Source organism: Felis catus, chromosome D4 (assembly GCF_018350175.1).
Source record: "Felis catus isolate Fca126 chromosome D4, F.catus_Fca126_mat1.0, whole genome shotgun sequence".
Classification (NCBI taxonomy): Eukaryota; Metazoa; Chordata; class Mammalia; order Carnivora; family Felidae; genus Felis; species Felis catus.
This window is the reverse complement of record NC_058380.1, coordinates 37558161-37846518: the sequence shown is the minus strand read 5'-3', so window position 1 is coordinate 37846518 and position 288358 is coordinate 37558161.

Genomic DNA, 288358 nt, shown 5'->3' with positions numbered 1-288358 from the left:
AAGTCGGACGCTTAAACGACTGCGCCACCCAGGCGCCCCATATATCTTCTTTATTTTGAAAACTAACCCTTTGTCAGATAAATCATTTGCAAATATCTTCTCCCATTCCATAGGTTGCCTTTTAGTTTTGTTGGTTGTTTCCTTTATGTGCAGAAGCTTTTTATTTTGATGTAGCCCCAAGAGGTGATTTTTGCTTTTGTTTTCCTTGCCAGAAGCTGTAACAGAATAAATCAGTGTTGTTTCCAGTCACAAAGACTAGTAATCTGCTACACAGCAATAGAAAACAAACACCAGAAGCAACTTCTTACTAATGTAAATATGGAGAGACATTTTCAGCTAGATTCAAAATTCACTTCCAAACCTTTTTAGATAATTTATACACGCACAATTATTATTTGAGATTGCTATTTTATCTATCTTAACTTTTTTGCTTACATAATAATATTAATATTTAAGCTGATGTTATAAAAGAGTGATGGTTTGGGGAAAGAAAGCAAAATATGCCATTTGCAATCAACGCTGGGCCTTACAACAATCTGTGCCTGGAGAGATAATACACTTTGGACTTAACCATTATCTAAACAAACTATTCCCATGTGACAAGAACTACCTCAGAATATAGACACAAGATTCCCTAAAACCTTCACAAACATTTTGGAATATTAGTTAGATATGATCAAAATTTCAAACATGATCTTCATATCTATATTTAATGGTGCATATGTGATAATGTATATAATAAACGAGACAGTTTAAAAGTAATTCCCATGTGTTGCAATGCCTTCGTATAACTTTTGAAAATCTTTCTGGGGTGCCTGGGTGGCTCAGTGGGTTAAGTGTCCAGCTTTTGATTTTGGCTCAGGTTATGATCTCATTGGGTTGTGAGATTAAGCTCCATGCACTGGCAACACAGAACCCCTTTGGCATTCTCTCTCTCCCTCTCTCTTCCCCTCCCTTACTCACACACACATGCTCTCTCTCTCTCTCAAAATAAATAAACTTAAAAAAAAAAAGAAAATCTTTCTGAATCCTTCTAATTTTTTGTTATAAAATTTGATTTAGTGATTATGTATTTTATTTTATATGTTTATTTTTAAATGTTTATTTTTTGTTGAGAGAGAGAGAGAGAGAGTGAGAGCTTGGGAGGGGCAGAGAGAGAGAGACAGAGAGAGACAGAGCCTGATGGGGGGCTGGAACTCGTAAACTGTGAGATCATGACCTGAGCTGTAATTGGACGCTTAACCGACTGAGCCACCTGGGTGTACCATGATTTAGTTATTATGTATTTTAATTGTGTGGCTTTCTGAATAATTATGTATATAGAATTTTGAGTACAAATTTTCAGAAATTAGTAATATAATCTACAAATAAAATTTTTATTCATAAAAATCCACTTGATACTGACACACAAGTATGAGCCGTGGCTTGGCATCATGCTTTTGTTTTTTTCTTTCTGTTTTAAATAACTTGTAAGTATATTTAAAGTTGCAGCTTTAATTCTCATCCTTTTCCATGTATCTACCTAGTAGGTCTTGTAAGTAAATGAAGAAATTTATTTATGGAAAAGAATCCAGGCTAACCTGAACCTTTCCATGTGATTACTGAGGAAATTTTAGGGCAGCAGAAGTCCCACACCATTTCCTGAACACGATTGCCTAATTTATTGGTTGGCCTCCTGTATTAATTACCTCTTTTTTCATTTATGCTAGAATTGTATTGATCTAATCTTCGATTCTCTCTCAGGGGCTCCTGAACTCATTCTTGATTCTGTCAAGCCATCCTCAATCTGTATAATTGGTCCCTGTGTGGTTGTAGGTGGATAAACTCACTGCAGGATGTTCCAGTATTTTTTGCCCTTCTTCCGGGACTTGTAGTCATGTAAGCCTTTCTTCCATTCTGTCATTTTCATGCTGCATGAGATAACTAATATTTTTTTCAGGCCAATTGTGAAAAGAAACACTTCCTTTATTATTGAAGCAAATGAAAATACTCACCTGTATTACTGTTGTTATGACTTTACAGAGAAAGCAAGAGATCAAGAGGGAGTGTGTGTATGCTACGGACATTTAAAATATGTAATGAAAACCCAGTAATTAACAAAAACTCTTAGAAATCTATGTAGAATATAACTGATAAATTATGTAGATCACTATATTTATTAGAAGTTTAGTCAATATGATTTTATAATACAGTCATGTTATATTTATTTATATTAATATTTATTTGACAAGCTATGTTAGATTCTGACTCTTGCTCCTGACTCCAAGTGACGAATAGTTTGGAGAGATTAATTTCTCTCACTAAGAATGTCTGAACTCACAGGCCAGCCCATCTACTTATACAAGGGGCAATTAAACCTGATAGAATAAGGACACACTTTCCTTTTTGAAATTCAGTTAATCATTTTATTCACAAAAAGACCAAATTGGCCAAACATTTGTTGGCTGATAAATAATCAACAGTGGTCAATAGAGAAGAGTTTTGTTGCCGCTGCTGTATCTCACTAAAGTAAGTATGCCCGTGAACTCCAGAGCCAAAAATCATGTAATGAGGTGCAATAAATTTGAACATAGAGAGTTAGAACCCTCAGGAAAAAAAAAAACTATTTGTCAATAAGGACATAGTTCAAAGATCAACCTGCTTTGGAGAAGCAGCTTTCTTGGGAAAATTACACCTCGGCTTCAAAGTATTTCACCTTATGGCAGCAGGAAAAAAAGCAAATATTCATTTCATTCGTAAGGACTCACACTCAAAACTCTAATCCTTTGTGCTAAATTCTGTCTTGAGGCGTAAACTTAGTGGATACACAATGGGCCCCTGTAAGCTCAGAATATTTTTAAATCTAATTTCTTGAGAAGAGTAAAACCATATATATATATATATATATATATATATATATATACATGTATGATACTAATTATATCATAATACTAATGATGATACTAATAATATCATATCATATATACCATAATCATATCATAATATCATATATATACATATATGATACTAATTATATATATGTGTGTGTATATATATATATATATATATGACATATACACCCTCAGATGCTTCACAGGTATCATCCAGAGCTTGACATAATGGCTTTCCTTTTTTAGTCCCTGTGCTGATCACTTGTAAATATATTTAGAGACACAGTCTCAATTTTTATCCTCTTGATTCTATCTGGCTAGGAGACCACTTTGTAAATTGAGTAAAGGAATAGTTTATAATGCAAACCTAAAGATTTTCATTCTACTTAGAAGTGACCTATTCTGGTCTCAGTGAAGTCGGAGCCGTAGGTTTGGAAATATCCCACAAATTTTATCCCCAAATCATTTAATACAAAGCCCAGGAAGCTTATTCAGACCTTTTGCTGACTTGAGTACTCGCAATTAGAGACCTTCAGGGACTAGCGAGGTTTGATCTTGGCTGCAATAGTGCTGATCTGTGTGGGAATGTACATTCATGTGTATGTGTGGTGTGGGGAGTGTGTATAAATTATTGTGGTTGGTACAGCTTCATAGGGGTGGTGGAGGTGTGGCAGTGAGCAGACCATAAGCCATTCATTCTGTCTTTTCAGTTTCTTTCTTGTATACAAGAAAAAAAATGCTGTTTTTTTTTTCTCAAAAAAACCCCACATCTTTTAAAGATGTCTTTCTAAAAAAACATCTTTTATCATACAATTATTTTGGGGCTTTGGAAAGCTGTTAAAAATGATGTCATAAATCAATTAATAATTAATAGAAGACTGTGGTATGCTTGTCGACATTCCTATTACTTAAAAACATCTAATTTGGCAACAGCTTATGAAGTTTTTTCTTATGTTTTATACTGTAAAATGATCACGGTCTATAAACAAACAAAAATACATTCACTGTAGCTGTTTGTCTCAGATGGTGGATACACTATGAGGAAAACAACTTAAGATTTGCAGTGAGCCAAGCTTGGATTGCACTGATGTCCCCACAAACGTTAATTACATAGCTTTTGGCAAATTATCTAATTCTGTGATCCTCAGTGTTTTCTTTTGAAAATTTGGCATAAATAAGATCATATTAATCCTTACAGTAGAGTGTTTTAAATATAGCAGATAAATGGAAGCTATTACTTTCAATTTGGATCTGCAAATGCTTTGCCTTTTTCCTCTTTTATTATTTATTTACGTTGACAGTACTTAGGTAAATATGATTGAATAAGCCATGTAACTGTCATATGTTGATACAGCTTACCGGAAAACATGGAAAAGCGTTCTCATAATATCAGCATGCTTTTAGGGAAAAAGAACGTCAAAATATAGAAGGGAAGTGTTCCATCAATGTTATCTGTAGCACAATTTTTATATTTTCAAATTGCTCAGTAAATTAAATCAAAATGTTTCAGGGTGCAAGCGTATATGAAATTCTTGTAGGCCCTAGGTTAATTTAGGTTACTTCAGTTAGCATTCCTATTTGTAAAATGTGCCTGCTGGAGGCATCTTCTCTGATTTTACATACGAGAAGTTATGATACTAATTATATTGTTTCACCTCCAAATTCATACAGATCATAATTTACATCAACTGATTATTGTAAGTCAGAGAATATATCACCCGTTCCTCTCTAGTTTAACCCCCTGCAGTTATTTAATCCGAACTCGAAGAATCCTCAAGACCCAAATTTATTCATAATGAATTTTGAAATTGTCTAACAATTGATAATGAACAAGAAGGCCTTGACCATTTCCTCAGCTTGAGAAACCTCAGACGGGCTTATTCTTGCCTCTAGCTCCTGACTTCCCTCTCACACTGATCCTTAAGGAAACTAGATGGTCTGACCACACAGGTTCTTACTCCCCGCTTTGTGGAGACCGTTTGCTTTTAGAAAACTTGACGCGTTAAATCTTTTGAAAAGCTTCTGCTAGTTTTACCACCTAGGCCTGTCTTTCTCGAGGACCTAAGATCTATTACTTTGAAAAGTAGTCAAGGAAGATAGACACTGAACCCCAGTCCCTGTGGGAGGGTAGGAGCCCAACTGAGATGGGTTTCTTGTTCCAAGTTGTACACAGTGTCCTGTCATGAAGATTTCTTTGGCTTTGGCCGGTTGGCAAACACAGAAGGCCTACCATGGCCCTCATCCTAGCTCTTAAAAACTCTGATTTGGGGGCGCCTGGGTGGCTAGGTCGGTTAAGCGTCCGACTTCAGCTCAGGTCATGATCTCACGGTCTGTGGGTTCAAGCCCCGCGTCGGGCTCTGTGCTGACAGGTCAGAGCCTGGAGCCTGCTTCGGATTCTGTGTCTCCCTCTCTCTCTGACCCTCCCCCGTTCATGCTCTGTCTCTCTCTGTCTCAAAAATAAATAAACGTTAAAAAAAAAATAAAAAAAAGTAAACAAACTCTGATTTGTTTCAATGGAGCTGAGCTCAGACTTCATCCTGGTCTCTCCCATTGTCTTGATAGTGTTTGCCTCTTTAACATTGCCCAAGGCAATTGTTGCATTAGGAATGTCTATTAAATGGAGGTTTAACTTTTATATATTATAAAATGCGTGAATAGTGATAGAACTGTCCCCCGTGAAGACTGTTTAAATAAAATTTACATAAATAATTTTATTCACGTTGGTGTGCCTTTAATGAAAGACAGGACCAAAAGGATGGTGAGTAAAATACAGCAAGAGAGTTCCTCAAATGGTGGCAAGTACATCATACAATAACAAGGAACTAATAGTTAAAATATTCATAAAACACAATTTTTGTACAAGTGTTCGTAAAACTGTTTTTATGCAACTAGTAAAGTGTAGTCACCATCTTGGTATCTAGAATCGAGCTATTATCTATACATATTAGCTCTTATCATTTTTACAGAATGTGACATCAGATTTTAAATGAAGCACAACCTTTTTTTTCTTAATGAAGGGATTTATTACAAAAGGATTCTAATTTTGTTAATACACCAACAAAACACAAAGGCTATAGTGAGGATTTGAAGAGGCTTTGAGGGAGAAATTGGTCCTCTCTCTGTGTCTTAACTCTGCCTGCCCCTGAGGCCCAAATTTTAGACTGCTTAGAATAAATAACTATACTGTGAATCTGTATTATTCTCCACTTATGTGGAGATGTGGTACCTAAAAATGAGTCCCCTTTCCTTGTTGCTCTTGGGTATAGCTGAGCAGACAGCCTGTGCTACATTAGAACATAAAAATTATACAAATAATAGAGATTACACCATCAACATATGATAATTGTCATTTAATACATTTCTATTTGATGCATATGCTATTCATTTCTAGAAATACATTTCTATTTGATGCATATGCTATTCAACAAAATTAAATTTGGGGGTTTTTGAGGCTTTCCTATGATACTGTTTTCTTTTTTAAAACTTCTGTCTAGGGACTCCTGGGTAGCTCAATTGGTTAGGTGTCTGACTTTGGCTCAGGTCATGATCTCATGGTTTGTGAGCTCCAGCCCCGCGTCAGGCTCTGTGCTGACAGCTCAGAGCCTGGAGCCTGCTTTGGATTCTGTGTCTCCTTCTCTCTCTGCCCCTCCCCGCTCATGCTCTCTTTCTCTCTCTCTTTCTCTCTCTCAAAAAATAAATAAAAACTAAAAAATTTACACAATCAACACCAAAACCAAATAATCCAATTTAAAAAATGGGCAGAAGACATGAACAGACATTTCTCCAGAGAAGACATCCAGATGCACTAATAGATTTTCTTTCAAGAGATTCAGTAAAGCAATAAGAAAGAAAACCATTCATTTATTTTTATGCCTTTTTATTGTTTTTATTTTTTAAGTATGTATGTATGTACGTATGTATGTATATACGTGTGTATGTAGACCAAGCTGGGGATGGACAGAGAACATGCAACAGAATCCCAAGCAGGCTCCATGTTGTCAGCACAGAGCCCAGTGGGAGGCTCAAACTCATGAATTGTGAGATTATGACCTGAGCTGAAGTCAAAAGTCACACACTTAACCAGCTGAGCCACCCAGGTGCCCCTATTTATGCCGTTTTAATCCTGTCTCTGTTGCTCAAAACCCCTAAGCCTCAATTTGCTCCTTTTAAACACAGAGATAATAAGTACCTCCCCTCTTAGATTCTTGTGTGGATTAAAACGGAATACATTTTTAATGATCCGTCTCCCACTTAGCAAACATACAATAAATGTTAACTGATGTAACTATTAGAATAAGTGTATATGGGATTTGAATAAAACCTTAATGAATTTGATTCCACTATTGCTGATTCACTTTGGCATGCTTAAACTTGTTTCGTTTTCCACGACAGTGCTAACTAAAAGGACTCTGCTGTGTAACTCTGAAACATTTGTTTCTAAAGTTCTTTTCCTCAGGTGAAAATGACACTTGTTTGACGCGTTCAGAGGATCTCTGAATATATTTGAGGCTCCAACTGCCTTTACGTTTTGCTTTCCTTTATTTCTCTTCGGGAGGATATAAATTGATCATGTTGCCTTGAACAAATTGGACTGGGGACACTTTCATTTGGTTCGGAGATTACATTATATTTTGGAATTGGAGAGGACCCAGAGGTTTTTCTGCTTGTTATTTTTGGCGTGCATTATATGATGCTCGTCAGACCTCGCCGAGCACATGTGCGCATTGATTAAAACAGCAAAATGATTAAAGCGATATATCAAGTGACAATCTCCAAACAACTTGAAAATCCCAAAGAACTTCCTTTCCTAAGCTAGACAAGTACAGTTAGTGTTCATTTTACAGTGTGAGCAAGAAAATTTCAAAAATTTAGGAAACATAGTTTCAAATGGCCAAGCCTCATACTCAGTGAGTTATTTGAGAAACAACTCATTTGTCTTTTTTTTTGCCTTAAGGTTGATGTTCACCTAAATTGAGTACAAATCCCCACCACAATTCTTAAAATTTTCATTACTAGACTTATTCCATGATCCTGTACAGCGATGATTCCCCTGTATAGCTTAGGGCTTGTTAGGATTTAAAAAAGAAAAAGAAAAAAACCCATTTCTTATCAAAATGGTTAATAGTTATAACAATACATGTAAATCTTATGTGCTATAACTATTACCATATTAAGATAAATAAAATATATTAAAGAACATTTTTAAAATATAGTTTTATAGTGATAGTATTATTCTACAATGTACATTCCAAAAAAATGTAAAATACCTCAGAAAAAGAGAAAAATAAATGAAAATAAAGCATCAAGCTACTGATAAATGTTACTAGTAATCAAATTAAGATGAAATTATGTGGAAGAGAGCAAGCCCAATTTGGTCAAAAATGAAAGGCAGATTTTGATGGGAAGCTTCATTCTATAATCATTTCTCAAAGGGAAAAAAATCTTGAAACAAACATCATCTGGAGCTGACTTATCAAATTGCTTTCAGTAGAATATTTAAAGAGTTCAAGAACTCTTTGATGATCTGACTACTTTGATGATCTGTGATCTCGAATGTGTGGCTGGATGGGACTATAGGTGTGGGTTACTGGACATCTAGGGATAGGAAAGAAGGAATTTAGTGACTGGGGAAGAATTTTCGGTAACGCCTCAGCACATGTGGATAAGTAACATATAAAATGATACTTTTTAAAGCTTGCTACATACACTCCCCAAGCAGGCAGAAAATAAAAATGAATGAAGAATTATAAAATACTCTTGGGCAAGAAGCTAAAGGTAAAGTTAATTTTGATAACAGACTGAAGGTAGCAGTCATTACTGTCAAAATCACTTAGCCTTCTCCTTTTCTGAGTTTCCTCCCGACCATGGGTTCCTTCAGTTGCGCTTGCAATGTGCTCCCTAGGTCTTTGCCTGGCTGGCTGTATCTTGTCTATCTCAGCTTCTCGTTTTGTTTCCATCATTCAGCTCTTACTACTAATCTCTTTTTTACACATCTGTTTATTTATTTATTTTATCTCCCTCCCCTGGAATATAATCTCCCTGAGAAAAAGGATCTTAGGCAGATCACTCTCTCACCCGTGCGTAGGACAGTGTTGGGCACAAAGGAAGTGATGAATATACTTTTTTTGATGACTATTTTATGATTATTTTGTGCGGCACAAATTTTATCACTGGAAATACCTAGCCCTCTTGAGGGCAGTGTTGATTAAAAAGCCAATAGAACAGCGTGTTTACACAACTAGATGATAAGATTTCTTCTTATAGCCGGAAAAAGTCAAGTCCGTCTTCCACTAAATACCCCCAATTCATAAAAAGAAAAGAGATATTCCCATAATTCCATTTGATCATTTTCAGAAAACATACAGTTGTTTCGTAGCCTGCTTTATCACGGCTTAGTATATTCTTCAAACTTCTCTACCTTTACCCAAGTGTTCTTTCTCATTTAGACCTCAACTCTAAAGGTAACTCCGTAGGAAGCCTACTGTGCCACCTGAATCATTACTGACATGGTTTTCTCTTCACCCCTCTGGAATATAATAATACATTGCTTGAATTGTAGCTAGCAAGACCTCTACTCTGCTTATTGCTTCAACTATTTGCTTGGAAAACTTCCCTCTTACTTAGCAAGCTAATTAAGAAAAGGAACAACATTATTTATCTTTGCATTATTGACTACACCTAGGAAAGTAGCCTATACATGCTATGTCCTGAAGTAATAAAATTAATGAAAGTCAACGAAGGTGAATTTAAGAGTTTTTTTTTTCAAAGTGCTATAAAAATACTAGACAATGAACAAGTGTTTCTATATAGTGTCTTCTGATAAATAAGGACAATTCTAATACAATTTATATTTACATTAGGTCTTGCCTTAATCCAAATTTTCAGATACAGTGGTGGTCGGGGTGGAATAGAAAGTAATCTATTATGGGCCTCTTGGGTGGATCACCCGGTTAAGCATCTCACTCTTGATTTTGGCTCAGGTAGCGCTCTGATAGGTCATGAGATGGAGCTTCACTTCAGCTGTCAGCACGGAGCCTGTTTGGGATTCTCTCTCTCCTTCTCTCTCTGCCCCTCCTCCACTCATGCACTTGCACGTTCTCTCTTTCTCTCTCTCTCCTTCAAAATAAATAAGTAAACTTAAAAAATTGATTATGAGAGGACAAAAACGAAGGGTCTTTCTTTCTTTTTTTTTTTTTTTACAGTACAAATGGAATAAAACTGCTAAAATCTATGTTGACAATTTGACGGTATGCATCAAAGTTTTTAAAATGGGCATTCTCTTGGTCTAAGCAGTCTCATTCTAGAATTTTAATCTAAAGAGATGAGTAGAAAAATATGCACGACAATGTAGCTATAATAAGTTCACCATTAAATTGTGTATATATTTGAAAATCTTTTGGCAAACCAAATTTCTCAAAATAAAGGTTTGGTTTTAAGCATTATGTTGTATCAGAACGTGGGTGATGAAGTCAAAGAACTTAACCCAAATCGGGCTTGATCACTTCTTATCTGTGATCTTGGACAGGTCACTTAACATTTCTGTATTTATTTCCTTGCTTGTAAAATATGGATAGGAACAGTGCTCATCATGCAGGGCTGTTGTGAGAATTAAATATATTAACATTGACATAGAGTAATGCCTGCTTTGTAGTACAAACTAAACATTAAGCTATACCTAAAATGTTAATTGTGGCTATCAAGAAATTGTGGGTTTACAGACAATTTTAGATTCCAACTTCTTATTTTATACGTTCTAAATTTTCTGCTGCATAATAGACGTTTATTTTGCAGAAAGGATAACGAAGCATTTTAAATAAGCATCGTAATGTCAATTTCTCAAACACTGAGTGCCAGTGTTTGGGATGCAAGAAATAATTATATACATGAATATTTATAGTGAGAAGATTCTTCTTAGTCAGCCTTCTTGCAAAGTGTAGGAACTTTGTAGCATGACTTAAAAGTAGCTACCCTTTCTAGAGGTTATTAATTCTTGGCACCCTCTATATAATCCTTCAATTGACTTGACTTTGCTGAGAATAGGTAGCTGAGTTCGGGGACCATCATGGTGTTAATTTATCACTAGAAAAATGAGAGTTCCTCCAATTCCTCACACATTATTTTCGGTGTGTTTTGACAAAAGGAATGATGATTCCACATGGGTGAGACAGCAAGGCACAATAACACTCAGGAGGGTGGCTATATTTTTTGACATTTGTACAATTTGGAGAGAATACTACTTCCTTTTCATTATTTATTTTTCTAAATATGTCTGGGGGAAAATATGACCATCGGAATGTGGAGCATGTCTGTTCTCAGCCTGAACCTCTTAGCAAAAAATTGTAGTATCCTGAAGTACAATAATTTCTGAGAGTGCTTTCACCTCTCTGTCTCCGTAACTTCAGGGGTAACAGCCAGTGTTTAATGAAAATATTTTTCAACTAGCTTCTACCTGCTTTTAAGGCTCTTACTTGACTCCTCCACGACGTACTTTATTCTTCTGCTTCTCTTCCTTATACATATTAAAACATTTCAGAAAGGATAGATCTTGGTAATAAATTTCACTTGGGGTTGTCAAAGCAAATATTGCAATAGACAAAGTCAAACAGGAAAGAAAAACTTTATTCAAAGCTGTTGCAGTTGAAGAGGCCAGGACTCTGTACTCACCTCTACTGAACAAAGGTGGGACTCTTTTTAAACACTGGGGAGAGAGGGACAGATCAAGGGCTATCTGCATTTGTTAATTAGCTTTACCCAAAGAAAAGTAAAGTTACTGCTATGATCATGACAAGAGACGGTTTTACAACTTCGAGCAAGACACCCATCTCAGTTGTGGGTTCTGACCCTCCCACAGAGACTGGGGGACAGGTGCCATCTTCTTTGATGATTATATTTAACTATCCTTGAGAGCAGAAGGGTTAAGGGAAATTTCTACAACTCATATGCATGACAGAACTAGCAATTAAGTTCAGATGTCATTATCTCAAGTGCTTTCATTACTCATTTTTGCATGAAAAACCAGTTGTCAGTGGTCTGTGATCTTCCAGACACTAGGCTGACTCTGGGAGGTTTACTCTACAGTAATATATAAAAACTGTGCCAAGCCTGGTGCCTAGCACAAGAAAGGCCCTTAATAAACCTCTGTAACAGGAGGGACAAATGACAAAATCCCTTTCTTTAAAAAACTTAAAGAAATTTTGGCATAGACTTTTGACAATGGGAATGGCAATTTATAAAAATGTTATAATGTCTCAGATGTCTCATTGATTATTGCCCTATGAATGCTTAATCCGTTTTTCCTGAATAAAGGCTAGACAGTTGATTTTGTATTTTTCTTAGGTTTCCTGGATAAACCAATCTATGAAGCCATGACAATATATCACAAAAGAATTCTTGTCCTTACTGCTTGGGAAGGCCATTGACATACTTAATTTTCTTGCTACTTTTTTATTTTATTTTATTTTATTTTATTTTATGTTATTTTATTTTATTTTATTTTATTTTATTTTTTTATTTTATTTTTATTTATTTATTTTTTTTAGACAGACAGTGGGAGAGAGGAGCAGAGGGAGAGAGAGAATCTTAAGCAGACTCCATGCTCCACATGGAGCCCCATATTGGGCTCAGTTCCATGACCTTGGTGTCATGACCTGAGACAAAATCAAGAGTCAGACACTCAACTTACTGAGACACCCAGGCGCCCCTTAATTTTCTTGTTACTTTAAGAAAAAGTCAATAGTGACCAACTAAAGAAGCACCTGGGTTGTTCAGTTGGTTAAATTTCTGATTTTTGATTTTGACTCAGGTCTTGAGTCAGGTCATGTGATTGAACCCTCCATCGAGCTCTGCACTGACTACACAGAGCATGCTTGGGATTCTCTGTCTCCCTGTCTCTCTGCCCCTCCCCTGCTCATGTCTTCTCCTTTCTCTCAAAATAAATAAATATACATTTTTAAAAAGTAATGACCAGTTAAAATGATTTTATTTTCCATAATTTTGAAAACACATCTCTATACTCTTTGAAGGGGAAAAAGATGCTCTTACTTATTTTGTCTGATCACTTAGTACTTTGAACAGTGCTAAAAAATAGTAACCATTACTCTTGTAGGTTGGGTTCTCCCAGTGTGTTCATGGGAAGGCAGAGAAAGGGAATCAGAGTGGGCAGAGTGAGAGGTTAGCCTGAGATGCAGAAGCTGTGAAGCTAGGCTGGCTCATGAAAGTTATTCTGTGTCTTATACATTATAGCTGATTAGTTATGGGATACTAGCTTTCCTGGGGCCATAGGGTATAACATAAAGCTAGACAGCTCTCTCAAGTCAAGGGCCATTTTGGGAAAAGTGTAACTGCTAAAAGCTATCATCTAGAAGCACTGTCGGCAGTTTGCAGCATACATATTTCAGTCATGAATAGGAATCGGCTTCAAAAGTTTAAGTAACATTATCAATATTATATAACAAATACTTGGTGGAGCCAGCCTTCACTCGAGGTGGTTTATTTTCATAGCCTGGCTGTTAACTATTGTCTCATGGTATGTGACCTGACAACAACAATAATAATAAAAGTGACAATAACAAATGTTATTCTCATTATTGCAGTAATAATTTTAAAATGTTAATTTTGAATTATCTGAAGAGGGAGGGATGTTTAGACAGGTGAGATCAATCTGCTTTGGACAGATAAAGTATTCTAGAAGTATAAGAAATACAGATACAAAGAAAGGCTCCTGGTACATGAGTCATAGTTATCTGGGAAAACATCAGAAGTCTGCGGAAGTCTTATTCCAACGTATATTAGCCAAGAAGCTCAGAGTGAGCACTGAGAGGACTGGTTATAGTAATGTGAGTTTCTACGGTGCTAAAGAGGTAACAAAGTTGACTGACAATAGTGTTGGCCTTATAGGCAGTTAAACATCATTATCTGTGAACAAGAATGTTCCGTGGGAAGGCACAACCCACCTTCTCAAGTCCAAGAGAGATATTCTTTAAAACTAAACATAATGAAATAAAAAAGATTTTGTTTATCAATCAACAATATTGTTTTGGGGTTTCTGCTGTAATTTATTTCAGAATGTGAGCTGTAAACACCTTCCAAACTTAATCAAAAAGCAAAGCTGAAAAAAATAGAGCTTCTTTAAATTGGAAAAACACATGAACCCCAGTTGGTTTTCTGTCCTCTCCCAAGGGATTTGTTTAGACACATTGTGATTAATACTATAAGACAACTCAGGGCTTGCTGAAGAGGACTGATTAAACTACATGGTTTTTAATGCAAATCTACTTATTTAAATGGGTAGCAAAATATGGTATCGTTAAAGTTGTAAAGATATTTCAAAAATAAAGAATAAAAGTTTAACTCCATGTAGAAATTAAACCACAATAATTATCTGTCTGCTAGATGGCACTCAGATTTTTCAATCAGAAATCTATAGTAGTTAATAATCTATAGTTATTTTTGTTCAGTGGACACAAACTCTGCACTCACAAAGTGTAACCTTAGGAGCCCAAAGTTTTTTGCCCTGAGAAATTCAACAATGCAATCTATCAGACAGTATGCAGAAACACATTTTTATTGGTACTCACAACAAAAGCGCTGAAAGGTCAAGCGGCTTGTTAAAGGTCACATGGATGATCTTTGTTTTAATTTGGATTAGAAGAAAGGCAACTTCACAGAAAAGTCACAAGTAGGAAGCTAAAGGTTGTAATAAAATACTGGACAGTTACTTATGGCCATATTATGAAGGGTTCTAATTGCCCACCTAAATTGGATAGATTTTAATAGTCAACAAGAAATCTATGAAAATTTATTAGCAGTGAGAATGACATGTTTAAAATGGTGCTTTATGAAGAGTATAATATCAGAAATGTATGACAGGCCAAGGTATCAAGAAGACCAATCAAGAAAATAGTATAATGTTCCTGTTGAGGGTTATTGAACCTGGAGTAGAATAATGGGAATGGAATAAAAGCAATATATTCTATATATAATGTATATAATAACTATGTATATTCTATATATAATGTACATATATAACTGTATATATAATGCATATTTCTATATAATTCTATATATAATTTATATTTCATATACTATTATATACAGTCTATATATGGTATGTATCTTGATCAATATATGTATTCATCAAAACTTGGGGATCAATAGCCCTAGGCATCACAATTGCTTTCATAATATGCATGTGAAGGAAAGCAGGCCAATGAGACCCTTATGGAAATTTGGTGGAGTAATAGGGAGAGAGGCCCTTTTGTTCTGGAATTGCTATGTGGATAAAGTATAAGTGTGGAGCGGCTGCTTGGCAATTTACCACCACAAAAAAGATCTCACCTGAATGGAGCCAACATGAAAAATGAGACGGCATTTGCAACAACACGGATAGAGCTAGACAGCAAAATGCCAAGAAAAAGAAGTCAAAGAACGACAAATACCATGATTTTACTCATATGTGGAATTTAAGAAAAAAATACAAGTAAGAGGAAAAGAAAGAAAGATAGAGACAAGCCAAGAAGCAGACTCTTAACTATATAGAGAACACGCTGTTACCAGACAGGTGGGTGTGGGGGTGGGAGGGATGGGTGAAATGGGTGATGGGGATTAAGGTGTGCACTGTCTGATGAGCACAGGGTGATATGTGGAATAGTTGGATCACTATATTATATACCTGAAACTAATATCATATTGTATGTTAACTAACTGGAGTTAAAATAAAAACTTAACAAGTGGGAGGAAGAGTCCTATTAGCACTTGAGCCCTGTGTTCAACAATACCTGAAGTTGTACAGTCTCGATGTGGAAGCTCTATGCACAGATACATGTCACTTTTTGGGCAAACCATCTTCAATAGATTTCAATTACTGACAAGCAAAAAAATCATTTTTAAGAAAGTCATAAAGCCAAGGAAACAGTTTCTGGAGAGAGGTGATAGGGTTCTAAGCAGCAATTTTCTGTGCTACACAGTTGAAAATGTCATCAACACCGTATTCATGATGTTTTAACAGTATAGTTTTACTAGACTACCCTTGATCACAGGAAGGTCTTAAGAGTCTGTGTAAGACTCTGTGAAGTAGGTGAATAATAAAGAACAAGCAGCAGACATTGGCAATTATTTTGAGATAGTAGGTGACAACTGTGGAGGTGAAAGATTATCTTCACCTAGATACTAGAAAGAAAGGAGGTTTATTGAGGAATGAGGGGCCTGGAATATAGAGGTGGAGGCGTTGCTGAAGTCAGAGTGAGCCAAAGTAGAAAAAAAGGCCTTTGAGCCAAACAAGAGAGCTGTGTGAAGAATTCATAAGGGCATTTATTACAGCGTTATTTATAGTAGAAAACTCTCAAAAAAGAGAGGTAATATTAATAATTATCACAAAATAAATTTAAATATTTGATATACAAAATACTCATAATAAAATGCCACTTGAAAAGGCATGATGATCTTCTGTTCAGTTTCTCAGGATTCACATAAGAGTGAAAACATATGGTATCTGTCTTTCTCTGTATGACTTCTATCACTTAGCATAACACTCTCTAGTTCCACCCACATTGCTACAAAAGGCCATATTTCATTCTTTCTCATTGCCACGTAGTATTCCATTGTGTATATAAACCACAATTTCTTCATCCAATCATCAGTTGATGGACATTTAGGCTCTTTCCATAAGGAAAAGAAAAGTTAGAGAGGAAGAGAGGCAAACCATGAGAGACTCTTAAAAACTGAGAATAAACTGAGGTTGATGGGGGGTTGGAGGGAGGGGAGGTGGGTGATGGGCATTGAGGAGGTCACCTGTTGGGGTGAGCACTGGGTGTTGTATGGAAACCAATTGACAATAAATTTCATATTAAAATGTAAATAAATCATGATCAAAAAAAAGAAAAGGAATGATGGATCACACTCTATATGGAATGGATTGGTCTTGTAAAATAAGATTGTGTTTCTCAATTTTCTATACTAATAATTTCTATAGTAAAATAATTTTTAAAACAAAATGATGCATGAAAGGCAACAAGGGAAATGAGGTAGAAATTTATAAAAAAATATAACATTCAAAAGGGAAAACAGGAAAATTAAATAGGATGTCAAGTCATCTACTTGTTGTTTACTAAACTATGCAGTGGTTAACATACCCAGACACGAATATTTTTTATCTCTATTCTGGGTTGTAGTGGGGTTATTTAAAAAGAGTGTCATCCTTTCTGGTCTTGCTTTTAAGTTTCATTAGGTGGTACCAGAGCGCCATTTAATTTAGGACTAACTGCCTAACTCTTGCAGCAAAACCCTTGTTAATATTCTACATAATGCCATAAGAATTATGAGGTTTTTCCACTATAATGGATAAGAACAGAAATTACTACTCTGTGAATGTGAAGATTTTTTGGAGACAGTGGGGATGTTCTCCTTTTAGGCAGTTTTTTTTTTTTCTCCTTTGTCATCCACTTCTCATTTCCTATAAGGACACTAGGTAGTTTCCTCCATGATTTGATCAGTAGTGAGCTAAAAACATGAGGTCTGTCCTATCCAGATCTTTGAAACTTTTTGTGTGGCCTGTGTCCCTCCTTGCTGATTCTCTGTCCTGAAAATTCTAGCCTCTTTCTCTTCCCTTGGAAACCTAGTCCTCTCTTCAACTCAGGGAATTTAATTTCAGTCTTTCCCTCCAAGCCCCAACATATTCTGTTGCCTGGAAATTCTTTGTAGGCAGTAAGCTGGGGCAATGATCGAAGTCACTTTAATTTATTTCCCACATCTTGGAGTCACTGTTCATCATTAGCTGAAGTTCGCATCTTGTAAGAACATTGTTTCCTATATTTTGTCTGGTTATTAATTTTTTCAGGTGGGAATGGTAAATCTGGTTTATGTTACTTTATTTTTTATCCCAAAAAGAAGTCTAAAGTGAGCATTGGGGATAGGAAATCCCCAAAGTCCCTTTTATCTTAACATGCTATTATTTCATTAGCAGTAAGAACACCAACAAAACTTAGAAAACATTTAGCTGCTTAAAGACTTCTGAAATTTTCAGAGAGGGGTTACATTAAAAAAAAGAGTATTTGTTGTTTCGGAAAGATGTCATGTTTTCAGTTAAGTCTAGAAAATAAAACTTGTTTTTCTAAGATGTTGTTTTTAAAATAAAAACAATCATTATAATGAAAGAAGAACAAGAAATGGCAAAGAAGTAGGAATAAGACATTTTCAGATCTAATCTAAAATAATTATTCCTATAATCGTTATTTTGCAATTTAAGCAATGTCTGTTTTTCATGTATTTTACATCAGCTTAAGATTTTAGAACTAGAATAGACATTTAAAGATATACTTTACCACTTCCCCTGCACCAACCAGTATTGTGAGAAGAAAATTGATACTGACAAAAACATCAAAACTTCTAAAACTTCTGTGTTACTGATTCAAATAGAGAATCCTTAGCCCCACTGTTTCAAACTCCTATTCCATGATACACTATTCACCTTACCTTCCTGACCATAAATATTACTTTGGGTTTCTTTTTTCTTTTTCTTGTCTTTTTTTTAACTTAGAATGAAATGTAACTTTAGGAAAACTTTGGGTTTCTTTTAAAAAAAAGATATTTTATATTCTTTTAATGGATACCCAGGGATATATGTTTGTAACAAGTTTCCAAATGTTCTTGATGACAGTAGTCAGTTGACCACACATTGAGAAAAATTGACTTCCTGGAGTTGTATAGTGGTAGGGTAAAGTTGGCTTATAGAAGTGTATTGCTCAATAAGGATAATTGTTAGTCATGTCATTTCCAGTCCTATATACCTTTCTGCTATCACCTTCTCCTCCTTCTCCTCCTTCCCCTCCTCCTTCTCCTTTTCCTCCTCCTCCTTCTTCTTCTTCTTCTTCTTCTTCTTCTTCTTCTTCTTCTTCTTCTTCTTCTTATGGTTTAATGTAGGGAAGAGAAAACATTAAGGAAAGTTATGTTTATCCAACATTTTAACATTTAAACTGATTTTATAAACAGACTAACATGGATTAATGTATCAATACACTACCATGAAGATTTGTGTAAATTCCATCTTAAAAATCCATTCATGAACTCAAATCACACACTCCTTTCTTTCATAGCCAATGTTCTAAAAATAATGTCTGCGTTTAGTACTTGCTTTTATGTCGTCATCTTCCTATTATGCCTCATATATTGTGTGTTTTCACTTCTCAGACATCACCTCTTGCTAAGGTTATCTAAAAACAAGATCTATTAGTCATTATTCATTATATTATATTGTGAGTAGCATAAAGTCTTGGTTGATTTTTTTCAGCAATTAACATTATTGAAAATATTTTTAAATTATTCTTCTCCTTCCTTGGCCTCCCAAACCATATTCTTTCCCATTTCTATTTAATATTTGTTAATGTTTATTTATTTTTGAGAGAGAGAGAGAGAGAGAGAGAGAGAGAGAGAGAGAGAGAGAGAGAATGAGTTGGGGAAGGGTAGAGAGAGAGAGGGAGACACAGAATCTGAAGAAGGCTTCAAGCTCTGAGCTGTCAGCACAGAGCCCAATGTAGGGCTCAAACCCATGAACAGTAAGATCATGACCTGAGCTAAAGTCAGATGTTCAACCGATTGAGCCACCCAGGTGCCCCAATTTTCCCATTTCTATTTAAACATCACTAGCATTTCCTATAGAGCCCTTAAATGTACATTTTCATTTCTTAACCTCTACTCAGTTTGGCCTACTTATTCTTATCCATAAATACAATAGCCCCTTCTCCAGTACAGACAACTGTCTTGAAATGTCTATTGAAGTTTTCCATCTGGTTGTATAAAAACTACCCAAATCTTATTAAATTCACTCATCATATTTCCACCTCTGTCAAAAACTAGACTTCTGTCACCACCATTGCTTATTTTGGTGAATAACCAGAATTATCAAAAGTCTACCCATCTAATCTAGAAATTTTGGAATTTTTTTTCCTATGAGCCTATTACTTATTCAAATCACAGCAATCACACATTCAGTTTGAGTTGGACACCACAGCAACATTTAAAATTTGCTCCAATCAACTACTTAAGCACTTCTTTATTTTTCTATTATACAGATAGTAGCAAAGATGCTGAAAAATCTTAATTAAATTTGGTTGTAATCATGTTTATTCAAAGTTATGATTTAAAAATCTTATAAAACAATCATGATTATAAAGCTATTGATTTTAGAAACAAATGGAATTCTTTTTCAATAGCACAATTATCACGTACCTTTTCAATAGCACATAACTAGCTTTTCACATCTAGAAATTGAGTTCATTTTTATTTTCTCACTGAATTGTTTTCTTTACACCTTGTACCCAGAGTTTGACAGATATTTTTATTTCAAAATATGTATTTGCTAGTTTAGTTTGACTAGAATTCTAGCTTCACTTTATATTAAAATAAACTTTTAAAACAGAAACTTGACAGATTAACTTCTGTCAGGCTTTCTAGGATGGAATCTAGAGTTATTTGATGCCTTATACTGTTTTTTTCTTTCTTTATAATTTTTTGGCGAATTTCTGTATTTCTGTCTTGTTATATAACCTATTTCATGTATACTTGTCAGATTTTTTCTGAACACATATCAGTAAGAAGGACACAGCACAGTGAAATAAAGAGTTTCCATAAAGATATAAAAATATACTATCATAAAAACAATCACAAATCTCATGGCATTTAAAAAATAACTATTAAAACTTCACATTTCTTAAATATGCCCTTCACTCCACTGCCTCTTACATTTGTTTTTGTCTTAGATGGAAAAAAAGCGCATTGCTACAAATAGCAAAATAAAGTCTATGTTTATAGGGAAAGAAAACATGACAACTATGTACTTTTTTTTTTTTTTTTAGTACACCTAATTCAAGAAACTTAGTAGTATGAGTCCCAGAAGTGCTTTAACCAAATGTTGAATTTTGTTCAGAAATGGAAACACATATAATGAATGAGCACTTTATGTCCAAAGGGAGGAAGGACACTCTAAACAACTTCTGACAGGAAAAAAATCAACAACAAATGTAGATGTTTATGTTGCTAAATAGTCTATTGAGAGTAAATTACGGAGTGTCGAAGGTCAGTGTTCCTCCTCTGAGAACAATTGGAAGGAGGAATCAAACGTCTACTCTATCTCTATTCATGGAATACAGCTATTCAATGTTTTCTTAATGTACTTTTCTCTACCAGCCTTAAGCTTGGAAAAATATTTTCACCTATTCAGCCATAAAAAACACAAGTTTATAAATTAATTTCAAGCATGGCATTTTTAAAATGGCACAAATTTAAGGTAGAAAAGATGAAACATAATGGCTTTGCTTGTGAGCTACTACAGTTTCATAGCTGCAGTAAAACAAAATGGAACAAAGCAAAGCAAAATGGTAAAATACTGGTGTAAGGACTAAGAATCATAGCCACACTCCTAAGTCTGACATTTTTTAAGGGAAATACAATGCACTGTGTAGAGAACAGGACAACATCTAGAAAGAACAACCAGAATAGAAAAGAATCTCAAAGCTCTAGTTTTCAAAAATAGATGAATGCGTTACTTGTCAAAATTCGCTAACAAATATGTATGCATCCATATTAAAGAGAAAAAGTAATCTCACAGATCCCAGGAATTAAACTTTGTTTTCTGCTATGTTACTCACCTGAGTAAAATATAAAGCTATGGGCTATCATTTTTATATAGCTGAATCCTCAAACTTGGCAGAAAAATAATATACATTTATTGTCCTGAAACAGCTTTATTTATTTTTTTACTTCAAGACATTATTTCTAAGAAGGAGCTGAAAACTTATCCAGCCAGTTCAAGAACAACTTGATCAAATGTATTATTATCTGACAATTTCATGTTTAAATGCAAACAAAACCTAAATGTCTTTCTCCCTCATTCCCCGTGTTCCAAATGAGAGTTTCTGTCTTAAGAATCTATCAGTTAAATGATTTCTGCTTTATGGTATGTTATTCCAAAATACTAAGAGCCATCAATAAGGGAAGATAAAGAGTTCAGGCTGGGAGAAGAGGCATGTGAAAAATGTTAGCCGCATTTCTTTGTTCACTCCACATTTCTTTCTTCACTCCACTACACAGAAATTTCAGAAAATATACTATTTATCCATCTAGATCTATCATCTGTCTATGTATCTATTTCTATGTTAGCTTTGTGTAAGTGATGTTTGAGAGAGATACATGTTTCAAAAGATATATTTGCTATTTTAAATTTTACTAAGTGAATTCTTCATATTTTATGGCTGTGCCTAAGCTCTTTATTTTCATCCGTTATTGTTTTCTGGTAATTCAATAACTTCCATTAATAAATGGTTATAATACTACTATTTATTATTACTACTAATAAATTATCATTATGGTAGCATAAATTTCACTGGAAGATTCCACTTTTTATTTTATATTCAAATTTCAACTATGTTAACACCTATTTAGATTAAATTCAGATGTTTAACCGAAACTTTACCAACCACAAGCTCATTTAGTTGACCCCTGTGTCTTCTTGACATTCCCCTGTGGTTTTTACAAATGCTGGCTTAGTTTCTGGCACTACAAAGGTGCACCAGGCTCATGTTACATATTTACTGCCTCAGTTCTGGAATCAGTCATTTCTCCAAGAAACCCAAGTTCCTTTTATTGAAGAATAATATTAGAAACCAAGATGCAGGTATTAGGATTATTGTTGCTTATAGATAATCTCGGATGCTAGAGCAAAGAAATACATGTGTGTATGCTAACGCATGAATATACACGTATCTATAAGTATTTCTATATGTATTCATCCATGTCTATATTAAGTTAATCACGAGCTCATACTGATTCATCTGAATCGAATCCATTATCACGTAGATAATTTCATCACCCTCTTTCTCTAACCCCTCAAATCAAGAAAACTAGCTGATCTTTTTACTTAATGGTTCAATTCCATTATGCCTGTTTAGTGATTTCAGAATTGTCAATGCTGACCTCCATGGGAAACCATTTTATCAACTCACCTAGAGTACAGCGTTTATATACTATTCCCTTCGTATGTAACCTTACACACTTCACTTATTTCCAAAATTACTTAGGTCAGCTTCTTTTCCCCTATCTCCTTCAGTGAGGGTGTTTCATACATTTATTATCCAGTTAAATCTTTGGCTACATCCTACATTCCATCCTGTGACCCCCTCACCTCTGAAATAATTTTTTTTAATTTGCATACATTAAGGTCTAATCCTTGTGCTGTAAAGTTTTATGACTTTTAGCAAATACATGGTGCCATGTCTACTACCATTACAGTATCATTCACAACAATTTAAATGCCATAAAATTATAGTATGCTTCACCTAGTCAATACCTCCCATCCCAAATCCATGGCAAACTTGGATATGTTTACCAGCTCTATAGTTTTGACTTTTCCAGAATGTTAGAAAAAAGGGACTTATGCATTAAGTAGCATTTCTGATCGGCCGCTTTCACTAAGCAATGTGCATTTAAGATTCATCCATCTTGTGTGGCTTATTAAGTCATTCCTGTTTTATTGCTGAATAATATTCTATTTGTGAATATACCATACCTGTTTACCCATTCACTTATTGAAAGAAATAGTGATTGCTTCCATGCTTGGCAATTTTGAATAGAGCTGCTATAAATATTTGTGTGCATGTTTTACTGTATGTTTAAGTATTCAAACCATTCGGAAAAGTATCTAGGAGTACAACCATCAGATTGTATGATAGTGTTATGTTTACCTTTATAAGCAATTTCCGACTGTCTTCCAAAGAAGTTGCACTTTTTTGCATTTCCACCAACAATAAATGAGAGTTACTATTGCTTGGTATTCTTGAAAGTGAATAGTATTCTTCTTTTTCTTCTTCTTCTTCTTCTTCTTCTTCTTCTTCTTCTTCTTCTTCTTCTTCTTTTAAACCATCTATCAAATGTGCAGTGGTATCACATTGTTGTATTGCTTTGCATTTCTCTAAAGACGTTGATGGTTAGCATCTGTTCCTCTGCTTATTTGCTATTTATATCTTCTTTGATGAGGTGTTTATTCAGCTCTTTGGCCCATTTTTTAAATTGGGTTGTTTGTTTTCTTGCTGAGTTTTAAGAGTTCTTTGTAATATTTTTGATTCATGTCTTTTATGAAATATGTGTTTGCAAATATTTTCTCCCAGTCTTGGCTCATCCTTCATTCTCTTAACAGTGTGTTTAATAGAGCAGAAGTATTTAATTTTACCAAGTCCAACTTATTTTGTTTTATTGGATCTTGCTTTTGGTGTTATATCTGAGAACACAACACCAAATCCCAAGTTACAAATTCTCTTGTTTTTTTGTTTTGTTTTGTTTAAAAATTTGACAGTTTTGATGTTACATTTAATGTATCATCCAATTAAAAAATTTTTTTAATGTTTATTTTTGAGAGAGCCAGAGAGAGAGACAGAGCATGAGTGGGGGAAGGGCAGAGAGAGAGGGAGACACAGAATCTGAAACAGGCTCCAGGCTCTGAGCTGTCAGCACAGAGCCTAACTCGGGGCTTGAACTCACGAACCATGAGATCATGACCTGAGCCGAAGTTGGACACTTAACTGACTGAGCCACCCAGGCGCTCCTGTATCATCCATTTTTAATTCATTTTTATGAAAGTCTGTGGTCTGTGTCTAGGTTCTTTTTTTGCACATGGATGTCCAGTTGTTCCAGCAACATTTCATTCGTGCCTTTGTCAAAGACTAGTTGGCAGTATTTGAGTGAGATTATTTATTGGTTACTATAGTTTTACTATCATAGGTGTGAAAATTAATTAGTGTAAGTTCTTCAACCTTCATTCTAGTTCTTCGCTTTTCCATATGAACTTTAGAACCAGTTCTGTTATTGTTGTTGTTATTTATTTTGTTTTAATATCTGCAAAATAGTGTGTTAAGGTTTTGGTTTGTTGTTTGTTTTTTAACCACAAGTGCGTATTGAGTTTTACCAAATACATTTTTACCATCAATTTATATTATTCCTTAGCCTCTTGCTGCAGTTTACAGAGAATAATTTTCAGATATGAAATCTACCTTCCAAACTAGGAATAAATCAGCTTAATTACTATAGCATTGGATCTATAGATAAAATTAGGGGGGTGCCTGGGTGGCTCCTTTGGCTAAGTGTTCAGCTCTTCATTTTGGGTCAGGTCATGATCTCAAGGTTTGTGGGATTCAGCCCTACTTTCTGCTATCGGCACAGAGCCTCTCTCTCTGCCCCATGCTCACTCACACACTCTCTCCCCACTCTCTCAAAATAAATAAACATTAAAAAAATAAAATAAAATTAGAAAGAACCATTATCTTAACAAAAGTGAGTCTTCTAATCCATGAACATAGACTATCTACTTATCATTTAGATATTCTTTGATTCCTTTCATCAATATTTTAGTTTTCTATATACATATTCTATACATATTTAGTTAGATGTATGCCTTTGTTCTTGTTATTTTGGTTCTATTACAAATTATATTTTAGAATTTCAAACATTTGTCTTTCACTGATGATTGTTATGAGTAGAATGTGTTTTTCTAATAATTCGTATGTAGATGCCCCAATCGTCAACGTGATTTTATTTGAAGATATGACCTTTATGAAGACAATTAAGGTTAAATGAGGTCAGAAGGGTGGAACCCTAACCTAATAGGATTAGTGTCCTTAAAAAAGAGATATTAGGTCAATAAAACTAAAAGGCAGCCTGGGGAATGGCAGGGGATATTTACAAACAAAGTATCTAATAAAAGGTTAGGATCCAAAATCTATAAGGGATTTTTCAAACTCAACACTCAAAAAAACAAATAACCTAGTTAAGAAATGGGTAGAAGGCATGAATAGACATTTTTTTTTCCCAAAGAAGATATCCAGATGGCTAACAGATACATGAAAAGATGCTCAACATCACTCATTATCAGAGAAATACAAATCAAACCCACTATGAGATATCACCTCACACCTGTCAGAATGGCTGAAATTAAAATTTTTTCTTTAATATTTATTTATTTTGACAGAGAGAGAGAGAGAGAGAGAGAGAGAGAGAGACAATCATGGAGGGAGAGAAAGAGAGGGAGACACAGAATCTGAAGCAGGCTCCAGGCTCTGAGCTCTCCTCATAGAGCCTGAGGCTGGACTCGAACTCACAAACCCTGAGATCATGACCTGAGGTGAACTCACAAACCCTGAGATCATGACCTGAAGTGAAGTCAGATGCTTACCTGACAGAGACACCCTGGCACCCTTAGAATGGCTGAGACTAACAACACAAGAAACGACAGGTGTTGGAGAGAATGTAGAGAAAAGGAAACCCTCTTGCCTTGTTGGTGGGAATGCAAACTGGTGCAGCCACTCTGAAGAACAGTATGGAGATTCCTCAAGAAACTAAAAATAGAGCTACTTACAATCCAGCAATTGCACTATTAGGTATTTACCCAAAGGATACAAAAATACAGATTTGAAGGGGTACATGCACCCCAATGTTTATAGCAGCAGCATTATCAACAGTAGCTAAAATGGACAGAGCCCAAATGTCCATTGACTGATTAATGGGTACAAAAGATGTGGCATAAATATACAATGGAATATTACCTAGCCTTAAAAAAAGAATGAAATCTTGCCATCTACAATAACGTGGATGGAGGTAGAATGTACTATGTTAAGTGAAATAAGTCAGAGAAAGACAAATACCATATGATTTCACTCATATGTGGAATTTAAGAAACAAAACAGATGAATATATGGGAAGGGGGGGGAAGAGAAGAGAGGGAAACAAACCATGAGAGATTCTTTAATGATAGAGAACAAACTGCAGGTTGATGGAGGGAGATGGGGTAGATGGGTGAAGGGCACTAAGGAGGGCACTTGTGACGAGCACTGGATGTTATATTAAGTGATGAATCACTGAATTCTACTCCTGAAATCAAATTTGTACTGTATGTCAACTGAAATTACATTTAAAAAAAAAAGCAGGGGAAAGATACTAGGGAGTGTTCTTTCTCTCTCTCTGTCTCTCCATCTCTTCCATGTAAGGACACAGCAAGAAGAGAGACATCTGCAAACCAGAAATGAAACTCTCAGCAGAACCTGCCCATGCTGATCTCAGACTTCTAGCCTCCAGAACTGTGAGAAATAAATTTCTGTTGTTTAAGGCATCCAGTCTGTGATATTTTGTTAGGGCAGCCTAAGCTGGCTAATACACTGGTGTATAGGAAAAGAAGTAACTTTTGTATATTGGCCTTGTATCCTGGGACCTGGGGACCTTGCTGTACTCATTTGATTTGATAGCTCCAGGCATGTTTTTTAATAGATTCTTAAGGATTTTTACATATACAAGCACACTATCTGCAAATAAATAGTTTTATTTATTTATTTATTTACACTTCCAAACTGTATACTGTATTTCTTTTTCTTATTTATTGCACTAGCTAGGATTCCACTGTATTGTTGAAATGAAAGTGGTAAGAGCAGACACATTTTTTTTTTGTTCTTCATCTCAGGGGGGAAACAGTTTCTCATCATAAAATACAATGTCAACTGTAAGTCTTTCTGTAGATGTTCTTTACGAAATTGAGGAAGTTCTTTTATATTCCTAGTTTGCTGGCATTTTTTTTTATCACAAAAGGATGTTGGGTTTTGTCCAATATTTGCTGCGTCAGTTATTATGATCATATGATTTTTCTTCTTTAGCTTGATGATGCGTTGGCTTACACTGAGTGATTTTCAAATGTGAAACCAGCTTTGCATACCTGTCATACAACATGTTTGCCTGTGGTATGTGACTTTTTCCATGCATTGTTGCATTAAATTTTCTAATATTCTGTTAAGGAATTTTGAATGTACTATTCCTAAGAGATACTGGGCTGTAGTTTCTTTTGTAATATATTTAGCTATTTTTAATTTTAGGGAAATGCTGCCCTAGAATATCTTCTTGGAGAATTGATACACTTATCATTATATAATGCCCTTTTATCCTTGAAAATCTTTGTTCTGAAGTTAGTTTTGTACGAACCTAATAAAGCTACTTCAGCTTTCTTTTCAATGAGTTAGGAAGTATTTCTTCTGTTTCTAATTTCTAAAAAAATCCAGAAAATTGCTCTAATTTTTTCCTTAAATATTTGGCAGAATTCATCAGTGAAACCATTAGCTTGGTTGCTTTCTTATTTAGATGATTAATTGTTAATTCAGTTTGTTTAATAATTATGGGTCTGTTAGGATTATCTATTCCTTTTTTGTTTGTGTTTTTGGTAGTTTTGTCTTTCTAGCAGTTGGTCCATTTCAAACAAGTTATAAAATTTGTGAGCATTTAGTTTTTCATAGTATTTTTAATACCCTTTTAATGTCTATGGGATCACACATAATGCCCTTTCTTTTATGATATTGGTAATTTTTATCTTCTCCTTCTTCTTATTTAGCCTGAGTAGAAGCATATCAATTTCATTGATTTTTAAAAATGGAACAGTTTTTGGTTTCTTTAATTTTTCCCACTGTTTTCAATTTTATTGAATTCTGTCCTAATTTTTATTATGCTTTTTTTTTGCTTGCTTTAGGTTTAAATTGTTCTTCTTTCTCTAGTTTCCCTAAAGTGGAATCTTAAGTTATTTATGTTAGATCTAGCATAGATACCTTTAAGGCTATGATTTTTTTTATGCATTGTTTTCACTGTACCCCACAAACTTTCATAAGTTATATTTCTATCGATTCAAAATTAAAAAACATATCTTGGGACTTTTCTCTGATCCATGTTTTTAAAAATAATATTTTTATTTAATTTCCAAGTATTTGATGATTTTCTGGATTTCCATTAGTGGTATATAGTTTCATTCCTTTGGCTTAGTTTGGTGATTGTTCCAAGAGAACTTGGGAAGAATGTATATTCTGCTCTTGTTGGATGGATTATTCTGTAATTGTCAGTTCAAACATAATTGTTAGAATTGTTCGGGTCATCTAAATATTTATTTTCTTTCTGTTTGATTTGTCAATTATAGAAGGGTGAGGTGGTATTCCAGTATAAGAGTAGATTTTTCTTTTTTTCTTTTTTTCTTAAAATTTTCTGTTTTTGTCTCTTATTGTGATGGTCAGTTGTTAAGCGTGTACACATTTACGATTGTTATGTCTTCCCGGAGAAGTGACAAATTTATTATTGTTTAATGTTTCTTATATTCCTGTAATCTCCCTTATACTGAGGTCGGTTTTGTGTGAAAGTAATATAGCCACTCCAGCTTCCTTTTTTTTTTATTGAAGTATAGTTGTCATTAGTGACTCAACAATTATGAATTTAACTATGCTCACCCACAATAAGTGTAGCTACCATTTGTTACCATACAACAGTATTACTATATTATTACACGCCAACGTCCTTTCAGTTCCTATTAGCATGGTCTATCTTTCTCCATTCCTTTAACCTTTTTGAGTATATGTACATACATATATGTATATACATTTAAAATTAAAATAGTTAAAACAAGTTGGATACTTTTAAATCTATTCTTAGAATCCTTAACTTTAATTGCATTTGTATTATTTACATTTAAACTGATTTTTGGCTCGGTTAGGCTAATTTCCACAATGTCTGTAACTGTTTTCTACTTGCTGCATTTGTGTTCCTGGTATCTATTTTATTTCATTTTGTATTTTTCAAATTTTTATTTAAACTCTAGTTAGTTAACATATAATGTACTATCAGTTTCAGGTGTAGGATTGAGTGATTCATCGCTTACATATAACAAACACCCAGTGCACATGACAAGGGCCCTGCTTAATTCCCATCTCTCTTCTAGCTCATTCCCCCACCCATCTCTCTTCTCCATCAAACCTCAGTTTGTTCTCTATAGTGAAGAGTCTCTTATGGTTCTCTTCTCTCTTTTTTTACCCCTCCTCATATGTTCATGTTTTGTGTCTTAAATTCCACACAGGAGTGAAATCATACGGTATTTGTCTTTCTCTGACTGACTTATTTTGCTTAGCATAATACAACCTAGCTTTGTGTCATTGCAAATGGCAAGATTTCATTCTTTTTTTTAAATGTTTTTTCAATGTTTTTTTTCAATGTTTTATTGATTTTTGAGACAGAGAGAGGCAGAACATGAGCGGGGGAGGGGCAGAGAGAGAGGGAGACACAGAATCTGAAGCAGGCTCCAGGCTCGAGCTGCCAGCACAGAGCCCGACACGGGGCTCGAACCCACAAACTGTGAGATCATGACCTGAGCCAAAGTCAGACACTTAACCAACTGAACCACCCAGGCGCCCCAAGATTTCATTCTTTTTAATGGCTGAATAACATCCAACTATATATATCGAAACATCAATATATCTGTATAGATATATATCACATCTTTTTTATCCATTCATGTGTTGATCAGCATCTGGGCTCTTTCCATAATTTGGCTACTGTTGATAATGCTGCTATAAACATTGGGGTGAATGTGGGCCTTCAAACCCTGATATCTTTTTAAAATATATTTTCTGTCATATCTATATTTTTAAAGATTTTTAGAAACTGTCCTAGAGTTTAAAATATATATCTTAAGCCATTAGAAGCCCACATTCAACTAATAGTATCTGTGTAATGCAGATGCCTTATAACAGACTTCACAATTCGCCCCTCACACTACTCACGATACTGTTTTATTATTTTTATTTAAGCATATGCTAGTATCGTCCACTGTATTACTATTATTACTTTTAACAAATATTTGTTTGTTTCAATTCAATAAGAATGAGAAAAATAAAATATTTTATTTGCCTTCATTCATGCCTTGCTAATGCTCTTTTTTTATTCACATAGATTCAAGTTTCTGACCTATAATCCTTTTTTTCTGCCTGAAGAACTCAGTTTGACATTTCTTGCAACGTCTGCTGACAATGACCTCCTTCAGTTTTGTTTGTCTGAGAAAGTCTTTTTGTCCTTTATTTTTGAAAGGTAATTTCACTGGATACAGACTTTGAGGTTTATAGTTGTTCTTTTCAATACTTTAAAGGGTTTCACTTTATTATCTTCTTGCTTGAATGATTTCTGAATAGATGTTGGCTGTAATTATTACCTTTGTTCTTCACTGATAAAGTTTTTCTTTCTGTCTCTTTTCAAGAATTCCCCTTTGTCTTTGGTATCTTACAGTTTGAATATAATCTGCATAGGTATGAGAGCTTTTTTTTTTTAAGTAAAAGAAAAAAAAAAGCAAAAACACTTCTTTAGCATTTATCCTGAATGGTATTCTCTGAGCTCCTAAATCTGTGGTTTCGTGTCTGTCCTTAATTTTGGGAAGTTCACAATCATTACTACTTGAAGTATTTTTGCTGCTCTTTCTTTTCTCCTTCAAATCATTCCAATTATGTATAGGTAACATCTTTTGTAATTGTTCCATAGCTCTTGGATGTTTTGCTCTGTTCTTTTCTTTTTTCTCCTCATATTTCAGTTTGGAAAGTATCTGTTCACTTAGTCTACAACATCTCTGAACATTCTTTGACCACGCTGAGCCTCCTGATGAGTACATTGAAACACTCTTCATTTCTGTTGCTTTTGCTTTCTAACATTTGTTTTCGACTCCTTATTAGAGTTTTGATATCTGTTTACATTGCCCATTCTATTCTTTTTTTTTTTTAATACTTATTTATTTTGAGAGGGAGAGAGACAGAGCGCAAGTGAGGGCAGAGAGAAACACACACACAGAATCCGAAACAGGCTCCAGGCTCCGAGCTGTCAGCACAAAGCCCGGTAACTCATGAACTGCGAGATCATGACCTGAGCCCATGTTGGGCGCTGAGCCAAATAGGCGCCCCATATTATCCATCTACCGTTATGTGCAGTCTTTTTCCTTAGAATCTTTTTTTTTTTATTTTTTAAAAAAAAATTTTTTTTTCAATGTTTATTTATTTTTTGGGACAGAGAGAGACAGAGCATGAATGGGGGAGGGGCAGAGAGAGAGGGAGACACAGAATCAGAAACAGGCTCCAGGCTCTGAGCCATCAGCCCAGAGCCCGACGCGGGGCTCGCACTCACGGACCGCGAGATCGTGACCTGGCTGAAGTCGGAAGCTTAACCGACTGCGCCACCCAGGCGCCCCTAGAATCTTTTAATATATTAATCCCTTATTTTAAATCTCCTTTTTGATAATTCCAAGATCTATATCATACATGAATACAGTTTTCATGAATGCTTTGCTCTTTAGATCGTGGTTTTATTCTGGGTAGATGGCATGCTTTGTAATTTTCTGTCGAAACAAAAAATAGACCTGTTGTATCAATTACTGATAAGATAAGCTTTGTGTGAAATAGACTTCTAGGATTTGGGTTCATTTTAATGTTTAAAGTAGTTATAGGTGACAGTCTTTAAATTCTTCCAGTATTATTTATTTGTGTCTTACCTCTTGACCCTGGCTAGACTGAGCTCTCCACCTCGGAGAGTCTGTCTTGCAGCTCGATTCATTATAATCCACCGTTATTACACTGGACCCTATTTGTTGTATGGTATGGTGCAGAGAAAGGGAAGTGCTCTATAAACTTCAGATCAAGTTTCAATGTTTTAATAAGACTGGGTCTGGGGCCTGTGACCCTCATGAGTGTTTCTCCAATAGTATAGTATCCCTTTCCACCTACCCATACTCTTTTCTTTGAAATCTTGATAATAGTTGACCCCCATTTGGTAAAACCAGAAATCCTGAGCAGGCTGGGATAGGAGAAATGCCCATGTCCCAGCTGAGATTAGGCTCTGGTAAAGTCTTTTGTCCTGAGGAATGGACCTCTGTCACAGAGAAGGCTCTTGCAGTATTTTACAATGAATGCGCTAGGAAGGCCCTTTTTCACATCCTCTGAGGGAGAACCTGGTAGGCTTCTTGAATGTGTAAACCCCACGAATCTGTGGTTTTGGTCCAAAGGAATTTCTTACTCTGATGCTAAGCAACAGTCAGCTTTCAATGACATCGAAATTATCATAATATTAATAATCATAATATTATTTAAATATCCCTTTCCTTTATTTTGCCTCAGCAATTTCTGCTCCAGACCTGCACATTTTGGCTGTGCCTCTGGATGCACCTCTGTTTCCAGATTTTGAAGTAGAAGTTTGGCCTGTAACTTAGTTCTTTGAGAAGTCTCAAAATGTCCTTAAATTTCAGTTTGTCCAGCTTTTTCTTGCTGTAAGGATGTAAGTGATAACTTCCAAAGTCTTTAGAAGATGGAACTGAACCACAGGTCCTCTACTTACCATGCTCATATTTACTTTGCAAAAAGATATTGGTAGACCATTTTAGCAATGGTTAGCAGCCAGGCTTTACAACCCAATGGAGTTCTAAAAATAATACATTAAAAATTTTTTTTGATGGGTGCCTGAGTGGCCCAGTTGGTTAAGCTTCTGACTTCAGCTCAGGTCAGGATCTCACTGTTCGTGAGTTCAACACCAGCATCAGGCTCTGTGCTTATCAGTGGAGAGCCTGCTTCAGATCCTCTGTTCACCTCTCTCTCTGTCTCTCCCCTCCTCACACACGTATCTGCGTGCAGACAAGCAGGATCCCTCTCAAAAATAAATAAATTAAAAAAAAAATAAAAATAATTTAAAAAAATAAAAATAAATTTTGATGTTGCACAACTATGTACTTAGTATCCATCAATTAAAAAACAAATTCCCTTTAAAAGTAGAATGTTCTGGGGCGCCTGGGTGGCGCAGTCGGTTAGGTGTCCGACTTCAGCCAGGTCACGATCTCGCGGTCCGTGAGTTCGAGCCCCGCGTCGGGCTCTGGGCTGATGGCTCAGAGCCTGGAGCCTGTTTCTGATTCTGTGTCTCCCTCTCTCTCTGCCCCTCCCCCGTTCATGCTCTGTCTCTCTCTGTCCCAAAAATAAATAAACGTTGAAAAAATAAAAATAAATAAAGAAATAAAAGTAGAATGTTCTATTTAACTTTTATTTGGTCTGTAACAATTCTTATATAAAAATAATTTTAAATAATTTTTGTGTGACAAGCAGAATAATGTAAGAGTTTGAGGCTATAGAAATAAATATACATGGGTTAGGGCCAGATTAAGAAAATTCATAATTTAAGATATATTAATGGTAAATTAATCTCTAGTTTTCACATCTGTTCAAACAAACCTCATTTCTTCTCTTGTCACACTAATTTTCCATCATAGCTCATACAGCCTTAGAATCAATAAAATTTCTACTAAGGAAGTTAGAAATAGCAGCCAGCCATCTTTCCATTTATCTACCCATCTAAAGAGGAATCATCTTGAACTGATAAGACCTTTCAAGTTTTAAAGATTATCAGGAAAATACTAGAAGAGCAAGAATAAATGAACTGTTTGAGTTATCTTTCTCTCTTTTTTGAAGTTTCTTAAAGATTTCTAGTTTTACTGAGATTTGAAAGAAAAAGTACAGTAGTAGAAGTTCAAGTATAATATGGCCCAAGGGAATATGGATATGAAATAATCTAAATGGCAAACTCATCGCTTTCCTAGCTCCTAAGGAGATGTTTAATGGATTTTCACTGGAAGCTTCATAACACTGCACAGCAGGGAATCAGTTTTCATATGAATTCAAAGGAAAAAAGGACTCTTTGATCCCAAAGAGGTTAAAATGCCCTTCCGTTTACTGCCATAGAGAGAAAAAATATATATAGTTCACATGGAAAAGGGATGGTAGAAGAGAAAATAAAATTGTAAAACCACATAGAAATATAGAGACAAAGCATGCAGTGGAGGGGGAGGGGAGAGGGAGAGAGAGAGAGAGAGAATGGAAATATGAATAAGTTACTATAAATCCTATTATCATTCCCATTAACAAGTAATACAAGAAACAAACATTTCAAATAATAATTTGGAGGAAAACAAGTCTGTCTTATATTTCAGTAGATAATAATATCATTTAAAAAGACTAGGTGTTTTTTATGTAAAAATTAAGGTTTTTTTTTTTCTTTTATTTTGTGCGTATAGGATACAAAGGTAAAGGGAAAAAGCAACACGGAATATCCTGCTAGGTTTTGAGAATGTTCTGGAAAAAAAAAATCAGGCCAAAGCAGAAATCTATTCTTGACCATACTCTTTATAATTCATCCTCCTGTGTACGGTGAGGAGAAATAAGTTTGATATTAGAACTCATTCCAAACCATTGAAGCTTACAGCCTCTAAGTATCTTCAGGAAAAATATATGTTCTCATTTGAGAGTAAAGTTTTAATCATTTTCTAAAAATCATTCCATTTTAAAATTTTATTTAATTTAGGGGCGCCTGGGTGGCGCAGTCGGTTAAACGTCCGACTTCAGCCAGGTCACGATCTCGCGGTCCGTGAGTTCGAGCCCCGGGTCAGGCTCTGGGCTGATGGCTCAGAGCCTGGAGCCTGTTTCCGATTCTGTGTCTCCCTCTCTCTCTGCTCCTCCCCTGTTCATGCTCTGTCTCTCTCTGTCCCAAAAATAAATAAATGTTGAAAAAAAAATTATTTAATTTCTATTAACAAGGTTTGACTTACATAGATAATTTTGCTGTGTGAAAAATTTCATGATATCTGAGTCACAAATTTGGTATTTGGTAGTAACCAGGATATGTATTTCAACAAAATTGTTTCCCCGTGTATTATAAATTTCACTATGAATAAAGAAGAACATGGAAATATAAAGGCTACAAAACACCACTGAATTTTAAATGCTGTAACAGCCAATTCACTGGAAAGCAAATATAAGAATAGACCTGTTGACTTCATGATTTGGCAAACCTTTTTATATTATCTGGATAATATTTTCTATGTTTCTATATCACTAAACTGTTCCTTCAATAATTCTAGGCCTCGGAATCAAAGAGAACAGAGTTTATTGGTAACTTCAGAAATGAAGTTTTATAACTATGTTATTTTGTAACTAAAATAAATATTTTTAAAATAGTAACATGTAGTTTAAGACAACTATCCCATCATTCAATAGGTTTCACACTTATTTTAGAATAAATTTTACATTCATTCTAATCTAATTAATTTCTATCACATAAGAATTTATTATTTACTTATTATGTATGATCTAATTACCATTATTACAGAAGTGACTATACTTGATTTGACTATATTATGACATCTATGTTAAACAAATAAACCAAATAAGGATTTAAACTTATTAGTAAATATTCCTGTAATCTATTATCTATTAATGAAGAAAATATGCCCATTGGAACCTTGAAACATATTTTTTAAAAGTCTGTTTCTTAAATAATCAAGAAGTCCATTTCCCACATATACAGCTACAATCAACAAAGTTAAAATTATCTTGTCTAAATGTAACATACAGTTGAATTATCAGACAGATAATAGGTGTGGAAAGAGCAGAAATAGGTCAAAGTAGAGAAAGTGTTCTGTAAAATAAATGCAAACATTTCATCTTTTCCAATATTTGAAGAGAAAAAACAATGTGTCTTCTCAAGATTTATCATGTCCCCATTTTCTCTGAAATACACAATCTGAGAAGAACTTGGAGGAAAGGACACAAGCTATTAGCCATATTCATTTTAAACTTAAAATCATTTTGTACAGAGATTCTTACATATTTCAGTTATATCCAAGACCTATCTGTAAGACTCCACAGAATTAATCAATAGTCGTAAGTAAATTGTATTCAGACTTCTGATTTTGGTGTGTGCTATATCTTGTCAGTATAAGATGCTGACACTTTAAACCACTTTCTCAAAATAAGCCTCGTATATATAAATGGCAATAGTCAGGTACTACCTATTTGAAAATCATTGCTTGCTATATTCACCTACCCTATCTGTTCTTACATTTTCAAGAAATTGAGTAAGTTTCTATGATATATGTTGATATATATTGAGTGATATACATATAGATAGATATTAAGTTTCTATGTTATATGTGTGTATATATATATATATATATATATATAAAGTTCTTATTTATTTATCTTGAGAGAGAGAGCATGTGCCAGTGCAAGTGGGAGAGGGACAGAGAGAGAGGGAAAGAGAAAGAATCCCAAGCAGGCTCTGTGCTGTTAGCACAGTGTCCCACATGGGGCTTGATCTCATGAACTGTGAGATAACAACATGAGGCAAAATCAAGAGTTGAACATTTAACCAACTGAGCCACCCAGGTGCCCATGTATGATATTGACTTAACTGTATTATCATTATCCAGCCACGGATATAATATCAGTAGTGTAATCAAAACTGATATTTCAGGCAGACTCAGGCTAATTAGCGACTAATCAAATTATCACCCCTATGCTATTTAAGTTGGTTGTTTTGTTTGCATATAGGCTTTCTAGTTAAATCCAAAAATAGGTAATTAGTAGCTTATATTAAAGTATCTTTTGTTTACATGTGAAAATCCTATTAAATAGTAAGTAACTGGCATTCAGGGGAGACCAAAAATTTTCATTGTGAATCCTCACAAGTAAATTAATATTTGACTTCATTTATTGGTATTAATAAACTTTCTTTGACTAATGTGCCATTTACTTATATTAGACTGGACCACTGATTGAGGGTTAAGATGGAAAGAGGGAGGACACTAGAGTGTGATCAGTACTGCCCAGACCATTAAGTATCTTCACATGAGTTAAAATGTAGTGCACGCAATTTCTTTCTGACGCTTTTACTTTGGGCCCCACCTGCACCAAGATTTCGATTCCAAAGTTTCTGCTCTTCCATTTCCAGTGTATCCATCAAACAGTTACTCCCGATCCTTTTCCCCCTTAGTCCCTGACACCCACCAATCTGCCCACTGTCTCTATGGATTTACCCCTTCGGGATATTTCATGTATGTGAAATCATATAATATGCGACTTTTTGTATCTGTCTTCCTTAACTTAGAATAATGTTTTTGAGGTTTATTAAGGTTGTAGTATGGATCAGGAGTTTTACTCTTTTTTTTATGGCTGATTGATATTATATTGTATGCTTATTCCATTATTCGCTTATCTATTAATCCGTTGGATATTTGGATTGTTTCCATCTTTTGACTATTGGTTAAGTACCTGTTTGCAATTAATTTGGATATACACGTAGAATTGGAATTTCTGGATCATGTGGTAATTCTATGTTCAACTTTCTGAGACACCACCAAACTGTTTTCCGCAGTAGTGGGACCATTTTACATTACCACCAGCAATGGGTGGACACTCACATTCTTAAAGTCATGCCAGAAAGTATCACAGAAAATTTTGAAACAACACCTGAAGCTATAGTTCTTCTTCAAATGGTTCTTAAAAGATTTGTTTACTGAAAATTCAGAGTTATTGTTCCCATCAGGAACACTAATCAAGTCTTGAGATGTGTCATAGAGGCAACAACGTTATGGCTGACAACTGGCCATCAGTTAAGAAATGTTAAATTGGATATAAAAACATGTCTCTCAGAATTAATGCAATAAGAAGTTCTAAACATCATCCTTTATTTAAATGTATGTAAGGTGACTTTTAGTTTTTTGTTTAGTAAGGATTTGAAAGTAACTAATGCTTAATAACTATTACTGTGAAAATATGATGGGGCACTTGCGTGGCTCAATTAGTCATCTGATTTCTGCTCAGGTGATAATCTTGCAGTTGGTGAGTTTGAGCCCCATGTCTGACTCTGTGCCGACCACTCAGAGACTGGAACCTGCTTCAGTTTCTGTGCATCTCTCTCTGTTCCTCCCCTGCTTACACAGTGTGTTTGTCTCTCTTTCTGTCTCTCAAAAATAAAGATTAAAACGTTTTTTGAAAATAGGAAAAAATTAATAAGTATTTATAACAAATTATCCTAATTAAGCTTAATTCACCCTAAACCATACCACTTTGTGCAAAAATTCTTTAGTTTTAATATCCAATATGTTGATTTTATTTTAACTCTTAAAGTTCAGTATGAATTTGAATATATTCATAGGCCATGGAATTTTATCTTCTCTAGTTATTTATGTTCTTAATGGTACATTTCAAGAAAGAATCCCAAATTAGCAGGGGTCTCATCAGGGCAGACCCAAGTTCTGGTGGGCCTAGATATTTTAAAATGTGTGTGATTCTTTTTTAGGAAAAAGTTAAGAAATTACCAAAAACAAAAAAAATGAGGTACAAATGTTACTATGTATCTAGAAATAAGAAAAAATACACAGTGAATTTTGGAATCTGTTGATTTCCACAAGCATCAAAAACTCCTGGGGACTTGATTCCAATCCATACAAGTGAGCAATCATCTTTGAGTCTGAGCTTTCTTGGCTTCACAGAAAATCTGCTCATATATGTATCAAGGACTACTTATCATTGTCTTCTGTCTACCTGCAGGATAGGAGGAAATGGACTGAACCCAGAAGCATGATAAATGCAGCAAAAAGGACTTTGACCTCCAAGAGACCACATAGGTTTCATAATGGAATAATTTTGCTTTTGGAAAATACCTGTGAGAATTTCATGAAATGCCACAGCTGGAAGGTTGAAATGTATCTGATCTAATAGTCTTACTTTAGAGATGAAGAAAATGAGTCACAGAGAAGTGAACTAACTTGCATAAGATTATAATTCTAAAATTTTTTTAAGTTTATTTATTTATTTTGAGACAGACAGAGATAGTACAAGTTGGGGAGAGGCAGAGAGAGAGGGGGAGAGATTCCCAAGAAGGCTCCTCACTGGCAGCACGGAGCCTGATGCGGTGCTTGAGCCCATGAACCGTGAGATCATGGCCTGAGCTGAAACCAAGAGTCTTATGCTTATCGACTGAGCCACCCAGCCGCCCTGATCCTAATTCTAGTTAAAAGAGGACCAGAATGCAGGTTTTGCCTAATTTCAATATAGTTACCTTTTACTGTAGAAAAAAAAAAAAGAAAGAAAGAAGAGAACACTCTAGAATTATTTTTATGCTTAGTACTATTGAATCATGCAAATTGATCCAGTTAAGGAAACAGAGTTAGGGAAGATGATGGAGGAAAACAAAGGAAACCAGAAGCGAATGGGTACTTCCTATATGTTAGTAAGCATACTCTGCTCTTTGTAATATAGTCTCACATTTCATAATCTTAGTATTGAGGATACTAAAGCTCAAAGATGATATCTGACTTGATTTAGTTTTCTTTTTACTGCCAGTTGTGTCATGAAAACAATGGGTCCTGTACATGGCTGAATATACATGCCTTTGCCTTTTATACCTCTGCATCCTTTCTGAGCTTCCTTATGTCTTATTCATCTGCCAAATTACAAATTTTCCTTTGAGGACAAGATCACTGTCAAGATTCTTCCCAAACATACCAGGAGGATGTGTCAGCGCATTCACACACAGAAAGCTACAGTAAAAGATACTATGTGACAAGTGTTATATCACTGGTACAATAAAGTGGCTTAAGAGATCATCTGGGAGATGAGTCTTTTCAGGATGATGTGACCTGAGAAAGCATCAGAGAAGACATTGCATTGAACTTCATTCTGAGTAACAAATGATAAAAAGACATTCCATTCCACGTGAACGATGTCAAGTTTGAAAAGCATATCTCAGCTTGGCTAAAGCAAAAGGCTTTCGTTGCAAACTGATATGGAAGAATGCTGATGAACTGGCTACGAATCATCATCTAATGAGGAGTCTTGCTTGTTAATGCAAGCAGTTGGGGTTTCAATTAATAGTTAATTGAGAATGTGCTGGAGATTTTTATGATGATGATGTCAACAAAGAAATAGTTTTCAAAAGATTACTTTATCCTTGATATATAGGATGGATACGACAAAAAAAAAAAAGACAGGAAAGTCGCAAGGAAGTTGTTAAAAGCAAGATGTGAGCAACTGGAAATGGAAGTGATGTATAACTTACCTATAACATCAAACTAACTATGGCCCTTTTTTTGAAGGCAGAAACATGATTCTTCATGGTAGCTACTCTACATTTATTTTGTCTGAGTTCTACAAATACAGAAGCTGTTCCATTAGGATCTACAATTGACAGTTTATTTTCTAGATTCTCTTGCTTCTCACTAGTAGAGCACTCTCTCCTTCTGATTTGACCTCTACTCCCCCAGTCAATAGACCATGAGACAGTGACATCTTCTTTTGAGTCCTCAGTCAATAAGTGGGTGGCTTAACAAAGATTAACAGTGATGATGATCATCCTTTATAAGCCTGACATTGTCTTTCAGGAAGATGAGAGGATGGCTAATTAGATCACAGTCTTGTTCAAAGTAGTGAAACACTTAGGAGTTTCATGAAAATGGTAAAATAGAACTTTCTAATTAGGCTTAAATACTAGTATTTTATGCTATGTAAAAAAAACAAAAACAAAAACCAACTTTAGCTATGAATCCAGTTGCACTTTTTTACTTTACTGGCTCATCAGCCAAACCAAAACAAGACAAATGTAATATTTTCCAGATATCATGTTAATGCAGAAGTAGTTGATGGGTGGCTTGTGTTTTGGCGCATTATATGAAGATTTGTAGAGATTTAAGCCTATTTTACAGTGATCAAAATAACTACATTCTATAATATTTGGATCGATGTACGTTAAGCTTCCCTAAATCCTTGCCATTTAGAAAGAAATCTGTCAGAGGCATCATGAATAGAGCCGTTTTTCAGTCATATCCTGAAATTTTAAGATTTAGTTAGGTAGAGTAAATGGAGTAAGTTAGGGTTGAGAGAAAATCATCATTGATATCCTAATAGACTTCAGTTCTCTGAGGTTGGGTTTGGGCTGCAACACCCGCTAAGTTGAGTGAGTGATTTCTGTTTGTTTCACATTTGTTGCAAGAGATAGTTGGGGAGGGCCATGCCAATGCTTACAGAAGCAGCATTTCTCACAGTTTTATGAAAAGAAACTAACTTCCAAAGTTAGAAGCTTTCTAAACTCCAGGCACAAACCCATTGAATTAGAATCCCAGGTGGCAGAATGGAAAATCTGCATTTTTAACAATGATTTTTATGCACTTGAGTGTTTTAATAATGGTCTTCAAACTTTTGCTCACGTTACTCTTAAAAGAAATTTTAAAACATATATTCTTTCACATTTAATGTTTTCTTAAAAAAATTTAACATTTTTGTGATGAAAATGCTAAAGGTTTACTTTCAGAAAATATCAAATATGCAATACAGTGTTTTTAACTATAGTGTGATGATTGATGTATTAATTAATTTAATTGTGGTAACTTCTTCACAATGTATATATGTACCACATCATCACATGTGCAATTTAAACATATATAATCTTATCTGTCAATTAGGCCTTGATAAAGCTGAGAGACAGAGAGAGAGAGAGAGAGAGAGAGAGAGAGAGAGAGAGAACTCGCACATACACAAGCGAGGGAGGGGCAGAGAGGAAGGGAAAGAGAGAATCCCAAGTCAGTGTGGAGCCTGACTCTGGACTCAAACCCAGAAACTGTGAGATTATGACCTCAGCCAAAACCAAGAGTCAGATGCTTACCGATTGATTCACCCAGGCACCCCTGCTTGTTGCAATCGGATCCAAATAAAATACACACATTATATTTGGTTAATACAGCTCTGAATTTCCTTTCAGTTTATAGCATTTCTATTTAATAGAACTTGCTGTCAACATGGAAATCTTCTGTACGTATGGTCTCTATGTGTGGTTATTTTGCCCTTGAAGTACACTTGGATGAACTGAATTTTTAATCTAATTTTTATTGATGTAAATTAAAATAGCCACATGCGGCAAGTGACTGCGGAATTGGAAAGTAAAGACCAAAGAAATGACTCTCTGTCTTTTGTCTTTTACTTACATTTTGTCTGTTAAAAGTATTAGATGTTTTTTGTCTATACATTATCCCATACATATTAGTCTGGAACTGTTGGCTATATTTTTGAGATGGCATTTGATTTCTTCCTCTGTCTCATATATTTTCTGTAAACTGAAACTCAGATCTGGAAGTCTGATCAATTTAAGATTGATTTTCTACAAGAACATGGTGTAGTTAGTCGCTATTGTATTCTTCCATTAGGAAGCCTCTGTGTCTAATTGCTTCCTTTTAGTGATCATTGCCTAGATCCATAATTTCATTTGTGGTTACAAATGATGATATGCTAATTCTGTTCTTTCTTTTCATTAAAACTAGAATGCTCTGATAAAGAGAAATGCCTTTCTCAATTATTTGGTTATCCAGAAAGGTACTTTGAACAGCAAGGTGATATAAATTCTTGGTTCTTATGCTTCTTTTCAGTTTTCAAAATAGTAACTGGGTTCTTTAGAATTTTTTTCCAATTTATTTAAATCCAAGTTAGTTAACATATAGTGTAAGAATGGTTTCAGGAGCAGAATTTAGTGATTCATCACTTACATATAACACCCAGTGTTCATCCCAACAAGTGCCCTCCTTAATGTCCATCACCCATTTAGCCCATCCTTGCCACCCAACACCCCTCCAGCAACCCTCAGTTTGTTATATGTGTTTAAGAGTCTCTCATGATTTGTTTCCCTTTCTGTTTTTGTCTTATTTTTTCTTCTCTTTTTCTATGTTCATTTGTTTTCTTTCTGATATTCCACATATGAGTAAAATCATATATTTGTCTTTCTCTGACTGATTTCACTTAGCCTAATGCACTCTAGTTCCATCCACATCATTGCAGATGGCAAGATTTCATTGTTTTTGATGGCTGAGTAATATTCCATTATATATATATATATAATGTATATATATAATGTAATATATGTATATATATATATATATATATATATATATATACACACCACTCTTCTTTATATAGTCATTAGTTAATGGACATTTAGGCTCTTTCCATAATTTGGCTATTGTTGAAAGTGCTGCTATAAACATTGGGGTACATGTGCCCCTATGAATCTTTTAATATATTGTTGGATCCTGTTTCCTAGTATCTTGTTGAGAATTTTTGCATCCATATTCATCAGGGATATTGGTCTGTAGATTTTAGTGGGGTCTTTGTTTTTTTTTAGAATTTTATAATGTTAGTAAATTATTTTTATTATTTTCTTTAATGCCAGTATGATCTCATGGATTTAAATAAATGTGATGCATCTCAACTAATATAATTATTTTTCTTCTTGATGATCGAGTTTTTTTTTATTATTATTCAGTAAATGAGAGTACCTTTCAGTTCACTCTTGAAATCATTTATATGATATCAGGGAGTGTGGGAAAAAATTTTTGCTTTATTATATAAGACATTCCTGGCTGGTCTAGTGTATTTCCTGTTCTAGACCTGGAATCAGCCATCTCTGCGAAATGGTGGTTTAATTTAGTTGAAAAGAGTTTTAGAGACCACAATTTGGTCACTAAGTTGACTATTTTCTTTCTTGATACTTTTAAGGAACAAAGAATTAAAAACAAAAAACTTTTTTTAAATGGCATTGTGAGGGGTTCATACAAATACTTCCAAATCAAATTCATTATGTAAAGGTTGTTACTTAAACTTATTTAACTTGTATTTCTCTACTCTTTGTTCAGTGTAGAAAATATACTCTTTAAAAGATATCATATAAATTAGTCTTGTTCTTTATCCCACAATACAAACATAATATCCTCTGAATGAAAAAAAAATGAACTAATGTATAAAGCACTGAATTTTCAATAGTATAAACAAAACTTCTACAGAGCAATATTAACAGTGTAAAAAAATTCAACTGAGTAAATTTAAAAAATCTTACTGGCTTTATTCAATGATTTGTGAATTGGGCATCATCCAATCTAGCACACTGAAAAGAAGCTTCAGGGAACTGTACAAAATGACACGTTTATAGGCAGAAGGGAACAGGAACAAAGAAGTTATACCAGGCAACAAAGCAGATTGGTTATGGCAGAGTAACTTTCCTTGAGGGGATAGCAGGAGTTATCAGGGAGATTACCTACTTAGTGCTGATCACATGATTCCTGACTGTGAAGGAGTTTGGAACAGGTACCCCCGCTGTGCCACTTAAGCATGAAAACTATATTAAGCTGAAGGCAATCAAGGCCCTAGGGGTTCAAGAGAAACTTTTGCCTCTCACTTAACTACATAGAAGAATCTAAATTGAGGAGTCCTTCCCAAAAGGATGGTTGTTACCAGAGATAAATTTTATCTGAGTGACCTATTGTTATGGTAAGACAAATAACTCATTATCAAACATCTGCGATTCTTCTCATTGTCCTATGAATTGCATGTCTTCTCTTCGAAGTATTAGACTCCTACCCTGTATCCTTAGTTTAGAATGACATATATACCTCATTTTCCTTGACTGTCCTTGGAGTTTCATGTTAATTCCCCATATGTAGTAAATTAAATTTGCTTTTCTTCTGTTTGCTAATCTGCCTTGTGTCAATTTGATTATTAGAACAGTTAGAGAGACCTTGAAGGGGTCAGGAAATTCTTCCTCGCCTGCAATTGGTTTAAGATTCTATTTCTGAGAATACTAAAAATACTTAAGTCTTGTTTTAGTGATGTGGGGCTTAGCATAAGTGACTCCATTTTGGCCTTGTCTTGTTTTTAACAACTAGGATACATATTATATCCTAATACTACTTTTTACAATGAAGTCCACATTTTTTTTTTGTAATCTAGATATATATCTGTACTTAACCCATTAGAATAATCTAGATTCTATTAGCCAAAAACAATCTAGGAGAAGAAAAATTTTCCCTTCTTCTCTTCTAGATTCTTCAGTTGGCCTAATAAGTAATTATATTGACATAAGACAGATTAACGAGAAAAAAAAATTAACTACATACTTACTGGAGTCCCACAAACCAATGTCGTCAGGCCATTGAGGCTCATACACCAGACTAAGTTAAAGAGTTGCTAGGAGGGGTCTGGAGCTTTAAAGAAGAGGAAGATAAATCACAGGAAGATGAAAAGAGCAAATGTTTTGTTAACAATTGTTTGCCATGCCATGCAAGTAAATCTTATATAAAAACTTATCTCTGGTAATAGCTCTCTTCCTGGTACAGGCCTCCTATCTAAAGTCTTTTAGACAGTTAAGGAGAGATACAAAGCCTTTCCTGAACCTGTTCGTTCTTCATTATCTCTATCTCAAAACCATCCTCATGCCGAAGTAGTACATTTTGGAATAGCCTATTCTGTTCCTTCTCAATAGGACGTAAATCTATTGTGATAAAACATGTGGTTGAAGTTGAAATTTATATTCATGAATATGAAAACTGCAAGCACAATTTATCCAACAAATACAAGATGCTTGAGGTTTATTTTTTTTTTAAATAAGAGAAGCCAAATATTCACTTAGATTTAATATGGATCAATGGCTGTTTTTTTGAGCTGAGACATTTAGAATATACTTCTCAGGTGAATGGTATGAATATTTACAATATAGAGTGTGAGGCTCAGGTTTACTTATTTGGAAATAATGTTTGTAAGCAAAAAATTAGAATTTTAGATCTTCAAATATGTTTCATTTCATTGAGTCACAATGAGAGAACTATTAATACATAAAAAAAATCCTCAATCTCACTTATAAAACAGGTAGTATTAGTAAGAGCAGAAGTAAGCTGACCCTGTTCTGCTACACCTATACTTCGGTGTACAATACAACATATGTCTGAATCAGAGTTTAAAAATGATTTTAGATTGTGTTTCTGTAAGCAGAAAGAGTTGGGAATGCCCAGAAAAAGAAAGATGAGACTTTGGTTTTGTGACATAGGAGACATCACGTTAGGCCCCCAGGTCATAGATCGTAGGTCATAGATCACAGAAAATAGGAGTTGTCAGAACCACAAAAAAATGCAAAAGCCTCAGTAGTTATGGATTTTAAATGAATACAAAAATGTAAGAGTCTCTACCAGGCCAGGAAATAGCCTAACCATATCAGAGACAACATATAAGTGGTAAACTCCCAGTGCTGTTCAAAAGGAAGCAAGGTCTTACATTGCTTACATGAGATAAGCCAAAGATGGCATCTGGTTTATACTGGTTCACAGAAGCATGCCCAAAGTCCCTTCTCCTTGTCCAACAGTTACCTCTGCCTCATTATAATGTCTCCACCCAAAGGGGGGAGTAAGCTTCATTAACATAACATGGGATGCCTTTATAGGCATGATTTCTAAACACATGGGCACCGTCTTCAGCCCACCTTTACCTGCCATGACAAAACTCCTCTTTAGAATGAATGAATATTCATTCATTCTAAACCCTAAATAAAGAACCCACTCAATCCTGCTCAGGAAGTCATGGCTTTGGCAGTTATTCCCCATGACCTCCTTATTTGTAGCAAATAAAGTTTCCTTTTGGTGACAACTCCACCTGATGAAATCTCTAGCTGTAACTCACCAAGGAGCAAACTCACATTAGTTTGATTACATTTCTAGGAATCAGCGGTTTTCAATCCTCGTAAAAGTGCATCAGCATCACTAATGGTGGTAGAGAGGAGGCAAAATAATTTTCCCTACCCTTCTAGGTTCTTGGCTGGGACCCATTATGTAATGAAAGACAGATTGTGGGCTAAAAGAAAGCCAACCACGAAGTAGGTTAGTAAACGCTTTATTCATTTTCCTACTGAGGATTATAGCCTGGGAGAGTTTTCAGATTGCTCTAAAGAACAGCTCTGAAGCTTGTTATCTGTAGGGCATTATATATACAAAAGGGGAAAAGGGTTTTCCAGATACATGTGTGTCCCCAGTATAATTTGTGATGTTTGTAAAAATTAGGGTTTTCTGATTTACACTTACACCTGAGAAAGACCTTTAGGTCATCTTAATATATTATGTTTCTATCATATTTGATTATCTGAAAATATTGCCTGCATGCCTCTGCTTAATTGGTTTTCCAGTTCTTCCTGTTTTTCACGTTTCCTTCAGGTCACTTGAGAGGGTCACAAAAGGCTGACATCTGTCACCTATTGCAGTTCTAGTGTGCAAGAGTAACAGGAGAAAAACAAACAGAAGTTTAATAACATGTATATACCTCCCTTATACAAGGGAGATACCCAGCAAAACTCCCTAAGCCCTCACCTTAAATACCTTTTTCATCTGAAGACAAAAGATGTTGGAGGGTGAAGAGCTAATTATGGGAGATTATCAGACAAAGCACAGTAAACTATATGGTTATCATGCAGATTTAAGTTCCTGCTTTCTCCACTGAAGAGCATTTCTAGAGATTTAGCCATCCTCCTTTTCCTGGTACAGAGAAAGACTCTCCTACAAATGGAGCTTTCCCTTACAAATGTAAATGTTTCCTACAAAAGGGTAACATCTATTCTGTTTTCAGTTAATCCTGTGTCTGCTATTTCTCAAAAATACATGCTCCTGATAAATCTGGATTCCAGAGGCTTATTTTGGGGGGCCAAATTCTGTTCCCCTTGAAAAGTGCCGCATGTGACAATTCTGATTCCTCTGATTTTTTTAAGTTTATTTTTGAGAGAGAGAGAGAGAGAGAAAGAAAGAGAGAGGGAACCAGTGGGGAGGGGCAGAGACTGGGGGGGGGGGGTTGTGGACAGAAGAACTGGAGTAGGCTTTGTCAACAGCAGAGAGTCCAATACGAGGCTCAAACTCACAAACTATAAGATCAGGACCTGAGTCAGAGTCTGACATTTAACAAACTGAGCCACCCATGTGCCCCTGTTTAATCAAATAAATTTCAAATCCACTCACCCTTTCAGGCTGCAGGAAGTCTTATGCCTAGCCTATATAAAGAATCCCAGAACAGGGGCACCTGGGTGGTTCTGTCAGTTAAGTATCTGACTCTTGAGTTCAGCTCAGGACATGATCCCAAGGTTGTGGGATTGAGCCCTGTGTTGTGCTCTGTGCTGAGCATGTAGTTTAAGATTCTTTCTGCTCCTCCCACGCTCATGCTCATGCGTGAATGCATTTTCTCTCTCTCTTTCTCTGTCTCTCTCTCTGTCTCTCTGCAAAAAAAGAAAAAAGAAAAGAAAAGAAAAGAAATCCTAGGAGAATTTACACTGCTTTGGAAAATGAGGTTTCTTATTATTTTATTTTTTAATTGAAAAAAATAAATGGATTATATAATGACTTAGAGGGAAAAAAACACAATTTGTTTTAATGGACTATTCTAGTCTGTATGCTGAAAACAATTAATGCATTGCTGTTCTAAATACACTAAAATAAAAATACTAAATGTACATAGATTGCATCTGAAAGAAGAGTTAAGCTCTTCTTAGGAAATTTGATTTACCCTGTAAGGTAAATATACACAAATAAATAGAAGATCATTTTCACCAGCACTATAAAATCACTCAGGAACAAATGGAATTCATATATCTATTTTTCTTTTTATGGAGAGACAGAGAGAGAGAGAGATGACAGAGATGAAAGGCTGAGGGGGATATATGGCTTTTCATATGTTTAAAAATTTACTTCTTAGATATAGACACTTTAAATTTTTTATATATTCATAATTGATCCTTTTATCATTATATTTTTATCAAATTTTATCAATTTTTTTTATCACTGGTAGTGATATTGTGATTTATAATGAGAAACATGTATTTGGTACTGGCACGAAAACAGACACAGAAATCAATGGAACAGAATAGAAAACTGAGAAATTGACCCACAACTGTATAGTCAACTAATCTTTGACAAAACAGGAAAGAATATCCAATGGGAAAAAGATAGTCTCTTCAACAAATGATATTGAGAGACCTGGACAGCAACATGCAGAAGAATGAAACTGGACCACTTTTGTACACCATACACAAAAATAAAATGGATGAAAGACCTGAATGTGAGATAGGAAACCATCAAAATCCTAGAGGAGAACAGAGGCAGCAACCTCTTTGACCTTGGCCGCAACAACTTCTTACTTGACATGTCTCCAGAGGCAAGGGAAATCAAAGCAGAAATGAACTATTGGGACCTTATCAAGATAAAAAACTTCCACACAACAAATGAAACAATCAACAAAACTAAAAGGCGACTGATGGAATGGGAGAAGATATTTGCAAATGAAATATCAGATTAATGTTTAGTATTGAAAATCAATAAAGAATTTACCAAACTCAACTCCTGAGACACAAATAATCCAGTGAAGAAATGGGCAGAAGACTGGGATGCCTGGGTGGCTCAGTAGGGTGAATGTCCAACTTTGGCTCAGGTCATGATCTCGCCATTACTGAGTTCAAGCCCAGCATCCGGCTCTGTGCTGACAGCTTAGAGCCTGGAGCATACTTAGGATTCTGAGTCTCCCTCTCTCTTTTCCCCTCCCCTGCTCATGTTCTGTCTGTCTGTCTCTCTAAAAAATAAATAAACATTTTAAAAAAATAATAAAAAATTTAAAAAAAGAAATGGGCAGAAAACATGAATAGACAATTTTTCAAAGAAGATATCCAGACAGTTAAGAGACACATGAAAAGATACTCAACATCGCTCATCATCAGGGAAATACAAATCAAAACCACGAGATAATACCTCAAACACAGAGTGGCTAAAATTAACAACTCAGGAAACAACAAATGTTAGTGAGAGTGTGGAGAAAGGGGAACATTACTGCACTCTTGGTGGGAATGCAAACTGGAGCAGCCACTCGGGAAAACTGACAGGAAACTGGAGTTTCCTCAAAAAATTAAAAATAGAATTACCCTATGACCCAGCAATATATCTCAAGGAATTTATCTCAAGGATATATGAGTGCTGATTCATAGAGGCACTTGTACGCCAATGTTTATAGCAGTGCTATCAACAATAGCCAAATTATGGAAAAAGCCCAAACCAACTGATGAATGGAAAAAGAAGATGTGGTAGAAGAAGATATTTATATATATATCACATACATATATATGATATATATATAAGAAGATATATATATAAGATATATATATAAGAAGAATATATATATATATAAGTTAGCTATATATATACATATATACTTACTCAGCAATAAGAAAGAGTGAAATCTTGCCATTTGCAACAACATGGATAGAACTGGAGGGTATTATGCTGAGTGAAATAAGTCAAGGACAGATATCATACGTTTTCACTCATATGTGCAATTTGAGAAACTTAGAAGACCATTGGGGAAGGGAAGGGGAAAAAATAGTTACTAACAGAGAGGAAGGCAAGCCATAAGGGAACCTTAAATACAGAGAACAAATTAAGGGTTGATGCAGGGGTGGAGGAGAGGGAAAAATGGGTGATGAGCATTGAGGAGAGCACTTGTTGAGATGATCAGTGGGTGTTTTATGTAAGTGATGAATCATGAGAATCTACTCCTAAAGCCAAGAGCACACTGTATACACTATATGTTAGCTAACTTGACAATAAATTATATTTAAATAAATAAATAAATAAATAAATAATAAAATATTATATATGCCAAAAAGATAAATGTATTTGGTCTTTGTCTTGTGTCTAACACAGGGCTCCCCAAACCCTTGGAATTCCCTATGTGATAAGAGCAACAGGAGCATCTTTTATAATATTTATATATATTTGTTTAATTATAATATTTTTAATATATAATATATTTTAATATATTTATATTAAATATAATAATATTATAATATTTGTTTTCTTGTCCTTAGTTCCTGAAATAGCTTCAGAGCCTTAATGATGAAATATGTGTCTTGCTATATGTAACAAACCCCTATATATGTATATATAATATATTATTATTATATGTATTATTATATTATATATTCTATTATTATATATTGTTATCTAATTATGTATATAATTTATTCTCAAGTTAGCTAACATACAGTGTATAGAGTGTGTTCTTGGCTTTGGGATTAGATTCCCATGATTCATCACTTACATACAATAACCAGTATTCATCCCAACAAGTGCTCTCCTCAATGCCCATCACCCATTTTCCCCTCTCTCTCCCCCCCACCACCCACCCTCAGTTTGTTCTCCAAATTTAAGAGTCTCTTAGGATTTGGCTGTCCTCTTGGTTTGTAACAATTTTTTTTTCTTTCCCTTCCCTTATGAGCTTCTGTTGAGTTTCTTAAATTCCACAAATGAGTGAAAATATGTATCTGTCTTTCTCTGACTGGTTTATTTAACTTAGCATAATACCCTCTGGTTCTATCCACATTGTTGCAAATGGCAAGATTTCATTCTTTCTCACTGCTGAGTAGTATTCCTGTGTGTGTGTGTGTGTGTGTGTGTGTGTGTGTGTGAGCGTGTGCATGTGTATACCATATCTTCTTTATCCTTTCATTGACTGATGGACATTTGGGCTCTTTCCATAATTTGGCTATTGTTGAAAGCGCCGCTATAGACATTGGGGGTGCATGTGCTCCTATGAGTCAGCACTCCAGTATTCTTTGGATGAATTCCTAGTAGTGCTATTGCTGGGTTGTAGGGTAATTCTATTTTTAATTTTTTAAGGAACCTCCATACGGAACAACCCCTTTCGACCACTTGGTTTATGTTAATAAGATGACTTTTAGAAATCCCCTGAAGGTGGGAATTGGTTTCCATGGGAGCCAATCCTGTGAGTAGAGTGTTGAAATTTTCTGTCCCATCCCTTGTCCTTCTGGGAAAGGAAAGGGTCTGGAGATCGAGTCCAATCACCAGTGACCAAGTATTTAATCAATCCTACCTATGCAATGAAGTTTCCATAAAAAAATGAAAAAGAGATGTTTGGGAGACCTTTCAATTTGGTAGAGACTTGGGGAGAATGGCCTGCTACAAGAGGGTATACAAACTATGCCTCCTTTGCCCATTTTCCCCCTTACTTTGCCCTATGCATTTCTTCCATCTGAACTTTTCTAAATAACATCTTTTAATAATGAACCCATAATCTAGTATTTCTAGTAATCTAGGAATCTATATTGTTTCCCTGAGTTTTGTGAGTTGCTCTAGCTAATTAATGGAACCCAAAGAGGTCATTAGAACCTCTAATCTATAGCTTTTTGGTCACAAGCACAGGTGATAGATAACCTGTGTTTTCAACTGGCATCTGAAGGCTCTGGGGAGGGGCATGTTTTGTAGGACTGATTCCTTAACCTGTGGGATCTGATGCTGACTTGGGTAGATAGTGTCAGTTGATAGAATTTAGTTGAATTGTAGGACTCTCAGTTTGTGTCTACAGATTGCTTGGTAGTGTGTGGAAAAACCTCCCCTCCTCAACACTGGGAAATGGGTCCTGGATCCCTTTTACTGGTAATACATTTTTTTTATCCTCAAATCTATTCTGTTTGATATACATGCTGTTACTCCAGCTTACTGATCAGTTTTTGCATGTCATATCTTTTCCCATCTTTTTACTCTGAACCTACATATTATTTTATATATTACATATAGACACAATATTGTTGAGTCATGCTTTATCCATTTTGATTATCTGTGTCTAGTATTTGGCTTTTAAAAACAGTGTAAATCTATTATAATTATCAGTACGGGTTGGTTTAAGTGTGTGTCCTGGATGTTTATGTTCTATTATTGTATATGCTTTTTGTTCATTGTATTCTCACCTCCTTGCCTTCTTTTGAATAGCATATATTTTAATATTATTTCATCTTAACTTATTTTATCCTAACTTTATTTTTTCCTAATCTGCTTTTATCCAAAAATTCTAATTTATTATCACTTCTTTGATTTCCTTTTTTGGTGCTTGTATTTATGTTTACATCATGCAAATCAGTCTAGATTTTCCACAGGCAAACTGACTTCAAGGATACAAAGAGAAAGGGGGGTTTCAAGTTATTACAAAATAAGTGCAGGAGATAAAAGCATCATTCCTTAGACTTTGTATAATATATTTTAAATACTTTTTTTTTTACGAAAAATAACTAACCTTTAAATGGACTTTTGCTTGCTGTTTTTATAGAACATTTTTAGTACTTTTTTATAGTAACAAAATCATCTTTAAGAAATTTACTTATTTTACACAGATTTAAAACAGACTAAAATACTATTTATTATAACAAGTACAAAGGGATTGTTAATTTATTCTAACACCATCACATTTTATCTGGTGAAATTTACATGTCCTATGGCATAATTTTTTGTAGGTGAAATTTTAAATAACACAGTATTATATAATTATAGATACCATAAAATCTTGTAGTGAAAGTCATAATACTACTTCAGGTAGAGAATCTTCAAAGTAAATGGTGGTAAAGCATTAAGCCTAGTAGTTTTCAAAGTTCGTAGAGAAGTATTAGAATAAGGTAGTCATGAGGTTAATTCTGGTTGAAAATAAATATGAATACATGGAGAAAAAAAAACGACTAGAAATCAGTCATACAATGGTTACGGGAAGGTGTTGGAGACAGAGAGGCACCTGAGCTGATGGCCACATTATCTCAGAAATTTAATAATTTCAGATATTTTGGATATCACAGCATTGCTTAATTTCAAGTGAGAAAATCGTAACCTGCACAAACAATATAGTAAGGCCAATATTTCAGTTAAATTCTAATTCTAAAATACATATTCCTAATATTGTGACATCTGTTGACTGCCTGTGTTGGAAGAAGAGTGATGAATGTGAAGAAGCTATTTTGCAGTTTGGATGTTTTCATTTTTATTTATTTTTTATTCTCAAGTTAGTTAACATACAGTGTAGTTTTGGTTTTAGGCGTACAACCCAGTGATTCATCTCTTATATATGACTCCCAGTGCTCATCCTAAAAAATGCCCTCCTTAATGCCTGTCACCCATTTAACCCACTGCCCCACTCCGTCCATCAACCCTCAACTTGTTCTCTGTATTTGTCTCATCATTTGCCTCCCTCTTTTTTTTCTTATTTTTCCTTCCCTTCCACTCTTTTCATCTGTTAAGTTTCTCAGATTCCACATATGAGTGAAATCATATGATATCTGTCTTTCTCTGACTAATTTTGCTTATCATAATACCCTCTAGTTCCATCCACATTGTTGCAAATGACAAGATTTCACTCTTTTTCATCGCCAAGTAGTATTCCTGTGTGTGTGTGTGTGTGTGTGTGTGTGTGTGTGTGTGTCTGTCTGTGTGTCTCTGTGTCTGTGTGTGTGTGTGTGTGTGTGTGTGTGTGTGTGTGTATGCCACATCTTCTTTGTCCATTCATTAGTTGATGGACATTTGGGCTTTCTCCATAATTTGGCTATTGTATTGCTGATAGTGCTGCTGTAAACACTGGGGTGCATGTGCCTCTTTGAATCGTCATTTTTGTGTCCTTTGGATAAATAGTTAGTAATGTTATTGCTGGGTCATAGGACAGTTCAATTTTAAATTTTTTAAAGAACCTCTACACTATTTTCCAGAATAGCTGCACCAGTTCTCATTCCCACTAACAGTGCAATAAAGTTCTCCACATCCCACAATAGGCTTTCTCCACATCCTTGCCAACATCTGTTGTTTCCTGAGTTGTTAATTTTAGCCATTCTGACCAGTGTGAGATGTTACTTCATTGTGGTTTTGATTTGTATTTCCCTGATGATGAGCAATGTTGAGAAATCTTTTCATGTGTCTGCCATCTGGGTGTCTTCTTTGAAAAAGTGTCTATTCATGTTTTCTGCCCATTTCTTCATTGGATTATTTGTTTTTTGGGTGCTGAGTTTGGTAAGTTCTTCATAGATTTTGGATACTAACCTTTTATTGGATATGTCATTTGCAAATATCTTCTCCCATTCCATTAGTTGCCTTTTAGTTTTATTGATTGTTTCATTTGTTGTATGGAAGCTTTTTATCTTGATGAGATCCCAGTAGTTCATTTCTGCTTTATTTTCCTTGCCTCCGGAGATGTGTCAAGTAAGAAGTCAAAGAGGTTGCTACCTGTGTTCTCCTCCAGGATTTTGATCGTTTCCTCACTAATACTTAGGTCTTTCATCCATTTTGGATTTATTTTTGCATATGGTGTATGAAAGTGGTCCAGTTTCATTCTTCTGCATGTTGCTGTCCAGGTCTCCCAGCACCACTTGCTAAAGAGACTGTCTTTTTTTTTTTTAAATCTTACAAAAGGGCTAAATAGATGTTAGGCTATATTATTAAATGGTATTTTTAAGTGACATAATTATTGTGGATTTATCTATATTAATGATATCAGTAAATGCAAACCTAACAATTTAAAGTAATAATTTGAAGCCCAAGGAGAAGAAATTGATATAATATTTGCCTTAATGCTGAATGGCAATTAACTGTTACATAAGAGAATGGATGATTCTGAACTAATAATGCCAACAGGATGAACCCTCTAATAGTCAATTAAGCAGAGTTATAGAGACTGGCCTGAAGTTGAGTCCTTTGGTCTGCTGTTACTAAACTGTATCCTTATTAGAATAAAAACTGGTTATCACCTTCAGAAGATTATTTAGTCACTTATTTAATACAGATTTATGTAAACCACATCTGTCTAATTAGTGAAGGCTCAGAAACTTAAGAAGACCTCACTGAATGTTATTAAATTTAAAAATTAAAACTAAAGAAAAATATTAAATGTCTCTTCATTCTGTTCTATTTCATGTAACTTGCAAAAATTTTGAGAACTTTCAAAAGTTGAGGTAACTTTTTAGAAATTCATGACCCTATATGTGCATGTGTATATAAGCATATTATGTATATATGTATATTCTTATGAGTTTTGACACGTATTTATATATGCATATATTGAGTATATACATATATATGTGTAAATACTCATCTATTGAGCATATATGCATATATACATATATATTCAATCAACTACTCATAGCTATACAAATATGTATAATGTGTCTACATATCCACATATATACATACACAAACTCTTTGTATATGTGTATTAAGCAATTGTGTAATTTGTTCAAGGCATTCTTTTTAATACACTTTTAATTTTATAATGTTTTTATATTTGCAAGGACATTACAAAGATAGTTTGGAGAGTTTCCATATACCTATACCCTGCTTTCCCTATTTTTAACATCTTAAATTAGTATGGTACCTCTGTCACAATTCATGAACCAATATTGATACATTATTATTAGCCATAGTGCATTCTCTATTACGATTTCCTTAACTTTTATCTGATGTCCTTTTGCTGTTCCAGGGATAGGATATCACATTACACTCTCATGTCTTCATAAGTTCTTCTTGGCACTGGCAATTTCTAGGCACTCTTTTTTGGTTTAATCTTCAAATAACCCTACAGGTTTGAGACTCATTTTACAAGTGAGAAAAACCATGCCTTTCAGGCACATTAAATAAGAAGACATGGGAGTTTAATTAAATAAGAAGACATGGGAGTTTAATTCAGGTCTATCAGATTTTGTTATCAATTATTTTATACTATATTTCGGTCACTTTTATGTATATAATTTTACCAAAACTAGCTAAGACTTAATACAATGAAGGAATATTGAACCACATATAATCTTCCAAAAAAAGCACAATATAAAGCTATATGCAAAAATAGAGTCATCGGTTGCCACATTTTTGAAATATTTCGATTACGTATTTAACATAATATACATATTATGCATCTAAGATTTTAATGGTTTGTTGCATAGACACTGAGATTTCCAGCTTCTCTTGTCAAGGGAACTAGACATCCATAACCATGGCCATAGTACTGAAATTGAAGATCCCCTGTGTATTCTTAGCCTAGAGTTAATGGGGCTGTCTCTTTCAAGAAGATGACAGGATCTTGGGCAATGAACACTTTAAGGGTGACTCTGACACTGGTGACTAGGGTTCTCTGTTACCTTCTTCTAAATTTCTGAATGCTATGGTAGAAATATTTATATGCCCTCCAAATTCATATATTTAAATTCTAATCTTCAAAAATGATGATATTAGGAGGTGGGTCTTTGGGAGCTGCTTAGTCATTAGGGTGAAGCCCTCATAAATGGAATTAGTGCTTTAAAAAAGAGAATCCACAGAGATCCCTTTCTCTTCCTACCATGACAGGACACAAAGAAAAGGTACTGGCTATGAACTAGGAAGAGAGTTTCCATTGGAACAAGACCATACTGGCACCTTGATCTTGGACTTCCCAGCCTTTAGAATGGTGAGAAACAAATTTCTCTATTTTATAAGCTACCTAGCCTGTAATATTTCAAAAGTTTTTTAATGTTTATTTATTTTTGAGAGAGAGAGAGAGGGAGAGGGAGAGAGAGAACACAAGCGGGGAGGGGCAGAGACAGAGGGAGACACAGAATCCAAAGCAGGCTTCAGCCTCTGAGCTGTCAGTACAGAACACGACGCGGGGCTCGAACTCACAAATGACAAGGTCATGACCTGAGACAAAGTCAGGTTCTTAACCAACTGAGCCACCCAGGCTCCCCTGTAATATTTCAAAATAATAGTCTGAATGGACGAAGACACTGGGCCTCCAAAAGATTCTGACATGATTCTAGAAACGATTAAGACCTCTACCATATGACTGAGAAACAATCTCTTCCAGTTCCGAGTCAGTTATATGTCAAATTTAGCTGATTCAAACAATAGAGATGTGAAGTTGTTGTTGCTGTTCTTTGCATCATTTTTTTGGGTATTATCATTTTATTTTGATAGAATCATAAGACTGAAGGAGATTTAAAACAATATTTATTTCAGTGATTTTCAAATTGTTATGAAATATTAGTAACATGCAAAAATCAATGTTAAGGGTCATAACAGGAGTTTTTCTTAAATATATACAGATAGTATCAGAATACATCATAGGTATAAATGATAAACAGTGTTTTATAAAGCTTACATGTGTTTATTAAGGGCAATGGTAAAGGTATTTTATAACATGAGGCATAGTGAAAAGAAGATTGATATATGCTTTGCTTAAACATCCAGAAATGGAAAATTCACTGCCTACCCCAACCAACTAACTCAATGTTGAACTAATTCTAAATAAATATAGGAACACACTTCTTTTGTTGAGTTGAAATATACCTTCCTATCATCTCTATCCTTCTTACACTGTCTTTTAAGCATTAAACAATGTGCCTCATCCTTATACTTCACCTTACTTTTTTATTTGAAAAGTTATCTTCAACATTGTCTTACTTTGGTTAAGTGTTTGTATTTCATTTGACCATTTATAAGAACAAAATATTCCCATGTCTGGCTTTTCTTTATTCCATAAATATATAACAGTAGTACAGGTTACCATGCTTTACAACTAAAGGCCTTGTGATAGCTATCAAGATCTTTTGTAATTGCAAATACATGCACATAGTATTATGAGTTATTATCAAATTATTTGTAGCTCTTAATCAGTTCTGATAATTGAAGAATAAATATATATACCCTGAAAAGTGATATAAAGTGGTATAAATGCAGCAACTTGTGGAAATCACATTTGTCAACATTTTCATTTGCTGTCTGGGCCAAGCATTTGATCCTTCAGAATTTGTAGCTTAGAGTGCTTTTAATAGGTACCCTGTATATACCTAAAGGCTGAGTAAAAAGAGAAGCCAGAGCAAATAGAAAATTACCATATAAAACCCGACTGTCAGTTCCAATTTAGATCTTTCCACTCTTATTACTCAAGGTTAAGCAGATACACCTTAGAGCTGCTGCTACCAGCAAGCAATTCCAGGAGGAGTAAGGAGCTTGGTCACTTGATTTCCCAAATATCGTTCTTTTGCTGCAGAGGGGGCATGGCCCACTTTCCACAGCCAAGTTTATCTCTGTGGTAAGAAGACATCAATACAATTTCGTGTCATGGGCAATTTGTATTGGATCAGTTACATGCTGGCTTAATAGAGCAGAAGTTTTGACATTATTATGAAACATTTACATCATAAAAGTTATGAAAAATCCTGTCCATTGGCCTAAAATAATTTGACATTTTACTCTGCTCACTAGAAGAGGCCGAATTATAGATTTTCTTTTTAATGTTGAAGGGTTGATTCACTTCTCATTAATTAAATCTCCAAAGTATTTGGAATTAAGCTGTCAGGTTTTATAAATGAAGCAAAAGGCATTCTAATTCCTCACTCTGAGTATCTCAGAATTTAAATTACACCTCTAGGAGAAGAAGAGAACACGACGATTGTGCTTGACTGTTTGGACATCAGTGCAGAAAGGAGAGAAGAATGTATTTCTATTACCTTGAGATGAATAATAATGAAGTGGGTATTGGAAGCAAAGCGTCTTTTAGCTAAAGCAGTGCACGGAATCTGTATGCAGTATCTAGTCAGAGTACTTTGCAAGGAAATCTGAGCACGTCCATTAGGGGATTTTTTGGGTGAATTTACAACATAAAATCCTCTAATGGACATGCCCAGATTCTCCTTGCAAAGTACTCTGACTAGGTACTGCATACACACACACACACACACACACACACACACACACATACACACACACACACACACACACACACACACACTGAGGACAAAAGAGGAGTCAGAAGAAATAGAAATGTGCCATTACCCACTACTCAGATGTTTAAAGTCAACTAGGGGTCCAGGAACAAGATATATGTCAAAGCCAATTAAAGGTACCACAAAAACAAAAAAAGTAGAGGATACAATTGAGCCTCATCTATGGAAAAAATAACATTTTAAACGGGTCTTGAGGAAAATATAGGATTGAAATTGTTCAAAAGAAGAAGGAAGGACTTTGGAATGAGATTATTAAATATTAGTGACTTCTCCAAAATTCCTTAATTCGAATTATATTTGAATTAGTTCGGGGTGCTATGACAGAATATCAGAAACTGGGTATCTTATAAAACAAATTTATTTCTCACACTTCTGTAGGCTGGGAAGTTCAAGATCAAGGTGCCATCAAATTCAGTGTCTGGAGAGGCCCTGATTTCTTGTTCATAGAGGGCCCTTTTTTTTTGTTGTATCCTCACAAAGGGGAAAGGGGGTTTCTTTTTTTTTATTTAAAACAAAATTTTAAATGTTTATTTATTTTGGAGAGAGAATGCGAGTGGGTTGGGGCATAGAAAGAGGGACGCACAGAATCCAAAGCAGGCTCCAGGCTCCCAGCTGTCAGCACAGAGCCCGATGAGGGGCTCAAACTCTCGAGGTGTGAGATCATGACCTGAACCAAAGTTGGACGCTCAACCGACTGAGCCACCCAAGCGCCCCAAAGGGGATTTCTTTTATAAGGGCACTAATCCCAATCATGAAGTCTCTGTCCTTGTAACCTAATCAAATTCCCAAAGACCCCACCTCCAAATACCATCACATTAGGCATTAGGATTTAACACGAATTTTGGAGGGATACATTTAATCTATAGCAGAAAGATTGACAAAATGTAGTATATACACCAAACTGATGAATTAAGAAAATCACTGAATGGAAGGATCGGATCAATATTTTTAATAAAAACAAAGAAAACAAACAAACTGAAAACGGTTGATCTACCTTCCTATTTTCTGTTCTCCTTACAAAAACTCTGAAAGATTTGTGTATTCTTCATGAACCTAATTTTGGTACTTCCTCCTATATTCTCTTGAATGCAGAAGAAAATCAGACGTTTCCCCACCATTTTACTCATACTCTTAGGTCAAGAAATGTTTCCACGTTGCCAATCCTAGTGTCAGTTTTTCATCTTCATTAGTGAGTGACCAAATGTCTCAGTGTCAGTAGTAAAACCAAGACTTTTCTGAGTAAATTGCGACAGGTGGTCACCTTCTCCTTTTTAAACTATTTTCTTTTTGTAAATTTTATTTATTTTTGTTTTTTTTTCTTAAATATGAAATTTATTGTCAAATTGGTTTCCATATAATACCCAGACTCATTCCAACAGGTGCCCTTCTCAATGCCCATCACCCACCCTCCCCTCCCCCCCCACCCCCCATCAACCCTCAGTTTGTTCTCAATTTTTAAGACTCTCTTATGTTTTGGCTCCCTCCCTCTCTAACCTCTTTTTGAACTATTTTCTTTACTTGACCCGAGGAACCACACTCATGCTCCTTGCCCTGCTGCTGTCCTAGGCCACCGTGCTGTTCCTGTACCACTGGAACTAATACTGTGAAGGTATTTCCACCTTTCTTTATTTTGCCTCTAATGCTCTAATGCTGTACCTATATCTGCTTGACTCTCTCTGTGATTTCATTCAGGTCTGTGCAGTAATGTCACCTTCACAAAGGTACCACCTGTGACTATGCAACTTGCACATGTCACATACATGGTCTCTATTGCTTTCGCCTTTATTTTTCTTCATGAACGTTATCACCATCTGATTTTATTATATGTCAATATTATAAAGATACATAATATCTTTAACAAATTAACATATTTTATGTAAGAAAAATATAGTAACATTAAAACATACATTGTTTTTTTCCAATAGAATTGTAACTGTGTGAGCTAGAGCTTTTTCTCTTGTCATTACATCTCTGGCACTTAGGATAATGTGAAACAAATAGCTGAAGCTCTAAAGTATTTGCCGAGTGAATAATGAAGTCATCATTGGCTCTCAGGCACTGTTCTATACAGTCTATACAAATTAACTATTTGGTCCTCATATCAACCTAGTGAAGATGGCAATATTATTGACCTTTTACAGTGGTGAACACCAAGTAAATGGGGTGAAACAGATGCAAATCTAGCTTTTCCTGATTTCAGAGTTTTGGTATTGAAATACTACATTATACTGCCTCTTGTGGGCTTGTAGGGTAACTGCAGGGTAGCGAGTTGACAGGTCAGGTTGATTATTTGGAAATTGAACTGCAAAAAGGTAAGAAGTCTAGGTCAAATGTAACTTTAACTTTTTGGGGAACCACTAAACTGTTTTCCAAATGGCTGCACTGTTTTACATTTCCAGTAGCAGAGTATGAGGGTTCAAATTTTTCTATATCCTTCTAAACATTGTGCTAAGCAAAAGAAGGCCAACACAAAAGGTCACAAATTGTCTGATTCCATTTAAATGAAATGTCCAGAATAGGCTAATTCATAGAAATAGAAAAATTCGTGGCTACCAGGAACTAGGAAAAGAAGGGATTGGGGGTGATTGCTAATTAATAGGGGTTTCTTGGGGGGGGTGAGGAAAATGTTCTGGAATTATATAGGAGTGATGGTGGTTATAGAACCTTGTGAATATTACTAACAACCACTCATGTATAAAATTTAGAAGAGGTAATTTTATGGTGAGTTATATGACAGCTGTGTTTAAAAAAGGCAAAAATGACTGAAGGCTATCAAATGACTGAAATAATTAAATCATTTATTAGCTGTTACTAGGAATTTCTATTTATATGTTCTGGTTTCTAATTTCCACAAAATGAATATTTTTATCTTATATCCACTGGTGTATCTTGATGCTGATAAAATCATAAAATACCAATAACAATATTCTCATTTTTTTCATCTTGATGTTGCATCTAACAAATTTTTTGAAAAGTTCATACATTAAATCTTTTTACCTTAATGGATTTTTTTATTGATGGTCATATTGTCTGCAAATGTTTTCCTCTTTGTTATTCTTATAGCTACTACTTATTTTTTATTTTATTCTACTGGATTCTCCAATATATACTGATTATAAGCCCTGGTATCAGATAGATATATAATGTTTGGATTTTAGAAAAAATATTCCAATATTTCACTTTTAAGTGTTCTGTTTGTATTAGAATTTTCCTAGATCCCTTTCATTTGGTTTTGGAAATTACCGTCTATCCCTAAGCTGTTGGAGAGTTTATTTTTTGTTATGAGTTTATGGCTTAATATCAAATGTGTTTTTGGTATCCCAATAAAATTTTACACGCAATAACTTCTTTAATGTTAATGTGGTAAATTGCATTAAAGAGCTTTCCAATAGTAAAACATTTTTTGCATTCCTTGAACAACTCCACAATGGATTAAAATGTATTTTAACTGTCTCTTGTATCTTATTTATGATTTTCTTTTAATCTCTAAACATAAACTTAAATTTAATTTTCTTCTTTTGTATTGTTGTATTGTCCTTGTCTAGTTTTCAATTGGATAAGATTACTTTATTAAATGGACTTATATATGTTCCCCTTTCTATTAGTTTCTGGAAGAATATGTAAGAAAGAGTTTTTTTTTTTTAATTTTTTTCTTTCTACATTAATTATTATTAGTATTATTAGTATTATTATTTGGTTCTGGAAGCTTATTCAGTTTATTGACTTTAGCTTAATTGTGATTTTTTAGTTTGATTTTATATTATGGATTATATTTCTTTTTTTTTAAGTTTACTTATTTTTTCATAGAGAGAGCGTGCACGCACATGAGTGGGGAAAGGGCAGTGAGAGAGAATCCCAAGCAAAGTCTGTGTGGACAGCACTGAGGAACTCAGTCTCATGAACTGTGAGATCATGGCCTGAGCTGAAATCAAGAGTTGGACGTTTAACCAACTGAGCCACCCACACACCCTTAAAAAAATACTCTCTTTTACTCATTTCTAAGTTTATTACTTTATGGAAAAAAACTACGGACTACACATTATAAGATTTTTAGTGTTTGTTGACAACAACCTAATGATGTAGATACTGTAATTATCCCCACTTTGCAAATGGGTAAACTAAAGGACATAGCAGACAAGAAGAGTATCAAATATTATACAAAAAGTAGAATTGGGAGTTAAACCCAGGCAGTGGTCTTCAGATTATTCCCTGGTGTGTGCTATTTTAACATGGTTTTGATTTCTTCTGCCCATTTTCTAGGCATTTTTATTGCATGTATTTTTTTTTTTTAGATTTTATAGAATATTTTACTGTTTCCATTTCTTGTAGAATTGTATCTCCTTTTTGTTGGGTTTGATACCTCCATTATTGATCCTCTCATATGATTCTTAATCTTATGATTATGATAATTTTATATTAATTTGCAGCCAGGTTTTCTGTACTGGGGAACCATCAATTGTTTTCCACACACAGATCATTAGATCAGGGTGTTTGGATGGCTCAGTCAGTTAAGCATCCAACTCTTGATTTTGGCTCAGGTCACAATCTCACGATTAGTGAGATATAGCCCTGTGTGGGGCTCTGAACTGATAGCACGGAGTCTGCTTGGGATTCTCTCTCTCCCTCTCTCTCTCTCTGCTCCTCCTCCACTCATTCTCTCTTTCTCTCTTCTGCTGTAAATAAATAAATAAATAAATAAATAAATAAATAAGGATACATTATTTCCTGCACTGGCATAAGTGTGAATCATGTATAGAGATTTTTCCTATTTTCTTTAATGGAAGGGCAGCTCTTTCTGTTTTCCAGAGGGATCTCATCTCTAGTTAGTTCCCTGGCTTACACGGGCTCATGACCACATTTATTGTCTCTGTTAACAGCACTAGAACTCAAGTTCTCAGCTACAGAAAGGTGGGGGAAGATTTACCTTTCTATTCTGAATAAAGCATTATCGTATTACATCCGTTTGAAGATTTTTTTCGTTGAACAAAGAATCTTCAACCAAAAATAAAATAGATGTTTGCATTTCAGCCTATATTATATTATGCATAGAAGAATTAAACTGAAAGGCCGTAGTGCAATCATATTCAATCAGGCATCTATCCTAAAAGCTTTGGTCTTTGTGATCAAATTAAGATGAGGTTAGTAGACTGAGTCCTAATCCAATATGACTGTGTCTCTATAAAAAGGGGAAACTTGGACACAAAACCAAACACAGGGACAAAGTCATGAGATGATGAAGGACAGATGAATGTGATATAATTGTAAGCCAAAGAGCACCAAAGATTGACAGCAAACCACCAGATGCAAGGAGAGAGACATGGAACAGATTCTCCCTCACAGCCCTCAGAAAGAACCCGTGATATTGACACCTTGAATCCATACCTGTAGTCTCCAGATATGTGAGATAATACTTTTCTGTTATTTTAAATTATCTAGTTTATAACACTTGTTCAGCCCTAGGAAACTGAACAGGTGTTGTTTGGACAAAGGCCATCACAAACACCTGAGTCTTGTCAAAGTGTTACCCCTTTCCTGCATGTGTTTAAGAAAAATACCTAAAGATAGAATGAAAATTTACAAAAGTACTTGGTTTTTATTAATAAATGTTGGCCTCAAAGATCAGAGTAAGATCCAGTAAAGCAAAATAGATCATTAGGACAACTTCTTTAGCCTAGGCTAAAAAGAAACAAAATAGATTAAAGTGCTTGCATTTTTCACCGAGCTCCTAGTTGATTACCATATGTCACAAAAGATGGCAAATAAGACTCGGTCAAGACAATTCTAGGTCACTTCACACACTTTGTTGAAAATAAACATTTTGGTGCAGGAGGGTATGGGCAATTTCCAAATGTACTTATAAATACACACAAAAGTGTGTCCTCTGGATTTAGATTATTTGGAATAGCAGGGGAAATGGAAACAATCCTGGCTTCATGAAATGTTATTGACTTGATGAACCATAACAGGTCTTTTTCTTGGGACTGAAGAGAAATAAATTTTTACTGACTTGTCACTGGAAGTAGAGTGAAGGAGAAATGTATCCGTGCAGAAGAAAACTGTATTCTTTTATCTAAAGGCCAACACCATGTAATGTAAAATATTTATAGCTCTTTTTAGAGTATAGGCTCAGTTATTCTCAACAAATCTTTGTTATCTTTATACAGTTCTGGCTTCCAAAAAAAAATTGTGTGCTGTTAAATAGAACTATTTGAACTAAATGGGACCAATCTGCCTATTAATATCAGGGTTCTGTTTTGCACAGTAGGCATACCTGAGCTTTTGATGAAGATGATGATAGAAATATAGTAAAATATTTTTTATTCAGACAGAGAGAGAGGGAAGGAGTGAGAGAGAGAGAGAGAGAAACATGAGTGGGGCAGGGGCAGAGGGAGAGGGAGAGAGAATCCCAAGCAAGCTCTACACTGTCAATGCGGAGCCCAATGTGGAGCTTGATGTCACAACCAGATCATGACCTGAACTGAAATCAAGAGTCAGACCCTTAACTGACTGAGCCACCCAGGCGCCCCTATAATAACAATTTTAGAGATGTATCAATGTACAAGGCAGCATGTTAAAGAAATGAAGGAATCTGTCCTATGTGACATGACTAATGACTAATAATCCAAACAAAGCTGGTATTTTTTTTCTAAATATTTCTAATCACAGTACTATACTTCAACAATATGTCTGTCTCTTTAAAATCCTCCTCAACTAAGGCTTATATTTGTTAGGGGAAGTTAAAAAGGTATATTATTTATTTTCAAACCTACATTTACGTTATGTGTCCTGAAAAGAAAAGCATTTAGGTTACCAGATGGTGGGGGGGGGGGGGGGGGGAGGGGGAGGGGAAGCAAACAAGATGTGTCCAGATACTTCATTTGATACATAGTTTCATTCCAACATTCTAAAATTTCCTCTGTGTCAAAAGATTTGAAAGACTAGAGATTACTTTTCCTAGCATTTCTGCCAGCAGGGTTTCAGTTACACTTAGGTGATGAAAGAACTCTCATAGATGAAAAGTGGAGTAAGAAAAATAAGCTATTATTCTTTGGTAAAAGCTTAAAGCAAGCATGTGGCACATGTATGCGAGAAATGTGGGGATTTGCCAGGGCTCTTCACGCATCTCCCTCAGAATCATACCCTCTGCTGCTCCCGAAGCTGCCATCAACTTCTCTTGAGACTTTTGAACTTTCCAATTTTCTGAAAAACAGAGATATCCTCATTAACCTTTGTTCTCCTGGCCCTTCTAATTGTAGTTTAAGCTCAAATTCTTACTTGAAATACATGGAGTGGTTCATGTATAAATGATAAATCCTAAGTGAGACAGAGAAAAATAAAAATAATAAGATGTCAAAAATTCAGCACTGAATTAAAAGGAACTTAGCACATAAGGGAACACATTAATGCAGATGATAATGAATGAAGGAAAAAAAGACCATAGAGAGAGAGATTCATGGGAGCTTCAGATAATGGAATTCCCTATCATAGGTTTTAAAATAATAGTTAAAATAAGACTGGATAGAGATAAAAGACCAGTGGAGCAGGGCCAACATGGCGGAGAAGTAGGGGGAGAGACTTCATGCCAGGTGCTGAGGCCAAAGGACTTTGAACCCCAAGAGTCTGGGTGGAAAAGAGACTGAACCTACCATGAAGAAAATGGGTCAACTGGAGAAAAGATAGGTGGGTGATTGTGAAGTAGGGGAGATCAAACAGGCTGTGTAGGCACAGGGGGGAGGGATCCCCTTTTGCAGATAGACAAAGGGAAGAGAAAGAGGGGCTGGGGAAGTGTAAGACTATATCTGGACTAGAGAAAGCGCTCAGACTGGGACTGAGAGGGATCCTTTCTCTAACTGCAGGTCTTTCTTCCGACTGGGGATGGCTCCCTATTCACGCACCTGGGGAGGAGGGGAGCCAGCCCTGGGTTTGGTGGTGGACCAGGGGTGCAGTCCACAGTAGGAGAAAGAGGCCCCCTCCCTGGAGTCTTGCGGAAAAAGCCAAAGCCTGCCTGCGTCTGCCACCCCTGGGGCTCCGTGGCGAGCTCGGTGGCACAGTCCGCAGTAGGAGCAGGCGGTCCTCCCTGAAGTGCGGAGGCACAGACAAAGCCAGCCAGGACCACATATGGGGCCACACTGAGAGGCGCTTCCCCAGGGCCAGAGCACACAGAGCGGGATTTTGAATCCTAGACAACCGCAAGGTCATGGGAGTTGGTGAAGCGAGAAGGACTGCCCCATCTGTGCCCACGGCATAGTGAGGACGATTCAAATGGAGTCCACTGGTCCGGCTCTGTGAAGAAACTGGGGGATCTCCATTTTCCTCCCCCGCCCCCCCCCCCCCCCCCCACCAAGGTGGGGCTTCAGGGATCTGTCCACTGGCGACAGTGGAGGCAGGACCAGCCTACACCAAACCACACCCCTTTGCACCAGATAATGGTGTATCTACTGGAGCGAGACAGATTTTGTTTAAGGAGATGGATGGCCCTTCTAGACCAGCACTGCAGCATTGTCTGGATTAACTCTAGGTCAGTTCTGGATATGTAGATATATTCTCCCACCATTTCTCCTCCTTAACTCTTCCCTCCTCTGGGCTGGTATCTCTGGTTATTGGTTTGTCTAAACAGACATATTTAATCCATTCTCTTGATACATGATCTACACCTCCTTCTTTATACTCCTTTCTCTCTCTCTGGAACAATCAACACATATAGTTTCTCTGTCTGGGTAACTTTATCTTTGTTTCTTTTTATTTTCCTTTCTCTCTCTCTCTCTGGATTAAGCCTTTTAGTCTCTCTGCCTAATCAATGTTTATTTTTCCTCCCCGCCCAGCCCCCGCTCCTGTCATTTCTCCCTTTGTATGTGCTTTTCCATCAGCACCACACCACCCTGTTCTTTACTTGTAGTTGGTGTTTTTTGTTTTTTTGCTTCTGGATTGTTTTTAGTTTTTTTTTGTTTTGTTTTGTTTTGTTTTTGTTTACTTGTTTGTTTGTGTTATTTGTTTGTATGTTTGCCTGTTTTTGTCTCCTGTTTGTTTGTTTTCCTTTACAGGGATACTCCAAGGAACAAATCAAAACACACCTGGTAGAGGGTCCAAAATATCACTACGAGTAGGGTAATAAAATAACCAAAGTCACAACAACAGAGAGTGAGTAACAAACTCTGAAAAAACACCTCCTGAAGGGCCAGGTTGTTGGAAGCCGAGCTAACCCAGCCTGAGTGGCAGGGCCTGGGCTGTGGATGGATTGGTGACTGCAGGGCGGCCTGCCAACAGTGAAGCTTCTTGTACTCCAGCTTTTAGGTAATACAGCCTTAAAACTACCTGGGGTATTGTCTGTTGGGGAATTGCCCTTGGCAGGTCTCCTGGGAAAAGAACCATTAGGGATGAAAATAAGGTTCCTCAAGAAATTGTGTGGCCTCATGTTTAGCTCTTGCCATCCCCTATGGAGACTCCTCTACTTACAGGAAGGATAGCCTCGTACCTTTGCCAGCAAAGAGGGCCTGTAAAGGACAGACATATGGATTTGAAAGCCTCACTCCGGCAACTAAGGAGTGTATCTCCGGGCACAGGCCCACCTGGGCCCCCGGAGGCATTTCATACGATGACTGAACCTAATTAGTTTAGCTACAGAATGGTTCATTGGTTCCTAGGTGCATTGTCTCTCTCAGAATGTATGAGACATGGGTTTCTAAGGTTTTTTCAGCCCCTTTCTGGCACCTTGGACTGAGGCAAACACATTGTTCTTCTGGCCTCATGTGGTTAGGAGGTCATGTCCCTGTAACTGTTCCACTTGAAGTGTTGAGAAATGGAGGGCCTTTCACGAGAAGAGCAAAGCAAATGCTTTGTAGATTATAGATAAATGCAGATGCATAATGGAATAATGTAAGAAATTAATCTATAATCAAAGGGTATGTGGGAAAGTTAGGGGAAAATCACCATGTTATTTCTTAAAGGTTGTTTATATATAGGAACATTTTCAAAATTAGGTAATGTTAGAAAAACATAGTTGACGTATGCTACAAGGAAATCACTAGCATATATAATGCCACGTTTGCTACAATAAATCGGCCAGTTCAACACACTGCTGTTATCTGTGTCCATTTTTATTTTAGTTTTAGTTTTTTATTTTAGTTCTTTATTTTCCAGTTTTCAATTTTAGTTTTATTTTATTTTCACCGACGCCGTTTTTGCTTCGGGAACCCCTGCACCTGCTGGAGCTGGACTCCGGCACCAGGCCCCGGACAGTGTATGCCCTCTTTTAATAGAGCAGTGCTTGCAAGTGCAGAGAACACAACAAGCTTTTAAAATGCATAAGGGACAGAAAACTGGCCAAAGTGAGGAAATAGAAGAATTCCCCTCAAAAGAAATTCCAGGAAGAAATGACAGCTAATGAATTGATAAAATAGATTTAAGCAATACAACTGAACAAGAATTTAGAATAATAGTCATAAAATTAATTGTAGACTTGAAAAAAAAGCATAGAGAACAGCAGAGAATCTATTGCTGCAGAGATCAAGGGACAAAAAATAGTCATGATGAGTTAAAAAATGTTATAAATGAAATGAAAAATAAAATGGAGGTGGTTACAGCACTGACTGAAGAGGCAGAAGGGAGAATAGGTGAATTAGAAGATATAATTATGGAAAAAGAGGAAGCTGAGAAAAAGAGATAAAAAAATCCAGGATCAGTAGGGAAGAATTAGAGAACTAAGTGATTCGATAAAACAGAACAATATCCATATCATAGGAATTCCAGAAGAAGAAGAGAAAGGGGCTGAAGGTGTACTTGAACAAATCATACCTGAGAACTTCCCCAATCTGGGAAAGGAAACAGGAATTGAAATCCAAGTGGCACAGAGAACTCCCTTCAGACGTAAGTTGAATCAATCTTCTGTGCTACATATCATAGTGAAACTGGCAAAATACAAAGATAAAGAGAGAATTCTTAAAGCAGCTATGGACAAATGAGCCTTAACCTACAAGGGTAGACACACAGGGGTAGTAGCAGACCCATCTACTGAAACTTGGCAGGCCAGAAAGGAATGGCAGGAAATCTTCAATGTGATGATGAAGAAAAATATGCAGCCAAGAATCCTTTATCCAGCAAGCCTGCCATTCAGAATAGAAGGAGAGGTAAAGTTTTTCCCAAACAAAAACTGAAAGAATTCATCACCACTAAACCAGCCCTACAAGAGATCCTGAGGTGGACTCTGTGAGTAAAATGTTGCAAGGACCACAAAGTACCAGACACATCACTACAAGCATGAAACCTACAGATAACACAATGACTCTAAACCCATATCTTTTAATAATAACACTGAATGTAAATGTACTAAATGCTCCAATAAAAAGACATAGGGTATAAGACTGGATTAAAAAAAAATAAGATCCCTTTATTTGCTGTCTACAAGAGACTCATTTTAGACCTGAGGACACCTTCAGATTGAAAGTAAGGGGATGGAGAACTATCTATCATACTCCTGGAAATCAAAAGAAAGCTGGAGTAGCCATACTTATATCAGACAAACTAGACTTTAAATTAAAGACTGTAACAAGAGATGAAGAAGGGCATTACATAATAATTACAGGTTCTATCCATCAGGAAGAGGTAACAATTATAAATGTCTATGTGCCGAATTGAGAGGCACCTAAATATATAAAACAATCACAAACATAAGCAACCTTATTGATAAGAATGTGGTAATTGCAGGGGACTTTAACATTCCACTTACAACAATGGATAGATCATCTAGACAGAGAATCAGTAAAGAAACAATGATCCCAAATGATACACTGGACCAGATGGACTTGGCAGATATATTTAGAACTCTGCATCCCAAAGCAACAGAATATTCTTTCTTCTTGAGTGCACATGGAACATTCTACAATATAGATCACATTCTGGGTCACAAAACAGCCCTCAATAAATACAAAAGAATTGAGATCATATCATGCACACTTTCGGGTCACAATGTCATGAAACTTGAAAGCAACCACAGGAAAATGTCTGGAAAGCCTCCAAAAGTATTGAGGTTAAAGAACATCCTACTAAAGAATGAATGGGTCAACCAGGCAATTAGAGAAGAAATTAAATAATATATGGAAACAAATGAAAATGAAACTACAACAATCCAAACCCTTTGGGATGCAGTAAAGGCAGTCCTAAGAAGAAAATACATTGCAATCCAGGCCTATCTCAAGAAACAAGAAAAATCCCCAATACAAAATCTAACAGCACACCTAAAGGAACTGGGAGCAGAACAGCAAAGACACCCAGCAGAAGCAGAGAAATAAAAAAGATCAGAGCAGAAATAAACAATGTACAATCCAAAAACACAGTAGAGCATATCAACGGAAACAAGAGTTGTTTTTTTTGAAAAAATAAACAAAATTGATAAATCTCTAGCCAGAAGAAAGAAAAGATAGAGGACCCAGGTAGATAAAATCATGAATGAAAATGGATTTATTACAACCAATCTCTCAGAAATACAAGCAATTATCAGGGAATATATGAAGAATTATATGCCAACAAAATGCATGACTTGGAAGACATGGGCAAATTCCTAAACACCCACACACTACCAAAACTCAAATGGGAAGAAATAGAAAATTTGAACAGACCCATAAATAGTGAAGAAATTGAATCAGTTATCAAAAATATCCCAACAAATAAGAGTCCTGGGCTCGATGGTTCCAACAGGGATTCTACCAGACATTTAAAGTAGAGTTAATAACTATCTTTCTTCACGCTATCCCAAAAAATAGAAATGGAAGCAAAGCTTCCAGACTCATTCTATGAGGCCAGCATTACTTGATTCCCAAACCAGATAGAGACTCCACAAAAAAGGAGAATTACAGGCCAATATCCCTGATGAATATGGATGCAAAAATTCTCAACAAGGTACTAACAAATCGAATTCAACAGCTTAATAAGATAATTATTCACCATTTTTAAGTGGGATTCATTCCTGGGCTGTAGGGTTGGTTCAATATTCACAAATCAATCAATGTGATACATCACATTAATAAAAGAAAGGATAAGAACCATATGATCCTGTGAATAGACATAGAAAAAGAATGTGGCAAAATATAGCATCCTTTCTTAATAACCCCCCCCCGAGAAAGTTGGGATAGAAGAAACATACTTAAACATCATAAAAACCATTTATGAAAAGCCCACAGCTAATATCTTCAATGGAGAGAAACTGAGATCTTTCCCCTGACATCAGGAACATGACAGGAATGTCCACTCTCGCTGCTGTTGTTTAACTTACTGTTGGAAATCCTAGCATTAGCAATCAGACAACAAAATGAAATAAAAGTCATCAAAATTGGCAAAGATGAAGTCAAACTTTCATTTTACAGAGACGACATGATAATCTACATGGGAAACCTGCCAGATCCACCAAAAGTCTGCTAAAACTGATACATGAATTCAGCAAAGTCGTAGGGTACAAAATTATTGTACAGAAATCGGTTGCATTTTTATACACCAATAACGAAGCAACAGAAAGAGAAATAAAATGATCCCATTCACAATTGCACCAAGAATCATAAAATACCGAGGAATAAACCTAACCAAAGATGTAATAGATATGTATGCTGAAAACTATAGAAAGCTTATGAAGGAAATTGAAGAAGATACAAAAAAAAAAGGAAAAACATTCTGTGCTCATGGATTGGAAGAATAAATATTGTTAAAATGTCTATACTACACAAAGCTATCTACACATTCAATGCAATCCCAATAAAAATTGCATCAGCATTCTTCTCAAAGCTAGAATGAAAAATCCTAAAATTTTTATGGAACCACAAAAGACCCCGAATTGCCAAAGTAATATTGAAGAAGAAAACCAAAGCGGGAGGCATCATAATCCCACACTTTAGCCTCTACTACAAAGCTGTAATCATCAAGGCAGTATGGTATTGGCACAAAAACAGACACATAGGCCAATGGAATAGAATAGAGATTCCATAATTGGACCCACAAAAGTATGGCCAACTAATCTTTGACAAAACAGGAAAGAACATCCAATGGAAAAAGACAGTCTCTTTAATAAATGGTGCTGGGAGAACTGGATAGCAACATGCAGAAGAATGAAACTAGACCACTTTCTTACACCATTCACAAAAATAAACTCAAAATGGATGAAGGAATTGAATGTGAGACAGGAAACTATCAAAACCCCAGATGAGAAAGCAGTAAAAAACCAAAAACCTCTCTGACCTCAGCAACAATTTCTTACTTGACACATCTCCAAAGGCAAGGGAATTAAAAGCAAAAATGAACTATTGGGACCTCATGAAGATAAAAAGCTTCTGCACTGCAAACAACCAACAAAACTAAAAGGCAACCAACATAATGGGAAAAGATATTTGCAAATGACATATCGGACAAAGGACTAGTATCCAAAATCTATAAAGAACTCACCAAACTCCACACCCAAAAAACAAATAATCCGGTAAATAAATGGGCAGAAGACATGAATGGACACTTTTCTGAAGAATACATCCAGATGGCCAACAGACACATGAAAAGATGCTCAATGTCACTCCTCATCAGGGATATACAAATCAAAACCACACTGAGATATCACCTCATGCCGGTCAGAGTGGCTAAAATGAACAAATCAGGAGACTATAGATGCTGGCAAGGATGTGGAGAAAAAGGAATCCTCTTGCATTGTTGGTGGAAATGCAAACTGGTGCAGCTGCTTTGGAAAACAGTGTGGAGGTTCCTCAAAAAATTAAAAATACATCCACCCTATGACCTAGCAATAGCACTACTAGGGATTTACCCAAGGGATACAGGAATGCTGATGCATAAGGGCACTTGTGCCCCAATGTTTATAGCAGCCCTTTCAACAATAGCCAAATTATGGAAAGAGCCTAAATGTCCATCAACTGATGAATGGATAAAGAAGATGTGGTTTATATATACAATGGGATACTACTTGGCAATGAGAAAGAATGAAATCTGGCCATTTGCAGCAATGTGGATGGAACTGGAGAGTGTTATGCTAAGTGAAATAAATCATACAGAGAAAGACAAATACTATATGTTTTCACTCATAAGAGACTCTTAAATACTGAGAACAAACTGAGGGTTGATGGGGGGTGGGGGAGAGGCAAAAGTATACATGTATACATATACCTGAAAACTCCAGAAAGTGTAGCATCTGGTAGGTTGCTTTTAATAATGTTCCTTCACCTCTCAGTTACTATAATTTATTCCAATCTCTTGTTATATATGATAACTTTTGAATCAGTGTTGGGAATTGCCAAAATTGTGCTGCCCAGTAAAATATCCATGAAGGACATGTGTCTATTTAAAATTAAATTTAAGTAATTGAAATGAAATAGAATTTAAAACTAAGCTCCTAAGTCAGAGCAGCCAACTTTCAAGTGTTCAATAGCTTTCTGTGACTAGTGGCTACACTTTGAGGCAATACAGCTTTCACAATGACAGAACATTTCGTTGGAAAGGGCTATTCTAGCGACTTTGGTTGATATCATCTTCCTACAGTAAGGGTTTATATGTAGTCTGATCATTATTCCAATTAGGGAAAGCAATATCTAGAAGTTACATTTAATTTTCTCTTTTTATTTCTTTTTTAAAATTTTTAAGTGTATTTTTTAATGTTTTATTTAATTTTTTATTTTTTTTATTTTCGGAAAGAGAGAGAGGGAGAGAGCATGTGCAAATGGGGAGGTGCAGAGAGATGGGGACAGAGGATCCAACGCAGGCTCTGAATTGACAGGCTGACAGCAGTGAGCCCTATGCAGGGCTCAAACTCACAGCGAGATCATGACCTTAGCCAAAGTCGGATGCTCAACCGACTGAGCCATCCAAGTGCCTTGCATTTAATTTTCTTAAGGCATATCATTTTTGGTTTGTGTTTACTCCTAGGATTTGTCCCATATGAGGTCTCTAGTAGTAACCCGGTGGACTCAACTTTGATTTTGTATTCCCAGCACTGGAATTGTGGAAAGTCTTTATTATTTTCACTGCTTTTTAGCTGGTACATTTTACTTATGTCCTAAAAGCCTCAGGAATAGTCTAAGAAAACTGAAAACACTTTGGGAAGACTGGGGTGGGGTGCTAGGACAGGTTTGGCCTCACTTCTCTGCAGTTCTTTTTTTCTATAGGATTTTGTCCCTCAAGTTTTGATTGCCTTACTAGCCTTGAACTTCAGCTTTCTATTCCTAGTCTTATGACTCTCCTAGAGACTCTGGGTTTAAGAGTACTGTTCGGTTGCTCAGTCCACTCTTAAGAAGTGACTCAAACTTGGAGGAAGAATGCTTTGCAAAATGTTGAGCTTATTTCAGAAAAGCTTTCTTCTTCCTGGTATATTGGCCTTTCAATTCCAGGTTACCCTGCACATTCTTATATGCCTTTATTTTGTCGCTTAACTATGATAAACCTATCTTTGTTTTCTCCCCTAATTCTTTTTTTTTCTTAGTTTTTATTTAATTAATTCCAGTTAGTTAACAAACAGTGCTATATATTAGTTTCAAGTATACAATATAGTGATTCAACAATTCTATACATCATGTACTCATTACAACAAATGCACTCCTTCCCACTTCCCCCACTCTCCCACTCACCTCCCCTCTGGTAACCATCAATTTATTATCTATAGTTAACAGCCTATTTCTTGGTTTCTCTCTCTTTTTTCCCTTTGCTCATTGTTTTGTTTCTTACATTCCATGTAAGAGTGAAATCATATGCTATTTGTCTTTCTCTGACTGACTTATTTCCCTTAGCATTTACTACATAGCTGCGTCCAAGTTGTTGCAAATGGAAAGATTTTATTCCTTTTTATGGCTGAAGAATATCCCATTGTATTATATATCATCTCTTCTTTATCCATTCATCTATCGATGGACCCTTGGACTGCTTCCAAATCTTGGCTATTATAAATAATGCTGCCATAAACATAGGTGTGCATGTATCCTTTTGAATTAGTATTTTTGTATTCTTTGGGTAAATACCCAATAGTGTGATTGCTGGATCATAGGGTAGTTCTATTTTTAACTTTTTGAGGAAACTCCATACACTTTTCCACAGTGACTGCATTAGTTTGAATTCCCACTAACAGTGTAGGAGTGCTCCTTTTTCTCCATATCCTCACCAACACCTGTTTTGTGTGTGTGTGTGTGTGTGTGTGTGTGTGTGTGTGTGTGTTTGATTTTAGCCATTCTGACAAGTGTGAGGTGATATTTCATTATAGTTTTGATTTGCATTTTCCTGATGGTAAGTGATGATGATTATCTTTTATCTGTGTCTCTGGGCTATTGAGATGTCTTCTTTGGAGAAATGTGTATTCATATCTTCTACCCATTTTACCTTTGGATTACTTGTTTGGGGGTGTTGAGTTGTATTAGTTCTTTATATATTTTGGATACTCACCCTTTAATCAGATATGTCATTTGAAAATCTTTTCTCCTATTCTGTAGGTTGCCTTTTAGTTTTGTTGGTTGTTTCCTTTGCTGTGCAGAAGCAGTTTATTTTGATGTAGTCCTGGTAGTTTATTTTTGCTTTTGTTTCCCTTGCCTCAAGAGACATACTAGAAGAAGTTGCTGTGGCCAATGTCAAAGAAGTTACTGCCTGTGTTCTCTTCTAGGATGTTTTAGGTCTTACTGAATTCTAAATCTGTAGCTGAATATCTTGCATCACTTTTGAAAAATTCTCAGGCATTGTTTCTGCACGTATTACTTTAGGCTTATTTTCTTTCTTCTATCTTTCTGACTCTTCACTTATTCAGATTAGACTCCATTACTGTGCCTATATATTATCCTTTCTTCAGCATTTACTATTTTCATTGCCTGCCTCCAGTCTGAATATTTTCAAACATATCTTCCAACTCATTATTTTCTCTTCAGCTTAATCTATTCTCCTGTTAAATGGATTAGATTTTTACTGGTTTTCATACTTTCCAGCTCTCTGCCAAGTTTTCTATCTTGTGTTTTATATTCTTGACTATGTTGAACATTACATTATCTGGATAATTACATCATATGGATCTCTTTTGGATCTGTTTTTATAGTTTATTGTATTTTTGCTTTGTATTAATATCATCTTGTTCACTTTTGTCAGTTAAGGGGTAAAATAGTGCTGAATATAATATATAAAAATTGTAGAAATAGTTAAACACTGCAATTAGTTTACGTCTTTCTAAAGAGGACTTTTATTTACTCTTGTCAGGTGTCAAGAACAATAGCAACCCTAGATAACCTTAATCTTCTCATGGGAGTTTAGAATATTTGAAACAAAGCTGTGGTTCTTAAAACTTCCAGTATATTTCCGATTCACTCTTACTTCTAGATTTTAGCATTTTGTGGTCTCAAGACAAAGCATAATGGGCTTAAAAGCTTCCCCAACTTGCCCACTCCTAGGGCTTATTTGTTGCTATTGTTATTGCTGTTGTTGTTCCTCATCCTCATAAAGCTGCAAAAACTTCTCTTCAACTTTTCCATATCCCGTCTGCTTCATCTCGAATTACCAGATGCTTAGAAGAGAAAAGCAGCTACTACTGCCAACGTTACCTCCTTTTGATTCCTAATTACCTAGAATCTTGGTCCTATAATGGTTTACTGCCCATTTTACCCCTTTGTAGATTTAAAAAAAGCAAACAAGCAAGCAAACAAACAAGAGTTTCATATCTGTCTAGTCGTTCTCAATGAGAGGGTTGAGCTGAATTATTTAGGTCACTATTACTCTATATTTTCAGTATATGCTAGTATTACTTTAATGCAGACTTTTTTTGTAAACAAAGCAATAAATATTCACTGTTTTTAACTTCAACACATTTTACAAAATAATATAGTACTTTAGTACACACCCACACCCACACACACACTGAAATGTCTATGGTAAATGGCTTATGAAAAATGTCTTTCTCCTAATTGCACTTATTATCTTCAATATCTGGATTATCACTTCTCTTCTGGAGTTTTTGCTCACTGGAGGCTGATATAGTCATGTCAGCATCCATCACAGTGTTTATTTAACAATATCTGGACAGATATAATAATAATCACATAGGCAATTTGTCTATATTTGTTCAAAGGTCAGTCTCAAAATTATAATCTTTCTTAGCTGTTTCTAGAGCTATGTTTGTTCAGTTCTGTGTGGTGAAGTATATTGTGTGGCATGTAAAGTTGTATTGGGACTCTAGTATTCATTAACGAGTTTACGTTCATAATTTTCTCAGGTAATAGCAGCAGGTGGCAGTTCCTTTAAAAGGTGCCATTCAGAGACCTTGACTCCTTACCTCTAGGATACTAGCATCTCTTAGCACCTTGCCATCATGTCCCTTCAAAGAAGAGAAAGGGACAGAGAAATTTGGAGGATTTTATAGTCCAGGCAAGGCAGTAAAAAAGAAAACAAATTCACCTACCACTCACATGATATCACTACTTTAATTATAACTCAGACTTCTTTATCCACAGGGATATGGAAAATGCTGTCTAGCTGCATACCCAGAAGGAAAACAGGCTTCAGTAAATATCTGACAATCTCTGCCCCAATGGTGGAGACATTTTCATCTCTATAGTCTCTGTAAATAAGCATGCTGGGGTCTCCTGGGAACACATTTGTGTTGTTGCCTGCCCCAGAAAGAAGATGAGTAAAGAGGAAGATATCAGAAAATGACAAACTGAAATGTTATAGTTACCTTCATTCCTGTTGGCAAGAATTTCTAAGTTGTCCTTTTGCAATGGATACACTCAACATACACACCCATACATCAACAAAACAAAACAAAAAGCAATATCAAAACTGTTTTCCTATATGCATTTTTTCTCTTCCCTGCATTGTGATATTATATGTTTCACTGCTAATAGTATTGCTTAAATTCAATAACTTAATGCCTTGTCCTTCCATGACTTAATATGGGAGCTACATGTATTGTAAACATAATAAATGTAAATGAAAGCACAATGTATGTAACATTGTGTAGTTGAGAAAGTAACTCTGTTGTTTTCAGTTAATTCTTTAAATAAAGTATAAGAGCAGGAATAGGTAACAAAACTATTTCTAAGATTACTCGTTTTATCAGTGTCAGCCAAAGTTTTAAGTGTGCAGTCAGAATTCAGCAACACAGGATGTGTTTTTGGCTTAATAATACATTTCCAATACATTGCTTAAGTTGACCAATTGATCTTACTACATCTGCTTCTGACATTGTTAAAATTTTTTAGAAGAGATTGATTGATACTGAAATCTGTTCAAACTCATGATAAAATATAAATAAAAGAGTTTAATTCCTAGGGTATTTTTCTTGGATCTTTAGCTCTGTGGTAAACCGATTTATACATATGTTTCTAAGAGAGGTCAGCTACATATGCATTCAGCCTTTCTCAATAATAGGAGTGGAAAATTAACATTACTAATAAACTCAAATATGTCTAAAAACATTTCTTGCATTCACAGTTATAAAGACTTAATTAGAATAATATAAGAAGTATTTCTGGTATTAAACATATTTCAGAAGAAAGGAGCTTAAACATTTGGAAATTATACATGGTATATCTGCCAATATATTAAGTCGCTTAGTTCACCATTTATTATTTATTTCTCTAAAATAGGTAATTGACTGCCAGAGAAAAGAGGTAGTGGGTAGAAGGATATGATATTCATGTCTAGGGTGCAATAGAGTTTGAGAATAAAATCACTTTGTGAAAAATATATTTTAAATTTAAAAGTGTATGTAGCTAAATGTGCACTTTTTGTGACAATTCTCAATGGTACTTTAGATTTCAAATATATTTCAGTGGAATTTTTATACGAGTACATATTGATAGAATAATTTTTATTTTTTCTGCTGCTCACTATGGAGGTTGGAATTTAGAAAAATGTGAGTGAATACCTTTGAGCCTCAGAGCTACATTGAATAAATTATAATTCTTGTTTCCTGGATGCTGTTTCTTATGCTTATGTATGCATTAATCTTTGAACAGTTCTTTCTTGCCATGCTGGTTCCAGCACAATGTTGTTGGATTGCTCTTAAATTCTTGTTTTACAGCCTTACTATTTTTCCTTGTTGTAATATAAACATTCCAGCCCTTTTCTAGTTCCCCATATTTTTTCTCTTGCCAATGTAATGTATTCAGTAATTGCTTTTGATTAACTAGAAAAATATTCTTCAATATAAAATGACTTTTTCCTTCCTTAGTAAACTTGCAGTTAAAAAAATATATTTCCCAATAAATGCCCCTTGATTAGTGAATTCAAGACTATAACATACTATAAAATTATTCTTATTCTTTATATTGAAACATTGCTCCATTGTCTTTTAGGCTTTGAGATTAATACTTAGAAGCCTGATATCAACCAAACTCTTAAAATCTAGGGATGTGTTTTTCTTTTCTCTCTGTCTCTTTTCTCTGACTTTATAAAGTGGGTTCTGGGATAGTGGTGGAAATAAGGATTTCACTATCTGCTTTTAGTGTTGGTGGTTATCTCTATAATTAAATAATACAGTTATAATTACATATTTAGTTTTTGATTCATTAATTATAAACAGTTTATTTATTTACTACTATTTATATATTTATATATCACTATATGTTATGTCATGTTACTTTATTTTTTTTAAGTTTATTTATTTTTGAGAGAGAGCAAGAGAGAAAGAGCATGAGAAGGGAAGAGAGAGAGGAAAGAGAGAATCCCAGTCTCTGTGCTGTCGGCACAGAGCCCAGGCAGGGTTCAAACTCACAAATACTGAGATCACGACCTGAGCCAAAATCAAGAGTCAGACACCTAGCCAACTGAGCCATCCAGATGCCCCATGACCTGTTGCTTTTAGACAGTATCCCAACTTTCTATCTGTTAACATGAGGAGGTCAATATATCCATTTCCAAACATTTCTTTTTCCCCCTGTATACCCACTATACTATTTTTCTATATTGAAAAATTCATAGAATTTGTACTCTGGTAAGTAAAATCAAATCTTCCATGATATTTTCCTAGGTTAATACCAATTTTAAGCCAAAATGATGGTTATAAATATTATTTACTCCCAAAGTAGAATAATGAGCTTGGGATGTTTGTATAATTCTATGTCATAATTCTGCTTCCCCAAAAAGGAAGATATATAATAAAAATTTGGAGAAGCATGGGAAAAATGAAAAATCATAAAAAGCTTTTTAAAAATTTGAATTTCATTAAATAGTTAACTTCTCACTGAGATCATCTGCCATTTTTATCATATCACAAGTAACTGATATTTAAGTTTCCTTCTAACTCATTTCATTTGGAAAAAAATAAATCATACATTTGAAATAGTTTCCTTTCTTTTAGTTTATTTATTTATTTGAAATACTTTCTTTTTTAATCCTAATTAGATTTTCTTCTTTCTAGGTTTGATATATAACACACATATATTAGAGTTTTTAAATCTCTATCAAGAGGGTTTTTGTTTGAAAAAAATAATGTTTTTATTTGAAATTTTGGTAGTTACTTTGAATTTTACTTCAGAGAATATGTTGAACTTTTAATTTCTAGAAGTGGTTTCCTTTCCTTTAATATTCATTGAATTACATAAATTGTTCCAGGAAGATTGAATAGGTCACTCTGTATTTACAATCATATTTGCTCTAAACTATTTTAGCCTAATTGAAATACTGTTTCAGCAGGGACTTTTTCTAGTCATCAGAGAATAATGTATTTCAGACTGACTCACTTTTTGTAAACAATTTTTAACTGAAAAATATATATGAATCAACTATTTTACAATAAATGGCATGGATCCCTGGTTCTTGAAGGAAAGGAAACACACAAAGTGAGCTCTGCATTAATCCCAACTTTCTGCCTAAAGGCATTTTAAAAAATACAGAGATGTGGAGCCCAGACAAAGAGCTATATGTATTACTTAGGCAGAGAAAACTGATTAGAGTTTAGGGTAACTGAGATAGAATTCATTTGCAAGTTAGCAGAACTGAGAAACCCACACAGAAAGGAAAATCTGTGCATATACAAATAGAATTTGGAATTTCTGCAGAATAATTAGCTAAATATGTGCAGGGTAGAGTTTCTGGAGAGCAGATAGAAATAAGACATTTAATTTCTGCCTATACAGAGTGAGGAAATCCTCATGAATAACATGTGCATTCAGTTGAGCCCTAGAAAAGCAAAATCTCAAAAGTAGAGCTAACGTAGTCTTATAGTCAGAGGTAAGGTTTCCTGAAAGCTTAAAAATAAATATTGGAAAGTTGAATCTACCAGTAAATTATCTGTCAACCAGGACAAACTTAAAACTCTTGAAAGGCAGATAGGAACATAATTCTAACACTAGTATCTACAATGTCCATCACACAATAAAAATCACTAGACATTTTATTCAAGTGATTTTTATTCAAACCAAATTTTACTCTACCCGTATATTATTACTATTACATGAAAAGTCACTGTGTTTAGTATAAATAAGAAAGCAATAAAACATATTGTACATTAACTCACATAGTAAGCATTATGAATGGTCATTTTTTTAAATAGCTTCCAGGTTCTTCCTGGTCATATTTCCCAATAACAGCAAAAAACAATCTATAGATCACTTCTGTGGGTGAAGAATTATTTCAGCTTTTATTATCTAAATGCTTTCATGTTAAAAATCATTTTAAAATAGCTATTAAATTAGAATATAACAATTTTTTAATTTTTTTCTTTAAGCACATTAATGATGTTTACCTTTTTTCCCTTTCATTGTTTCTCTTGATAATTTAGTACTCACTCTTGTCATTGTATCATAAATGTATTCTTTTCTGAACCCAATTTATTTTTTTCTACACTTTGACTATCAGGTATATGTTGTATATTGTTGCTTGATTTGTACCCTATATATAAAATTGTATAATATTAATGTAAAAAAGATTGTCATAAGTACAGAGTGGATATTGTAATCTAAGTGAAAGCAATGAAATAATCATATATGTAAAACAAACTAAAATAGTGACTATAGTTAAACAGACAAAAGTACAGAGGTATGGAATTCAAAATATACTTGGTGTTTTCAAAAAAGAGGTAGAAATCAAGAAAAAAGAAATAAAGAACAGGTGAAACAAATAGAAAACAGATAGATAGAGGACTTAAAAACCAATAAAATCAATAATTATATTAAAAATGGCCAGTGTAGGGGTACCTGGGTGGCTCAATTAAGTATCCAACTTTTTATTTTAGCTCAGGTTATGATCTCATGGTTATGAGATCGAGCCCTGTATTGGGGTCTGCTCTGGGTATGGAGCCTGCTTAAGATTCTCTCTCTCCCTCTCCCTCTGCTCCCCCCCCAAAAAAGGCCAGTATAACCTAATTCAAAACAAGCTATCGTCAGTCTGAGTAAAGAATCAAGATGCAAATATATTCTGCCAATAAGAAGTGCACTGCCAACATAAAGGCACAACTAGTTTAAAAGAAAATAAATTAGAAAATATGTATAAACACTCAGCATTAGAATGTGAGAATGGCTGTATCAATGCTAGAAAAAGTATATTTCAAGAAAAATAGTAATATTAGAGGTACAAAATTTATTCCCTACTAATAAAAGAACAAATTTATTAAATAATTTAAAATATTCTCAAGTGTTTAGGCACCTAATAACAGTATCAAGATATATAAGGCAAAAACTACCAGATCTAAAGAAGTGAAGAAAGAAAACCTACAATAAGAAATTTTAACAATCTTTTTTATTATTTGAAAAAAAATCTTTAAACAGAAAATGTGAATACAATCACAAATTTAACTTCATTGATATTAATTACATAATGACCAATAACAACAGAATGCTAAATTTTAAAATAGCATGGGATTTTGACCAACACAGACCATAAAACATGTCTGAATAAGTTACAGAGACAAAGTCACAACAGTATTTTTTTCTGACCACTGTGGAATTAAATCAGAAATCAGTAACAAATAGCTTTTAGAAATTAAACAGAGCACTTATAAATAACTAATAGGTTGAGTAAATCAAAATGAAAAATTGAAAATATTTTAAAGTAATTGACAATATAAAAACACAAGGTAAAAATTTATAAAATGTAGCTAAAGCAGTGCTTAGAAATTGTAAATGTTTATATTAAAAAAAAAAGAGAGGTTAACACTTATCATGTAAGCTTCCCCTTTAAGAAGCTACCAACAAGAACAAAGTAAGTACAAGGAAGAAAATAAAGCTAATTGCAAAAATCAATGAAACCCAAATTACTATTTTAAAAATTAATGAAATGAAGACCCATCTACATGGAATGAGTGAGAGAGAGGAAGAGAGAACACAAATACACAAATTACAATATTGGGAATTAAAGGAATATTATTTATAATCTGGCAGATGCTAAACGCATTTTAAGGGAATATTATAACAAATTTATGCCAGTAATTTTTTTTAACAATCACAGGTTAGAGTAGATGAATTCCTTGAAGATACAAATCACTTTTGAAATAAGAGAAACATAGATAAACTAATAGCTGTTAAATATTGAGTAGTTTGTAATTAAAAGCTTTCACACAGAAAGGAAACTCAAGGCTTAGATGACTATCATGGTAAATTATATCAAACATTTAAGAAATATATGGCTTTAAACTGATTTTTTTAATTGAATAGAAGGGAATACTCCCAAGTCATTTTAGAGGTCAGCATCAACCTTGTACCAAAACATATCAAAGGCATTACAAGCAAACATAACCAAAAACCAATATTCTTCATAAATATTAATGTAAACATCTAGCAATATACAAAAAAAGGTTATGTTTCATATCAATGATGTTTTATTCTCATTGCAAGCATGGCTTAACATTTGAAAATGAACATGGTCATTTTAATGAATGCAAAAAAATGGACAATATTCAACATTATTCATGGTTAAAAACTATGCAAAACTCACAGAATGAGGCTCCCTCATTTTGATAAAAGGCATTTACAAAAATCCTACAAGTAATATAATAAATGGTGAATGCTTAATGACCTGATGACAATATCTTATGGTTTGATTAAAACATCCCCAGAATCTGAAACTGTTTTTCTTTGATGATATAGTTAACCCCATTAAAGACACAAACCAAACAAATAGAAATTGGTTTTATCCATCCTGTTGCATTAAGAGCATCCATCCCAAATTTAAAGGTCAGACTATCTTAGTAGTGTAGTTTCACGTTAGGCATTTGTAAAGAAGAGTAGGCAAATTATAGTTGAGGTACATTTATAGTTGAGGTTGTTTTGTGATCAGGGAGAGTCTGAGCCACTCAGTTAGCAAGAAATATCTCTATGTCTAGGTAGGTTTGTAGTACACTGTAGATGATAAATCTGACAGGACAATGACTGGTAAGGAGATTGAATTAGTAAATTCCTCCCAATAAACAAAAGTTCAGGACTAAATGGCTTCACAGTTGAATTCTACTAGCATTTAAGTTAGAATTAATAGCAGTCCTTCCCAGACTCTCCCAAAATAATACAAGAGGATAGATAAATTCTAAATACATTTTTCAAGGGCCAGAACTACTCTGATACCAAACCAGATAAGGACATACAAAACTATTATTACAGATGAACATGAACATAAATGAGCATAGATGCCAAATCCATTAGCAAACCAAATTCAACAGTACATTAAAAGGATCAAACACAAGTGGGATTCATCCCATGGAGGCAAAAATAGTTCAACATTTACAAATCAATAAATGTGATACACCACATTGACAAGATAAAGGATCAAAATCATGGCATCATCTAAACAAATGCAGAAGAAGCGTTTGACAAAATGCAATGTCCTTTATGATAAAAAAAAAAAAACCAAAAACCAAAAACCAAAAAAAACCTAACAAAATGTGTAAAGAAGGAACAGACTCGAACACCACAAAAGCCATGTATGACAAGCCCATATCTAACATCATACTCAAGAATAAATAGTCAAAAATTTTTTCTCTATGTTCAGGAGTGATCAAGGATGCCCACCATAACCACTTTTATTCAAAATAGTACTAGAAATCTTAGGCAGGGCAATTGGATAAAGTACTAAAAAAATTCCAAATAAGAAAGAAAAAAAGTAAAGTTGTCTCTGTTTTCAGATGATATGATCATACATATAGAAAACTCAAAAGATGCCACCAAAAAAAAAAAAAAGTTGATCTAAACAAAAAATTCGGTGAAGTTACAGGATACAAAATGAATATTAAAAATAAGGTGTGTTTCTTCAAACTAATGATGAAATATATGAAAAAGAAATTAATGAAACAATCCCTTTTAAAATAGCATCAAAACAATAAAATACTTTAGATATAATTTAACCATGGAGGTGAAGATCTGTATACTGTAAACTATAGGACAGTAATGAAATAAGTTGAAGAAGACATAAATAAATCAAAAGACATTCTGTGTTAATGGATTGGAAGATTTAATTTCGTTTAAATGTCCATAATAAAATCTACAGAATCAATGGAGTTTCTAACAAAATTCCTATGGCATTTTTCATAGAAATAGTAAAAAAAGAATACTAAAATTTATGTGAGATCACAAAACACCCCAAATAGCTAAAGCAATCTTGAGAGAGAAGGGCAAAGTTGAAGGCATCACATTTCCTGCTTTCAAACTATTCTATAAAGCTATAGTAATCTAAACAGTATGATACTTGCATAAAAAGATACATAGATAAATTGAACACAATAGGGATCCCAGAAATAAACCCATGTATATATGATCAATTAGTTTTAAAGAGAGGAGTCAAGAACATACAATGGATAAAACTGGGAAAGTTAGGAAAACAGGATATCCACTTGCAAAAGAATAAAACTAGACCCCTGTCTTACACCATACACAAAACATCAACTAAAAATGGTTTAAAACTTAAAGGTAAGACCTGAAACCATAAAACTCCTAGAGGCAAGCATAGGAGGTAAACTCCTTGATATTGATATTGATCTTGGCAATGATTTCTTTGATTGGACACAAAAAACAATGGCAATGAAAGCAAAAATTAACCAGTTGCGCTAAAACTAAAAAGCTTCTGCACAGGAAAGAAAACCATCAACAAAATGAAAACACCACATATAGCATGTGAGAAAATATTTGCAGATGATGTAACCAACAAGGGATTAATATCCAAATTATGTAAAAGGTCATATAACTCAATAGAAAAAAAAAACTCAATAAAAAATGAATAAAGGACCTGAAAAGACAGCTTTCCAAAGAAAGAAAATATACAGATGGCCAACTTGTACATGAAAAGTTATTCAACATCTGTCCTCATTATGGAAATGCAAATAAAAACTACAATAAGATATTACCTCTCACCTGTTAGGATGTCTATTATCAAAAATGCAAAAGAGAACACATGCTTGTAAGAATGTGGAATGAAGGGAATACTTGTACACAGTTAGTGGGAATGTAAAGTGGTATAATCACTATGGAAAACAATATGTAGATTTCTCAATAAATTAAAAACAGAACCGGTGCACCTGGATGGCTCGGGTCAGTTAAGCATGGGACTCTTGATTAGGCTCAGGTCATGATCTCAGGGTCATGAGATCAAGCCCTGTGTTGGGCTCTGCACTGGGTGTGGAACCTGCTTAAGATTCTCTCTCTCCCTCTCACTCTGCCTCACCCCTGCTCATGCTCTCTCTTTCTTAAAATAAATAAATAAACATTTTTTAAAAATACAACTTCCATATGATCTAGGAATTCCACGTCTGGGTCTAAACCCAAAGGAATTGAAATCAGGATCTTGACGGGATATCTGCACTCCCAAGTTCTTTGTAGAATTATTCACAATAGTCAATCTTTGGAAACAACTTATGTCCAGGACTTTAAAAAGAAGGAAATCCTATCATGTGCGATACAGATTAATCTGGAGGGCATTATTCTAAGTAAAATAAGCCAAAGAAAGATAAATGCTTCATGATATCATTTATATGTGTAATCTAAAAAGAAAAAAAAAACGTTGATCTTCTAAAGTACAATAGTGGTTTCTAGTAACTGTGGGATTGGGGAAACAGGCAGAGGCTAGTAAAGGGGTACAGCCTTTCGGCGATAAAATGAATAAGTTCTGAGGATTGAATGTATAATATGGTGTCTATAGTTGATAATATTGTATGCTTTGTTTGATTGAAGTTTGCTGAAAGTAGAATGTATGTGTTTTTACAATGAATAAATAAATAGATGAATTTTTTAAATGATGAATTAAAAAGAAACAACAACTGAGTGTCCACAGTCGGAGAGGAAGTCCATTTGCATATCCATCAATTACCTGAAATTTATAGAGAAGTATGAAATAGCACAAAGACTATGAACAGTGTCAGAATCCGATTAATTAAAAGGATGTGTCACAGTTTTTAATATTTTTTTCAATTTACAGTCTCCCCTCATTTTCATCAAAGAGAGTCTCAAAGAAATATTTTTCTTGACCATAAAATAAAGCTAATCTCATTAGGTTTGGCCTGATTATTTATACAGGTGAAGCAAGCATGATGATTTACCACATAGGCCTTTTAAAGTTTGCTTTGCTACAAGTTTTCCTAGGAAATCTCAGATTGGACTTGAGGAAGCTGACCCTAAAACTATCTATATTTCACTTGCAGTACTTAGAGATGGAGTACATTTCTGTTTTTGAGGCCCCCAAACATCCTAAATTTCCTGAGCCTGCCAAGAAAAACCTTCCTTACTCACCTATTAAGTTAGAACTCTCGTACTTAGGAACCATGATAGTTTCCCAACAGGACTTTGTAAGATTTGCCTCCATAATAAATCTTAACTCTTGTTGAAGCAAAAATTGCACCACATTTAAACAAACAAGAATGACTTTATTTAAGGCGATGGCAATAAACAAGAGAGGCCAAGAGTACCTGGCATAGACCTGCTGCCCTGAGTCTGTCTGACAGATTAGCAAACACTTTCAGGGAAGCATCAGAATAAACAAGAGTCTATTTGTAGTTGACAAAAGACTTAAAATGGCTCCAGTCAACTTATTACTAATAATTTTGAAAAGCAAAAGATCTGATGCAAGTTCTTTACACAAACTATTCAGCTGGCAGGAAATTTGGTCTTTTCTGTAGCATGCAAAAGAAAATAGTCAATGCAAAGAAGTTAGACAAAATAACTATAGACATAATAATGAAGCCTATTTTCAAAGAACAATGATTACATCTATATTATGGAAATGGATAAACATAATCTTTACAGAGAAAACAATCTTCAGATATAACATCTAACAGTCTTGAGTCATAATATGCTATGAATATTGCAAACATTTATACTTAGAATAGATCAAGATTATCAAGTCAAGAGATTTAGTAAGTCAGAGGAGGATCCTAAATACTTGTAAATCAATAAAACTTCATAGATAAGTGATGTGAATCCCTAAGTGAAATTCATTGGCCTGGAATATACTGGAGTCAAATTAAAGAAATAAAATTGCAACCTACTTAGTATTCTAAAGAATAACTGAATCCATTTCTAAAAATGCTATATTTTTATAAAAAATCAGGCAAAACAGCATCAGGACTCTTATAAATGGAAACATCGTGGACAGCAAGGACATTGATGATTCCCTAGGAACATCTTATACAACATACAATTTCTGGAATTTTTATATTAATACAATTTTATCCATACAGATTTAACATAGGGAAGGCTAAGAATCTCTTCTGATTTGAAAATATTTTCTATGGAACTCAGAGCATAGAAAATAAAATTATTTGTAGCATTTCTTTCTTTCCTTTTTTTTTTTTTAACATAGTAAGAGATTGAAGGCCCTGGGTGATCTCAAAGACAGTTTTAGGTTCAAAATATGACCTTTGAGATGACAAACTGTCAAAGGTTGTTAGGAAGTTTGAACACTTGATTAAATAGGATCCTGGGTTAGTGAGTAACCATACACAGCAGGCTATTTAACTAATGTGAGGATAAAATATTTAAAAAAAATAGATATAGAAACATGATTATACAGAAGCATATTTTTCAAAAGTGAGAAGCCTTTGTTCTATTAAATAATCAAGGACTTGATAGAGCCAATATTAAAGCACAGTTAATTATTCTGGCATCACAGTATCATTGCCTTTTGGGCCAATTTTTCAAAAAGTAAAGAAAAACCTTTTTAAACCTCTCATTAAGAAAATGCCAATAATCCAAGAAAATTTTGCTATTTTTACAGGGAGAAAACCAAATCTTAATTTTTGCATCAGTATAATTTTTAAACTAAAGCTCTTTTTTAGACCATCTTAATAAATCCACCAAATTTCAGCTAGCCTTGACCATGACAAATGAAATTCCCTTTCCATGAACCAGCTAAAACTTTATATGTTCTTTTATATATTCTTGTCACACATTTACCTTTTTCTCATTCTGGGAAAAAAAAAACAGACATTTTACTTTAAAACAAAACTATCGTCTTTTTCCCTGACAAAAAGACATCCTGTATAGCTTGCATACAAAATTGTTCCTCTCTACCACCATTGCTTCTAGTAGACTCTGCCATTTATGATTATCACTTTTAACCACAGTAATTTCTATTTTCCTGACAAAATTATGAGGGGGATAATTATAAACTTTTGGGACACACAAGAATTTTGTAGCAGACTAGCAGAGATCATGAATATGCATCACACAATTTTTTACAGCCATACACTTGCTTCAGATCCAATATACACAGTCTTTTTGTACCATAAAAATAAGGGGGAAAATGTATAAACTTAAAATTATGCTTCAGTATTTTATCCTACTGGAAACAATCTAGGTATCTAATGACTATTCATTAATTAATTTAATGTAGCATAACTCTAAGATTTTAAGTTACCCACAGATCTTGGGAACTATCTTCAAGGTGACATACTACAAAACTTAATTACTGCGGAATTAAAGTTTGTCAGATGAATGATTCAATTTGATTTAACACAAATTTATATTTTGCATCATCTTAAACATTTAGTATGAGTAATCCTAGCTTATGTTATTAGTAAACCTGTACAAATGCCTTTGTTTTTGTTTGAAGAACATGTCCAAGTACAATAAAAATTTATACTTGTATTTAACACTGGTAACTCAGAAAACATGACTGTTTTCATTAAAACAATATTAAATGAATCTTGTAGGACAGAGACATACCTAAAATTATGTGAACTTGAATTCTTAAAACATTTTGTTGGTTTCTCTAAGAATACTTTCTTTGTACCTTAAAGATATTAGTTAAATTTCCTTAATTTCTGAAAAATTTAAAAATATTCAGTTTAGTTAAGTGTTTATTTTATTTTTAAGCTAATCAGAATAGAAATCCATTAAGGGATTTTATCATTTAGTTTGATATTATCATTGGAAGGAGGATAATATTACACGTATATTACATATATATATATACATACATACATACACATAAATATATAGACAGACACAAATATACAGCTTATAGTTTCAATTTGAAATGTAAATTTATATAGAAGCTGTCTCTTGTATTTCTACCTTTATATTTTTAGCACGGTTATGTTTCTGACAGATGGGACAATTGAGATTATGACATTAAAATGAGAGCTGAAGCTCCACCAATATTTGTGAAAGGGAGCTTTAAGGATTTCTGTTATTATATGTAATATTATGTAGACTGTGGACTATATTTTAAGTGAGGATCCAAGGAGAGATCAGTGGCCATCTGAATATCCAAAGAGTATCTGAATAGAAAAGACAAACAAAAAAACTGTCCAGTTTACTTCTGATTATGTTTTTCAGCTTCAGATGGTAACAGCTGTTACTTTAAATTTCATTAATTGTCTTAAATTCCTTAAGCAGAGGTTCTGACTGTAAAGAAGGTTAAGTAAAGGAATGCATGCTGGTGACTGAAGATGAATGTTCTTGGGAAGTGATTATCTTAGTACCTTTGTTAGAGTTCCCTTTAGCTGTGGGAATAATTGCTAATTCCTTAGATAAAGCCTGCAATAGGTTAGTAACTCCAGTTTATTTTCAATAGCTACCCCTTCAGCTGTCATTAACCCCATTTGTTTGCTCTATAGGGTTGCCATGAGCAATTGTCTTGTGGTCAAAGACATTAAAGGGTAAACGTGTGTAGATGTGGAGCTAGAGATACTGAGAAGAGTGAAGAATACAGATATTCCATTTGGAAAGTGCATACTTTCCCAGGTTACTGGGACAGTAGGGTTAAGCACAAAACTATCCAAGATAGTGAGAAGTCCTAATGAGATATAAGCATGTTTAGATAAAGTCAAGTCACAAGGCAGATTGACTATCAAGTCCCACCACAGATATGGTTTCCTATTCCAAGAGACACTTGTGGGAGAACAAGAGTAATGTGCTGTTCTTGTGTCCACTAGGAATATGGAGGGATATCATGGAGGGGAATCATTTATAGGGATGATTCTTTCTCCTTGCCTCTTGAGGATTAGCTGGAACAAGGGCGATGGTTGCCCAAAGAAAGATCATTGGGGAGGTAGATTTTTGGATTCCTGTTCCCTTTTGCATTTTAAGACCAGGTCCTATTACATTCCCTTTCCCCCTTTTTCACAACATCTGCAAGTGATTTTGTAGGGAGATTTCCCTGGTTTGTTTCCTTCTAAACATTTAAATTGAAAATAACGGCACAAATTTGCATTGTGTTGTTCAGCTTTTTCTGAAATGGAGTCCCCACAGTGTTGAGGTAGTGTATGTATTTCAGAGATAGGAATATTCCATCAGTTTACTTTTTTTGGGGGGGGGTATAATATCTCTAATTTTTGTTGTAAGCTCTTAATAAAACTAATGTCAATGGTAGAAGTAATTCAGTTATGGGGAGCAAACCCACAGTAGTTCTTTCAAATGCATTCTAATCTATAACTAGAGTTGGAGTCATCTCTTTATTGTCTGTAATCTTGCATCCAATAAATTTTCATTCTCCCCTGCGGTTGTAGCCTGTATATAAGCTTTAGGCGTGCTCTAATTTCTTTGATGGTCTATCTCCTGAGCCCACTAGCAGCTGCACAAGTGGATATAAATTATGGAGCCTGGGAAAATATGCCCTGTGGACCCGCCTGGATTGATTACAAAATTCTTTTCCATTCTTACAGGGTTCTGGGAAGTCTTTGACAATATTATGCAAATCTAAGTGAGACCAAGGCATAAGGTGTTCAGATGGGTGCTCAGGTCATTAATCTTTCATCACAAGTGGGGAAAAGCCGTAAGGCAAGTTAGGATGGAACATTGGAAAGCAGAGGGATTTAGTGGAGCCAGGGAAGAGTAATGAGGAGGAATACAGGTGAAAGCAAACAAGAGAAAGGAGAATGAGTAGGAATACTTAGTGAGAAAAGGGCTGGAGATAGTATGTGTAAGGAGTTTTTAGGAAAGAGAAGGTATGAGTTTGCTGAAGGTGAAGGAGGAGCCCACTGGTGTTGTGAGACAAAATCCTGAGTAAAATTCTGCCAAATGGAGTTAATGAAGTCAGCTGTTGCTGTAGTGGTGAAATATTTAATTCGCAGGGATTCTGAAGGGGGTTGAAAAGTGAATTGGAGTTTCCCTCAGTTACAAGGTTAAAAAAAATGGCAACAAAAATAAAACCAAAAGAGCACTGAAAAAAACAAGAATTAAAATTAAATCCTTACCATGTTGCCATGGGCAAGTGTCTGGAACACAGGGGTCAGGAGGTGAACTCACTGCGGGATGCCCAATATGTCGATCACAAGGGGCTCCAGAGGCCTTCATACCTGAATAGGAAAGATAGGGATACATAAGTCGATGGGACTTCCAGTCCCAGGCACATTGTGACACGGAACTGTCAGAAACAAAAACAAACAGCTAGGGAAATTAATTTCATTTGGACTCCTTACAATAAGAATAGAACCTCAGGTCTGAAGATTGGAGTGTCTCAGAGGATGGTTTTTGCCTTAGACATTTATAGGGAGGTGTAGAAAATCATTTGTTGGGTGATTTTACAGCTGGGATTGCTTTATACTTAGGCAGTCTCAGTCAACCAGGAAATATTCATCTCTGTATCTGGCTAGTTTCAGAGGGACAAATAGTTCAGCTAATCATTTGTGAGACAGAGAATTGGAATTTGAAGCATCTGTGCCCTGCCTTGTCGTAAACAAGGGGCTACACAGGAGTGTCATCTAAGTCATATGGGAAAAGATGGTTCTTTGCTGTATCTAGGTAGTGTGAACATCATAAATGTTATTTTCAAAACTATAGCTGCCTTTCAATATATAAAATACAAACATATCTATAGACCTCTAATGAATAAAGACAATGTAAGGTTATCACTTTCAAGGTAATGTAGTGGGCCTACTTTCTTTTGCTAGTACTTTCCTTATTTCTAAGCTAACATATATTCAATTATAGGCCTAGAGAAAAAAATATTAATTTGTACTCCAATATTTCATTTACTACATGAAGTCTTTAAGATAATTTTCCATTCAGTTAATAATCCATATATAGCATGTACAAATAATTATAGTTATTTGTACATTTAATTTCAGTGCTCATTGTCAATCTTCTTGTACTGTTTGTCTGTTGTGATCTCTTCTCACCCGTACCCAATGGCAAGCATTCATTCACATCTACCCTAAGAGTCATGATATCTTCTGCATTTTAGTAAATGATAGAAACACGGAGATCAATATGGCTACAGAATCTTAAGAACTTTATTGTTCTCAGAGTGTCTGTCAGTGGCATAGGACCAGTACAATTCTCATGCTCAATACCAAGGAGCATGATGTTAGACACACACACACACACACACACACACACGTTTACCTTATACTATACATACGTTGCTCAATCCTCCTCCATTTCAGTTTCCTCCCAGTAATTGTCACACCTCGTGCCTCACCAAACTATAACATACATCTCATGGCAGGTGTGGTGAACATGATCAGGAAGGACTAATGGAGAATACAAAATCCCAGTCAAAGATAGTTATTTGAAGCAAGGTGTTTTTTCAGAAGTCTCAGACACTGATTTCAAGGGCCCTGATAGATATCAATCAAACAGTACTGAAAAGTCCCCTTCTGAATCGACACATCTTGATGATTTGAAACCATAGTTACTAAATGAGGCATACATAGGAGAACTCCAGAGTTTTCCTTACAAACCTTCAAAGGGCAGGGGGAATTCACATTGGTGTTTAAGAGATTCATACTCAGAAATGCAGTGCATTGATAATAACCTATCAAACATATTTATTGAACTCTTACTTTGAGCCTGTTGCTGAACTATCATAGAACAAGAGAAAACCATGAAAATATTAATTGGGAAAACCAGAAACAGGCCTAAACGCCGAAGCAGCTTGACTGCATGTCTCTGCTTTTTAAAGTAGGAGAGATAATTCAAATTAATTCGTGTTCTGAATCTATTGTTTTTTAAGCTTGCTCTATCAAGGATGCCTGGCTGGCTGAGTTTACAGAGAATGCAACTCTTCATCTTGGGGTTGTAAGTTTGAGCCCCACATTGGGTGTAGTCATTACTTTTAAAAAATCCTTAATGCTAATCTATCATAACAGCTTTTCCATGCTGATGCCTTATTTTGATTGACATTTGTTTGATTAGATTAGTTCTTTGAGTAGTCTTACATAGGCCATGGTATTGCCAAAGTTCTTCCAAAACTGAGCATTTTTCTCTGAGGTGTTTACACGTGAAAGACAATTTGTCAGCTACGGATCTCTTAGATCCTAAACTTTCTCTCTCAAAAGTCCAGTGTTGTCTTCTGCTCTGTGTCAAGAAATAGAATTCTAAATCCAGTTTCTCTTTTTATTTATCTGATTACTTATTATTATTTTTGTAGCAAATACACTTTTTCTTTATAGATTATTCTGGTTTGTTTCTGTTGTTTGTTTTAACTTGTTGAAAGTCAAACATTTTTCCTCCTCAGGATATATCTAGAGAGGGAAATGCTTTTGTAATTTTTTCTCCCGTAAAACGCCAAACCCTTTCAAACTTTAAACTCATATTTTTTCTTCAGCTCCCTGATGGTGGCTATAAACTACATCACCTCTAGAAGTGGACCAGCTGGATCTACAGAATCTGCTTGTTACTAATTCTGTGGCAAGTTATTTAAAATTCTTTGCAAGATTCCTCTCATCATTGTTAAATAGATGTAAGATTGTATGTTATAGACGTTTCCTGGGGATTAAATGAGATAATGGTAGATGCAAATCATAAATGATTCATACATGGTAGTAGTTATTATTTGTGATTATCAGCTTTGTTTCCATTACTCACAGGTTCTTACACTGAAAACATGTAATTCTTAGGATTTCTATCATCTTGTTAGAATGCCTATCACTTTTTATCATTCACCTGTTATTTTCTCCTTATTTTTAATTTTCTTGTTCATTGTGAGTGAAATTATTAAATGTGTTCTTCAATCATTTTATTTACCTCAAAATGTATTATCTCCAAAGACATTTTTAATGTTTATTTTGTGTTTCAGCCTTTCTTCTCTATTTTTCTTCCTTTTTTTTCCTCTCCTCCCAAATTCCAGCTCCCAAAAACATCTCTGCTTTTATTTCAAGAATTCTTTTTTATAGTTCCCTAGTCATGTAGAGAGAGAATTTAAAAAAAAATATGAGCATCCTCAAAATCATCAAGGCATTGACTCCTTTTCTCTAGTTTCTGCTCATAGGTCTGAGTTCAGGGAATCAGTACAGTCCTGATGTCATTCCCAGTGCATAGTTACCACCATCCACATGGTAGCAACTTACTCCTCTCACATTTCAATAAGATGGTCAAGTTGATGTATAAAGTCCCTATTTGCAGGTCAAAATTTGTAAATTGTGTTCAGAGTCATTTGAAGTGTTTCACTGGCCTGCAGGTAGGTTTCATTTTCTCCTTAGATGAGTGATTGAGGGAGGGAGTCAGACGCAGTCTGAAGTTGTCATTTCAACACTACAGTTCGTGACTGCCAGAATCTCAGCATGCTAGGCTTCATCTCAGCACCTTTCATGGTATTTTCCCTACAATATGTAAGCATTTCAGGGAGCAAGGCAGCACTGCATATGCCTACTTCCTGCAGTGATGCACGCTGGCAGCCTCCCTGTGCCAGTGAGACAAGAGCTGTTGACAAAGGTTGGAGACAGAACTTTTAGCACTGATGGGATACATGGGAACTTCTGTGCATTTGAGGGAAATTGCCTGTTTTTTTTTTTTTCTGTCTTCTAAATTTTAGCTTCTAGTTCTCACAGTTTGGTAAAGTCAGATGTATCGTCATCGTCTTTTCCTACTTTCTTCTGTTCTTTGCAACTATTCTGGCTTGTTGCAATTGCAGTCGAATGTGGTATACTATTGGCATCAGAAGTTTTTCCTGTTTTAGTTTTGGATGTCTGTTCTGCTTCTTAAGACTGTAGTTGCATGTGATATGTGGTTCAAGAATATACTTTTAAATTCATCTCTATCAACAATACCATTTGTTTAAATTCGGAATAAAATTTTACATATGTCCTTCATATGTCCTTTTTCTTTAATTACACTAAATCTTTTCCTTTCTGTGTGTTTAGGAGGAAACTTGGGAAGAAGCCTATCAAGCCCATATAATCTGTCAGCCTACTAATTTAAAAGTTTGTCTCTTTAAACATTCCAGACTATTGCAACCTGTTATTCCACAACTAACTATTCCTAGAGAAATATTCCTATGGGAATATTCCTGCAATTAAATTTCCTAGGGGAAATGTTCAGACCATAATTACAGTGAATATTGCCAAATATCCCCAATATCTATTGTCTTCCTTTTATTTATTTATATTTTGAGACAGAGATAGAGAGCAAGTGGGGAGGGGCAGAGAGAGAAGAGACAGAATGCAGGACTCGAACTCACAAACAGTGAAATCATGACCAGAGCTGAAATCAATAATCCTACTGAGCCACCCAGGTGTCCCTCTTTTTTTTTTTTTTTTTTTTTAAGTAATGTAATATTTCCTCCCTAGGCCCTGAATGGGAGCCAATTCTGGAGGCTGCTGGCTTTAACTCCACAGACACATCTAACATCTTGAGCAATGGCAGAGGAGGAAAATAGAAGGGCTCTCAGTCCCTGAATGACTTCAAATATCCAAACCCCTTGGCCATTGTAGCTTACTCATCCACAGACTCTTTTAGGAGAGAAAAATAAACTCCAATCTCTTTGGAGTTTTAAAGCTTTTAAAGCTCAACATTTTGGTGCCATTTTTATTGTAGCAGCTTTTCCTGTACCTTAACTAACACAAAATACATTTACATAGTGTGCTGTTAATTGAAGCAGCAGGCCAGAGTGAACGACTGCTAAACTTTCACATAATGCTCTTGATGAGGGAACTTGAGGCAGGCGTCTGACCCCCCTGCAAATGACCCTCCCTCTACCAAGTGGAGGATATGTCTGATCTTCCTCAGGCACTCCTAACTGCCCTAAAGCTAAGAGAAGAAAAAAACAAAACAAAACAAAACAAAACAATGGCTAACTGATAGAGATCATAGTCATGCAGAGCACAAGTCTTCATCAGTTTACAAATGTCTTAGTAAATTACAAGAAAAAGACAATCTTATCAACAGCCTATTTATTCTCCAGAAAACTATACAATCAGTTTTCTGAAGCCCCAACATCACTCTCCCCTCCATAGTGATGTGGGGAACAAGAACTAAATGGCAGGGAAAATTAAATTTCTTTATAATCTGCAGACCATTGACATATACTTGAGGCAAATACAGAGTAGAACATTTCTCCAGGAACCCCCTACTGTCCTAATGTTAATGCCTTACTAGAGGAAAAACAACCTTAGTTTGACAATAGCAAAGACTCAGGTAGGCCTCCTCTTTAGTATATCATAGTCCTTCTGGAGGCCTCCCTCCAGAGTCTGCAACTCTATAATATATAACCAGTCTAACCAGTCACTCTTCAGAACCCCAGTGCAGACCTTTCTCCCCATAGGTCCTGTCCCCATGCCTCAATAAAATCACATTTTTGCACCAAAGACATCTCAAGAATTCTTATGTGGCCATCGGTTCTGTACCCCCACCACTCCAGGACCCCATCACTTTCATAAGAGCAGGCTCATGGTTTCTAAAATTTCTTGGCAAGAAACCTCTAATAATTTCCTCAAGTTTATGTTCCTTTCAAGGCTTTCATAAGTAGGATAGCAAAAAATGAATGTGTTTCTGGTTCTTTGTTATTTCTAATGAAAGAATGGAAGCCCATCAGCTCTTCTTATTTCTTGCCAATGAGATGGTTGATGGGAAACCACTAAGTGAAATCCACACACAGCCAGAAGTTCTCACAACCGCATGATGTTATGTGTCAGGAAAAGTGTAAAGGGATAAGAAAAACAAGAAAGGACCACTAGCCTTTTGTCAATGGCATCTTCTGTTCTCTCACAGACCTACCATACTCAGGGGGAATTTTAAAAGTTGAAATTTTACCTTTTGTAATAGTATAAGCATCTCTTTTTAAGACTGGCCTGACATCCTATAACTTCTTTTTTTCCCCTTCCAGTGAAGATGTGAAGTCAATGGAAGCTTCATAGCCTTGCATTGGATATCTTTTGAGCATAGACTACATCAGGTTCCTACAGAGTTTCACAAAGGAGAAATTTTGGCAATGAGAAAAGCCTCTGGTATGTTAGAAATGGAAAGCAACGTATATGCTTCAGAAATAGCAAAAGGCTTGCCTGCCAAGCCAACCCTGTGGTGCACATACGTCTGCCTGATTTCCTTGAACCTCAAAGTGGAGAGGAAACCAGTGGAATCCTTTCTGGCTTAGAGCTGTGTCCCCTGAATCTGTGCTAAAAGAAAAACCTATGACCTTCATCTTTCAGAGAAAAACGTATGCTTCACTGACTCTCATTTTAATGCAAATTTTCATGGCCTTGCATATAAAAGCAATACTTTGAAGGTTTTAAGAAACAAACAAGGCATTGCAGCAAAATAAGTATGAATGGTTATTCGGAGTCATAAACATGAATAGTATGCTGAAACACAAATTTTTACACATAAGAAGCACTGTGTGGCAAGTACTGTGCTAAACATTTGACATGTTGTTATTAATCTTAAGGATTCTAAGATATAAGATGCTATCTCCATTTTACAAATGAAAAACAATTTGAAGTTAACAGTGTCAAGGCAATGTAGCTAGTATGGGGTGGATATGAGCTGCTAATTCAGGTCTAACTAATTCCTAAATCTGTGTTATCTCCCTATATTTTGTTGTCTAGACATTAGCTACTACACAAAGCAATACAAATTATTTGGCATTTGTGATTCCTAAGAAATGCATATTTTGATGATTCGAATGACCAAAATGTATTTCTCAAATATATTTGGTCTTCCCCCAGCTTCTAAAACACTTCAAATTTCCTAAGTGAGAGAGTGATAAGGTGCCTTTTCTCATGGAAATGAAGTGGCTTTTGGATCCCATGCCCAGACCTCTCAGGAGGAGAGAGGTGCTGCAGGTTGATTTGATCAGTCATACCTATAAAGGGGACAGACCCAACATGGTGGAGAAGTAGGGGGACCTGAAGTTCCCTCATCCCTCAAACACAGCAGTGTTGAGCCACAGGAATTTGAATTCCAAGAGTCCAGGCTGCAGAGTAACAGAGATGTCTCTATGGGCACATGGGAAACCTGGCAAGCCATAGGTGTGTGATTATGAACTAGGAGAGAGAAAACAGGCAGTGAAGGTGTGGAGGGGAGGGATCCCCTTCTGTGGAGAGACAAAGGGAAGAGAAAGAGAGGCTGTGGAAGTGTAGGACTGTATTTAAAGAAGAGAAAAACCACAGATCTGGGATCGGAAAAAAAGCAGAAACAGACACAGTTTCTAACTGTGGGGCTTTCTCCAGACTTGGGCCGGCTGCCCTGTTCACACACCAGGGGAGGAGGGGAGCCAGCTCTGGCCCAGTAACTAGTTCAGAGGTGTGCACAATGGGAGAAAGCAATCCCCTCCCTGGAGTGCTGTGGGGAAGAAGGTATATAGTCCTTCAAAGGACAAGGGACTCTGTCTGCGCCCACCAGTCAGAGGCCACTTATCGGTGGGGAGAAATGGCACTTCCCGGGAACTGGGGCATGCAGAGTGGGACCCTTTAAAACATCCAGGTTTGAATTCCAGCTGAGCATCAGTGCAGTGTGGGAGTAGGTGGAGAGGGACAAACTACCTTGTTTGCGCCCGTGGGACACTGTGAAGAAGCCGTTCATCGGTGGGGTGGAGTGGCACGTCCCAGGAACCAGGGCAGGTGGAGTTTGAATCTGGTTTGAATCCCAGACCAGCCCCAGGGAGGTGTGGGAGACTGTGGAGTGGATGAAACAGACAAACAAACAAACCTAGCTGGCTCATGCCTGCTCAGCACTGAGAGGACAGCCTGAATAGAGTGGTTTGGGATACCTGGTCCAGGAAAGAGAGACTGGGGTGTCCGCCATTTTTCTGCCCGTCACCAACAAGGTGGGTGGAGCTTCAGGGAAGGACATCTCCATGCGGAGGCAGGAAAACAACCATGCTCCTCTGCCTCTGGTAACTGCCTATCTACTGGGGCAGAATTGACGCTGAGGAACGAGACAGCCTCTCTTCCAGAGCAGCACTCCCACCAGTTCCAAGGCATCCAGTGGTTTTGCATTTTCAGAATTAATTCTTGGACAATTCTTATTAAATATATATGTATATATTTGTATATATGTATATACATATATGCATATATGTATATATATTCCACCATCCCCCCTTCCTTTTCTCCTTCTTATTTCTTCCCTTGTCTATTCTGGTTGTTGGTTTGTTTAAGCAGACATATTTAATCCATTCTCTTTGCACTTGTTCTATATCTCATTCTTTATTTTCCTCTCTCTCTCTGGACTAAGCTGTATAGTTCCTTTGCCTGGTCAACTTTCTTTGCTTTGCTTTGCTTTGCTTTCCCCCCACCCTTGTCATTTCTCTCTTTGTATGGGTTGAGACCTCTTCCACCACTACCACCACCGCCCCCTTTTTTAAAAAAATTTTTCCAGGGTTACTTCAATGAACAAACCCAAACACACCTGGTGGAGGGTCCAAAACATCATCATGAGTACAGAGATAAAGCAACCAGAGTCACAATAACAGAGAGCATGTAACACACTCCATAAAACACCTCCTAAAGTGCCAGGCCCTGAACAGTATATGACCCTTCTTTAATATAACAGTGCTAGCAGGTGCAGGACACATAGCAAGGTTTTAAAACATAACATAAGGGACAGAAAAATAGCCCAAATGATGAAACAAAAGAATTCTCTTCAAAAGAAATTCCAGGAAGAAATACAGCTAAAGAATTGATCAAAACAGAAATAGACAAATATATCTGATCAAGAATTTAGAATAACAGTCATAAGATGAATCGTTGGGCTTTAAAAAAAATAATAGAAGACAGTGAAGAATCTACTGCTGCAGAGATCAAGGAACTAAAGATAGTCATGATGAAGTAAAAATGTTGTAAATGAGGTGCAAAATAAACTAGAGGTGGTGACAGCAAGGATCGAAGAGGTAGAAGGGAGAATAAGTGAAATACAAGATAAAATTATGGAAGAAGATGAAGCTGAGAAAAATAGAGATAAAAAAATTCTAGACCATGAGGAGAGAATTAGAGAGCTAAGTGATTCAATGAATTGTGATAATATCCATATCATAGGAGTTCCAGAGGAAGAAGAAAAGAGAGAAAGGGGCAGAAGGTATACTTGAACAAATCATAGCTGAGAACTTCCCTGATCTGGAGAAGGAAACAGACATTGAAATCCAGAAGGCACAAGAGAACTCCCTTCAGACATAATGGGAATCATTCTGCACAACATAACATAGTGAAACTGGCAAAATACAAAGATAAAGAGAGAATTCTGAAAGCAGTGAGGGACAAATGAGCCTTAACCTACAATGGTAGACACATAAGGGTAGTAGCAGACCTATCCACTGAAACTTGGCAGGCCAGAAGGGGGTGGCAGGAAATATTCAATATGCTGAACAGGAAAAAAAAATATGCCGCCAAGAATCTTTTTCCAACAAGGTTGTCATTCAGAATAAAAAAGGAGAGATAAAGGTTTTCCCAGACAAACAAACACTGAGGGAGTTCATAACACTAGGAGATCCTAAGGGGGACTCTGTGAAGTGGGATGTTGCAAAGACTAGCAAGGATCAGAGACATCACCACAAGCATGAATCCTGTAGATAACAAGACACTAAATCTATATCTTTCAATGATAATGCTGAATTTAAACAGACTAAATGCTGAAATCAAAAGACATAGGGTATAAGAATGAATAAAAAAACAAGACCCATCCATTTGCTGCCTACAGGAGACCCATTTTAGACGTGAGGACATCTTCATATCAAAAGTGAGGAGATGGAGAACTATCTGTCATGCTACTGGAAGTCAAAAGAAAGCTGAAGTAGCCATATATAGATCAGACAAACTAGATTTTAAACTAAAGGCTGTATCAAGAGATGAAACAGGGCATTACATCATAATTATGGGGTCTACCATCAAGAAGAGCTAACAATTATAAATGTTTATGTTGCCAATTTGGAGACACCCCAATATATAAAAACAGTTAATCACAAACATAAGCAATCTTATTGATAAAAATGCAGTAATTTCAGGGGACTTTAATACTTCACTTACAACAATGGAAAGATCATCTAGGCAGAAAATCAATAAAGAAACAATGGCCCTGAATGATACACTGGACCAGATGGACTTGAGGGATATATTCAGAACTTTTCACCCAAAAGCAGCAGAATACACATTCTCCTCGAGTGCACATGTAATGTTCTCCAAGATGGATCATATACTGGGTCACAAAACAGCCCTCAATAAATATAAAAGAAATAAGACCATAACTTGCACAGTTTCAGATCACAATGCTATGAAACTTGAAATTAACCACAGGAAAAAGTTTGGAAAAGTTAAAGAACATCCTACTAAAGAATGAATGGGTCAAACAGGCAATTAAAGAAGAAATTAAAAAAAGTATATATATGGAAACAAATGAAAATGAAAGCTCAACAGTCCAAACCCTTTGGGAGGCAGCAAAAACAGTCCTAAGAGGAAAATACATTGCAATCCAGGTCTATCTGAAGAAACAAGAAAATTCCCAAATTCAAAATCTAACAGCACACCTAAAGGAACTAGAAGGAGAACAGCAAAGAAACCCCAAAGCCAGCAGAAAAAGAGAAATAATGAAGATTAGAGAAGAAATAAACAATATAAGATAAAAAAATAGTAGAACATATTAATGAAACTAAAAGCTGTTTTTTGAAAAAATAAAATTGATAACCCCCTAGCCAGACTTCTCAAAAAGAAAAGAGAGAGGACTCAAATAGATAAAATGATTAATGAAATTGGATTCATCACAACCAACTCTTCAGAAATACAAATAATTATTAGAGAATACTATGACAAATTATATGCCAACAAACTGGACAACCTAGAAGAAATAGACAAATTGCTAGACACCCATACACTACCAAAACTCAAATGGGAAGAAATAGAAAATTTGAACAGATCAATAACTAGTGAAGACATTGAATCGGTTGTCGAAAATCTCCCAACATTTAGTCTTGGGCCCAATGATTTCCCTGGGGAATTCTGCCAGACATTTAAAGTAGAGTTAATAACTACCTTTCTCAAGCTGTCCCCCAAAATAGAAATGGATGGAAAGCTTCCAGACTCATTCTATGAGGACAGCATTACCTTGATAACCAAACCAGACAGAGACCCCACAAAAAAGGAGAACTACAGGCCAATATCCTGATGAATATGGACTAAAAAATTATCAACAAGATACTAGCAAATCGAATTCAACATCATACAAAAAGAATTATTCACCATGATCAAGTGGGATTCATTCCTGGCTGCAGGGCTGGTTCAATATTCACAAATCAATCAATGTGATACATCACATTAATAAAAGAAAGGATAAGAACCATATGATCCTGTCAATAGATGTAGAAAAAGCATGTGACAAAATACAGCATCCTTTCTTAATAAAAACCCTCAATCATGCCTATAAAATGAAGCCTCTGTAAAAACCCAGAAGAATGGGGTTCAGAGAGCTCCAGGGTTAGTGAACACTTGGAGAAGCAAAGAGAATCAACCTGCCTGGAGAAGAAGAGGAAACTCTCTGCCATTTTCCCATGTCTTGCCCTATACATTTTTCCCATTTTGACTATTTCTGAGTTATATCTGATTTTGGAGAGCTTCTAGATGGTGAACCAGAATGCTTCCATGTGCTACCGTGCAGGGCCCCAGGCTCCAAAGAACAGAAGCTCCTTTTGTTAGGAACTCACCCTATTTATCTCTTCATCTGTATTTATCTCTCCATTTGTATTCTTTTTTTTTTTCAACGTTTTTTATTTATTTTTGGGACAGAGAGAGACAGAGCATGAACGGGGAAGGGGCAGAGAGAGAGGGAGACACAGAATCGGAAACAGGCTCCAGGCTCCGAGCCATCAGCCCAGAGCCCGACGCGGGGCTCGAACTCACGGACCGCGAGATCGTGACCTGGCTGAAGTCGGATGCTTAACCGACTGCGCCACCCAGGCGCCCCTCCATTTGTATTCTTTAATATCCATTGTAATAAACCAATAATCTAGTGAGCAAATGGATTTCCTGAGTTCCCTAAACTGCTCTAGCAAATTAATCAAATCCAAGGAAGAGATCATGGGAACCCTGATTTATATCCAAGCAGTCAGAAGTGCTGGGCTTGTGATTGGGAATAGAATTAGAGAACAGTCTTGTGGGGCTGAGCCCTTGAACTGTGGAATCTGCTGCTATCATAGGGTAAATAAATGTATGGGACAGCCAGTAGGTGTCTGAACATTGCTTGGTATAGGGAAACCCATACCTGCACACACATTGTAATTGTACTAAAAACACTTTTAGTATCTAAGTACTAAGTGCCAATGGCACTGAAGAGGATAAAGGACTTTAAAAGAATCTGATCAAGAACAATATATACAACTCTAGACATTATTTTCTGACTCCTTAAGGTTAAGTTTTGAACTAAAGCCAACAAAAAAATCACACCAACCTCAAAAGTTCACAAGGCAATAAACCATTTACGATATGTGGCAGTAAGAACTATCCTTGGTAATTTTTTTAGCCTTGGTAACATCATTTTATACTCTATATTTTGCTTCTTTCTTAAAATCCCCAGAATACTAAAAGTCAAAAGATACTATAAGAAAAAAAAATTATCGCAAAATAGACCATTATGACATACAACAGAAAAAAGAAACAAATCTAAAATAACACCTTTTGGAAACACTTGTTTTGGCTTTTTAAGAGAATGAGGAGTTCCCTAAGCCTAGGAGCACAATGCTGACTGAACCAAAAACAATAACAGCAACAAAAGAATGAGGACTGTTTGTTTTTGTAAGGCAATTGTAAGGACAAAACCTTGGAAGCATCTTGCATCACTTTTTGTTATTCCTGGTTTTCCTCGCAACAGAGTGAATGCAGTTAACAATTGCCAAGCCAGAAGGAGTGGGTTTTTGAGACAAAGCCCAGCTCTCAGCAAATTGATTTTGGTTTCAACTAATTGCCTGGCATTGGAGGCATGTGAAGGTAAATTAAATCTTTTGAGCTCTGGATATGGGATCTAATTCTATACATAGAAATGATCTACTATTTCCATTAATCTTTCTAAATATAATGGTTTACCATTCAGAATATATTTTTACTATTTTGTGATCCCTTCCAATTGTTTTGAAACCTTCCTTGTACCTCCCAACCAATATCCAATTACTTCATTTTGCTGTCTGCTCACTTAGGGGTTTTTTTGTCTTTTTTTTTTCTTCCTTGTCCAATGACTAATTTGAAGTAGGCTTCTGGAAAGCTGATGACACTTGTATTAACATTCCCTTATACTCTCTCTCTCTCCTATGAACAAATACCCCTCTAAGTCATAGGTTATGCCAAACCTTGCTCTTTGCAAGTGTCATTATATTAGTTTATTAAATGTCACTGTGGTTATAGATTTGGCTAGAGAAACAGGTATTTATGAAAAGAATGTAAGGTATGGAGTCAGGATCCCGGGACCTTGAAATGCTAACATTTGTTATTTGAGTTTTGATTAACTCATGTAACTTTTCATGATTTTACTTGTTTTCAATGCCTTTTCCCCCCCTCATTTTTTAATTTTTCGCTCTTAATATTCTACCATAATTTAAACATTTTTCCTCTCCATATTCCATTCTAGGTCTTCTTTTAACACTTTATTTTCCTCCTGCCATGACTGAATGTTTGTGTCTCCCCAAAATTAATATGTTGAAACCTAATCACCCATGTGGTGGTGTTTGGAGGTGGGGCCTTTGGGAGGTGATTGAGTCATGAGGGCAGCAGGGTGCTTATCAATGGGATTTTTGCCCTCGTAAAAGAGACGTTGGAGCACTGCCTCATCCTTTCTCCCATTTGAGGACATATCATGAAAGGTTCATGATACTGAACCTTCACTGGACACTAAATCCTTTGGTGTCTTGTTCGTAGAACCCCAGCTTCCAGAAATATAAGATATAAATATCTGTTGTTAATAAACTACCCAGTGTATAACAGTTTTGTTATTGCAGTCTGGATAGACTAAAGTACCTTCCTCAGAAACGTCATCCATAGCAATGCCTTAAATCACCATATCTATGTTCTGTAAATGTACATGAAAGCCTACATTTTACTCTCAAGAATAAGGCTTCTGTGAGCCTCTTATTTTCAATTGCTAAATTACAACTTGATGTCCTAAAATATTATTACATTTAACACATATGGGAATAAACTTTTCTTCCTTTTCTCACACCTGAGATTCTTTTTTTGTAATCTCTATATTAATAGTTTCTTCTTATAATGCAGATGGGCAAGAGAGAAATTTTGGTATTTTCCTTTCTTATAGCTTTCATTTTCACTCATTTATTTACTAATCCATCCATCCACCCATCCACCCATCATCCATCCATCATCCATTAATTCATTAACTTACCAATTAAAAAACAAGTATTGATTTGCCAGTGTTATTTTAGCTGTGAGGGATATAGCAGCAAAAATTAAAAAAAAAGGTGATTCTGGGTTCTGTCTTAATAGCACTTTCTCTTTTGTGGTTGTTTTTTAAGATGATTTAAGGCAGAATTCTTTTAAAAATTTTTTTCTAAATGTTTTATTTATTTTTGAGACAGAGACAGAGCATGAGCAGGAGAGGGGCAGAGACAAGAGGAAACACACAATCCAAAGCAGGCTCCAGGCTTTGAGCTGTCAGCACAGAGCCCAATACGGGGCTCCAACTCACAAACTGTGAGTTATGAACTGAGTTGAAGTCAGAAGCTTAACTGACTGAGCCACCCAAGGGCCCCTCTTTGTTTTAATACTTTGATTATATCATCTTATTCTCTCCTGTTTTATAAGGTCTCTGTTGAGAAATCCATTGATAGGCTTACAGAGATTCTTTTTTAGGAAAGAGATGTGTTTTTATGGTTTGTTTTTGTTTTTGTTTCTCTTGTGGCTATTAAAGTTCATCATCTTTTGTTTCAGAGAGTTTTATTCTTATGTTTTTTTTTTAATGTTTATTTATTTTTGAGAGACAAAGACAGACAGGGGAGGGGCAGAGAGAGAGGGAGACACAGAATCAGAAGCAGGCTCCAGGCTCTGAGCTGTCAGCGCAAGGCCTGATGTGGGGTTTGAACTTACAAAATGTGAGATTCCTTACCTGAGATGAAGTCGGAAGCTCAACTGACTGAGCCACCCAGGTGCCCCTTGTTCATGAACTTTCCACATCTCTCTCCAGGTTTAGGAATGTTCTCAGCCATTATTTCTATAAGTAGACTTTTATACCTCTTTCTGTTTGCCTCTCCTTCTGGAATTCTGAAGATGCATACATTATTTCTTTTGATGACATCTCATTAATATATAGGTGTTCTTCATTCCTTTTCATTATTTTTTCCTTTGCTCCATTGATTGGATAATTTCAGTTGATCTGTCTTCAAGCTAACTGATTCTCTCTTCTGCATGTTCAAGTCTTCTGTTGAAGGTCTCTATTAACTTTTTTGTTTAACATATTGTATTCTCAGCTCCAAAATTTCGTTCTTTATATTTTCTCTCTTTGTTGAACTTCTTAATTTGTTTTTTTGTTGATTATTTATATGTGTTCTCTTATAACTCTTTAAACATTGTAGAGCAATTATTTTGAGTTTTTTATCAGGCAATTTTCGGTTCTTCATTTATTTGGGGCCGTTTCCTGGAGATTTACTGTGTGTGTTTGTGTGTGTGTGTGTGTGTGTGTGTGTGTGTGTGTTTGTGTGTGTTTTGGTTGAGACATGTTTCCTGATTCTTTCTGACCCCTGTAGCTGTGCATTTGAAGAAGCAGTCACCTCTTCCTGAGTTTATACACTGACTTTGGTAAGGGAGGCCTTTTACCTATGGGTGGGGGCATGCCGGATCATGCTATGACTCTAAGTCTAGTGGTGTAGAGCACCGTGTGCAAGGGTGTGTGGTAACACTGGGTCCAAGGGGTCATAATGTCTCTTTAGCTCAACCGACTCTAGTCCATAGCATCAACAACTGTATAGTCCTTGAGTATACACTGTGGGGGCCCAGAGTGGTTGCAAGGGCAGCTGGGATCCTATGTGGTACATCCAAGTCTGTAAATAAAGCATTGGGACAAGGTAGCAGTGGTAGCTGGATCTGGTGGTGTCTATACAGTCAGCTGTAGGCGCCAACTGCAGGTGCCATGTAGTGGAAGGGGCTAGTTTTAGACATATTCATAGTGATAGGGGCTAGGGCAGATACCAATGACCAGGGTCAACTATGGGCTCATTGGCAGTTGCAGGGAGCCTGACTGTCAGTGTGTTCTCCTTTGGCTGCCTACTCTTTCTCTGGGCATGCATACTACAATGGAAGCTGGTGACAGGGATTGGGATGGGAGTGTGCGGGTGCATAGATGGAGGGTCTAGCTCCAAAAAGAGGCATGGTGGTGGGGGTCAACCTGACAGCCTAGGCTGGTATGCTATACTCACAGCTGTAGATGACTGAAATGACAACAAAACGGGCTCTCCAGCTCAGTAGGAAGGGGCAGGGGCTGTTCAGGCAGGGAGTCAAGTGTGTGGAATCTCACATTTGCACAGCCATAACAACAACAACAAAAATCTCAGTCATCATATCTTTTCTCATCTCAAAAACTTCTAGTAGCTTTCAAACATACTAGTAGAAAATTGAATTTATTAAGAGTCTATCAAAACAATGGAAGTGAGATGAATTAGTGGCATGGACCATGATGTTAAGAGTGGAGATAGCAAAACAAGGCTGAATTATGCATTTACTGTGAATAGCATTTGCTGATGATCTAGATGTAGATTTGAGAAAAAGATAGTAGTCCAATGCTTGATCACCAAATTGGAACAACCTAGAAAATAAAGCTCTCAATTACTGAAATTGGGGTAACTATAAGAACAGATTGTGGAAGCTTTCAAATAAAAAAAATCAGTTGAACATGTTAAATTTGAAGTGCTTATTAGAAATTAAAATGGAACTAAGTTTGTGGAGTTCCAGTGTTGGGGCCATGGTAGAGATAAGAATTTGAATTTGGGAGAAATCCAGGTCTAAATGATTTTTAAACCCTGAGACTTGAGAGTGCATATGGATAGTAAGCGTACATAAAGAAGAGAAGAGACCACGAGGCCTGAGACATTCAGTGTTCAGTGCTTGGAGAAATGAAGGAAAGAGTACGGATAGCCAAGATTGTCACTCTACTCTAACAAGCTCCTAAGCATTCCTCTGAGAATATTATAATGTGTCCTCTCCAACCCCAGCTATCCTTATCTAATCCATTCACATCTGTAATCAGAACGATCTTCCTAAAGGTAGCTATAGTGAGTAATGTTCCATTTTCATTTAAAACCATTTGTTAGTTGTTTCACTAAAGCTCAAAGATCCTAGACTTCTTGACCTTCAAATCCCTGTGGGATGTGCCAGTGTCATCCGCACATACTCTTCCCCTTCTTACATCTACTACCTGCACTAGAGTAAACCCAGCACGTTCCCTCCAGTCTCCGTGTATTTGGTCTTACCCCTCTGCCTGGAAATTCACCCCACTTCATCCCTTTATCAATTTAACTCCTATTCAGTACCATTTCTCTAGTTAAATGCGATATGCCCTGAGATTTGACCAGATCCCTTTCTTTCAGCCCTCATAGCTTCCTAGCCATTGCCTCAAAAGAAATTGAAAATTCTAGTTGTACTATTCCATATGTGTTGATTAGTAAATATCTGTCATGCTCATAAACTTCAGCAAGATAGGCTCCCTGTTTCTTTGACTCAATTTTTGTCCAAGGCTTTGTATAGTGTCTGACACATAGAAATTGCTATTTATTAAATGAACTTTTGTACACAATATCTTGATCTCTAAAATGGGTGTTGGGCACCTGGGTGGCTCAGTCAGTTAAGTGTCCGACTCGATTTCTGCTCAGGTCCTGATCTCACGGTTTGTGGGTTCCAGTCCCACATCATGCTCAGTGCTAACAGCATAAAGCTTGCTTAAGATTATCTCTCCCTCTCTGTCTCTGACCCTCCCCCACTCACACATGCATGTGCTGTCTCTTGAAACTTTAAAAAAGTTAAAAAATAAAAAAATAAATAAAATGGGTTTTCAGAGATGAGGATTAAATAATATGGAATGTGCAGACATCTTCTATAAGGAAAAAAAAACAAATATAAGTTATACTACAACTCATTTAATAATCCCTAGCTTACAATTCTACCCCCATCTGTAGAGCTTTCTGATATGTTAACATGGCGTATGAGAGAAACCTTAGGGAAATCATTCTTCATGTTCCACTTCATTGGCTACTAACTAATTCACTTACTCATAAAACTGAGGTTGGTGGACAGACAGTGTTAGCAAGTCAAGGTTGCCAGGCACAGGGGTCCCTGGGCTCATTTGCAGGGTCCCAGGAGCCTCCTTTTGTGTGCAGAGTTCATGATTTTAATCAAAAGATGACCCCTCTATTTTCTAACACATTATCCTGAACTATCTTCTACTGTGTCCATTTTTAAGACTTTTGCCTTTTCCTCATTCTGCATCTGCATGAGTTGCAAGCATTTCCTGCCTCTAGCAAGAGAAGACTGCTTCCTGAACCATTACCACATGTGGCAACATTTTCTCCTAGGGCGGTTAAGCCTTTTATCATTTCAGCTTGAGACAGAGGTAACTTAGAGCGCAGGGTCTCTGAGTATCGGAAACATGATGGATGTTTTATTTGTCTTGATGGTACTTGGCCTCTATTTCAGGCATGCACCTAGTAGCCTGCCTTGTTGAAAATTGAGTCGAGTCACTAACACTCAACAGCAGTAGCTCAGATACAAACTGATCGCTGGCTTTTATTCCCTGCTTTTCCTCTCTCACTTAATTTCTATGTGGCGAGTTCTTACATTTTCATTGAATGTGTTTCCTTCAATTCTTAAATATTTCCTGAAGACCCTCCATATCAACTTAAATCAGAATATGTTCTCTACCTTACAGTGATGCTATGTTTCCTTATCCTCATTTATATTGTTTAATTAAAATGCTGAATCATACTTATTTGCTTTGCAAACATCATCTCCAATTTTCCAGTTGCTGCCATGTGAAATAAGAATCATTATCCTCATTTTACCTTTTGAGAAACTACATATCCAAGCAAACTTTATATCCATTTTTACATACGTCCAAAAGTTTCTTAAGAACATTAGAATCTGGAAATAAAGAGGTATAAAAAGATATATCCATTTTGATAACTGTTATATATATATTAAATAAATTATTCAACGCTTAATTTGCTAAGTCTAAATCAGGACAGGAATTTTAGAAGTATCTTGTGGTGTTTAAAATCCATAGGAAAGATGTAGGCTCATGTGTTTCGACGAGGTGCAAACTGCTATCTGTCTAATATGTTTGCAGAATCAGGTCTATGAAAATATTAGTTGTGAAACCACCATTTCTCACTAGTAAACATCATTATAAATTTTAGGAGTAGCTGGTGAGTTGGAATCTAAACTTTCAATTTAACATTCTAACGTGAAGTGAAGAGGGTAGCTTTAAGAATTTACAGACAGGTGGAGTCTGAAAAATCAGAAATTATGAATTGTTCATTAAGTGGTGTCAGTGCCCTATTTTGGAAAGTCACCCTCTGAAATGACACAAATCCAGGTATGTCATGATTTTCTAGAAAGTTTCTGGGTAGATATCTTTTTCTTTAATGTTCATTTATTTATTTTTGACAGAGAGCGTAAGTAGGGGAGGGGCAGAGAGGGAGAGAGACAGAGAGGGAAACACAGAATCCGAAGCAGCCTCCAGACTCTGGGCTGTCAGCACAGAGCCCGACGTGGGGCTCAAACCCACGCACTGTGAAATCATGACGGGAGCCAAAGTCGGATGCTTACCTGACGGAGCCACCCAGGGCCCCCTCTGGGTAGATATCCTTAAATAGCTATTGCATAATGGTGAATGAATGGTGGTAGAGTAATGAGTGATTTTGTTTACAACAGAGATCACTATCCTGAAAAAGGAAATAATTCTGTCATAATAATTTGTGATTAGGACAAACCTGGTTTTTGTAACAGCAAGCGCCCTATTTCTTTGTGGGCATAAGCTTCCGTGCAAAAAAGTACTGATATGGGATATTTTTATTTCTTTCAATTTAGGCTTTCTACTTCTTACACACAACATAATTAACAAGTGAGAATCTGCCCACATTACACCAGCGGAGAACAGAATAACAGAGCTTTAAACGTATTCAACACCTGAATTTTCAGTTAATAAAGGCATCCAAATGGTAAAATTCTACACTCTTCATCTTTCAGCCAATTAATTTACATGAGTTAAATTAACAGATCTTTAAAAAAAACTATCTTTTTCTGAACACACACCCTGCTTGTGGGTGCCAGTCTCACAGCTGACAAGAACAACAGTTGTCGGTCACAAATTTTAAATGTGATAATTCATCTCAGGAAATCTTGTCCCTAATAACCTGCCCATAGTAATTTTAAAATTTGTTTGTTTGTTATGTTTGTTTTTACAGCTGACGATTTTTTCCCCCTGAGCGGTAAATCTTGAAAATTGTGGGTGTTGGTACATCAACTAGGATTCAAGGAAATGTATATCATGGCTATGCTGATATATTTATTCCTGGTTCCAAGATTTAAAGATTCTGGTTCAGGACTCTGAAGCACTAACAAACAAAATAAATGTGTGGAAACTATATTTTATTTCTTCTATTGTTGTTACCTAGTGGTATATGCAAGTGATTCCCAGGCGACTGGTTACTTTGACCCATAGACCCTCACTGTTTACTTGTGATGTATTCCAGTGATAGGAACTTTTTTTTTCCCTACTGCTATGGAGAAAAATTCGATCTCTCCAGTGGAGGCAAGAGTTCATCTTAACATGTAGGTGATTGGAAGCTATCATCAGGTGCTAACCTTTCTGTTGAGCAATCCTCCTTTTTATTTCCGTTGGCTTGCTCAGAGTCCTACTGGCTTGGGCCTCAGATCCAGATAAAGTTCCTCATATGAGGAATAATCATTCCCAGCAGTTTTAAAGTTGCTGACTTTTTCACTTCAGAGACCACCCAAACTTTTTTTTTCTTTTTTGAATCAGAGGTAGACGATAGCATATACCTAACATTCAGCATAATTCCATAATTCCCACGCGAGGAGGCATCAGACATTTCAAAACTAGAAGAAACAGACATAAATTGTTGTCCCGCGATTGCAAATTGATTGCACTCATTTTCTCTGCCTTTCTCCTTTTTTCATAAACTAAGGAAATAGCGAGGCTAATCTTGTGGTTGACTGAGATAAATGTCACTCCCCTGCTTAGAATCCTATTATCCCTTGTACTCAAGGGAGGGTTGTAATTTCTCGGCAATGCGTATAAGGTCATGAGTTTCTTTCTAGCCTCACTTCGTGCCACTCTCATCATTTCTCAGCAAACTCTCACAGTATTATACTTTCTGGTTACCCTGCTGTGAACAGCTTCCCAACTGTTTGACACCCTGTCTCCTGCCCTGAGATACCCACTTGATAGAGTATCCTCCTTTTCCATCTCTATGTCCGCTTGTCCAGGCGAGTGCCTCATCATTCTTTTGGAAGCAGCATTTTGGTGACCAGGCTGCCTCCTCAGAGAGGCCTAACCTGTCCTTCATAAGACTCAGTGGCAGGGCCCATAGGCCCTCACAACTCCCTGGTTCTCCTCCCTGACGTGCCTCCAGCAGCCAGAGCACACGCTCCTTCATGTTGTCTACATGTAATCTAGGCCTCAATGATGTGTCCAACTTCCGGCTAGATAGAACTCCTCCAACAACTGCCTAAGTAATTAAAAGTGTGAAATGCAAACATTCTAGACAGCAGAGTGCACTATTTGCTGCCTCCAGTTGCTCATCAGCTACTCATTTTTTTACCTCCTTTTAATCTGGTTGTCATTCCCACTTCTCTGAGTTCCATCTCTAAACAGAGTCTTTCTAAATGTCAATCTGGTGTTCCTCTTTGTCCCACCTTCTTTGACTTTGCTGTGGAGAGCACCATGATCAGTGGTTTCATTTCTATGAAAAATACTCCTTTCCCTCAATTTCATAACATACAGCTCTCCTTGATGCTTTTTCTTGAAATCCTTGTGCATAATGTACAGACATTACCCAAGTTTCTCTTGGGGAGCATTCTCTCCATTAGCTTTCCAACAGGGACCTCGCTCAGGCCTTCAGCCTCAATGTTCACTTCTGTTCCCTGACCCTTAAATTATTCTTTGCAGTCTTACTTCTTTCTGGAGTTTTAGTCTACATTTCCCAATTTTCACTGATTCCCCAGATGTTTCTCCTTAAATGATCTGCTCCTTCAAATTCAACAGGCTTTTAAAAAACTCCCCCCACCACACTGAGACAAGTTCATCTTCTTAATATTTCAATTCTCAAAGCTGTGTGAAGTCGAAAGCTTTCTGACCTCGATGTTCTTTCTTCCCTTCTAACTCCTGAACTCCTAATCCCAATGGCTCTATTTCCTCAGGATTTCTCACAAGCTTATTCTCTTCCCTTCCTTCTAATACCACTGTAGTTAAAACATCAGATGTCTTTTGCCCACATTAAAAAAGAAGAAAAAAATCCCCTCAATTTACCTGACATTTTCACTTTTATTTTTCATTATTACTCTGATAAAACTTTTATCCTTCTCAGAAATTGTATGTGACTTCCATTTGAGAATAACACTAAGTCATAACACCTAACCTAGCATTTCAAAGTCTTCAGACTTTGAGACAATCTTGTCTCAAGAAACCTATGGTAATATAACTCCCATTATTGCCTTTCTCAGGTGCTTAATTGAGCATAACTCATTTTCTCTAAATACTGTCTGTTTCTGCGTTTGAGATATGTTTATACCATTCACTCAAATTGATAATATGTTCACCATAGTCTCTGCTTATCTATATTCTAAATACTGAGTTTCGTAATTTTCCTTATAAAACCTTCTTAGCTTATTTTCAGATTATAGTCCACACTCATATTGCTCTTTGAGAAAAGAATTCATAACTGATTGCTTTTATTTACCCCCCTGGACACCTGGTCCTCCTTATATGAGTGCTCAGTAAATACTAGTTGATTTCATGTTGCTGCTAATGAAAATAATATTGGATTTGGTTAACGGATTTGATTGGAAGAGTATGGCTGGTTGTGTATTTGGTATCATTATTAAGTGATCTAAGAAACTAAATCTTAATCATTACCAAATAGGATTTAAGAGAAAAATGAAGACTAAATTTGTGAATAACATCAGAAGGTGCGGCCAAATCTGCTAACCATTTCTAAAATGTTTTTCTCACTTTGTTTACTTGGCATTTAATGAAATGTAGGAAGATAAATCACAATTTTCATGAATACTTTCTTAATTGTCTCAATAGTTAGTGTCAGTTTTTGAAAGGAGATGTTACTTTATCATTTTGTCTTTGGGATAAGCTAATTAGTTGTAAAATCCTAAAGATTCAAGTGAAGTCCCAAAATGTTAATTATTTTCACTTAAAGCACTAATTACAACTCTTTGCTTAATATAGATTATGTACACTGATATATAATTAAAGAGAGAAAGTTTCTTTATTCTCTATTGTTGTATTTTTTAATATTCTCTATTATTATATTATAAGCAGAATTCCTATTGAATGTATATAGTATCCATGTTTCTTTTTTTCTCTTCTTTTTAATTTTTTTTATTTTTTTTCAAGTGTTTATTTAAATTCCAGTTAGTTAACATACGGTGTAATATTAGTTTGAGTTGTAGGATTTAGTGATTCATCACTTACATACAACACCCACTGCCCATCACAACAAGTGCCCTCCTTAATACCCATCACTCATTTAGTCCATCCCCCTGACCCCCCCAACCCCTCCCCCCAGTAACCTTCAATTTGTTCTCTGTATTAAGAGTCTCTTTTCTGGTTTGCCTCTCTCTGTTTTTCACACCTATTTTCATCTGTTTTGTTTCTGAAATTCCACATATGAGTGAAATCATATGGCATTTGTATTTCTCTGACTGATTTATTTCCTTTAGTGAAATACACTCTAGCTCCATCCATGTCATTGCAAATGGCAAGATTCCATTCCTTTTTATGGCTGAGTAATATTCCATTGTGTATACACACCGCACCTTCTTTACCCACTCATCATCAGTCATTTGACATTTGGCTCTTTCCATAATTTGGCTGTTGTTGATAATGCTGCTATAAACATCCGGGTGCATGTGTACCTTCAAATCAGTACTTTTGTATGCTTTGGGTGAATACCTAACAGTGCAATTGCTGGATCAAAGGGTAGTTCTATTGTGTTTGAGGAACCCCCATAGTGTTTTCCAGAGTGGCTGCACCGGTTTTCATCCCCACCAACTGTGCAACAGGGCTCCCTTTTCTCCACATCCTCTCCAACATCTGTCATTTCTATCTGTTGTTGATTTTAGCCGTTCTGACATGTGTAAGGTGATACCTCATTGTGGTTTTGATTTGTATTTCCCTATCAGTGATGTTGAGCATCTTTCCATATGTCTGTTAGCCACCTGTTTGTCTTCTTTGGAAAAATGTCTATTCATGTCTTCTTTCCATTTCTTACCTGGATTATTTGTTTTTTAGATGTTGAGTTTGATAAGTTCTTTATAGATTTTTGAGACTAACCCTTTATCTGATATATTATTTGCAAATATCTTTCATTTCAAAGGTTTCCTTTTAATTTTGTTAACTGTTTCCTTTGCTGTGCAGAATCTTTTAATCTTGATCAAGTCCCAATAGTTCATTTTTGCTGTTGTTTTGCTTGCCTCCAGAGACGTGTCTAATAAGAAGTTGGTATGGCCCAGGTCAAAAAGTTTACTGTGTGAGGCACCTGAGTGGCCCAGTCAGTTGAGCATATGACATCAGCTCACGTCATGATCTTGAGGTTCGTGAGTTTGAGCCCCACGTTGGGCTCTATGCTGACAGCTCAGAGTCTGGGGCCTGCTTAGGATTCTGTGCCTCCCTGTCTCTCTGCCCCTCCCCCACTCATACTTTGTGTGTCTTTCTCTCAATAAATAAACGTTAAAAAATTAAAAAATATATTTCTTGTGTTCTTCTTTAGAATTTTGATGGTTTCCTGTCTCACATTTAGGTATTTCACTAATATTGAATTTATTTTTGTGTATGGTGTAAGAAAATGGTCCAGGTTCATTCTTCTGCATGTTTCTGTGCTGTTTCCCCAAAGCTATTTGCTGACGAGACTGTCTTTTCCTTTGGATATTCTTTCCTGCTTTGTCAAAGATTAGTTGACTAGATAGTTGTGGGTCCGTTTCTTGGTTTTCCATTCTGTTTCATTAATCTATGTGTTTGTTTTTGTGCCAATGCCATACTGTCTTGAGGATTACAGCTGTTTATTTTTTTATTTTTATTTTTTAATGTTTATTTATTTTTGAGACAGAGAGAGACAGAACATGAACGGGGGAGGGTCAGAGAGAGAGGGAGACACAGAATCTGAAGCAGGCTCCAGGCTCTGAGCTGTCAGCACAGAGCCCAACGCAGGGCTTGAACTCACGGACTGTGAGATCATGACCTGAGCTAAAGTCGGACGCTTAACCGACTGAACGACTCAGGTGCCCCTAAAGCTTTTTAATAAAGCTCGAAGTCTGGATTTGTGTTGCCTCCAGCTTTGCTTTTCTTTTTCAAGATTGCTTTGGCTATTCCAGATCTTTTGTGTTTTCAAAAAAAAATTCAGGATTATTTGTTCTAGCTTTGTGAAAAATGCTGGTGGTATTTTGATAGGGATTGCATTACATGTAGATTGGTTTGGGTAATATGTACATTTTAATAGTATTTATTCTATCATTCCATGAGGATGGAATGTTTTTCCATTTCTCTGTGTTATCTTCAATTTTTTTTTTTCATAGAAGTTCTGTAGTTTTCAGAATATAGATCTTTCCTCTTTGGTTAGGTTTATTCCTAGGTATGTTATGGTTTTTGGTACAACTGTAAATGGGATCAATTCTTTGATTTCTCTTTCTGCTGCTTTATTATTGGTGTATAGAAATGCAGCTGATTTCTGTGCATTGACATTGTATCCTGCCACTGCTAAAATCATGTATCATTTCTAGCAATTTTTTGGTGGAGTCTTTCAGGTTTTCTGCATATAGTATAACGTCATCTGTGAATAGCTAAAGTTTGAGTTCTTCCTTGCTAAATTGAATGCCTAATTTCTTTTTGTTGTCTGAATGCTTAGGCTAGGACATCCAGCACTGTGTTAAATAACAATGGTGTGAGTGGACATTCCTGTCTTGTTTCTGACCATAGAGAAGAAGCTTTCAGTGTTTCCCCCTTGAAGATGATATTAGCTATGGGTCTTTTGTATATAATTCTCGTGATGTTGAGGTGTGTTCCCTCTACCCCTACTTTCTGGAGGACTCTTAACAAGAATGGATGTTGTACTTTGTCTGCATTCATTGAGAGGATCATATAGTTCTTATCCTTTCTTTTATTAATGTGGTGTATCATGTTGATTGATTTGTGAAAATTTAACCATATTTGCAGCCAAGGAATAAATCCCACTTGATTGTGGTGAATGATTCTTTTAATGTACTGTTAAATTTGATTTTCTAGTATTTTATTAAGAACTTTTGCATACATGCTTATCAGGGATATTGGCTTGTAATTCTCTTTTTTAGTGGAGCCTTTGTCTGGTTTTGGAATCAAGGTAATGCTGGCTTCATAGAATAAATTTGAAAATTTTATGCCCTTTCCAAATTTTTGGAACAGTTTGAAAAGAATAAGTATTAACTCTTCTGTAAAAGTTTGGTAGAATTCCCCTGGGAAGCCATCTGGCCCTGGACTTTTTTATTTTGGGAGATTTTTAATTATCGACTCAATTTCTTTGCTGTTTATGGGTCTGTTCAAGTTTTCTATTTCTTCCTGTTTTAGTTTTGGTAGTTTGTATGTTTTTAGGATTTATCCATTTCTTCCAGATTGCCCAATTCCTTGGCATACAGTTTTTCACAATACTCCCTTATAATTGTTTGTATTTCTGTGGTGTTGGCAGTTATCTCTCCTCTCTCTTTTGTGATTGTATTTCTTTGGGTCCTTTCTCTTTTCCTTTTGATAATCTGGCTAGGGGATTATCAATTTTATTAATTCTTTCAACGAACCAGATCCTGGTTTCATTGGTTTATTCTACTGTGTTGTTTTTAAATTTTGTTTCTATATCATTTATTCTACTCTAATCTTTATTATTTCCCCTCTTATGCTGGCTTTAAGTTTCATTTGTTCTTTTTCTAACTCCTTTAGGTGCAAGGGCTGGTTGTATATTTGAGATTTTTCTTGCTTCCAAGAAAAGCAAGATGTAGGCCTGTAATGCTGTATACTTACTTCCCTCTGATGACCACTTTTGCTGTATCCCAAGCGTTTGGGGACATTGTGTTGTCAGTATCATTTCCTTGCATTTTAAAAAGTCTCTTCTTTAATTTCTTGGCTGATCCAGTCATTGTTTAATAGCAAGTTGTTAAACCTCCATGTATTTGTGGTATTTTCAAATATTTTCTTGTGGTTGACTTCAAGCTTCATAGTGTTGTTGTCAGATATGATGCATGATATGATCACAATCTTTTTGTACTTGTCGGTGCCTGATTTGTGACCCAGTATGTGATCAGTTCTGGAGAATATACCATGTGCACTCAAAAAGAATGTGTATTCTGCTGCTTTAGGGTAAAATATTCTGAATGTATCTGTTAAGTCCATCTGGTCCAGTGTGTCATTCAAAACCATTGTTTCTTTGCTGATATTCTGTTTAGATGATCTGTCCATCAATGTAAGTGGGTGTTAAAGTCCCCAACAATAATTACATTATCATCAATGAGTTCCTTCATGTTTGTTATTGTTTTATATATTTGAGTACAGTCAGGGTGGGGTCATAAATACTGACAATTGTTAGATCTTCTTGTTGGATAGGCCCATTTATTATGATATATCACGGTTCTTCATCTTTTGATACAGTTTTCGTTTTAAAATCCAGTTTGTCTGATATAAGTATTGCTATGTTAGCTTTCTTTTGATGTCCATCTGTGTGGTAAATGACAATCTGTCCCCTTACTTTCAATCTACAGGTGTCTTTAGATCTAAAATGTGTCTCTTGTCGGCAGCATATAGAGGGGTCTTGTTTTTTAATTCATTCCATCACCCTATGTCTTTTGATTAGGACATTTAGTCCACTTACATTCAGAGGAATTATTGATAGATATGTCACTAGTGCCATTTTATTACTACTTTTATCATTGTTTCTGCAGATTTTCTCTGTTCCTTTCTAGTCTTTGTTGCTTTTGGTCTTTCTTTCCCACTCAAAAAGTCTCCTTTAATATTTCTTGCCAGGCTGGTTTGGTAGCTATGAACTCCTTTAGTTTTTGTTTGTCTGGGAAACCTTTTACCTCTCCTTCTATTCTGAATAACAGCCTGCTGGATAGAGTATTCTTGGCTGCATATTTTTGCCATTCAGCGTGTTGAAAATATCATGCCACTCCTTTCTGCCCTGCCAAGTTTCTGTGGAGAGACCTACTAACCTTATTTGCCTTCCTTTCAAAGTTAGGGACTTCTTTTGTCTTGTTGCTTCTAGGATATCTTCTGTACCTTTATATGTTTCAAATTTAACTATGATATTTCTTAGTGTTGGTCTGTTTTTGCTGATTTTGGTCAGAGTTCTCTGTGATTCCTGGATTTGGATATTTGTTTTCTCCCCCAGATAATAAAGTTTCAGCTATAATTTCCTCAAATAAACTTTCTGCCCCCTTTTCCCTTTCTTCTTCTTTTGGGATCCCTATAATGCAAATGTCATTATGCTTGATGCAAGTGACTTATGCCACCACTGTTGGTGCTGTGTTGCTTACTGAGGTTAGTTTATGTGGAGGAGTGGGGGGGAGAAATGGCTCCCACCCCCTTCTTGTCCCCAGAGAGGGTCGTTTGTGCCCACCGCTGTCCTGGCATGGCCCTTGAAGAAAGGAGAAACATCTCTCCCAGTGTGTCCCAGGGGATCCTCAGATCTCACCATCTGCTATATCTGCTTCCTTCCTTCTGCACAGGAGCACTGCAGCACCCTCAAGACTCCACACCAGCCATGCCATGAACCTCTAAAATTCCAGTCTTTGAGCCTCCCTGCTTGTAAAAACTCACAAAAAATAGTCCCTCTTGTTTTCCCAGTCAATGGCTTTGGGGAAGTGTTTTCCTTGTGCTTTTTCCTTGTGCCCCTCCTCTCTCTCTCACCTCTCTCTCTGTGACCAGGGTTCCTTCCCTCCTCAGCACTGTTTCCCTTTCTCTTCTAAATCATGTCTCTGCACCTCATGTGGGTCTTCCCTCTCTCTATTTGTGCAGTTTGTTCTGTCAGTCCTCAGATTGATTTCTTAGACATTCAGAATGCTTTCATATTTATCTACCTGTGTTCAAGGGATGGGGCAGGCCTAAGGTCCTCTTACTAGTCCACCGTCTTAGCTCCTCTAAACCTCTATATTTTATTTATAATTGATAATGCTTTCCCAATAATTATCTCTGATCCTCTTAACAACATTGTGAGATAAGGCTTACTATTATTTCCTCATGTTAAGGGAAGAAATGGCACTTAGATTCTGTAATGTATCTAAAATGACACAGAATCACTAAATGGTAGACACATTATGTATATAAATATCCATGACATTCTGCATCAAACTCTCCTTGCTTCTGTCACTTGGATCACTCGTATGCTCATATCCTACCCTTTCTTCTCACCTTGTTATTTGTTGTTGTCTTGAAAGTATAAAATGTAATTTATTTTCCATAGTTTCAACAATGATATACTCTCAAAGAGTTACAGGTGTTATTGTTCAGTACAGTGCACTTAATTTATAATCAAGGAGAAATTGACTCAAACTTCTACATTTATATTTATGTGTTTAATAAAATTCTTAGGCAATTTACTCTATCTCACTTTGCTTCATATACAAAATGAGAATACCAATGCAAATCTGATACAATGGTGTTATTGTGATAACATAATAAACATGCCTAGTAGAGTTTCAGGTAAGCAGAAGGCATTTCATTAATGTTAGTTCTCTCTTTCTCCCTACTCTTGTTTTCAAGTAATACTTTGAGAAATATAATTGAAAAGAGTACAATTTGAAAAAGATAATATTTTGGTTAATATCATGTATCATATAGGAAGTAATCTGTTTATCCTGGTCTTCTCCACATAGTATGTCTCTAGCTCTCATCTGGGGAAGTTCTTATCCATATAGATGAGCAGTCATATGCAGGTGAAACCTTTTTCTGACACAGCATCCACAAGAAAAGTATTTGAGTCTTCTGATAATTATGCATACGTGTGTGAGTTGGGATAGTGTTGATGGTGATATTTTCCTGGAAATTCCAGATATCAACTTAATCTCTATTCCCCAAAGCAAGGACAGATAAATTAGCCCATTGAAAAACTTAAATAGTTTTTTAGTCAGAGGTTCTAGTAATAACCATAATTTACAGAGTGACAGATAGAAGACTGGACATAATGCCCTAGTCCAACTCATTGCTGTTTACATCAGCTAGGATTTCAGGTTTCTACTTCGGATATGCCATATGAATGTCATACTTTTCCTGCCATCTTTTCAAACTCTAGAACTACTTCTCTTTTTAGCCTAGCAGCCAGCATATGGTAGGCACTGAAATGATAATTGTTACTCTGTGTCCCCTTCTACAGACTAGCAAATTGAGCTACAAAATTGTTAACTCACTCATCTGCCTTGACCTGGATAGTTACATGATGTTATTTCTGCGATGTAAATTGAATTTTAGATAGTAATAGTCAAAGACTGGGCCTGCATCCTTCTTATTTCCCCCCTCATTCCACAATGTCTTTTTGATTTGAGTAAAGATTGAATGCAGTAGAAAAGTCAGTGGAATCAGAAACAATTCTTTTCTGAACATTTAAGTCAGTTCCAACAGCCAACTATATTCTGTGTTAATTGAAAGAAGCCTAGTAATCAGTTTCTTAACAAGTATTTTTATTCAATTAACTCTCTTAAATATATATTTCCCATTAATGTGACACATAGATAAAATTCATAGCCACACGTAACATCATAATAATAGAGAATAAAGTGATAGAGCCTTGAGAAATTTATTTGGTGGCTTGTAGACAGTTTCTTTAAAAGTTGTAATACTTTGGGAATGATTGGAGAGTTTTTCATACATATATATGTATGTATTTTCTATAAGAACAAAATGTCTCTATACAATTAATTTGAAATATTAATTTTAATTCTTCTGATCCATTCTCCTGTTTTTGATCCTTGTACTATTTGAGTTGTTCTTTGCTCAGGTAAAACAATATTGTAATTCATATAATCATTATGGCAATGACTGATACAATCTATTCTCTTCATCTTGTCTAGCTTCTGGAGGAGGAAATAAGTGGAAAAAATAATTTAATGATTTGTTTAAGGTCTTAGGGTTCCAAAATATTGTTCTTATTTATGGGTGTGCATCGTCTTTACCTTTTAACATAACTGACAAATTTCATGTCCCTGTATAGAAACCCAATATATTGCGTTACCTTTGGTATGTTCTTCTTCTCTTTAGAGATCTTTCATATATATATATATATATATATATAGAGAGAGAGAGAGAGAGAGAGAGTCCACATTACATATAACTTTTATATAACATATATATATGTATATATATATATATATGATATGTATATAAGTGTAACATTCACAAATAATTCCTACATGAAATTTGGGTTATATACAGAATTAAAGAACAATTTTTAATGAGTACACTACTTACTAGCATTATAATCTTTGTACAAAAGCGTATATGTATATATGTGGATACACAATATGTGCCTATATATTTAGTTTTATTTTTTATTTTTCCACATTGTAATTTTGAACAGTTTTTCTTTAGGTGTCCACATGTCTAGATTTGTGTAACTACCACAATACACAGAACAGTACCATCACTCTAAATTGTGATCCTATAACAGCATACCCTCCACCAACATCTAACCCCTCTCTGTCACTGACTTGCACTCCAACACTATAGTTTGTCTCTTGGAGATTGTCATATAACTGACACTACACAGTAGGTAATCCTTTGAGACTGGTTTCCTGCATTCAGCATAACACCTTAAGGTTGATTCAAGTAGTATGTATCAATAGGTTTTGTTTTGTTTTGCTGAGTAATAGTATTGTATGATGTACTATAGTTTTTAAATTCTATTTAATCAGTTAAGGACATTTGAGTTATTGCTCAAATAAAATCCAAATGTTCCAAATGAATTAAAGATGGTATAAACATATGTATACAAGTATTTGTGTGAACATTACCTTGTATTTCTCTGGGGTAAATAACTAGGCATGGGATTTAGGGGCCATACTATCAGTGTTTAACTTTCTAGGAAATGCCATACTACTTTACAGAGTGATATACTCTTTTGTATTTCCAGCAGCAATGTATCAGAGCTCTGTAGTTTTGCCAGGAGTTTATATTGTCAGTGTGTTTGTGTGTGTGTCTCTCTATATAATATATATTTTGTATATATGTGTGTGTGTAAAATATATATTTTTGTTACATATATATATATATATATATATATATATATATATTTAGCCTAGCTATTATGTGTGTAGTGGTATGAATGGTGAAAGGTGAGGAACATCTTTGAACAAAAATGTAACCTATTTTAATTTGTTTCCTATTCTATATAATGAAAGTTAGAACATTTGTGCATAAAAAGATTATGTGGGAAATTTAATTGCTTCATAAATAAAAGGAATTAATTTTAACTGTTATTTACAATGGGCTATACACACAAATTTGACAACTTCAGTTATTTTTGCTGCAAAAACCTGAGAAAGCAATACATTTGAAATCCAATGATAGAATATACTTTGAAATAGTTGTTTTCTAGAAACAGTACTAACTTCTGTAATCTAAAAAGCAAAAATCTTATGCACCAAAAAGTGCATTCGTCAACTTTGCTAAGAAATAACAAATATGTAAAGAAGGAGGAAGGACAGTCCATGTTTTAAAACCCTATGTCTATTGGAGAACTAAGTATACTGTATATGTATACAAAAGTTTAGGGGATCATCTGAGGATATATGAACTATAGTAGGCTATTTCAGTATGTTCATAGTTTTGGAGATGGATCATTGTTCTTTGACTATTTTAAGAAAATCATGTAAAATATTTACTTTTAACTTTTTATATAATACAAATAATTTCAAAATACTCATTTTAGAACATTTTACCTTTTTCTTTGGATCACCCAAAGAAAAGGATGAATTTGTCTACCTAAAGGCCCAAAATGTGATTTGATGAACTTGAAGCAGTAGGCAAAATATCAGGCAATATAAATTATTACTATTACCGCAAAGTGGAATTTCCAGATTCCTCAGAATAAACTATTACAAATTCTACTCAGAGGAAAAAGTTGTATCTGATAAAAATGTCATTCAACTTCTTAAAGTTGTTGTACCATTTTTTATTTTAAAGTACAATATGAACTTTAAGGTGTAGAACTTGTTTTGGTAACTAATGTTTTTAAAATATAATGTAAAATGCCATAAACTATAATTGATTTGTTTCTAAATGAGTGTGGATTATGACAACTATTATAATACTACAAAAATATCCTAACTATTATTACACAACATGTAATTAGTATGGTCTTTTAAGCACAAACTCTTTCTCCCTTGTAGTTTAAAGTTTTCTTCTTATTTTACAGATAGGCACATTTTCAGTGTGTTCAAATGCAAATAAAACAAAGTCAAAGTATAATTTTTAAGTTTTACAAAGAGCTTTTGTCACTGTCATTAGCAGGCTTTTAATTTGGCAAGCAATCACAACTTATTATATACTTAAACTTCTGCATTTAAGCATTTAGCCATATGTGTTTGGAACAGGGTATATTCATGAATTTCTGATGCACAATAGGTGTTAAAACTTGATTTGATGACATTTAGAATTAAAAAAGTCTGATATCACAAATCTTTTATTTATCGAGAAAAAGGTCCATTCCATTTTAGCTGTCAAAGGAAATATATTTAAAAATAATATTTAGCATATTCAAAGTATTAAGTTTCCTCAAGATGACACATGATATAAAACAACTTATAAGCTGTGGTACTAGTGATTTTTGGAATTAAAAATTATGTCATTCTACAGTTCATAGATATAATAATCCAAACTACATCAAAATATTCTTAGCTTATGAAATTGGGAGTTATCACTGACACAAACCTGCCATCATTTCATTTTGTAGACCTGCCTATGCATTTGTTGAACTCTGTCTAAAAATGGCAGATGGTTTATCTTACCTTTATAAGATCCTTTAGTGAGGAAAGCCATTGGTTTGATTCTTCTCTTTATAGCCTGGCAGGTGTCCCAATGTAACTAATGTTCCCTTTTGATTAAGTTTATTCCCATATTAAAATACACACACCATACAGCTTAAATTTTACTAAAAAATTCTTCAGTTCTCATTTATAATATTCATTTGTTGTGCTAAAAATAGACTCCGATTTGTTAGATTTTATGTTCCAATTTTTTGGTTCAGAAGCCTGGTAAAAATTGTTAAATAATGCCAAGGAAAATGACCTACCCATTGTTTCTACTATGTCCCTCTTTCCCTTTTGGAGTTACTCATATGCCACTGACTCCACAATTCCTACTCCCTACCAACTAGAAAGATCAATCTCTTGTTAAAATTTCAGTAGAAACACTATGCAATCATTAGGTGAGAGGAGGATGGCTGCCATTTAGTAAGTCAGTTGAGTCAGATTTGGTTCTTAATGGGAGTGACAGTGATTGAAGTCTGATCCTTTTCATACCTGTAGCCTGAAGGGATTTTAGTGTAGAACAATAACAAGGATTTTGGGGTCATGCATAATGAAATTCATGCTTTATCTATGCCACTTGTTAGCCATATAAGTTATAAATTGGCAAGGCATTTTTAAAAAATGAAATAATAAGTTGAAATATATAAAGTACTCCATGAATTAATTGACCAGATATGAAATGTTCCTGACTTCTAAACTGTGACAACTAAAATTCTCCATAGAGTAATTCCCTATTTAGTGCCTATTTGGCCAAAAGAATCAGTCCATTAGATTGAAAATTCTTTTGGGCCATGAATCTTGTCATACTTATCTTTTTATCTATAATGAAAAGTACCTATGGAAGAGAAAATGCTATCTTTTGGCTAAAGAAAATCTCCCTTCATTTTTTTTTTTTCAGTCATCCTTATAATGGAATGTCAACTCATATGCATGAAAACAAAATGCCAGTGGGTTTGATAACTTTCTTTTCACCCCCAGGCAATTCATGGCCCATGGAGACAAAGCTAAGGAATTCTTGTTCCTCACTATACTTCCAGGCAATGATTACTACATTCAGGCATCTCCTCACTGGTTTTCTCTAAGTAAATAACCTGCAGCAAAATTATGACCATGTATTAGCCATTCTCAAGTGACTTTTATCATTCTAACAACCATAGCACATGAGCAGGGTACTGAGCTGTGTTTCAGTACTCTATAGGTATCTCTCAAAGAGTTGTCTTCTTTCAACCAACAGGCACAAGGATCCACAGGGTCTGGTCCACTGTTACCTCTCTTTTCATCTTCCCCTTACCTGCTCTGCTCCAGTCATCCTGATCTCCTGGCAGTTCCTGGGCCACAAGCCTGGAAAGCAATTCCTGTGGGTCTGGACTGTGCACTTGCTCTTTTCCCTCATTTCCTTCAGGTTTTCATTCAAATGTGACAATCTCAGTGAAGACATCCCTGACTACCAATTTAAAATGTCTACTCTTACTACATTCCTCGTTTCTTCCCCTGTGTTGCTCTTCTCCTTAACACCTATCATTATCAAGTGCATCACGTATTTTGCTTACTGATTTTGTTTATTTGCTTGCCTGTATACCTTACCCTGTACGGATGTAAGCCCCATGAGGGCAGGAGGTAGTTCCCATTTTTGTTCACTGTAATAACTCCAGGGTTTTAGATCAAACTGTTTTCCAGCATGGCTTTGTGTCCTAATTTGTAACTGGTTTATAACATATGGTTATGTAAAGCAAAATCTTAATTTATCTAGGCACACATTAAAATCACCCTACCTTAGATGGTCAATATGTTAGTTACATTGGTCAAGGTTAGACACCCAGTAGGTGTGTTGATATTACTTCAGGTCATTTGATTATATATCCTACAAATATGTTCCAGGTTGACATGATTCTAGTTGTATTCTGAGATAAAACTCGATAATTAATTCAACTGTACATCATGGAAGAAGAAAAAAATCATGAAATTTTGGTTTTGAGCCTGAAATTCCTCAGTTTGCTTCTTTATGAAGTGGTCTTAATTCAGGTACTTTCCCTATTTGGGCCCCACATTTTTTAGGTGACCTTGTTCACAGCACCATACTCACTACTCAGTGATAAGATAGTATTAGAACAAAGGTTTGTCAGGCTGTATGATGACCACATTTAAATAATTCTCAAACTTATTTGGATTTGGATGCAGGAGATTCAATGTTATGGAGGTTATCCCAAGGGGATCCATGGAAAGGCTCTAGGGACAAGAGCATCTGTGAACCCCTGAAGTATTATACAAAACTTTAAACTTTGAAGTTGAATTATTGTATATGGGTAAATCTTCTCATATAATATTTTCTTTAACCTTTTCTTCTAAAGTCATCATATTTTCCTTTTCATCCTAAATGCCTCATTTAAAACATTGTTTCTTTTATATATTAAAATTGACCATAGCTAAGTGAACATACAAATTCTTCACACGATGAAAAGCAACACTGCATAGGGTAACTTTTGCTCTCCTATTTTTTTCTAGGAGTACTTGGTGGTATTAACCAGTACATAAGAATTATTCTCCCAAGTCGGGAGAACTTATATATATATATATATATATATATATATATATATATATATAAGTTTTCTTAGCATTTGTGTATCAGGAATCCCAATGTTTGGTTGCCAAAAACAAAACCAGTGTTGTAGTTATTAGTATTACTATCAATTCCATACTCAGTCCTCCATCCATCTTCAAATTAGTTAAGGAACAGATAGAACTTCAGCAGGATCTTCAAAACATCTAAATGCATATTATCTGTCTATACTGCATGACATAGCTTAGTCATTTTGGCTCAGTCACAGACATTGTTGCAGAAAACTAGGCAATCAATACAAAACTGCTGATGGGTCATGTTTCTATACATAAACAGAAATCAACAGAAAAGCAAACCTTGGAAACATCTGTATTGCAAAATGCTATATTTTCTCATTCTCCTATTGAAATATCCTTGAATATACAGAAAAAAAATGATCAGACTTATGAATTACCTGTATACGTATATCAGATTGAGATCTTTGAAAGAGGCCAACATGGCTGCACTCATTCTTGTCATGGAGGGTAACTGTTTTAGTCATGGTATTTTTTAAGTCAAGAACACAGACCACATAAGCTAACTCAGGGAAAGGTTAACACAGAGATACAAGGTATGTATTAGAATCTAAGAACAACAGCAGCGAAACAAGTGTCTTCAGAAGTAGCCAAAGGCTGAAGACCCAGCACTGATGTCAAAGAGAGGATTATATGGCAGTGGCTTACCCCTCACCTACTACAAAATATCCCCAAATCTACCATTTAGGGTACAGTATGCTTACTGTGCAATCTCAGCTGCAAGAGAATATACAGAATTAAAAGCAGTCTGGATATGTTCCAAATGTTTAGAGGCACGGTTGTAACATGTTTAAATGTGTTAGGTCCATGAGTCCTAACAACAACTCTATGAAGTAGGTCCCAAGATTATCACCATTTTACAAATGAGAGATGAGAAGAGAGAGTTTAAGTGGCTTTCCAGGGTCATACAGCTAGACAGCAGCGCTGGGATTTGAAACTAGGTGGTCAAATTACCACCGGAATGATCTGTAGGCAAGAAGCAACTGAATTTTACTGTTAAGTATCCTAGATTTTTGAAATCCTTTTGGCAATGTCTACTGTCAGTTTCAAGCTTCCTGTCCTATTTCTCAGCTATCTGAAACTCCCTCTTCCTTCTCTGATTCTTTCCCATCTCTAATTTCTAACTCCTTTTTATCGGGAATAAAAGTAAAAAACACCCCCTAAAACTGTTGTCCCAAAGTATTAGGTAGAGAAACTCTGCTTTCTCTATTTTGCACTATCAAACTTAGTTGTAAAAATCTCTGTTTTAATATTCATTAACTAGGCTCAAGCTTAAAATTAATTCTTATAAAAATACCATCCACCTATTTAAGTTTTTAGCAACATTTTCAAAGGCTATGCTTGTAAAATATTCCATTTTCTATAATCCATTTGTTCATAGACTGATTCTGCTCTTTTTCTCTCCACATTTTAGGCTTCCAGTTTCTTAGTCATGTTTTGTTTGAGTCTCATGGCTAATTAATGGAATCCCAACCCTTGAGGTTTTCAAAGCCACAGGCTTTCCTATCTACCTGTGAAAGAAATCTCACAAGATAAAAATGAGAAATTACCTCTTCTCCCCATATAGATGCAGAAAATTGATTTGATATCATAAAACTATTCTTGTAGAAGTTATTTCTAACAACAGTCTCCTGACACACCCAAAATATAAAGATTATACCTTTGTTTCATGGGTAATTTTTAATTCCTCCCAAGAAGCCTATAATTTGTCTTGGTTTACTTAGTAATATGTTGCCCTATTAAAAATTAAAATCTCTATTTCATGAGTAATTTAAGAAGTTATGAGATTTGTTTTTTTAAATCAGAAGTAGATGACTGACACTTTTTTCTTTTTCATGGAAAGACAAAAACAATGAAAATTTGTGATTATGTATTTTTCATATACAAAAGGACGTTGATAGTCTAATCCTATTTATTTATTTATTTATTTGGGAGAGAGAGAGAGAGAGAGCAAACAGGAGAGAGGGTCAGAGGGAGAGAGAGAGAATCCCAAGCAGTCTCTAAGCTCAGTGCGGAGCCTGACGTAGGGCTTGATCTCAAGACCCTGGAATCATGATCTGAACAGAAATCAAGAGTCAGACACTCAACCAACTGAGCCACCCAGGCACTTTAGGCTAATCCTATTGAAATGAATCAGATATAAATATGGATATTTGCAATACACACACACACACACACGTGCACACACTCACATATACTTTCCACGTATATTTGCATTTTATATATTTATATATGTATTTTTCTAGCTACATTGGTTATCCATGTTTATAAATGACTATTTAGTTTAACTAGTATTGATAATTTAAATGTATTTGTTCATTCACAGATGATAATCTCTGTTCCCCTGACAAAAAAAATGCAGATTCCTATGAAAACTTGATATCCATTGCTGGGCGTGTGGCAAAGCAAATTTTCTGTTAGTAGGTTATATTCTGGGTGTGGAGTTCCTTTGCTCTAACAGTGGTTTTTATTGCTTAAGGCATTGCACTTCTCCCATTTCAAAATTGACACTTTTGGAAGCGGCTTGTAGCTTTATCCCTTTAGAAAACACTGGGCACTAGCCGTCCTGAGAGGAGAGACAGTGTCGGTCATGCCACACACAGCCTTTCATTTAATTAACTAATTGTACCACTACTCCAGTGCTCATTTCCTGTCTTAGACCTTGACTTATTCTGGCCACTGTTTCGGCTGTAAACTACTTTATTCTGAGGTCTTTCCTTTGGCTGACACAGGGCTGTTAATTAATCAGTTTTATTGAATTTTACATTCAATGTGATTTCTCGAGTTTTTTATGCATGGAGAAATTCTCATGCCTAAAGTTCTCATAATAATCTTCACAATTCTTTAGCACTATAGTGAATTATTAAATTTCTTTTCTAATTTAAGTCTGAGGAGGAGCACAGCTCTCTATTTAGCCAGGCATCATAAATTGGAAATGTTTATAAAACTGGAGAAAGTTGTAATAATTGTGTTTGTGAATGGAAAGGAATATCACTATATAAGATTCTTACGGAAAATCACTAATACAACAAAATTAAAATATAATCAATTTAGCCTACATTATGTAATTGAAATTACAAACATAAATGGACACCAGCTGCTAAAGTTAATGTTAAGGCTTTAAAAAGACAATATTAATGGGGCCGATTTCCTTTTAAATTGCTTTTATAAGATTTTGTTTTAAGTTGATATATTTATGGTTTCTGCACTTTACAAACTCAATAAACATTTTTCTAGATTATGATTTGATGTAACAATTTACTGAATGAATGTATTTCATATTCCATATTCTGAGTGCTTTCTCTCTAAGGAATCTAAATCATATTTACAGAAGTACAACTAATTTTCAAAGTGTTCCTTTGAGGAAGAGAAATAGGTAGGAAACAAAAAAAAAAAGGTTAGAGAAGCAAATCTCATGGCAAAGGCCTAATAGAAAAATAACATTTAATGACATGGTTCCACATTCTACATTTATGCGACATGGGACCTAAGGGATTTCATTTTATTTTTATCTGAGATTAATAATCCATATTAATTAGTGATATCTCTGATATGCCTATTATTTAGGCATAATATAAGGATAAAAAATATATAAAATCTTGAGGGATCACTAGGCTTTAATTTACCAAACACCATTTATAATAATTTGCTCCCTGTGTGAAATATAAATACCTGGGAATAGACTTAACTTTCTTAAGAATAAGTAATAGAATTGCAATCATTTCTTCAGATTGTAACCTATTTATTGGAGTTATATTTTGTGCTCGGCCTTGTGCATATAGCTAGGATCACAGGCATGGGGTCAAGAATCCTTGAAACTCCCTGTAAGGGGACAGTCTTAGATTAGAAATGACCTCTGTAGGACTGCTAAAACCTGCATAACTCTCGCATTCTTCTGGTTCACCCATCTGCAAATAACCAAGCATTCTGTGAATGTCATCAAGCTAGAATAGAGCAGAGAATATGTTATTTCTGCCAAAGCTTTTTTGTTTTAGTGACAAAAATAATTCATTAATTACACTGCTTACTTCAGTTCAATAATAGTGGAAAGTAAAAGTTAATTGCCCAAGTGGATTTTTAATATGTAAACAAATAGAATTATTCCTTATTAAGGTCACATTCTAAAAGGTCTATTTATTTTTTATTTAACAATATATAATAGAAACTACAATGTTGGTAGTGCTCCTCTGTACAAATACTTTTCAATAAAAATATGTTTTTCTCAGAGCCCTGTGAAGACGACAATGTAAGGCATATCAATAACAACAACAAAAAATGGCATATGTTGAATATCAATGGACCAGCCATATTTAGCTATTATATAATGTTATTATATAATAATAAATTATTATTACAAAAATAATAATTTGTGATACCAAGGAAACCAATATATTGAGAAAAAGAAAAAAAAGAATCTAAACCAGTTAATCCAAACTATATTTTTTAAATGCTTTCATCAAGTTATTCAGAATTAACAAATGTTTTGAGAAAGGGAAAAGAGCTAAACCTTGGATGCAGGGAATGGCTTCCAGATGAAATAAGTTTATATTTCTAAATGTTAGTTTAGAAATTCATTGAGTTTGAATTTTAAATGGAAGTTTTGATAGGTAAAAAGAAGGATGGATGTACTATGTAAAATAAAATGAACAATCACAATTCTTCTCCAGACCACTTAGATTGCTATGCTTCTAAATCTCTCATCTGCCCTCCCATCTCTCTCCCTTTATTCATTCGGTTATAATTGTTTCAAGCAAATCATATTTGGGAGAGACTATCAATCCCTTTCCCCCTTTCCATGAACCTTTTTTTTCCCCCCAAATAGAAGGATTACCAGTCACCACCCCTTCTATCTCCTTTACTCTAAGACTCCTGACAACACGTTCACAACTGCCCAGTTCTTACCCTTTGTCTTGTCTTGACTAAACCCTGGTCAGGCTACTTACTGTCCTTTCAGTTGGTATCTGTCTTTTAGAAGCTTTATTTTCAAATGTGCTAAGCTGGGAGCTCATAAATATATTCCAGTCTCACAACAGACAGGATCCTATGTCTACTCTCCTTACTAACTGACACCCTGAGGAATTTAACATTTCCTAGTTTAATGCTCCTGAATATGAAAAGGTCAGCTGGAAACAAGGTAGATATTTTCTCTTTCTTGATGTTACTTTGGAGTTCCCACACGGCCACTTGGCTCTCTTACCCCAAATTCATTGTTTGGTCTCTATAACATTACTAATGGTGAAAGGAAGAAACTAAATCTATTCCTCTACAACACTGGTAGGAAAAATTTCATTCTGCTTTGGAACAAGAGGTGTTGTCTTGTACCATCTGTCAAAACATAATTGGGATAAAGCTGGAAATGTGGGACAAGGGAGAGACATTTGCTTCATTGGCAATAAGATTTCCTTCATTTTTTCTTTTCAGTTTTTTTTTGTCTTCTCTAAATTTTTATTTATTATTTATTTTAGTTATTATTTTTTCCAGTGTATAATGTTATATTAGTTTCAGGCCTACAATATACTGATTCAAAAATTTAATATTACTAGTGCTCATCAAGATAAGTGTACTTTTTTTTAAATTTTTTTTTTCAACGTTTATTTATTTTTGGGACAGAGACAGAGCATGAAAGGGGGAGGGGCAGAGAGAGAGGGAGACACAGAATCGGAAACAGGCTCCAGGCTCTGAGCCATCAGCCCAAAGCCCGACGCGGGGCTCAAACTCACGGACCGCGAGATCGTGACCTGGCTGAAGTCGGACGCTTAACCGACTGCGCCACCCAGGCGCCCCAAGATAAGTGTACTTTTAATCCCTTTACTTATTTCACCCATCCCTCCACCCACCTCCACTCTGGTAATCGTCAGTTTGTTGTCCATCTTTAAGGGTCTGTTTTTTGGTTTGTCTCTTTGTTTTCCCTTTGGTCATTTGTTTTGCTTCTTAAATTCCACATATGGGTAAAATCGTATGCTATTCGTCTTTCTCTGACTTATTCTGCTTAGCATTTTACTCATTAGATCCATCCGTACTGTTGCAAACAGCAAGATCTCATTCAGTTTTATGGCTGAAGAATACCTCACTGTATATATCTACCACATTTTCTTTATCCGTTCCTCTACCAGTGGCCACTTGGGCAGCTTCCATGGTTTGACTATTGAAAATAGTGCCGCAATAAATACAGGGGTGCACCTATCACTTCAAATTAGTGGTTGTGTGTTCTTTGTGTAAATACCCAGTAGTGCTATTACTGGGTGATAGGGTAGTTCTATTTTTCAATTTTTGAGGCATCTCCATACTATTTTCCATACTGGCTGCTCCAGTTTGCATTTGGCCAACATTGCACAAGGGTTCATTTTTTCTCTGCATCTTCGCCAACACTTCTTGTTTCTCAAGTTTTTAATTTTAGCCATTCTGGCTGGTACTCAGTGACACGTCACTGTGCTTTATATTTGCATTTCCCTGGTGCTGAGTAATGATGAACATCTTTTCATGTGTTTGTTGACCATCTTGTATGTCTTCTTTGGAGAAATGTCTGTTCATGTCTTCTGTCCAGTTTTTAATTGGCTTAATTGTTTTTTGGGTATTGAGATTTACAGGTTTTTTTTTTTTATATATTTTGGATACTTACCATTCATCAGCTATGTCATTTGAAAATGCCTTCTACATTCAGTAGGTTGTCTTTTAGTTGTGTTGGTTGTTTCCATTGCTGTGCAGCTTTTATTTTTATGTTGCTCCAATAGTTTCTTTTGCTTTTGTTTCCCTTGCCTTAAAGACATATCTAGAAAGATGTTATCATGACTGGTGTCAGAAAAAACTATTGTCTGTGTTCTTTTATAGGATTTTTATGGCTTTACGTCTCACATTGAGGTCCATAAGCCATTTTGAATTTATTTTTATGTATGGCATAAGAAAGTGGTCCAGTTTCACTCATTGCGTGTCACCATCCAGTTTTCCCAACATGATTTATTGAAGATACTGCCTTTTTTCTATTGCATATTATGGTTTTCTTTCTCAAAGATTAATTATATAATTGTGGGTTTATTTTGGGGCTTTCTATTCTGTTCTATGGATCTGAATGTCTATTTTTGTGACCATACTGTACTGTTTTGATTACTACAGCTTTGTAATAGAACTTGAAGTCTGGAATTGTGTTGCCTACATCTTTGCCTTTCTTTTTCAAGATTGCTTTGTCCATTCATGGTCTTTTGTGGTTCCATATACATGTGAGAATTGTTTATTCTATTTCTGTGAAAAATGCTTTGGATATTTTGATAGGAATTGCATTATATCTGTAGATTGCTTTGGGTAATTAGACATTTTAACAATATTTGTTCTTTCAATCCATGAGAATAGAGTGCCTTTAGTTCTTTGGTCATCTTCAATTTCTCTCAACAATATAATTTTCAGAATACAGGTATTTTAATTAAGTTTATTCCTAGCTATTTTATTATTTTGGGTGCAATTATAAATGGGATCTTTTAAATTTCTCTTTCTTCTGCTTTATTATTAGTGTATAAAAATGAAATCAATTCTGTACATTTATTTTGTATCCTGTACCTTACTGAATTCATTTATCTGTTCTGGTAGTGTTTTGGTGACTTCTTCAGGGTTTTTATCTTTCTTTTTTGGGGGGATTTCTATACATATACTATTAAGTCATCTGTAAATATTAAACGTTGTACTTCCTCCTTACCACTTTGGATGCCTTTTATTCCTTTATCTTGTCTGATTGCTGTGGCTAGGACTTTTAGTACTATTTTGATTAAACATAGAGAGACTGGACATACTTGTCTGACCCTGACCTTAGGGGAAAAGTTCCCAGTTTTTTCCCCATTGAAGAAGGTATTTGCTGTGGGTTTTTCATATAAGGTCTTTATTATGTGAGTTATGTTCCCTCTAAAGAGAACTTGGTTGAGAGATTTTATCATGAATGGATGTTGTACTTTGTCAAATGCTTTTTCTGCATCTACTGAATGATCATATGTTTGTTTTATTTTTAATTCAAGTTTATTTTATTTATTTATTTTTTAATGTTTTTATTGATTTTTGAGACAGGGAGAGACAGAGCATGAGCAGGGGAGGGGCAGAGAGAGAGAGAGAGACACAGAATCCGAAGTAAGCTCCAGCCTCTGAGCTGTCAGCACAGAGCCTGAGGCGGGGCTCAAACTCCCGGACTGTGAGATCATGACCTGAGCGGAAGTTGGACACTTCACTGACTGAGCCACCCAGGTGCTCCTAATTTTTTTAATCTTGTTTTATATTTGAGAGAGATATAGTGTGTGAGTGGGGGAGGGAGAGAGAGACAGGGAGACACAGAATCTGAAGCAGACTCCAGGCTCTGAGCTGTCAGCACAGAGACCGATGGGAGGCTCAAACCCATGAACTGTGAGATCAAAACCTGAGCTGAAGTTGGATGCTTAACTAAGTCACGCAGGCACCCTGATCATATGGTTTTTATCCTTTTCTTATTGATGTGATGTATCATATTGATTGATTTATGTATATTGAACTATCCTTGCATTCTGGGAATAAATCCTCCTTGATGGTAGTGAATGATTTTTTTAATGTATTGTTGGATTAAGTTTGCCAATATTTTGTTGAGGATTTTTACATATTTGTTCATCAGAGACATTGGCTTGTTGTTCTCCTTTTTTGTGGTACCTTTATCTGGTTTTAGTATAAGGGTAACGTTGGCCTCATAGGATGAATTTAGAAGTTTTCATTCTTCTGTTTTCTGCAAAATATTGAGAATATGTATTAACCTTCAAATGTTTGGTAGAATTCACCTGTGAAGCCATCTGGCCCTGGACTTTCATTTGTTGGAATTTTTTGATTAGTGATATAATTTCATTGCTGGTTATCAGTCTGTTCAAATTTTCTATTTCTTCCTGATTCAGTTTTGGGAAGGTATATGCTTCTAGGAATTTATCCATTTCTTTTAGGTTGTCCAATTTGTTGGCATGTAATTTTATAATATTCTCCTACACTTGTTCGTATTTCTGTGGTGTTGGTTTTCCTCTTTCATTTGTGATTTTGTTTATTTAAATTCTCCCTCAAGAATTCATATCCATTTGACTTAGTTTTCTTGCTGTGGTTTTGCCCTGTCCTTTTATTTGAGACACATTCCTCCTTCTCCTCATTTTGTCTACCTCTCTGAGTCTGTTGCTGTGTGTTAGGAAAGTCAACTTCATCTCCTGCTCTTGAAAATAATGGCCTTATGAAGAAGAGCCCCTCAGTGCCCTGAAGTGGAATATCCCTATTCACCAGAACCTGATGCCTCAGGGGCATCTCCTTTGTGTGTTGCATGCAGCCTGCTGTTGTGTCTTGGCTGTTTCTTCCTTCAGTCCAGTCATCTGCAGTGATTCTCTTTGCTTATTGTGGCTATCTGTTGGTCCTCTTGTTGTTAGTGGACCATTCTGGGGCCACCCTGGGCTTGAGATTAGTCTGACTAGGCTTTTGCTGGAGATCCAGTAGTACCAAATTGCAGGGTGCTTTCCTTGTGTTGTCCTTTCAGAAGTTTTCATTGGTGGGCAGGACCTACAAGTCTACCAACTAGTCCCCAGCCCACTGCTGGGGTTTCAGTCTGACTGCTGTGTGTGCGTATCTTCCCCTCTCTCCAAGGCAGGAGTCACTCTGGAGTGGTGTTGGCCCCTGTAGGCTTCATTGCACACTGCCAGGCTTGTGGCCAGGGTTTGGATGGCCTCCAGCCAAAAAGCATTTTGGAGGGGGTGGGACGTAGAGTGCCTGCAGGATCTGCACACTGGTGAGAGGGGACATGCGGTCATTGCAGGGACCAGGCTGGTCAGGACCAGTCACACAATTTTAACAAGGTGTCTGCCTCCTCTGCAAAAGGAGACCTTGTGCTGCTGCTTCCAGAATCAGGGCCGGCCAGGGCTGATCTGCAAAGTGCGTGCAGAGGGATGTCCAGTGTTAAGGTGCAGGCTGGACTTCCACTGGAAGGCCCTGCCACTGATGCTTGGAACGAGGCCCTGGAAAGCACATGGGTCAGGAGAGGTGGGTTGGCAAGGTTTATGCTGGTCTTCTGGGGAGGGGACCTGCAATGCAAAGACTGAGGCAAGCATGACTGGAAAGGGCGACTCCACTGAAGCAGGGGGCAGTCTGGGAGCAGGGTTTGGTTTAAGTAAGTTAGGTAGTGAGGGTGGGGGCTAAGCTAGCTCCCACAGGTGGCCCTGTGTTCATGTGGTGGAGGTAGGAGAAGGAAATGGTGCCTGCTGGCTCCTTTGCTCCTAGAAGACTCTTCCAGTGATCTCTGTCCCTCTGGGATATGCTCTGAGAAGAGTAAACACCCTCCTTCCTGTATGCCTCAGGTGTTTTTCAAACTGGACTTCTGTGCTGTATCTCCTCAGGCTATTTGTTGTTCTGTCTCTTTAAGTGGGAGGACTCAGTTTCCTATCACCCTCCAGGCTTTCCCACCATGTCTTTCCTCTTTTACCCTCTTCAGTGTGGCTTCTCCTGTACCTTTCATTGTGGAGTTTGTTCTGGCAGTCTTCAGGTCATTTTCTGGGTTATTTACGCTGATGGGACTGTTATCTAGTTATATCGTGGGGTGAGGTAAGCTCTGAGAGTAGAGCCTAAAGTAGGTAAATCTGAGAGTAGGTAAGCTCCTACTCTGCCATCTTCCCAGTCTCTTTTAATTTTTTTTTCAGTTTTATTGAGATGTAATTGTCATACAGCATGTATAAGCTTATGTACAGCATAATGATTTGACTTGCGTATATTAAAAAATGATCGCCACAATGAAATCAGTTAACAGGCATCATGTCATACAGTTCTTGTGATGAGAACTCCTAGAATATACTCTCTTTACAGCTTTCACATACTCCATACAGCAATATTAGCTATAGTCATTATGCGGTACATTGCATCCTTACTACTTACTGATCTTATAACTAGAATTTTGTATCTGTTGGCCACCTTCCTGTAATACCCCCATCTCCCTGCCTCTGATAACTACAAATCTGATCTTTTTGTAAGTGTTTTATTTTTTTTTATATTCCACATAAAAGTGAGATAATACAGTATTTGCCTTTCTTTCTCGGTTTTATTTCACTTTGCATAAAACCTACAAGTCCCAACCATGTTGGCCCAAATGGCAGGATTTCCTTCTTTTTTTTTAATGGCTGAAGGCTATTCCATTGTACATATGAACAGCTTCTTAACCCATTCGCCCATTGATGGATGCTTATGTCGTTTCCATGTTTTGGCTATTGTAAATAATGCTGTGATACACATGGGGATACAGATATCTTTTCAACAAAGTGTTTTCATTTCCTTTGGATATATCTCCAGAAGTGGAATTGCTGGATCATATGGTAGTTCTACAATGGCAAAACACTCTGTCTTCTATATTGTTGTAATCAGTGATTGTCACAGTGAATGTAGGTGACCAACGTAGATTTATCAAAGGTAAACCTCCACAAATTATTTTATTTTTATTCTATGCCTGGCTCAGTTAGCGTATGAATTTTTCAATTGCTACAAAACGAAGGAGCCCAAAGCTTACTTGCTGTGAACAACAAAATTTATTGTTTCTTATTATTGTGTGTGTTGGTTGAGTGGTTTCTTTGCTGATTTCACCAGGGTTCATTTATACAGGTGTATTAAGCTGGAGGATTTGCTGGACTGGAAAGTTCGATATGGCCTTGTTTCCATGTCTAGGAATAGCACACTAGCTGTCACCTGGTGTGCTTCTATATTTTCTGCAAGATAATGGTTGCTTATTTTAAATAGTACTCCTGTCAAGGCCTGTTTGTCTCTGACTGTTCAATTATACATCTTTATTCTTTTTTTTTAACGTTTTTTTTTCATTTATTTTTTGAGAAAGGGAGAGACAGAGCGTGAATGGGGGAGGGTCAGAGAGAGGGAGACACAGAATCCGAAACAGGCTCCAGGCTTCCAGCTGTCAGCACAGAGTCCGACTCGGGGCTCAAACTCATGGACTGCAAGATCATGACCTGAGCCGAAGTCAGCCGCTTAACCGACTGAGCCACCCAGGCGCCCCACATCTTTATTCTTAATGCACATTGTATTCCACAGATCAGTTATTTCTGGGAGACCTGGGTTAAGAAATCTGACTCTTGATTTCAGCACAGGTCGTGATCTCACGGTTTGTGGGTTCGAGTCTCACATGGGGTTCTGTGCTGATGGTGTGGAGCCTGCTTGGGATTCTCTCTCTTTCCCTTTCTTTCTGCCCCTCTCTCCTCCCCTGCTGTCTTTCTTTCTCAAAATGAATAAATAAACCTAAAAAAAAGTTATTCCTTTTTTTTTACATACTGTCTTTATATACTATCTTGTTTTATTTACATAGAAGGTGTTTTTATCCTGTTAGTTGGAATGAGTAGCATCATTATAAGTTTCTTACCTGAGAATATATTGCTCAACTATCCTGGGCATATTCACTTTGATTTATTTACATTGTATTTTAACCACAGTCTTCTGCTTGTCATCACCTCGCCCATATCACTATTCTTAAGTTTTCCCAGTTCTCACCAAAATCCATTTATCTCTCTTTTATATATACCAGCATAGGCATGTGTGTATGAACATATGCAATCTCTCTCTCTCTCTCCTCTCTCTTTCCCATTTCCCTTTTTCCTCTCTCTAATCAATGAAAGAGAAGAAACTCATGAAATGTGGGGTCATATTCTAAAACATTATTTCTATTTGATTTTAGGTAAGTTACATAAACTCATTAAGACCTCATTCTCTCATCCTAAATAGCCATGTAGAATTATACTTATTTTACTGGGTCTTGTGAGATAAGCATTAGAAAAAGTTAAGTTTTAAAAACTTTAAAGGGCTATAGAATGCTTAATTTGATTATGTGGGCATAATTGTATGAAATATGTAATATCTACACATAATTACACTTTCAAAGTTATTCCCTTCTCAATTAAGAATAAACAGTTTTATAACTTACCTAGTTCTTTTGTTTAAAAAGTTAGGCTGCAATACATTGCAATTTCTTATTTAGTTTCTCCAGTTAAATTTAACTTCACTGTATTTGACTAGACAATTAGTAATTATAGAAGACACTAGGCATACTGCAAATCATCATGACAGGCATAGGTAGGGTTTTTATGTGTGCTTGTTTTCTTTCTTTCTCTTTTATTGAAACAATGCAATCCTCAAAATTTGTCTGTGACACGTTTGGTAACATATTTAGAGTGAAATTCATTTTCTCCTGTGCCCTTCGTGAAACTCTATTAGTATAAAAATAGCAATTTTTAGTTTTACTGTTTACCTCTTTGCAGAGTGAAAGAATAACCCGAATTGTGAAAAATGTAAATCTGTCTTCAAATGATCAGACCACATGTTACATTGCAGTGGAGGTGGTACATTAAAAATAACATTCTTCTTTCTCTTTTCCTCCTTTCTTTTTCTAATATTGTGTGTGTGTGTGTTAAAATATATATTATATATAGTTATCTTTTTCTAATTATATATAATTAGATATATATGTATACATCCTCCTTTCTTTCTCTTCCTTCTTCTTTTGACTTCTAGCAAGAGGTAGGAACCCTCAATGAGCTATAGCAGATGAAACGTTTTCTCAGGGCCTCTGTCTTATCCAGTGATTATTCCGTCATTCAACAATTCGGTTCTACAATTGTAACTCACATAAATGCCAATTCTTCTGATTCTCAGTGCCAAACTCCAAGTGTGTGTGTCTGCACATACATGTGCATGCCATATTACATGTGCCTGGCTGTCAGTTAGAGGGAGTGGCAAGGGTGATAAATCTAAAGCACAAACTTTGTTTACGCTATCTACTGCTAATAGATTTAAAAAATCCAACCACAAGGAGAGAAAAAAGGTTTCCCTTCAGACTAACGGTCTTATTGATTTAGAAAATTTATGTTTTGTAAGGCATTCAAGAATTTTTTGGAGAAAACTTTGTCTTTTTCCTCTTCCTTAGCTATTACTGCTTTTATAAAACACTACTATAACACTTTAATGCCCTAATTTTCTCTCTTAAAATGGATGGCTGATGCTTTTTTAATGAATTTCACTTCTGTTAGTGTTGTTTATTTTATCACATCAGGTGACACCTACTTCACAGAATACTTTTTTTTATACTGACTTTATTTGGAAGAGATGTTAGAAAGTGAGAAATCTCAATTGCTTTAGAATTCACGGAACAGATTGTTTAAATTTCATTTAAAATGAACTTAAGTTAATGCTCTTTCATACTAAAGACTAATAATAATCACCCAACCTTACTTATACTCACAGTATGCCGGCAAATGTCCACAGATGCTTTAAATTTAATTTTCCACTTGTAAAAATATAAATCCTATGATGGGATATTATGCAACATAAAGCTTCATATCGATGTTTAAAATGCTATACATTTTACAAAATAATCAGGTCTTAGCAATACAATATGAACAAAATCTGCAACTGATCAAAATAATTGCTACCAAGATACTTCAAAATTTAACTATGAAATGCATATGTAAAATAAATTATTCAATTATACTTTTTGAAATAAGTGAATATAGTGGTTTTATACCTGCCGATGCTAAATACAAACTGGGAAATATTTAGGACAGCATAAATAAGAAATATGGCGGTGAATTTTTATTTTTAATGTATTTTCACATTATCTAAATGTACAATAGCCACATTATATATTATGCTATTTCTTTGATTTCCAACAAAGATTTACCATTTCTACTATAATCATAAATCATAATTCCATCTAACCTGTGGGCGGTTCACATGCAATTTTTAAAGAAAAACATTTTTATTGAAAGCACACAATTCATAAGTGTACTGGTGGCTACATTTTCAAAATGTGAATATACCCAAGAAACCACAGTCCATAGTGAAAATAGTATGTGATTTTGTTACATTTACTTCAAAGTGCAAAATATTTTTATGCTATCATAAAATAGTATTTAAAATTTTTATTTGTTATATTTCCTCTTTGGTAAAATTGACTTTTGAAAATTAACCTTATGCCTAGGAAGTCTTTGGCAAAATTACTTACTAATTGTGAGAGTTTATCTACAGATTCTATTGGATTTCCTATGTACACATTAGACCTGTAAATTTTTTAAAAATCACTTTTGGAATTACCTTATAAGGCATTTTCACAAAATTTGAGAATGTATTAATTCATCAAATCAGATTTAGGGAAATTGGAGGAACAAGATTGGAGTCATAAGAGAGAAGAGCAATTCCAAGGTGATAATATCTTCTAGAAAAAAAAAACTGATAATGGACAGAGAAAACTCAAAATTATTTTCAGAAAAAATATTTATGCCATATGAAAGATCTTCAGTTCAAATGAACAAGTATTGAGACCACAGGCATATATCATTAAGAACCTATCAAACAAGGTATGGCATATTTAACAGGTTAATACGCTTGTTTTTGGAAATAATAGTTTGAAGTATTTAAGGCCTATTGTGAGGAAGTAACAAATTCTCCTCCCGCGAGTTTCCTTTTTCTTGTACCTCCTTTTTCCTCTTTTTCATTCTTTAGCGGTTACCACCTTTTCTTGTAATTGCTGGCACTTCATCTGCTTTTGCTTTGTTTCCACCATTGCAGCCTCTACTCCGGTGATTGATTACACAGAATGCACACTCAGCTTTCAAATGCCATGAAAACTGTGAAGAAAAATGAAGAAAATAAGCCACCACTGCTCTTGGTAAGAAGAAAAAACAATCCATATTTATTTTCATGTAGGCTTCATGGCCATTTAAATGATCTTTTTGCTTTCACAAAATTCAGCTGAGAACAAGATAGTTTGTTCATTTAGATAATTATGCCAATATGTTCTCTTTGAAAATAACTGCATTAATTGCATTGAAATCATCTCATTTTAACTATTGATGATAACTAACTGGCATAATATCTCAAAAAGCAGAGGATTTTGATTTTATAATCAATTCAATATGAAAGAAGCATGATATGTATAAAAGATACTTTTTTTTTTCTTGAGAAGGTGAGAACTTTACAATGAAAGGATTCTTCTTATGGTCAGAGATCACCTGGAATTGTTGACTTACCATATTTTGATGTGCTATATCATTCAGGAATAGATTTCATTTTTAGTTTCATTAGTATCAACCTGATGATAGGATATTTTTCATACATTAGGAGCGTGGGAAATTGTTAGACGCTAAGAATTCATCTTCTATCATCGTCTCTCATCCTTTGGAAGAACTATTTGAAGTCATATTTCATAAAATTCCTCACAAAAGTCCTGCAATGTCTAGTTGCAGATGGCATTAATCAGCTCCATTACATATTCTTTACCAATTTTTTATCCTTTGTGCTTCACTTCCCACGCTCTCATTCTATCTTCCTGGGATCACCTCCTAAATTAATGTCCTGTCCCCAAGTGCCTGCCTTAGGCTCAGCATTTGAGGAATCCAAACGAAGATACCTACAAACAAGATGTGTGAAGACTCATCAAATTGCTTTTCTCAATCAGTGAAAATGATCATAATTTTTTTTCTTGAATATCAGTGATGGATTTTCTGTTGCAAATCATGAATTCCAATAAATTATTTTTCTTCTATCATATAAGATTTGACTAACTGTAACTTATAATTTAAGATTTTTTTATTATGTTTATAGGTAAAACATACTATTACTATTACTATTAAGTTACTATTGAGTTATAATAGTTTTGACTTGTTTTTGTTTTTCTATGAAACTAAAAGATTTTCAAGTATGCAAAATACAATTTAGATATAGAAAACAAAATATTGTTTTCAGCACATCTCTTTGAATTTTGTTATATCAAATTGGTAAGTTTTAGATAAGGAATATAGGTGATGGGAACGTCCAACTTTGGCTTAGCTCATGAGTTCACAGCTCGAGTGTTCCAGTCCCCACATCGTGTTTGTGCTGACAGCGCAGAGCCTGCTTGGATTTTCTGTCTTCTTCTCTCTCTGTTCCTCCCTCAGTCATGTTCTCGCTCCCTCTTTCTCTCAAACAATAAACAAATAAATAAACAAACAAACATTTAAAAAATTAAAAAAAACAATATAGGTGATGAACATAATAGAATATCTGAATCAGCTTTGCCAAACATTACATCAATATACATTATATGACAAACCACAAAAGCCTTTTCTCTTAAAACACACAACAAAACAAACAAACAAGCAAAAACTTGTCTCTGGGTCCAAAAAAACAACTCCGTAAACACCTAAACATTACTATACAGTATGATAAAAAAAGTTAAAGTACAAATAAAATGGTGGCTTATTTAAAACAAAATGTTTGTAACATCTGTGACACCAAACTGACATCTGTAAATTCAGAGATTACAAATCACGGGGCGCCTGGATGGCTCAGTAGGTTAACCATCTGAATCTTGGTCTCAGCTCAGGTCACGATCTCACGGTTTCATGAGTTTGGTGTGCAGCTTGCTGGGGATTCTCTCTCCCCCTCTTGATCTGCTCCTCCCCCAATCACTCTCTCTCTCTCTCTCTCAAAATAAATAAATAAACTTAAAAATGTTAAAAAAAGACAAGAACTTGCAAATCATAAAAAAGAAAGGAGAATACTCATAAAATGTATCAACAAACTCTTGATAAGATAAAATTTTCCAATAATAAATTTAAAAATGTTAAAATTCAAAAGTGATAATTTGTTTAAAAATTAAAGTAATTATAAATTACATTTTCCTGGAGCACCTGGGTGGTTCAGTCAGTTGAGCTTCCAACTTCAGCTCAGGTCGTGATCTTGTGGTTCATGGGTCGGAGCCCCACATCAGGCTCTGTGCTGACATCTCAGAGCCTAGAACCTGCTCTGGATTCTGTGTCTCCTTCTCCCTCTCTCTCTCTGACCTTCCCTCCCTCTCTCTCTCTCTCTCTCAAAAATAAACATTAAAATTTCTTTAAATAGATAAATTACATTTCCCTATTGAGGAAACAAAGATTATTTATCTTTCTATGTATATAATTTATAATCATACATCAAGAAATCGGCAATTGTAGGAAACCTGTAATTACACATTTTCATAAGTTTTTGAGCTTACTCTGCCAATATAAAATAAGTGATAACAACATTCATATGTTTATTAATAATTAAATTTTAGTAATTCATTCTATAAGCATAATAAATGATGACTAAAATATTTTGTACTATTTGTAAAAGTGAAAATTTGGAAATAGACATGTTAAGTAGGTAACTTATAAAACTAGGAAGTAATGAATAGAGGTCAATTAAGCTATGCTTTTTGTAAGAGTTTTTGAAGATGTGAGGAAATGTTTTGTGTGTGTGTGTTTGTTTGTTTTTTAGAGAGCATGTACACACAGGAGAGGGGACAGGGGGAGAGAGTGAGAGAAAGAGAATCTTTTTTTTTTTTTTTAATTTTTTTTCAACGTTTATTTATTTTTGGGACAGAGAGAGACAGACCATGAACAGGGGAGGGGCAGAGAGAGAGGGAGACACAGAATCGGAAACAGGCTCCAGGCTCTGAGCCATCAGCCCAGAGCCTGACGCGGGGCTCGAACTCCCGGACCGCGAGATCGTGACCTGGCTGAAGTCGGACGCTCAACCGACTGCGCCACCCAGGCGCCCCAAGAGAGAAAGAGAATCTTAAGCAGGCTCCACACTCAGCATGGAGCCTGATGTGGGCCTCAACCCCATGACCACGGTATCATGACCTGAACTGAAATCAAGAGTTGGATGCTCAATGACTGAGCTAGCCAGGCACCCAAGGAAGTGATCTTTTAAATTTTTTAAATATTTATTTACTTTTGAGAGACAGAGTGAGAGAGAGAGAGAGAGAGAGAGAATGGGAGCAGGGGAGGGGCAGAGAGAGAAGGAGACACAGAATCCAAAGCAAGCTCCAGGCTCTGAGCTGTCAGCACAGAGCCCAACGTGGGGCCCAAACCCACGAACCGTGAGATCATGACCTGAGCCAAAGTCGGATGCTTAACTGACTGAGACACCCAGGTGCCCCAGGAAAGTGATTTTTGAATAGAAAGGGAGAGAGAGAAGAGAAAAGAGAAAAAAAAATTCCCAATTTAATGAGACTATTTAGACTAATAGAAACTGCAGACATACAAATTTAAATGCAATTAATGTCTAATTACTTGGAATATCATAATAAGTTTAATTTTATTCTGCTTTTTTAGGATTTTTTAAAATGAAAACATATAACATCTTATCCACAAAAATTATTATTAAAAATGAAATACAGCAAAAGAAATTCCCCTTGTTGTATTTCATTTTGTTTGATTTCTGGATTATTTTGTAATTTATGGCTTTTATTTTATCTCTATATATCCACTATAATGCAGGAAATATTTTTTAAAAAAATAGAATCAAAAGCCTTTCTATCTCAAGCAAAAATAGCTCTTGGAATCAGCAAGCTGAGGTGTCTTCTTTCCAGGAAATGCATCTAGAGAAAGGAAATCTAAATAACCATAAATATACATTGATGGAAGCTTTACTTTGACTGAAAACATGGATGGATTTCAGAAGCTTCTTATGTAAATAAAGACTTTCTATTCAAGTTATTTGATTTCTTTTTTCATTTTCTTTCACTCATATAAACAAAAGCTTTTTGACAAATAATGTCATTCATGCCAGTTTGCACTAATCAAATGAATAATTGATACTTATGTTACGCCACAGGGAGTTTCCTTCTTGGCTTGTGTTATTTTACACAAGGATGAAGGATCTTGTGAGGCAATTGAATCAGCTATTTGCTGCCTTGTCTCTCATATTAGCTATTTTACATAAATTGTATTTATTGGGGAGTTATAAATGGCACCCTGCTATCTTCATGAAAAAAAATCAACATTTTCAAACGTTTTTTACATTCCCAACAGAGAGCAGAAATCAAAACACGGATGAACAACTAAAGCAGGGTGCTTTAAAAACAATATATTAGAAATGATGTCTGTTTTGAAATTTCAGTGTCAGCCTTTTTCTACCACAGAACTATATTCTTCTTTATTTACCATAATTACCTGCAAAGCAGGTAAATTATAGATCCCATCTTTAAATCCCAACGACATTATCCATCTACAAATGATTTACCAACATTGCTTTACACTATACATCTACCCAATACCAGGAAAATATTTTTGTTTCTACATTTACATGCTTATGAGTTCTCCATTACTTTTTGAATTTGAAAATCAAATATGTCAAAATAATTTTGGATATCTAAAAGTAGTTAATATAACATAAGTATCAAAAAGCAGTAAATGTAGGGGCACTTGGGTAACTCAGTAGGTTAAGAGTCCAACCCCTGCTCAGGTCACGATCTTAGGGTTTGTGAGTTCGAGCCCCACACAGGGCTCTGTGCTGACAGCTCGGAGCCTGGAACTTGCTTCCGATTCTGTGTTTCCCTCTCTCTCTGCCCATCTGCAGCTCACATTCTGCCTCTCTCTCTCAAAAATAAATAAACAATAAAAAAAAAGTTAAAATGGAGTCCTTTGAACTTTTGTACCTCAACTTGAACTCAGATTGTCTTCGATACTCCCAGAGCACTTGAGAAGTACAAGGCAAGTGGGAAAATTGAACGAGGGAAAGGCAACTTCTGAATATCTCTGTTGGTAATTTTAGCATAAAATGGTGACACACTGTGAACATCATTGCTTGTTTCGTATGTCATTCCATATACAAAAGCCCATTCCTTCTTGCTTATGGCTCAGATTATATTTCTTTCTCTTCTTGTTATTCCTTGCTAGCTTTTCTTAAAATTATTTAATCCAAGGAAACTTTTAAGATGACATTATGCACCCACAAGAGGAGCTTGTGAAATGAAGCATCATGAGGTTATATTTCTTAGTGAAAACAAGTCTTATGTAAATTTCTTTGTGCAAAAGTATATTTCAAAATATAATACCATTTTTAAAATAGTTATGAAAGAACAAAGCTTAAAAATAAATCAGGAAACAGCCAAACTCTCTTTCAAATGTCTATAATCTTTGACCTTGTCACCAACCATGTATAGCTTTCAGTTTGTCCACCTCCTTGTCAGCACTGGTTATTATCAGTTTTATCGTATTTTTTAAATATTCTAATGAGTAGGTAGCTACCAGTATCTCATTTTTCCTTCAATTTGCATTTCCTTAGTAAGACACGATGTTAAGAATATTTTCATATGTTTATTGGCCACCCATAATGTATATCCTCTTTGTCAAAATGTCTTTTCCTATTTTTTGTAATTTATCTGTTTATATCATCTTACTGTTGATTTCAACAGTTATTTACATACTCTGGATTTATAGGCTTAGTCATATATGTGATTTATATATATTTTCTCCTCGTCTTCACTTTATCTCTTCATTCTCTTAACTGTGTGGTGATACAAAAGTTTTTAATTTTGATAAGATTCAAATTATCATTTTTTTTTCTTTCATGCATCATGTTTTTGGTGATATAATTAGATACTCTTTGCTAAATCTAAAGGCACACATATTTTCTTTTATGTTTCATTCTTCCACATCGAGATTCAAGCTTTGCATCTGGAGGTTCAATTGTTTCTACCCCTTTTGTTGAAAAGACTATTATTTTCTAATTAAATCTAGCCACTTTGTGCCTTCATTGTAAATGAATAATTAAATACAATAAATTATACAATGAGTATTTGCAGGGGTTTACTTTTGTCTTCTTTATTCTGATCCATTTATCGAAATTTCTGTTCCTTCCACTAAGGGGTGGTTTGCTTCCGTTTATTATTAATTAATTAATTAATTAATGTATTTAGTTATTATTTGTTTATTTATTTTTGTGAAATGGTGATCATTAAATTACCTATGTTAAAATAGAAACTGAAGCGTATTAAAAGTTTTGAGAGTTTATTTGAGCAAAAATGAATTCAAATCAGGCAGCACCAAAGCAGAAGTAGTTAGCAATGGTCCATCCCAAGGAGCTGGAGAAAGACTTTTGTAGGGAAGAGGCAAAAAGCAAAGCAAGGAAATTATTCGATTGGCTGCAGCTTAAAGCCTAGTTGGCTGATTGTGACTGGTTATCTATCCTTAGGTTTTAACTTCATAACCAAGAAGCATTGACAGGTTTAGATTTTATTTGCTTCCATAGGCTGCTATGGCATTAGAGGCATCTCAGTGTAGTGATCTCCATGTTTAATTAATTTAACATGTACCTTACATTGTGAGGATCAGAGGAATTAATACATGCGAAGAACTTCTGATCAGGGGCTAGCATGTAGTGAATGCACTTTATGTGTTAGTCTGTCTCTCAAAACATCTGACTTCAAATCAGCAGGCTATCTCTCCATATTTCCTTTATGCTCTGGAATTTCCAGAGGGCCGTTTTCCAGATAACTAGAGGATAAGCATAAAAGTAATCACGTATATGTTAAAAACAAATTATTAGAAAAAATATGTTACTAACATTTGTTTTAATTGGCAAGGTGGCTAGAAGCTCCTTGCAATATTTCTCAGAAAGCAAGAGTTTCTCAAAGTACACTGTGGGAAATGCTTTTCTAGCAGTTATGGTACATAAAAACAATCAGCTTCCAAAAGTTTTGCTGCACAGCATTAAAAAAGAAAGAAAGAAAGATATAGACCTCATTCCTTCTTTCTGTCTATAGAAAATGTTTCTTTGGGGATACACAGTGTTTGGCGTTCAGTTGCATCTGGAGAGAACCCAGTTCTAAACCTAACTTGAATTTTCCTTTGAATATAAAAGGGACATTTAATTTACATTTTTTCACATTTCTGTGTTTCTCAGCACACTAGGTTTCCATTCATCAAAGTAGGACAATTTTTCATGTTGACCATAGCAGAAAACAAGTGTCGCTTCTCCTGTTGTCGTTTCTATTACCTGTCTCTAATCTCTCTTCCGCACAGCCCTCAAGCATTATCAGTCTTAGAAGAGAGTAAATTGAAAAATCAAAGAATGATTTTTAAATCTGTGCACAGCTGCACTAAAAACCGAATTCCAAAGAGGGGTCCCCCTGCACTTTTTTTTTCTCTGTCATGAGGTTTGGCGATAAAAGCATGCCTGTGAGGGACAAAGGGACTGGAGCTCTTAGCAAGGAGAGCTCTCTATTCAGATCAAACACAGACCTCTGGGTGATTGACAGGGGCTCCCACATCCCCTCTGTTCTCTGGCATCAGGCACACCCTGAAGCAAGGCCCTCTGTGGGTTTTCTGGGCAGCGTTCCCTCAGCAAGGATTTTTAGGACGCATCAGTGAGTCCACAGTTGGCTCTGCAATGCTAAAAATCTTGGTAAAAAATGATGCTGTTGGTAACTATTCCCCTTCATTATTCCAGAAAATTAATATATGTACAGTTAACAATAAACAAGCATCATCTTCCATTATTCTTGTGAAGAATTTTCTTATTAAGTTTTCTTATTAAGAATTTATGGGGCACCTGGGTGGCTCAGTCGGTTAAGCGGCTGACTTCGGCTCAGGTCATGATCTCAGGGTCCAAGAGTTCGAGCCCTGCGCATTGGGCTCTGTGCTGACAGCTCAGAGCCTGGAGCCTGTTTCAGATTCCCTCTCTCCCTCTCTCTCTGACCCTCCCCCGTTCATGCTCTGTCCCTCTCTGTCTCAAAAATAAATAAACGTTTAAAAAAATAAAAAAAAAAAAGAATTTTCACAGGGGGCACCCGGGTGGCTCAGTCAGTTGAGCGACCAAGAGTTGACTTCTGCTCAGGTCATGATCTCACAGTTGTGACATGAAACCTGGAGTGCGGCCCCACGCTGGACACCTGGCGCCTGGTTCACACGCACGCTCTCAGGTCTCTCTCTCAAAATACAAAAAGGGAAAAGAATTAAAAGAATATTTAAAAATAACTTATCTGTGAACATTGTCTTCTAATATTCATGGTTCCACTGCGGCAAATACCAGTGAGAAAAATCTCTAGAATATGGAATTAGTAACTCAGGTTTCAAAAGGTTAAAAATATTTATGTAACCTCTTACAGGGCATATTGATATTTATTTATTGTGATACAGAAAAACACCTGAAGCTGTACATGTAAACGTGCCACAGGCCACTTAGAAACTGAGAATGTGTGAAAGTAAGTGCACTATGGAGATGGGGGCGTTAAGAGCATTTTTGAAGACGAAACAATATAATACAAAAAAACCACAAAAAACAAAACAGCGTTATTTTTTTAGAGACTCTAGATTATTTTTTAAAGAAAACACCACATGAAAGAACGAATACCTCAAAGCGTTTTTTCTTTTTTATTTAAGGGAAAGAATCTCAAGTAGGCTCCACGCTGAGTGTGGAGCCCAACACAGGGCTCAATCCCATGACCCTGGGATCATGACCTGAGCTGAAATCAAGAGCTACCCAAGGGTCCCTCAAAGCAATTTTTCAAAACCCCTTTATTGAGGTATAATTAACATACAAAAAGCTGTTTATATTTAATGTGCACAACTTGATGAGTTTAGAGCAAGAGTTTAGAGCAAGAGCTGATCTGTGAAACCATCACCGCAATTTACGTCATAAACATATCCATCAACTCCAAAAGTTTCCTCTCACCCTGAAAGCAATTTTTAGATACATGGCGGGTATTTTAGGTATACTCTTTTCTTGCATATGAACATGTACGCACACAGTGCACGGCCATTCCGTGTATCTATAAAATAATTTACCTATCCAGTGTACCTAATGTATTGATAACTTCAATGCATAATAAACTGAGGGACAAAAGTCAAGATGAATGGTTTCAAAAGGTGCCTTAATGGGTAAAGATATCAGTATTTACTTTTATTAATTACTCGTGTTCCATAAACTCTGAGTGTGATGATGACAGAAACAGAAGACTAACATTTAGCTTTTTGGGGAATAAATTACCATATAAATTACCTATATTTCTGTTATTTTGTGTATTGAGTTGAATTGTGTCCTTTAAAATGATATGTTGAAGGGTGCCTGAATGGCTCAGTCAGTCACACATCTGACTCCCGATTTCTGCTCCGGTCATGATCTCATGGTTGGTGAGTTCCAGCCCCGCCTCGGGCTTTTCACTGACAGTGATGAGCCTGCTTGGGACTCTTTCTCTCTCTCCTTCTCTTTCTACTCCTCCCCTAGTTGTGCTCTCTCAAAATACATACATACATACATACATACACATATAAATAAATAAAATGATATGTTGCAATCCTAATCTCTGCATCTATGAAAATGCCTTTACTTGGAAATTGGGTATTTGCAGATGTAATCAAGTTAAGATGAGGCCATGTTGCACTAGTGTGGGCCCTAAATCCAACCATAGTATCCATGTAAGAGACCCCGAGATACAGGCACACATGTGAAGGTAAACAGAGAATGTGGTGATGTGTCTTTAAGCCAAGGAATGTCAACTATTACCAGCAACTACCAAATGCTAGGAGAAATGAAACAGATTCTCCTTCAGAGCAAACACCTTGATTGAAATTTTCTGGTCCCCAGAACTGTGAGAGAATAGATTTCTGTTGTGTGAAGCCATCTAGTTTGTGGGATATTGTTATAGAAACCCATGGAAACTGATATACTGCCTTTTAACTAATATACTATAGAAAGAGAATCTACCAAACATAATAAAGAAAATGAAAAATAACTGAAATTGCAAAATCCAGAGGGAACTGTAGCATTTATCTATCATTGTTAACATTTTCTTTAGCCTTTTTTTTTTTAACGTTTATTTATTTTTGAGACAGAGAGAGACAGAGCATGAATGGGAGAGGGACAGAGAGAGAGGGAGACACAGAATCGGAAGCAGGCTCCAGGCTCTGAGCCATCAGCCCAGAGCCCGACATGGGGCTCGAACTCACGGACTGCAAGATCATGACCTGAGCTGAGGTCGGACGCTTAACCAACTGAGCCACCCAGGTGCCTCTTTCTTTAGCTTTATATATGTTTTGTATGTTTAACATGTTTGTAGTAGTCAAGTTTATTAATAATTTCCTTCGCAATTTATTGATATTTGTACAATAATAAAAGGACTTTCCAATTATATATAACATATATATATTATATGCCAATATATAGTATATATTTCCCAATATATAATTTATATTTCCAAAAATATATAATTCACTTAAATACTCTTAACGTTTCATTTTTATATTTAAATATGACGTCTTTCCTCTCTGCCCTTTTCTCCCTTCCTTCCTTCCTTCCCTCCTTCTTTTCTTCCTCACTTTCTGTAGTATAATGAGAAAAGTCGAGCTTTATGATTCAAACAACCAACAAAAAGTCTCAATATTACCTACAATAGTGCGTCTTTTCTCAAATGATTTAAACTGCCACATTTATTATACATTACATTATATATGCCAATAACTTCCTTTTTTTTGCTTCGTATTCCATTTCATTGACCTTCCTTTCTGTTTCTGAAAGATCGTCATATTCTTTTCAATATAAATATGTAATATTTACATATTTGGAGTATTTAATTTACTCATTATCACCTTTTTTGGTTCAGATTTTGTTATTCTATTAAATGTAATATTTCAAATAAAATTTGGAATCACTTTTTTAAAAAGTCATTATTAATTTTAATAATATATTTAGCTTATATAATCAGAAAAATACCAATAACAATTATTATATTATATTCCAGCATACATGTTCTAAAATTTGTATGATCTATCTATCTATCCACCTACATATGAATTTTTTTTTTTTTAGGAGAGAGTGTGAGTGGGGGGCCCAGGGTCAGAGAGAGAGATGGAGAGAGAGAATCTCAACCAAACTACACTTTGTCAACCCAGGGCCCCATGTGCAGCTGATCTCATGAACAGTGAGATCATGACCTGAGCTGAAATCAAGAGTTGATGTTTAACTGACTGAACCACGCTCAGTTCTTAGCAAGAAAAACTTAACATGAGAAAAGTTAATTATTCATACAATCATATATAATCTCATTCCAATCTTACTCTTTAGTTAACTGAATTCATATCATATATACACTGTTTTTCTCAGTGGGTACATCATCCACTTGCACCTACTCCGATCATGTCAACAGAGCCTCACATCTCTACACACAGATGAGCCATGATAATTACCAGAAATGTTTGTCTTTTCTCAAAACTATCTACATAATTGTCATCATAACTTTTCTAGAAAGTGAATAGCTTACCTTTTTTTATTCACTTACAACCACAGTTTAATGTCTGACCGGTACCAGTATTCCATTTACAGATTAACAAAATCTTTCACCATTCTTGTCTTTTTAAACATTTCAATTTGGTTTTGTTTATGTTCAGTTTTTCACTAGTATAAACAACACTGCAATAAATATCCTTGTAGATAAATCTTACTGTACATCCTTCTTTCTTTCCTTTTTTCTTTTTAAATTTTTATCTAAATTCTAGTTAGTTAACAACATCATTTACATTTTTAAGTTCCTTTCCTAATTTGGCTAAGGTACCTTTTTGAAGTTTGCTTCAAATTTATTTCTCTCTTGTCCATTTTGTCTCCATTTCTTGGAACAATGTAACAATAAATATGAATTTATTTAACTACTTTGTAATTGACAAATATACAAAGTACACTACCTGAATGATCTCTACTTTTGAAATATATTTCCATTTTCAAGATATTGCAAAGTAACTCTAATTATCTTTGATTACTCTTTAAATGGAGCATCTATTCATTTCTTATCAATTTAAAAAATATTTTCCTTTTTGTAATATCAATTCATCTCTGTCATTTTTATTATATTCATTATTCATTTATGTTATAAGTTTCTTAAGTAATTTGGATAATATAGAAATTTTGTCTGCTGTGATATAATATTTTTGTTCTGTTTTTGCTCATTGACATTATTTTGTATCTATTCTCATCAATATCTATTTTTTAATAGCTTCTTGATTTTTAGTCTTGATTAGAAAAGGCTTTCTATACTCAAAATAATTCACACGGTGTCTGATTTCCTTGTAACATCTTCATGCTCTTTAAGAATATTTAAATATTTTATTCACCTGGATTTTAATTTTCACTATGATGAAGACAAGGAATTCATTTTTCTTCCTTCCTGTTGAATATCATGTGTCTGCTATCATTTATGAAAATGTCCATAATCTCTGCTGAATCAAACTTGCTGTATTCCTCTATATTAATATGTCATATTTGGAAATTTAGTTCTGGCTTCTCTATTCAGTTTCATTGATTTGTATATTCCTACATGAGTCCTAAGTTAATTTGATTAGTGTCTACTCTCTATATTTTAATATCTTCTTCTTAAAAATATTTTTTATAAGTAGACTCCATGTCCAATATGGGTCTTGAACTCACAACCCTGAGATCAAAAGTCATATGCTCTACTGGCTGAGCCATCCAGGTGCTCCTATATTTAATATCTTTTTAAGGAAATTGTTCACTGAATGGTTTAGTAGCATTGTTGTTTAAACTTATTTAATCCCCAATTTTTGTTGTGGATACTTCTGCTACACTCTATCACTTTCCCTTGGCCCAACTTTAATTCCAGCAGCATCTATTTTATTATTATTATTTTTAATTTTTTTTTCAACTTTTTTTTTTTAATTTATTTTTGGGACAGAGAGAGACAGAGCATGAACGGGGGAGGGGCAGAGAGAGAGGGAGACACAGCATCGGAAACAGGCTCCAGGCTCCAAGCCATCAGCCCAGAGCCTGACGCAGGGCTCAAACTCACGGACCGCGAGATCGTGACCTGGCTGAAGTCGGGCGCTTAGCCGACTGCGCCACCCAGGCGCCCTAAACTGCAGCATCTATTTTAGATAATCCTTGGGAATTTAAACTTACCTGTCATTGTCAGACCCTAGACAAAGTCAAGGTCTTGTCCAAGGTTTTTCCATTTTCATCTCCTGGTGTTTTGCAACACCCACAGCCTATTTGACTCAAGTTCTGTGCAGTCCTGAAATTGTGTCCCTCAGATCCATCCTCAAAGATTAAGGGAATAAAGATGGTTTAATACTCAAAGAATAGGGTTTTATATAGAATAAAGTAGGTTTACTCAAAGATTAAAGATGGTTTTATACATAAAGAATAAGGAAATAGATAGTTTTATACTACCGAAATACTATCAAATACCATCAAATGCTTATATTATTTGAGAACTTACATTTTTATGATGATATCTAAGTATTTTCTATAAATAACTTTACATTTTGGTTTTAGGTATTATTATATATGGCTTTATAATTGTTGCATATAGATACTGTCTTATCTGAGTATCTCTTCTTAAGTATTTTCTTTTTTTTTTCTGTAAGTTTTGTTTTTTTTTTTTAACATTTACTTATTTTTGACAGACAGAGTGACAGAGCAAGAGTCAGGGAGACAGGATCCCAAGCAGGCTCCAAGCTCTGAGCTGTTAGCATAGAGCCAGATGCGGGGCTAAAGCCCACAAGCCATGAGATCATGACCAGAGCCTAAGTCAGACACTTAACCAACTGAGTCAGCCAGGCACCCTACTTCTTAAGTATTTTCAAGTATTTTATTGTATTATTTCGTTGTTGCTAGTGGAATATTTTTATCCATTTCATTCCTAATATTTAGGTTAAAATTAAGGCAAATTTTCTTCATTCTAGCAACCCTAACGCGGGAATTTTCTAGGTTTTCATCTTTTAATTTAGCAAAACAGAGATTTTATATTTTCTGAAGTTGATATCGGTCACTTTGTTTCAACTTTTATTTGCCAAATTCTCCAAGGACGTGTTAAACCATAAAGATGATAGTAGACATACTGGCCTGGATAATTATTTTAAACAAAGCAGTTTATTGTGTTACCATTGTGCATATTACTTCCTTTGGGCTATTGGTGCCTGTCTTTGTTATACTTGCCTAATTGCCTTCTGGTCCAGTGATTAGTTTGTCTTAGACTGCTCTGTTGAATTTTATCACATACTCTCATGATGCAATGATTTTTTCCTCTCCTTTATTTTTGATATAATTAATTCACTGAGAAGGAGTTGGCCTACTAAGAATATTGGTATGCTTTCTTTTCAAAGACTCCATAAAATATGCGACAGAGCCACGTATCATAAAGTTTGGGTACTTTTTTGAAGGTTATAGTTTGTATTCTAAACCAGAAAGTTATAGATGGGATTATTTACCTCGTGGCCAATATGCATGGACCTGAAAGCCAAGGGATAGAAGTAGAATTGGCTTTTTTCACCATTACAGCTAATGACCCATTTCTACATTGTTTCTTCTCCTCATGAATCTTTAGACTTTGTTCATCCAGAGGCCTTTATACTCAGGAAGATGTTTAATTAGTAGACAAAACAATGGTTCCACAGAACTGAAGGTTGAGGTCTGCTCCTCCCAAATATAGATACCTCATGTCATTGAACAAACAGGGCCCAATGAAGGTTACTACATTATCTAGGATAATGAATGACTATCAAGGGAAGGGGTTTTGGGAGTAGGAATACATCTGGAGACTAGGGAACTATTTGTGATAACTCTGAGTACTGCCATAACCAGTGGTAAAAATTAATAAGTAACTACACTCAACTCAAATTGATACTCAACACTCAGATATTTCATATATAATCATTTGAGTTGCACCATCAGTTAAAAATCACTGATTGACTGAAGGAGCTATTTCAGAACTTAGGGCGCATGAAATAAGCAGTAAGAGACCATTATAAATAAGATTATGACAAAATACAAAAATAAAGAATATAATAGTTATCCATATGTGTGTGTTGTGTGTGTATTTTTACCTTGCTGTGTTTGTATATATTTTGTATATAAAGCAATTATCTTTTTTTTCCTGTTATTCCTTTCACCAGTTAATTTATATAAAGAATGTTATTGGTGACTAATTATATAACTTATCTTTTAAATTATAGAATATGTAGTGGGGGATTGTACTTAGCCAGAAGGAGAATAACCCTCACGCAGAAAGAATGACAAAGGTTGATATAACTTTGCTCATCCATTTTGGGGAGAGATTGAGCAATTTCTTTTTCTTGAGCAAAAGGTGCATTATGTTGTTTCTATTGTTATTCTCATGTTAAAATTTTGGGGTAAGTAGGTTAGTATATTTAAATGTTGAGTAGACAACGGCTTTACTATAATTCAAACAATCAATTAACATTTAGTACCCATTTCTACTTCTTTCTCATAAGTTTTCATGTAGACCAGAGACTGAATAGGTAAAACAAAATGTCTCATCCTCCTTTGCAACATATTTGAGTGCAAATAAATGTCCATTAAATGCATTCACTTGCCAAATTTGTGCAACAGGCTTTGCTTTATGGTGCTTTCTCTATTTGTGTTCTTGCAAAGGTTGGGGAAACTTGTCTGTTGGCAGAACACCTTCAATGTCAAGAGCAGCTAGACCCAAAGATGGTATCACCTAAGTCAGTTGCAAAAGGCAACAGCATCATGCATAGTCTCCTGAGCCCCACTCCTATCCAACCCTTTTCCTTAAACCTACTTCCCTGAATTAAATCCCATATCCTTAAACATGCAAAAAGTTATTTTTGTTTTTGTTTGATTGTTTGCTTTTGCAATGGTACAGACTCATGGGAGATAAATTTGGGAAAAAGAAGACTAAAAAAATATTTACAAAATATTTTAATTCATTAGAGGAAGACAAGGGGGAGGAATTCAATGGCAATGGATGGAGAAAAATGTATCTTGTGAGGGAAATAGTTGAAATATTGCTTACAATAAAAATAAAACTCTATACATCTGATTAAAAGCATTAGAGAAAGGACAGAAGCTATAAGTTGTATTAAAACTGGTAGATCTTGGGAAACCTGGGTGGCTCAGGCGGCTGAGCATCTGACTTCAGTTTGTGTCATGACCTTGTGGTTTGTGAGTTCAAGCCCCACATTGGAATTGCTGTGTCAGCAAGCTTTGGATCTTCTGTCTCTCTCTCTCTCTCTCTCTCTCTCTCTGCCCCTCCCTAACATGTGTGTGCACTTTTCTGCTCTCTCTCTGTCTCAAAAATAAATAAACATTTTAAAAAAAACCTGGTAAACCTCAAATTTATTCACAGAAAAATTGAAATAATTATTGCTCATTTTTCAGTCATTTATATTTTTGTCTTACGGTTGAGATGATTCTGGCATTTGATCTTCCAGGTCACTTATTTGAATCTCAGTAGAGACTATTTTAGATCTGGAGGTTTGCTACTAAAATATTGCATTAAGAACACATTTTTTTCTGCTTTTCAAATTATTTAATATTGGATTTATTTAAGTAAATGCATTGGAGTTGTTCGGTTTGATCCTTTCATCTCCAAGTGCGTGATAGCTAATTGAATGAAAAGTGTAGCAAAGTGAAATTTGAGTATTAAGATTGATTCACTTGTAGAAAGATGCCAGTCCATCTCATATTAATGCATAAAAGCCAGTTTATGTATTAATATACAATCTCTTTCCTTTTCTTAGAGGATTTACTTTTTAAAAAATTAATTGTAATTTTTTTTTTCTCTGTCCCTTTGAGATAGAAATCATTTTAAAAGCCTCCTTCCAGTTTTACAACCTGGGATTGCCTTTCTCAAGTTCTGAGAGACGTCTCTTTGAAATGTAATAAACAAAGGAGATAGTGCCCCTATCTCAGGGACTTGATGGGAGGGTAGGATCTGATCTCCAATTGTGAAGTTTGCTGGTCTTTTGGGAAAGACCAATTGACAAACACAGGTGGCCTATGATCGTCCTGCTCCAGCTATTAAAAATATCCCACAAGGCACTGGGGTGGTTCAATAAGTTGAGCATCCCACTTTTTTATTTTAAATTTATTCATTTATTTGTTTGTTTATTTATTTATTTTTGAGTGAAAGAGAGAGCACGTGTAGGAGGGGCAGAGAGAGATAGGGAAAGAGAGAATCCCAAGCAGGCTCCACGCTGTCAGCATGGGGCTTGAACTCACAGAACTGTGAGAGCGTGACTTGAGCCAAAATCAAGAGTCCGAGGTTAACCGAGTCATGCAGATACCCCTGAGTGTTCCACTCTTGATTTCAGCTCAGGTCATGATCCCAGGGTCTTGGGATCAAGTCCTGTGTTGGGCTCTGCACTAAGCATGGAGCCTGCTTGAGATTATTTCTCTCTTTCCCTCTACCCATCTCCCCTGTTCTCAATCTCTCTCTGAAAAAAAAAAAAAAAATTCCAGGCTTTCGTTTCAATAGAGTTCAAGTCAACTGGTATTCTGGATTCTCTGCCGTATTATAATACTTTTGAATAAAGTCTTCTTTGCTTCCATTTTGCTCTGACAGAGGATATTTATTAACAGATATTAATGCTAATTACAGTTATAGATGTTCCATTTCTAAACACTATGGAAATGAGTTAAAAGAAAATTACTTCTTCCTTCTATGTTTTGTGTATTCCTAGAAAAATATTGAAACCTTTGTTTATTTGTTTTTTTGGCCGATATTTATTCTATTTTTTTAATAGTGCACTGAATAAGCTGGTCTTGATAAAATATGAGCTAAAGCAAATTAATTCAGTTTTACAGTTGATCCTTTTAACTTGCTTCTTTGACTTGCTTTTTTCCTTCTTTTTAACATCTGGATGAAATCTTGGGCTTTTGCAATAAGTCTCAAGTAATAAACAGATCCAGCTTACTCTCAAAATCGTTTACTGTCATCCCTCACCCAAGTTAATGCTACTTTAGGCTCGAAGGTGGAAGTGAGTGCAGAAGAAAGAATGGTCTCTTCTCTTGTCCTCTTTGCTTCCTTCCCTCTTGCAAGCTGCTGTCTGTAGCGCCTCTGGGGTTAGGCCTAATGGGAAAGTCTCTATAAGACTAGAGGAGATGCAGACTGGCAGATCATGGGCACCAAAGATGATGCTTTCTCTCACAAGGTACTGTTTTGGGTTCCTCATAAATCTCTTTTCTGAGCACTTTGGACTATACTTCTCTGATAAGGCCAATGCCTCCTCATCTTTACCTTATGATCTCTTCTTTACAGTCTCTGTCTTCTAGTGGTCTAGTGATCTCAATGCGTGTTTTTTTTTTTTTTTTTTTTTTTGAGGGTGGATCCTTGTAAAATAACTCACATCCAGATCCCTTCTTCAGTGTCTGAATCAGGTTCACATAAGGCATGCAATTGTTTGGGGACGACCAAACTTGAAACATGCAGGTAGTTTTCAAGGTAACTCCCTTTCCTTTTCTGCCAGCCAACATCTTAATTTTAGATTATTTACTTGTAAATTAATAGCAAACCCTAAATGCATATTAAACTGTAGAAAAATGGAACTGTTCCTTAGGTTTAGGCTTGCTTCCGATACTCCAAGCCAAAAGTTATAATTACTATCTTCTTATGAAGATTTTGCCAGTGTTAAGTATGGATTTTGGTGAGTAAATGGATAGATAGACGATATTCTTTTTTTTTTAATATTTTATTTATTTTTGAGACAGAGAGAGAGACAGAGCATGAACGGGGGAGGGGCAGAGAGAGAGGGAGACAAAGAATCGGAAGCAAGCTCCAGGCTCTGAGCCATCAGCCCAGAGCCCGACGCGGAGCTGGAACTCACGGACTCTGAGATCGTGACCTGAGCCGAAGTCGGACGCTTAACCGACTGAGCCACCCAGGTGCCCCAACGACATTCTATATATTTAAATTTTCTTATCAGTTCTATTAATTTACAACACGATGTAACTCTCTTCCATTACTATCTTATGTCTTCCAGTTTGTTTTGGCATTTTTCCTAAGTTTTATACATGTTACATTATTTCACTAGGAAAAACATGCACTCATGCATTTTCCGTCCATCATTCAGTACCCACTATTCTCATATTTGATATAATTGGTGTTTGCAATGTTATTGAATGCTGCTTTCTCTGTATTTAGCTTTAAATGATATCACTACATTTATCTCTTCTCTGCCTTTTGTATGTTTTCCTGTTAAACCTTTACCTGTTGTTTCACTTCCCAACATTATACTTCACTCTCTCGTAGTGATCCTTTAGACCCTAGGATTCAGGATCGGGGTTTTATTCTTATATATGTTTGTTAGCCAAGCCAAGCACATCTGAGATTGTTCTGTTGCTCATGCTCGTGGACAACATTGTTGAAGCATAACTGAAACTGATTACAGTTTTTTACCATCTGCATTTAGAATCATCCTTTGGTTATTTTGCCTTGAGTGTTTACCAGAAGTCTGTTGGTCAAGTGAAGCTATTGTTTCTTTTTTCTATTTAGCCAATTTGAGTCTTCTTGGATGTTTATAGATTTTTTTCCTTTGTGCTTGAACTTCAATGTCTTAATTAAAAGATGTTTTAGCATTCATTAGTGTTACTTTATTCTGGTTAACCTTTAAAAAATTTTATCTTAAATTATTTTGTATAGTATTTTTGTTGCCTTTTATAAACATTACATAGCTAAATATTTGCTGTCTAAAGTTTGTCTCACATATTATCATTGACAGGTTCTATATTTGCTCATGTATCTTTGCTGTTTAATTTCAATGGTATTTGCAAAGTATAACTCCAAGTTGATAATTAACTCTTTCTTTGTCTCCACGTTGCTTTCTTTCTATGGCATTAATTTAGTTTATGAAATAAGATAGAGTTATTAGAAACTTTTCTTATATTAGGCATAAAATATCACTCATAATAGAGTATAATATATAATAAAATTCCAATTCTAAGTTTTTTAATGAGGAAAAGAAACCCAAATTACATTTTAAATTTTAAGACTTCACCCCACATGCATTTGCTATCTACATAAAATTAATCCAATAAAATATAATTTCTTACCATATCAGACTTTTTATACTCACCATTTAAAATTGATGTGGAAGTGAGAAATTAATTAGATATGTTATAATAGCTTCCTTACTTTTTCTGAATCTTTTTATAGCCCAGAACTAAATATGATATCTATTTACAGGGATTAGTTCACAGAATACATTTTATTACCTTTAACTTATATTTATCTTTCAGAAAACATTGAGATTTTCATTAAGTAAAAACTCAAGGATTATGCAAATATTGAGACCATGTAGAAGATAAACGAGAGTAGTCAAGAAACTGAAAAACAAAAATCGCCTAGTTAGAATTAGAGATATATTGTAACTATCCAGCAGCACACCATTTAAATGAATCCTACGTAAGCCTTAAGTAAAGCCAGTCGAAGATGTTTGCTGTTTCATGATTGCCATAATGCTCATAGTTTATTTAAGTCTTTTTACAGTTCAAACATAGTGGTGCCTGGGTGGCTTAGTACGTTGAGCATCCAACTCTTGATTTTGGCTCAGGTCATGATCCTAAGGTCGTGGGAAAAAGCCCCATGAGATATTCTCTGTCTCTCTCTGTCTCTCTTTCTGCTCCTCCAGTTGGGCTCATGCTCTCTCTCTGAAATTAAAAAAAAAATAAAAAAAATAGTTGCATTCTTTTATAGTTTAGTATGAAAATCATGTGGCTTTTCTAGCATACATATGAAGAATTTAGAGTGTTTGGTGACAAGACATTTTCTCCAAATGGCATGCAAATGACAGGGATACTTCATTGTCCACAATGAGTCCTGTGTGGAATATTGGGGAGTGCACTGAACAGGGTGAAAGGATTTATAAAGCAATGAGGAAGAAGAAAATGTTTTAATATGATTCAGCTTTTACCAATATGTTATATACCCAAAGCTAACATCTTTACTTTGACCTATAGAAAGAGGTTGAAAGACCTACAAATGATGATTTGTTAGGAACTACAACAAGAAAACATTAATTCCAAAAACTAGGAAATATATACTAACTTGTGGTTCCAAAATATTGTCTTCACATCCATTCCTATAAATTATTAGAAACTCTCTCCTCCAGGAGAAGTAGGTGTCTTATAATGTGCTTTGCAGACACAAGTCCAGTGAAACCAAGAAGTCAAATAGATCAATCAAAATTACAAAACTAATATGTGTTGTGGCTCCAAGTGGAAGTTAGTTTTTTTTTTTTATTCTAAATGTGATGGCCCCTCCACTGAAGTATACTATCTTGCTAGTATATTTCCGATTTAATAGTTTCTTTTTAATGTTTATTTATTTTTGAGAGAGACAGAGACAGAATGCAAGTGGGTTAGGGGCAGAGAGAGGGAGACACAGAATCCGAAGCGAAGCAGACTCCAGGCTCCAAGCTGTCAGCACAGAGCCTGACGCAGGGCTCCAACTCACGAGCTGTGAGATCATGACCTGAGCCGAAGTGGGACGCTCAACCGACTGAGCCACCCAGGCGCCCCCGATTTAATAGTTTTTGATCACTTATTTTAGGTAAAATTTAACTTCTATTGCAATGAAAAACATTTATCTTTTTAAATGACGTATAAGTAAAGAAAGTTATGATGGATAATTTGCTCCACAGGGAATTCTGTACCTAGATATGTCTTTAAGTTCATTTAATATGAATTTAAGTTACATGAAAATTAGCCAGAAATAACTGAAACATAATTTACTAAGAGAAGATCAATAGTTTAAAACCATGGGGAAAGAAAGTCTAAGACTATGGATTTTAAAGTTAAATGCAATAAAGCCAAATTCTATTTTAAAATTTTCATGGAACAAATTAAGTCTATAAAACCAGAACAAATTAAGTCTATAAAAAGATGCATTCTGAAAGTGAATTTTTTAATTTGGTTTTGGAAATATTCAAAAATTGAGCACCAAATTCTATACAGTTTTATTATGATTTTTATTTCATGGAAATAAGTGATTAGAGGACTATTTGATTTTATGGAGAGAAATTTTAGAGCAAATAGACGATTTTGAGAACTGTAGTCTAATGTACAAAGAAAAAGTACACGAAGATGTGCCTCAGGCCTATGTTGAGTGGTAGGCCTTTGATTTTTATTATTTATTTGTTAAAAAAAATTGTTTTTAATGTTTATTTGTTTTTGAGAGAGACAGTGTGAGCATGGGAGGGGCAGAGAGAGAGGGAGACACAGAATCTGAAGCAAGGCTTTGATTTTTATTACTTGTTTATTTTATTAAAAAATAGTTTCTTGCTTTAAATTAGCCTTACAGCCAGAAAAAAGAATCAAAATGTTGTGCATTTTGTATTTGTCCTCCATCAGTATCTTCCATAAAATCTGATGGTGTTTGAAAATCTGTTTATTTGCAGTGAAAAGGGATGTAATATGCTTATGCCACACCATGGTGTATGGCTTAATGTGAGCCCAAGACAATCGAGACCTAGCAGATTTAAGAAAATGTTTACGTCTCCCTTAACTAGCTAAAAGAATCTAGATTGGTGATCTGACCCAGAAAGAGAGTTATTACCAGAAATAAAATTTTGGCTCAATGACCTATCTGTATGGCCAGGCAAACATTGAATGACCAAACGTGTGCTGTTCTCATTGTCCTGTAAATTATCACCTTCCCCTATCTCATTCCTTAGCTTAGGATGCCATGTAAGCCTCACCTGCCTGACTTGTCCTTGGATCTCTTATTTTTATGGGGCTACCACACATAAGGAATTAAATTTGTTTTTCTCCAGTTAATCTGTCTCCTGTCATTGTAACTATTAGGCCAGCCAAAGAACTTAGAAGTGTAGGATTTTTTTCTTCACCTCTAGCCATTTAGGGTGACAAACTCAATCCAGAATGAATGTGTGACACAAACTATGTTCTTTTACCCCTTATACCACCGTCACTAATAAAGTATAGCCAAATATTTTGTTGCTGATACAGAGATTAGGTTGTTCACTAGCCAATATCTGTGTGATCAAAATTGCTAGCTGAGGTTAAAAAATAATGTTCCTATGTAAGCATCTCTAAGTCAAGAATGTGGACTTGTGTGGAACAACTGTATTAACTTTTTCAAAAAGTGTAATACTTGCAGAAATACTTCCAAAAGAATTTCAGATGATTGTGTTTACACCATCAGAAATAAGGAAGAGTAAATTTCCTTCCAGTTAAACTGATTCTTTCAGTCTTCTTTCATCAAAATATAGGGGAGGTGGGTTGGAGGTATGAGCAAAATGGGTAAAAGGAAGTGGGAGGTACAGACTTTCAGTTATGAAATTAATAAGGCACAGTTGAAAGGTACAGCATAGGGAATATAGTCACTGGTATTATTATAGTGTCATATGGTGACAGGTAGTAGCTACACTTATGGTGATCATAGCATAATATATAGGGTTGCTTAATTACTGTTATACACCTAAAACTCATGTAAAATTGTGTGTCAATTATACTTCAAAAAGAGTCTATATTAAGCTTTCTATCTTTTTTTTTCTAGATAGAGAGCACATGAGCAGGGGAGAGGGGCAGAGAGAGAGAAGAGACAGAGAGAGAGAGGGAAGAAAATCTTAAGCAGGCTCCACACTCAGCGCAGAATCCGACGTGGGGTCAATTGTAGACCCTGGTATCATGACCTGAGCTGAAATCAAGAGTCAGATGCCCAACTGAATGAAGTTTAAGCAGGTTGATGTAGTGAAAACACATATGGCAAGATGAAGAAAAGAATGAAAGTACAGTTAAGAGAGAAAAGACAAAGTGGTTAAAGAAGAAAGGTGTTTGAATGCATCATAGGTCTATTTGAGTAAAAGATGATTGGCCAAGGGGTGAAGATCAAATGTGACATCAAAAATCTCTACTGCTTAGGCAGTCTTGGAAAAATGATTTAGTCTTGAGTCTCAATTTGCATATCTATAAAATGTAGTTATAAGAGCTATCGCAGAATTGTTATCTCATTTGAGTAAATAACTCATGGGAGTTCTTTTCACAATTCCTGGCATATGGTAAATACAAAATGAAAGTTACTAGTATAGTTATCATTATTGTCTTTGTATTATCATTCCCTATCACTGTTATTTTCACTCCTATACTTAGGTAAATTTGCATTATACATATTCTGAGACCATCAGCCTGGTATTTTTTTTTACCCATAATTAGAGTTGTCTCAATATCCAAAATCACTAATCTGTGATTAGTGAAGGGAAAGAAATAACTCAGTGATAAGCCTGCCATAAAATTAAGGGTTTTTGTTTATATTTTGTTTCCCCTAAATGTTATTATTTATTTTATTCTGAATCAGAAGCAGGAAACAGTGCTCCCCTAATCTGGAAGCTTCTCACTGTGTAGCAAGCTAAGGGTTTAAAGATTACTGTTGGCAGGATACCAGGAGGCAAACCCTTAGAGAAAATTACTTTTAAGAGGTGCTGTTTTCTCTCTACTTTGATGTGCATATTTCTTTGCCAGATGGTAGTATTCCCGTAGGGAATTACTTTAAGCAATAGGCTTCTACTTACAAAATTTCTCCCTTGGAAACCAATGGATCTTTTCTGGTTGAGTAATTCCATTGAGAAGAAAAGGATAAAAACAGTCTTGAATTTAAGTGCACTTAAACTCACATTTTGCGTGGGTGTGTGTAAGTGTGGCAGGCACTCAAATATATATGCACCTTTAATTTCTGTAAAATTGTTATTTTTTTAAATAAAGTTCAAAAAAAGTCTATGAATTATTTTATTTGTTGATATTTGCTGATATTACTGATTATGAAAATTTACTGATTTTAAAAATTATTTCAAAAATCCATAAATGATTAAAATATGATGCAATAGTGAAACAAAGAATAGTTGATGAATCACAGAAGGAATAAAATGTATATATACGTGTATATATTCTTATATAATATACATACACACACACACACAGATAGATAGGTTTTGGAATATAGGAAAAGGGAATACATGGTTTGGGGATCAAATAGTAAGAATTGTTTCAAAACTGGTTGATTTACCTCTATTAGATAGACCAGCCATAAACATTTTTTTCTAGTCAGTATGTAGAGGAGGAAAAATTATTTTTCCTATATGCTTTTGGGTTCTTGGCTGAAACCAATCCCTGTGAAAAGACAGATCAACAGGAGAAAAAGAAACAGAAGTTTAATAACATGTATCCCTCCTTTATATATCAGAGATATCCAGGAAAACTGACTCCCTCAAGTAGCCCAAGTGACACTACCTTAAGGAATGTCTTTAGCTAAAGACAAAAGAATCTTCTTTCATTGGCGTAGGAGAGACAGTTATTGGAGGTTATTAGGCAAAGCAGAGTAAACAACGGCATGGTTGATATACAGATTTAAGTCCTTGCCTTCTCCACTGATAAATTACTAGATTTCGTCATCTCCCTCTTCCAAACACCTGGAGAGAGACACCCTTACAAATGGAGATTTTGCTGTAAAAGTAAATTTCTTTTACTAAAGGATAATTGATTTGCAGAGCTTTCTCTGTGTATGCAGTTTCTTGAAAATAACCAGTTCGAGATAATCCTATGCCAAAGAGGCATACTTTGGGGTGGCAAATTCTGCTCCCCTAAACTGGAAAAGCTGGAAGCAGGATATCATAATGACTCTTCTGCAATAAAGAAAGCCCCTATAGTATACTCCACAAGGAGGGGCTAAAAGTCCCTCTCAGAGTGTCCATCAAATCTGTGTTCACTTCCTTTGTTATGGGTACCAAAGAAGGCTGCATTTCACAATCTTTTATAATTAAGTTTGGGTCATCTGACTGGGTTCTGACAAATACGATGTGGATGGAACTGGTGGGTGTTACAGAATGAGGCTGGCTGAGAAACACTTTTCATGATTTTTCCATCCCTCCCTTTCACAACTACAAAAACAATGGCAGGATGATGCCTCAATGCAAACAGAACCCGAATAGCTGAGTCACATTTAATATAGAGCTGTCTGTGAGTTAGTCTGACCCAAACTGGACCAAGATATATGCAGGATGTAAATTTAAAGAACGTCAAGTATTTGAGATTTTGGGGGTATTTCTTGTATCTGTTGGTGTTAATTACCCAGCTGAAAATAGCTCCCATCACACCCTTACCTTTCCTGTCCATCACTTTCTAAACATTTACCCCACTCCATATTTCTACCTTAGTAACTATCCTCTGACATTATATCAATTTGCTTGTTTGTTGTTTGTATCTCTTTTTAGCAGCAGGATCCATGAGAGCATTATGTTTGTCATTTGTCATGTGTCTGGAGCGGAAGGTTTCTCCCCTTTCAAGGTCTCTCTAGCTGGACTAAGAAACAAATTGACATGAGGCAGATTAACAGGAGAAAGCAAATTTAATGTCATAAATACCGGGAATCCACACAGACATGAAATTCCAAAGACAGGCAAAATGAGGTATACATGTCGCTCTGAACTAAGAAAGGTGTAAGGGGCTGCAAAGGAAAGGGATGCACTTCACAGGAAAAGAATAAGAGCAGATGTTTAGTAAGTAGATGTTTGCCTGCCATGTAGATGGATCACTCGGATAAAATTTATCTCTGGTAATAACCCTTCTTCTGGGAAAGACACACAATTTAGATTCTTCTCCATGGTTAAGGGAAGGGCAAAAGTTTCTCTCGAGCCTGCTGTGTCTCGATTGCCTTCAGCTCAAAATACTCTACAGGCAAAAGCAGCATATTTTGGGACAACCTGGTCCAAACCCCTACACATGTAAACTGCTACTCAGGAACTAGCACCTAGAACAGTGCTAGTCTATAGCAAGAACTCAGTCAATGACTTGCTGATTACCTAAATTATTTTATTTCCCACAGAGTGGAATAACTACTGTTATTAACATCTCTTTTGTACAAATAAGAAAACTAAGACTTAAGAGGTTCAAGTAAATTACCCAAGGTTATGTAAGTCATAAGCAAAAGAAATTATATTAATACTCTTTAATCACTGCACTGTATTTTAGTTTGATGAAATTAAATGCAAGGACACTGAAGTAGTGAAAAGCAGTAGAATATATTTATACCATTAAGAAAGAGAGAAAAATTTTACCCCATAGAAGCAGAGAAAACCAAAGACTGGGGATTTTTGGTGTGAGGGAAGCAGTCCTACTGTTCTGAACAGTCCCTAAGAGAATTAATGCATTAGAATAGTGCTAGTAAATTATATTCATGATGAGTATACTAACTCAGAGACCTTAGATATCACAGCAATTCTAAAATATCATTCTACAGATGAGTAAATCAAAGTCCAGTATGGTTAAGCAACTTACTAGAGGGTCATTGTAAGTTCTATGTTAGAACTGAAATCAGTTACAATTTCCAATACAGTGCTATTTGCTGTTTGAAACAATACACACACACACACACACACACACACACACACACACACACTCTTTTCTAAAGATTTCTGTCAAAATTCATTGAAGAATTTAAAATTATTTGAATAATTTACTAATAGGATATTGTTGTACAAATTGGATATGACAATTCTCTCATTGCAGAGATTTTCAAATTAGAGAAAAGGGGACTATATGCTACGTGTTATATTCTTCATAAGCTCTGTAGTATATATTACTACATATTCTATGTAATATGGAATCTCAGTAAATCAGAAAATAATCTTTCTAATTTCTGTCAAATATACAAGAAATAAAAGAATATATGTATATGTATACACACACACACACATATATATATATATATATATATATATATATATATATATACACATATATATACAGAGTAAAGATTTATATATGCTTAACATAGTCCTGTGTAAAACTACGGAGATTTTAATCATTATGCACCAATGTTATCATAGAGGAAAGAACCAAGAAATGGAGACTCTGAGTAAAAGAAATTAGAAAGAGTAGTAGCTAACCTTTATTGGGTGCCTGCGCTATGATAGTCACTAAGTACTTGTTTAACTTCTATAATTCTCTAAACAATTTAAAGTGGTGGATAATTATATTGTCTCCTAATTTTAAGAAGAAAAACTGAGGAATTAAGAGATTAAAAACATATACAAGATCACATAGCTAAACCATGGCAAAGTGAGGCTATAAACCCACGAAGTCGTCTCTAGGGCTTATTCTATAAATCTATAAATCATATCTTATAAATCTATAAGTGAAGTTATACCTTCACTTAAAGGGCAATGTCATTCAAGTTGATTTTCTTTTGGTGTACAGATTACTTTTTGCCAACTGAGTCTACATTCTTTCTTCTCTCAAACTCGAATAATTGTTCCTACTTTGTAAAGGCAATCCTTGCTAGTGAGCTGAGGGATTTTGTGTTTGCCAAGTCTTAAATCTCCTGGTCTTTGTCTATGAAAGGAACATATGTACAAAGCTATAAGTATGTACATTTTTCCTTTCAGCGGTGAGCAAGATATTCAGAACTTTGCAGTTAAACAAAACCTTATCTTTATTAAGTAAAAATGAGCTCTTTATCTAACCACTCCCCCAACCCTCAACTGTTTTCTCTAGTTTGTGTCAAAATGCTGAAGAATGATGACTCCTTCAATCTTAGAAGGCATAGACATATCGTAGTCCATTCAGAGTCAATTTCTGTGGACACATCCCTATAAATGCTTCCAAAAGAAGGAATGATCAGATCCTTATTTTATAATAGAAAATTTCAGACTTTTAAAAGTGTAAATCATGGTGAAGCCTATATTTTGTATTGTGACAAATTCATAAACATGTGTTTTTAATAAATCAAAATTCATGAGAAAGATCCTTTCTATGTGCAAATCACTGCGATTATTTATATTCTATTCTAATTAAACCCCTGACTTGTCTAATCTATTGTACCTTTAAAAACATTGCTGGTCTTGACTGATTGCTTTGATTTAATGATGTACAAAAAATGATAACCTATGATTTGAAAATCACTTATCTAAATGGATGCCAGTGATAATGTCTGATTATTTTTTTTTCCTTTTTTCACTTCGGTAATTGAAAGGTGGCTTCCTCTATTTTTTTTAATAGAAATATCACAATGTAGTCAACACATATAATTTCTTTGGACAGAAGAACTGGAAATATACAGATGTTTTGTTTGTTGACTTGTCTGTTTAGATCAATTCATATTTATTCTTTTGTTGTAACTTGAATAATTTTCTTTCAGGGTTCAACCTTCAGAATCTTGTAATAACATTGTCAGTGTAGCTCCCAGAAGAATCAGTTTATTGAGTGGTGATTTTTTAGAGCTTTTTGTAATAAAGGGACTATTCATAGATATATGGGCTAGGTTATTGGAATCAGCTAAGGATGTTGAGCCACCCTGGTGATAGCAATAGCCTATATTAGCCTGAGGTTAGGGTTTCTAAGGGTGGAATTGAAGCCTCACTAAGTTTAGGGATCACACAAGTGGAGCTCCCACACAGAATCTGTCCTCACAGATGGGCAAACCTCTGTCGGAACCACTGCAGAGAAAGAAAGTTGGGAAAAACACCTAGGATTACTCTTTTCCTCATTTTTGATATCCTGCCTGCACCTTCAATAGGCCAAACCCAAGGGAAAGCCAGATGGTGATGGAGCCTGAGTAATGTGGTCCGTAGATAATCTCCTGAAGGATAGTGTAGGATCAAGAAAGATGGAACATGGATCTAAGGGGCAAATGGAGAATACAATTATTATAATTTAATTTTTTAAAATGAAATAAAGATTATTAAGTTGTATAACAAAGGTGTCCTAAGGGTCTCCTGAAACTCCCACTTGCAGTGTTTTGTAGTGATTACACGAGAGTTTAAAACTAGTTTTGAATACTGGGGCGCCTGGGTGGCTCGGTTGGTTGGGCTTCCTTCTTCGGCTCAGATCATGATCTAATGGTCCATGAGTTCGAGCCCCGCGTCAGGCTCTGTGCTGACAGCTCAGAGCCTGGAGCCTGCTTCAGATTCTGTGTCTCTCTCTCTCTCTGCCCCTCCCCTACTCATGTTCTGTCTCTCTCTGTCTCAAAAGTAAATAAAAACATTAAAAAATAAATAAATAAAACTAGTTTTGAATAGCTCCTGACTCATTGTACACATACACACGCACACAATATTCTATTCACCTCCCTTATTTTACCATCTTTCGTAAAGAAAAGTGATTTGAGATCGTACATGTTTTCTCATGTGTGGATCCAAGCAGTCAAGACTAATCAAGGTGAAGGTGAAGTTCAAACCCCCTAGCTCACAGACACACCGTTCATCTTTAATAGGAAGCATCACATTTGCTCTGTTACTAGAGACTCTTGGGAGGGAGAATAAAGGTTAACGTGTTGGCAGACTTGTCAAGTGGTTTCTGGAACAAAGTAAGGGGGAAAAACAACCCAAGGCTTTGTCTTTTTTTCCAAGTTAACTATTGCATCCTATACTACTCTAACTTAATGTAACTATTAAAAAAATAGGTAGCATTTTATTATTTTTTTTCACCTACCTAAGGAGCACAGGATGTATGGTACATGTAAATAAAAGCTCAAATGTAAAAATTGCTGAGGTTTTGAAAATTTTTAAAAATTAGAAAATTGTGTCTTACTGTCTTTAATATTAGAACGTATAGGACATTTGAAGCATGAAATGTTTGCATAATTTTGTTACTGTGAATTTGTAGTATCTTTCTGAATTTAATTGTGATGGAATTAGTTTTATTAGACACAGCTGCCCAGAAGTCCTAGGTGCGTAGTAATACTCTCTATGATTTCAATTCTATTTGTCTACGAACATCTTCAGCCTTTTTAACTGTTTCCATGATGCCCTCATTCTTCTTCCATATATGACACACCTCTAATGGAAATGACTAAAAGAAAAAAACAATATAGACCCTATATTCCATCACTGTCCTGGGAATTATCTCTATCACTACATGCAAAGGTAGATAAAACCAAAGCTCTCAGAGTTACAGAACTGCTTTCACTTTTAGAATAATCAGGTTTAATTGGTGGATAAAAATTATTTTTTCTTCTTAGTATTTAAAAAATTTTTAATGCTTATTATTTTTGAGAGAGGGGCAGGGGGCAGAGAGAGAGGGAGACAAGAATTTGAAGCAGACTCCAGGCTCTGAGCTGTCAGCACAGAGCCTGATGTGGGGCTCAAACTCACAAGCTGTGAAATCAGGACCTGAGCCAAAGCCAGACACTTAACCGACTCAGTCACCTAGGTGCCCCTCTTAGTATTTTAACATTGCTTTAGCAATGTTCCCTTGAATACCTTCTCCTAAATTCTATAGCTATGGAAAATTAAATTCTACGTTGGATAGTTTATAGGAATAACAGTTTGAGATTTTCTTCCTTCCTCCCTCCCTTTCTTTCTTTCTTCTTTCTTTTTCTTCCATTCTTTGTTATTGGTATTTTTCTATTCCCTTTTTAAGAAAGTAATTAAGATCAGTTCTCAGTTTTAGTTCATTGCATGATGTCAGAGGAAGTAGGGGTGGTATTTATTGGCCTGTGTATTTTAGGATAAATAAATAGACATTTTCAAGTACTTAGACAACAATCCTCACCCAGTGGGATTTTGTTGTTGTTAAGAAAAATGTCAAGTCAATAGAGCCACCTTAAATGGTTTGGTATTTCTAAAGATTAAGGTGTTTGGTTGTTTGGGGGCTTCTGCATGTGGCAGAAGATATGGAACATTCCCAGATGCATCTCTTCAAAAGTTGTGTGAGCTTATGGTGTATACAGTAGATCTGTAGGAGACCTGCCCTACAGTTCTTGAAAAGTATCAGGGGATTGTTACTCAGAGACAATGTAGAGTCATAGAATGAGTGTTGGTAATGGCAATAATAATGAGTGGAATTGAAAAAGGATATGGCTCCTCCCAGTTTTCTAGCTCCTTGTAAACTCCTATGGACATACATTGGAAACTTTACAGGCAACTGAATTTGTAGTTATCATCGATCATGGATAGTAGAGGATAGAAGAAGATAAAATTGTCTAAGAGAAATGAATATATATATATGTATATATACACATATAAATATGTATATATATATATATATATATATATACTCAATAATGATTTAGAAGGTCCAACAAAAATATGATCTCATTGATGCAGCTTATTATTTTTGTAGCAAAATGCAAATTTTTTCTTCATGTAAATTTGGCCAGAGTTCATCTTTCTTTCCTTTCCTTTCCTTTCCTTTCCTTTCCTTTCCTTTCCTTTCCTTTCTTTTTTTCCTTTTCTTTTTTTTTTTTTTGAGTACAGTTATACAATGTTACATTAGTCTAAGGTGTACAACTTAGTAATTTGGCAAGTTTATACCTTATGCTATGTTCATCACAAGTACAACTACTATCAGTTCCATTCCATTGCTATTATAATATCAATAACTGTATTCCTTATGCTCTGATTTTTATAACTTGAAATCCATATTTTCCTCTTCCCTTTACCCATTTTGTTCAACTCCCCACCCCTCTCTGCTTTAACAGCCATTAGTTGTTCTCAGTATTCATAGTTATGATTCTGCTTTGTGTTTATTCATTCATTTTTTAAGGTTCCATTTATGAGTAGAGTCATATGGTATTTGTCTTTCTCAGTTTGACTTATTTCACTTAGCCTAATATGTAGGTCCATCCATGTTGTCTCAAATGGCATATTTAATCTTTTTTATGACTGTGTAATGTTCCATTGCATATATATATACCATATTTTCCTTATCCATTCATCTACTGATGGAAATTTATGTTGCTTCTCTGTCTTGGTTATTGTAAATGATGCTACAACAAGCACATATCTTTTCAAGTTAGTAGTATTGTTTCCCCGGGTAAATACACAGGAATTATGGAACCATATGGTATTTCTATTTTTTTAAATATTTATTTATTTAATTTTGAGAAAGAGAGATAGTGAAAGCAGATGAGGGGCACAAAGAGAGGGAGACAGCAAGCTCCATGCTGTCGCCACAGAGACCAACACGGGCTCAAACTCATGAACTATGAGATCATGACCCGAGCCAAAGTCAGAAGCTTAACAGACTGAGCCACCCAGGTAAACTGGCATTTCTATGTTTAATTTTTTGAGAAACTTCCATATTGTTTTCCACAGTGGCTGTACCAATTTACATTCCAACCAACAGTACATGAGGGTTCCTTTTCTCCACCTCTTTGACAACACTTGTTATTCCTTGTCTTCTTGATTTTAGTCATTCTGACGGGCACAAGGTATATCAATGTGATATTGCTTTGCATTTCACTGATGATTAGTGATGTTGAGCATCTTTTCATTTGTCTTTTGGCCATCTGTATGTCATTTTTGGGGAATTCATGTTTTCTGCCCATTTTTTAAATTAAATCTTTTTTTTTTTTGTATTGAGTTGTAGGGGGTTCTTCATATATTAACTTCTTATCAGATATATCATTTGCAAATATCTTCTCCCATTCAGTAAATTGTCTTTTTTTGTTTTATTGATGATTACTTTTGCTATGCAAAGCTTTTCTTTTTTTGATTAAGTCCCAAAAGTTTATTTTGTTTCCCCCCTCCCTTGCCTTAGGAGGCATATCTAGCAAAATATTGCTGTGTCTGTTGTCAGAGAAATTACTGCTTGTGTTCTCTTATAGTATATTTTTGTTTCAAGTCTCACATTTAAGACTCTAATCCATTTTGAATTTTTTTGTGTGTGTGTACAATGTTACAAAGTAGTCCAGGTGCATTCTTTCACATGTAGCTGTCCAGTTTTCCCAGAAAAATTTATTGAATAGACTGTCTTTTCTACATTTTATATTCTTGTCTCCTTTGTCATAGATTAACTAATGATATGTATGTCTCTGGGCTCTCTATACTGTTCTATGGGTATATATGTCTATTCTTGTGCCAGTGCTTACTGTTTTGATTACTACAGCTTTGAAGTAGAACTTGAAATATGAAATTGTGACATACCCAGCTTTGTTCTTTCTTTTCAGGATTGCTTTGGTGGACTCCTTAGGATTTTTCTATGTATAGTATCATGTTGTCTGAGAATAGTGACAACTTCTTTACTATTGTGGATGTCTTTTATCTATTTTTCTTGTCTGATTACTGTGGCTATTACTTCTAGTACTATGTTAAATAAAAAGAGGTGTCTTCTTCTTTGTCTTGTTCTTGACCTTAGAGGAAAAATGCTCAGTTTTTCACCATTGGAGATGATGTTAGCAGTGGGTTATTCATATATGATCTTTATTATGTTAAGATATGTTTCTTCTAACCCAATTTTATTGAAAGCTTTTATCAGGAATGGATGCTAAATATTTTCAAATGCTTTTCTTGCATATTGAAGCAATCATTTGATTTTTATTGTTTATTTGTGGACATGGTGACATTGATTTGCAAATATTGAACAATCTGTGCATCCCAGGAATAAATCCCACTATATCATGGTGAATGGTCTCTTAATGCATTGTTGTAGGTGCTTTGCTAATCTTTTGTTGAGGATTTTTGCATATATGTTCATTAGGTATATTGGCCTGTACTTTCCTTTTTATTATGTTCTTGTCTGGTTGTGATATCAACACAATGCTGGCCTCACATGAAGTATTTGGAAGCTTTCTTTCCTCTTATATTTTATGGAATAGTTTGAGAAGGGTATGTATTAACTCTTCTTTAATTGCCTAGTAGGATGAATTCACTTGTGAATCCATTTAGTCCTAGAATTTTATATTTTATTTTGGTAGTTTTTTTGATTACTGATTTAATTTTGTTACTTATAATTGGTCTATTCAGATTTAATTTTTCTTCCTGGTTCAGTTTTGGACAAGTGCATGTTTCTAGGAATTTATCCATTTCTTGTAGGCTGTCCAGTCTGTTGGCATATAATTTTTCTTAGTATTTTCTAATAATCCTGTGTATTTCTGTGGTATCTGTTGTTACTTCTCTCTGTTTCTGATTTTAATTATTTAAGTCCTTTTCTCTCTTTTTCTTGAAGAACCTGGATAAGAGTTCGTATATTTTTTTTTAATCTTTTCAAGAACCAGCTCTTGGTTTTATTGATTTTTCTATTGCTTTTTTAGTCTCTGCCTCATTTATTTCTGCTCTGATCATTATTATTTCCTTCCTTCTTCTCATCTGGCATTTTGTTATTCTTTTTCTTGTTCTTTTAGGCATAGGGTTAGATTGTTTATTTGAGGTTTTTTTCTTGTTTCTTGAGTAGGACAGTATTGCTATCTACTTCTCTCTTAGAATGACTTTCACTGTGTACCAGAGATTTTGGACCATTGTTTTTTTCATTTTCATTTGTCTCTATGTATTTTTTTTTTTACTTTTTCTTCAATTTTTTTCTTGATCTACACGTTCATGTTTTTTTCCCCAAGTGTGTGTGTGTGTGTGTGTGTGTGTGTGTGTGTATAATTTATTTCTAGTTTCATACTGTTGTGCTTAGAAAAAATGCACGGTATGATTTCAGTCTTCTTAAATTTATTGAGACTTATGTTATGGCCTATTTTGTCATCTATTCTGGAGAATATTCCATGTGCACTTGAAAAGAATGTGTAGTCTGTTGTTTATGGACAAAATGTTCTGTACATATACCTGTTATATCCATTTGATCCGAAATGTCATTCAAAGACATTGTTTCCTTATTGATTTTCTGTCTTGATGATCTATCCATTGACGTAAATAGTGTTAAAGTCTTTTACTATTGTATTACCATCAATTTCATTCTTTATGTCTGTTAATATTTGCTTTATGTATTAAGATGATTCAGTGTTGGGTGTGTAGGTATTTTCAATTGTTATATCCTCTTGTTGAATTGATCCTTTTATCATTCTGTAATGCCTTTGTTTGTCTCTTGTTGGAGTCTTTGTTTCAAGCATCTATTTCGTCTAAGTATTGCTACACTGGCTTTTTTTCTCTTTCATTTATATAGGTAATGTTTTTCCATCCCTTCATTTTCATCTTTATGTGCCCAAAGGTCTGAGGTGAGTCTTTTGTAGGCAGCATTTAGAAGGTTCTTAAGTTTTTTTTTAATTGTTGTTGTTGTTTGTTTGTTTCTTTTAATTCATTCCACCACTCTATGTCTTTTGTTTGGAACATTTGGGCTATTTACATTTTACATTTAAAATAATTGTTGATAGGTATATACTTATTGCCATTTAAAAAATTACTTTCTGATTATTTTTGTAGTTCCTTGTTTCTTCTTCTCTTGTTCTCTTTCTTTGTGATTGATGCGTATCAATAGTGTTTTGTTTGGCTTTCTTTTTCATTATTTTTTATGTATCTATCATAAGTGGCTACCCTGAGGTTCATATATAGCATCCTAAGTAGATAGCAGTCCATATTAATATGATGGTTATTTAAATTAAAAATCATTAAAAACAAAAATATTTTTTTCTTTTTCCCATTATCTTCCCTTTATACTCCCTTCTCCACATTCTATTTATATGTTATCATATTTTATATCTTTTTATTCATATTTTTCTTATTTCCAATTATGCCATTTCTTTTCCCCTTAAAGAATTCCTTTAACAATTCTTGTAAGACTGATTATTGGTGATAAATTCCTTTATCTTTTGTTTGTCCGGGGAAACTCATTATCTCTCCTTCAAATGTAAATGATAACCTTGCTGGGTAGAATATTCTTCAAGTAGTTTTTTTTTGTTGTTGTTATTGTTGTTGTTTTTTCCTTTTAGGAATTGAATGTATCATGCCACTCCCTTCTGGCTTGCAATGTTTCTGTGAAAAATCAGCTGATAGTCTTATAAGTTTTCCCTTGTAGGTAACTGTTTCTCTCTTGCTGCTTTTAGGATTCTCTCTTTGATCTCAAAGCTCTAACATTTTAGTTATTATGTGCTGTGGTGTGAACCTCTTTGGGTTCATCTTGTTTGGAACTCTCTGTGCTATGTTTATTTCCTTCCTTAGGTTAGGGAAGTTTTCAGTTATTTCTTCAAATAAGTTTTCTACATCTCTTTCTCTCTGTTCTTCTTCTGGGACCCTACAATTTAAATGTTTGTTCACTTAATTCTGTTGAAGAATCTCTTAATCTATCCTCATTTTTAAAACTTCTTTTCTCTTTTTTGCTGTTCAGTCTGTTTTCCATTACCCTGTCTTCCAGATCACTAATACATTTTGCATCCTCTAATCTACAGTTGATTTTCTCCCGTGTGCTCTTTATTGCAGTTATTGTATCTTCAGCTCTGATTTCTTTTTAATATTTTTTTATCTCTTTATTGAAGGTCTCACTGAGTTCTTCCATTCCTTTATCCAGCCCAGTGAGAATCTTTACAATCATTATTTTAAATTCCTTACCAGACATATGCTGATCTTTCTTCTTTCTTTCTTTCTTTCTTTCTTTCTTTCCATCTCTGTTTCATTTAGTTATTCACTGACCTTTTTTCTTGTTCTTTAATTTAGAGCATATTCCTCTGTCTCCTCATTTTGCTTGACCTTCTGTGTGTGTTTCTATGGATTAGGTGAAATGGCTACTTCTCCTTAAGTTGGGGAAATGGCCTTGTGATAGTGACCCCTATGTAGCTCTGTGTGCTTGATGACTTTTGCTGGCTAGCTGGAAATTGGGTATGTATGCTAGTTACTCTTACAAACCATGGCTTTTTACAGAGAGAATAAGAAAATAATAATAATAACAATAATGCAAGAAAAAATAAAATAATAAAAAAAGAAAAGAAAAAACAGAAAATAAAATAAAAACAAGGGAAAAAAAAGAGAAAAAAGAGAATAAAGAAAAGAACAAAACAAAAAAGAAAAAATAAAAGCAAAAGAAAGACATTTAAAAACGTTAAAAAAATAAAACAGCAATAAACTCACACACACACGCACACACACACACACACACACACACAAAACCGCAGCTTGTTTTCTGTGCCCTAGCACCACAGTTTGGATGATGTGGGCTTGTGGATTCTGGGATCACTGAGATCACAAACTAACTGTGAGCTGGACTTTGCTCCAGTCTGAGCTTTTAAGGTCGATGGGGAGAGAATGTTCCTGCAGTTATTTGTCCATTTTATTTTATTTTATTTTATTTTACTTTATTTTAATTTTTAATTTATTTATTTTGGGGGGGAGGGGCAGAGAATGAGGGAGAGAGAGAATCACAACCAGTCTCCCCACTGTCAGCACAGAGCCAACGTGGGGCTTGAACTCATGAACTGTGAGATCTTGACCTGAACTAAAGTCAAGAGTTGGAGTCTCAGTGGGGTGCCTGGGTGGCGCAGTTGGTTAAGCATCCGACTTCAGCCAGGTCACGATCTCAGGGTCCGTGAGTTCGAGCCCCGCATCAGGCTCTGGGCTGATGGCTCGGAGCCTGGAGCCTGTTTCCGATTCTGTGTCTCCCTCTCTCTCTGCCCCTCCCCCGTTCATGCTCTGTCTTGCTCTGTCCCAAAAATAAATAAAAAAAAAAATTAAAAAAAAAAAGAGTTGGAGTCTCAGCTGACTGAGCCACCAGGCACCCCTCTTTGGGCCTTTTAAATTGTAGTCATTTTTCTGTACTCTTATATGAACAGGGCAGGAATGGGCTTCAGGACCCTGGTCTTGCTGAGGTTGCAAGCTTCTTATGATGATCAAACCCACCAGTTATGGAGTTGAGAACCACCCTAAGGAGTTTGATCCCCACATGGGGCTCTGTGCTGACAGCTCAGAGCCTGGAGCCTGCCTAAGATTCAGTGTGTGTGTCTCTCTCTCTCTGCGCCTCTCCGCTCTCTCTCTCTCTCTCTCTCTCTCAAAAAATAAATAAATAAATTAATTAATTAATTAAAAATAAATAAATAATAAATATTTAAAATGTTTAAAAGAAACAGAGGAAGGAATTTTGCAAAATATAGTAATGAATACTGAGATTAAATGATTTAATTTCAGGTGACACAGCTGATATGGAAGACTTGACTCCATTAGGATATTTCTTATTACATCATGTTTACCTTTCCATAAAGAGATGCTATACTCTATTTTAAAGCTCCTGCTCTATTTTAGTGCAAAATTGGTTTAGTTTTTCTCCCTATGCCCTTATTTGTTACTCTCTACCTCCATAAATGGGAAGATAATGGTACATATACCACAAGTTTGGATCAATATACTAAAATAGCAATGATTACTCTGGGCTCTTGGTGTGGTCAGACTTAACAAAATTTGCACTGTATTTTCAGGTAAGCAGCCCAACTCCTTCATCAGTGACTCCTGGGAACATAAGATTGATAGAGCTGTGTGAATCTGACTTTCTAGAATTTGGGAAGTAAGATGTAACTCTGTATTGTCATATCTATTACAAATGAACAGAGTTGTGGGCATAGGCAGAGGTAAAGAGATGTCCGTTCCAAGGAGGTTTCCCAAGGGAGACAATGTGTGAGCTGAGATTTGAAGGATGATTTGGAGGTAGAAAAACATGAGAAGAACACGAGAACACGTGTAATGCCATACTGCTGAAGTGCCAAGTACTAAGGGAAGGTGAATTTGGAGAGGAAAAGAAGCAGCATCTAGACAATGTTTATTATTAAACAAAATCATCCAGATGCCATCTTGTAATTCAGTTGTTAGAATGTCTGGATACACATTAGAGTTATCCAGGGAGATTGTCACGATTCACATGCTCAAATATTACTTCTTACTACTCACAGAAGACTACTGGGGGTGTAGTCTAAGCATGATTATCTGTTAACATTTCCCCAGGTAATTCTGTTGTGTGATCAGTCCTGACAACTACTGTTGTATATGATGGGGGGAAATTACAGATCTTTATATCTCCTATCGGGAAAAGCAAGAGAGAAGGGGAAATCAAGTGCTGTTGGAGGCGTGAAGGTGGGGACATGTGAGGATGCTCTGTGGGCTTGCCCTTGGCTAATAGTAAGGAACAAAGTGATCCCAGATGTTTACGGGTAGTGGGTACTGAGATTTGAAATGGAGGTATATAACAAAAACGTGTTGTTAATTTTATTTTGTCAAGTGTCAACCTTGGTGTTTGTGTCCTATACAAAAAAGTTAAAGGCAGTGTAATAAATCAATCAGTCCAGCTTAGCCAAGGGATATTTGAGGGAAAAAGAGAATATCCAAAGGGATCGACTAGGAGACAATTAGAGATTTGAAATTGGAAAACAACAAAGTTCAGGACTCAAGCAGCTTTGAGAGTCTTCAGAACAGAGGTGATGTTGAAAAGCTGAAGTTGATGAATTTAGCAACGTAAGGGACAAAAAATACATATATACTAATAAAGTGAAGTTCACAGCTGAGGTGGAAAAGCTGGTAATGAGGCAATAAGAAAGCTAGAAATAACAGAGGCAGTCAGAGAAATACATAGAAAAGAGTATCAATAATACTCTGTAAATTTCTATTGGGGGTTTATTCACCCATCTATTCTCTCATTCATGACTTGTTCAATTAATAAATTATATTCAACTGGGTTTGATGTGCATCTTCAATGTTCTGATATTTAAATTAATATGATATCTATTCAGGAATTATTAAATCAACCAGTGGTCAATTGAATAAAGTCACTGAGCATTAGATTCAGATAAAAAAATGAGTCAAGGCAAATGAATGTTGTAACAAGGAAATCCTAGAAAATTTATTAGAGCAACTGCAGCTGAGAGTGGAGGAGAAGAGGTGTAGCGCGTGAGGATAAATGTTGAGTGACTGGACAAAAATTTAAGGCAAGGGAGTCATTACAGATTTAAAGAGACAAATAATATTAAAAGAATGAATAAATAATAGTAGAGTGAAATTACCAAATAAAATGACTGTAAATTCAAGAAGTATTTTAACAATGTCAATTACTCCAACCTGTGAACACAGGGTGTCTTTCCATTTATGTGTGTCTGTTTTAATTTGTTTCATCAGTGTTTTATATTTTTCAGTGCTTACATTTTTTTCCCTCCTTGGTAAATTTTAATCTTTTTGTTTTTTTTTAATTTTTTACAGAGAGACAGTGTGAGTGAGGTAGACGGGCAGGGGGAAAGAAAGAGAATATTAAGCAGACTCCATGCTCAGCATGGAACCACAAGTGGGACTGGATCCCATGATCCTGGGATCATGACCTGAGGCGAAATCAAGAGTTGGGTGCTCAACAGATTTCCCTAAATTTTATTTCTGAGAATTTTATTCTATTTGCCATAATTGTAAATTTATTTATTTATTTAATTTCCTTTTCAGATAATTCAGTCCTTCTCCAAATCTTCCAAAAAAACAGAAGAGGGAACACTGGAAGTTATCCTCTGAATCAGAGTTACCCTGATATACAAGTCAGCAAAGGGACCAAAAACAAAACAAAACAAAACATGCAAATACACACAGACACACACGTGAACACACACACACACACGCACACACACACACACACACACACACACACCAAAACAAGACAAAAAACTATAGCAATATTGCTGAAGAGCATGGATAAAAAACTCTTAACAAAATATTAACAGACTGAATCTAAGGGCATATTAAGAGGATTATACACAAAGGCCAAGTGAGATTTGTTCATTGGGTGTAAGAATGGTTCAACATATACATATCAATCAATATGATATACCACATTTAGAGAATGTAGGCTAAAAATCACATTATAATCTCAATAGCTTCAGAAAAAGCATGTGACAAAGTTAAACACCTTTTTATGATAAAGGCTCTATATATTAGTTATGGAAGGAACTTAATATTAATATAGGTCATGTATACAAAGCCCACAGCGAACATCATACTAAATGGTAAAATGAAAATTGTTTCTTTAACATCTGGAGGAGGGTACCTACTTCAGCTTGTATTCAACAGAGTACTGTGAGTCCTAGCCAAAACAATTAGGTGAGAAAAGGAAATAAAGGACATCCAAATTAGAAAGCAAGAAGTAAAATTACATCCCTTTGCAGATGATGTAATCTTATATGAAGAAAATCCCAAAGACTTTACAGAAATAAATAAGTGTATAAATTTAACATAGTTGCAAGATGAAAAATTAATGTTCAAAAATCAGTGGCATTTTTACTCACTGACATTATCTTTTAATATGATTATTTAACATACTGAAAATTTTGTCTTTCAGAAAATTGACATAATTTCCATTCTCTTCAAGTGCTTTCCTTCATATTCTCATGTAATATATGCTGTTCCAGTAAAGTATGTGTCACCATTATTTCTCAAAATACTAAAGGACTAATTGATTAACACTATTTTCTTTTTTTTTTTTTTTCAACGTTTATTTTTTATTTTTGGGACAGAGAGAGACAGAGCATGAATGGGGGAAGGGCAGAGAGAGAGGGAGACACAGAATCGGAAACAGGCTCCAGGCTCTGAGCCATCAGCCCAGAGCCCGACGCGGGGCTCGAACTCACAGACCGCGAGATCATGATCTGGCTGAAGTCGGACGCTTAACCGACTGCGCCACCCAGGCGCCCCGATTAACACTATTTTCTTATGATCATTATATTCATGTCTAAAATCGTTCCTTTTCTGATGAGTTTCTCAAGTGGATGGGGATGTCACAGAGTTTTTTTGTTTTTGTTTTTGTTTTTGCTTTTGTTTTTTTGTCTAAAATCTGTTCTTTTTTATTTTTTTTATTTAAAAAAATTTTAATGTTTATTTATTTCTGAGACAGAGAGAGACAGAGCATGAGTGGGAGAGGGGCAGAGAGAGAGAGAGAGACACAGAATAGGAAGCAGGCTCCAGGCTCTGAGCTGTCAGCACAGAGCCTGATGCAGGGCTTGAACTCACAAACTGTTGAGATCATGACCTGAGCCAAAGTCGGTTGCTCAACCGATTGAGCCACCCAGGCGCCCCTGTCTAAAATCTGTTCTAATACAAATTAATATTTGTTAAGTATTTGTTGTTAATATTTGTTGTCTTTTACTAACATTAACTCAGATAAAGCTTTAAGCCACCTAAATAAGATAAGAATATTTATCTCATTTTAAAGATAGGAAACTGTTCTGAGAGGCTGTGATTATTCTATAAGGTACAAGATTAGTAAATAATAAACTAGCCTTCCTATCTAAGTCAGTTATGTTACAAAGCCCACTTTTATGGAACTCTGTAAAGTTTAATATACTGCTTGTGAAATATTATTATCAAAATCCTATTATTATGATTGGTGTTGTTACTCCTTAATTATGGAATTTGGGTGAATATAGCCATTATCTAATTGGTAATATTTAAAATGAATCTCTTTTTTAAAAGAAAATCTCTAAGGAATTGTATCAATTTTAATAATTTCTGTCAAAATTATAATAAATATGCATTTTTATACAAAATGATCTTTTATGATAAGGAAACATCGAATGTGATTACATTTAAAAGAAGCCAATTCCTGTTTTCAAATAGTGGCATACAGAACACTCACCGTACACTTAGTTAAGACATTGGTTTTACAAATGTAGCATCTGCAAAACAATTAAATCTGCATATCAATTAAAACTGTACATGCTCCTAGAGATGAAGGCTAATTAAATCATCAAAACATGGCACCCTGCAAAGCACAGGGTGTTGTCAGCTTCCCAGTGACCCAGACATTTTTAAGTTAATTCCTGAGTAATGGATGGCATTGCCCATAAAACCACAAAGCACTTAGATAACAGAGAATAAGAAAAAGACACTTGCGCCAGAGCAGCTTGGCATCCATAGGGCATGGTCATCACAGTTTCTCTATTGATTCTAAGTAGAAGAAAACCAGAGAACCTATTCAATGAAGGGTTATCATTTATATTTCAATCTATAAAGACAAATGGATAAACATTGTAAAAGCTCATTATACTTATTTAATGTAAGCAAGATAGGTTTATTTAATTGAAGCAAAACATATTGGTGGGCGGCTCATCAGGTTTATGTAATTATTATAAATTGAATAGTGACAAGATGCTTAAATAGGAAAACAATACTAAGAATTCTTCAGGCCCTCAGTTGGATGAAGGATAATGATGGAACTTCAGGAGCAGGTGGGGCTGAGGCCAAGAGAAAGTCCAGCTATGGCCAGCCCCAAGATTAGTAGTCATTAGACCCAAAGCTGGGACAATTTTTGGCATCCTAAGGTCAGGCATCAAATTCAAAGAAGGTAATATCTTCTGGCTGGTAATTGACAGGATTGTGTTTAATATATATCTTTGTTGTGAGGAATTGTCTAAATTCCAGATAATGGTTCTGGTTGCAGTGTCCATTCCACTGTCTTGGAGGAGAGGATTGGCGTAGGCAAAGCAAGTGGCCACAGCCTTGTTAGGGAGCTAAGAGGCCATTGATGAGAATTTCCTGTGACACTATGTACAGTGTGTGGTCATATGACTAACTCCTCAGTCACCCAAATGGAAGGAACAGGGACCTAGAATAAGCTGTCTGTGTTGATCAGGATTGGTTCAGGAAATTTGGCAGGATGTGCCTATGGGTGATAGGCATTGGGAATGTACTAAGCATGGCTTGGAATTCAAACAGCCTACATAAATATTTGCTAAACCCCTTTCCTCCTTGTGGTAGTGTAGTATCAGTGACAACACAGAGAATTTGAAATCAAGAATATCTAGGTTTGAGTACAAATTGCTCTGCTTGGTGCTCCTGGGTGGCTGGGTCGGTAAAGTGCCTGACTCTTTGATTTCGACTCAGGTCATGACCTCATGGTTTCATGAAATTAAGCCCCGCATCAGGCTCTGTGCTGACAGTGCAGAGCCTGCTTGGGATTCTCTCTCTCCCTCTCTCTGCCCCTCTCCCACTCCCACTCTCTGTTTCTCTCAAAATAAACTTAAAACAAACAAACAAACAAACAAAGCCCAAATTGCTCTGCTCATCTACTAACTGTGGCACCAGTTCATAATCTAGTACATGGCAAGCACACAAGAAATAGTGAATATTTTGATTTATTTTCTCTATAGCATCTTTAAGACGTAGTCTATATTATATTTTTTCTTCTACACTCAGCCCTCAACATACTGCTTAGCACTTAGTGGCACTTAATGAATGTTCAATGCATGTTTTGTGGCACACCCTGTGAAATTTAGAATAGAGAGATTCTTAGCACAATAAAGCAATACAGTCATCGTAAATCACTTGGAAAGTCTTTCACCCAAATCTATCATTACAGAGTATGATGAAGAGAGGTGTTATAAAATCGAATGTGCCTCAGTGTCTTCCCACATGAAGAGAATCATATCTTATTTGTGCTAGGCTGAAACCCACTCATTTCACAGATGGATGCTATTGGGTTCAGACATATGACATCACCCGGTTTAAGTCACACAACTAGTCCTTGTGATAGGTAGGATTGCATAACAAGTTTCTTAAAAGCCATATCTATTTGCACTAGACATGTGATTTTTGTCGGAAGTCAAAATTAGGTTATTGAGTCACAATTGGTGGGGCTTTCCCTCCGACTTGTTCCTAGGAACAGTAAAACAGCATCCCAAAGGAACATGGTTCTATTGTGGATAAGTGTAGAATTAAATTTGATTTGGCTCTTTGGACTCAGGACCACCTCTTTATAAGCCACCAGTTGACCTCCTCACCATACTGAAACAATTCACCAGTGTAGGCCCATGATCTCAGAAAACGTCAAGGAGATTTAGTTTGATACCTGCCCGGAATGCAGCATGAGCAAAGCAGTTCGTAAGTTTCTAAAAGTTTTTGAAGAAAAGACTTCTGCCAATGAACCACAGATACCTCCAGGCTGAAACACACTGTTTTTCTTTCACGGTATTCAAAGACACAGAGGAAAAAAAAATACTTAAATCTGAATGAAAGTGTTGAAAGGAATGCACTTAGGGCATAATTACGAAGATTAGGCAAACTATTTCTTCGGTAGTTGCTGTGTGTCTCTAGACTGTGCTTACTGTAATTTCACTCACTGTTTTGTCAGAAGGAAGAAGCATATTGTGATGGCACTGGGTAACTGGTAGCACCATTTATGTGTCTTCAGTGCTTGCAGATTTAGCCCTTTGGTTCCCATTATAGATGAAACGAATTATCCTGAAACTACTCTGTGGGGCACGATTCATACCAGGTAATGTTTAGTGAAAATCATGCTTTGGCTCTTGATATACTTATTTACATTTCCCAGCATTTGGAGTAAACCGACTGTGGTTGTTCAAAATATTTATCTCTGTATTAAATTCTTTTACTTCAGAAATAGTTAAAACATGGGAATCGGTCAAGCAGTTCAAGTGCCGTCTGTATAAGATTATACTCGTTTGGCCGAGTTATTTTAAAATAAAATTATCTTAAAACATATTCAAATTATGGGCTTTAAATGTTTCTAAACTAAAGTATTCCTTACAAAGAAAGAATCCTCCAGAGATGGTTGAGACAAGGGTTTTTCAATAATTCTCTTGAAAGTATTAAGTAGGATGACATTGAAAGAGAACAGTGGACTGAAAGCCAATTTATCTAAATTTGACTCCTGGTTCCTTCCTTATATGTGACCCTTAGCATGTATTCTCTGAATGAACATGGGGAAAATAATCCCTACTCCTTGTAAGAGTTAAACGTGCCTTTTAAAAATCCCGCAGCTGGTGAACAATGGTACCTCTTACTATCAGTGCAAAAAATGTGTTATTATACACTCTGCATGTGTTCTTACAATATCATGCTGCTGATAAACATACAAGATATTAAGACTCTTTTTACTTACCTTTGGTTATATTTGACAATTTATTTTTAAAAATGGTGAAAACATTTGAGCCTGGGTGACTCAGCTAGTTAAACATCTGATTCTTGATTTCAGCTCAAGTCATGATCTCACGATCTGTGAGTTTGAGCCCCTCATCAGGCTCTGTGCTGACAGTGTGAAGCCTGTTTGGGATTTTCTGTCTCCCTCTCTCTCTCTCTGCCCCACCGCTGTTCTCTCTCTCTGTCTCTCTCCCTCCCTGTCTCTCAAAAAATAAATATTTTTTAAAAAGGAAACACTTTCTTGAAAACATAAATAAAAATTTGGTAAACATTTGGAAATTTGTTTGGATATTCCACATCCTTCAGACAACAAAAAATATCTCAGGAGATAATTTATTCATTGATTGTAGTTAGTAATGTTCTCTTCGTTACTTCTCTTTCATTCTGAGGCAAGTGGTGTTTAAAATGATTAAACAACTTTTTAATGCTTCAGAATTAGCATTGAATAACGGTAAAACTGAATCACCAGATTAAATCCCAAAACTAATGCATATAAATATCAAATGTCATACATGTGAAATTAAATATCTTCAGAAAATAATCTCCACTTTTAAAAACAATCTCCTTTTTTTATTTTGAAGGGAAAATATTTGTTTTACTTGGATTTCTTCAGTCTAAGTAGAGAAGTTTTGATTTACACTTGACATCAGAAGACCTTGAAATGATGGTTGATTTCACAGCTCAAATTATGCAATGTTGCGTTATCTACATAAACTCCCTCATTCTCAGTTCATTACCTCTAACGTGAATAAAATAACACCTTTATTATGAAAAAAATATTGAATGCCTCAATGATTGGAGGTGAGAGGTTAGAGAAAGGGCAGGCAGAGAAGGGATGGGAGAGTGGACTGGAATCAGATTTTGCAGAATTTGGTCAAGACTAGAGTTTGGGGTTTCTCCTACTTAGCCCTTAGAAACCATAAGATATTCTCATGTCTCTGACAACATGTGAGTAGTGAAGGAAGTAGAGGAAGGAGAGAGCAATTAGACTGAGATAACAGTTTAGGTGAAATAGCAAGATTTGAAACAGCTACGGCAGCAGATGGTAAGTCACCTTTTGATGTGGGCATGAGAGAATCAACAAGGAAATTGGAAGCACTTAATGACCAGTGGTGCATATGAGGGGCGATGGATGAATCACAGACAACTTTGGTGTATAATCCAGGGAATCGATAGAAGGAAAAAAAAAAGGAGGGATAATTGGAGAATAAGAGCAAGCGTTTGATCTTGATCAAAGTTTCTGGTGGTGATGGATGTGTATGTGTTATAGTCTCCCTCTTGTTGAACATTCGGTCCTGGTCCTCAGGACTCAGGGCAGATATGGAGATACTGATTTGGGAACCATCAACATAAAAATGATACTTGAAAGTATGAGGCAGATGACATTTCTCAAAGATTCTGATAACAGGGCAAAGGGTAACAACTTGAATAATATTTACATAGATGTATACAGTCATGAAGAAGAGTTTAGCAAGGAAACTGGGCAGAAGTGAGCACAGAAGTAAATGGAAAATCAAGATTATTTTCTTTCATAACAGAATCCAACAAACAACAACTATGAAGCAGTTGTAAATAGTCTAGAGGAATGGAGGAGAAAGAATTGGAGAGGTCAACAGTGAGTTTCCGAAATAGTGTCATTGTGGAAGACTTCTAATAGGAGGAAACTGGCATCCCCCACATTTTCTTTTTTAATCATTTTATTTATGAACATTTACAAACATTTACAAAGGTAGAGAGAGTGAGCAACTACCAACACCTTGCCACAGTTTAACCTCTTCTTTGAAAAAGGTTGGAATCTTTAAAACAAAAACATTTTAAAAATTATATTAGTAATAGATCCCCCCCTCACTTATTACCTCTTTATTTGAACTAGGGAAACCGCTGGAAATATTACTCTTCCCTCTTTAATTCTTTTTTAGCACTATCCACATCAACAAATAAGCAAACACCCATCTTTTCATTATTGGTTGAAACCCTTATTATTCTGACCACTACTGCAAGTGGATTAGGAAGCATCTCTTTTGATATAATATACAGTACAAATTCACAGTTATCATTTTGTAATCGTTTTGAACCAGATAATAGAAAAAAATATGTTCAGGCTATTGATTTACACATCTAATAGATCTTCATTCATATCCTTTAAGCTTTAGCAAGAAATTACATGTGTTGCAATCAGATTAAAAAAAAAACTATCAAGAAGCTTCATGTTTTACTTATATAAAATACTAAACTGACCTTCATGGTTCAGCTATTCTCTTTAATGGTTTTTTGCTCTGCACATTTTTTAGGCATAAATATCACATACTGTTTGTTTTGTTTTTCTTTTTTCAAACCTAAGCAGCTTTATCAAGCATAGCTAATTCCCATGTCCTAATTCAAAAGATAATGAGAATCACCTAAAGCTACTGAGACAGTTACCCAAGAATGTGCAGTACACTGATACCCGCATTCTTCAACTTCAGTCATACTTAAGAGCAATATCTACATATTCACACGGCAACCAAGCATATTATATGAATATGAAACATTTTTAAAAAGTGAAGGCTTAGATCTCACCAACCAAGCTTTAAACGATGACAGATTTTCACAGGAAATAAAAGGCTTAAAGCTGACACTTCTTGGTACCATAAAAAAAAAGTCCATTGTTGAATGATATATCAGCAGACAAAAGAATGGAGTTGGACGGAAGTGTTTTGCATCTGTGTGACATTCAGTTTTTGACCAAAGAAAGTGCATAGTAGAAAGTAGGGTTGATTCTAAGGGTAGGCTCAGGGAGAGATTTCCAGAGATTATCAGAGGATAGAAATACATAATCTCAAAAAAAAAAGCCATTTGTCTCCTAATGCCAAGTGACAATCATGAGCTCTTTGAACATTTAAAAATTAAAAAATCCTGGGATTTCTACATTGTCGAAAAAAAAATCATTGATCAATAATACTTCTCCCAGGATGACATTTGATATATTAAAGTAGGCTGTAATCTTGATTTTTGTATGCCATATATAATCCGCTTGGCTTTTCACTTGGAATCATTGTCAAATTTTATCACAGTTTCTAGATCATCTCTTCCAAACTTGTAGGAAGCCACCATTTATATGTCTCTTCCCTTCATTTCATATTCTGTGACAGAAAAAAGGAATATCTTTAAAGCCAGTCTAATCCCTGTCTCAGACTATTCCCATATTGCTTACCTTCTTTTATTTCAATGGCTTTTCTCCTTTAGGCCAGAACATCACTTCCAATGGATTTTCCAAAAGCCAAACTCAATGAAGCCTTGTAGGATTTTATAAGAACCACTAGTTATTTTTATGATCCAGCAGAACAAAATTGTTTATAGATCCAAAAACACACCATCACAAAGATTTCATCAATAAGATCCCCATCTCTGTATCATATACAAAATTTAATGTCCCCTTCTTTAGCTTATTTTAACAAACTTTGAAATCTTTTATGTGCCACATCTCTGTCCTTGCACTTAGGAAAGTGCCTGGTATAGAGTAGATATTTAATACATGTTTGTTGACTTGCATATTGCATTGATTTGTTACAGATATAGGATTGGTACATGCTTCTTTATGTCAAATCCTGTTTATATTGTTTCTAATTGCAAAAAAAATGCAGAAACAATGAAGTGTGTTTTTAAATAGCACAGCAGATATGTAACTTATTGATAAACCAAGACAATGATGGTCAAACTTGAAAGGAATACCATTTGTGATTCAAAGTATTTGAATAATAAAGATTTATATTAGCTACAGATATTTATATTTTTATTTTTATACCGTAAATGAAAAATTTACCCTTTCATTCACTCTTATATATAGAAAATTTGTATTTCTGCTTGATGAAATTTTCAATATGAATACAGTAAAAACTTGAAAACGTTTATAAATCTTGGAAATGTAAGGTAAGGCTTGATCACATGTTCACATAACAAATGGGATCCTGGGGTGCCTGGGTGGCGCAGTCGGTTAAGCGTCCGACTTCAGCCAGGTCATGATCTCGCAGTCCGGGAGTTCTAGCCCCGCGTCAGGCTCTGGGCTGATGGCTCAGAGCCTGGAGCCTGTTTCCGATTCTGTGTCTCCCTCTCTCTCTGCCCCTCCCCCGTTCATGCTCTGTCTCTCTCTGTCCCAAAAATAAATAAACATTGAAAAAAACAACAACAACAACAAATGGGATCTGTGAGATATATAGATTTTTTAAATCAGGATTATATTATTTCTATTACCTATTATAAAAGTAATTTAATCTATATTATGGTACCTATAATAACTATGTGCTATATATTATGTAATGAAGGAATATCAGTAAGATAAACCTAGTATGCAATGGTGACCAAATATAATTTATATACATTTGATATAATATTTATATAATGAAATATAACAATGTTTACTTAAAGAACAGTAATCATGTACACAGACACTATTATAAGTACTTCATATTTTTTAATATATATGATTCTCATGAATACAATGCGGAGTATATTCTAGTCCTATGATTTTACATCCCAGGAAGATAAGGTCTAGAAATATGTATAAATGCAGAGTAATAAGTACTCCAACCAAATCTTGGCTTTGTTCTTGAACCTAGGAACTTATCTACTTAATTCTCATCATGTTAATGAATCGTTGGAATATATATTCCAGGAAAACATGGACAAATACACTTTTTATAGGGTGATAGACAATCAAGGATGCTGTGAAATGATTATAAAAGACTGAATTTAGGTATTACATAATCCATAGACATGTAATCAATGCTATAATCTTTGTAGATAGCTATTGGATATGATGTTGAATATAGCAAGGTAATATGATATGAACAATTTGGAAAATAATACTTTCGATGAGATTAAGTTTCCCAGGAATTTTATTAGTCAAAATGGGTTAACAATGGGATTCCTACAGAGGAATTGAAATTGATGCTTGACATAAAATTTTACTAGAATGCAATTATTTATTTTAGTGAAGGTTAAAGAATGAAATAGCTTTCTTTGATTTAGAAAACATATAAAGGACAAATGTAGATATATTTTCAATTACATGCTATCATATTAAGAATAACTAGAATTATTTCATCAATAAACACTTAGATTACATATAACAAGAGCTGTATTTGGTATGACAGTTTAATACAGAAAACATTCACATACTCGTATTTTGAATATTTGGATTTCTGATCCAGTATGTTCTAAAAATGAATAGTAGAGGGGAGCCTGGGTGGATCAGTTGATTAAACGCCTGACTTCAGCTAGTGTCATGATCTCGTGGCTTGTGAGTTCAAGCCCCACGTCCGGCTCTGTGCTGACATCTCACAGCCTGGAGACTACTTTGGATTCTGTGTTTCCCTCTCTCTCTCTGTGTCCCTCCCCCTTGCTCATGCTCTGTCTCTCTCTCTCAAAAATAAATAAATATTTTAAAAAATTAAGAAAAATGAATAATAGAATGTTTAGTATTGGATGAGTTGTAATTACTCAATTTTTGGAGCTCTCATGTTGGTTTAATACTTTTTTTTTTTTTTTTTTTTTTTTTTTTTACAAATGAGGAAACTGACCCAGAGTGGGTGAACCAAGAATATAATGGGCTTCTTCTGATTTCTTTTTTTTTTTAATTTTTTTAACGTTTATTTTTGAGAGAGGGACAGAGACCAACAGAGCATGAGCAGGGAGGGGAAGAGAGAGAGGGAGACACAGAATGTGAAGCAGGCTCCAGGCTCTGACCTGTCAGCACAGAGCCCAACACGGGGCTCGAACTCATGCGCTATGAGATCATGACCTGACCCAAAGTCGGGCACTTAACAGATGCCATCCAGATGCCCCCTGATTTCTAATGTAGTACATTCAGCAACACTATGTTTAGGGACAGACTGGTTTCATGCAAAGACAGGAAAAGATTGTCTCTTGGGGACTGAAAGGCGAAAATTAATTCAGTTGTATACTACACAGTTAATAAGACCTTAGCTATAATGGATCCTGAATCAGTGACTTATACAATTTAGATTGATTAAAATAGTTGAAGAGATGAAAGAATACAATGTTAATTTTCAGTTAGTTGGATAATATTTATTTTGTTGAAAAATAATTTTTACTTGTATGTTACTTTCCTTTAAATACATTTTAAAACTGCATATATGTGAAAATCCCAAATTTGGTGTCCAATTCTTAATTGTTCATTTAATTGCACATTCTCATTTTCATTCCTTTCTGTGTAGTCATTTTAATGTAAAGGTCCTTGATAGTTGTGTTTAATAAAAGAGCTTTTACATAGGTTTTGTACACAAGGGTTGTTCTGTATTCATTTTGATGTCACTGACTTATAATAATGTTGTTATGCATGTTTTTAATAACTTTGTTATTATGCACCTGCTGTACAGCTTTCCAATTAGTTGCTTTAGACTTACTATAGCTTTTCCACTTCTGTTTTGGTTGATAACTCATGGTACAATTTCCCTGTAATAATGTATGTGTAATGTCTTAGAGTATATTATAATCCTACTTCAAATACTTTTCTTCACTATCAAATGTATCACTGTGCTTGGACAAGTAAGATTTATTGAGTAAATAAGCTAGCAATCAGCCCTAAAGATGCAAGTTATATAATAAAATGAAGACTCTATTTGTCCAGTAATCTGTGTGAGTACATGCATATAGGCAAAACTTTCCTATTATGAGTGAAAACTGTATTTCTATTCATAAAAGTACAACTTTATTATTTTGAAAATGACTTTATACTCTGAGTTTTATACAGTTGTGGAGCCAACTTTTAAAAGTTGTATTCCACATTAGCATTTTTTAAAGTTTGAAAAGCTACTAAATATTATGTGTCACAACCTCTTTTGTATCACATATAATCACATGCTTTTATAATTAGTAAAGACTATTTCTTATGCCATGTTATTGATAGAATATAGTTCATGCCTGAACTTTATTACACATTGAAGTGACTAATGTTAGTCAATTAGTGACATTGAAGAGTGTTATTGTAATGGTAGTATTTTTTTTAGTGATGAATTATTCCTTCTTATGCTCTCTAATAGTTAAGCAGTCTGACTTGCAGATTTTTTTTCATAAATAACAAAAGCCTCATGAAACAACATTAGGTGATATTACGCTTGTTAAAAATAATTCTTTCAAGTCCATATTTGCTCCAGGGGGACAGCATATTGAATTTTGTAAAACAGAATAATCAGGTTTTTCCCCACTATATTTCATCAATTAAATGTGCCACTAATATCACAGATTATTTTTCTTAGTACTTTCATTCATAGTTAATAACTAAACTATGCATATGGTAGGAAGTGATTAGATAAGATAGCAACAAGAATGCCCATCATCTGTCAAAAATGAAGTGCCAGGTAATCAGTGTGTTTTGTGTTGGCTATGTGTAGCTGATGAAATAAATAGAAGATGTGACATGATGTCTCTTTCATCTATAAACGTATCAGCTCAGAGGTTATGCTTCATTAGCTTCAAATGTAGCATGCATAATAAAGGAAGAAGGCAAAGCAGTGCTTTGATTCATTGTGAAAAAGCCAATCAGACCCACTTTCATGTGACAGTTTATTAAATACATTGAACACTGGAAAATATTCCAAGTAGAACAGAATCATAACCCTGTGTTTGGCACCTGATTGAAAGTACAGATGACTGGGCTGTGCCTCCATTTTGTGTGATTACAAATTAAATGGCAAAAGATAGGCAGTATTCCTGCATTTAAGGACTTTTAATTTTTCTCTTTTTCTTTTTCTCTCTCTTTCTCTGTCTTTCTTTCTTCCTTCCTTTCTTTCTCTCTTTCTTTCTTTTTCTTTCTTTCAATAGTTAATTGAATCTCAAAAAGTGACAGAAAAATGACTTCATTGAAAAATACATGATGATGGTCAAGTTGAATGTGTGAGACATACCTGGAGAAAACTTGGTTCCAGCTATATTCATCTTTGATATACTTGAGGATCCTTTGCAAAGATCCTATCTTTAGGGCATGTCTCTTTTTCTATGGGTCGATGATTAGTTCATTGCTTCATTCATTTATTCATCACTCCAATCAAAACAATCAACAAATTATTTTATTATGCTATGTTTTATGATGGATTCTCTAAGCCTTAGAATCTAAAATATAAACATGTCCATTACCTTAAGGAGATTATAGTCTATAGTAATGTTTAACACTTTTTGTGATTTGTAATTTCCTACTGTAAAAAAAATGCCAAAGTCCCCTCCTCACCCACATACCTCCACTTTAAAATAAGTGAAATATATATTACTTTCTTTGACTAGGTTAGTTGCTCCTGAATTGCACTCCATTATTATCAACTGTATCCTTAATTGTAAAATTTATCAGACTATGGAATAATTTCTTGTTACTTATCTATTTTTTTTTTTCACTAGGTCAGACCCTAGGATAATACTCATCACCATTGTACTATCAAGGTTTGGCAGTTTAGTTAAAGTGGTTAAAAGTACAGATCTGAGTAAGGATCTTAAATCTTCTCCAGCTCTTGCTACTTTTCTGACCTTGATTGAGTTTCATATTTCTCCAAGTCTCTTTTTTCCCTTTCTGCATGTAAATATACATCTGTATCTCATAAGGTCATGAAGATTAAATAATTTCTTGGTACCTAGTATTATATATTTTAGCTATTATTAATATTTATTTAATGATAGCTAAATGACAAAATCATATGATTTCAGCAATGTTTAAAGTGAATTGTTTTAGAAATTCAAGGATTTAAAATTCTGGAAATAATAGGGATGACTGGGTGACTTGCTTAGGCATCCTACCTCAGCTCAGGTCATGATCTCACAGTTTGTGAGTTCGAACCCTGCATGGGTCTTTCTGCTGTCCGTGCAGAGCCCGCTTCAGATCCTATCTCCCTCCCTCTATGCCCCTCTTCCACTCACACTCTATCTCTTTCAAAAATTAACATTAAAATGTAAAAATAAAGAAGAAATAAAATTCTGTAAATAATATGTATAATATTAGGATATTCTATAAGAATGTGCAAAGCTTATATGAATCCAAATTTAAAACAATCAAACAAAAGAGAAAAAAAAACAGGAAAAAAATTCATCCTATTCTCTCCTGCCTTGTTAATTTTAGATTCATGATTTGTAGATGCTATGGAAATTCAGAGAAGTAAGAGACAGCATTCGGCTGGAAATATCTAGAATGAGTGTTTTGCGAAAGAAATCCTATTTGATCTGGTTAACTGAGTCTCTACGAGCTGAACACGAATGTGTACATTCCTACCATAAGGCAGTAAAGAGATAGTGCAAAGCATGTTTGGAAGCAGTGGCTGGTATATGTAGAGAGAAGTGAAAGCAATAAAAGAAAGGTTCGATCCAGAATACAGAGAATTGTGAATGCTAGGATGAGGTAGTATTGAGCGAGGATATTTTTAAATGGGAGATGAGTGGGGAATTCAGGAGAGGTTGAATTTTATAAGCAGGGCTATAAATTGTACCAGCTATGCTTGAAAGGAAGTAATCCGATGGTATATAGGATGGGTACTAATTGGGCTTTTAGAAAGGTGTTTAGATACTCTATTTTCCTGTCTTCTTACTCTTAGAAATAAAAGTTTTCACATTTGCTAGTGGGAAACAAGGAGTCCCCTTGATAGTGAGCATGTTTCAGTTAGTGCAGATATTCAGCCTCTTGCATAAAGTCCATGATGTGCTTATTCTGAAATATGTCTGAAACAACTGGTGTGAGCAGACTTTGGGAAGTGCTGTGAACAAACTGCTAAAGAGAGTCTTCCAGATGTTTGCTATGGTTTAATATGCTCTGTTGCCATTTAATCTCTGATAAAAACATTTTGACAGTCATTAAAAAAACATAGTGCTAATGTTCCATATCAATCTCATTTACAGTTTAGCTAGAGGAGTGGCTTGAAATTTGTGTCTTCTATTTTGTGCTGTTACTCTTTTTTGAGCACAGCTTCTCATTGATTTGTGCCAGTCAATCTCAAGAGCTTCTGTCAACCCATTGCAAGGTCAAGGGTGAAGACAGTGGATCCATTGTAGCTTCTGGTGCATCAAAGAATCTCTGCCCTGTGAACTCTTTGGTGAGTTATATTTCCTAAAACCAACAGGCTTACAAACACGAGGTATGATGGGGAATGTTGTCTTTTGTTCTTTAGCTCTTTCTGACTAAAATAAATGTCATAGCCAGTGTGAAAGTTTAATCCTGAGCATAATCACAGTGTCCGAGCTCGCAAGTAAACTAGATTAAAACCTCCTGCAGTAGTGTATGCTCTTTGAATGAACAGAAGGCCATTAGGGGCAACAAGAGACAGATTCCATTGTGCATTCTGAGATCCACTTAATCATCTGGACATGGTGGCATTAGTTTCTATCATTAGAAAATGTCAATTATGCAAGTTGTCCAATTGCTTTCATCTGCTTAGTGAAACCTCCATATTATGGAGGTGGAGAGTTAAGGTTTTCAATCTGTGTTTTCTATGAAGTTACATTTAAATTATCCTTTTGATTCACAATAATAAAGTAATTAATATATTTTAATATGTGAGGAAACAATATCATCACACTTCACTGAACTGAGAGCTTTGATTAATAACTAATATACTACAACTATAATAATGCATGATTATAATATCTAAGTAGAAACTCTTATGCCCCAAGAAAACATATTTTAAAATTGATCCAATTATATGCTATAATACCAATATAGCAGGTGAGAAACACAATTCCCTTACTTCAATTGGCAAAAAAAAAAAAAAAAAAAAAGTCTTGTTTTTATATTTCCAATATGTAACATTTAGATCAGTCAATAAGAAAGGAAGATTTGGCTTTAAAATATCTTATAAGGCTACATCCATATATTACCAATTTCACACAACAAATGAATTCCTACCCTTTGAATTAATTTTATTTTTCAGTCTTGGTACCAATTAACAGACTATGTATCATTTCATGGGTTGGCTATTTTAGGAGACTTAAATTTGACTGTTTTAACACTTCCACTGACACTTGCTAAGAAAGTAGGAAAAATGCACTTTTTTTAAAATCAAAAAGCTTTAGGAATGTTCCTTTTGGAGAAAGAAGATAATTATCGAAAAGTTGTTTTCTTTGTTATCCATTCTATAGCACTGTGTGATGATAGAGATTAATGTCATCAATTACCAAATAATGATTAGAAATCAGAATGATAATGTGAGTCAGGTTTTGTTTTGTTTTGTTTTTCTAAATGGACCCTGAGGGCTGAGGGCTAAGGTCCTTGGAGAGCTGAGCTTTGGCTGCTTAACTGTGTGATGTTGGCCAGTCCATTTAACACATGCACCTAAATTCTTAATTTATAAAATGAGCTTCATGACCTGTTTGCTTTAATGGTTAAGGTTATAGGGAGAGAACATATAAAAAAATACTTTGCAAATGATAATCTTTGAGATATATAATCCATTAATACCATTTAATAATTATTACTAGCTTTTTAAATAAATATATACAGAAAATCATGCTCCTAATTTATCTTAAGTTTGTTGATCCCTATTTACAAAAGGCAGAATTAATTAAATTCATAAATGGCTAGGTCTGCAAGATAATTTAGAGAGTAGAACAATTTGCTCATTTTAAGACTAAGAAAAAAGATTATATGGCATCTTCAGGAAGATTGGACATGAATTTCTGCTTGTCATGGTTTAGAGTTATGGGAGACATTCTGAAGATGACATGTCCCTTTGTTTTCTAGAAATCTATTCACAAGTGAGGTTAAATTAGCCATATTATGGGGCGCCTGGGTGGCGCAGTCGGTTAAGCGTCCGACTTCAGCCAGGTCACGATCTCGCGGTCCGTGAGTTCGAGCCCCGCGTCAGGCTGATGGCTTGGAGCCTGTTTCCGATTCTGTGTCTCCCTCTCTCTCTGCCCCTCCCCCGTTCATGCTCTGACTCTCCCTGTCCAAAAAATAAATAAACGTTGAAAAAAAATTTAAAAAAAATTAGCCATATTATAAATTATTGAATGTTCTTTATTTGTACAACTGCTTGTTCTTGAAACATATCATCACTCCATAATTTAATCACACATTGTCAAGAAAGTGAAAAGTTAAAATGACCAATATTGCCATTATTTGGTAGTCTCTGAGTCATTTTTTCCTGTTTTTAGTAACTGTTGATGAGATACTTCTTTGATCTTCCAATTACCAATTTTTACCTGAATAAAAGATGATCCTTTACATATCTGACCTCTCAGCTCAGGAAATTCACCTCTTTTCCTCTTCAAATCATTATTGCCATACCCAGAACAGCCATTGTTGCTGATGTAATTGCAGTTGTTGGTGTTGTAATTTTTATTATTATTATTATTTTTTACTTTCTGTAAACTAACTGAGGGTAAATGTTAGATAGGAAGGATTAAGAACAAAAAAGGAAGGATGCCTGGGTAGCTCAGTGAAGCATCTGACTCTTGATCTCAGCTCAGGTCTTGATCTCAGGGTCATGAGTTGAAGCCCCAATTGGGCTCCAAATCTTACTTTATAAAAAGGAAAAAGGATCCAAAAAAAAAGTTAGAGAGGGAGGGTGAGAAACTATAAGAGACTCTTAAAAACTGAAAAAATTCTGAGGGTTAATGGGGGGTGGGAGGGTAGGGAGGGTGGGTGATGGGTATTGAGGAGGGCACCTGTTGGGATGAGCACTGAGTGTTGTATGGAAACCAATTTGACAATAAATTTCATATTAAAAAATTAAAAAGAATAAAAAGAAATGAAAAAAAGAAAAAGGAAAAGTACACCAAACAGGTATTTCTTTGTACACTTACCCTGCTATAAAATAACTAATCTAATATCTATTCTTCCCTTTAACAGAATACTCTTTAAGCCAACATTTAACACTTTTAAAATTCTACCTTTTATGGGAGTTGGTTGTTACAAGTCTCTCCCACAAGATTATAAACACAAGTTTCTTATCAAACTGGAGATTGCATAGTACCAAGGTAAGGGTCTGGCTCATAGTCATACCCTCAGTAAACATTTGTTTGAAATGAACCCCTTCTATCTTTGTATAATCCTGAGCAGTTGTAGACTAAGATATTTTGTGGAAGCAATTGAATTAAAATTAATTAAGAAAATGATGAACACATACTTTGTTTTCATAATTGAAAAAAAAATCTTTCAGGATTATACCAGTAAACAAAATAGGCATTGCCCTATCCTTGAAATTTTCAATCTAGCCTGAAAGACAAAAAAATTAAAATAAAAAAATATAGTTAGTACTTTTTAAAGTAAAAACCATACTTTAGCATGGATAGTACAGTTTATAGAGTCAGAAACACCATGATAACTTTTGGTCCTCTCATTTTGACCTTGAGTCAGTATTTAACCAATTTGACCTCAATTTTAATTTTTACAAAATTAGAAAAACAAATCCTGCTTGATGTGATCCACAGGGTTAAAAGAAATAATGAATAAACAAAGTAAGAAATGTGGATATGTTAAAAAAAAAAGATACTGGATTATGTACAGAAAGAGGAAACATATAAGACTCTTCTTTCATTTAAGTTCTCTCTATACCTTTTATTCTGACCCTGAACAGGGTATCGATATCCTGTCATAGGATATTAACCACAGTGTCATTAACATCTAAGCCTTTGGTTGGTACCTTTGTGGTGAGCACCCACTTGAAGTGAATCACATCTCTAATAGGGGAAGAAAAAAGCTGTTATGCAAGATATTCTAAATTTTTTTTCTTGACTCCAAAATGTCAGTGTGAAAAAAATCTCTCACTAACTATAGTTCTTTCTAAATCATGAAGGTTGAGAAGAAAACAGCATTGAGGAAGTTTTTGAGAATCTTCCAGAGCAGATAAATAATTCAATTTATCATATTACATTACAATAACTCTGACACACAACTAGTAAAATATTGAATATGACAGGACACAATAAACCAAATGGACATATAAACATAGAAAATATTATAAATGAAATATAAACAATTTAATATAGTATTATATTAAAAGACTTCCGTGATATGATTTAGAATTTTTTAATCTAGGACTGAAAGGATCATTGAAGATGGGAAAAACCACTTATGCATTTCTTTACATTAATAGATTAATGTAATCACCTTACATTAAGACACCTTAAAAAGACAGCTACACTCATTTTTGATTAAATAACAAAACTTTTATGAATCTAAAATTAGAGAAAAACCTCTTACCAAGACAAAAAGATATCTGTTAGAAATAAATAACAAACATGATACCAAATACAGAAACTCTTAATTTTTTTAAATGTTTGTATTTATTTTTGAGACACAGACAGAACATGAGCGGGGCAGGGGCAGAGAGAGAGAGGGAGACACAGAATCCAAAGCAGGCTCCAGGTTCTAAGCTGTCAGCACAGAGCCTGATGAGGAGCTGGAACGCAGGAACCATGAGATCATGACCTGAGCTGAAGTCGGACGCTCAACAGACTGAACCACCCAGGTGCCCCCTAATATGGAAACTCTTAAAAATATTTCTATCTATATTAGGAACAAGATATTGAAACCTACAATCATTGGCACAATTTTAATGCTTTCTCATCATAACCAACATGATAGGGCAAAAATAGATTAAGGTGAATAAATATTAAAAGGAGATAAAATGTGTTTTTTCTTTCCCTGACCCCTCTCCCATCCTACCCATTCTGAAATGTGTTACTTTTAAGCCTCAAATTCAAGGGTATATGTATTGGTGCAGTGTTTCCAGAAGGCAGTTTGTTTATGCCTATTCAAATAACAAATTTCCATTCAGCTTTTATGGATCCACTCAATAGATACTCATGGATTGATTAAAGAGTATATTTAAAAGTATATTCACTTATGAAAACTAAAAAAAAAACATCAAACAGAACAATGACTAAATAAATTAGTGTATCTATTGTCAGGAACATTATGCAGTTTATTAAACAATGAGTTGTATCTCTATGTATTAGATGTGACAGATTGAAAAAAAAGATGTAACAGATTGCTCATTATATGGTGTTATAATATTAAAAAATTGATATACATTTAACATATACACAAAGGGTGTATGTATATTATGCACACATATATAATTGAAGATTATCATATGATATAATTTACATATATGTGTGCATATATTTAGGAATAGTATTTATTTTAAGTTTTCCACAACTCAATTTGTGATGAGTATACTGAAATCTCCATCACACCAGAATATGTTAGGGGTTCACACATTTTTAAAAATGCTTCCTTTCCAGGAAAGCCTCTTACACTATTGGTGGGAATGCAAACTGGTGCAGGCACTCTGGAAAACAGTATGGAATTTCCTCAAAAAGTTAAAAATAGAACTATCCTATGAACCAGCAATTGCACTACTAGGCATTTACCAAAAGAATGGAAAAATATTAATTCAAAGGATTACATGCATCCTGATGTTTATACCAGCATCATCAATAGCCAAATTTTAGAAAGATCCCAAATGTCCATTGAGTGATGAATGAATAAAGATGTGGCATACACACACACACACACACACACACACACACGCACACACACACACACACAATAGCCTATTATTGAGCCATAAAAAAGAACAAAATCTTGCCATTTATAATAACATGGATGGAGCTAGAGAATATTATGCTAAGCAAAATAAGTCAGTCATAGAAAGACAAATACCATATGATTTCACTTATATGTGGAATTAAAGAAACAAAATAAATGATCATGGGGAAAAAGGGAGAGGCAAATCAAGATACAGACTCTTAACCAAAAGAGAACAAACTGATGATTACCAGAGGGGAGGTGGTCAGGGGATCGGGGAAACAGGTGATGGGGATTAGGAGTGCACTTTTGAGGAGCACCCGGTGATGTATGGAAATGTGGAATGACTATACTATACATCGGAAAACAGTATTACACTGTATGATAGGTAACTGGAATTTAAATAAAAAATTTAAAAAGAAAAAAAATGCTTCCTTTCTTTGAAGATCATAGTGCTTAAAAAGAGAAAGTGTATCAATAATTAGCTAAATTTTTTGATGTGGAGAGGAGAGGAGACCTGGTAAAATTAGGAATATATAAATGTCATTGTCTGGATATGTTTTAATTGAGTATTAAAATAATTCTAAGGAATGATTCTTAGAATATTAATCAAAGTATCTGTGAAGTAATTTTATGGAAATCTAGTGACTTTTAGATGATGTGTTATTGATTATCAATATCTGATAATTATCTCAATCAGGGGACAAAGCTTTTAGTGTATTTGACTCTCCCCCATAAAATAGTTTACCCCGCTTTCTCTAATTTCCAAACAACTTTCAAAAAGTATAGTTGTCAAGTTGGAAGAATATTCATGAAACAAAAGCTTGTTTTAATTATTTTGTTTTTATTAAGCAACCTGTATATTTTGACATGTTTTTCCAAAGGGGATTACATTCTCATAGCTCCTTGATCAATGCTAATGTATCAAATTGTAAAATATAAGCTTGATTTTAGACAGTCACTAGATACTTAGTGCATTTATAAATGAAGGTTTATGTTATTTTTGTTTGTTTCCCATGCTAGCACATTTTTTAGGAGAATTGTTAAAAACAACTTTAGTTTCTAAGAGAAACTAAGACACTAAATGAAAACTCCTAATATAATTCAGTAAATAAAAAGTTCAAACTCTTACAAAGTGTTAAACAGAATGGGGTAGAGAGGAGAAAAAGAGTGCACACACTCAAGGGAGCACCTATTCCTAACATTGACTTCAGTCGTGTTTCTGCTTATCAGTCTGAGAGTGGATTTATAAATTGAAGCATGGTTTTCAAGGTCATTTTCCACCTTCATACATTCATGTGCATTTTATAAACACATCAAGTCAAAAAGAGTTACAAATTGAATGGTATTCTCATTATTGAAACAGAATTAAGGAAGAAGGTACAGCATTTTTATTATTTATCTAACTAAATACTAGGTTCATGTATATATTTTTAAGTATATTTTTTCTTCTGACTTCAGTAGGGCAAATCACTTATTTGATTCATCACTGACAAGAACACCACTCTGGAAATAATTCTCTTCCTCTGGATAGAAAGCAGTGTGTTTTCAAACCTTTTGTACAGTTTCCCTAACAACTCAGAATTTATTCTTTTACCTGTCACTCCTAGAATGCAAGTGGCCATTTTCTATAACCATATAAGGTTTCAGAATGCCTACATGGCTGTGGCTAATGTCAATCAAACTATTTTAATGGTGCCCATATGCCCAAGGAATTATATGGATAAGAACGTTGGGAAATAATTTTTTTTTAAAGTAAATGATATCGTTTGTAGTAAGTTCAGCAAACTCTGAAGACAGTATGTGGTTTTATGTTTAGAACAAGTTCAGGCTATGTTCAACTTATGAAATAAAAGTTGATAGAATTTGCTTCAGATGAGAAAGGGTCAGTTTAGGCTGCTATACCAAATTTACCACCACCACCACCAACAAAACACATTTATTTCTCACTGTTCCGGAGGCTTGGATGTTCAAGATCAAGGTGCCATCAGATCTAGTGTCTGGGAAGGACATCCTTGTAGTTTCTAGATGGCCTTTTTCTCCTTGTATCTTTACATGGCTGAGACCAGAGAGAAGAAGCAAACCTTCTTTTGTTTCTTTTTTAGAAGAGCACTGATCTTATCAGGGGGGCTCCACCGTAATGACTGCATCTAATCCTAATTACTTTCCTCAAACCTCACCTTCTAAACCACCACATTGTGTGCGTGTTGGGGGTGGGAGTTTCAAGATATGAATTTTGGGGAACACAGATATTTAGTCCATAGCATAAGCTAACATAATATTTGGAATTATCATTTGGTCCTATTTCTTCTTGCTGGCTTGCTCATGTCACTGTACTCAGAAGCATTCAGAGAGAGGAGTATTGAGTTTAATTATCACACAGTACCAGGAAGATAAATAACCTATGTAGAGATTCATCATGCTCTTCATAATGTTCATAATAACACATAATTCATGTGTTCTATTTGTATGATCATGAAGAACTATTGCAATGTTACAGGCTGGGTTGATATATATATAATCCATATCATATATTTCTCAGAATAGATTAATAAACTGTCTTTAGACAATTGACAATGTGTAGTGGGAAAATACAAGAATCTTGGTATATATTAGAGGTAAGTGTATTAAATGAAAAAGAATATTGAATGAATAAATGCCCTATGAAGTAGAATGAGTTCAGAAACTAGGAAGCTTGAATTTGAGTTTAAACTTTTAGATTTGTTCCCAGCGTTACTATGGACCAATTACCAAATCTATTTAACCAGCCACTAGATCAAGATATAGAATATTTTCAGTATCTTCAAAATTCTTCTATTATTCCATAAACTCACTACAGCCCAAAGCCAAATTACTACAGTGACTTTTATCATCATATATTTGCTTTTTAAAATTGTAATATGGTTGGTTCTTTTTCACTTAACATGAAGTTTTTGATGTTTGCTTTTTTTTTTCCTTTTAAGATTATTTTTGTAATTCTCCTTGCTATGTGGTATTCATTGATCATAGATTTATTTCTATAAATCACGGAATGATATATAGTAACTAGAAAATATGTTTGTGTATGTATATATTCATGTGTATGTATATATACACATCATTTATATATTTTTCATGTATATCTATATTATATATATAATATATATTTGCATTTTTCCATATTTATTGACAATGAGGGTTGTTGCTAGTTTGAGCTGTTATGAAGGGTATTGCTGAGAATTTTCTCCATATATATTCTAATAGGAATGATTTTAGATCATGATTAAAGTCTTAGTAGAAACTACAAATGGTTTCTCAAAAAAAGTTACATCGATGCATACTCCTATCGGAATTATATGGTAGTTATAGTTGTTTCACATGAGTATCGAGAATTAATAATACTGATTTTAAAAATCGTAGTCATTCTGTTAAGAGTGTGGTGGTATTTCATTGTGGGTTTGATTTTCATTTCCCTGCTGAATATTGGTGAGGAAACAATTTTATAAGTTTATTTGACATTTCATTTTCCTCTTTTGCTACCTGGGAATTTTAGTATTTAAATATTTTTAAAATATTTTCTTTAATTATTGATACTTAGACAATACTTACTAATATTATAAAATAAATGTGTTTTTTTTTCAAAATATGGGCTAGCTGGTGTGATTGAGCTGTATATTTCCATTTTTTTTCTCAATCTCTACACCCAGTGTAGGACTTGAACTCATGACCTGGAGAACAAGAGTTGCATGTTCTTCTGACAGCCAACCAGGCACCCCTATATTTCCATTTTATCTCTACTACACAAATTAAAATAGGAAATATATTTTATTATTTTAATAACTTTTAACCTAAGGGGATCATTTTGTTGTTTTATTAAAAGATATGGGGCGCCTGGGTGGCGCAGTCGGTTAAGCGTCCGACTTCAGCCAGGTCACGATCTCGCGGTCTGTGAGTTCGAGCTCCGCGTCAGGCTCTGGGCTGATGGCTCAGAGCCTGGAGCCTGTTTCCGATTCTGTGTCTCCCTCTCTCTCTGCCCTTCCCCCGTTCATGCTCTGGCTCTCTCTGTCCCAAAAATAAATAAACGTTAAAAAAAAATTAAAAAAATAAAAAATAAAAGATGTGCCGGGGCGCCTGGGTGGCGCAGTCGGTTAAGCGTCCGACTTCAGCCAGGTCACGATCTCGCGGTTCGTGAGTTGGAGCCCCGCGTCACGCTCTGGGCTGATGGCTCAGAGCCTGGAGACTGTTTCCCATTCTGTGTCTCCCTCTCTCTCTGCCCCTCCCCCGTTCATGCTCTGTCTCTCTCTGTCCCAAAAATAAATAAACGTTGAAAAAAAAAATTAAAAAAAAAATATGTGCCTATACATTGTTATTATATACTTTAAAGTATAAGAAGAAACATATTTTATAGTAGAGTCAGATTGTTTGATATGAGAAGTAAAAAAAATGGCATTAATTGCAGCTACTTTCTTGTAAGATATACTATGAAACTTGAGGTATAGAGTGTCATCAAGAGATTAAGTAACTTGAGCCAGATAATTAGAGTTTTTCAAAAGGTTAGTTGCTATGTTAAAGTACAAAAAATCAATTTATTTCAAGAACTTTAGATAATTATAGATCTCAGGCCAAGTTAGGTGCAGAAATAATTTTTCTTTATAATATATAAGTAGTATAAAACTGTCAGCCGGAAAGATTTGATTTCACATTAGTGAACTCTTTAAAATGTTCTCTGTTTTCACAGTAAATATCAATCTAGAAAGAAATAAGAAACCCTTTGTATATTACAAAACAGATCTTCCTAAATTCATGATTGGGATATATCCCAATAAACTTATTGTAAATTGAATATATTATAATTCATGAAAGTGTTTAATATACTTAACCTATCAAACATCATAACTTAGCATAGCCTACCTTAAACATGCTCAGAACACTTACGTTAGCCTATAGTTGGGTAAATCATTGAACGCAAAGCCTATTTTATAATAAGATATTGAATATCATATGTAATTTATTGAATAGTGTACTGAAAGTTTAAAAAGGAATAGTTGTATGGATGGTTGTTCAATGTATCAGTTGCTTACCCTTATGATCACGTGCCTGACAGGGAGCTGAGGTTTGTTACTACCCAGGAACATGAGAAAGGATTCTAACATATATTGCTGGTCCAGGAAAATATCTAAATTCAACATTTGAAGTACAGTTTCTACTGAATGTGTATCACTTTCCCACCATTGTAAGGCCAAAACAATCTTAAGTGAAACCTTTGTAAGTTAAGGACTGTCTGTGATGGAAATCAACCGAGGGTGTTTCGGGCTAAAGAGAACTCCATGATTTTTTAGGTGAGTGGTAGTTCCTAAAACTAAATCTCCTGGGGACTCATTAAAATTGATTCTGAATGATGATCTACACACTTTCATCTTCAGTGTTTGACATGTGTTGCAACATCTCTGAACTTGTCGTCGACCAAGACGCAACCTATCTTCTCACTCTAAGCCACACCCTTCCTGTCCTTTATTAAAAATTAGTTCATCACCTTCTTCAGCAAGCTGTCAAACCATTCTCAAAAAGCATCATCAATATCAACTTATATTTAATTGCTAATTCAGCCAAAGATTCAAATCTCTATAAAGCAAGTTAATGAGACATAACATTTAAGAGTGTCAGACTGAGAACACAAAATGACATTTTGTGTAGTACCTGTGGTAGTTGATGACATGTATTTAGATAATAAGCTTGAAAGTTTGTTGATGACAAAATAAATATAAACAGTTTCTTTGTATATATATTACATTAGAAATGTTTCCAATGTCTATTCATTATCCAAACTATAGTAGTGGTCACTTCTTTTTTCCCTTCTTTCTATTCTTCTTAATTCATTTATCTTCTCTTCTTTGTCTGAACAATTCAGACATAAACCCCTTACATGGGACAGATCAAGATAAGAATCTGTGCCAGAGATGTGGATGAGGGATCCGATGACTCAGAACAGGCAGTGAGAGCCCAAGTCGGATGAGATCACTTAGAAGACTACTCAGCATACAGAATCAGAGCATGTATAAGAATGGTCCATAACAGGTGTCACAACCCAAGCAGATTGAAGAGGAAATCCATGTGATAGGGTGAATGTGGCCTAAACAGGGTGATGAAGTAATGGAACTGGTAATGGAGAAGAGATATTCATGAAGACTGATCAAATGAGTACATGTATTAAGGATAATAGGATCTAGGTATATTATTTTCAAAGAAAGATGCTACAATTATAAAAGGGGAGAAAATTAGACTAACACCTATGACGCTAGACTGTAATTGGAGGTGTAGGTTCTAAAAATGGACTCATGGTGTAGCTATATACAGAAATAAATATACATGTAAATGTCTGTGCATCTATAAATAGTTCTGTCCACTGATGGAACATAGAAGCAGGAACACCACCATAGTAATGGGAATGTTTAGCTGCTAAATCTTGGCTTATCAAGACCGTTAAAAGAGACAAAGAATTCTGAAAAAATGGCTGATTCTATGGCTGGGAAGGATAAGTACAAAATGAACCTGCAACATCTTTTTGCCAGACAGCAATGAAGTGCTCAAAAAATAATGGGAGACATGTCAAAAAGACACCAGAATGCGTTTTTAAGTGCTTTCGCTGGCCAAATCTTGGGCAGTTTGAGCAGCAAAGTAAACCTTCAAATGATTTTAACCCATTGAATAAAATGGGAACCTACAAACCATAACAGGTAAAAATAAATTAAAGAATAATTTAAATTTTAATGAGAATCTAATGGCAGTGATAATGGGAAATAACATGTTAGAGATTTGTAAAGAAGAGAGACGATATTATGTGTTTCCATGAATGGGATAGTGACAAGAAATTCTAAACTTAATACTAAAATGTTACAGATGTATATCCTAATGCTGTATTAATACTAATATTTATGAAATGGTTTGTGACAGGAACTGTGCTTAAAGTATTTGATTTTGTATAATTTTGTACTGTCAAAAACATAGGAGTTTAGGATCATTGTCATCTTGTGCATGTCTACATATGAGTAAAATGGGGACTAGAAATTGAAGTACCCACTTAATATAGAAGAATGATTTACTCCATTACAGACTTTGCACCCTGTGTGGTATTCTCTATTTCAAAAACACCACTTGTAGCTTTTAGTTACTACTTTGTGCTGTATGTGTAAGGAGACAAGGGCTGAGAGGTTCTTTATTTGTAAACTGCCTTTTAAAGAAAAAGTTTTTAGAATATTGAGAAATAAAAACAAGTCTGGGTAAAAACTCTCTGTGTCTAATGTTGCCATTATTATAGTAAAGCCTGGGTTGAGATTTTTATTTTACAGAGTTCCTGGCTTGACTTACTGCATAACTGGATTGGGGAATTGCAAGGTGATTTATAACATGTTTGATTGAATTTGATTCTCCATGAATAACTTAGCACAAATGTTATTTTTCCTGATAAGAACCTTTTCTATTTTTCTATTGCCTGGTTTTTGGAAAAGGGATTTGTTGCACATATTTAAGGAAAAATACTTTGAAATCTCAAAAATATATTTTCCTATGCAAAACATGACTAAAGCTCTAATTCTTTATATACGGTGGATAACAGTAAATAACTACCAAAGGTAAATGTATGAATGTCAATAGTCTATTATTTTGGTAGGGCATAATCTCTTCTGTACTTTCTTTGAATTAAGTGAAACTTTATCAGAAACATAACTTGCAAATTATTTTATTATATTTATTATATATTGGCATGTGCACTAGATTTATGCTGTGTTTATTTGTGGTTGCATGGAAAAACTAAATGCCTGGTAAAATAATATTTATTCAAAATGAAAAAAAAGGTAATTATAGGTGTAGGAAAAGTCCATCAAAATAATAATAAAGATGGAAAGAGTTCCCTCATGATTGAGGTGATAAGGTTTTAGTCACATTGAGACTGAATGTCCTTCATGCTATTTATTTCTAACAACCTACAACTGTGAACTTCGTGGGGAGGTGAAGCAGGCCTAAGCTGGAGGTGATGACAGTTCTGTCTTTATAACATATTCATAACCAAGAAACTGTGATGAGTGGATTTTTCGTTAATGCTGAAATATTTCACTATCCTGTAAATATATTTACTCCTTTCATATAAAGAATACTGATTCTGTATTTTCAAAGATGTGTTGGTAAAGTATTTGAGTATGTACTTGCAAATAAAATTTGATCCGAGAATAAATGGGTACTGTTGTGTTTAGATAAATTACTAGGCACCTGAGGACCTTCCAAATTTCAAAGACCAAAAAAACTATGACACTCAGATTTTCTTCTATATAATGAGATTTGATATCTTTTCTTCTGAATATTTTGGCATATGTGTCATATGTGAAATCAGTATGTCTTATATACATATCATATATTCATAAATATATTTATATTTAATGTAATAAGTATTAAAATATTTTTGCATTGATTAACTTCCACAGAGGGAACACCAGCACCTAGATCAAAACATGCTGGTACCAGCACCTTAGAAGTCCCCTCTTTTCTTTTCCTATGCAGTTAGTTTTTAGTTTTTAAACTTTAGTTTTTAAACAGTTTTTAGTTTAGTATAACTTATGTAGTTATACTAAAAAATGCATACTCTTTTGTGCCCGGCCTCTTTTGCTCATTGATAGGGTTGGTGAGAACCAATCATGTTTTTGTGTGTAGGAATATCAGGACCATAGGACATGTGTTTATTTAGATTCAGTAGATTTTTTTCAGACCATTTTCCAAAATGTTTTTATCAATTTATACTCACACCAGTAGTAACAAGAGTTTTGTTTGCTCCATGCCATAGTCAATATTGATATTATGTGCATTTTCTTTTTATATTAGCCAATTTGCCAAGTGCAGAGTGATACCATATTGTGGCACTAATTTGTGTTTCACTCTGCATGTCAAAATTGAGTTCCTTTCATATTTTATTGATTACTTTCATATCATCATTTCTGAAATTTCTGTCTAAACCTTTTCTCCATCTTATTGTTGGATTAACTTATCTCTAAAATAGATTTGTAGTAGTTTTTATGTTATGGGCATGGATACTTAGAGATATGAATTTAATTACAATTAATTTAATTCCAATTAAATTCAGTATAGTCTAATATATGAAGTTTCTTTATGATTAACTAGGTCCCATATTTAAAAATAATAATAAGTCTATAGTGTTCTAAATTAAATTACACTTATATAATGGCTAGCATAGTCACTAAAAATATTACAACTTACTTTCCCCTCATTTTTTAATCTATCTAAACTATACCATGGACTAGAGACTAGATTATGTCATACAACATGACCACTGATAAATTGAATATTTTCTCTTATGAATTCCCTGGCTAATGTGTGATGTAGAATGGAGTAGGGTAATTGAATTTAAAATCTAGGACTATTGTTTTAGAGCACCTACACTGTTAAGAATGACACTTAGAGATAAAAGAAGTAAAAGCTAGTCAGAATGAAATAAAAAATGCTATAACTGAGCTGCAATCTCGAATGGATGCCATGGAAGCAAGAATGGATGAGCCAGGGCAGCAAATCAGTGATATAGAGGACAAACTTATGGAGAATAATGAAGCAGAAAAAAAGAAGGAGACTAAGGCAAAAAAGCATGGTTTAAGAATTAGAGAAATCAGTAACTCATTAAAAAGCAAAAACATCGGAATTATAGGGGTCCCAGAAGATGAAGAAAGAGAAAAAGGAGTAGAAGGGTTATGTGAGCAAATAAAAAATTCCCCCTTAACCTGGGGAAAGACACGGGCATTAACATCCAGGAAGAATAGAGGACTCCCATAAGATTCAACAAAAACCAACCATCAACAAGGCATATCATAGTCAAATCCAAAAAATACTCAGGCAAGGAAAGAATCATGAAAGCAGCAAGGAGAAAAAAGTCTTTAACCTACAAGGGAAGACAGATCAGGTTTGTAGCAGATCTATCCACAAAAACTTGGCAGGCTAGAAAGGAGTGACAGGATGTATTAAATGTGCTGAATTGGGAAAAATATGTAGCCAAGAATTCTTCATCCAGCAAGGCTGTCATTCAAAGTGAAGGAGATATTAAAAGTTTCCCAGACAAACAAAAATTAAAGGAGTTAATGACCACTAAACCAGCCCTGCAAGAAATTTTAAGGGGGACTCTCTGTGGGGAGAAAAGGTGAAAAAAAAGACCAAAAACAACAAAGACTAGAAAGCACCAGAGAACACCACCAGAAACTCCAACTCTACAAGAAACATAATGGCAATAAACTCATATCTTTCAATACTGACTCTAAATGTCAGTGGACTAAATGCTCCAATCAAAATACATAGGGTAACAGAATGGATAAGAAAACAAGACCCATCTATAGGCTGTTTACAGGATACCCACTTTAGACCTAAAGACACCTTCAAATTGAAAGTAAGGAGATGGAGAACTATCTATCATGCAAATGGTCAGAAAAAAAAAGCCAGACTAGCCATATTTATATCAGACAATCTAGACCTTAAAATAAAGACTAATAAGAGATGAAGAAGGGAATTATATTATAATTAAGTGGTCTATCCACCAAGAATACCTAACAATTGTAGACATTTATGCTCCAAATGTAGAGACACCCAAATATATTAATCAGTTAATCACAAACATAAAGAAACTCATTGATAATCATGCCATAATAGTAGGGGACTTCAACACCCACTTACACCAATGGGCAGATCATCTAAACAGAAAATCAACAAGGACACAGTGGCTTAGAATGACACACTGGACCAGATGGACTTAACAGATATATTCAGAACATTTCATCCTAAAACATTGGAATACACATTCTTCTCCAGAGCACATGGAATGTTTTCCAGAATAGATCACTTACTGGAACACAAATCAGCCTTCAACAAATACAGAAAGATCGAGATCATACTCTGCATATTTTCAGACCACAACGTTATGAAACTAGAAATCAACCACACAAAAAAAAAAAATATTTGGGAAGATAACAAATACTTGGATACTAAATAACATCCTACTAAAGAATGAATGGGCTAACCAAGAAGTTAAAGAGGAAATTAAAAAGTTCACGAAAGCCAGTGAAAATGATAACACCACAGCCCAAAACCTCTGGGAAACAACAAAGGTGGTCATAAGAGGGAAGTATACAGCAATCCAGGCTTTCCTAAAGAAGGAAGAAAGGTCACAGAGACACAACCTAACATTACACCTTAAGGAGCTGGAAAAAGAACAGCAAATAAAAACCCAAACCAGCAAAACACAGGAAATAATAAAGATTAGTAGAGAAATCAATGCAACTGAAACCGCCCCCCCCAGAAAAAAAGCCAAAATTAAAACCAAACAAAAAAATAGTACAAATGATCAAAGAAACAAAAAGCTGGTTCTTTGGAAGAACTAACAAAGTTGATAAACCACTAGCCAATTTGATCAAAAAGAAAAAGAAAAGGACCCAGATAAATAAAATCATGAATGAAGGAGGAGAGATAACAACCAACAAAGCGAAAATACAAACAATAATAAGAAAACATTATGAGCAGGGGCGCCTGGGTGGCGCAGTCGGTTAAGCGTCCAACTTCAGCCAGGTCACGATCTCGCGGTCCGTGAGTTTGAGCCCCGCGTCGGGCTCTGGGCTGATGGCTCAGAGCCTGGAGTCTGTTTCCGATTCTGTGTCTCCCTCTCTCTCTGCCCCTCCACCGTTCATGCTCTGTCTCTCTCTGTCCCAAAAATAAATAAACGTTGAAAAAAATTAAAAAAAAAAAAGAAAACATTATGAGCAATTATATACCAATAAAATGGGAAATCTGGAAGGAATGGACAAATTCCTAGAAACATATAAACTACTAAAACTGAAACAGGAAGAAATAGAAAATTTGAACTGATCCATAACCAGTAAACAAATCGAATTAGTAATCAAAAATCTCCCAAAGACAAGAGTCCAGAGACAGATGGCTTTCCAGGGGGTTCTACCAAACATTTAAGGAAGAGCTAACACCTATTCTCTTGAAGCTGTTCCAAAAAAATTGAAATGGAAACAAACGAGACAAAGACCCCACTAAGAAGGAGAACTATAGACCAATTTCCCTGATGAACATGGATGCAAAAATACTCAACAAGATATTAGCCAACTGGATTCAACAATACATTAACAAAAATTATTCACCATCACCAAGTGGGATTTATACTTGGGATGTAGGGCTGGTTCAATATCCACAACAGTCAATGTGATTCATCACATCAATAAAAGAAAAGACAACCACCTGATCCTCTCAATAGATGCAGAGAAGGCATTTGACAAAATATAGCCTCGTTTCTTGATAACAACCCTTAAGAAAGTAGGGATGGAAGGATCATACCGTGAGATCATAAAAGCCATATATGAAATACCCAATGCTAATATCATCCTCAATGGGGAGAAACTGAGAGCTTTCCCCTTAAGGTCAGGAACAAGACAGGGATATCCACCCTCAACACTGTTATTCAACATAGTATTAGAAGTCTTAGCCTCAGTAATCAGACAACACAAAGAAATAAAAGGCCTCCAAATCAGGCAGGAGGAGGTCAAACTTTCACTCTTCACAGATAACATGATACTCTATATGGCAAACCCAAAAGATTCCACCAAAAAACTGCTAGAACTAATTCATGAATTCAGCAAAGTTGCAGGATATAAAATCAATGTACAGAAATTGGTTGCATTTCTATACACCAATAATGAATCAAAAGAAAGAGAAATCAAGGAATTGATCCCATCTACAGTTGCACAAAAAACCATAAAATACCTAGGAAAAAATCTAACCAAAGAGGTGAAAAATCTATACACTGAAAACTACAGAAAGCTTACAAAAGAAATTGAAGAAAACATAAAAAATGGAAAAGTATTCCATGTTCATGGATAGGAAGAATAAATATTGTTAAAATGTCAATACTACCCAAAGCAATCTGCATATTAAATGCAATCCCTATCAAAATAACACCAGCATTTTTCACAGAGCTAGAACAAACAATCCTGAAATTTTTATTGAAAACACAGAAGATCCTGAATTGCCAAAGCAATCTTGAAAAAGAAAACTAAGGCAGGAAGCATCACAATCTCACACTTCAAGCTGTATTACAAAGCTGTAATCATCAAGACAGTACGGTACTGTTACAAAAACAGACACTCAGATCAATGGAACAGAATAGAGAACCCAGAAATGGACCCACAAACATATGGCCAACTAATCTTGACAAAGCAGGAATCCAATGGAATTTAGACAATCTCTTCAGCAAGTGGTGCTAGGAAAACTGTACAGCAACATGCAGAAAAATCAACCTGGATCACCTTCTTACACCATTTACAAAAATAAACTCAAAACAGATGAAAGACCTAAATGTAAGACAGGAAGCCATCAAAAATCCTCGAGGAGAAAGCAGGCAAAAACTTTGACCTTGGCCGCAGCAACTTCTTACTCAGCACATCTCCAGAGGCAAGGAAAACAAAGGCAAAAATGAACTATTGGGACAACATCAAAATAAAAATATTCTGCACAGCGAAGGAAACAATCAGCAAAACTAAAAGGTAACTGACAGAATGGGAGAAGATATTTGTAAATGACATATCAAAAAATTAAAAATAGAACTACGCAATGACCCAGCAATTGCACTACCAGGTATTTATCCAAGGGATACAGGTATGCTGTTTTGACGGGACACATGCACCCCAACGTTTGTAGCAGCACTATCAACAATAGCCAAAGTATAGAAAGAGCCAAAATACCCATTGATGGATACATGAATAAAAAAGATGTGGTATGTATATACAATGGAGTATTACTCAGCAACCAAAAAGAATGAAATCTTGCCATTTGCAACTACCTGGATGGAACTAGAGGGTATTATGCTAAGCAAAATCAGTCAGAGAAAGACAAATATAATGACTTCACTCATATGAGGTCTTTGAGATACAAAACAGATGAACATAATAGAAAGGAAGGAAAAATAATATAAAATAGGGAGGGGAAGAAAACATAAGAGACTCTTAAATATGGAGAACAAACAAAGGTTTACAGGAGGGGTTGTGAGAGGGGGGATGGGCTAAATAGGTAAGGGGCATTAAGGAATCTACTCCTGAAATCATTGTTGCACTATATGCTAACTAACTTGGATGTAAATTAAAAAAAAATAATTAAATAACAACAAAACAAAGAATGACATTTAGTCTGCATTCACACACACACATACACACACACATTTACATCATATATCTACTATATATGTATTATTCAAATTATACATTTATATTCAGAGGAGATTTTATAGAAACATTATATATCTATGATATAATCTAATAATATATTAATCTAATATATATTCTAATAATGCAATTCTGTAATTATTCATAGCATATGTTTGTGTGTGTGTGTGTGTATCCTCTCTTTCCTGAACTCCCACTTCTATGTATTCAACTGCTGCTAAACATCAACTTCAGCTGGATACCCAGCAGGTGACTTAAATGCAACAGAAATGTTGATTTTTTTTCCTGCTCTTCCCTTCCTTTGTCAAATCTTTCAATATTTTCCATTTTAATACTTAGCAATTCTACTATCCTGTTGCTTAAGACAAAACTCTATAACTCATTCCTTATTCTTCCTGATTCTTGATTTCGCCTCTAAAATTAAGTTATAAATTACCTCAATGCTCAACTTTTACACAACTACCATTCTAATCAGTATCCCCATCTCTGCCAAGGTCACAATAAAAGCTTCCTGACTAGTTTCCGATTTACTCCTACTACTCAATCTTTGCCAAGCAACCAGAGTGGTCTCCCACAAAGTAAATCACATCACATCACTTCTCTGCTTACACTCTCTAGTAATATTCCATTTCACTTAAAATATTTTCCAGATGCCTTTGTCTAACTGATCTGGGGTACTGCAGGACTTGGACCTTATCTCACTTAATCTAGTCAGAGTAGGATTGGCTTACCTTTCCCCAAATGCCTGGCACTGGTTAATTTGCCACCAAAGTAGCTTGGCTGACTTCCTCTTTCCCAGGAGCCCTTCTATTTCTATCCCTTCTATCAGGAAAGCTGACCTCCCTGACCTTTTAAATCTTACCTTCCAGATTTTGAAACCCTAACCTTTCTCTTCCTGTCCTCCAAGTATATGAAACAAATATTTTCTCACTGTTATAGAAAGTGAATACTTTTTTTCACTATTCCATTTCCAATTTTTGTGGTAGCATTTATTCTATGCTTGATTCCCTTCTTGATCTTTTTTTGATTCCCAAGGGTTTAGTATGGAATTCAAACTAGAAAAACTGTTATCACTTCTGTAAAAATATTCCTACATATCTCCAATCTATTTATCCTACAGCAGGTGGAGGACTATCTGTATCTTGAGCATTTCCTTAATTATTAAGCAGATTTCACTGTCTGTTAACAGCCCAAAACAACTGTAATCAGCCACGAAACCCAGTGCACAATCCAAATCTAAACATCAGATGGACCACTTCAGGGTCTATTTGAGTCAATAAAATTCTTGTTAATTAGCTCTAAAAAGAATAACTGACACTGATCTCCCACTAGTCTAATTGGTATCTTCCTTTTTAAATTTTTTTTTTATATTTATTTATTTTTGAGAGAGACAGAGACAGAATGCCAGTGGGTCAGGGGCAGAGAGAGAGGGATGCACAGAATCCAAAGCAGGCTCCAGGCTCTGAGCTGTCAGCACAGAGCCTGACACAGGGCTTGAACTCACAAGCTGTGAGATCATGCCTTGAGCCAAAGCCAGACACTCAACTGACTGAGCCACAGAGGCACCCCGGGTATCTTACTTTAAAGGAAGTTGTGACAGTTGTGGGGCACTTGGTTGGCACAGTAGATTAAGTATCCAACTCTTCATTTCAGCTCAGTTCATGATCTCACTGTTTATGAGTTTGAGACCTGCATTGGACTCTGAGCTGATGGTGCAGAGACTGCTTGGGATTCTCTCTCTCCTTCTCTCTAGTCCTGCCCTGCTTGTGCTCACTCTCTCTCTCTCAAAATAAATAAATAAACATTAAAAATAATAAAAATGTCTTAAAATAATAAAATAAAATAAAATAAAATAAAATAAAATAAAATGTGATGGTTGATCCTCAACAAATTGCCCAGGCTAGTATGGCTAATAATTGTTGGAATTGAAATCCTGGTCAATCAAGTACTACAATATACAAAAATTTAAGTAAAATTTTATTTTTAAAATATACTAGGTATATCATGTTTTTAATTTCGATGTAGAACCTTAAGTATGGAGTTTGGGGGCCCCTGGGTGGCTCAGTCGGTTAAGCGTCCGACTACAACTCAGGTAATGATCTTGCGGTCTGTGAGTTTGAGCCCCGCGTCGGGCTCTGTGTTGACTGCTCAGAGCCTGGAGCCTGTTTCGGATTCTGTGTCTCCCTCTCTTTCTGACCCTCCCCCGTTCATGCTCTGTCTCTCTCTGTCTCAAAAATAAATAAACGTTAAAAAAAATTTAAAAAGTATGGAGTTTGAATAGTATAAAAATAATTTACCATATTTTATTCTAATGGTGTAGGGTATTTTTAGGAAATTTCTTATGACTTTGTTTCTATGGAACAAGCCAATCATCTTCTTTTTTTATGTTTACTTGGTAACTATCATAATCTGGAGTATGTAAATAATTCCAATTTTGTTTTATAGAAAATGAAATATCAAAATATTCATATTTCTATTTTATAAAGAATTTATAAAGAACTATGTCTGAATATGACTTTGAATGATATTCTCATCAATACTTGGGTTTTTGACAAAACTACAATTAAATTTACCCTAGAAAAGTAGCTGTCGATGTTCTCCTTACAATAAGAAAGAATTAATTTCCTCCCTTAAAGAGTGTTATTCCCTTTTATGTCAATTAGGAAAGCTCCTGTTGATTTCTAAATTAAACTTCCTTACTTGTGTATTACTTGTGTATTTCTTTTATCCTCATCTCAAAAAATTTTGAAGCACTTCTAGTCATTGGTAATAGCAAATATATTTATTTTTTGATTTTATTGTTTTATGTTCCTAAGCTTTTTTAAGCAAAGAAAATTTTCTTTCTTCTACCTTAGAAAAATATGCTTCTTGCAATTCATTTGCAGAGATCCAGTTTAAACAAGTACTTTTTCACAATTCTGATATTGAATGTAAGTTTTAACTTTATGATTCTGACCACAAGCATTGAACTAAAACAAACTAGTGTGTGACACACTACTGTGTGAGGTTCAGATATAATGCAGCTAAAGTCCACAAGGCTAAGTAGAACTTAATGTTTAAAAAATATATAATTGTTTTGGGGCGCCTGGGTGGCGCAGTCGGTTAAGCGTCTGACTTCAGCCAGGTCACGATCTCGCGGTCCGTGAGTTCGAGCCCCGCGTCAGGCTCTGGGCTGATGGCTCAGAGCCTGGAGCCTGTTTCCGATTCTGTGTCTCCCTCTCTCTCTGCCCCTCCCCCGTTCATGCTCTGTCTCTCTCTGTCCCAGAAATAAATAAACGTTGAAAAAAATTAAAATTATATATATATATATATATATATATATATATATATATATATATATATATATAATTGTTTTTAGGAAAAAAGGAGAAAATTAGATTTGCCGTCAATTGACTTGAGCAAACATTTTCTCCCCAACATAACTTAATTACCACTTATGATTTCCATGATTCAGTTTCATGCCTATGAAATGAGCAGAAAAAAATCCTAAACTATTGCCCAGTGTTGTGAGGATCAAAGGGATACTGTATGTGGTGGTATTTTATGGTGCCTTGGAATCACAGACCGAAAGAAACCAAACCTCACTTCTGGCCCTTACTACAGGTGTGATCTTACCAAGACCTCAGAGCCTCATTTTCCATTGGAAAAATAAGAATAATTATAACTGTGTCATTGAAGATTGTTGTTTTATGAAACAGCATGATACATGTCAGGGATTCAATAAATTGCAGTTAGGTAAAACTATCTTATAAGCTTGTAAGTAGCTATAAAATGTAAGATTGATAACTGTTATCATTATTTTATTCAAATAATAAGATGAAAGTTACTCTAAAAGAATTTTGTTAATAAATGTGCGAAGAAATAGAAGTTATAGGTCAGTCTTGGGGCGCCTGGGTGGCTCAGTAGGTTAAGCGTCCGACCTCGGCTCAGGTCATGATATCACAGTCTGTGAGTTCGAGCCCCGCATCGGGCGCTGTGCTGACGGCTCAGAGCCTTGAGCCTGCCTCCGATTCTGTGTCTCCCTCTGTCTCTGCCCCTACCCTGCTCATGTTCTGTCTCTCTCTGTCTCAAAAATAAATAAAAACATTAAGAAAAAAATTAAAAAAAAAGAAGTTATGGGTCAGTCTAATTTTTCAGTTTATCTCATTTCCGATTTGGGAAAAGTTTTACATTTGTTTCATAATATGTACTACCTTTTCTTCATACAGTGTCATTAAAGCTACTAATGATAATTATGACACAGTGAACTCCCTATTACAGTAAGGAATTCTATATAATTCTAATAAATCTTGCCATGAGCAGAGGTGAACAACTTAAGGAAAAACATCATTTACAATTTTTTAATTGTGATATTTTACATATTGTTATAGTTCATGAGCAAAGTTTATGCCTTAAAGCAGTTGCCTGATTCTGAACCTTACCAAAACAATATTGCAATTGTCTTCAGTGATAACTTTGCTTCAAAAGAACCTATAGAATTAGGTTGTATTAGGAATTTAAATCTGCTTTTTGCAAGAATAGTTTTGAGATAAATTATCCCAGTGTATTTTAGTCATCTTTCTATAAATAATTCAGATATATATTATTTTCACTTTTCAAGAAATTAATGTGCCTTTTAAGTAGCCCTCTGTATATATTACAATTAAAATAGTTGCATTTTATTTTTAAACAAATCATTCTAGGCCTCTGATGAGATATTCCATCTTTTTATTTTCTGAAGACAATACTGTTAATTTAAAGACATTGGCAGCTAACGCCAGATTCTATATAAAATCTAAGTGTATACCTATTGTTTGTTTTAATGTGCTGGTTTTTGTTCCAGTATTTTGGTGTTTTGAGTTTTAAAAAATACTGTTTTTTGTATCTTAAAAATATAAATCCCCCAAAGATGTAATTTCTCCTCACAGAGTGTGCATTTTTCCTCTGGTAGGCAGGAAGGCTGATAGCTAGAATGAAGTGTCTTCAAGCCAGCCCAGCTAACATCTAGAGGAGCCAAGGTTGTCTTTCCTCCTTGTGCTTGCACATAAAGATTTGTGAAGAAAATAACAATTGCCTTTGTCGTAAGCCATTTTGTTTAGGGCTTTTTGTTATGTAGAGATTAATAATAGAAACAATCAGCCACAAATAAAGTGAAAATTACACTCTTTAAAAGTTTTATACCTTGTACAAATATTAATGTCTAGGTATAAAGCCAAAAATATATTGACAGAAGTCCAAATTATTAAAATTGCCTCCAAAATTGAACTCCAAATCAGGGGCTCCTGGGTGGCTCAGTTGGTTAAGCGTCCAGCTTCAGCTCAGGTCATGATCTTGTGGTCCCTGGGTTCCATCCCTGCGTCAAGCTCTGTGCTGACAGCTCAGTGTCTGGAACCTGCTTCAGATACTGTGTCTCTTTCTCTCTTTCTCTGCCCCTCCCCTGCTCATGCCTTGTCTCACTCTGTCTCTCAAAAATAAACACCAAAGAAAAATTAAAAAAAAAAAAAAAAAGAACTCCAAATCACTAACATTGCCTACAGATCCATGTCAATTTCTATCAATATACCCAGTTGCTCTGTAGAAATTATCAATTATGGGGCACCTGGGTGACTGAGTCAGTTAAGTGTCTGACTCTTGGTTTCGGCTCAGGTCATAATCTCACAGTTTATGGGATGGAGCTCTGCCTCAGGCTCTATGCTAACAGTGCAGAACCTGCTTGGGATTCTCTCTTTCTCCCTCTCTCTCTTCCCCACTCACTCTCTCTTTCTCAAAGTTAAAAAAAAAACTTAAAAAATGAAATTATCAACTTGATTCCAGAATATATTTATTACATAACACTAATCGTTATGGGCAAGAACAAAGTCTGAGAATTTATAATACTAGATATCAATATTTGCACATATAAAGATAGGGAATAAGACTGGTATTTTTTATTGGTTTGATGATGGAAAAATAGATAAATGGAACATAATAGATTATCCAGAAATAAACAGTGCATACATGGTCACTTATTTACAGCTAATGTAACATCATAGTGAACTGGAATAAGGGTGGCCTTTTTAAATAATATGTGCTAATTTCATTGGATACTTTTCTGGAAAATATTAATCTTTACCATATAACACCATAAACAATCATTAACACCATAAACAAACATTAATTATATTCTGAAAATGAAAGGTATTAAAGCTTCTATAGGAAAACAGATTATTTTCATAACCTTGGTGTAGGTAAAGCTTTCTTAAACAGGATAGAAAATAATCAAGGGAAAACTTAGATTAGATTAGATTAAAATTACAAAATTCTGCTTTTTAAACAAAGAAAAGACAGAAAAGATTCATATCCTAAACTTGTCAATTATAAATATATAATTGACATATCGATATACATATACATATACATATCGATATACATTGATGCATACATATCAAAAGACTCAAATCCATAAAATATTTAAAAACACTTCACATCAATCAGTTAAGCAGACAACTAATAAAATAATGAACAAGAAATCTCAACAGGAACTTCACATAACAGAAAACAAAAATGATAAATAAACCTTTTGAAATGGAACTCTATTAGTTATCAGGGAAATGAAAATTAAAACTGCAATGTAAATGGTTATGTACTCAACAGAATGACTAAATTTTAAAAAGCAGACAATATTAATAAGATGTGGGAAAAATTGAATTATAATTGCCAGGACGAGTAAGTTTGTACAAATAACCCAGATAAAATGTTTGGAAGAATAACCTAACAATTCCATTCTTAAACACCTAACCAGACTTCACTCAGACTATATGTATGTGTGTGTATCTATCATCTATCTATCTATCATCTACCTATCTATCTATCTACCTATCTATCTATCATCTATCTATATAGTGAAAATAACCTAAGATGCCATTATTGGTAGGTATACTGTTTAACTATGGTATATTCACACCACAGAAAACTACATGTATCTCACAAAATATTGGGGAAAACTGGGCAAACACAAATAAGTACCTACAGTATGATTCCACTAATTTCAATTTCACATTTTCTAATATGTGTATTATAATTCAATAAAATTCTGAAGAAACAAAGAATATTCCTGCTTCTGATTCTGAGGTCCCATGCTCGCCATGTTATTTTAGAGGGTCCTGACCCTAATGAGTTCATATAAAGATATTATTTTATTTTCCCATATTTGACACAAATTGACTCAATGTTTAAGTGAATTTGAGACAAGAGGTGCTGGTTGAAATTTGTCAATTAAACAATAAAGCATTCCTCTCAGTTCAGCTTATGTTTTGCTTGTATTTATTTCTGTGTGACTAATTTTTTGTTTTATGCCACATATAATATTTCATTGTTTTCAAACAGTACTTAATCACAGTAGGTGGATACTTTACTCACTTTATAGTTGAGCAATTTATTCTTACAGACATTAATGAACTTTCTCAATTTTACAGAGTAGAAAATGAGAGAATTTTGGATCAAACGTAGTTTTATCATTGCAAAACAAGAGTGTTTTGCCACTGACAAAGACTTTCAAATATGATGACTTCGGGGTGCCTGGGTGTTCAGTCAGTTAAGCATTTGACTCTTGATTTCAGCTCAGGTCATGCTCTCAGGCTCAATGCTGACAGTGTGGGGCCTGCTTGGGATTCTCTCTGTCCCTCCCCTGCTCTCACTGGCACGTGCGTGTGCCTGCATGTGTGCACGCATTTGTGTGCACGTGCTCTCTCTCTCAAATCAAATTAAAAAAACATTAAAAAAGCAATTATGCCTTGTAATTCATTTTTATCTGAATATTTCTATTAATACAGTATGACCACAGAATAATAATAAAAAAATAACTTCTACTTTATAAAGCACTATTGTTTAAAGAGCTACTCTCTCCCTCCCAAAGAAAAGCAATCATTTCGTCTCTTAATTAAAAAAAAAATAAATTAAATTTACACTTTTCAATCACATATTTTATAGTATATGAGATATTAAAATTTCTTACTGCTAGATTTGGTTGCTTATGATTGCCTGAGTTCAGGTAATTAGTAAACTGTCTGATATAATATGCAGCATAATTAATACAGCTTAATGTAAAGTAATTTTAAACCCTCATGTAATTCTCAGAATTACAGTACTGAAATTACTGTCTAAAGGTCATAATAAAATTATTTTTGGAAAACATTCAGGGCTGGATTAAACAAAGCCATATTTTCTCATGTGATTGATTACAAAAAATAAAATCAGAGCTTTTTAAACATGATTTATATGTTAATGTTCACATTGTTGGCATTTGATTTTAGTAAATAAATTGACAGTACAATCTCTAACGTTGAGGAAAAATTCTTAGAAGGCAATCATTGGAATCAATTTGTGTAAAGTTATTAAAACAATAGAAATGTAGAGTTTCAGTGAAGTTGTAAATTTGCTCTTATACTGAGTTAAATTGAAAAGAACTGATAATTCATATTTTATATGTTTAAAGAAGACCTTGCTAATGTGATAATGGTGATAGCAATGGACTGAAAGATCCTTATGTGCATTCTGAATATTAAATGTAACAAATCATTTTTGTATATTTTCAATTTTAACTTCATTTTATTATGTCCTGCCTCTCCAAAAATTGTTAAACTGATTATTGCCACCCAATATTAGCAACTGATAGTTAAATATTATTTCATATTTTAAGTTTTAGAATGTAACCATAGAACTGATAACAGTTGTTCATTTGTTTTTAACATCAATGATTTTATCAAATCATTTCGCAACCAGCTGACTTTAGAGGATTGATAAAACTAGACAGAAATATGTAATAATGTAAAATTTCACTATCATATTATTTTATTCAATCCATTTTGGACTTCTTGAAAATTTAAACACCATATGTGCTGACATTTTTTTTTCTTTTCCTTTTCTGCATTTCTATTTTTATAACTTTATGAAAGAAACATTTCTAAGAAATTTAATAACATAAAGCAGATGACAGCTGAATTTATAACAAAACAAATGTTATCACAACTAAAATACACAAAGAAAATGGCACAGTTATGATTACTACGCATCTAAATCTTTCTTGGGCCAGCCCAAAATAGGAGAAAAAATTATTAATTGATCTTTATAGGAGAGGCTTCAACCTTTTTATTCCTGGAGTTTCTTGCCACGTTATCCAAATTCCTAAGAGTTATGCAGTATCTTTCCGAGAGTAAAATATTTTTTTCCATCACATGTTCTTAAGTATTGTATTAGTGCAGCTATATACAAAGGATTTACTACCTATAAGTTATTGTCTTTTACAAAAAGGGGTTTGATACAATATGCTGCTATGTTTAGCAATTGTGTGTGTTGATTATTTGACAATAATACTGGTGGTTTCTTAATAGTCCAAATATTGATTCCATTTTATATTCCTATTAATCTATAACAATTAAGTTTTTGTATCACCCAAATGTTTCTTAACTGGGAATACAATCATAAAAATGTTTCATCAATTTATTAGAAGAAAGAAGGGAATGGGTTCTGAATTGAAATTGTGAAATCTATGAAGTTTTGTTTAAGTGATTCAAATTAAAGATTTAAGTTAAGGATACATGGATTCTTGCATTTTCAAAGGGCTTATATCATTTGTGAATATAAAAATTACATTTTACTAGAGATATGCATTTCTTTTATTGTGCAATATTAAATTTTTGTGATATTTCTATAATGAAACCAAGGTTTATGTCTAGCAATTTATTTTCAAAAGTGGAATGAGTTACTTCATTTTACAAATCTGAGTAAGAAATATGGGGAAATTGCAGTTTTAAGGACTCCAGTAAAAGATACAGTTTAATAAAATGCTAGTGCTTATCCACCTCCAGATATTACTTATCACTTTCTTTTATCATTTTTATCTATCTTTTCAGGATGGCAGATTAACATTTTAGAATAACCCTTTTGAGAAAACGGTGTTTTCTCAATAAGAAATATATCTTCTAAAGAAACATTCCTCTCTCTCTACAAAAATTCCCAAACAATTGATTCTCCTGGTCTCTCTTAAATTCTGTTTCCATTAAAATCTCAATACAACAAAACAAGCCTCAAAAATGATTTTGATACCCTCGTGTGGCTCCCCTTTTTTAATCTAATAGATTGTCCTTCATGGAAAGCTTCTATGCTCAAACTCTTCCAGCCAATACCATGTTGGCAGTTTTCTCTTTTTTAAATGTAAATTCCCTAACCCTCTCTTGATTAAATATCTTCAACAGAACGTCACTATAAAGATCACGTGTTTGAATATGGTGTGTATGATCCATTTCAATTTGGCTTTTCTTACTTTATTATCCAGTCTCTCCCCAAGTGTCATAAACATAATATCCAAATGAGCTGTTTAGTTTGCTTCTGTAAATAATGAGTAGCTTCTATTGGGCTAATGATCCTGTCAAGGGAGAGTAGAAAACACATCTCTGATGCCACTAGAGAGCTGCTGAGACAAAATGGTTTTGGGGTCAAAATTGCAGAAAGAAAAGAATAACAGTGTGAGTTGAAATTCTGCAAGCAGACTGACTTCCTTCTTGCCATTTATCAGGAAAGATACTGAGAATTCCAGTGGTTATAGTTGTGTATCTGACAAATGAGCAGTCTTGGCAGTCTCAGAAAGCTGCAGAAGCAAAGAAAGGAATTTGGCTCTCACTGGAGGGAGTCAATAATTGTCCAGTGAAAAGGGAGATGAAGAGGAAGTGAGCCCTGCACTCAGTAGCTTTTCCCAGGAGACTTTTCCTGAATTGGTAATTCTGCCAAACTAAGCAGAACGGTGCTGAAATAAATAGATGGTACTTTCTAACTGGCTTACAGCGATGAGGAGGCAAATATTGGAATTCAGAACCTTCCAAGGAAGAGAAGCCTCAGCAAACTCCCTAGACTCTTCAGGTGGGACCCTTGGGGTACTACACAGGGATAGGCAAAGCTTAACAAAACTCCAAGCCAGCATCTTGTCAGCTCAGCCTCTAATCAGATTAAGATGTTCTAGTCCTATCCTATTTGTCTAGGAGAGAATAGGATTCAGCGTGCTTGAAAGATGATTCTAGTCTATCAAACATTACCCTACTGAACAAGAATCAGAACCGAAACAAAGCCACTGACAGATGACCCAAATAATTGTATTTACAAGTCTTGGCTTTGATTACTTGTGATAAATATATCAAAAGGACACAACAAGATGGAGAACTTCACCAGAGAATTGGATTACATAAAAAACCCTAAAATTTAGAAATAGACAATTAAAAATTCAGTATATAATAGTATATGGAGTCATCAGAAAAGAAAATTAGTGAATGAAAGAGAAGTCAATAGAAATATTTATTTTGAATCATAGGGAGCAAAACAGAAAAAAGGAGAGATAAAGATTGTCAGAAACATTGGGATACAGTGAAAAGGTCTAACATACTAGGAGCTGGAGTCTCAGAGAGAGAGAGAAAACAAGATCAAAGTAATATTCAGGGAGTGTTTAATAAATTTTCCACATGCATACCCACTATGATTCCTACCCTGTTCAAATCATAAATGTTTGCTTTTTTACCTGTTCTTCATAGTGTCTTGTATTTAATTACCATTGTTCTTACCACTATATATATATATATATATATATATATATATATATGTAAATCTCCACAGTACTTAGCACAAGGAGTTCTTAAAACTTACGTTTTAATGGGCTAAATAAGTGTTTAAAGAAATACTCTGTAGCACAGATTTCTTTTCCATTGTATAATTTATTTGCTGTTAAATTTAATATTTCAGTCCAGTAATACCTATCTCTAAAGTAGTTGGGTGGAGAAAAATACAACTAAAGACTCTGTTTAGCACCAGTTAATTGAATTTAAGAAATCATTCATAAGTACATATTTGTTGAAAAGAATTAAAGAATTAAAGTGGGAATGAAATCCCTTAGGTGCAAGAGAAATAGCTTATGTTTTGAACTTCTCTCTTTGCGGCAGGGGGAAGCACAATATTTCCCCTCCATCCCCACCAATTGCCAGTATATAATCTTTGAGTTTATTTATTACCAACTTTCATAAAAGTTATGGTTTTATGTCATTAATGCAGAATGAGACAATGAAATTAAGAGTAAAGTATCATTTTCTACTTTTGTCACTTAACAGTTTATAAATATTATCAATAACATGGCTTTGAACAGAAATGTCAGGGGTAGACTTTCAAAGGAAATGGAGACAATATGCCATTTGCTTTCATGGGGTCTTTAAAGCCTTAAAGAAAACATGATATAGTTAAGTCTATTTTGACTTAAATCCACTCTCAATGCAATTGAACCAGAGAATAGGAAAAAAAAAATAGCCTTCGTCTTCTCTTTCTTGCAGAAAATTATCCTTATACTTTCCAGACTTGCTGGGTCAAATGTGAAGGTAAGACGATGGTATATCTTTGGTTTATAGATGATTCTAACAAATGCAATCAATAAAGTTATGAACGTGTCCTTCGAAAGAAAGGGCATTTGACACATCCTGCATAATTGATTTTAAAGCTGATTTAAAACTGCATGATTCTTCGGAATTTTGAAAATACAAAGTCATAAACAAAATATTTCCGTTAACACTAAAGATTCTAATTTGCAGTCTACTTCTCTGACACACAAAGCCGATAGTTTTGTCTTTGCTATGGCATAAATTAGAAGGAACACGAACAAAATTGATTATTAATTACCCCGAGAGCAGCAGAGCAAAATTAACAATGTCATAGTCTCTAGATTGGGATCAGTAACTTCTTAAACAATACAGAAAAATTGCTTGAACTATAATCAATTTTACCTGGATTAGAAGCTATTACTAGCAATTAATGATCATGTAGCTTTGATTTCAATAAAGTCTGCCATAAGAAGTTATGGGGCCTATACCATTTTAACAATTTAGGTAATTTGGCTCAAAATTGTTATGAGGGGCATCTGGGTGGCTCAGTCGGTTGAGCGTCCGACTTCGGCTCAGGTCACAGTCTCGCGGTTGGGCTCTGTGCTAACAAACAGCACAGAGCCTGGAGCCCGCTTGGGATTCTGTGTCTCCCTCTCTCTCTCTCTCCCCCTCCCCTGCTCATGCTCTGTCTCTGCCTCTCAAAAATAAATAAATGTTAAAAAAAATAAAAAAGATTGTGACGAAAAAGGGCTTGGGTAACTGTAAGACAATGAGGAAATGACGTATGAGCAAGGAACATGAATTTTTAGAACGTTGTACTTGACGTGTGACATGTATCTACTAGAAACAAATATACTTTTGCTGTATTATTAGAAATATACAACATGTAACATTGCTGTGTTTGTAGGTATTTAAAAAATTACTGATCTTAATGGGTTATAGTAATATTTCTATTTCTATTTTTTTATTTCATTGCATTTCCATCACAATATGATAGAAATGAATTTTCACTTATTAAATTTATAATAGCATCTTGTCATAATAACATCCTTTTTACAGCATGACCATTTCCTCTGCATCGACAGCATTCATAAGAACTACTAAGGCCTAAATATAGGATTTAATATCAAAATATTTTGAACATGAAGTAATGAAGCTTTCATTCATTCTGACTTAAACACAAAATATAGATATGTATAGATTTTTTAAACTAAAATTTTTCCCTTTAGTTAAACATAAACATTGTTATGTTTCAGCATTTGTCTATATTTCAGATTGAAAGCAATGGTTTGAGGCTCGGCTATGTTTTATTTCTGTCATAAAGAACAGACATGCCATTAGGTTTGCCATTTGAAACTAACTCACATAGAATAGAGATTTCCTTCAGACTAGATGTCAAAATCCTGAGTCTATCTTGATTTATTACTTTCTATGTAAAACTAAATGCTTGATCCACTTATGATACTGATTTTCTTATATTCCTGACTCCCGTGAGAGATCTTATAGAACCATTTCCAAAAACATATCCTTGTGAATGCAGACACGAAGCTGTTACTTCAAGTAGTCAAATAAGTAATAAAATATCCATTGGGAAGGGTGATATTGAAAACCTGATTTGATTCATGGAAAAATCTGTTAACTAAGAAATCATAGAGGATATGAGACTTGGATTTGATAAAAAGAACTGCGACTTCAATTTCAAACTCTTTTTAACAGCTGATTTTTTTTTATTGAATTTGACAAGGCCAAGTAAATGAAATTAAAAAAAAAAAAAGAAACAAAACTGAGCTTCACTGGTTGAAGTTGGAGTGAGGAGTAGTCCCTTTATTTTTGTTTGCACACCAAACCTCACACATTCCTGTCTTTTACAAGGATTCCAAGGTACTTCTACAGAACAAACCCTAGCCTTCTCTAAGTGTTTTAAAAATCATTGCATTTAAGACGCTAGATGTCACATTAATATATCAATTTTTCTATTGACATATTATTAATAATGGACATTCTCATGCTTATTCTAGAATAAATTACCTTATTAGCTGGCTAACTGAAAAACAGAAAAAAATTAAGTGTTTCTTGATAAGATTCGGTGGTAGCAATCAGACTATTGTGAAATACGTGACAAAATCTGTGTTGTAAGAACAAAATTATGCAGTTATTTCCCTCGAGAAAGTACATAGACATAAAAGCCCATTGCAAGAGTAAAAACAAAATGAAGGTACATGATAAAACACAATTATAAAATTAGCAATATGAAATTATAAAGCAGTTTTTCCGAGCTACCTCACCTATATCTTTCTGTTAGGTCAACGTATTACAATATATGGCCAAGTGCGGTAAGTGCTATAAATAAGGAAGTGCAAAATATAAAAAAAACTTTGAAATAAGTAATTGTACTTTTCTAGGTAAACTCATTGGGGCAAATTCATGGATGTAGTGGTATATAATCCGGGCTAAGTAGAACAAAAGGATATCAGAGGAAATGGAACACAGGGCAGATATACCAAGGCATCATTGATTGTTCTTTCTCTTACCTCACATGATTCACAAACTTCCCTAACATATTGTGCCATTCACTTCAAATAATAGTATTTCTTAATATTTGCATCATCTCTGATACCAAAAGGGAAGCTTAACAATCTTATTTCCTCTGATGTTTTCTCCCCTCAATAATTCCTTAAAGTTGTTCAATTCAAGTATTCTTGGCACTCTGTTTCTTAAAGCCAAATATTTTTATGGGGGGTGCAGTGTTGAAACTGATCATATGGTAAAACCTCTCAAAGTTTACCCCGGCTCCTCTAAGGTTAGGAAACCACTCCAGTCAGCAGTCTTCAGTACTGTGGCCCTTCCAGAACACACATGGAACAAAAACTGCAGATCAATTGGAATGCCTCCTCAGTCACTTGTCACTGGAGAGTCACCACTGCAGCTGCCAAATTCTCTTAAGTTGGCAAATTCATGGCATGTCTTTGATAATTAGCCTCTGAAAATCATAGTTGGGATAATCTCTTTTGCTTTAGACACTGTCTGGTTATCTGCAAAGAGAAGGAATCAGTCCTTCATGAATCAGTCTGCCTACAATCTGTTATTGGAAAATTTCCTGACCCTTCTCATACCTCTCTGATCAGACCTTTGCAATTTCCTTGTCACTATCTCACACGTATTTACTCAACCCAGGAGATTCTAAGGTATGAATGATTGCACAGTAGTTTCACCAACATTGTCCCATACAGGACATTTCTATGATTAATTCCAAGACACTAAGCACAAAAAATAAATAATACAAGTAGCCATGAACACCTAGGGGATGAGAGCTTCCAAAAATCATTTATCCTAGTACATGCTACCACTCTGTGAACTTCTCTAAGGTAGGGAGAGTATTTGATTTTTTTCCTCTGTTGGCTTTATCACCTAGCTCAGTCTCAGGCAAGCAGTGAAAAACATTACCGCTTAATGAATAAAGATGTTTTTGTTTTTGAGTGAATAATGAAAGAAACAGCTAATTTACTACTTGCTTTGCTACCAATATATTATTTCTTATATTAAAGTTGTGTTATGGATTAAGGAATATATTTAGTCTTACTGAAAAATTATTGTAAATTATTCGAGAACCATGCTTCTTTCAAGTTTCCAAAATGCCCAGATTGCAATGTAAAATATGCCAAGATTTTGGCTACATTCCCTGATGGAAATTTTATAAAGTATATCATTAACTGTACTTAAAAATCATACAACCTGCTTAAAAAGAGAGAGATGAAATTTTAGGCAAAATTTGCACCTGTGTTGAGATCACGACCTTAGGAAGGTATTTGAGCTTACATAAAGGTAACTATCAATGATTATTGCCTATTCAGATAGATGGTAGGTTGAAAAACATATATAAAAAGTTTAATAGGGAGAGTATAGTAAGTTGAAAATTGTTCAGTAATTTCAACTAGAAGGATGGATGCAACCACAGAAACAAAGAAAATAAAAAGTTTTTGGGGGTGAGCTAAATTTGAGAGTTTTGCATTTTTTTAGCATCTCATGTAACATGAGTCTTGCAAGACAAGGACAGAATGAGACATAGCTTTTCCCCTCCTCTTCATCTTCCTTTTCTTCCGTTTCCTTCCTCTCCTCTCTTTAGGTTCTCTTTCTTCTCTCTTAAGCTCATCCGCAATGATAATTTTTTCAACATAAGCAAGAAATCACGTAGACAAATTGGACATCAGGTTGAGAATAGTGAATAAACCATTTTAAGCAAGGGCCTGGGACTTCATAAACAAGTAAAGTTAGTTACAGAACCCCGAATAAGCAAATCTGAGGGATAATTTAAAGGACAAGAAATCTACAAATATAGCCATAATGCACATATCTTTATTCACATCTTATTTCTTTTCTTTCTTCCTTCCTGAAGAAATCATCAGATTAGAAGAAAGTAAGCAACCATCTGTAGGGGTCCAGAGGGCATACCCAGAAGCAATCAATCCAACCCTTAATTTTCCTTGAGCTTTAATAATTTCTTTATAAATTCATGTGAAATTTGCATTTCTCTGTATAATATATTGATTTACTTTAATGTAAGCAATAGTGTTTTTACATTAAAATCTGAGCTTTCTGGTCAACTGAGTAACAAGGATAATTTTTATTTTGTTTTCCTGCAGCTTTCCTAGATTCCCTACATGTTGTCATATGAGGGGTATTTAGTAGGTCAGTTTGAGAGAAATAATGACTTTATAGGATATGTTTAAAGCACCGTAGAGGGCAGAAAATGGATGAGACTTTGGTTAATTTTGCTAAAAATTAAAATGTGAAAAGCAGGTCTTATATGAAAGTAGTTGATAACAATCTTTGGGTTCAGGCTCAACGAGTGAAAACATGAGATAGAGTCAATAATGTGAACAAAATAATGTGAAATAATAAAGGCTATTTTCCTATAGTAAATTTATAATCATAAAATTATTCCATAAAACACAGACAATAACATTACCTGTCCTTGAGGAGTGTTTTTTTATGAAATTATACTATTAAGGCATAAATGATTGGCAAAATCTGTAATAACATATGTACAACATTTTATGCTTCCTCCAGCCTGTAATAATAATTAGATAAGTACATATGATTTGGAATAGTCTGTAATGGATTTTGTTGAAATGATTTTCTCCTGGTATTTTAAGTCATTAGTGGTATTAGCAAAATGGATAAGTAAAATCAAGCAAATATATGAGGATACATTCCTTTGTGCAGCATTTTTCAGTGGAAGTTTGTCAACTAGTTTTTTTGTATACTTATAGAGAGAAGTACAATACTTAGCCACTTATCTTTTCACACACACACACATTGTCTTTTTCTGAATGTATGTCTACTTATAGATAGAGAGATATTGATGTATGTGTATATATGCATGCTTTTTCCATGGGCTGTTACTCAGTTTTGATAAAAGTCACAGCTGTTAATCAAAAAAGGTAAACATCATGTCTCAGGGGCATTTTTGTTCTCTCCCTAGACAAGTTTTGACCATATATTCCATCTATACTTAAAAAAAATTATTTCCTTATACTAAAAATTTGATCAAGTCTTATATTTTATGCTTCCTTTTGAAATTATTATCCAGCATCTTATTACTTTTATTTTAAAACTATGAAAATTAATATATATAATGTCTCCAGCCTCACATCCAACATTTCTAATCCCAACTGTAGACTTTTCTAATCTAACCAATCTGACTGTAGACATTTTCTATTCTACTGATACCATTTTTCAAATGTTAATGTTTACCTCATGTCAAATTTTAGTCCTACTTAGTATTTTGATACTGCTATCCATTAATCTTCTCCTAATGAAAATATTCTCTTCTTTTACTTTTCAAGCAGCGAATATATATTCTCATTGCCTTGCAAGCTGAATGGTTTATTTCCTTTGCCATCTCAATTTCTGCAACATTCCATACAAAAGAATATAGTATTTCTTAGATGTTTTTGTTGGCCTTCTATTTATTTTGTTCTCATTTCTCTGTCTTTGGTCAATTACATTTATCCCATGGCTTCAACTCTCACAAAAAGCATGGTAAACTAAAAATATTATCTCCAATGACTTTTTCTGACTTCATATCCAACAATCGTGTTATTATATACATGTCATATATGGAATCATATTTATTTTATGTACATGATATAAAATATATAACATCATAATTTATTAATAAAATAAAGTACTTATCCTGCCATTCCTATATGGAGAGTATTTGAAGATTACCAGATGTTGAGGGAAAGATCAACCTTCTAGAGGAATCACGGCTAATAAATACTAATAACTCACAGCTACTAACCTTTGTGGGATGTTGATGTGGAGTGTTATGATAGCGAGATGAGACTAATGCACTTGAATTTTTCGTCAGTGTTAAAATTATTAAACAACAGGCTAACAAACATGATGTATTTTCTGATATGATACAATATGAGTGGAACAATACTATCAATGACATATTCTTTCCAAACACTGGGCATGAATCACACTATTAACTATATTAATTTACAGAGAAACAAGCTGAGTGATACTGGAAAGATACAATCAGCTTAACCCCCTCACCCCAATATGGAAAATTCTTTTTAACGTGTGATAAGTTTTCTTTTTTTCCCTGCACCATTTTACTCCCACCAACAGTGCACAGGCGTTCTAATTTCTCCAGATCTTTGCCAATACTTATTTTTTTAATATGAAATTTGATGTCAAATTGGTTTCCATACAACACCCAGTGCTCATCTCAACAGGTGCCCTCCTCAATGCCCATCACCCACTTTCCCCACCCTCCCACCCCCCATTAACCCTCAGTTTATTCTCAGTTTTTACGAGTCTCTTATGGTTTGGCTCCCTCTGTCTCTCTTTTTTTTTTTTTTTTAAGTTTTCTTAAATAAAGTAATACCACAGGGAAAAATGAAACAGACTAAAGAGAAATAAGCCAAATACAATGTAAAGATTGTATTTGGATTTAAATTCTAAAACAAATACCTTAAATTAAATATATTTATAAAACTATCAGCAACATTAGTGGAGAATGTCTATAACTGATAAGAAATTACCACTGATTTTGTTGTTTGTGTTAATCACTTTGACACTATTATTAAAAAACTCTACATGTTTGCGTATGTGGTATATATATATATACATATATACACATACACACATATATATGTATATATATATATATACATACACTAACATGTAGAGTTTTTATATGTGTTTTTTACATACACATATATATACTATACATTTTATATACTATATATTTATATATATTTTATACTATATATTTTAAACACTATACATAGTATATATATATTTTATATACTATATATACACACACTATATATTTATATATATAGTATATAAATTGTATTCAATTTAATTAAATGAAATTTAATTTAATGAAATTAAAAAAAGGTATAATGTTGTTTTGTTGAAATTAGATACTGAGGTCATGGTGATTCATTACACTATTTTTTTTCTGTTTATTTGAAAATTTCTATGAAAACAGGAAAAGTGTTTAACAAATTTGAGCTTATTTCCCTTCTCTATGTATTCCAAAGGTATTTTGTTTGTTCATCTGCATAACAGTCGTGACATTTGGTGTGTGTCATGTCTCCTTAAAAACTGACGTACAGGTGTAGAAGTATTATGATGGGTTATTTTTTATCTCGTAGATATTGAAACTAGGCAAAATAGAATTTAGTTTTTATCCATGATATAAAATTAGGAATCATTAATGTAATATTGAAAAAATTACTTATCCTGTCCAAATATATATTAGAATATCACATTAGGTAGAATGGTGATAGCCACATAAGTTTAAATCATCTCCTTGCAAAGCTAGAATCTTTACATTATTAGCAGATAGGTTTTTAATTTTACCACATGAAAACATTATAACTCTATATTTTTCTTTCTTTTATGTTTTCTCTTAGTTTATCCCTGGTCTTGTAGCCCTTGAATGTCAGTTTTATCAGATACAATAGAGAAAACTTGAAGTTCCTACCAACCTTTCCACTTCCCCGTAGCTGTGCCTGTGCTTTTGTTGTCCTTCTGGTGACAGATTTGCCTCTTTGGATAAAGCTGAACATAGGAACTGGGATGAGACAATCATGACTATCAAAATAACACTTGATTCCAGGCTGAGCTCATTTGCTAAGCTGGACCAACCTGAGTAATCACTTATTGTGTTTTTCTTACCAGATATGGCAAAGAAAGTGTTCTTTTTGTTTTGATGGAAAGCCTGTAATCCAGAACTGCTTTTAGCAATGTAGCGATGGGTAAGCATCATGTGTATGTGTGTGTGTGTGTGTGTGTGTGTGTGTGTGTGTGTTTCCAAGTTTTTATTTAAATTCCAGTTAGTTAACATACAGTGTAATATTAGTTTCAGGTATAGAATTTAGTGATTCATCAATACCCAGTGCTCATCACAAATGCCCTCCTTAATACCCATCACCCTCTAACCCATCCCCCGCCTACCTCACTTCCACAACCCTCATTTTGTTCTTTGTAGTTAAGAGTCTGTTTTATAGATTTTCCCTCTTTTTGCAATGGGTGAACATAGTCTATCCAACAAAATGAAGACCTCACCCCTAAAGATGAAGTGATAATTGGTAGGGAGAGAAAGAAGGAGAGGGAAGGAGAAAAGCAGTGTGTAAGTCTTCATATTCTTGGTTTTATTTATCCTAGGTAGGAGCCCAAATCTTTTGTTTGGAACCAAGAACAGATGGATTTTCAATTCTTACATGTTCATTTAAATTGGGGTTTTGTCAGTTACAAATATATACTTAACTATTGTCTAAGATTCTCAGTTATGTTCATACTTGGATATTAGGGAAAAATCATTTGGGAAGAAGGTAAAATCCACCCAATATTGTATATATTTGTTCATATATTTATTCATCCAGCATATATTAAGCATATTTTTATGTCTGTGACTAAGCCTTTCTGGAAACATAGTCAAACCAGATGTACAAAGAACTCTGCCTGCATAATTTTCCCAATATATGACAATTATACAAATCATTACAATGGAAGGTGGCGCATTCTTTAAGAACCACATGCAAAATGCTAAAAGAACACAGAAAATAGACAATATAACACTGTTGTTTCCAAGTCACTGTTGAAAAATTATCTCATCTTCAAATATATAATTAAATCAGTAATACATAATGTTTGGTAAGACATACTAAATGGAATAATATACACTAAATATACATTGCAGAACCTGAAAAGTTGCCTAAGTTTCATGTTGGAATCACCGTGTTACTGCATAAAGACAGAAGAATCAAGTCATAACGCTGGAGTGAGTCTCAACCATTATTATAGACTAGCTTTACTTACAGAGCTTTAATTAAGTACCCTATACCTAGGACTCATCCTAAATGATTGTGTTCAATTAATCTGGAGTGGGCCTTGTATATGGCTATTATTTAAATTGCTGCAAAGTGATTTTGTTGGGCTGCCAGGATGGATAATCACTGACCTAGATTCCTAGGAGGCCCAGATAATATAAGTATTATTTTGGAAATTAGCAGAAATATGTGAAAGGAATTTTTCTTCTCTCTGTCTGCAATATCGAGAATTTCAAAGTAATGCATGGAAATTTCCACGTATAAGAAGTCAAACATCTGACATCTACATTCCATTCAGAGTGATCACCATAGTGGATGGCGAAAACTAATAGAAAATTGTATTTCCAAAAGATTTCTGTTGAAGGAGGTCATTGAGAGGACATGACCTCAGAGGCTCCTCACTCTCTCTCCTGTCCTTGGAATATGCACTGCACTTGCCTTCCACACGCTAGAAGCTGCCCACAGACAGCTTGAGATGGTAGTATGTTTATATCATGTGGAAGGTGTATGTGACTCACCCCAGCTAAAGCCTCTGTATGAACCTTAAGATTCCGGTGGGAGCACACAGCAACTACTTATCTTGCGGTTGCCGGAGACAAGCCTGGTAAGTAAGTTCCCTTGCTTGATAAACTTGCCACCTAGCAACCTTGAATGGTCCGACTCTTAAGTCCCTCCCACTCCACCGTGTACGAGGGCCAGTGTGTGAACCATAGTTTCAATAATGACAATAAAAACTCTAAGTAACAAAAATGTGAATAACAAAATTGCTATGGATATACTATGATATGCTATAAATATATTATTTTATATTGCACATATATCATGTTTTCATTTTATTAAAAAACTTTGCTGCTCATATAAAGGCTTATTAAAACACAAATAATCACTGTTTACATTTTACAGATTCAAAATTCAATTAGCGATGTCCACTGGTACATGATTTACATAAACACTAATAACTCTGTTTACATTGGCTTTGCTCTAGATGACTTGAAAAAGAGTATTAAGCAAACATTTTTATAAAAATGAGCCTGAAAGTGTTTCATTGAACATGTAATTCTATGTACCCAGTAACATTATATTGCAGGGAAAAGTGAATTACGTTTTCTAAATTCTAACCTGCTGAAACAAGCCTAAAGTATAAGCTACATTAATACCTGTGCCACATCATGTAATGAAATGAAAAGAGTGAAACATTCTTAAAAATACTGTATACTGTGGAATCACATATTTCTTGAGTGCTAGATTCAAAATGAAGGTGAAAATTACTCAGATAGAAGATTACCTCTGTATGTCTTTTCAATATTCTACAACAGACGCTATAGATGGTATTATGTACAGTAATGCTTATGGAAAAATGATTTAGAAACAACTGAGCCAGAGAATAGGAACTAAGGAAAAAGAATTAATACATGCAGGTATCTATCCTTTCAAACCATTTTGATTTTATGATTGCCATTAAATATTAATTATATAAATGTATATCAAGTATTAGACACATTTCTAAGTACTTTACATGAATAAATTCATTCTTCCTCTCTGACTGCGATGAAATACTCTTATAATTAAATGATGCTCCTGAAATTATTATCAAATGCAATTAATGGATCACATGGTAACAGCATGCTAAGCTTTGTAAGAAACTTCTAGACTGTACCCAAAGTGGTTTTGCATTAGATTCTTCATCATATTAATCATAATTATTTTAAATTCCCTGCCTGATAATTCCAACTTCTGCATCATATCTGTTTGTTCCTGATGCCTGCTTTGTGTCATCAGACTCTGTGTTTTCCTTGTCTTTTAGAATACCATTTAATTTTTTTAAAAAATGTGTTGGATGTTAGACATGATGCATCAGAAAATAGAAACTGAGGTAAATAGGCCTTACTGTGAACATTTATTTCTCCCTGACTAGGAGTTGGGGTGTTTATAATCGGGTGTTTGCTATGGTTGCAGGCACCAGAAGATTCAAATTCCTCTAGCAGTCTTGTGTTGGTCTTCTGTGTTGTCTTTGGGCTTTCCTAAGAACTACTCTTTGGCTGAGGTCTTTACTCTAATCCCTGTCACTATACTGGGTCTCTGCTGGTGTGGGGGCTGGGTATGGGAAGGGGAAGGCTTCTATAATATTATGATTAATTCCCAGTGTTCTAGTGGAGGTGTGTCCCTCTTGTAAGCACTTCTTGGCTTTTTTTTCCCTCTCGGGTGAGACAGAAAGGCCAGAGAGGGCTAATGTTGGGGAAACAACCTTTCCCCAGATCCAATGAGGCTTTGATGATGTCTTTTTCCTGGAGAGTCAGTCCTTGTTAGGGAGAAAGCTCTAAGCCTATTTTACAATGGCTACTTTTCTCCTTCCTCTGACAAATTCATGAGGGGAGTTTTCCTGGCAACTCTTCACAAGAATCTGTCTGGTTTTCTGGAGGTGAAAAGCACAGAAGTTTGTGCTCTCCCCAAACTCGAGGCCCCAGGGGATTCTCACACTTACCCACACAGTCTGTGGCAATTCACCAAACTTACCTTTTATACATTCTCCCTCCCAGCTTAGGAATCCAGCTGTTTCTTCTCCAGGTTAGAAACTGGCTCCCAGCTGTGACTCCTTGGATTTGTCTATCTCTCTGACTTTTGTTCAAAGTGGCCATTTCCCTTGTAAACTCAGTTCTTTGATGTGTCCAAGATAGGTCATTGATTTTCGGTTTGTTCAGCTGTTTCTTACTGTAAGAAGGAGCCTAAAACTTCCAAGTTCTGCACAAGTTAGCATTTAAATCAAAATCATGGTTTGTATTTCTTAAAACCTACATTTTAATTAATATTTCCAATTTGAATACAGTATTGCAATATTTTTCATATCTTTATTGATTTTATATTTATCCTTTCTCTAATATGGGACATTTCTTTTATTAGTAATATTATTTATTTATTTATTTATTTATTTGTTTGTTTGTTTATTTGTGTTATCCTATAATATTCTCAAAAGTTTTTTTAATTTTTTTTTAATGTTTATTTATTTTTGACAGAGAGAGAGACAGAACATGAGTGGGGGAGGGGCAGAGAGAGAGGGAGACACAGAATCCGAAGCAGGCTCCAGGCTCTGAGCTGTCAGCACAGAGCCCAACGCGGGGCTCGAATTCATGGACCGTGAGATCATGACCTGAGCTCAACCGACTGAGCCACCCAGGCGCCCCTGAAAAGTTTTTTAAAGTTATAATACCGCCATTGCAGCTCAAGATTTCTTGGCAATGCTTTTGTCTTGGAATATGTTCCACAAAGGACGTATAGTCAGAAAACTTTATTCAAGTTTATTACAAAACACTTATTGTCTCTTTGTAGCTGAGTTAAATATCTGAAATACAGTTCTGTTCACTTTTTCTTTTATTTTGTTTAATTTTAAGCTTATGTTTTTCTTAAAAATTGAAGCTTAATTTTTTACTATGTAAATTAGTGACAGAGGTCAAAAATGAAAACTTTTAAAAATGGCATATTCAGAGAAATATTACCTTACTGTATATCTCTTCTACTCTTTCTTTCTGCCCTCCACATAACAAATCATTTTCAATGTTTTGTCTTTATCCTTTAACACAAGGATATATATTTTGCTTATTTCTCCTTGTATTTTATGCAATTTTAGTAAACTAAAAGTATGTATCTATAACCTGCGGGTTTAACTAACAACATGTCCTAGAAACAAATCCATGATGAACATTTTATTTCTTTTTAGTAATCATTACTTACTAATTAGTTCTAGCCCTGTATGCATACAGTTACCGGTTGTGGTGCTAAAATTGTGGGCTGTTTCCAAGTTTTGTTGAAATAAGTCACAGTATAACAATACTCTTGTGCCATGATACTGTTTTATATTTGTAGAAGTGAATCAAGCTCCACTCAGTAGAGGTTGTAACGTTTTGAAATCCCCACAACATATAAACATTTCTATTTTCTACAACTTTGTTAACAGAGTATACTGTCAGTCTTTCGGATTTTTTAAACCTGATAAAAGAGAAATTGCAGCACTGTGTAGTTTTATGTGTTGTGGTTATTATGGTAAATGTAATTTCATGTTCATAGGGGCTACTTCCCTATTTTTCTCCCTATTCACCTTCACCTATAATTCTTTTGGTCAACTCACTCTTTAGTTTCTGTATTTCCGAACATTTTATATAACAATCATTTTAAGGCTTTGTCTATTATATCGGCAGACAATATTTTGTTCAAGTTCTCTCCCTGGCTGTCGCCTTTTCTATAATTCAATTTTTATTATTTTTAATTTTAGGTTGCAATATTTATACATTTCTTTAATTTCTTCTGAATTTTAAATGAAAGTGAGTTCCATGAGCACATAAAAATGTAGTTGTATTTTCTAGTATCAGAGTGCACAACTGGCTATACCAATGAGAGCCTCCTGTTGATTGCTCTTGAGGTGTTTTTCATCTTTACTCAATATTGTGTCCATTTGATCTGAGACAAAATACTGTGCTGGAGGTTCATTAAGAAGTGCTCTTGAAATCTATACTTCTAGATAGGAATGGAAAGAGCCAGAATGGGCCAGAGGAAGTAGTTGGGATATCATGCAGTCTCCACAAAAGCTCAGCCAGCAAACTCAGAGGGACACACTGAAGCTGGGATGGCCCTTCAGAGTTGTCCCATGTTCCATTGATGGGAGCGGCCATTTATAATCTTACATTGACTGGTTTCTGAATAAAGTCTGTCAACAGAGAGGAGTCCTGTTTTTTTTTTATATTTTTTTAATGTTTATTTATATGAGAGAGAGGGAGAGAGAGAGGCAGAGCCTCAGGAGAGGGTCAGAGAGAGAGGGAGACAGAATCTGAAGCAGGCTCCAGGTTTTGAGCTGTCACCACAGAGCCTGACACAAGGCTGGAACCCATGAACCAAGAGACCACAACTTTAACCGAAGTCAGACGCTTAACCCACTGAGCCACCCAGGTGCCCCAGCGTAGGCTTCTTGAAAGAATCACCTCCCTCTGGCAAAGATGACTTTTAGAGAGCAAACAACTGGGAGTTGGCATCTGACAGTACTCCAAACAGCTTGGGGAAAGGTTTTTCATGGCTGAATGAGTCTCTGGGCAGTCTCTACATCTTTCTGCTTGCATGTTCTCTTGTCTCTGCCTTTTGAGGGTGGTGGCTGATTTTTTTTTTTTTTTAGTGCAGAGCAACCAATAGCTCTCATATCTTGGTTGTGAATTGTGGTTATTGTAAAATATTCTACTTTATTTTATTTATAGTTAGCTCACCTTGTCAGATTTAAAGTTTACAGTACTTGCATAAGTTTTGTTTAAATTGTCTGATCTATTTGGCTCATTCTTTAATTTTTACCCATTCCTAGTACTTTGCTCATAGTGTATTTTCACACAGAATGTAGAGTTGTGTTTTGCTTTGTGAGCTATTATGAACATTTTTCTTCTGAATGATGAGTTAGGCCAATTACATTTGTTGATGGAATTTATATGTTTGTTGTTAGCTCTCCTATACAATTTTCTGTTAAAAATACTGTATGTTATATTTACTCTGCATTTTTTACTACAGGGCCTAATTTTTTTCACTGCTTGCTAAAGGCATTTTGGTATTTCAAATGCTTCTACTTCTGTTATTAATGGTTACTTTAAAAAATTTTATTTATTGAGAGAGAGACAGAGCATGCAGGAGGGGCAGAGAGAGGGGGAGAGAGAGAGAGAGAGAGAGAGAGAGAGAGAGAATCCCAAGCAGGCTCCACACTGCTCCACACTGCCAGTCCTGAGCCTGACATGGGACTCAAACACACAAAACATGACATCATGACCTGTGTCATAACTAAGAGTCAGACGCGTAGCCGACTGAGCCACACAGGTGCCCCTATAATGATTACTTTGAAACTACGATATTATCTGATGCTTAAACTGTTCCTTGCATAGACTCCCACTGCCTGGTTTATGACTTTTCTATTCTTTGGTATTCAGTGTTTTATTATTTGTCATGTGGATGTCAATGAGTTTACTTTTTGTTAGCATTTGTGTGTGTGTGTGTGTGTGTGTGTGTGTGCATGCAAAATAACAATTTTGCTAGAGTCTCTGTAATTCATTTCCATTCTTCCCACTTCTGGATTAACCTTAAAACTATCTATCTATCTATCTATCTATCTATCATATATACCATATATCATATATATAATACCATATATATGATATATAATATTTATAATGTTTTCAACTATATTTTTGTTGATGTTTCCTCATTATTCTTTGGATTAATAAAGCTTTTTCTTTGGAAGGAAAAGCTCCTGGAAACAGCATATTCTGATTTGTTTAGTTCTTTCACTTTTAGTATAACTACCAACATAATTTGGGTTTAAATATATCAGTTTGCTCTTTATTTTCTATACATGACCTTTTATCTGTATTTATTTAACTTCCAAGTATTTTAATTATTATTTCCCTTTGTTTTGATTTATGTAGGCTTTCACTCTTCATTTAATAGATCTCCTAGAAATTACATCACATGATCTTTTTAAATCTGAATTTAAAATAATACTTTTACTATTTCCTAAATAATGAGGAACCTTAGAAACATTCTAACACTAAGCACTCCTTTCTTAACTTGCATTTTATTTGTCTCCATGTTGTAAACTCCACCAATATTTTTATTACTGTTTTATTGGTCAATATTTTATTAAATTTACTGCTGTATGAAAATTCTCTGCTTCTCAGATTTGTTCTTTCCCTACAAATATCCCTCCAGGTTACATCTCCTTCAAGTAAAGAATGTTCTTTCCCGTTCCATTTGGAGCAGGTGTGTTGCTGGTGAATTTTCTGTATTTTGCTTGGCTGAAAGTGTCTTTATTTTGGCTTCATTTTATCTTGCCAGTTATTTTCTTGAAGCATAGGGAATATAATTCTATTGTGCTCTGGTTCCCATTCTTTCTTTTGAGATGCCAGCTGTCACTTTATCGATGTTCCTTTCACGTTGTTTCCAATGCCTCCACTCCCCCTCTTTTCAGATTGTGGTCTTTGTATTTTATTTCCAGCAATTGTCATATGACATTTCTCAGTGCAGTTTATTTGTGTTCATCCTGTTTGAGGTTTTTGATTCTGTGACAAAAAGATTTTTTTAATTAGGTTTGTAGCTCCAGTACATTGTAAGATATATAATTTTCCCTACCTTTTTTTAAGAGTTAACATTTATTTTCATCCAAAATTCTTGGTACGGTCTTTTTTTTATTCTTGAAAATAATAAGGATCATTATCTTGGCCTGTGTCTGCTTTCTTCGTCTGTCTTCATGTGAGTTATTAAGGTTTGTTTTAGGACTTTAATCTTTTTTAGGGCAGTTTTAGATTTACCAAAAAACTAAACAGTAGGTTTCGAGGTATATACCTCCTGCGCCCACACATGGATATCTTCCTCATTATTAAAATCCCCTACCAGAGTGGTACATTTGTTAAAATTGATGACCATACACTGATGCATCCTAATCACCCCAAATCCACAGTTTACCTTGGGGTTCATTCCTGGTATTACACATTCAAAAGACTTGGACAAATGTGTAATGACACGCTTCCATCATTATAGTATAATGCAGAGTATTTCCACTGTTCCAAAAATCTTTTGTGTTCTTTCCCTCCCCTCTAACTCTTGGCAAACACTGACATTTTACTCTCTTCATAGTTTTGCCTTTTCCAGCATGTCATTTAGGTGGAATCGTCCAGGATTTTGTTTTTTCAGATTGGCTTCCTTCACTTAGTAATATGTGTTCAAGGTTACTCCACTTCTTTTCATGGCTTGATAGCTCATTTCTTTTTAGCAGTCACTGAACAATTTTCCATTCTCTGGATGTACCACAGTTTATGCACCCATTAACCCACTGACAAACATGTTGGTTGTTTTCAAGTGTTAGAATGTACATAGTATCCAAAGCAATCTGCAGATTCAATGCAATCCCTATCAGAATTATAATAGCATTAGTCACAGAAGTTAACAAATAATCGTAAAATTTGTTTGGAACCACAAAAGACCCCAAATATCCAAAGCAATCTTGGAAAAGAACAACGCTGGGGGCCTCATGCTCCCTGATTTCAAATAATATTACAAATCGATAGAAACAAAACCAAAATTATAATGGCATAAAAAAACAAACACATAGATCGATAGAACTGAGAAGAGAGATCAGAAATAAACCCAAGCATATATGGTTAATTAGCTTATGGCAAAGGAACCAAAAGTATACAACAGGGAAAGAATATTCTCTTCAATAAATGGTGTTGGGGTTACTGGACATCCACATGTAAAAGAATGAAACTTGACCACCATCTTGCACCATATTTAAAAAATTAACTCAAAATGAATTAAAGACTTGAATGTAAGACCTGAAACCATAAAACTCCTAGTATAAAACATAAGTGGTGAGATACTTGACATAAGTCTTGGTGATGATTTTTCATTCTGACGCCAAAAACAAGCAACAAACACAAAAAATAATCAAATAAGACCACCTCAAACTAAAAATTTCTGCACAGCAAAGCAAACCATCAACAAAATGAAAAGGAAACATACTTACTGGGAGAAAATATTTGCAAGGATACATACAGATGGTCAACTGGTACATGAAAAGATCCTCAACATCATTAGTTATCAGAGGAGTATAAACCAAAACCACAATGAGATGTCACCTTACATTTGTTAGAATAGCTATTACCAAAGAAGCAGTGAGAAGTCTTTGTGAGGATGTGGAGAGAAGGGAATCCTTGTGTGCTCTTCATGGGAATGTAAATTCGTTCAGTCATTCTGGAAAACAGTATGGAAGTTCCTCAAAAAATTAGAACTAGAATTGCCACATAATTTAGCAATTTCACTTCTGGATATTTATTCGATCCAGCAATTCCATTTTTGAGGATTTATTTAGGTATTTAACTTGAAAAGATATATGTACCTTCATGTTCATTGCAACACTAACTTGCAATAACCAAGATGTGGAAACAACTGTGTGTCCATGAATGTATGAATGGATAAATAAATTGTGGCATGGATATAGAATGGAATATTATTCAGCCATAAAAAGAATGAAATCTTACCATTTGTGAAAACATGGATCTTGAGGGCACTAGGTGAAGAGAAGTAAATTAGGTATGACAACTACCATATGATCTCTTTCATATGTGGAATCTTCAAACAAAATAAACAAATGAACTAACAAAAAATAAGCTCATAGATACAGAGAACAGATTGATGGCTACTAGAGGCAGGAAATGGGTGGGAGAAATGGGTAAAATAAAAAGATTTAAAAAGAGGGAAAAAAAAGAAACTTCCGAATGAAAACTCACAGTAAAATGTAAAGGCAGATCGGAAAATGATAACAATATTGCTACATAACAGACAAAATGTTAACTTGCTAGGGGTGTCTAGGTAGCTCACTTGGTTAAGTGTCTGATTCTTGATTTTGGCTCAGGTCATGATCTCATGGTTTGTGAGATGGAGCCCCAAAGGCTCTGAGCTGGCAGAGTGGAGCCTGCTTGGGATTCTCTCTCCTTCTGCCCCTCCCCTACTTGGTCTTTCTCTCTCTCTCTCAAAATAAATAAATAAACATGAAAAAAATGTAAATGTTACTTTGCTGAATGTATGGTCACCAAAAATTACTTGATTAGAACAGGTAGGAAGAAGTTTCATTTTGGAAGAGTGTATTTAAATAAACTTTCAAATGTACTTTTATTTGATATGATAGTGGAAAATAACATTACTATGTATATTGATATGTTAATAATATTGTATTTTTGAGGTGACACATCATTTATGGCTCAATATATTTTACTTTGAGATTTTGCCCATCAACCTGAAAGTCAAATGATATATTAGCACCTACTTTGCCTTGTTTAAGCACTAAATTCCTTATGAATAGTATGCTCAAAATATTCAGTACTATTTTGCTCATTTTAAAATGTAGACACTACATATTACTTATATTAATTGGATTTATGCTATTTTCATGAAATCCATTCATTTTATAGACCTAACACAAAATTATAGGACTTTTTAGTTGTTTTGATTGGGTTGAAAAACAGCAGAAATAAGTACCAAGTTATAAAAATGATAAAATATGAAGATAGACCCCAGATATATGCAAGATATTTTTTCTTAGGGCACAAATGAAAAATAAGCAAGCCTTTCTACAAAATGTTTTTTTCTTGGTAAATGTGTTAATTTATAAATAAACATAAATATGAATAAAAAATAGACAAGGTATGTTTTATGGTCCAGAATGTAATCTATCTTGATAAATGTTTCATACAAATGTGAGAATAACATGTTGTCTGCTGCCATTGGAAAGTAATCTATATATTTCCATTATATCCTTTTGATTGATGGTGTGGTCGAGTTCCACTATATCCATACTGATATTGTGCGTACTGGATCTGTCCATTTCTGATAGAGGAAAGTTAAAGTCTCCACTGTAATAATAGATACATTGCTTCCTCCCAGTTCTATGTGTCAAATTTTGGCTCATATCTTTCACCACTGTTGCTAAGCACAGATACTTCAGAAGTTATTAAATGTTTTTGGAATTTTGACTCCTTTTTTATTATGTAATGCTGCTTTTTGTCCTCTGATAATTTTTCTTCCTTTCAAATTTGTTCTATGTGAAATTAAATTAGCTACTGACACTTTCTTTTGACTAGCGTTAGCATGGTACATCATTCTCCATCCACTTCTTTTAATCTATGTGTCTTTATATTTAAAGTGGTTTTCTTAAAAATAAATAAATAAATAAATAAATACATACATACACACATACATAAATAAATAAAGTGGTTTTCTTTTTTTTTTCAATATATATGAAGTTTATTGCCAAATGGGTTTCCATACAACACCCAGTGCTCATCCCAACAGGTGCCCTCCTCAATACCCATTACCCACAGTCCCCTCCCTCCCACCCCCCATCAACCCTCAGTTTGTTCTCAGTTTTTAAGAGTCTCTTATGCTTTGGCTCTCTTCCACTCTAACCTCTTTTTTTTTTCCCTTCCCCTCCCCCATGGGTTTCTGTTATGTTTCTTAGGATCCACATAAGAGTGAAAACATATGGTATCTGTCTTTCTCTGTATGGCTTATTTCACTTAGCATCACACTCTCCAGTTCCATCCACGTTGCTACAAAGGGCCATATTTCATTCTTTCTCATTGCCACGTAGTACTCCATTGTGTATATAAACCACAATTTCTTTATCCATTCATGAGTTGATGGACATTTAGGCTCTTTCCATAATTTGGCTATTGTAGGGAGTGTGCTGTAACATTGGGGTACAAGTGCCCCTATGCATCAGTACTCCTGTATCCCTTGGGTAAATTCCTAGCAGTGCTATTGCTGGGTCATAGGGTAGGTCTATTTTTAATTTTCTGAGGAAACTCCACACTGTTTTCCAGAGCGGCTGCATCAATTTGCATTCCCACCAACAGTGCAAGAGGGTTCCCGTTTCTCCACATCCTCTCCAGCATCTATAGTCTCCTGATTTGTTCATTTTGGCCACGCTGACTGGCATGAGGTGATATCTTTTTTTTTTTTAACTTTTTTTTTTCAACGTTTTTTATTTATTTTTGGGACAGAGAGAGACAGAGCATGAACGGGGGAGGGGCAGAGAGAGAGGGAGACACAGAATTGGAAACAGGCTCCAGGCTCTGAGCCATCAGCCCAGAGCCTGACGCGGGGCTCGAACACACGGACCGCGAGATCGTGACCTGGCTGAAGTCGGACGCTTAACTGACTGCGCCACCCAGGCGCCCCGTGAGGTGATATCTGAGTGTGGTTTTGATTTGTATTTCCCTGATGAGGAGTGACGTTGAGCATCTTTTCATGTTCCTGTTGGCCATCCGGATGTCTTCTTTAGACAAGTGTCTATTCATGTTTTCTGCCCTTTTCTTCACTGGGTTATTTGTTTTTCGGGTGTGGAGTTTGGTGAGCTCTTTATAGATTTTGGATACTAGCCTTTTGTTCGATATGTCATTTGCAAATATCTTTTCCCATTCTGTTGGTTGCCTTTTAGTTTTGTTGGTTGTTTCCTTTGCTGTGCAGAAGCTTTTTATCTTCATAAGGTCCCAGTAGTTCATTTTTGCTTTTAATTCCCTTGCCTTTGGGGATGTGTCAAGTAAGAAATTGCTACGGCTGAGGTCAGAGAGGTCTTTTCCTGCTTTCTCCTCTAGGGTTTTGATGGTTTCCTGTCTCACATTCAGGTCCTTTATCCATTTTGAGTTTATTTTTGTGAATGGTGTGAGAAAGTGGTCTAATTTCAACCTTCTGCATGTTGCTGTCCAGTTCTCCCAGCACCATTTGTTAAAGAGACTGTCTTTTTTCTATTGGATGTTCTTTCCTGCTTTGTCAAAGATGAGTTGGCCATACGTTTGTGGGTCTAGTTCTGAGGTTTCTATTCTATTCCATTGGTCCATGTGTCTGTTTTTGTGCCAATACCATGCTGTCTTGATGATTACAGCTTCGTAGTAGAGGCTAAAGTCTGGGATTGTGATGCCTCCTGCTTTGGTCTTCTTCTTAAAAATTACTTTGGCTATTCGTGGCCTTTTGTGGGTCCATATGAATTTTAGGATTACTTGTTCTAGTTTCGAGAAGAATGCTGGTGCAATTTTGATTGGGATTGCATTGAATGTGTAGATAGCTTTGGGTACTATTGACATTTTGACAATATTTATTCTTCCAATCCATGAGCACGGAATGTTTTTCCATTTCTTTATATCTTCTTCAATTTCCTTCATTAGCTTTCTATAGTTTTCAGCATGCAGATCTTTTGCATCTTTGCTTAGATTTATCCCTAGGTATTTTATGCTTCTTGGTGCAATTGTGAGTGGGATCAGTTTCTTTATTTGTCTTTCTGTTGCTTCATTATTAGTGTATAAGAATGCAACTGATTTCTATACATTGATTTTGTATCCTGCAACTTTGCTGAATTCATGTATCAGTTCTAGCAGACTTTTGGTGGAGCCTATCGGATTTTCATTGTATACTATCATGTCATCTGCAAAAAGTGAAAGCTTAATTTCATCTTTGCCAATTTTGATGCCTTTGATTTCCTTTTGTTGTCTGATTGCTGATGCTAGAACTTCCAGCACTATGTTAAACAACAGCAGTGAGACTGGATATCCCTGTCGTGTTCCTGATCTCAGGGAAAAAAAATCTCAGTTTTTCCCCATTGAGGATGATGTTAGCTGTGGGCTTTTCATAAATGGCTTTTATGATCTTTAAGTATTTTCCTTCTATCCCGACTTTTTCGAGTGTTTTTGTTAAGAAAGTTTGCTGAATTTTGTCAAAGGCCTTTTCTGCATCGATTGACAGGATCATATGGTTCTTATCTTTTCTTTTATTAATTTGATATATCACGTGGATTAATTTGCGAATGTTGAACCAGCCCTGCATCCCAGGAATGAATACCACTTGATCATGGTGTATAATTATTTTTATATGCTATTGAATTCGATTTGCTAGTATCTTATTGAGAATTTTTGCATCCATATTCATCAAGGATATTGGCCTGTGGTTCTCTTTTTTTACTGGGTCTCTGTCTGGTTTAGGAATCAAAGTAATACTGGCTTCATAGAATGAGTCTGGAAGTTTTCCTTCCCTTTCTATTTCTTGGAATAGCTTGAGAAGAATAGGTATTATCTCTGCTTTAAACGTCTGGTAGAACTCCCCTGGGAAGCCATCTGGTCCTGGACTCTTATTTGTTGGGAGATTTTTGATGACTGATTCAATTTCTTGGCTTGTTTATGGGTCTGTTCAAGCTTTCTGTTTACTTCTGATTGAGTTTTGGAAACATGTGGGTGTTTAGGAATTTGTCCATTTCTTCCAGGTTGTCCAGTTTGTTGGCATATAATTTTTCATAGTATTCCCTGATAATTGTTTGTATCTCTGAGGGATTGGTTGTAATAATTCCATTTTCATTCATGATTTTATCTATTTGGGTCATCTCCCTTTTCTTTTTGAGAAGCCTGGCTAGAGGTTTGTCAATTTTATTTATTTTTTCAAAAAACCAACTCTTGGTTTTGTTGATCTGCTCTACAGTTTTTTGAGATTCTATATTGTTTATTTCTGCTCTGATCTTTATTATTTCTCTTCTTCTGCTGGGTTTAGGCTGCCTTTGCTGTTCTGCTTCTATTTCCTTTAGGTGTGCTGTTAGATTTTGTATTTGGGATTTTTCTTGTTTCTTGAGATAGGCCTGGATTGCAATGTATTTTCCTCTCAGGACTGCCCTCGCTGCATCCCAAAGCATTTGGATTGTTGTATTTTCATTTTTGTCTGTTTCCATATATCTTTTAATTTCTTCTCTAATTTCCTGGTTGACCTACTCATTCTTTAGTAGGGTGTTCTTTAACCTGCATGCTTTTGGAGGTTTTGCAGACTTTTTCCTGTGGTTGATTTCAAGCTCCATAGCGTTGTGATCTGAAAGTATGCATGGTATGATCTCAATTCTTTTATAGTTATTAAGGTCTGTTTTGTGACCGAGTATGTGATCTGTCTTGGGGAATGTTCCATGTGCATTCGAGAAGAAAGTATATTCCGTTGCTTTGGGATGCAGAGTTCTAAATATATCTGTCAAGTCCATCTCATCCAACGTATCATTCAGGGCCCTTGTTTCTTTATTGACCATGTGTCTAGATGATCTATCCATTTCTGTAAGTGGAGTGTTAAAGTCCCCTGCAATTACCACATTCTTATCAATAAGATTGCTTATGTTTGTGAGTAATTGTTTTATATATTTGGGGGCTCCTTTATTCGTTACATATACATTTATAATTGTTAGCTCTTCCTGATGGATAGACCCTGTAACTATTATATAATGTCCTTCTTCATCTCTTGTTACAGCCTTTAATTTAAAGTCTAGTTTGTCTGATATAAGTATGGCTTCTCCAGCTTTCTTTTGACTTCCAGTAGCATGATGAATAGTTTTCCATCACCTCACTCTCAATCTGAAGGTGTCCTCAGGTCTAAAGTGAGTCTCTTGTAGACAGCAAATAGATGGGTCTTATTTTTTTATCCATTCTGATACCCTATGTCTTTTGGTTGGTGCATTTAGTCCATTTACATTCAGTGTTATTATAGAAAGATATGGGTTTAGAGTCATTGTTTTGTCTGGAGGTTTCATGCTTGTAGCAATGTCTCTGGTACTTTGTCTCTCAGGATCCCCCTTAGGATCTCTTGTAGGGCTGGTTTAGTGGTGACAAATTCCTTCAGTTTTTGTTTGGTTGGGAAGACCTTTATCTCTCCTTCTAATCTAAATGACAGACTTGCTGGATAGAGGATTCTCGGCTGCATATTTTTTCTGTTCATCACATTGAAGATCTCCTGTCATTCCTTTCTGGCCTGCCAAGTTTCAGTAGAGAGATCCGTCACGAGCCTTATAGGTCTCCCTTTATATGTTAGAGCACGTTTATCTCTAGCTGCTTTCAGAATTTTCTCTTTATCCCTGTATTTTGCCAGTTTCACTATGATATGTCCTGCAGAAGATCGATTCAAGTTACGTCTGAAGGGAGTTCTCTGTGCCTCTTGGATTTCAATGCCTTTTTCCTTCCCCAGATCCGGGAAGTTCTCAGCTATTATTTCTTCACGTACACCTTCAGCACCTTTCCCTCTCTCTTCCTCCTCTGGAATACCAATTATGCGTAGATTATTTCTCTTTAGTGCATCACTTAGTTTTCTAATTTTCCCCTCATACTCCTGGATTTTTTTATCTCTCTTTTTCTCAGCTTCTTCTTTTTCCATAATTTTATCTTCTAGTTCACCTATTCTCTCCTCTGCCTCTTCAATCTGAGCTGTGGTTGTCTCCATTTTATTTTGCAGCTCATTGATAGCATTTTTTAGCTCCTCCTGGCTGTTCCTTAGTCCCTTGATCTCTGTAGCAATAGATTCTCTGTTGTCCTTTATACTGTTTTCAGGCACAGCGATTAATTTTATGACTATCATTCTAAATTCACTTTCTGCTATATTGTTTAAATCCTTTTTGATCAGTTCGTTAGCTCTTGTTATTTCCTGGAGGTTTTTTTGAGGGGAATTCTTCTGTTTCGTCATTTTGGATAGTCCCTGGAGTGGTGTGGAATTGGGGGGCACTTCCCCTGTGCTGTCTTGAATAACTTGTGTTGGTGGGCAGGGCTGCAGTCAGACCTGATGTCTGCCCCCAGCCCACCGCTGGGGCCACAGTCAGACTGATGTATACCCTCTCTTCCCCTCTCCTAGGGGCGGGATTCACTGTGGGGTGGTGTGGCCCATCTGGGCTACTTGCACACTGCCAGGCTTGTGGTGTTAGGGATCTGGTGTATTAGCTGTGGTGGATCGGCAAGGTGCACGGGGGAGGGAGGGGCAGGCTCAGCTCACTTTTCCTTGGGAGATCCGCTTTGGGAGGGGCCCTGCATCACCTGGAGGGAGTCAGACCCACCAGAGGAATGGATCCGCAGAAGCACAGTGTTGGGTGTTTGTGTGGTGCCAGCAAGTTCCCTGTCAGGAACTGGTTCCCTTTGGGATTTTGGCTGGGGGATGGGCGAGGGAGATGGTGCTGGTGAGTGCCTTTTTTCCCCACCAAGCTGAGCTCTGGGATCCACAACTCTCCCTCCCGTGTTCCTCCAGCCCTCTGGTTCTCCGAGAAGAGCTGTTAGCTTATAACCTTCCAGATGTCAAGTCCCGCTTGCTGTCAGAACACACTCTGCCCAGCCCTTCTGCTTTTGCCAGCGAGACTCGGGGGGCTCTGCCGCAGGGCCGCCCCTCTGCCCTGGCTCCCTCCTTCCTTTCCGCATTGCGAGCACGGCCTCTCTGCCCTTCCTACCCTCTTCCATGGACCTTTTGTCTACGCTTGGCTCCGGAGAATCCGTTCTGCTAGTCTTCTGGCGGTTTTCTGGGTTATTTAGGCAGGTGTGGATGGAATCTAAGTGACCAGCAGGACGCGGTGAGCCCAGCGTCCTCCTACGCGGCCATCTTCCCAGCTCTGTCTCCAAAGTGGTTTTCTTATAAACAACTTATAGTTGGGCTTCTTTTTTTAAATCCACTCTTAAACAATCAGTCTTTTAATTGCTGAATTCACACTATTGATGGTCAAATAAATTATTAAGATAGTTGGATTCATATCTACAATATTTGTTATTTTTCTATTGTTGTCCTTGGTCTTTTGTCCTATATGTGTCTTCCAAGTTTTCCTGTCATGTTTGGTTTCAACTGAGCATTTAATATGATTCCATATTTGCTCTTTTCTTAGCATATATTTTATACTTTTTCTACTTTTTTAATGGTTGCCCTAGAGCGTGTGACGCACATTTACAACTAATCCAAATTCACTTTCAAATAACACTGTATTATTTCACCAGTATTACAAATACCTTATAATAACAAAATAATCCAAATTCTTCCTTCTGGTCCCTTGCATCATTAATGCCATTCATTTCACTTACATATACACATATATAAATATATATAAATATATACATACATACATACATAATTTAATATATTGTGGCTATTGTTTTGAATAAACTGTTACCTGTTAGACCAAGTAATAATAAGAAAAATAAAGTTTTTATTTCACTTCCATGTATTCATTTTCCAGTGTTCTTCCTTTAAGTATCTATGTATGACCAATATCATTTTTTTTTCTAATTTTTTTGCACATTTCCTTCAAGGCAAGACTATTGTAACAAATTCTCTAAGTTACTATTTGTCTAAAAACTGTTTATAATTTTTTTCACTTTTGATAATTTTATAGGAGACAGAAATTTACACGCATGTTTTTTTTTTCTTCCCTTCTAAAACTTTATTTCTCTCCACTCTCTTCTTGCTTACATTTTTTTTTTTCTTGAGAAGCGGGACGTAATTCTTCTTTGTTTCTCTATAAAGAGGCCAAGCCATTTCCCCTCACCTTGTGTTATTTCAAAAATTTTTTCTTTATCTTTGTTTTTCAATAATTTGAAAATGATACACTCGGCACCTGGGTGGCTCAATCTGTTGAGCATCCAACCCTTGATTTTTGGCTAGGTCATGATTTCATGGTTTGTGAGACAGTCCTGAATGGGGCTTTGCACTGGCAGCATGGAGACTGCTTTGGATTCTCTCCCACTCTCTCTCTGCCCCTCCTGAACTCTCTCTCTCTCTCTCTCTCTCTCTCTCTCTCTGAAAAATAAATAAACATTTTTAAAAAAGGAAATTGTATACCTAGGTATAGTGTTTTTAACATTTATTCTGCTTGGTTTACCTAACTTTCTTGAATCTGTTGTTTGGTGTTTGACATTCATTTGAGGAAATTCTTAGTCATTATTGTTTTAAATATTTCTCTTTTTTTTCTTTTTACTCTTTCTTCTCTCAGTATTCCCACTTTGCATATGTTTTTACCTGTAATTACCCCACTGTTTTTGGATATTCTGCTATTTTTAAATATATATGTATTTTCTCTGTTTGCTTTTCAGTTTTGGAGGTTTCTATTGAGAATTTCTCCAGGCACCTGGGTGGCTCAGTTGGTTGAGTGGCTGACTCTTGATTCCAGTTTAGGTCATGATCCCAGGGTTGTGGGATTGACCCCCACATTGGGCTCCGTGCTCAGCATGGAGCATGCTAAAGATTCTCTCTCTCTCCCTCTCCCTCTTCCTCTGTCCCTCTCCCCTGCTCACGCTCTCTTTCTTTCTGAAAAAAGAAAAAAAAGTTAAAAAAAAAAAGAGAGGCACTCAAGATCAAGGCCAGGAATTGTTTCTTTTGCTGTGACCACTCTACTAATAAACCCAGCAAAGTCACTCTTCATTTCTGTTACAGCTCCTCAGTGCTTTTGATCTCCAAATTTTTTTTGTTGTTGTTCATTTGTTTATTTATCTTGAAAGAGAGAGAGACTGAGAGGAGGAGGGGCAGACAGAGAGAGAGAGAGAGAGAGAGAGAAAGAGAGAGAGAGAGAGAAAGAGAGAGAAAGAGAGAGTTGGAGAAAGAAAATCCCAAGCAGGTTCCACACTATCAGCACAGGCCCTGATGCAGGGCTCAGATTCAGAAACCACAAGATCATGACCCAACTGGAAATCAAGAGTCTACACTTCATCAGCTGAGACACCCAGGCACCCTACCAACATTTCTTTTTGATTCTTTCTTAGGATGTCCATCTCTCTGCTTACATGCTATTTTACCCATTAAAGACTTTAGCTGATTCATCATAATTGTTTCAAATCCCAGTCCTTATGATTCTAACACCCTACTATGCCTGGTTCTGATGCTTGGCCTGTCACCCCCAATTGTGTTTTTTGCCTTTCGGTTTGCCTTACAATTGTTTTCTAACAGCTGGACGTGAGGAACCAGGTGGAGGAACTGCTGTAAAGAGGCTATTAGTAATGTGGTGGTGGGGGAGGGGAAGCACTCACTACTCCTATGATTCGGCCTCAAGTCTTTTAGCCAGTCTGTGCCTCTATATTGTGGGCTTCACATGTGCTCATCAGCTTTCCCCCTCCTTGTGGGGCAGGATGACCGGATCCGCTGGACCGGTATTTTCATTCCTCGACCAGGAAGGCTGGCCACCTAGAGTTGCCTATTTCTTTTACCCCAAATCAGTTAAGCTCCAATAGTACTCCAGCTGATTAAGATCTGGGTAATTAGTTTCTCCTGAAGGCTGACATCTTGAGGAAGTATAAAATGTCCTGGTATGTTTCCAAATAGTCAGTTCCCTTTCCTCTCCGTGTTGGAAACAGGAGGGGATCTAGTTAGAACTCCAATTATGGGGTCCCCTCAAATTTTTTAGCTCTTTTTTAAAACTTTTTTTTAACATTTATTCATTTGTGTGAGACAGAGCAAGACAGAGCACAAGAAAGGTTGGGGCAGAGAGACAAGGAGACATAGAATCCAAAGCAGGCTCCAGGCTCATTGCTGTCAGCGTGGAGCAGGGCTGAAACTTAGAAACCGTCAAACCATGACCTGAGCCAAAGTCAGATGCTTAACCCAGGCGCCCCTAAATTTTTTAACTCTTAAAGTTCCAGCAATTTGTCCCCTTACCTGGAATTGGTTGTGGTGAGGTTTCTTCTCCGGTAAGTTGTGATTCTCTGTATGTATCTGTCCTTTTTTAGGTAGAACTTTGCTCTGTGTCCCTCCTTCTTAGAAAGAAGAGTTGTTGATCTTCAGTTTGTTCAGCTGACTTCTGAGCACAGTTTGGCAATCCAAGCCTCTTACAGGATGGGTTCATAAACTTTGTACATCTTTTGAAAATATGTACACAAATAGCAGTGAGGGCCCAGACGACCAAGACTCAGAACTTTCTTTTTCTCCTTATTAAGCATTTGAATATGTTTGAGAGCTACATATATAGTGAGAGGTGCGAAATGATTTGATAGAAAAGGAAGATAGTGGTCCTGACATTTTATTTCCTCTTAAGACATAACGCAGTCCCGAAAGTTCAGAGTTTTGCATTTCTGGGTAATGTTCATGCATTAAAATAAGAGTCTCTTCCACATGCAATGCACATAAGGAAAAGCAAATTTGGTAGAAATGTAAATATTGTCAATCTTATTTACACAGTAGAAAAGCCGTTTCTTTGGAAATCTAAATTTCACATCCCTCTGGGCCACTTGGTCCACCTGGCCCCCTGGCCCCACTCAGAACCGGGCTCCACGCTGAAGGCCGAAGGGAGCCAGGAGGCTGCGGCAGGTGAACACTACTAGCTTTCTGCATCTGCCTGCAGGGACCTTTCCCCCTGTCCCTGTTATGTGTGTCTCCAGCTCCTGCGTGTAGATTTGTGCTGAGAGAAGACCCCTATCCCTGTCTTTGCTCCCTCTTTGCAGACACAACGCTCTTCATTCCCTTCCCTGTGACCCTCTCTCTGCCTTGTTTCACCGTCTGGTCAGAAACCTGTTTGCAAGGGAAGCAACATTGCTCTAGTCTGTATATACAAGCTCTCTGGTAGTCTTTGGTGTTTTGTTTTATGGAGAAACAAAGTTTCCTTACACACTTGTGAGATTTAGGCCTAACCCTAGCTCTCAGTCCCGTCTTTTTATGGGCCCTGCGTTGTTGCCCTTGTGCCTCATTTCTCCTCTAATACTGAAATGTGCAATCTGACTTCCTGTACAGAAAAAAATAAATAAATAAAAGTGGCTGGTTTCTAACAAGATTTTTTAAAAACTTTTTTTTTAATTTATTTTTCAACGTTTATTTATTTTTGGGACAGAGAGAAACAGAGCATGAACGGGGGAAGGGCAGAGAGAGAGGGAGACACAGAATCGGAAACAGGCTCCAGGCTCTGAGCCATCAGCCCAGAGCCCGATGAGGGGCTCGAACTCACGGACCGCGAGATCGTTACCTGGCTGAAGTCGGACGCTTAACCGACTGCGCCACCCAGGCGCCCATAAAAACTTTTTAATGTTTATTTATTTTGAGAGACAAAGAGTGAGCAGGGGAAAGGTAGAGAGAGGGAGACACAGAATCCGAAGCAGTCTCCAGGCTCTGAGTTGTTAGCACAGAGCTCAGTACGGGGCTCAAACCCACGAACTGTGAGATCATGACCTGAGCCGAAGTCAAACGCTTAACTAAGCCACACAGACACCCCTAAAAGTGACTGGTTTCTTAAAGACCAATGGAGATGCTAAAGTAGTAGAGGAAAATTGAACCATTGAGACAAACTTTGATTAAGTGCTTTGCTCTCCTAATACCAAACAAGATGGTTATGCAGATAATCTAATAGGACAGAAATACTGGAAAAGGGTGTTAAGGGTTGGAAGGACTGTTGATGGTTTTTGCTCTGTAACAAGAGAGGGAATTTCCACTAAGATTGTATCTTGTTAACTCATGCTCCCCAAAAGAGAAGCATGTGTAAGCTGACTGATTGGAATGTGATCTTTAATAAAATGTGAATATCTTTTACTAATTTGTTTCATAGAAAGATCCAGAGCATCTTATAAAAATCCCCTCCTTCATCCAAATACAGTATTCTCTCTATCTACCTCTCTCGTCCTGGCCTACACACAGTCTTCTTTTCTTCTATTAATCACAACATTCCAGAGGCACAGGGTGGAAAGTTTGATCTATTTTCCGACTAAGGGCTCTTGATAATTCAAAAGCAAGATTTATGATGAGGATTTAGGCAAAGTGAAAGTGTAATCTGCTCCATCCAATGGAGCTTTCAGCAGTGCCTTTTTAATGTGAGGTTGCTTTTTTTATATGGATGAACAAGTTGGTAATTATTTCCTTTTTAAACGTGTATGCTTTTTTAGCAAAGATTCTGAGGGGTCCAGAGGTGATTTCTCAGAACACCTGACATTTATAGTTGGGAGGACTCTATGAAAGAAAGAAAATGGTGTGTCATTTGCTTTTGTCTGAAAAAAAAATATTTACGTGTATATTTGTTGCAGGTGTTATCGTTAGATTTCATTTAAATAAATGGGGATATGGACTACGGAATTTGATGTCCACTTTTCAGTGCAAGGTTGACATTTATCATGGCATAAATTACTATGGCATATATTATTATTTACTTGCAAAATTATAGTTAACAGGTTTTTCTTTTCCTTCTCCATCCTCACAGCTTTCTTAGTATTTCTATTGGAACTTTAATTATACATACCTGTTTATCGGCACTATTTGTGTAAGTTGTGTAATCACATGACACGCCATGTCAGAGTGATTGCCTTTAAGTGGGATGCACTTAGAAAAAGTCCAATAGGTCTTAAAATAAATATCCAGATGCTTTAGATTTTTAAAAATTCTTGAAGTGAAATTATCACATTCCCAATGGTCTTAAGGAGCACAGTTCAAGGACAGAGATGCTTTCAATCTTAAAATAACCTTTACCGTCCTACAAATATCATATAAATTATTTCTCCTAACAAATATACATGCTAGTGAGACATTGACATCAAAATGTTATTCCCAAGTTCCTCTGTGCCCAATGCATTTTCTGATTAAAAAATTTTAACCTTGTACTTTTGATTTGCCAACATCTGTTATCCCCTTTGAAAGGTGATGGGAAAGAGGTCAGGCTCTCTCAGACCCATGTGTCAGGAAAACATCAGTACACATAAAAGACTTATCAATATTTTTAAATATATGTGTACATTGGTGAAGCACCTTTCATTTCAGATTTAACTCCCAAGAAACCCTGTGTCAAGGAACTCACAGAGCTCCTTAGTCAACTTTCTAGAACATGTAAGTGATATTTCTATGGTGAATCTACAGCATTCATTTCTGTGGATGAAATTTGATCCACTCATGATCTGGAAGTTTTTTTTTTTTCAACGTTTATTTATTTTTTTTGGGGACAGAGAGAGACAGAGCATGAACGGGGGAGAGGCAGAGAGAGAGGGAGACACAGAATCGGAAACAGGCTCCAGGCTCTGAGCCATCAGCCCAGAGCCCGACGCGGGGCTCGAACTCACGGACCGCGAGATCGTGACCTGGCTGAAGTCGGACGCTTAACCAACTGCGCCACCCAGGCGCCCCGATCTGGAAGTTTTGAATAAGACATGTCATGGTGAAGGAACCCCAGAATACTCACTGACTGAGTTAAAAAATGAACAAAATAAACTTTAACCACCTAAAGTTACTTGAGATGAGAAATTTTAAAAATAGTTCATGCTCAGTCTTGTGATATCCAAGATATATTCTAAGGTTTTTTTGTGCTGCAAAAAAGAACAAAAATATGAGAAGGAGGTAGGAAATGAATATATTATGTATATTAGAGTTAAGTTAATTAAAAAGAACAGGTGTCCCATCACACATGTGATGTCTCTCTTCTGTGGTCTTCCCTTCCCCCCAAATTAATGAGTTTAGCTTTCACTGAGACTGAGATACCTGAGCTTACAATGTTGAGTTTTGCTTGAAATCACTTAAAATGTCGTTCAGCAATATTCACACAAAAAGAGAGAAAAGGCATAGCCAAGATTAGATTCACACAGAGTAAAACCACTGAAATTAAGCCTGGCATGATAAGTTTGAAAAAAAAATACTCCATAGTGAAACATGATGTGAAATTTGTGTTAAAATGACGAAAGGTAATCAATATTGAGAGTCAACTGTGAAAAAGAAATGATTGCAACATATTGATGGTCCCATAAAGCTCCGTGAGCAACTGCCCGTGTTTTTTTTTTTTTTTTAATTTTTTTTCAACGTTTATTTATTTTTTTGGGGGACAGAGACAGAGCATGAACAGGGGAGGGGCAGAGAGAGAGGGAGACACAGATCGGAAACAGGCTCCAGGCTCTGAGCCATCAGCCCAGAGCCCGACGCGGGGCTCGAACTCATGGACCGCGAGATCTTGACCTGGCTAAAGTCGGACGCTTAACCGACTGCGCCACCCAGGCGCCCCTGCCCGTGTTTTAAAAATGTTTGCAATCTTTGCTTTCTGATTGTTAAATGCAAAATCATGTCATAGGAAAGGAGAGACTTTTAAGTAAGCCCAGGTTGAATCTAATCTGAATAAATACACTGCACAGAAAGGGAAGGGACAGGTGCTTTCAAGTTTATCAGCCACTGATGCAAAAGAAAGGCAGACCTGATTTGTCTAGACAAAAGCTAGGGAGGTAAAGAAATCAGACTCTTTGTGTATTCTTGTTCACAGGAGAAAAAGACAGTAATGTTTTTTACTGTCACAAAGAAGATTCATTTAATAACTGATGTGGATTTATGTCCCCTCATGTTTATTCAGTTTAACTTTTATTTGTGCCCAAATCACAAATTATTTCAGAAGCCCTCCCATTGTCCTTGTTTCCTTCCCTTCTATAGTTATTTCCCAGAGGTAGGCTTTTACCTATCACTTTTGGTGTTTATCTACCTAAATCTAGATAACATTGCTATTTCACTGCTTTACATTTTAGATTGAAGCATTATGCAGGCATTTAATTGTGCTTAAAGATAAAAATAGAACCGCCAACACTAACTGAACCTCAGCATATATACATGTGACCTGTAATGCCATCTTATTAAAATGATCAGAATGAAGCCATAATATGCAAATCTGAGCCATATGGCATAATGCTTGGCACATAAGAAGGAATATGTGTGTGTATGTGTGTTAATTTGGTAGAAATAATAATTACATCTTTTAGGATAACATGCTAAACTCAAACTTGAACAATAATTGCAAGTTTCAAAGAATTTGAAATATGCTTTGGAAAAATTATACATGTAAGTATATTTGTGAAGTATTTGTAGGTATGGCAGATGGGATTTATCAACTTTAAAAAAACTTAGCATAGTGTTTAAATTTTTTGATATTATACTGCCATGTGAATAATTTTAACATTCTAAATACACATCTTCAGTCAACACAAATATAAAATATACACATTTTGATAGAATATATTTTTGATAGAATATATTTTTTACTAAAGATTCATAAATGTGTTGATAAATTATTTCTATCAAATGTCACAATTTAAAATTGTGTCACTTTTACTTTTTTACATTTGTCACTCTTTGTGACCTATGAAGTGATCTGAAAATTATCTTAACTGAGTTTAGAATAGCAAAACCCAAAAGTTTTTATTCTTTATAGCCAAAAACTTATAAATACATTTGTAGTAGAATTTGTCTCCTAAAGATAATTATCTGGTCTTAGCCTTCCATATAAAATTTATCTTTAGCATTTCCTTTTTACAAGTTTTTCCCAAGAGAACCTTTCTTCCCTTGTTTTCTTATTGAATGTAATGTTTTCTCCCCATTTCTAAGGATGTGTTTGGTATTCCTTTATTTCAACATTTGCCTCTGTAGCATTAAATCAATATTTAGAATTTTATGCAAGCATTATCTTATTAAAGTATTAAGCATTATGAAAATTGCTTGTATAATTATTTTTCAGTCTTCAACAAGCCGAGGATTATAGGTGCAATTTGTAATTTAATAAATTTAGTCCAAATAATTTGGCTGTGTTCTTACTTAATCTACAATGTGTTTGGCTGTTTTATTAAGATAATTATGTTAGTTCCTTAATGAGATTATGAAAGTTAATAGTCCTCTCTAACTGTCCAATTGTTATATGTGTAGAAAGTAAAGAACATCTCCTATTTGGGCAGTAACTCTGTATACTATCAGGACCATTGTTCATTTATATAAACAGAAAATTGTACAGACTATTATTTAATAAGTGACATATTTTATGAAGAAGTGATGATTTAATAATGAACTTTTTATGCCCTATGTGTTCTCTACTGTGAGGGAAAAATTAAAGATTTTCCTTTAGGGGTGCCTGGGTGGCTCAGTAGGTTTAGCGTCTTACTTCAGCTCAGGTCATGATCTCACAGTTCGTGGGTTTGAGCCCCTCATTGGGCTCTGTGCTGATGGCTCAGAGCCTGTAGCCTGCTTCAGATTCTGTGTCCCCCTCTCTCTCTGCGCTTCCCTTGCTCATGCTCTGTCACTCTGTCTCTCAAAAGTAAATGAACATTTAAAAAAAAATTTCCTTTAGAGAAGAGGTGATTATAGTAGCCTTGAAACATAAAGAATGTAAACTTGGATTAAATTTCTGGTTGACCAAAGCCTAAAACTGACCATGACGAAGTTGGCAAATTAGTAACAGGAGGGATGAATGGAACACATCCTAAAGGCTGGATGAGATTAGAGAGAGAACTAATTGTCACACAATGGAGTAAATTTTCTGTCCTTTTCCACTTGACCTCTAAAATGATATAGTTCTGATTGAATCTTGATGTAGATTTCTAATCCAGACTGAAATTTTGACATGTTCTTTTGGATTTAGTGGAAAAGTCAATTGAAACTGTAATGAAAAAATATAACATACTTTATAAATGGTGTAATTCATTCAATGATAGCTAATCTATAAATGTTTATAATTTGATGGCCACTGTGTTGTAGCAGAAATATCCCTTCTTTTTTGCTGATGGTGATTTTGAGGAAAATATTTGGGTAATATTGTATTCATGTTGAAAGCATCTATTAAACATAACTATATCCATAATGGTTTGAAATAATAATACTGAATAGAGTTCTTGTGATTTAAAGTAAACTATACATAAGTATAATTAGAATTAATAAGTATTATTAGGAGGCTGTTTTAGTCACATATATAAATTGTTTTTATTAGGTAGAATTTTTATTTTTTATTTATTGATCCCGGAATCACAGTTTGGATAATGAGAGGCCCAGGATTTGGACTCTATATTTTCTCAAAAGATGCTTTGCCTGTATCTTGAACTTCCTTACCCCATTCATGAGATCTGCTCCTCCCAAGTAAGCAAAATTTTTGTAGGAAGGGTATACCTTAATTACAGGTCATTTCCGTGCTTAGAGCTAGAAAAGACATAACAAAACATTTATGGGCTCACACTAACAATTAACTTTAACTCAGCATTTGAAGAATCATTTCTTTTTAAAATTTGAACTATGCATTTTTGATAAATACTTTAAGCAATGTAATTAGCTGCTTCTTTGTAAATGATAGCATTGACACTTATGAAATTATTTCTAATTTTTTCCTTTCTGCCTTTCTTATTTTTTAATAACCATTTCAAAGCAAACGTGTAATTTATTACTCTTTTCAGAGAGCTAGATTTTTTCACACTCTAATTAATTTGTTTTCTATTTCATTACTTATGCTGTTTTTAAACCATTTTCTCCCCTTTTCGGTCTTCCACAGAATATAGTTTATATGATGTTTTATATTTATGCTTTTTTTGTGAAATACTAGGTGACAGCTTTACAAACATTCTACTTCCATTTGAAAGTGATGATCTTCATATCTTGGTCCAAAGTTCTTTGTGGCCATTGTTTTACATTTGAAAAGCTAATTGATTTTCTTCCTGTGATCTCCATAGTGGTGTTGTTGTTTTGCCAGCAGCATCTCTCATGTTCTGATATAGACACGTTAACATCTCCCACTATAGCCATGAATTTGCTAGTCCTTATAATCTTGCCACTTGATTTTTATATTTGAGGACTCTATCATTGACAACACACAAGGGCTGGTTTTTAATACATATATATTTTCTTTCTTTTGCTTTATCAATGTTGTTTTTATGGTTAACTTCATGTTTCTACTTATTCTCTGATATAAAAATTGCTTATTTTTATATATATATATGTACTCATTTACATCTACTCTCAAACTTTCTACATTCTTTTATGTATTACAAGTATTTATTCAGTAGCAGTCTTCTAGGCACCTTGCTTAAAAAGAGTGAAGATGTATATATCTCTGTCAGCAAAAACTGAAGTAAGTTTTATAAACATTTTATTGAAGTAAATATATATGGAAAATGCGTTTATAATAACTATATACTTGGATGAATTTTCACTAATGAAACACATCTGTGCAACCAGCACCCAGGTGAAGACACCAGATATTACCAGCTACAGAAACATAGCTCATGCTTCCTTCCAGTCAACACCAGACCCTTCCTCAAGGGGCAACCACTACCCTGACTTCTAACTGCATATATTTTCATATTTTGCATTTTATGTCAATACAATCATACAGATACTCTTTCATCTTTGGCTTCTGTTACTCAGTTTCATGTTTGTGAGATGCATCCATGTTATGGGCTGAATATCTTCCCAAACTTCATATGATGAAGCCTTAGCTCACAATGTGATTCCATTTAAAATTGGGCCTTGAGGAGATAATGATGATTAAATTGAGGCCATGAGGCTGGGGGGGTCCTTGCCAATAGGATAGCCTTCCTCTGAAAAGAGAAATCAGAGAACTTGCTCTCTCTGCAAGTGAGGACACCACAAGAAGGCAGCCATTTGCAAGCCACATAGAGCCTTCTCACCAGAAACTAAACGCTGTTATAACCTCGATCTTGGACTTAACAGCCTCCAGAAATGTAAGAAACCTTGTTTGTGTTGTTTAAGCCACAAGGCATTTTTTTATGGAATCCCAAACTAAGACAATCTGTATTTTCATATAAAATATTGCTGTAGATTTTTCCATTATGTGATTAGGCCTGAATTTAACTATTCCCTTGATGATGAACATATCAGTAGTAGTTTCCAAAATTTAATAGTTATGAATCATGCTTCTATGAACATTCTTGTACATAAATATTGGTGAACAGACATACACATTTTTGTTTACAAGAATGGAAGTTGACTTACGAGGTTTGCATTAGTTCAGTTTTGGCAGATACTGGAAAGCAGAAGACCCAGTTTATCCATATCCTCACCAAACTTGCTATTGTCTCTTTTTCATTTTATCTTCATTGGTTGACATGTAGTGGTATCATCATAAACATCTGCATTTTTATGATAAATGAAGCTGAATGTATTTTCATATATTTAATGACTATTTAGATTTCTTTTGTGAAGTGGCTATTCATGAGTGTCTCATGACATGTCATGTCTCATAAGAGTAAGAGAGAGAATCTTAAGCACGCTTTGCTCAAGGTGTAGAGCCTGACACAGAGCTGAATCCCATGACCCTGAGTTCATGACATGAGCCAAAATCGGGTGCACAACCGACTGAGCAACCCAGGCACCCCTAAAGAGGTACTTTTAAATTCATAAGACCTTTCGTGCCATTTTTAAGAAATACTTGCAAACCAAGGTATTAATATGTATTCCTGTGTTTTCTTCTACAAGCTTTACTGTTTTGTTTTTTTTTTTTATTTTTTAATGTTTGTTTTTGAGACAGAGACAGCATGAGTGGGGAAGGAGCAGAGAGAGAGGGAGACACAGAATCTGAAGCAGGCTCCAGGCTCTGAGCTGTCAGCACAGGGCCCGACACGGGGCTCGAACTCCCTGACCGCTAGATCATGACATGAGCCAGAGTCAGATGCTTAACTGACTGAGTCACCCAGGCGCCCCTACAAGCTTTCTGTTTTAAAATTTATATTTACATTTTTTCTTCCTTTTGAATTTATTTTCATTTAAAATGGGAGTGGGTGTCAAGAGTTTTCTTTGTCCACTGAATATCCAGGTGATACAATACTATTGATTGAAAAACACATTCTTTCTCTTCTGTATGGTAGTGCTGTCCTTCTCATTATTAGGTGAAATGTACGTATGGTAGATTTTAGAAAGCTTTAGGATGTTCTAGTCATGAGTTTGCATAGCTCCCTGTAATGCAAACACTACACTTCCTGATTCATATGCTTTATAATGGCTCTTGGTATCTGGTAGTAGTATAAATTGTCCAGCTTTGTGCTACTTCTTCAGATTTCCATGGCACTTTTACCCTTTGAATTTCCAAATTAATTTTAGAATCCGTTTCAACCCCTCTCCAAACCTTCACAAATCTGTGATCACACACACACTTACACACACACACACACACACACACACACACAGATAACTGTGATTTAGATTGGGATTGTATTATATATACAGTTTCTTGTAGGTAAAATCTACAATTTTACATTATTTAATTTTCCAATGTCTGAATAGTGAATATCCTTTACTTTTTTAGCTCTTTAATTTTACTAAGTAATGATTTGTAGGTTACTATTGAATGGTTCCACGTGACATTACACTTGGTGTATCATTCACAAGTATACTATAATTTGGTTAATTTTTAAATTAATTTTGATTAATGTGTAATTTTAAAATTTTGTATGTTTCTTTACCTTTCTTATTATTTGATTCTTGACTTATTCCCTCTCTGGCTTTGATTAGACTTAATCCCTCTTCTTCCCTTTCTTGATTTTTAAAGTATAGATTATATTTATCACTTCATTGTTTTAGTGCTTCCCTAAGTTTCAAGTTGGAGTGTATTTTTTAACAAAATCTAGAGTTTTTGAGCATTGATATCCTTATTTTCACTAGAATTTAAAAATATTTGCTTGATTTTCCCATTGAACACCTCTTCAAATTGGCATTCTCTTAAGTTTCATTGTATATACGTTAACAAAATATATGTGACTACTATTATAGTAAAGAATGAAATAAATTTTAGTGTAGATTTCATAAATTTATATGCTCCTTTGTTTACTTTAGTCCCAGAAGTATACATCACATTTGCTTTTTCTACTCATCCATCAATGGACATTTACATTTTTTGGCTATTGTGAATAGAGCTTGGATATTGTGAATACCACTGGAATAAACATTGGAGTGCTGATATCTCTTCAAAATTCTGATTTCATTTATTTTGGATACATACCCAAATGTGGGATTGCTAGGTCATATGGTAGTTGTATTTTTAATTTTTGAGGAATTTTCTTGTTTTCTATAACAGATGCACCATTTTACATTCCCACAAGGTAAATAAGGATTCTAGTTTCTCCACATACATGTCCATACTTAACGTTTTATTTTTTTTATAATTGCCATTCTAACAGGTGTGTTATCTCATTGTGGTATAGATTTGTATTTTCCTGATGATTAGTGATATTGAGCATCTTTTCATGTTCCTGGCGGCCATTTGTATGTCTTTCTTAGAGAAATGTCTATTCAAGTCTACAGATAATTTTAAATTTGTTTTTTTGTTGTTGTTTTGCTATTGAGTTGTAGCACTTCCTTATATATTTTGAAAATTAATCCTTTACCAGATAGATGGTTTGCAAATATTTTCCCCCATTCTGTACATTGTCTTTCACTCCACTGATGATTTCCTTTGCTGCACAGAATGTTTTGTTGTTTGATGTTGTTCTGCTTGTATATTTTTGCTTTTGTTTCTTGCCCTTATTGTTTCATTTCCATTAAACCAGTACAAATACCAATGTCAAGGAGCTTTTCCCCATGTTTTTTTTTCTAGAAAATTTATGATTTAGGTCTTACACTTGAGTCTTTAATTCATTTTTAGGTTTTTGTTTTTGTTTTTTGTGAATGATGTAAAATGAGTCCAATTTTATTTTGCTTATGCATATCCAATTCTCCCAACATCACTGGTGGAAGAGAAGCTTATTTGCCCATTGTTTTTTCTTGGCACCCTTGACAATGATCAGTTGATTACATATGAGTATTTATTATTGTTCTCTATTCTGTCCTCTTCTATAGATCTGTCATTATGCCACTATGCACTATAGATCGTAATATATTTTGAAATCAAGAAATGTGATGCCTCCAGCTTTGTTTTCCTCTCTCAAAATTGATTTCCCTATTAGGGGTCTGAATCTGCATAAATTCGAGAATTGCTTTTTTTCTTTATTTTTGTAAAAAAAAAATGTCATTGGGATTTTGGTAGAGTTTTTATTGAATGTTCAATCACTCTGGGCAGTGTGGACATCTTAACAATATGAAGTATTCCAATCCATGAAAGTGTGATTTTTTTTTCATTGTTTGTGTTTTTAAAATTTCTTTCATTGGTGCTTTATAGATTTCAGTGTACAAGTCTTCCACCTCATTCGTTAAATTTGTTTGTATGTATTTTATTGTTTTTGATACTACTCTGAATGGGATTGTTTCCCTAGCTTCCTTTTCAGATAGTTTCATGTTAGTTTATAAAAACATAACTGATTTTTGTTAGTTGATGATTTTGTATCCTGCCATTGTACTGAATCCATTTACTTTGTGTGTGTGTGCGTGTGTGTGTGTGTGTGTGTGTGTGGTCTTAAGGGTTTTCTATATAACGATTATACCATCTATAAATAGGGACAATCCAAATCATAATGTAACAAATTTTGGTCACTTTAACTGACTTTGGAAAGAATGAGAATTCAACATTCTTGGGAGAAACAAAGAGAAATGACTTTTTCAAGGATTTTTGTTTTAAAAGGAAGGAAAGTAAAACAGTGGTAAGCTGGGAGGAATGAAGTTGTACTTCTAAATAATCTTGGGTCAAAGAATGTCTCAAGAGAAATTAAAAAGTTTGAAGTAAATGAACATAAAAATGGAACTGATCAAAATTTGTAAGTCATAGTGATAACTGTGTTTAGAGGGACACATAACATTGAATATATGTGTAAGGAATGAAAAACTCAATAACCAAACTTTCCATTTTAGGTAACTGATAAAAGAAGAGCAATTAAAACTGAAAGCAAGCAAAAGGGGAAAAAAAGCAGAAATCAATAAAATTGAAAACAGGAAAACAACAGAGAAAAGTAAAACAAAATACTTTGACAGGATTAATAGTGTTGATATACATCTAGCTAGGCTAATTAAGAAAAAATAGAGACACAAAATTACCAATATCAGAAATAAAGAGTTATCATTACTGAGTTGTGGACATTAAAAGATAACACAGGGGTTGCCTGTGTGGCTCAGTTGGTTAAGAGTCTGACTTCACCTCAGGTTATGATCTAGTTCGTAGGTTCGAGCCCCACATCAGGCTCTGTGCTGACAGCTCAGAGCCTGGAGCCTGCTTCAGATTCTGTATCTTCCTCTCTCTCTGCTCCTTTCCCACTCACATACTGTCTCTCTCTCTCTCTCTCAAAAATAAGTAAAACATTAAAAAAATAACAAAGAATAGTATGAGTAAATCTATGCCCTTAAATTTGATAACTTGAATGAAGTAGATCAACTTCTTTATTTTTAAAAAGTTTATTTATTTATTTTTGGAGAGAGAAAGCAAGCTGGAGAAGGGCAGAGAGAGGGAAAGAGAGAATCCAAAGCACAGTCTGAGCTGTCCATGCAGCCTGAGTGGGGCTTGGTTTCACATACCATAGATCATGACCTCAGCAGAAATTGAGAGTCAGATGCTCAAGCACTGAAAGTTCAACTGACTGAGCCACCCAGGTGCCCCTGAAGTAGATCAACTTCTTAAGAGATACAAACTACCAAAAGTCATGTGAGGAAAAATAGATAATATGGATGGATCTATTAAAGAACTCAAATAATTATTTAACATCATAAAAAAGTGCAATGTCTAAATTATTTACTGGCAGGGGAAAAAAAAACATTTTTCCCTCATGTCTCAAAGATTTTATTAAGCCATTAATTAATGAGGTAACCAGTAGGTGTTATAAGCAGTTCAAAGGAGAATTTTAAAAACACTCATATAAGTGGCTGTTAGGAAGGATGAAATGAATATATCCGCACCAGACTCTAACCAGCTGAGCTAAGTGGCCACCTGACAAAGAATTTATAAAACATTGTTCAATATCTGCAGGCAATTTTTGTGTGTCTTCACCAGGCATGACTTGTATTTTTATGGACAAGAAATATTTCATTTTTCATTATTTATACAACTTTCAAAGATTTAAATGGCTAAGTCAATGAAAGACAAAGATAACCTTGGAAGGTACACTAATGGTGCAGTAATTATTCTTGCCCATTTCAGTGTCTTCACAATTTTTCCTTACCCCTGCTACCAACGAATAGGGTAGAAACTCTTACAGAATCTCAAAGAAGTTATAGAAGTTAAATTCTTCATGTATTTTAAAAGCAATATATACATTTTACAACTCTCAATGAAGTCAACTTTCAGGGCTGCTACTACTACTGCTAGTGGTGATTTTACCATTAACAGGCATCTGATTTGTCTCATTAATATACTGCATAACTGAATATGATTGAGTTTCCCCAAATTTCTAGAACCAGAAGCATTAATGTCTAAGACCCCATGCCAGTACTGCCAGGGTCTACCAATTCTGATGAAGTGAAGAAATACCTCTACCCAACCTGAGTTCTAACCTCATTTATATGAGGAGACCCAATCCCACAGCTCCTTAGGTTTACAACATCTTAGAGATCTGCCTTTTGGTTTTAATGGTATTGCCTTCTCCCTAGGAATCAAATTTGAGATATTGAGGATCAAGGAGGATGGGGTTTAATGCTCAAGAATGACAGTAAATGACAAATAGGTCTACTTTCCTGACAATCTTGAAAACCTCCTGTTTCTTATATTATTCCACCCATCCATCTATCCATTCATCCAGCCTTCCAATCACTAATGCTAGGATAAGTTTAGTATTAATGCTAAGTGACTGGGATAAGCTTATCATAAATTAGCAGAAAGTTCCTAAATCCTATCGTCTGATACCTTTCCAGGGTCTGATCTAGGGACTCAATATGGTGTCCTATGGGAGTAGCAGCATGGTGTCTTAAGTGTGTCTTGCCTGAGTGAAAGAAACTCAAACTTGTTAGCTTTGTTGTTAAGCACGTTATCATTTGCAAAATATGGAGACTTTGAGTACCACTACTTCATGAGATTGTTGTCATATTAGGGACGTACTTACAAATAACTTTTAATCACTGGGTGCAAATTCCTTTAGTGCACCATGTTGCCATTTGGCTACGTCTCACATCCAGGCCAAATGATGGTAACACTGAACTCAGTCCCTCTTATAACATAACATAAATATGTTATTTCCAATCAGTCATTCATGAAAAATTTATGCCTCAGTTCACTTTGATTAGTGTGACAGATTAATACCATTCTTTTCTTAGAACTATTATAATTGTTAAAATAATTGTAGTTCTTGTGATGATTAATATTATAATAATTATAGCTATTATGATGTTATAGTCACTGCTCACATTTTTATAGCTCAGCTACTTTGGCTTGTAGTTATCTCTTTTTCTCAACTTCTGTACATTGATCATGAATGTGTTAACCTACAGTTATAATTAATATTTTTGAGATATCTGTACCAATCATTTAAGAAAGAATGATATTATTTCCCCACAATCTTTTCCAGATATTAGGGGGAGAGGAAACACTTCCTAATTATTTTCATGAGGCCACCACTGCCCTAAACAAAATCAGATACACATTACAGTAAAGGCAAACTGCAAACCAGTTTCTCTTATGAACATTGATTCAAAAATTCTTTAAAAAAAACGTTTGCAAGTTCAATCCAAAATGGACAAATGTTGCAAAAATCTATTATTCCACTCAAACTCCAAATTATCACTTGTTTTCAAAAGCATTCTTGTTTTTCCCTCTATAGGTAAACATGTTTACCTAAAATAATGTTATAAGGTTAGTAAAACAACAAAGATGACAAAATAAAAAATAAATATTGCCTCTTTGGGAATAAATTAAAATACCTAATTTTTCGGTAAGGCTTTTTAGAGGAATTAGGTAAATGTATTTGCTATTAGAATAAAGGTCAGCTAAATTAGTGCTGTTCCCTTTGGTTCCATGATAAATCAGGTGAAAAAAAATCCATGAAGATAAATTATTACCAAACGTGAGTTAGGGACAAAATACATCTAAAAAATCCTGTTAAACTTTTGATTTACATTATGTGCTTAGAAATTAGTAAAAAGATTTTTGAAGGAGAAGCTGATAAAGGAAATTTCAATCCCCATTATCTTCACAGGAGGTTAGCAGGAGCATTTTGCTCTAAGGAAACTGATATTTATTAAGCATCTATATGGGACTCAAGTGATATATTTATAATGATTGTAACTTAATCTTCCCTAATGTTATCCCAAATGTGACAGAAGAAGAAATAGCCCAGTTTGGATTAAGTATATTTTCTAAAGTCCTACAACTAACTAAGCATAGGGCAGAGATATTAATTTAGGAATAATAGTATCAAATAAGAGTCTGGCTCCATTCAGTGATGAAGATTTGGGATCATATTCAGTATCAAGGAATCATGACAAAATTTTCCTCAGAATTCAAGCTGTTCTGATTAGGAACGTCTTCAAATCCAAGCAACAGAGTTGGCTCACAGTTACTTAAGCAAATAGCAGCTTTTCTTCTCTCTCTCTTCTCATGTTCACATGTGCACACATGCATGCACACACACACACACACACACACACACAATTCATACAACAACAGAAGGAAGGTAGACCAGGACTATTTAAACTGTTGAAAAATATTTTGTGGAAATAGGCCTGTATTTTTCCATGCTGCCATCTTTACTGTGTATAATCTTCTTGCCCATTGCTCCTTGGTCCCTGCAATAGAGGGATCATTATATTATTAGACATTATATTTCCATTTGAGGGAGAGAATAGGTGCAAGGGCTTTGAAGCCAAGGTTGGAGCTGCTGCTCTATTTTTGTTTTGTTTTAGTCAGACAAGCAAAATCTTTCTGAGAAGTTTCTCTGAGAAAGGCCACCGGCTACTTCTTAATCCATGACTATTTGGAGACAATTCTCCACGAGTCTCTAATGCTTTTGCATGTATGCAAAGGCACTGACAGTGTTTAAAGGCACTGACAGTGTTTCAGCTTCTGTAATCATTTCTGTGAACAGCCTTGGAGATAGAATCTCCCTCCAGTGTAGAGGGCAAGTTTGTGTGCTGTCCAGCAAATAAATTCAAACTAATGCCTTCTTCTAAGATAAAACATAAGCATGTTAGCTTGCAGTCATTACAAAAGGTTGGGCTTTCCTAGGGAGAGAGTCCCTCTTCTGTAATGCAACCCACTATGAGTGCAGGGTACATCTGGCTCTTACTTTATTGCCTGTGGCAACTGAGGTTCTGGGGTCTGTGGGAATGACTGCACCATGGCACCCTGGCAACCTTGTATATTTCTACATAGACCACTTGGACAAGACTTGACTGAAGGCGATTTCAGTCTTGGCAGGATACCCCTGTGATCTTCTGGCACATGAGATCATGGGAAGTTTGTGAAGACTTGTTACCAGGTCCTTTTTCCACTTGCCTCCCACTTCGCCTGGGAAGCTGTCATAAGACATTTTTTCATAGCTTTCCAGTTTCCGATGAGCTGTGAGGCTATCTGCCTTTCTTTCTTAGGGTAGAGCTTCAGTTTCTAAAATTGTTTAGCTGCAGCATGACATCAGCTCCTTAGGCACTGGGTCTACCAACACTGTATTGTCATGGCATCTGTCCCCGTTTGTTTCAATGCTGTCCTTAGGGACAAATGACACAGGAGCAGGCACCTTTGTTTTTCTTGCTTTTTGCTATCTTTGTAATAAACAGTCCTTTTTTTTTAGGGGGGAGGGGCAGAGGGAGAAGGAAAGAGAGAATCCCAAATAGCCTCCATGCCCAGAACTGAGCACATAGGGCTCCATTCTATGACCCTGGGATCGTAACCTGAGCCAAAACAAGAGTGGGATTCTCAAACCGACTGAGCCACCCAGGTGCCCCAGTGAACAGTCCTTTTTTAATGTATATTTATTTTTGAGAGAGAGAGAGAGAGAGAGAGAGAGAGAGAGAGAGAGAGACAGAGCGCAAGTAGGGGAGAGGCAGAGAGAGAGGCAGACACAGAATCCCAAGCAGGCTCCAGGCTCTAAGCTGTCAGCACAGAACCCGACATGGGGCCCAAACCAACAAATCATGAGCTCATTACCTGAGCTGAAGTCAGATGCTTAACCAACTGAGCCACCCAGGCATCCCCAAACAGGCTTAATCTAAAAAGGGCTCACCATTTGCTGACCGAATTTTTCATCCTTGTCTTGAAAAGGAATTAGGACAAGAAAATGATACTTTAGCTACTGCTGTTGTGAGCCGTACTTTGTTATCTCTGATTCAGAAGAGTCTTGTTTCTACCAGCCTCTATGAAACTGTGATAGGCACATTTGTTAGGCTGTGGAAGTTTAAAACATCGGATCTTTTGGAGTTGTTGACAATAATATTGGCTAGAATTGGGTCACATATATAACCCTACCTGGATGATAGCTAGGGAGAAACGATTGTGTATACAGCTTGAGTTTCCAACCAAGAACGTCTACCATATAAAGCTAAACTCCTGAAAAACCTAATAGAAGAGGTTAACATAAAAGCTTTAAAATTTTAGTATATGCTTAAGATATAGAATAAAATTTATAACGCTTACCAGAGCCTCCTTAGATAAACTACTGCTATAGTTTTACTTCTCTCCTTAACTGACACTTTTTAAAATAAAGAAACCCTATTTAAATTAAATAAATAGTTTACTGTTTTCAATGAGCAGCATCTAGAGGGGATCAGGATATATGTTACAGAGCATTTAAAAACATTTTGGGCTCTTTCCTTTATGCTTAGGAAGTCATTATCTTTTGAAGTCGGGAGCTCTTAAACTGTTTTGAGATTTTAAAATACAGATGTTAAAAAAGTTATTAGTTTAAAAAATGATCCTTTTAGGAGTTGAATGTACTTCAGTGCTAATTATAACTTTTAATGATTGTAAAGTGCCCTGGGAGACTGTAATGAAGAAGATTGCAAGACTACATCTCCACTGTAAATTTTCCTTTTCCCATACACAGTGTAATGATAAAGGAAATGTGTTTGAACACCCAAAGGACACAGCTAATTGTGTAAAGTTCACTAAATGTTAACAGTTTCCTAGTGACCCAGGAGTCATGTAAGGGAATTACAGACACATGTTCTGAGACATCTTTGGCAGTATTCGTTCTCTAGAGTTAAAAAAAAAAAAGGACTGAGAAAAATTTAAACAATGCTGTTGCTTGCTTAGCCTATAATAGATGTTACTTAAGTCAAAAAGTACCAAGAAGAGACACTATAATTTGTGAGTCTATTAGGGGAACTTCCTGTTTGTTTCTAATTGACTTGCTGAAAACTGTGTGGATTGCTGGTAATATACCTCTAAATTAAAATTGCTCACAAAATCTCAAAAGTCAGGGTCATTGGCACTGTAAGTTATGAGTTATATAATAAGTAGTCAAAGTACTGCTCCCTGAAAACATTATTTCTGGACTTGAAATACTTTATCTGAATAGCTTCATACAATGGTTGATTTGCACTCAATCATTTAACATTTCTTTCTCTAATTCTTTGCTCTCTTGAGGTTGTTGCAGTTCAAGAGGCTAAGTGGTGCCATTTCTCTTAATTGTTGTCAGATGTGAGCATCATGTTATGGACAGAATAAAGAGTTCTTCCCTTTGGAAATAAAGGCCCTTTGCAAGGTAAGTTATCTCTTCCACAGAATTAAATGGCTTGTCTAAATTAGGTAATTTATCTCAACAACTGATCGCTTCAAGTAAGTAATGTTTATTTCCTGCCGTAATTCCCCATTGATACTTAAGATTACAGATGGGGTTTTGATGTTTAAAAATATTTTTCGGATGTGGCACCTGGGTAGTTCAGTCGTTAAGCATCTAACTTCATTCAACTCAGGTCATGATCTCACAGTTCGTGAGTTTGAGTCCCACATTGGGTGAGCTTTAGCCTCACTTCAGGTGAGCTCCTGCCCCGTTTCTGGTTAAAAGAAAACAAACAACATTTTTTTAAAAAAACAAAAAAACAAAAAACCAGAGACTGCCATTCTCTCTCTCTCTCTCTCTCTCCCCCCGTCTCTCCCATTCTCCCTCTGCCCCACCCCATACCTCTCCTTCTCTCTCTCTCTCTCTGCCCCTTGCTCACTTGTGCCCTCTCTCAAAAAAAAATTACTTTTAGGATATCCTAAGAATCTCCTATGGACTCGTTCCTATTTTTAATTTTAAATATGTAGAATTGTACGGTATTTTGGAGGCAACGGAGAAAATAATTTATGGATGTGTCAAATAGTTTTAATGACAAATATCTTCCATATTCACATATTAATCCATGCTGTGAATCCTAACAGAGATTGGAATCTAGACTGACCAATAACATGACCTGTAAAATCTCTAAAAGAAGTGATTTTGCCACTAATAAGGGCTGTTCTTATGAAATTTTTTTCTACCAAATTTTCAAATCCAACCAATAATTAGAACATCTAAAGCAACAATACAATAATTGCTACAATATAATGAAGACCTAATTGGGAGTAACTTAACTTTTTAAAGCCCATGCCAGTGATATCAAGACTCCAATAAATGGACTTAATTTATGAATGAATGGTTATATACAGATTGCACATTTCATTTTCTGTAACTCTGACATTAATGGTAAAATATAAAAATCGAGATTTTTTTCTATGTTTCAGACAATTCATTTGATAAAATTAGTTTCAAAAACACCTAAACTATTTGTGTAGCTCTCCATGAACCCAAAAGGATAATTGCATTACAGAGTATGTAGTCTATAATAGACATTATTTTTCATAAAAACCAGAAAGCAGGCATAATAATAATTGAATGCTCTTTAATTTCTCTGTCCTATTCCTGTTTAATTTCTTTTTTTTAAATTTTTCTGTTCTTATTTTGTTGTTTTTTTTGGCTTTTTTTTTTTTTTTTGGAGAATAAGTATGGAGAAATTGTGGTTGCTGATTAGAGATAAATATCTAATTTCTATTGTTATGCTGATTTGTAGATGATGGTATTTAAAAAAAGACAGACTAACATAAAAAGTTGTGAAAAAACAAAAAAATATTACTCCAACTAAATATAACTGATACAAATTATGTTGTAATTATATATTAATATATGATATTCACACAGATCAAAAAAATCGTTTTACTCCTTGGAATTTTGATATGATTTTTTTAATGTTTGTTTATTTATTTTGAGAGAGGGAGAGTGTGAGAGAGTGTGCACAAGTGGGGGAGGGGCAGAGAGGGAGGGAAAGAATCCCAGGCAGGCTCTAACCTTAACGCTGTGTGTGACACAGGGCTCCATCTCATGACTGTAAGTTCATTACCTGAGCATAAATCAAGAGTATTGCTTAACCAGCTGAGCCATCCAGGGGCCCCTGATACAGTGATTTTATACTTTGCTTTAGTTAAACCTAAATTTTATTCTAAAGGTTTTCTCATGTTAAAAATGCTGCTAAACCAATCTGTTTTAGAAAGTTAAATAGTGGGTAACCATGGAAAACAAAATGAAGAAATCCATGAAATACCATTTTTATGGCGGAAGCTTTCATACTGTCTGAAAGCTTCTGTTCAGTACTTGCTATGCTGTATTTGAAGATGAGGAATACATTGGATGTCTGGAAATTGGTATAAAATGGATACCTTCTTTTCTATTGTTTGGGTTAACTTATAAAGGTTATTCCTGATTTTCCTTCTTTCCCATAGTTTTATTCCTTTACCTTCTCGCCAGCCTCAAAGGTTTTTTTCATTTGTTTGTTTGTTGGGCTTCTTGGTGTATGTGTTTGTGTTATTGTTTTTATTGTTTCTCTTGCTAACTTTATTCCACCTAGTTGTGTTACCACGTAAAAACTAACTTTCTAAACCCCATCCTGAATGTCCAGGGAAATCCTTGCAGTCTTTTGTAGGTTTCAAGTCTTTCACATTCATTAGAAAAACAAAAACCAAAAACATGTACAAACAAATAGCTTTCCTCCTTATAATAATTACCATTTATCAGAGCATAAATTAAAGTATTATTAATTTAAAAGACTCGGGTGTCTCAGTCAGAGGAGCGTCCAACTCTTGATTTCCGCTTAGGTCATGATCTCCCACCTGTGAGATTGAGACCCATATTGTGTTCCATGCTGAACATGGAGTCTGTTTAGGATTTTCTCTATCTCTCTGTCCCTCTCTCCCATTTGTGCTCTCTCTTTCTTTCCAAAAATAAAATTAAATAAATAAATAAATAAATAAATAAATAAATAAATAAATAAATAAAATAAAATAAAAAATATAAAAATAAAAGACTCCCCTTTCCTCCAGAACAGAATTAAATAAATAAAAGGGGGAGATACACAGAGGCACAGCCAGATCACACTCAGATGATTAGAAGGAAACCCTCCTCTTTGAACTCAGAATCTAAAGGTAGACAAAAGGGAATTAACATTAACTATGTTAATCTGCATAGCTTTTTTTTTAAATGAACTGTATGTGATAAGCTAGCAATAAAATCTGCCTATATTTTATTAATTTTAAGTGTGCCCTCTTGGATTTTTCTGTTCATATTCCCAAACATGTATCAGGGTGATTTCTATAATTATCAAACATTTTGTGTTTACTCATTAAAACATCCAATCCAGTCTAATATTAAAAAGAGAAAAAATCAAAACCAAATCTCCCATAAGATGCCAAGAATTTTCCCTTTCCTCAACTCAGTCCTTTCCTGCAGTTCAGGAATCATCCATATCAAAGAGAAGCATGGTCCACTGCTCAGTGCTTGCTTTTTATCCTTTCTTCCCTCCCTGATATTCTAGGGTCATAGCTAAGAGAGGATGAAGCCCACTTGTTTGCCTCGTGCTGTTTTAACTATTTCTTGAGATGATATTTGCCACTATGGTTGCAGATGTTCACATGATATCTTCACTGCATTTATGTTTATTTTTTCTCTCTACATTGACACACAGCACAATGCTCTGACATGGCACACGTCCTCCTCCACAGATCTTCTGACACCACTCTCCTCACATACTGTGGCAGTATGCCACACAACTTCTTACTGCTGATGTTCCTCCTTCCTGGCAAGAGCCTTCTAGGTTGGGTTTCTCAACAATGACTCAAGCCATCTATTCCCATGACGCTCACTTGTTCCGTAGAATGCCACACATCCAGCTCTGCTAAAAGGTGAAAGTGCAATTTATCCAAATGACAAGTCTCTTCGTCTTATGTTTGCAAACTTCTGCAGCTTGCATTTAGTCTTCATATCCTCTTACTTGGTAAGCAAGAATTGGAGTCTATGCTCACGCATGTCCCAATCTCTAAGGTCTACATATTCCCGAAAGTCACCACATGTGGTAGGTTGAATAACGACCCCCCAAAGATATCTATGTTCCAATACTTGTCAATGTATTGTCAATGTGTTACCTTAAGTGGCAGAAAGGGTTTTGCATATGTGATTATTTTAAGGATCTCAAATGGGAGTAGATTATCTTGGATTATCTAGGTTGGCCCCGTGTAATCACCAAAGGCAAAGCAAATGGAAACAGAAGGGCTGAGAAAGAGAAGCAGATGTGACATTGGGGGCAGAGATTGGAGTGATGTGGA